This window comes from Crocodylus siamensis, chromosome 2, assembly GCF_052110815.1.
Source record: "Crocodylus siamensis isolate JL-2025a chromosome 2, ASM5211081v1, whole genome shotgun sequence".
Lineage (NCBI taxonomy): Eukaryota > Metazoa > Chordata > Crocodylia > Crocodylidae > Crocodylus > Crocodylus siamensis.
In genome coordinates this window covers 144,856,125-145,078,030 of record NC_143396.1, presented here as the reverse complement: position 1 = coordinate 145,078,030, position 221,906 = coordinate 144,856,125, and the positions used below count along the sequence as shown (strand labels likewise).

Here is a 221,906-nt window from a genome sequence, read left to right as displayed (position 1 = left end):
GGTACAGACAAATCTACAGCTTCAATACAGGTACTGAAAATAAGAGTGGATGGAACAAGTCTCAGAATGAGAAAAGCAAGCATTTACTGGGACCATGAAAGTATCACCTCAGTGTAATGACTTACTCACATAAAGGCTATATGTTACATTTACAGCAGGACTTCACCAAGCTCATGTAAAAAGTCTGTGGAAAAACATTTCCGTCTTTGTTGGAGGTGGTGGTTTTCTTTGCAGTTTAACAGAATGATACAAAACTGACAGACATTTAAACTAAACAGGAAGACAATGCAATAATTCTGCAGATCTTAAAACAGGTTTTCTAAATGATTAGGTAGCCATCTAGTGGTCTAGAACATAATATTGTTCTACATAGTTGACTTGGGTTTCTTATTATATTAGTCCTTTGAACCTTTTAAGGGTGGATAACAATCAAACTGATTTTTAATTTTTTTTAATGTTGTAATTGAAATGATAACTTATGTTAACATCTAAACATATTCTAATTATTAATTGAAAAAACATGCAGTATATTTTGCAACTGAAATTCTAATCAAGGGCAAGTCGTTATTACACTGGAGCTTGTTAAGCAAAGAGTAACTATTTTGAACCAGTTATCTCAGACTTTTAGTTTCTTCTGCAAGAGTAGAGTCAGCATTTTTCTCTCTTCAGTTGAGTCAAATAATAGTTCATTCGAAAGTAAGAGGGACTGGGTGTCAGAAAAGCAACAAAGTTTATTTCCCCCCTCCTAATGCACAGTTAAAAATAAGAGTACGTCAGTTTTAAAATTATACAAGATGAGATGACTAGAAACAGCCAGTTTGGTTCACATGCTTCCTTTAATAAATCAGTTAAATGCCAAATATGTTTTGATACCAGCTAGCTTGTGGTTGTTTTATTTAACAGAATTTTAAAAATGCTGCTTTTATGCATCCAAATGCACTTAGACATAAATCTCAAACATCTAGGAAAGTCATGCATCAATTTTTTATTATCATAAAAATGTAAACATTAAGAATTTATGTACTGATCAAACGCATCTACCTATGTAAGAAAAAGTTCCAAATTACACTAATGCATGAGACTCAGTCTTTGTTTGGAAAAATAATGGAAGTAAAAATATAAAATAAGATTAGAACAAACTTGAGTGAGTAAACAGGAATATGCATTTTAAAGAATTTAAGACAAAAATGGCAATATAAATCAACCCACACTGGTATTTTAAAATGTAAGGTTTGAGTTGCACTACATCTTTAAAAAGTTTTCCAGAGAAAGCAAGCTCTACCGCTAGTATATCCCAAATGTTAAGGTCAGCAAGTGAAGTAACCTCTAAACCATGAAACAAGTTAGAAAAGTCCCACTCTAGTTGTGCTTAGTCGGTTGACTGGACTGGCCTCTGTGCCCCAATTGGTCATTTCAGCTAGTGTGTAAAGGTCCCCCTGTGTCTAGAAATTTGACAGCAGGAGAGCAGCAAACAGCTGCTGCTTCTCCCATAGCCAAATTTTCATGGCTTTGTGGGCTGGATCTAGCCTGTGAGTCAAGCACTTAGTGCAGCACCAAAACCAGGGTCCTTGCAAAAAACAAGCATTACAAAGGTGGTTGGGGGTAGAAGGGGGAACTGCCTAACAACAAACAAAAATTAAGCTTAAAAGGGGCTAATTTTTATCAAGTAGCACTTAAAGCAGGGACTTTAAGAATTTGGGCAGCCACATGGGTGGAAGGCAGTCAGAAGCTGGAGCCAGAGCCCTACATGCTAAGGCAGGAGCTGCCCGGCTGAAGCTTCCTCTCTATGCCTGGAGCGGTGCATGGGGGAAGAAGCAGAAGGAGCAGCCGCTGGTGGAGGTGAGAGAAGCTGAGCAGTACCCAGGTGTCTGCAGCTGTACCAGGAGCAGCCTTGCCAGTAAGCTGTGCGCACTAGCTGGGGCCAGGATGGCAGGCCTGGGCAGAAGCGCACTGCAGGCTGCCCTGAGGCTCAGCTACATGCGGAGTGCTGTGGGGGCAGCCATGGACTGCACCACCTGGATGAGCCCTGCTGCACATGACTCCTCTCCTCCCCTCACCCCCGGCCGTATCCAGGGACCTAGTGGCTGGGCAGACTCCCCTCAACCCCTGTCACAGGGCAGGGGTGTGTAGGGAGCAGATCAAAGCTTTGTCACTTCCCCATGACCCTGCCCTGTGATCCTGGGCTCAACAGCCCATCCCACTCCTGAACAACACTCCCTGCCTGCCTGCAGTCACATCCCACATAGGGATTTTTAGCTAGTTGTTACAGTGGAGGTTTGCACTGACCCTGCCCACAATAATTCATCAGAACTCTTCATGTGGCCTCCAGGCCCAAATAATTGTCCACCCCTGACTTAAAATAACCTATAGAATGTATGTATCACTCTCGTATAATATGCCATATAGAGTCCAAACTTGCCCAGTCCCACTTGACTAAACCAGTTTTAACCTCTTGGATAAAACATAAGCCAGCTTGTTGTAAGCAACACTAATATTTCCATGTGCTATGAGGAGCCAAAGCTGAACTGCTATTAATTATTTATAACCTAAGCAAATACCTTTAAAAATAGTACTGATACATTGTAATCCCAGCTGATTATTAATGTCTTTACATAATACCTAAAGATTTTAACCACTCCAGACAAGTGGGATTGCCTTGTAAAACAACAGCCTCTGTAAATAAGTAGGAAAGGGGGGTGAAAATTTTGTCTAGTATTGCACATTAAAAATATCATCTGCATAAGTTATGGAGGGATCACATGCAATCGTATATAGTTATAATAATACTATATAACTCTACAGATATATATCTATGGAGATATACATGTCACAGTGTGGGTTGGTTGATCAATTTATTTGTCTAGTATGCATGTCATTTCCAAGACAAAGTTGGGATCCTGTAGAAGTATATAGAATTTAGAACTGCAGGACATGAGTCTCAATTGAGTCACTGGAATTAGATCATCCAGATCTTATCCATGGGAATACAGGATGTAAATTCTATTTACAAAGCTAAGTCTCTTCACATGTCAGATTTTTCCTTTCCTTTGCACTGCTTCTAAGAAACTTAGTAAATCAAAGAAAAGATGAGGGTTTTTGTTCCATTCCCCCCCTCCACCAATCCTAAGGCTGTGTGTGCTCTGGGGTGGGGGGTGGGTGGGCAGGGGGATAGGTATACTGGAAAAATAGCTCATCTTCCCATCAAACTCCCATGTACACTGATTGGCAAGTTTGGGAAAAAGCCAAACCTACCACATTCTTGCATTCAGAAGCAGGGGGGAAAGCAGTGACTCTTAGCTAACTGGTCCTCAATGAATCCTAGGCATCTTCTGTCACTTCCTGTTCACAGAGGACAAGAATACATTATAAAAGTAGACCCCTGCAGCCATCTTAAACCACAGAAAGCTTAAATGAAGCCCACGGTCAAATGTTTTTGACTTAACTGTAGTATTGTGCTCAAACACTCTATTTTCACTGGAAGAGTTAGGACTTAGAACAAACTTTTGAAAATATTTTAGCATTAAGTAACTTCATTTACTATCTTCCCAAACAGAAACTGTAAAGTAGTTCCTAGCAAATGTGACTTATCTTAAAACAAATTGCTACCAAGGTTTAAGTCTCAACCTTGACAATGTCTTAGCATGATATAATTGGGTTACCTTACCTTTCTGGTTTCTGTTGGTTTGCTTCTGGTTGAAGTGGCCTGTTTTTCCTTCTAAGTGGTGGGCAACTTGGATTTCACCTTCTGGCCAAACTTTTTCCCCTTCCAGTCAGCAAAACAGAGAGTCCAGAGGAAATAGCTCTTCACCCAGTTCACGCTACAGCTTTCTACCTAGTTGGTAGAGCTATAACTCTGGAGTCTTCTCAACCCTATCACAGAATTAAGTAGCATTAAAGTGGTCCTCCTAATGTTCAAGAAATGATCCTTAGCCTTAACATTGCCTTTGACACTACAGAGCTGAAGGAAACAATGGACAGGAAGAGATCGAGGAAAAACTCCCTTCCTTGCTGGAAGCCTTTAGCTCAAAGTCCATAAAAACACTTGCTCTGGCATTGGATTTTCAGCCCACACCAGTGCTTCTTAGTTCCTTTCCTTGACTTGCATGTCCCTCTCATAGGCATTTTCCACAGCCTTCTTTTGGGGCTCTCTTTCTACAGCTCCTTGACAAGAGGGCTTCTTAGATTTTCCATGCTTGGTCTCTCAGCACCTCCCTCACTGGGAGAGTTACAGGCAGCACCTTAAACAGTCCTGGTAATCACAGAATGACCCAGTCTCCCACTCTTTCTAGAGCTACATCTTTCGGAATCCCTTAAGACCAGATTTTTCACGTCCTACTACCTGCACTCTAGGATTACCCATATTGAGAGCACCCATGCTTAAAGAACCACACAGATTTCCAGCTTTTTTCCCCTAGGTATATCCTCTTATAAACAGGCAAATATTAACTATTAGGCTATAATTAGATGCATCATTGAGGCAGATTGGATTGTCCCAGAGTTTGACCCAGGTCAAAACAGGCATGGTTGGAGCATTAGCACATTTTATCCCACTTACTTCTGAAGGACTTGAAGCATAACAATGAACTTGCGTGTATTTAATTAAGGTTTCCTTTTTTTTTTCTTTTTTTTTTGAATGGTGTAGGTTGTAGCCATGTTGGTCTAAGAACATAGGCAACCAAGGTTCTTTGGGTAAATCGGGTATCTTTTATTAGACCAACTCTAATAGGTCCTTTTTTGAGCAACTTCCCTGGGAAGTAGTCCTGCAAAACAAGTTGATTTGGAGAATGGGGCTGAGTGTATATCTAGCAAATTCACAGATGACACCAAGCTGAATGAAGCTGCATACACTCTGGAGGGTGGGGCTGGGATCCAGAATAAACAGAAGAAATGGTCCAAAAATCAACTCACATGAAATTCAGCAAGGACAAGTGTAAAGTCCTGGAATGGAATAATTGCAGACACAAATGGAGACTGAGAAATGATTGGCTAGGCTGCAGAAGGACCTGGGTTTACAGTGGACCATAAACTGAATGACCCAAGAGCATGCTTGTGTTCCACAGAAGACCAACCTCATACTGAGCTGTAGTAACAGGAGTGTCACTTGCAAACCAAAGGAAGCAATTCTTTTGCTTTATTCAGTACTGATGAAGCGTCACCCAGAATACTATGCCCAGTTGTCGGCCCCCACATGTCAAGAGATATGTGGACAGATTAGAAAGATACCAGCAGAGAGCAACAAAATGACTGAAGGGCTGTAAAACAGGACTTATTAGGACAGGCTGAAAGAACTAGGATGATTTAATCTGAAGAAGAAAAGACTGAGAAGGGATTTGATATCAGTTTTCAAATATCTGCAACTGTAAAGAGAAGAGAGATTCTCTGTGGCTACATGGGACACTACACTAGAAGCAATGGCCCCAAGGTTGCAGCAGAGGAAACTTAGGTTGGAGATTAGGAAGAACTTGCTGACTATGAGAGTGGTTAAGCTTTGAGAGAGGCCATCTAGAGAGGTAGGTTAAGTAAGCTGAGTTTCCATCTCTGGAAGTTTTTAAGAGCAAGTTAGAAGACAGACACTGGCTGGAGTAGTTTGGTTAGGGATGATTTTGCTTTGAGCAAGGGGCTGGACTAGATGAACTCATTACCCCCCTTCCAGTCCTACTTTCCTATGATCATGTGAGCAGTTGATTCAGATATCTCCCGTTTTACATCAGCCTTTTTAGGGAACCCTATAATGTTGTTAGTATTTATTGAAATGCTTAAATGTTTGTCTCCCTTTAATTACACCACTGTCTTTAAAGAGGGGACCAAGACAGCTGTGGAACCCTGTTTCTATTTTACCCATTTGATTGGATTCCAAGGAATTAGCTTTGGTTCAGGATTTAACTAGCTCTTAATACTACTTTTCCTCCAAAAAAGCTCACGTCTCATGCTTAGAATTGTTCTCTGCTTACAGAGAAGATGTAAAAAGAACCCCACAAAAGCAACCCAACAGCTCCTAATAGGGTTCAGTGATCTGAGCTATATAGTGATGTGGCTTTCCATGATGACTTACCTCACAACTGCAATTCCCTTTAAGAACTGCCCACATGGATCCTCACATTATGGCTGACTCCTACCCCGAGAATTGGCAGCTCACCTTCCAATCAGCATGACTGTGGTGATCACCCCAAGGTGAGTGTTTCCCCTGCTTCGCCCCTTTGAGGTATGCCTCATCTACAGTTGGGAGTCTATGGGTGAGGACTCAAGAGAGGCCATATACTGGTTAAAATGCTATTATATACAAGGGAAACTGGCACCCAAAGGCATAACATAGCCAGTGCCCGTGGCAGCAGTGACCTCTGGTTGACACTGCAGTCACAATTATGTGGCTGCCTTCCCAAGTTGGTACCTGGGGTGGCTGCCCTGATCACTCCACTCTTGTTAGGTCACTGATGAAATCCTACAGATGGTCAAGAGTTTTCTAGCTGTTATTTAAAAGTCCATGCCTTCTCATTGGGCAGAAGCCACCTTCCCATGAAAATGGGAAGAGCAGCTAGAAGCCTTCTCCAGTAGTAGTAGTAATAGGCCTTAGAGACAGGAGCTCAGCCAAACTGTATGGTGGGTTTTCTGGTATTTCCAGGAAGTAGTTGGGTTTTTAAAATTTAAAGAAAATACTACACAAATGTACATGCCCTCAGACCCACAGTACAGACTAAACCCAACATCCTCCTGGTATATAGAAAGATATTTCAGGATTAATGAGTGCATTACAATATTTGGCCAGTAGAGGGCAATGAGAAGCCACGACTAAACCATTCCACTGGTGGTCAATGGTGTGTTACGTTTAAGCACCCCACTCAATGGAAACTAATGGGTCTGGTCTCTTACAAAACAGCATGATGTCAGTAGCTTATTTTTGTTCTGCCCCATGTCGCTGTCATGCAAACAGGTTACTTTGTTATGATTAGCATCTTTTTTTAATCTTATTTTGCTGTTGTGGAATTTCAATTTAGTAATTCAGCCTCTTCTTGGTTAGTGGCTATGGGAAGTGGGCACAGCACGTTTTCTGGAGCTACTAGAACTTTTTGTTAGAAACTAATTTCTTCAAGTAATTTAGGTATTTTTTCCTGTTTGTAACTCATCCGCACACAGAGCTTGTGGAGTAAAGTAACAAGGAGAGGGCATCAGAACCTGGGTCTCAGTGGTTGACCTAGGGTTTGCTCACATATTGCTCATAATTAAAATCCAGTTTTGTATGCAGTATTCATAATCTGATGGTCAAAGCTTTAAGACTACTCACCTAGGTGTTGATGTTCCCAGTCTGATTGGTTGGCCTAAACCAAAGAAGTTCATTTTGCTTTCATATTTAAAGGATCTCTTCTGAGTTTGAAATAGACTATACAAACAGGCTTGTGCACACAGGAAACAACGAAGAACAGGGGACAGGCCATACAACACTGTATCTAATTAGCTCAGAGAAACTCTTAAGCAGATTTTTTCATTACCAAACTCAGTTTTTAGAACGTTTTGGGGAACACTCAGCATTTCCATAAAATAGGGATTTCATCACTTTGGGATCTCTTTCCTCAAGCTGCTTCAGCATGTCCAACAGGGCTTAACAACACTTTTAAGCATCTTGTTTGGCAGTACTGGAAGATAAGAGTGAGAAAGACTGACACAGGCAAGTACAAATTTCCCTTGATTGACCCTGGTAACGTGTCAGACTGACATAGAAAAACTACTTGTGTAGGAAGGAGCAAGTAGTTCAGTTTCCTCACCCATTCAATCTTTGCTCCCTCTGCTAACAAGGGAAGCCATTGTGACAGAATTGTATGATGTGATCACCACTCTTCCATTAGGACCTGAAGGGAGATTCATTGCACATTGGCCCATCATTCATCTAGCAATAAAACACAATCAACCTGTTCAGGATAGATTAGAACCAACAACCTGCAGATGAACAAGTTACTCCCTGCTTAAATAGAGCTTTGTAGCATAATTTTTCAGCCTAAATTATTGTGCATAGATTTTTCCTTCTGATGCATGGTATACAGGTTTTGCAAGCATAAATTCTTTATTCCAGTTGCTTTATTTTAATCCTTTTCTGGCTGCTTTTGTCACATCTGTATTTATTTAACAAGCCTTTGCATGTTTTCTTGCCTGGAATTGGCAGAGGACATAGCACTGGTAGCCAGGAGATCAGATTTTTATTTGGAGTCCTTTCCTGGCTCCTGCCAGTGAATTCAGGGTTGCTGTCACTTCACAGCATTTTAAAGCGACTCTGTTTGGCTTCCTAGGCAATGTCACCTTAAATCTGCCAGTGACTGGAATTTCTTCCATTGTCTTCCCAAGAGGGTTTGCAGTGAATGTTGCGTTGTAACATTTTTTTATATTATAAAAAAAATTGCTTTTCCCTTTAACCTGTGCCCAGTAATTTGGTTTTTATATAAAGCAGCTTAGAACGGTTTTAACATTTTCCATTGGAACAGTAATATGATCTTTTAATTGGGCAGAGGCATTGCTGGAGCCAATGCTTATGTACTGCTGGCCTGCTAGAAGTCTCATGGAGATGATAAAGTACACATGCAGTGAACTTTGAAAGAAAGCAAGCATGCAGGCTTCTGGCTGCATGTCTCACTTGCAGAGGTGGCCCCTAACCTGGCTGTGCACAATAGAACAAGTTATCTGATGCTTACTAAATTAATGATCTTGAAAATTAGTGCAGTGAGCAGGAAACTATGTGGTTATAACTGTGCCTGGGTGGGGCAGAGAGGCTTGGTTATGATTACACAGCTAGCAAGAAAAAGCTTCCACGTCTTAATTTTCTTGATGGATGATGGTTTATGCTGGCCCAGAACCACAAGCAACTCATCTCCACCCCCACTCTGCCAACAGTTTCCAACAGTGAAAAAATAGGACAAAGCAAGTCAGCACACCTAACCCAGCACGAGCTGTTGGGATAAGCCATCTGATGTCCGGACACACCCTAAGCCAGTGTTGTGACTGAGTAACAGCCAGCAAATTACACCAAAATACATGCATTTAACCACTGCATAGATCACCACACATTACTCCAGAAAGCTGCAGTTTCTTCTAGCCCCTTCCAGTGACAAGGCTGGTAGATGGTTATTTAGCCCAGATACAGGGTATGCATTTCCGACACCATCCCAGACAGATCCCTGCCCAGCCTCTTCTCAAAAACCTCCAACAAAGGAGAATCCTTGGCAGTATGTTCCATTGTCCTCCTGTTCTTATGGTTAACAAAGATTTTACCTAGATGGAATCTAAATCTCCTTCACTGCATTTTAAACCAGTGGTGCTCCACCTTCTGGCCCTGCAGACTGGATGGGTGGTATGGGGCCAGTCCATGGGCTGGACTTGGTGCAAGACCCATGGAGCTGGATGACCCTAGTTTTAAACTCATTGCCTCATCTTGATTTCTGTAGGAGGGGAGAACAGTTTTTTACTTTATGGTAGCCTTTCAAATATGTGAAAAATGCTACCCTGCCCCCTTGATCTTTTCTTCATAATGACTATATCTAGTTCCCTCTCTGTTGCCTCATAGGGCTTGCATTCCAACCGCTATCACATTGCTTCTGGATCTACTACATTTGCTCTACATTTTCCTTAAGATGCAGTGCCCAAAACGAGGCACAGAATTCCATCTGGGGCTTAACAAGTGTTGAGGAGTGGTAGTCTCACCTCCAAAGTCTTACAATACAATGGTCTGATGCTGGATTGGCCAATTCTAAGTCCCTGTGTGCCCCCTTGACCTTCACTGTATGTGTGGGCACCCCTGAAGGCCACAGGCTCCCCCAGCACTGCGGGCTGTACTGTGCCAGCCCCTGGGATTGGAACAGGAAGCTGGAGGGGGAGCTGGGAGACCTGACTGCTGCTGTAGCTGGAGTGATGGGGCAAGTAGCAACTGGGTGGGAGCCCAGGGGCTGTAAATTAATTCCTGCCAGGTCACATTCAACCTATGTGCTGCCACTTGGACAGCCTAAGTCTAACAGCCCAAAACCGCAGTTGCTTCTTTTGCAAAAGTAGTGCACGGCTAACTCATGTTGAGTTTGTGATTCAGCCCCCACCCCAAGGTCCTGCAACTGCCAACCACATTCTCCTCTTGTTTTTTCTTCCTCATTTGTAGGACCTAATGTTTTTTAGTTGAATTTCATTTTTTGTTATTAGCCCTATTCTCTAATTTCTCCATTCTGCAAATGACTGCAACTCCCCAACCAAAGTTTAAACTAAGTTCAATGGGGATGCACAAGATAGAGAGAGTCTAGAACCTACTGCTGCATGTCTCTCAGTTTGTATACCCCAGGTAAGTACCAAGAGGCCCTTTGGGCATCAGAATGGGGGAGGCACTAAAGGCACCATTGGAGGGCAAATACTAATGCTAGGAGCATGGGGAACAAGCAGGAAGAACTTGCACTTCTGCTTGCAGATAATAACTTCAATTTAGTGGGGCTAATGGAAACCTGGTGGGACCCTACCCATGACTGGGCACTACACATTGAGGGCTACAGGTTGTACAGAAGGGACAGAGTGGGGAGGAAATGGGGCGGGGTGGCTCTCTATGTAAAGGAGCATTATACCCTAGTCAAAATGGGATCAGAGGAGGAGAAAGTTGAGGCATTGTGGGTTAGGATACATGGAGGTTGTGGGGAAAGGGACTTGGTGGTGGGGGTCTGCTACAGACCACCACACTAAGAGGAAAAGCAAGACTTGGAATTCTTGAGGCAGCTCTCAGAGGCCATATAGTCTAGGGACATGGTTGTCATGGGGGTCCTAAACTACCCTGGCATCTGCTGGGAGGAGCAGTCAGCCAAATCCAGTTGTTTATGTAGGTTCTTAACCTGCATGCAGGACCTTCACCTAACACAGGACATACGGTCCCACTAGGGGGACTGCCCAGGACACTTGTAAGTAGAAATATAATGTAGAAATTTAAGCTCTACTTACTTTCACTTAAGAAAATATTTTCAAATTTGCCAATGATAACCTGAAAAAGAAATTCACTGACTGCAATTAATCCTGTTTTGATGAGGGAAAATTTACATATTCAGGACATCTATTCCAAGGGATGCTGATGGGAAACTGTTATCAAGCTAACCTCAGACTGAGGAAGTGAGAGGCACCTGCATTCTTTCTGATGACCCAGCTCTGCAAAACACTTAAGCATATATCTGATTTTCACTGAAGTCAATGGGATTGAAACAAGTGCTGTGCTGAAGCAGGCTAATAAAGCCATAGGGGGAAGAGTTTTGTTTCAACTTTTAAAGTTCCAGCAGTTTTGGTGTCTGGCCTTCACATCTGGGTGAGATCACTCCATTAACACTTCTTTATGATGATTTCAGTGAGTGCTGCACAAGTAGCCAAGATGGGATTCGCAACACAGTCCCAGCGACAGGAAGTAATAGAATACTCTGTACTTACTGCACAAGCTATGCAGATAATGTTCCTGCAAGCCAGGGAAGTTATGATGGGAGAACTGGAGTACAAAGGGGGTGAAGAGGACTTCCTCAGTCCAGACAACCAATGGTATTTTCCTGCTTTTTTTTTAAATCTTTACAGCTGACCCCCAGGCATTTCTCTCATCAGAAAAATGGAAAGACAAGTCAAAATTGCATGGTTTAATATAGATATAGATATGTATGTACACACACATAGCAATTCATCGATGATGGGGAGAATAAACAGAAGATCCGTGCACAACTTTGGAGAGATTGTTCACATACTTTCCCCCCACCCCCTTAGGCTTGATCACAGTTCTGATTTTTAAGTTTCTTCAAAAGGACCATACAAGGCAGCTAAGTCTTATTCACAGAAGCCCCAGAATGCAGATTCGGTGCTGTCATAGTTAAAAATACATCAGTTCTCTATTAGTTTCCTTTGCACATTTTCCCATTAGTACCTGACAAGATGAAGCCTCTGAAGAGCTTCAACTTTCAAGGAAGCCTATAGGAGTCAAAGGCACTCACCACCTCTCAGAGTGAATGGTTAAGGCTGTGTTAAGAATGGTTGATGATGGAGAACTGGTACATTATTCCACAAAAGTTAAAGACAATTTAACATCACTATAACCAATGTTCCCCATTCAGACTAGACAATTTACTTTAAAAAGAACAGTTTTGAATAATAAAACCAATATTTGATTCAACCTAAAATAAAGTGATATAAACAGACCAAAAAATGCAAGCGACCCTGTATGATAACATTCTTCCCCACCCCCCCCACCCCACACACACTGAAATGAAATTAGGAAAAAGATAACTGAGCAGACATGCAGTACATTGATCAATGTACATCCATAGCCTGGATAGTTGGCAACATTAATACTGCCTGTGCTAAGAGGCCTGTTACAAACATCCACTTCACGAAAGAAAGCATTCGTAAGACCTTCACTTTTTGCCCTCATTCTGAGATTAGATCAGACTGATGCAACTTGACTGACTAAAGGAATATCAGAACTCCTATGACCCTGACTCCCATAGATTTCTAGAAAAAAACTAGATAGCTCTCCATGCCATTGAAAGTGGCTAAAAAAGCTAATTAAAATAGCTCAGCATTTGGAGTCTATTCTGTTTCCTATGGCAAGCAAAAAGTCTGACCAGCTTTAAGAAATAGCTTCCATTTGTGACATATCATGAATGGAATCCGAACCAAGACAAATGCCAAAAACATTCCTCATTTAGACAGAGACATATATTCAATTTGCAAAATATGAATTTAAAAAACAGGCATCAGTTGCATTTAATTTCTTGGTGGCTCAATAGAAACAACCAATTTTGCCTTGTTATGAGATGAAACACTAGACCCAAAGAGTGGGCAGGAGGGGAAATCAACCTTAAATTTTACTAAGTTGGAGGATGGGAAAATCAGTACCTTAACAACACAGATCTCCATAGAATGCATAACAAGGTGGTGCAATAATATACATATAATTCTGAGTTTCAGGAACAGAATTTAAAGGAACAAACTCAGAAACGCTGCTGCTGGCCTAGAAATACTGTTGCTTTGTAGTGGTCATGGGGGTTACCAAATGTGCAACAGACACAAAGCATAGGCTGCCAGTGAGATATTTTAGTGTTTGGAGACAAGCACAAGAAATCCAACTATATTGCAGTTGTTTGGGTCTAGAACTAAAAGTATTATTGGTCTCCAAAAAGAAGTGGGAGAAGTCAAGTCCAAGAAGATGAAGATAGAAAAAAAATCCAACTATAAGATGAAACAAACTAAAAAAATAAATTATATACAATTTCAAAATTAGATTTGGTCAATAAATACATCAAGGAACAGACACGTCTTTAAAATAATCTTTAAATTATATTACCAGGGATATTCTCCCTCATGAAAAGTCAGGTGCATTTGACTGGACCCACATTCTCTCCAGCAACAGACTTCTCTGCATCATGCATGTTTTGTTCAATCTACAAATTTCATCTGTTGCTTTTAGCTAAACATATATGATATTAAACTGCAGAGGAATTTTGGCATAAACATTTTATACTAAGCAGGGCAGAGGATACAACTTCAAGCTGGGGAGAGAAAGAGGACATATTACCTAGGAAATAATAAAGTTTATCCCCAAGTTAATGAAGTAAATTCAGGCCAGATCTTGATTGAATACTTTTGGCAGGTATTCTTCCTATGCCACCACAGGGGAAGTACCAGCTGCAGGCACTTCCCTATGCTGCTGGGGAAACAAGTAACAGCAACAGCCAAAACCAAACCCCTCCCCCACCCCCCTCCAACTGGCAACTGGGTCATTCCAGCCTGTAGCCGGAAAAGGTGGCCTACTCCTGTCATTGAATATAAATAGAAGTTGTTCCACTGACTTTAACAAGAGCTGTTTCCAGGTACTCCTGTGGAAGATCTGGTCTTGCTGAGATTGTTTGCCTCCCACTGACTGATACCCATTGGTGGCTTTGGTGCTGCCCTGTATGGAGTCCAAAGGACTGCAAAGAATTATAACAATTAGCAAAAATTATGACTGTTTATTCAAGAAAAGAAAAAAAAAGAAATCAAGTCTTCAATTTCATGTCCAACAGATTTTGAATGCTGTATTTAATGCTTCAGAGGGAAGATTAAAAAAAAAAACAATGTTTTTACTTCAAAAGGGTGGAAGATACCCTGTTTTCCTACTTCATTTGCCATTACATGATTTCTCAGCTGCTCTATACTTTAGGTTTTCCTCACATGACTACTTCTCCCCCACCATACATACTGGCTTTTTCCAGTGTTTGATATATACTTTGGAAAACAATATATAGGTTAAAGTGGGACATTCATTTTCTGGGGTTTTTTGGAGGAGGGGAAAGAGACATTGTTAGGTCAACCAGGTTCATAGAACAGCAATTTCACATGTCGAGCGTCTCCAGAAAGGACCAATAAGACAGAAAAGAAGTTAGCTTAAGGTAGAAACCAACTCATCGTACCAAGCAAAAGGGGGAAAAAAGGGTATACACACAAAAAGTAGCAACATAAAGCAGACTCTGTAGGAGTGCCAAAACCAAAAGCAGTTTTCCATGGGGTCTTTACTGAAGTCATGTGAAACTGAAGTCAATCTCTGGGCCCAGTTTTGACTGCTGGAAACAGCAATGACTTCATTGATACCCTCCAGGTTCACACTAGCCTAAGCAAATGCTAAAAAGGGTTCATTGTGTCTGCTGTATGGTTGGTTATAGCAGCATGACCTGTTAGCTGGGAGCATGCACTTCAAATGTTAGAACTGTTCTTTTGCATTTCCTACTTCGATACAAGTTTTGCCTTTGGGATTTAAAGTGTGCAGTGAAAAAGTGCATTTGCTTACAAAAAACCCCTTTTAACTATACATTTTCTGTAACAGTAACAAATCTCATGACTATCTAAACAGGGTTCAGCAGCTACTACTTTTGATATACTACATAAAAAAAGGTTCACCATTAGGAAATGCTCTCTTTTAGGTGCAATGACAGTTGCACACAGGGCCTGAATTATACACGAGTTCTCACAATAGTGCATACAGATAGGTGAAATCTTTCTTCCAAGGAAGGATTCGTTTTTAATGCTAAATGGAAGGGGAGAAAAATCCAATATGAACAAAACTGGTGTAAGGCCATGGAAAGTAACTGTCACCCAGAATCAGTGAGGAGATACATCATTAACAGACAGTAACATCTGAGTGAGCTCTCTGGGCATGGAATGAAAAGCTGGGGATCATAAAATGGCATCATAAAACCTGATTGGAGAAGGGCAGATTTCTCCTCCCCAAAAACAGTGTTTTAAAGATATGATGCAATGATACAGTACAGCTAACCAGTGCTTCCTCCCACATCATGCCTTGTAACATAGTATATTTTCTCACAGACAACATGCAGCATTTCCCCCAAAACTCAGCTGCTGGAAATTGGGGTGCACACCATAAGCGAGGAAATATGACAATAGCAGTTTCTGCCCCTGCAGGGGGGAAAGGAAAGCTTTTTCTTTCTGCCTTTCAGAAACAAGGTGTGCATCTTACTCGGGGCATTCTGAGAGAGAGACAATTCAGTGTTCATGACCTGTGTGTTCCTGACTTGGTATTATTGCTGTCTCAATTCATTTGTTACAAGGAAAATGACTGTTGGCTTTGCTTTGAAACAGCTATTATTGCATGTTAAATGCTGGTTTGCTCCAACTTGTCACAAAGTCCCCAGCATTCATGTCTTTAGGAAGTAAGGTCGATGTCTACATGTTGCAACTCTCTAGCCACACAGAACCTTTGAACTTCAAGTCATAGGTTCTTTACCAAAGCAAAATGGCAATAAGTTTCAAATATGGAAGAAACTCAAAAAAGCATTTTCACATACAGCAAGCTACATTTAAATAAATTAGAAACAAAAATCACCACCACTATGCAGAGAGACAGAGAGAGACAGATTGCAAAAAAACTATTTTCTCTACAAAAGGTCATAATGACTTTTCTAGCAACTCAATGAACAGGCTAGGTCATTTCATGTTTATTTTATTACCCCACATGAATGAAATCAATCAGTCTGAAAATTCATCTCACACAGGGCAGGAAAATAAATGTTATTTACAAGATGAAGAGATGCCCCAGAATAAATTTAAAATGTACAGATTTATAATGGGAACCAAGGGGGAAAGGAGAAGACAAAAACAAGAACAAGGACTTTGCCTTTAAAAACAACATTCCCAACAAACTTTGACTTTCAACTACAGAAGAGATGCATGGCTCCAGCATGAATGGGGCTTTCACACTATTAAATAATGGCATCTTTGAAATAGAACATTTCACGATTTAAATACATTAATTAATTCTAAATAAATATTGCCTGCAAAGGAAGCTGCTTGGCTACCACAGCCCCCTTCTCTCCTTTCCTTGCAGGGTTCAGCCACCACCTTTCTGTTTTCTAAAATGGCAAATAATATTTAATTTTTTCCCCTCCCTTTTTAAGCGCTTGATCCAGAGTCAACAGGAATCTTCCCCTTGAATTCAGCGGGCCTCAGATTGGATGTAGTTTGGAGCATGGGGATATTTCTTCTTTAGTATTTATACAGTCCCTTCAAAGGGCAAAAATAGAATGCAGCTTTCTGGTTTGTAGCTTTCAGATGATCCCTATACACCACTCTCCATTTATAAAATGAAAGACTGAAAATGAACCACAGTGTATGTGATGAATTGACTATGAGCCCAATATTGTTCCCATCAAGGTAATTGTGAATTTTGCAGCTCACTTCACTAGGGACAATTCAAATTCTATTACAGGACTTAGATGCCACATTATTTTACCCCACTGTTCATGAATAACCCTGTAAGGCAGCAAAAATCAACAGTGCATCTGCATTACTGGGATCTTTTTGACAAGGACTTTGCTTGCCCATTCCCTCTAGCTGGCTTTCCTGAGGGGAAGAGTAATAAAGTGCTCAAATAAGTGGGTCAGGGAAGGGAAGGCTGCTTGATCCAGAAGAAGCCCAGAGGGCAGTCAGAACCAGAGTGGCACATCAAAGCGTAACATATGACTGAAAACTGCTTCCCAATGAGCTGGATTATTTCATGTGCAATCTGACATGTATAGGCATAATGCGATGCAAGTGGCAGAATTGGAAGGAAGAACCTAAACTGAACCTGATTTTAAGAAAAGGGGAGGGGGCGGGGCCTTGTGGGGCCATCTAGAAACCCCATAATAATCCAAATCCACCTCTGTCCTTAAATCTACCCCCATACGTCTGGATTTCTTGCAAAATCCCAAATGGAATCTTAACTTGGATGGAAGTGGAAAGCCTTTGCTAAGCAATAGGTCTTTCTTCATCCCTCCTCAACTGTGAGACTGAGACCAGCTTTGTTCCAAGACAAACAGGAAGAGCATTTCATGTCAGTATGTAGGCTCTAAAAAAGTAGATCTACAAGGACTTCAGTTCTGTTTTCCTCCCCACACAGTCTGAGGATAAAATTTAACTTAATCTCCGAGTGTGGTATTCCTTCCACAAGGATTATTTAGGTACATATAATTCCATGTATTAAACTGGTGGAAGAGATGCAGAGCTAGCTTCTGCTGGGTAGGTGGATTTATGCCTGAAATGAACTAAGGCTTTAAAAATCAAGGGGGCAAAAGGACAGATGCAGAAAGGTTACAGGTGGTCTTGTGCAGGCAGAGAATGTAAAGTCTTTTCTTGCTCCTGTAAAAGTAGAGCATCTCATTTACTCATGAGACTCTCAGAGAAAGTGCATTGTTTCTCATGTACAAATGGAGTTTTCCTGGTTCACACTGAAAAAGATTGTCCCCTGTCATAAACAGGTCAGAGGCAGGTCCTTAGAAATTTCAGACTTCTTGGCAGTATTTACTTTTAGTCAAACTCCAAACCCTAATGGGCACCTCGGAGAGGGAATACCACATTGCTGCAGCACATGCACAGGACCATCTCAATGTTACATGTGAATACTTCCATCCACGAGGTGGAAAAAGCAACTAATTTACTGAAAAAGAATTTTTCTTCCTACAAGGAAAGACAATCAAAAAGCACAACTCCTTTGGGATACGGTCTTATTCATCACAATTCACACCAGTAGGGTGCTCCTAGAGAGAACTTGAGGGCTAAGGCACACTATTTGACAGGGGTGGCAGAATGCTTTCATACACAAAAGGTACTCTTTGGGCAATGGGGGTATCTACCTGGATATAAAAATATTGTGGTTGTGTTCATCAGGTTACTGCCACTATAACTTCAGAATGCAACTTATAGCAAAGATGCTTACAAATCTCACAGAATCACTATTCCCTTTCATGTTCCCCTGAAAGCAGATTTTGAGGTGCTGGACTATAGCTTTGTAATGAAGTAGGGGGCATCTGCCTAAAGTGGGAGACAATATTTCAGTGGCAAATTCTGTCCTCAGGTATTTCCTGAGTTGTGTGGGAAGATCCAAGGGCAAAATTTAACCCTTCGTTTCCTGGTAGAACAACTGAGCAGTAGCAATTCCTCCCAATTTTGAGGTCTGCAACTTAGAATAATGGTTTTTTGTGACTGCACAAATATTCTGGCTGCCCATGACATCCACACTGAACCCCACAAACAAGTGATAATCCTCAGTGAGAATTGTCTTCCTTCCTTGCAGAGAAAAGCAGCACTATCAATCCCTGATCTTTATCTTTCCCACCTCAACTGTTTGCCTTCCAAGGCCTCACCTGAGCAATACCATAGTTGAGATAGTTTCAAAGTGAAAAGTGTATGTGTGTGCATGCACAACCATGATTTAACAGGTGAAATTGCAGTATTGAAGGCAATGGTGGCAATTATTCCTGGAGTTATTAGTACAACATTGGTTTACAAACACAAAAAATATGGTTGGAAAATGGGCAAGGCAGATTGCTTTGCTGTCAACCATTTTAACATAATGCTGTTTGGTGTTGTTCAGGGTTTCTCTCTCTCCTGTCTGCCCCTCGACATGGGGAACAAAAACAAATATTGCAGACTGCATCTGTTTGCAAAAGCATTTCTCTAAACTTTATGCTGGGCATGTGACCGTGGCAGATTTTGAGATGCTGCATAATTATGTCTGGAGGCAGATTTCCTTCTTGTCGGCACTTCTTCATGTGTGATTTTTGTCCTGCTGGTTATTCATCACAGAAATGTTGTTTGCAGACCACCAATACATTGAACAATTCAGACAATACATTGCACTTTGTCCTTGTAAAGGAAGGCGTCATCATCTCTTGAGGCCTCCCTTCATCTCTTTTCTTCAGGGTGGCCAAGTGCCACCCTAAAAAACACAGTTCAATAGTTTTCCAGTGTAACCAGATCCCTTCCATCTTGTATTATTTCCCTTCCTGGTGCTTTGAATCCAATGATTTGGCCAACCAGATTGCTTCTGAGGCTTCCAAAGTGCAAAAGAGTTCAAGGCATTAACCACCTTAAGCACCAGTTAAGGCGTATTTGTTTCCAGTCTCAGCCACTGTAAACCCTGTCTAGTGTAGTGTACCAGTTCAGTCATACTACCATTCAGTGCCAGACTGCACACAGCTGTGCTGAGTTCAGCAAAAAATTCTGGAAAGAGGGGAAGGAGAAAGAAAATGTTTGGTTGGTTTTACACAGTGAATACAACCGAAGGGAAAAGAGGTGCAGTAAGTGAAATGAGAGCATAGACTTTGTTGTCAGAAATGCTTTTATCACAGACGTTTCATGAAAACACAATACTGTAGTATGGAGAAATGTAATAAGTATACAGCCTACTTAATACCTTATAGGCTTTTTCACTCTCATACTCTCACTCATATGCTCAAAATATAATTACATCCAAAACACTGAGGTTGCAAAATCAAGCATCCCAAAGATTAGGAAATGCCTGATTTGAGGTTGCCTGCACAGCCTTTTATCAGACCTCTTATACATGCCTTTTGAGAACAGTGCCAAACTGACCAATCTTCACTAGGCATCTGCAAACTGGAAATTTCCTCAGGGACTTGTAAATCAGTCAATTTGGGTGAATTTTCATGACAACAAAAGGTAATGAGTCCTGTTAATTTGAAACCGAGCCAAATTTCAGCCCTTCATCCAAAGCATGGAGACATCAGAACTTCTCAAAAAAACAGCTCTGGGATTTTTTTTTTAAACAAAGGGAAGGAAAAAAACAAAGCATATTTTCCCCAATCTTGTTATTAGAAGACTCAAGGACTGTATCTGAAATTCTGGGAAAAAATAGCCTGAGGTCCAATGTGGACATTTTCAGCCTGCACAGCCTGAAAAGTTGTAAGTAACCAAAGCCAAGGTCTTATGATGGAAAATACTGGGCAACCTTAAATACAAACAGCCTATAGTCAACTTTTAACCCTTTTAAATAGTGTTGGTTGGCCAGGGACTATTATGGGACCATTCTCTTGCTGGACACCTTCAGAACACTGTAAACGCAACAGAGAAATCATTGGGTAAAATAATACCAATTCTAAACACTTTGTGGACCTTCTTATGCTGTGAAACTTGACTAGTGAAGGAGATGCTTTATTTTCTGTTCTCTCTAGGTCCTTTAACTGGAATAAAGGACTGGAGATGGGGGCAGTGGTGGGTAGGGGGCATAATGTGCCCTGCTTATTTTATCTTCATTCCCATTCCCCACTCAAATTTAATATTTGAGTAGAGATCACAGACCGCTGAGATCATTTGACACCCATTTAGTTGATCGGTAATCTTAATTATTTAGGTCTGACAGGCTCCTAAAACATTATTATATCCTGAACAGTCTACATAATGGGTGCTTAATCTGTAGTTGGTGGGCCAGATCTGGCCACCTGGTGCCACATAATCTGGCCTGCAGAGAGCCTCACTGGCTGTGGTCCTGCACACTGCACTGGATGCACAAGGCAGTGTGGGGCCTAAGCCTGGTGTGCAGGGGCTGAATGGGGACCATGGAGCCTGTTCCTAGCTGGACAGAGGAGGCATCCGGCCCTGTGCTTCCCCCACTGGCTAAGATTGGGCCCCGGGACCCTGTGCCACCCCTACTCAGCTGGGATTGAGCTGTGGCCAGGTAGAGGCAATCCAGGAACTGATCCTCACAGGCTGGACCTTATCTGACCTGCAGACCAGCCCTGCATCATTCATTTGGTCTACAGGGTCTAAACATTGGTCTATATGAATATTACTATCATTCTGTCAAGTGACTGACAGACAATTTAAATATGTGATGGAATCTTAAAAAATTCTATCCCTGTTCCCCAAAATTGTGTATCCTATCATGCCAGATCTTGAACATCTGTTGCTGGGCTGCATGACATGACTATACCTTTGCCCATGTGCAGGAACAATTAAAGCTGCCATGCCACCTGATGCCAATACAAAAAGTGAGATACAAACCAGGCACAAAGATATGTTGAATGTGGAACATCTCTGTGGGTGTGTTGCCATTTTTATGGTTTATGTGATAAATTGGATGATGAACATGTGGCATGTTACAGTTTGTTGCACGATTAACACATTAATCACACAATAAATGTAATGTCTGCCTGGGTCCCAAGGATAACTTGTCTGGGAAGTATTTACAGCTTAGCATACTTGTGGCTTATTTCCCTCACGTTAAGAAACCAGCATTAAGTGAATTTTTAGTTTGGCCTTACTCTGTCCAAGACTTCTCTTGCACTTCTTTTCAGGTTTTACTGCATTCCTACTTCACTTTCTGGTTTATCACTGTAAATATAAACTGTACCAAAGACTTCTACACAGCTTTGTACAGAAACGTCATAGAAACTGCTGCCATAGATGCAAATGATCTAAGATGACAGCCAACAGCAGATTTAATTAGTATTATTATATCCTGAACAGTACAGTACAGATCAGGGGTGCTCAACCTGCAGCCCATGGGCCAGATCTGGCTCCCTGGTTCTGTGTAATCTGGCCTGCAGGAAGCCCTGCAAGCCATGGTCCTGCAAGCCATGGTCCTGCACACTACATGGGATGTACAGGGTGATATAGGGCCGGATTCTGGGGTGCAGGCACTGAGTGACCTATTAGGTCACCTATTTTATTTAAAGGTGACCTAAATCTAAAAATCTTTCTTTAAATGGTTCTAATGGCCTATGGCCTACACTACTCAATATGTTTTTACATCTTAAAAATTTAATAAACTACCTAACTCTGTTCTTTTATTCCTTCCTCAAGTCTGAACATACATCTTTGCCCTCTGTAGCTCAAAGAGTCATTTTCTAAAACCTATGTGAATTACTATCACCTGAGCTGCTCTAGGTCCAAGAGCTTTTCCCCCTTCTGCAGCAATGTACTAACTTTAAATAAAAATGCAGCAATATAGAAGTAAAGAGCATGTCAGACAGCAGAGAACACAGTTTACAAGAGCTTGGCTTACAAACAGTGATCGTCTGCAGGACTTGGGTAGTCAGGGATTTTGGGATGTCAATGCCACTATTCTTAATACTAAAAAAAGTGAAAAAAGTGACTCTTCATGGATCACAAATCCATGGGCTGAAAGAGTAAACTGCAAAATGCTTTGCAGGTCAACTTAGTTTTTGGCCCTTTGAAGTTCTTTCTCCCTTTCTTTCAAAATGGTGATGTCTCTAAAGTGACCTTCTAACTGAGACAAATGTCATACAGTGGCAACAAAAGTGTTCAGCCAGCACATTGAAGTAACTTTAATCTTGTTTCCATTAGAGAAAAAAAAACAAAACAGAACAAAAAAACCCCTTTAAGACAGTTTGCTGCCTCTGGTATTAGAAGTTAAAAAAAAAAAAAAAAGCTTCTCCAAACAGTCTGAGAAGCTCAAGGGGAAATCTTACCTTTATTCTTCCTGGCTAGTGCATCAGCCTGTTCCCAAATATCATATGCATAGAGGATGTAGGAAGTGATGTTAACATAAGAGGAAGTTATGCTTGGGATATTATGCGGAACGCTGATTGAAGACACAATGCCACTGCTGCCACCGTTGCTTGCATTTGACCCTGGCTGGGAACCCACAGAGCTGGCAGGTGAGGGCATTGGAGAGAGAGGAGAAGGTGTGCCTGTGCTTCTGAGGAAGAGAAAAGAAAACAAAGAGAGACAAAAATGAAAGACTGAGGTAACACTGAAATGTCTTGCCACAAGAAGCTCATATTGCCTGATTCTGGGTGGCTTGTGAGAGCATAAGTCAGAACTGTACACGTATCATATGCACCTGGCTCATGAGGGCTGAAGCATGTTCCATTATGTAAAAGCATAATTGTATTTATGATTCAAGTTGGGGGTTTTTTGGTATTTGGGTTTTTTTGTTTGCTTGTTTTTACTAAGTGACTTGGGATTCTGGGTGCTTACCTGAGATGCCACTGAAAGGCATCAGATGGTGTTGAGCTACCATTTAAGTCCCATGGTGAACATCCAAAAGTTTCTGAAAAAGTCTCAACTTGGTTATTCAAAGGTTTTGGCTAACAAATTCCACTTCATGCAGGCATGGTCCACCCATTTTGGATTTTGGACTATTTTTATAGCTTGTTGGTATTAGGATATATCTGGCCACTACTTGGTAAATCCACTTTTAGCACAGAAGCTAGTGATGGAACAAAACTATGTCACCACCTAGCTCATCCTCCAGAGAAGGTACCAGGTTATTTTTATGGTGTACTTTACGCTGCTCTATCCAGCCTAATTTTACATTACTCAAGTAATGGGGGTTTCTATTACTTACCTTGGGAGTATTCAGTCTAATAAACATTATTGTGATAGATAGCAGTTGGAGCAATTAATTTTTTGAAGCTTCTCTCAACATGTATGGTACCAGTTTTTCTGAAAGGGGAATGTAGCTGGACATCCAGCTCATGCATGCAGTTGCCAAAATCGTGTGTGCATAAAATACCATATTTACTAGGGTTGTGCAAAGCTTGGTTGCTGATTTGATTTGGAGGAGATTCATCTTGATTCGGAGGTTCAGGTTCCCCCCGTCCCCTAGATCAGCGACTGGTGCCTCCTGGGTCTGGGGGGGGCACTCAGGTCCCCCTGTGGCAGATCACCAAGCTGGGGGAGAAGAGGTTCCACACGCACTTGACAGCAGACCCAGAAGTGGACCAGAAGTGGACCCCCACTCCCCCCACACTCCTGTGGGATTCGCCATCTGCTCCACCATCTCAGCATTCACAAGCCACGCTTGGTACCTCAAGGCATGTAGGAAAACCATCTAAAGCTGTGTCTATGGCTGAATTGCTGATTATCTGAATCAGAATCAAATCTTCAGATTCAGATTTGCCCAAATTGAATCGCTTTTACATAATGGAACATGCTTCAGCCCTCATGAGCCAGGTGCATATGATACGTATACAGTTCTGACTTATGCTCTCACAAGCCACCCAGAATCAGGCAATATGAGCTTCTTGTGGCAAGACATTTCAGTCTAATAAACTGAATCAGCAAATCGAATCACTGTCCCCTGAATCAGGCTGAATCTGAATCGAATACTGCCCACTTCGCACACGCCTAATATTTACTTATGATCTGTCACTTAGATGCATATTGAGCTCTTTGGGCCATATCTGATTTGCATGTGTACTTGCATTAGCTCAACAGCTAGCTGGTTGAAAAATTGTTCTGTGTTAATTTTTGCAGTAGCTTTTATGTTGCTACATTTACAGTAACTCTCAGAGCCACAGAAAAATGACCAAAAAGCATGAATAATCAGCCACACATTAATTCCTATTAAAATAAGTTCTAACAGGTGGACAAATGAGGAAAAAAGAATAAAAACAACAGCTGAAACCCAGAGCTCAACACATTAACACAAGTGATATAGCATGGTTTACAGAGAGGGTAACAGGACAATGGGAAAGGAAGATGCGTCCAAAAGGAGAAAAATCCAACAGGTTTCATCTGTCCTCTGTATCCAGTCACCCAGGACAAGGATCAAAATAAGAGGGGCTCTAAAAGCTACATACTGTACATTCTTTATTTCCCTGATCCTTTGATAAGGTAATGTTCTGTATAATTTACAGCAGATATATGTTATTGCTAAGAAAAATAAATCTCTCCATGTAAGCTGAGAGGAAGGAAAGAAATAAGCAGCAGATAAATACTCCTACTTTTAAGAACACTGGTTTAGCTCATTAGCCAGGAAGATATGCAGTGCACTCAGCTGCCTTGGAATAAAGTCTCAGACTCAAACATACAGGCTACTACAACTGATTTGCGTAAGCAAGAGGGCACTTTGATAAAAAAAATTAAATCATACCTTGCAACACATGGAGAAGGCGCTTGTGTGATTCTGGAAGAGCTCTGTAGCAAAGAAAGAAGCCAGTTACATTTGGGTGCGACACTGATTTACACCAGACACTCTGAGTTCTTTTCCACTGCCTATTTGGAAACTGATTAAACAATGCATTCTACCTTGAAATGGTCATTGAGGATACGGGAATACTTTATTGCAGTGTCCTTTTTGTAACGAAACATTGCCATATGCAGAATGGACTGGCAGCGCATGCTGTGAACAAAAACAAGGAGTCAGTGACGGTACATATATGCTCCTCCAGCAGTAATTAAATCTTGCAGAGCAGGAACACGCACGTGCGCACACATGTGCACTTTACTGTAAACTGGAGAACACTTGTACTTTCTCCCCCAGGGGTTTCACAAATAGCCTCTGAGAAGATCACCTCAGAAGAAAAAAAAAGTATAGTATAGGACTATAGGTCATGCCTGCAGTATCATGGGAAATAATGGACAACTTCCAACAGGTGCTACCGGCCTATATCTAGAGCTGTTTTGAGCAAGTTCAATTATGGTTTTGATTATGCAGCTCAAAAATCTGCACCAGCCACATGACATTCTACCTTCTATTTAAATAATTATGCTTTCTTGACTCCTGCTATTTCCAGTTAGCTTAAAAAATTGTAAGAGCTGACTTGACCATTTTTTTCCACAGAAGCACAATTTCAGTTGAGCTTAACCCTTCATCCCACTAAACAAAAAGTCTTTGAATTAATCTGTTTTAGCTACAAACACAAGCAGTAGAGAAAAAAGCCACTTACCATAAAACAGCAAAGATTTTTTCATGTGCAGATGCTGAGGAGTCCGTAAAGGATTTTAACGTCATTATAAATCTATAAGGAACCAAAATGAAAGCTATGCTCAGCAACTAAGGAAGTGCAGTTCCTAAATCCATAGATACAGCACATTTGTGACAAGCTGGTAGAGCCCATTGGATCAGACACAAAATCAGGGGTATTCCTAGCCCTCCACCTGACTCATTGTCTGACCTTTAGCTGGTAACATCACCCCTCTGTGATTACTTCTTCATCTGTAAAATTAAGAGATACCTATCATACTTTTCTTACTTCACTAAGGCCCTTAATTCAGTGGGACATGATAAGTTATGGTGATCAATATTCAAGATGGGATATCTACCACACTTAGTTGAACTACTGTGTGAGCTCTATCATAATCAAGTCAGCTACAGAAGCTGCAAAAGTAATGTAAGAGTGTTTTGCAGTCATGCAAAGTGTAAGACAAGAATGCATACTATCACCATCATCTATTTAGCACTCTAGCAAAGGTAGCAATGAGAAAGTACTACTGGAAGGCTTTATAGGAGGGCCTCCATTATTAGCAGACAATATATTTAATTGCCTCAGTTAACTGCCTGAGGTACTACAGGATTTGGTCAATAGATTACATACAGCAAGAGATGACTGGACTCTCAATATCTCAAAAACAAAACAGTGACCATAGCAAAAAACAAAAAACAAGCCTGGGAGAAGGAAAAGAGCCCGAGTGAGTTAAAGAATCAAAAGTTCAGTCATTCATTGATATAACTTATGTAAATCAGATACTCAAAGGATATTAGTCATGATAAACTTATACAGGATCGGGAAGAAGAGAGAGGGGAAAACTTTGAGGGGAAAAAACAGACTTTATATGACATATTTATGACTTCAAAAGCTGGACCTTGGAGAGACTAGAAACATTTCAAATGCAGTAGCATCAAAAGATATTGAGAATTCCATAAAAAGAAATCTAACAACTGGGGTTGGAGAAGACTGGAGGGATACGAGGCCTTAACACCATTAGGAGAAAAACGTTATTTTTTTGGACAAATGATTAAAGTAGAAGGGGACCACTGAGAGAACACCAAGCATTCAAGGAGGTATAGAAGGAAGAATGAGTGAAAGACCAAGAAGAGCAGGGAAAAAGGGCATAAAGAACCAGATGAAACTGGAGAAATCAGCCTGCTGATCTTGTGGCATATGAAAAGACAACTGTTTACTGTCCCACCAACCTTCAAATCTAGGATAGCTTAAGTTATAACAATAAATTAAAGGGACCAGCCCTGTAACTGCGCCACAGAGAGGAATTCCATTATCTTTAACAGGTGTTTCATACATGGGGTTGCTTCAGAAGGGTGTATGAAAACTGTTCCTGGCCTTACTTGTGGTCTATTGAAACTAGATATCATATAAATGAGATATGGGAAGAGAAGGCCAAAGTGAAGAACAGAAGGAAATTTGGAAATCAGGAAGAAAGGAATACGGCAGATGAAATTTTTATTCAGTAGCCAAAATAAAGATGGCTGTGAAAAAAATTGGGTTTTTTTTACCTGAATTCCTAGTTTTCAAGGGAAACCAGGAAAACTCAAAGCTTTTTTGACATATTTTTCCATTTTTCATAAAAACCAAGAAACTACTTTAACAAAAATGTTATAACAAAGAAAAAAATGGCCTCTTCAACCAGTTTCAAGGAAAGAAGCTGAATTAAGTCTGGGAAATATTCACCTAACACTGACATTCTATATCTGGATAAACTTTTTTCCAATTCAACTGCAAAGATTTTGCACTGAGCTACACAACTTTCCTTGGATTACTCCTTTACAAATTAACCAAACTGTTATCTAAGAAAGATGAAGGAGTATCTTCCTTGCTCCTGTTCTCATCTACATTTTAAAGGTATCAAGACTGAAATGCAAGCCAAATTCCAAGGTGCATTGAGATTGTGAGCTCTTTGGACAGTCTTCTTTGGACAACACACAATGACATGGGGTTCTGGTCCCATGATGGGGAGGCTTGTAGGTGCTACCACAATCCAATAATACAAATAAATAATAGCAAAACAAAAACATGCATTACTGCTGTGGTGTTACACTTACTTGATGAGATCTATGGTCTCTGTGAAGATGGTATAAGCTGATTTTGGAGTTAATGCATCGGATTCCATGGCAATTCCATACTCAATGAAGGAAAGGGCAGCATCCAAGTACTGAAATGCCTTTCCAACTTTGTCTGTCTGTTCGGAAGAAGGTGTGCATTGTTAGGCTACAAATGGAGCTCTTTTTTCTCAACTCACCTGTTGCCATATCCATTCCTTCTTTTTCCTTAATTATGCATGGCTTGAGAGAGAGGAGTAAGTCGGGGGGGATTTTTCAGAATATGAAGCAGAGGCTTCCAACTTTGGCCCCAGTGACAGTCTCTGACAGGTCTGGGGCAAATGGTTTACCCATCCTCTCTCCCATGGGAACATCTTCCAAACAAGGCCTCAACTTGTAGTCTTTCCAGTGGGGAACCTTGCATATCACCGCCATTAGACCAGAGCACATGGCTATAAACCTCTCTATTCCCATCGTCTTGCCATACTTACAGGACAGAGTCCTCTAGGTCCCTCATGAAAGCATATGTTGCATGACACATACCACTACCGTCATCTCTCTTCGGCTTTACAATTCTCAGGCTGCATCCCAGGAGAGGGGAGAATATGCCCACTTTCTATCAAATTACACTTGGTACTGGTACCAACAAGCTACTACTCTGTATTTCTGTGGTTACTGACAGATTAGGAGGAGCTGTTTTAAGTCACTTTAAACAGGCATGGTGTCCATCTGCCCACAGGGACATAAGGTAGGGAGAATAGGTGTAGCCCAGTTACCTCTCACACTGTTTGGTGAACTTATCTGTCACAGGCACAGAGGGTACAGGATAGGGGATAGATCACTCTAGAATAGATTAGGGGTGCTCAAGCTCCAGCCCAAGGGCCAAACGTGGCCCATGGCACCATTGCATCTGGCCTGCAGGGATCCCCATGGGTCGAGAAATTTTGCAGCAGGGAAGTGGTGGCTATTAATATGGCCACCCTCCCCCCTGCCAAATCTTGAAACCCCATTCCCTGCATGGCGAGTGAGAACCAAGCTATGATCCCCGCCTTCCCTTGTGGGGCTGGGCCAAACCAAATTCCCCCTGTGAAGCTGGATCGGGGCCTGGCCATGCCCCCTTCCCTCTCCATGGGGCCAGGTCAAGCTCCTTTCCCTGCAGGGCTGTGTTTAGGCCAGCCTGCACCCAACTCCCTCCATGCGGCCAGGCAATGTCCACCTGGATGACAGACTGCGAGCACCAGCTGTATCCAGCCCAGGGACAGACCAGGCACTGCCAATCTGGGCCACCAAGCAAAAAGGTTGGGCACCACTGTTCTAGATCTATTCAGTTCAATGCTCCCCCTACAGCATCCACTTCTGCCACTGTTGGAGACAGCATACTAGTTTAGATGGACCACTGGTCCGACCCAGGATGGGACTTCTTATGTCCTTAGGTAGTTGCACATTTGTCATTGTTTTCCCAAAGCCTAACCATTCTCTGAGCTTGAGAAAGTCCATCTCCTTCAGATGCCCTTTGCAGAATCTCTCCCAAAGTCATCCCACCTCCCATATCACTTTCTGACAACTGACTCTGCCTTTCCCTAGAAGGGTTTTCTAACTCTTGAGTACTTTTCTAATCTCAAGGTTCTCTGTTTTGGCAAAGTAAGGCTTGGAACTTGCATGAGACAGAATGCAAGGTCCTCAAAGCTAACAGCTTGCCCCATCATCTTTCCAAGGTATGCCAGAATCTTCTTGTCCAGAAGCCACTGGGCTGATTTTCTACACTCTTCCCCGAAAATAAAAATGCCATCTGTCAATTTTAGGTTACAAATCAATCTAGGTTCACAACTGAAAAGAATGCTGAAGCTTGTAAAGTGAGAACAAATTACTTGGATCTAATGCTTTAAAAAAAAAGCAACTCCAGAGATGGAAAAAACTTAAGCTCTTGAATTCTGCAAACATTACTCTTAATGTGATTGTATTCATAGCAAAAAAGAAAAACCCGGGGGGGGGGGGTGGAAATCGAGAAAAATCATGTTATTAAACATATTATTAAACAAAACACCTCTTTGAGAAAGTGTGGTGGGCACTGTTTCTGGAGTTCAAATCCTGCAAAGCTCTGCTTGACCTGGTACTGGCAACCAGGGATGATCTAATCAGTGACCGAACAATCGAAAGGAAGCTGGGTGATAGCAACCATGAGCTGATCCTTCATCATCTGCCGAAAAGCTGTCAAGTAGGTCAGCAGTACAGACGTCCTCAACTTCAGGAGGGCTGACTTTGACAAGCTCAGGAGACTTGTCAGTGAGGCCCTAAGGGACCATGACCCCAAAGGGAGGGGAGTCCAGGAAGAGTGGTTGCTCCTCAAGGAAGCGATCCTAGGTGCACAAGCTAAGGCTATTCCATCTCGGAGGAAAGGTAGGAGGGCACAGCAGCCCCCCTTGGCTTTCCAGAGAACTGGCAGTCCTGCATCTAAAAAGACAGACCTACAAAGGATGGAGGATGGGACCCACCTCCAAGGAGGTATATTCTGCACTTATCCGCACCTGAAGGGAGCAAATCAGGAAAGCCAAGGCTGCGATGGAACTCCAACTGGCCACAAGTAGCAAGGACAATAAAAAGTCCTTTTTTTTTTTTTTAGATATGTGGGGAGCTGAAGGAAAAGCAAGGGCAACATTGGACCCTTGCCAACAATACTTACAGGAACATGAAAAAGATCTGTTTGTAAGTTTCTGACCTGAATGTAACAACTGAATTTCATGCAGGATTAGTCTATTTTGAAACACTTTGATCCTGGGAAATTGGATTTCCTCAGACAATCTAGCACCAGTAGCTACACATAGGAAGAACACTGAGATTATGACCCTCTTTTTTGTGAATTAGGACACTATGAAGCCAAAGGTTCATTTAGAATATTCTTTAATATTTCCAGAATATGGGCAGGACTTACCATTGCATCAGCTTTGTGCTTCAACCTTTTGGCCTCCTCTATGTGATATTCCATTGGATGTGGTCTGAATTGGGGATGGAGGAGAGGAGAAAGAAGGACAAAATTAAAGGAAGGGGCAATTAGTAATGTTACTCTCCTTCAAAAAGCATGCTGTTATTGGTATGTGGGCTTCTGCTACGATTCTATATGTATTAAAATGATGATAATCTTTACACAAATGGTAATTTCCCAATACACAGAAGTAGTTAAACCTCTGCTCTAAGGGCCCTACAATCGAAATCTAATACAAATAAAATAGCAGGAAGCGAGAGCCAAGATGCATGTGGGGGGCAACACCATGGAGAATCTAGAAAGGGGAAACTGGAAACCATGCGTCTCACATAAAAGTCAAGCACCTCAGAGGATAGAAAGGTGACAAGACCTGGCTGGAGCAAGGAAGACATTAAAAAAAATTCCCTTACTTTTCAATCTTTACTTGAGGTCTCCTTGGCTTGGAGGTACCATTTGGCAAAGAAGGCACTGAGAAAGGATTTGTGGTGTCCCTTGCATATCCCTGGAAAATCACCACCATGAAAAAGAGGAAACTGGTCAGGTAGCTGTGATCAGACACTTCAAAAGCTTTGACTTCCCAAATTAAACAATGTTTAATTAATCCCAGAACATATTCTCTTCACTCTCCCTATTTTTTTTAACCAGTGATGAGGAAACTTGGTTTAACACAGGATTGCTGAACACCATTTGGTATTTTCTTGCAGGGTGGAAAAACAAAGTAGCAGGTTTTCCTCAATACTGAAACTAGGATTGCGTTTAGCAAGACAATGACCTAGTAAGCTAAGGCAGCACGAAGGCTACTAACAATACTTTTCCTGGCCTCTAGCAAAGCCAGGTACTAATAAGACCAATTCAAGTGATTTAATCACACCTTCTCACTGGGGGAACATGGGGGGTGGGGGAGGGGGAAGAAGGGGGCAGCAGCTGAAATAGCAGAAGGTAAGTTACCAATGGGAATTCCAGAAAAAAAAACACAGAGCTAAAATGCAAATGTAAAACTGGCTATGGAAATTCCCCAAACTTTCTGAAAATAAAATGAACCAGGACCACACACAAACAAACTGCAAGGTAATTGGACTTTATAACCCAAGACTCATGAACTCTCCTGTGAAACATTAATTTTAAAAGTAATGACGATTACTACAAGTCCAGAGCCTAAATGACAGCAAGACTTGCTTTTAAAAGTGACCAAAAGTCTTTTTTTTCCAGTGTACTGATTCTGGATACATAAACTGCACCCACATTACCAAAAATGAAATTGGGGAGCCTTAAAAACAGGGCCATGACTTAAAATGTGATCCTCTTACCTATCTTTTAAATCTATTCATTCTCCTTTGTATTTGATCCCTGGCTGGGTAAAAGTAGGCAGGAAAATTCATGGGTGGCATCAGGTTAAAAAACCTTAAACATTACACAATGTCCTGGGCCTGATCCAATGCCTCCCAAAAGCAATGAAATGACTCCCCAACTTTGCATCAGGCCAGGTGAACATCTGAGGCTGTTAAAGAGTGGAGTCTCAATCAGCATATATCCCTCCTAAAAAGGCATTTTTGTGAATTTTTCATAGTAAAAATTCACATAGTAATTAAAGACCCGTGGCAAATTAATGCTTTTTGTGAACTAGCAAGTGAAAAACATAAAAGCAAAGATGTTGCAGCATAAAGCAATCAAGTAGTATACTTCCTGAAATAATGAAGTTTCAATAAACAGAACTCACTCCAGGCTCTGCTTTTATACCTTTCTGGAAAGGACTAAGATTTGAGTTAGCAAGATTCTGCTACATAAGGTCATAGAAACCAGGTAATAAAAAAATGTGTTTCTAAAAGCCCATTCAGAGGGCTTCAGAATCACTGCAGTCCTTTAACATTCGAAAAGCCGAAGAGACCTGCAATGCCCCCACTGTTAGCAGGAAATCTTCTCCCATTAACAGATTTCACCTACTTTGTTGCTCTTGGAGTATTCATAATGCTTCTCCTCCACTTTCTTGTGTTTAAAGGAAGAAGGATCCTTGTGGTTGCTCTTGCTCTTGGCAGTGCTGTTGATTGTGGCAGGCAGTTGGCAACAGGCATTACACTCATTGTTGTGCCTCTTCTGTGCCATCTTGGCCGGCTTCTGTGCAGGAGACACTGGTGGTAGTGGCGGCAGCAACAGGAGATCTTTCTTCTGAACTTCATAGGAACATTTCGATACTCTGGAGATGGGAAATGAACTTATCACTTGGGATATACTTGGTGTGTATTATAGGGTTTTTGAGAAAATTAAATTATATGGTGCAATGATTATGTTTATTCAGCTGGAGATGCAGGGCATGTGAGATGACTAACAGAATGGATCCACAAAAAGCAAGAGGAAACTTTAGGGACTTTCTGGTGATACAAAGAACACACCTTCCACTGTCAACAAGATGCAGAAGATGACTTTTGAAACAAGGACAGAGAAAATCTCAGATTGGTAATTAAACGAAAAATTTTACAAGTGAACAATTTGGAATTTAAAAGTAACACACTCCTCAAAACACAGCCATCTTCCTCCCCTTCCTTCACTCTCCAGGGATATCTACAATTAAGAGACTTGTATCTTTATGAAAGGATGCCCTGACCAGTGCACACTACTATTGCATGTTGCTTATTTGAAGTGATTTACTTCTCTAATTTAGCAGTATGCATATTTATCACTTGAAATCATCTCCTATTACATGAGTTGAGAGAATTAAACTGAATGCTCTAAAGACTAGCCAATTAAGTTACCTCACACAAAACTGCTGAGATGGAGATTTTCATCTGAGTTTTGTTTCTCAGTCAAGTTGCCTTTTAAGTAGTTTACAAAATGCTGTGATCATCATGGCCCAGATAATCAGAAAACTCAGGCAGTTGCACGCTACTCCTACAATGCAAAGCAGTTACACATCTCACTTGTGTAAATGCTTAAGTTGGATTTGCAGCTTCTTTAAGTTGCCAAAATGGCACAAAGTGTCTAAACCAGAGATTTTCAAACAGGGTGCCAAGGCACCCTGGGGGGTACCTTTAGAGCTTTTCAGAGGTGTCACTCAATGTTAGCACAAGCCAACAATTTCAAATAAGAATCCATAGTGTTAAAAAAATTATAAACTAATGATCTTTGAGTTCTTTGCCATAGAGAAGTTGCTGTATTCTTTTTCCATAGTCAGAAAATGAATGAAAACCAACTAAGAGCTGGCATTTTTCTGGGGTGGCCTAAGCCCAACTAGAGGTGCCTTAAGCTGCTAGAGATTTGGTGCAACAGGCTCCCTGCCAATTAACCCTGCCAAGTAAGTGGGTAGTTGCATGAAGCATTAGCAATAGAATAAAAGAACCCTACCACCATGCCATAATCTGAGTTGCTAAAGGCAGATCCAACAGGCACTTCAGTTATCATGCTGGGCGCTAGGGGAAAAATAAATTTTTGGTCATCAGTGCCACCAGGATTCCAGTAGTCACAGAACATTGGATAAAAGATGCACATCTTGCCCTCTTAATGAAAAGAAGGACAAACTACTCCTATACTAAAAAGCACATCTATTCAGTGGATTAAGCACTGGCTAGAACATGCTCCTTTAAGTACCACTAGTGACCAGGCACAGGCAGGGCCGTCCCCGGGGGAGGGGTGAATCAGGGCAACTGCCCCAGACCCCACAGAGCTGGACAGAGCAGCCGCAGCAACTCTGTGCTGCTGTTGGCTTCACATCTGGCCACTTGGCGCACCCCCCGCCCCAGCTTCATAGTTTCATAGTAGCTAGAGTTGGAAGGGACCTAGGTAGATCATCTAGTCCGACCCCCTGCCTTGGCAGGAAAGAGCACCGGGGTCAGATGACCCCGGCAAGGTGCTCATCTAACTTCCTTTTAAAAATCCCCAGGCTAGGAGCCTGCACCACTTCCCCTGGAAGCCGGTTCCAGGCCCTAGCCGCCCTGACTGTGAAGTAGCGCCTCCTAATATCTAATCTAAACCTACCCTCCGCCAGCTTGTGACCGTTATTCCTGGTCACTCCTGGCAGCACACGGGGGAACAGGGACTCCCCCAGTACCTGCTGATCCCCCCTGACCAGTTTGTAGCAGGCCACAAGGTCCCCCCTTAACCTTCTCTTGTGGAGACTAAACAGGTTCAGGTCCCGTAGCCTCTCCTCATAAGGCCTGCCCTGCTGACCCCTGATCATACGAGTGGCCCTCCTCTGTACTCTTTCCATATCGTCCACGTCCCTCTTGAAGTGTGGCGCCCAGAACTGGACGCAGTACTCCAGCTGCGGCCTGACCAGTGCCGCATAGAGGGGGAGGATCACCTCCCTGGACCTGCTCGAGATGCATCTGTGGATGCATGACAGAGTACGGTTGGCCTTCTTGACTGCCTCCCCACACTGCTGGCCCATGTTCATCGTGGAGTCAATGACGACTCCAAGATCCTTTTCCGTCTCCGTGCTGGCAAGAGGGGAGTTCCCCAACCTGTAAGTGTGGTGCCGGTTCTTCCTCCCCATGTGCAACACCTTGCACTTATCAGTGTTAAACCCCATCCTATTCTCATCCGCCCACCGTTGCAACCTGTCAAGGTCAGCTTGTAGCCTATTGCACCCTTCTAGTGCACCCACATCCCCCCACATCTTAGTGTCATCAGCAAACTTGAACAGGGTGCTTTCTACCCCCTCATCCAAGTCACTGATGAAGATGTTGAACAGTGCGGGCCCGAGGACCGAGCCCTGCGGAACCCCGCTGCCCACGTCCTTCCAGGTCGAGAAGAACCCATCCACTACCACCCTCTGGGTGCGGCCCTCCAACCAGTTAGCTTCCTCGCATCTGGGGGCAGGGCCCTGCACAGGCTGATTTGCCCTGGTCCCTACACCCTGCTCCAGTCATCTCTGGGCACAGGCAAGAAAAAAAAGACACTGCACCATCTGGGTCTCATTATAGCAAGAGAGTTGCTGCTCGGTCTCTCCGCTGATGACCTCATGGCTCATGTCTCCTTACTGGCTCACACGTGCCAAGTGGGACACGTAGCTGCTTAAAATAGATGATCAGTCACCACCACTAGCTGTGACCTAAGACAGGAAGGAGTCAGACCACGCTAAGCAGACACTGCCTTCCCACCCAAGCTCTGAAGGCAAGTTGCCAAAATCTCACAGTTGATGACATCAAAGGTAGCAGCTGAATCAGATCTATCAGCATGCACACCTGATTCTTGTCCATCACTAACAGATCATCAACTAACAAGACAAGCACAGTTGGCACTAATCAGAAGCTGCTAAAAAAATAGAAACATCAAGGAAATCAGGAGACTTGATGAGTGAGGCTTCTTCACTACACTAAACCTTCTCAAGCAGAAGGCTATGAAATCAGCTCAGCACAGCTTCCAAAGAATGAAAACAAATGCCGAGTCTGAGAGGTAGGGGACAGCAAGAAAAGAGACCCAAAAAAAAAAAAAAAAAAAATCGGATAAAAGTTGGGAAAAAAAAGATATTTTTATATTTCACCCTGAAAGATCCCAAAGTGCTTGAATTATTACACAAAATAAACATATAGTTCATGTACCAAGACATTCAGCCACCTTGGGTGATAGACAGCAGCAGTTTCTTAGCAGAAACTACAGTACACCACAGTTTAGAAAAGACTAAATGCCACCCTTTTCTGGAGGGAATAAGGTAAGCTTCCCACACAACAGCTGCAACTGGGAAACCAGATTTGCAAAGATTCCTCAGGAATGTTAATAACTTTGTGTTGTTCAGGATCATAATATTATTATTTGTACCCCATCAGAAAGATGGCAATTCCACTGAAATTACACAGGGACATTGGTTATGCACAGCTTGAGAGGGAAGAGCATCATGCCCTGAAAGGCCAGAAGAATTTCCTGCAGTAGTTCTGGGTCCCTTGAGCCATGCACTATTTAGACTTAGAATGGCGGCTCTGGCTGCTGGGTGAGGGAGGGAAGTTATCCATTTCAACATGTAAACATGAAAGACTTGGTTCTGATCTCAGGCTGATGTAAATCAGTAATAATTATGCTGTCAAGGACACACTGAAGTCAGCAGTGTGTCATCAGTGAGAGAGGAAAAGTCAACCCTAGAACTTCTCTTCATGAAGGATTAGTACCATAAGGAGAGGAAAACAGGTATGCTGTCAATAGTAACTGGATCGTCAATAAAAAATGTAAATAAATGAAAGTTTCTTTAGCTGCCTTGTGGATTCCAGGCCAAAAAACATAAATTTACACCAAACTAAGTTTCACATAACACACTGTATTACATAAACCCACAGTTGAAGGGAGGAGAGAGGAAAGAATTCCTCATCCAAACCTTTTTAAAGAAAGAACTCAGTTTCACATATTGTGTTGGCATCTTCCTTCTCTATACTCACTTCATTTTACTGGAGTCTTTGTCACCTGAAGCTTGCAATGATTTGGTTTCTTTCTCCGACTTGATTTTTTTCCTATCAGTTTCTTTCTCTACGTTTCCCTGTTAACAGAAAATTCATCACTTAGGCTCTAAAAACATGTGTAAAAAGCAAGCTTGTGTAGCTAAATATGATTCATTAGTCTTTAAAAAAAAGAAGAAACTGGGAATAAAAACACACAGCCCTAGAGCACATTATTAATCTAAATTTCTGCTTTGCTGAAAAGGATCCCAAATGGGATTGTCTCATTTTGCAAGATAGATTTATTTTGGTAGATGAAATAGCAATACTGAACATCTCTCATCAATCCCACTCCAGAAGCAAGCAAGTATTTTTTAACGTACCCCACTGAACACTAGTATTTCAGATCTACTGGTGGTGTCTTACTTCTAATTAATATGAATCGGACAAAAGCACAGAAAGGCTGAAGCACATTAAAATTCCTTCTGGCAAAGTCATCAATGGTAAGTGATTGTGTTTTGCGATATGCTTTGTTTGCCAAAAGGAAAAAAAAATAGCATACCTGAGAATTAAACAACACGTGGATTACCCAAGGTCATTTTAACATGAATCAGGTACAGGGGGAATTTTTTTTTTAAATAGTTGGAATAATTGTTCATATGCTTCCCCCAGGAAACTACCAGCATCTCAGACAGATACACAAATATGACCAGGTAAATAAAGCTTTAAAATGCATATTCAACTCCTATGGAACAAAGTATTTGTATATATTTATCAAAATCTCAGCCTAACAGGGTGAAACATTAATATTTTTTAAAAAGAAATATTGTAACATTTAAATGTATTCAAGCAACCTGACCCATAGAGATATCAGTGCCAGCAATGTGCATCCAAGAAGGCCCCTCTAAATGTTTGCCTACAGTGCAGTCTCCACAGCTCATGTTGACATGACTAAAAAAGTTCTAAACTAGTTCATCCAGGTGCTGGTATCTACGGTAGCCCAAAGCAACAGAGAACTCAGTGTGAGTTGCAAAACTTGCCTGAGACTTGGGGTAAATTCCCAGAAAGACAGAGGCCACACTGAGATCTCTCTGCTATGGCTACCCTGTTCACAGGGTGTGTCTGACTGCAATGCAGATATAGCCTGAGAAGGTGAGATGTCACCCTGCAAAGGGCCTGATCCTGTGAGCTGCCAAGTGCACTTAAATTTATATTGTCCACAAAAGATGTCAATTTGAGACGTGTAGCATCTCAACGCCATGGAGACAAAGCAATATGTGCATCTCCACATAATTTTAAAATCAAACGTAATATGAAACCTTCAACCTCCTGTGCCATAGGCACAGATGTCATTCCCCAACATGCTTGAGAATTTTTCAGCCTGTCCCAGTAAAATTGAGCAAACATCTGAAAAAAGCCAGTCTTCCCCTCTTCTACAGATTACTAGTCCTCCTCACCCTGAGGGCCTTTCTCCATTGGATAGTGCCTGTGCTGAAATCCAAATGTGGGTGTACAACTATGACTAGCTTTCAACTAGCTGGTTGGGTACTGGTAGAATCATAGAAAGTTTGGGTTGGAAGGGACCTCAGGAGGTCATCTAGTCCAACCCCCTGGTCAAAGTAGGCCCAGCCCCAGCTAGATCATCCCAACCAAAGCTTTGTCCAGCCAGGTTTTGAAAACCCTCAAGGATGAAGCATCCACCACCTCTCTGGGTAACCTGTCCAGTGTTTTACTGCCCTCTTAGTGAGAAAATTCTTCCTAATACTTAACCTAAACTTCCCTTGCTGAAGCTTGAAACCATTGCTCCTTGTTCTGTCATCTGCCACTCAGAATAGCCTAGCTCCATCCTCTTTTGAACCACCCTTCAGGTAGCTGAAGGCTGCTATTATGTCTCTAGACTAAATAAGTCCAGTTTCCTCAGCCTTTCCTCATAAGTCATGTCCCCCAGCCCCCTCACCATTTTTGTCACCCTTCACCGGACTCTCTCCAATTTCTCCACATCCTTTCTGTAGCGGGGAGCTCAAAACTGAACACAGTACTCCAAATGTAGCCTCGCCACTGCTGAATAGAGGGGAATAATCACTTCCCTTGACCTGCTAGCAACACGCCTACCAGTGCAGCCCAGGATGCTGTTAGCCTTCTTGGTAACTACAGCAGTGTGGCACACAGAGCATGGAGCTCAGGATGGGTGAGCTGCCTGGGCACTTAGCCCGAGTCCTGGGAAGGTTTCACAGTCACACAGGACACCTTGCTTCCGTAGTCAGGTACTGCTGTTTGAGCTAGTTTAGCGCTACACAGGGCACATCTCCACAAGCTATGTTTGCCCCTTTGGACTGCAGTACATAGCATCTAGTAATGCATCTCTTTGGTGGGGGGCAAGAGATGAAGGAACACATTTAACACCCTATCCCTCCCTCCTCTCTCTACAAGACAATGCCTGCTAAACTCTCTCCAGGTTTTCTGCCATTTCTCATAGCCTTCCCTATTGCTGTGGGCCCTCCCTCTCAAAAGAGAGTAGTCAATCCTCCCCCATAGAAGGAATGTGTTAACTGGCTCAGAAACAGTAGAGTTTAAAAAAAACCTGCAACCTCATAATTCACCCTTAACTGGTGGAACAATAACAAATCCAGAGTTGTCTGAAGAGTGAGAAGCAACCCTGGACCAAAAATAGGGACAGGGCCTGAAATAGCTACAACAAATATACTCCGCACATGTACTCCTTGTGGATACTACAGTCAATTAACTGCACGTACCTTGCAGTCATCTGGCACTCACACATGATCCAGTGTGCCTTTCAAGAACTGGCACTCAGAGAAAGTAAGGGAACTACTGCTACCACTACTCCTACTTCAGCTGAAGGGTCTGTCCATTAGCTCATTAACTGTTCAATACTCAGGCTTCTTTAGCATAAGAGCCAGTGTTAAGCTCTATCTATTTGTACATTTCTAAGGTTAGATGTAGTATTAGAAGTTAACTTTCTGTTTTTAAGTCCAAACAACAGCTAGACAAGTTCCATGATTGTATTCAGGAACCCTTCCATCTATTACCAAAACACTCACAAGCGCTTCTTAATGGAACACAAGTCGGGCCTATGGCCAGTCTATGCACTACTTTTTTTATAATCTTTTAAATTACAGGTGTGATTTTTTTTTAACTCAGTTACTGGTACAGCCCTGAAAGTAGATGACAATACAATACAGCGTCTTCCAGTTTGTGCAGTGTAAACACCTTCACGCTGGTACAACGGAATCTGCTCTGATGGGGCTGGATGACCTAAACTAGGGGTAGGCAACGTTTTTTGGCTGAAGTGCCAAAAAACCCCACAATGTCTACCTTGGAAAGTGCCAGAGTGCCGACATGCCGGAGCCCAGAACAGCTGTTTGCAGCTGGTCCACAGAGTCCGGTCTACTTGCAGCTGGGCTTGCAGCCTCCCAGCTGCCTACTGGGAACAGCCTGGGCTCTGTGATTGGCAGCAGCTGATTAAGCTGGTGGTGGTGTGCCGAGCAAAATTGCCTTGCATGCCATGCTTGGCATGTGTGCCGGGGGTTGCTGACCCCTGACCTAAACTGTACTGGTATCAATTAAAGAGGTACAACTTGTGTAAGGCACCCCTCTCTGCTGAACTACTGAAGATTTCACTTTAAGCATCCACACAAATAGGAAAGAGGGGTGTTCTGAAGTAAATACGAACAGCCTTACAAGGATGAACAACACAACACAAGGAAGCATTTCAAACACTATGCTACTTGCAGCAAAAGAGCACTTCAGCCTTCTCTACTTCCAGTACTGCTTTGTGGCTAAGTTCACTGAAAGTGGAAGCAATTTAAAAGAGGGATCAGCAAACTTGCCTGCAGGGGACATTCATAGACCTGGTTTAATGCTCTTCCAGTTTCTTTCAACATGTACTGAAAAACACCCTTTTTCAAGAGCAAAATTTGCACACCTTTCAACTTTTGCATGCCTTTTCTAAAAAAAAAAAGCAAAATATTAACATTTTATTAGAAAAATCATCAAATTCCTATTTGCTGAATAACTATCTGGATCCTTCTCAATTTTTACCAGGTCCGGAGGAAAACGTGAAAAAATCTCAATTCAAACTTTGTGAAACTGAAATCAATTCCAACTGTTAGTAAGTTTCTCAGGCAGTTCCACATTCTTAGTCCACTCAATAACCTTTCCAATGTAATGAGAAATCCCCCTATCCCAACTGTCCCCCACCTCTCACCTTCCTCTTAAGAGGCTTGTTAGGAGTTTCTGTGCTTTTCTTTTCCAAATCCCGCTTCCTTGCACTTGAGAGTGCTTTTCCCTCAAGCTTTTTCGGGTGGTTCCCCTTCCCAGGTGGTTGAGGGACCCTTGTAAGGAGAGCAAGCTCAATTTTGACAACAAGAGCATGAGGGGTTATGAAGTCTCTCAGAGGTGATAACTTCTTATCCCTGATAGGCAAAAGAAATTTGTTTCTATGAAAGTCCTCTCTGACCACAATGGTAGACTTATTGCCACTAGTCCTGGTGTGAGTTGTGCTCTGGGTTTGAGCTAAGGGGCTGAGAGGGAAATGCTCTGGGACATTGCCAGTCAAAGCATCTTTCACAGGCTTTGGGTCCAAAAATGGTTTAGAGGCTGCTTGATGTTGCTTGTGCTTTTTCTTTTCAGAGGACTCTTTGACCGTAGTCTTGGAGTCCTTTTTATCACTGGATTTTGGCCTCCCTTTCGTTTTTACTTTTGGCTTGTCCCTGGAAGACTGGTCTTTAACCTCGTATGGACCAGGCTCACTTTCCACTTTCAGGCCTCCCTTCGGTTCCTCCTGCAGTGGTATCTTGCTGGGCTTCTTGGTACCAACTGTCTGCCTCTGAGAAGGCCCCTCAGCATGTGTGGGAGACTTCTGGCAATTCCGTTTGGTAGGAAGGTGGCCCTCCAGTGGAGCCCTGGCTGCTTTGCTGGAGTTTTTGGGATGAAGCTCCTTTGATCCAGAACACTCATGAGTGGAGCTGTTGCTGCTGCTGCGGCTGCTCCCCTTCCCCTGACCTTTGCTCTCAAGGTGACTGTGTGAATGGACCACCTCGCTGAGGTTCTCAGTTGCTGCTGTCGGTGGGTTCACCTTGGTTAGCCAGTTGTCCAGCTGCCATTTATTTGATGTTGGTGGCTCAGGCTGTGGGGGAAAGGGGTGGGGAGGAAAGAAAGAAAGGCTTCAGGGATTTTATTCATATTTGCAGGCCAGATCTCCCAGATACACTCAAAACCTATGAAGTGTTTGCCCTTTCTATGAAAGGCACTGATCATGAAAGAGATTATATTCATAGGTTCATACGAAACATGCAATGGAGAAAAAAATCCTCTCTTTTGCACAGGGCCAATCTGACAATTCACAAAGAAATTCTGGTCCTCAATTATCTTAATTTTTCACGTGAAAGTTTGGCCCAGTCTTACTCTGTAACAGAAGTACCTTTATCACCTGATGGCAGGGTGCTACTAACACAACAGAATCAAAGACAGAAATTTTAAAGTTCTCTTGAACCTACACAAAAAGATACTTCTATCACTATCCCTCTTTTGGATGTCTAAGTCTGTATTTTGTATTTATATGTTGGAATGGTGAAACAAGTGAAACACGTGGGCCCCAAAAGTTATAAAAAACACAAACTTTGGCCAAGAAATTTATACATCAGAAAATATAAAATAAAAATATTTTTGCCTCTCGCCCACTAAAGTTTTCCAGTTGCCAGTGGCCTGCAGATGCATTCTAGCAGCTGGACACTAGAACATAAATAGGCTTTCAAACTCTTTTTTTTAAGCCATACACCTTGTGCCAGGGAAGAGCACCCTACAACACTTTAGGTATCTCCTAGATTAGGTAAATCCTCACGAGCCAGATCTACTAGGCTAAAGTCTGCTTTGTTCTAAAAAACCTCTGTAAAGCAGGATATTTTCCACACAGAGAGACATGTTCTTAACTCAAGTTAAAAGTATAGTGAAGACAAAGCAGTCTGTCATCTGAACACAGGTCTTGTAGGCAGAATTAAGTGTCAGGTTCTGCTATAGCCTATCTGCAGTCTAAATACAAGCCAGCAAAGTGCCTTTGTCTTCACCAAGATTTTAAGTCAAGTTTGCTAATTTGAGGTAAATTCTCCCTGCCCTCCCCATACTGATGACATGTCCACAGACTAACAGTCTTACAGCTGGGTTCAAAATATTTGTATGCCCTAGACTGGCATCCTACCCATTGTCAGCTCTCTCACATGCATGCAATTCACCTCTTTAATATAGATTCTCATTCATTTTTCCAACCATTTTAGAAAAGCTAATAAGAGGTCTTCAAGCACTCACTTTTGCCTGTGCTGGAATTTTTTATATTTCTTCACCAAGTAAAATGTTCTAACCTATTCTCTGTTTATCCTGAAAGATGCTGGCAGTAAGAAGCCAGTTAGGAACCAAAGGAGTTATTCCCATTGGCTGGTTAAAGCTATTTTTTTTCTCTTTCCCATCAACTTTTAAATGTGAAAACAAGCTAGGTATGTTTGCATAAAGGAATAAAAGTATAACATTTTACCTCCTTCAAAAGGCATCCAAAACTTTACTCAAATGAAACCTGCAACTGATCAATAAATTTGAGAAGTAGGGGTTATGTCTCATAGGGGTGGTGTCAAAAGACCTATTGCTTTTGTGCTTCCCATGCTTTCTGGCACTAGCAAGCCTCAGTAAACCTTATGATCAAATAACCTACCTCTGCATGTGCTTCTAACAGTTATAATACAAGACAGAAAATTGAAGGATGGGGCAAGGAGAGAAAAACTGAAAAACAATTAAGTATATACACTGCTACTGAATCCCTCTGAATCAAATAGAGAAAATGTAAAATTGTATCTTTCCAGCTATTAATGTAGGAGCACTTTGCAGTTGTTTCTTTCTCTGTTTTCCCTCCACACCAGAGCAGGAGAGAGACAGCAAGACACCTTGCTCCTATGACATGTTGCCCACAGCATAGCATCATGTCCAGTGCTTAACTAGGATGCAGAAAACACATTTTCATTTCTGAAGTGATTTTTTTTAATGCATCTGGTCTCAGTTATGAAACTATAAAGCATTATCTGGAGTTTTGTTAGTTTGGTTTCCCAACTAAGTCAATAAGGCCTCCAAAGCACTAGCATGGCAGTAACTGAGCCCAACTCAACGAGCAGCAAGTCCAGTCACATTCCAGTGGAACCTTCCTACAGGTCTGGTCACTTCAGATGCAGTCGAAAGAGAATTTTCTCTCATCATTTGCATGCTATCCCGCATTTTCTTTAAAAAGGAATTGAGCTACTCTAAAAGGGACTGACCGACCGCATTTTAAATGGCAGAAACTGTCAGGGCTGCTCACAATTTAAGTTTCCACAGTAATTACATACTCAGAGACGGGCCTGAGCCCCCACAGAAAGTACTGATCCACCCCTGCCCAAAGTTCAAGTGCAAGCTCTGCCCTCTCTTTGTTTCTATCCATTACTTTCAAGTAGGGAGGGAGGGGGGAAAGAAATATTGCATGAAATTCCTTATGGGAAAGAAAGAGAGAGGCAAAGACTTTAAAACACACTTTCTAAATCCCAATTAGACAGTTACTAAGTCCTATTTCATTAATGAGCTTTGAAAGTTGAACAGAAAAAAAGTGTTTATGGAAGTAGTGTGGAAAGTAATGGATGCCTGCACTATAAGGTGATGACAGTCTGTCCCAGGCCCTGGAAGCATGTTGGTATCCAGTCAGCAAGAAGCCTGAAGCAAAAAGCTTTGTTAAGCTCCCCATATGTCATGTGCAATCACTTCACAGGCACTCACAACAGACACAGTACCTCAGGCACTAAAGTTCTTGGTGGCTCATTTGCTTCACTGTCACTCGAACTGCTCTCACTGTCTGAGTCTGAAGAGCTGTCTGAGTCACTGGTGCTCCCTGATTCTGCACTGCTGGAATGTGCTGATGCCACGCTCTCAGGCTGTGATTGTGGGGCACTGAAAAGCAATTGGGAGATAAAATTAGAAAGCAACCATGGGTGAGGGTGTTATTTTTTTTGCAGTGACATGATAGCATTCAGAATTAAAACAACTAAGTTATGTTTTGGCATTGGTGGGGAAGGGTAGAAAGCAGAAGGAATTCATTACCATACTTAAAAGAAAAGCAGAGGATCCAAAGCCTCTTGAGATACACTCATCCCCAGCCAGATTTTGACCTGCTCCATTAACAGGTTGTAAAGATGTATTTATTTATGGGGCTGTCTACCAAAAGCAAAAAGCTGTCAGAGGCTTTTAAAGTCTATTTCTCTGAAAAACCAATCCTCATTGGGATAGATGCCAATTACACAGCAAAAAGCAAGCAGCAGAAAATCAGTTTTTTTGAAAGGGCCCTCTCACTGCCATAGCTCCCTCCAGTTTCCTTTACTTCAGCAGCATAACTAAACTGAACTGCCAGTCAAAATAATAGCTGTGCTATGCTGGTGCATCATCCAGAACACGCATGCTGCAGTGCTCTTTCCTGAAATGTGCTTGATACAGAACTGTAGAAAGCTGAGTAGAAACTGGGACTTAAAAGCACAAACACATTTTGGAAAGGGGCTAAAAGATTATGGTTCTGACAAAATTATGGTTCTGATTTAAGAAAGCCCTTTCCCATGTCAACATCAATTTGCCTGCAACTTAGGCAAACACTTTTCTTGTTGATCTAGACTCATACTGTGAGAAAACTACATTTTAAGGGAACTCCCAGAGCAAAACTTATCATCAGTGCCAAAAACTAGCAAGGCCCCTGTGCAAGTCTTACTTTGTAGACTATTACCCTTTTCTTGGAGGATAAAATTATGAGCCAAAAATGTGGTCTATATTTATGCACTTTCCACTTCGGAAAGTTCTGGGCTTGGATTTGTTTTTTTCTGGGTGGGGGGAGCACATGCCCATTTATTTCTCCTTGAATAATGCTGCTGATAAGCAATACCCTGATGAGTGAAAATCAGATATGTGCATTACGCATCAAGTCAGCTCAAGGAAGAAACCATATGGATACAGGACTGGGAAAAAGGCAAGATTTGGCACATCATCTATTTATCCAACTTCAAGTCATGCTCATATTTTAGTATTTTAGCTTACAAACAACCCACATTGCCTAAGCCATATTTCATGCCTAGCTTTAGACAGCCAGATATAGAAGTTTGTATTTATGATAGAAATAAGCAGACTGGTGCTTAAAAGGTGCACTGCAAGCTCTCTTTGAAACATAATAGCTTTTACTTTTTCCCCATTCGCTTCTGTGTACAAACATCAGTCACATTTTTCTTTCTGTTACTCTAGTTACTTTTGGAACAGAGTACCTTGGAGGAGCAGATGAGGGAGGTGGCTTTTCAGTGACCTAAGTATTTACAAAAACAAAGAAGGAAAGGGGAAGAGGTTAAATTAAGGAGCTTAAAATAGCAGATTGCATGATTTAAAGAGACTTCAGCATGCATAGAACATAAAATGCCTAGAACTGACATGATCATCATCACTGTCTTCAGTATCGCTGAGCTGAAGGTCATTTTGTAGCATTCTGCAAGATAAAAAAACAAAAGGATCAGTGTAGGGAGCTGCACTTTAAAAGAGGACAGACCACAAGAACTGACTCTGCCCTCTGAAAGTGTGCTGCTCAGTTCTGACACCAGTCTTAGAAAAAAGCAGCAGCTTTTCAAGACTTAGCATATTCTACCACTCAGTTTCCTTATTACTTGAATAAACCACAAATATAAATGACATGGCTGAGTTTTCTCACTGTTTTTCCTCAGATGTCAAAGCGCTTTATCAAGCAGGACAGTATCAGCTGCTTCATTTTACAGATGGGAAAAAAAATGAGGCATAGAAAGGGCAAGTGACTTGCATGGGGTCACCAACCAAGACACCAGCAGATATTTGGGACATACACATTTCATCCCGAAGTGCCAACCCAGTGCTCTAAATCAGGTAGTCCACATTGCTTTCCATTACAATACAGAAGCAGTCTACTTGCACCAGAAGCAATGCAAACGAACATATGTATTCACTTAATTTTTTCTTGGACAGTAATTACTCCCATCACTGGACAGGATCTCTTTCTGCTGCTGTAGTCTCCAAATCAAAAACACACAGGTAAATGCAAAGGTCAAGCTGAACTTCTACTCCTCTCTCTCACCTACACAATAATTTTGTGCTCTTGCAAACTGCACCGCAAAACGTAACAGTTGATACAATAGAGAGATACGAGATAAAATATCAGTGGACAAATTCCACACTAACACTGCCAGGACAGGAGAATGGTTGCTTGCATGTGTCCAATAGCAGAACTTGGTCATAGATTTGTTCATAAATATGTAAATGTATACTCATAAATACATAGATGGCTACTATCACAAAGTATAATGCTCTTTGTTGTCTCACAGCTGCAAGAAGATGCTTAAAAAACGTAATTTTAAAAGAGGGAAAAAAGTGTCTTGAGGGCCCCAAAATTTTGTTTTATTCTTGATGATGTACAAGGGCAGCTGAAAGTGCTGTAAAATATTCACACACAAAACCCTTGCTAATTCAAAAGACAAGAGATGAGACAAAGCCAAGGAAATAAAGATTTTTAGTTGATTTAAAACTGTGTTTGTTTACAGCCTTTATTCAAACCAACTGCTAATGAATATTTGGGGGAAAAAGGTCTCCTTGTTAAAGGATCCATGTGACCAACACTGGCTGATGAGAAAACTCATAGTACATTTATTGAGAGACTCCCCACAAAGTTCTCTAGCAAAGCCAAGGAAACATGGATTTGAAATTCTGGCAACTGCTTAGCATATTTTTGAAAATCCTTAAGACACGACTGTCAAACTCATCCAGCCTCTGCTTCAGTCAGGGTTGGACTGTGAGGTTCCTTGTAAGTAGGATCTGGACCTACTTGCAACAGTGGGATTAGTGGCATGAGGGATCCAGACAGCTACTGTCTGCTCTGCTGCCAACATGCAGCCCCCAACAGGGCTCTGCACCCTGAACTCAGTGGTGGGCTCTACCCTTGCTTAACCCACAAATCCTGGATTTTCCCCCTGCAGCCTCTGCCCTGTGCTTCCCTCCCCTTCTTCCCCCCCTGCCACTTACCCTGAGTTGTAGCTTCAGCTCCTGCCCCACCCCAGATCACAGCACACGTTGGCTCCAGCCCCTGCCTGCCCACCCAGCCAGGAAGCAGCAGGAAGCATCTCCAGCTCCAACCCTGAGGTCAGGTAGCAAGGGGGAAGTGTTGGGGGTTAGGCTGCTCAACTCCTCGTCCACAATGGGGGCATGAATTTAAGATGACCCTCCAAATCTATACGTGGAAAATTATAGCAAAATTATCAAGTCTGCACATGTAGAATCTAATTATTGGAAGGTCAACTTAAATACAAAGTCACCTTAGATTTGGACAAATTTAGTATTTGACATTTATACTCAAAAGCACTCAGGAAACACAGATTGATGCACATTTTCCCCAGAATTACTCAACCGCTGAAATTACAGCCATCCTTGGGGGAAACTTGGCAGATGCTTAACAAACAGCAGCTCTACACAACAGGAAATGGACAGGAAATGACGAATCCCAAATCTAAATGAAACTGAAGGGACAAATAGCTTGTCAGTTGGATAAGATCTATTTTAACAGTCAGACATTAACTGGCATTTATGACTGAATAGTAACCCTGGATTTCTCTTAGCGTACGTTCGGTTTGTCAAGAAACAGATTAAAGTACCACAATTCAAAATTTAATGAGGAAAAGCTACTCCTTCCCCTTTGGTGTGTAAGCATGTTATTCCCATTAATACTACTGAGAATTGCACAAACATGATAAATGAAGAGACACTCAAGCAATTGTTTAGAGTAGAGGTCAGCAACTTTTCAGAGTCTTGGGTCAGAGCAACCTGGTTTGGGTCCAAGGTGGACCAGTGCTCTGACCTAGCTGCTGTTCCTGTGGCTCCCCCCTACCACTTCTCCCCACCCCCCAGCTGCAACGTGAGCACAGCTCTGAGCTGCCCAGTGCCAGATTGCGGGCAAATTCTCCCACCACCAACATATTGCTGGCTCTACAGGCTGTATACAGTTGCTCTCCACAGGCTACATCTGGCCCATAAGTCATATGCTGATGAGTCCTCATTTAGAGAGTTTTTATTTTTGTTGCATGCTTCAAATTTTACAGTTTCCTCTAATGACTCTTAACAAAAATGAAACAAAAATAAATAACTCCTCTCTACTCTTTCAGCATATAACACAGCTTCCTTGTATTGTATCATGAAAAAGCACAGCTTTCAAGCTTCAGGAAACACTGTAAATGAAATACCTTACAAAATCATTTGTGTTCTTACAGAAGCCAAGTCACCCACCCCCCATGACATCCCAGGCCTGAGTAAAGCAAGGAAGAGAGCATTAAATCTAACTGAAGTCCCCATGCTACACTACATGCCCATATCACAAATAAAACACACAAGTTCCACAGGACTTGTTAGGTACCTGAGCATAGCGGCTGCCAGTGAATCAACTTCTCTCTAAGGCTCTGCTAATGAAAACAAATCCAGCTGAAATTTGGCTTCAGCTTTGATGACACTAATGCTATCCTCTGAAGGAGATCTGTCAATGGACTATATCAGTAAAGCTACAAACACAGGAGGGTGTCATTCCAATATATCCAGAGAATTAATAATAGTGATCTCTGTGTTAATTTTCCCCTCTATTGCTGAACTCGATAAAAATATTTTAATGTGAAATAAAAGAGAAAGAAAAAAGCATAGAAAAATTCAAATAATGAAATCCTACAGAAGGACTTCAGATGTCTATAATTATCCAGAAAGATTTATAAAAAGTGAATAAAGAATCTACACTATGGTAAAACATGCCAGTGCTACTTTGGGTCAGATTTCAGAAAGTGTTTTAAACAAAAACACACACAAAATTATCGTCTTTTGGACATGTGAAGTGGGACACTTTTTAAATAAACAATTGTTGTAGCTTCCTTAGGGGTGTTATGGGATGGTCAAAGAGAGCTACAGATATTCCCAAGATCCCTTTTTAAGATGTGGTTTGCAATTGAAAGAGTACAAGTATTTTAATATATTGAGAGCAATATCTAAACAGTAATGTTTATTTGCAAATTGCATATAGCCATAAAACAAAAGGGAGCTTTCTGTGCCCCTTGGGTATTGGTTTCTTTGGGGAAAAAACCTGACTGGGTATTGCTAATCTGACATAGCCTTAAAGTTTCAACATGGCAGATGAAGATTGGGAATTAAAAGAACACCACTGCTTTCCATCACAGCATGAAAGCAGGAGCAGCAGGCATTAGGAAGAGGTTCAATTACAGAAAACACCATACAAGTTAGTTTTCTGTGGTGATGGTTTCCTGACATTTAATATGTGATGTTCCAGCTATATATTTGGCACCTCACCAAGTGACAGAAGAAAAATAAAATGGGTCAGTATATGAACCTGAACTAAAGCTTTCGGAAAGGTAAATCACATTTCTGTCAAAAGTACCAGTCAAAGCTTTAGAAAAAGAAAGTTCAACTGAACCAGGAACATAAATCCCACAGATCATAAATCTCTTCATCCTGACCACCAGATTTTACTACTCCATTGTACTGCTTTTACATTGGCATGATTCCCTCAACTTTGTTCTGGAATTTATGGCTACAAATAGACACCACTTATCCCAGACCAAAGTGCGATTGTTTAGACATCTATATTCCTTGTCCCAGAATAACTCCTAAAGAGTCAGTACTTTTATCTAGTGGGAAAGGTACTAACAGTTTATCTGGGGATACTGAAAAGTGTGTAAACAGTTACTACCTCTCAGAGAAGATGCAATTATGCACCTGTATAATTTTGCACACAAAACACATGCCCGCACATAACTGCAAAATATTGCATACTTTAACATAGGTGGGCTCTATGCCTCCACCTCTATGGGGCTCCCAGCACTCCAGCTCGGAGCCCCACGTAGAGGCACTGAGCACAGTGGCACTTAACTGGACAGCTGGTGAGTGGGGAGGGGAGCTCCTGCCCGCTGGAGAGGCAGTGGATGTGGGGTTTGTGGGTTGGGGTTCCCCCTCCCCCCACGGTGCACAGCTCCTGCTGCCAGCAGAAGCAGCAGCAGGCCCTCAGGGGACTCATGACTGCAGCAGGCAGTGGCGTGCACCTCAAGCTGAGTCCCAGGGGCTGCACGTGCTGGCAGAGCCATCTGGGCCCGACCCACTAGTATGTGCCTTCAAACCAGACCAGACTGGCTCCATGCCAGCGTGCGGGGCTTGCAACATAGCAGGCAGGAGCCACATGATTCGGCCTGGCCAGGCCGACTCCAGTGGGAAGCCGCATGTGGAGGCACAGAGCCCACCCAGTCTCTTGGCATGCGATTCTCTGAGGCTCCCAGTCTGCGTGCCATCAGGCTGGGTTGGCTCTGTGCCTCCTGTGTGGCTTCCTACTAGAGTGCTAGAAGCCCCACATGAAGGTACAGATCTGGCCTGGCTCAATGGTGCGCTTATTTATAGTGCTGCAAGCCCCACATGCTGGCATGGAGCCAGCATGGTCTGGTTCAAAGGCATGTGGTAGCAGGCCAGGCAGGGCTGGTTTTATGCCACCATGTGCAGGCCCCAGGTCTCAGTGCATAAATTTTGAATTTTTGTGCACATAATTCCCCGGGGTGTAAGTTATCCTGGGACTGTGTTAGTGAATCAATAGCAGAAAAATGACAATGCATTCAGACACTCACCAATCCCCGATTAGAAAGGCAGTGTGTGTACACATGAATTTTGGGATATTTTTGTTTCAGAACCAAACACTGACACAACTTGTTCAGGGACAAATGCAACATCTGTTCCTAGCCAGAGTGTCATGATTCTCTCCTCCAGAACACCAGTTACATTTGCATGATGTACTGCCAAGTGGAACATATATTGACATAATCCAAGAAAAAGTTGCATCTGGCCTGAAAATCAGGAGACGGAATCTAGAGATTAATATTAGTAATTTTATTTAATTTTTTTATAGTTGTAAGCACCTGAAAGCAAGAGGATAGAACAGAATGGCCTGTCAGCCTTAGCTATATTATTATTGCTGCAATGCCGGAATAAGATCAGGATTCCCACAGAGGACTTCCTGTAAATCTGGACAAGTTAACTACTTTTTACACTGCTGGTGTTACAGTTACATTTTTCCTAAGATTATTTTGTAACGACTAAGTCTTTTGTTCAAACATGTCTTTGCAGCTGTTAAAGCAAGAGTTCACAGAAAAAATCTGGTTAAAGTTGTATATGTTCCTCTCCTTGCAGGATTCTCATGCAAGTCAAAGCTCATTGAAAATTACACCATTCTAGTTCATTACTTTTGCACACACATTGAAACAGTACAAAATTTTTCCTCCTCTGCCCACAAGATGCAACTATTCTCCCTGCGTAACCTGTGTTCTAAAATCAAGTCAGGTCCTATGAACTTTATTCCTAGAGTCATCCTTATTCAGGCAAGTGGTCACACTGAAGCCAACAGTATTTGGATGAGCAAGCCCTCCATCTCATCTGTGTTAAGCATCTAACCCCACTGCTCCTCTGAACATTTTCTTTCCATTAATTTTCAGAGCATCATCACCTTATTGCACATACCCAACTTCATGGCACTACTTTTCCCCACTTTTTTGAAACAATAGAAAAAGGGGATAAAATGAGAAATCTAATATTGCCACTGTCCTTTAGGACTCGGGAGAGTCTCATCTTTCTGCAGTCTCTAGGGAATCAATGAGACTCTAGGGCTAGGGACAGAAATTACACATAAACCTGTATAAGTGATTGGAAATGGGTTCAAATTTGTAACACAACAGAAGTTCAGTGCACATAAACTGCTTTCAAAATGGCTGAAACCAATTTAAAATAAACCTGGATGGATGTAGCATCAGACAACTGATTTAGCATTAAGGTTTAGGTTAAATAGTTTTATTAAACTTCTGTCCCAGATCCCCTCCAAATTCAAGTTAACTCACAGTCCTCCAGCATCCCAGGATGCTTTGCATCTCCCCTGCAAATGCCCCTTTGCAGGGTGGATGGGCTAGCCTTGGCCCCAACTGCTTGCTCCAGCTCAGCAGGGAGGCATGCTCCAGCTCCTGGCCTGGGCCACTGCAGGCATATGGCTGCATTTCTGAAATTAAAAGTGAATGTCTGTTCACTTGCTTACTGGCTCAATTTATATAGCTTAGACTAACCTGTGAAGATTGAATCGATTCAGCCTCGGTCTTTTTGACTTTCTGTACTTAGCCTAGATGGTGGTGATGATTGTTAACTACTCTGGGGTCATCTTTGAGCCAATCACCTGCAGTGGATATTTCATATCTCAATACTAGTTCCAAGCCACAAGCCTCAGCCTGCCAAACAGTTTAAAGAAATTCCTAGTTAGGTTAAAAAAAGTCTGTATTTCAGATACAACACTGTAAAAAGCACCAGGACAACATGAGGATGAACACTAAAACTACAACTATTTCACTGGGAAATGTTCTTTAATTTTGCATGATCCTAAGAAGTACCTCATTACCAGGGACCCTGGTTTTCTCCAATTAAAAACTGCAAATTCTCTGATACAGCTCTGAGCACGGCTCTGCGGCATCAGCAGGAGGTTTTGTAGGCAGCAACTATCACCACTGGCATGGCCCTGCAGGTAAGTGGCAGCGGCTGCCGTGTGTGAGCCCCCACACCCCCATCCCTTGCCACCGCTACAGAGCTGGCCACAGAGCTGTGCAGCTGGCTGCATGTGAGCCTCCTCCTCCCCCTCCCCTGGGCAAGCGGCTGGGCAGCATGTGTGCGAGCACCACCACACTGCACCCCACACAGCTTGCCCACAAAGCCCCCCCGCAGACGGACAACCCTGCCCTCACCCCCTGGCCCTGCTCCCAGCTGTGGTGTGCCACCTGGGGCCTGCAGCATCCCCTGCTCCCTCAGTCCCCAACCACCTTCTCCAGCCCTGTCCCACAGCCCCCAAGCTCCCCTTATTTCTAGGATCCAGGGGCAAAGGACATGGTTCTGCAGTGGCAGCACTTGCCCGCAAAGCCCCCTCAGCCTGCATGCAGCCGCCATCACCCTGCATTGCCATGGAGCCATGCAGCTGCATGCAAGCCCTCCATTCCACCCCCTGGCCAGGTGGCATATGTGGCTCACACACGGTGGTTGCCACCGCACTGCCGCTGCCATGCCCTGTGCCACTTGCCCACAAAGCCATGCAGGTGGCCGTGGGATGGTAGTGCAGGGTGCAGTGGGAGAGTTGCAATGGCAGCCTCTATATGCGAACCCCGTCAGGCCGGCCAGCACGTGTGAGGCCCACAGTGGCACCTCTGCCCTCACCCCCCAGCCCTGCTCCTGGGAGTGGGCACAGGGGCACGCTCTTAATCTACCCCCCAAGCACCTTCCCTTTCCCCTGCTCTGCCCCACCCCTACCCTCCCACACTCTTACCTACTGGGGTGGGTGTCAGTGTTTGTGTCTGCATGTCTGTGGGTCTGGGAGGCTGTTGCAAGGGGCATCAGGAGGGCTGCTGAGACTGTGGGGGTGGAGTGTGGGGCACCAGCACTGGGGAGAGGGCTGTGGGGGGCCTTTAATTTTTATCATGGATTTTGGGTTTTTAATCAGAGAATTGGCAATTTTTAAATTGGAGAATTTGCAATTTTTAAATCAGAGAAAACCAGGATCCCTGCTCATTACACATGTTACCCATGAGTAAAATGCATCAATGACATTTGGTTGTTCAACCCAAGATCAAGAAAGAACAATCAGGTGTCAAATGAGTCATAGATTCACATAGATAAACAGAAAGCCAGTTCTCAAATAACATTTCAACAAGTTAGCCCAGTCAAAGAAAAGAAACTCAGGCTAATAATTTTTAACACTTTAATTAGCTCAAGGAGTTGCCAAATTTTACACAGTCTGTAGAAACTACCATTTTTATACACATAGTCACCCTCTGTGCAAATCTATTAAAAAGGGAGCTTTCTTAGGGAAGCAGTTCTAAAACTAATGTAGTATGTCAGACAGGAACTCAACAATGCACAAGCTGATCTCTCTCCACCAGGCTAGTCAGAGACACAGTAGTAAAAAAGAGCTTGGCATCTTGTCTTTAAAAAAGAAAGGCTACTTCCATTCCAGTGAAGCCAGGTGCTAACTTGAGGCCTGTATTCAAGAATGAAAGCCATCTGGGAAATCCTTGCATATTTTGTAGAGCTGAATGCTTAATTTGGGCGCACAGATGCACAGGGATTTCAACCTCTAATTAACCAACACAAACATTGTTTGTTTTCAGTCAACTATACTTTGCAATGTGAACTACTGGAGGCAGCTGAATTTTCAGACAGTCACGTACATTTTGAAGAGCAAAGAAAGAAAAGCCTGTTGCACAAATGAAAAATCAGAGATGCACCAGTTCAAGAAGAGGGTGATGAAGTCGCTGGGCAAATCATGGCTTAGTTTATTTTATATGCAAATCTTAGTCACTTCTTTTCCACTCTGTTGCTAAACTCACTATGTTATTTTGGTTGACTGCACATGCAGATGTCTCCAATCAGTTTTCTGGAAGGATTTAGCTTTGATGTTCTGATAAAGCAGTCATCAGCAAGATAGGCTTCTACCAACATTATCAAAGGGTGAGATTTAAGATATCTCTTTTCCCTGGCAACCATAATAGAGTCACTCTGGCTGTAACAATTTGCAAGTGACTTTACTGCCTTGAGCTTCATTCAGCCATTCGCTCCTCAGTAAAGTGTATGAGGGCCCCTAGAAAGACAGACTATCATTTTCTCATACGGCATGGGGATGCATTCTGTACTCTCTCTATATAAAATAAACATGTCTGCATCTTAGCAAGGTAGCAGAAAATTAGGTCCAACAAGTTCAAAGGCTTCTACTGTATATCACTCTTGTGGTAAAGCTTCCCTGGGGTAAGGAGTTTTATCAAGAGTCTCTAGTGGGAACATTGCCTTAGCTTAGCAAGCCTGAGAGCTTAAATTACGTCATGTCTCTAATTTATTCAGCACCAGTGGGATTTTTTTAAATGAAATTCCCTATTAAAAGACATAATCAGTATGATGATCTAAAGAACTAACAATAGGCAGAACCTCACAAGCTCTGTTCAGTTTAGAAAACTGATGCTTGTTGGGCTAGGAATGCTGGGACTGGAAGCCCTTGCACTTACATTGAACATAATCTGTCTATACTTTCCATTGCACAAAAACATACACTTCTTCTAGGTGGCGACAGTGCTCGGAGTTTGGGTGTAGAAGGGATACTCGCTGCTGCTAATATGCAGAGAAAGAAAGGCTCTCAACAGGCCTAGAAAACCATTAAAAACATCAGCACTCCATCAAGGCAGGTGTGTTCTGAAGATGAAGCAAGTTATGATTCTTTACTCCTAGGTTTTTCAAAGTCTTTTTGTGGGGTGGGGGAGAAGGCAGGGCACGGTGCAAGGAGGAGCCCTGTGGGCTGGATCCAGTGCTTGGGGCTAGTTTGTAGGCCTGATCTGGCCTGCAAACTGGTCCAGCGTTCCTCATTCAGTCCATGGGCAGGATGAGTTTGACACCCTTGCTCTAGAGCAGGAGTCGCCAACCTGTGGCTCTGGAGCTACACACGGCTCTTCAGAAGTTAATATGCATCTCCTTGAATCTTTGCACAAGCACACAGTAATCAGCTTCCATAGCTGTTATGTCATGTCACATGATGTTACTGGTTGCAGCGAGCACTCAGGTTGGACTCGGAAGTTTGGACTCCGGAGCAGCAGGTTGGCCACCCCAGCTCTAGAGCATGAACCAAGACCTAGTATCAGTCCCTGAATGGTCTCCATCTCCCTGAACCCACTTGAACTCAAAAGACATAGCTTACACTGCACCCTGAAACAGGGATCTATGCTAGACTGTATTCCCTGTAGTCAGGAGTGGTACCTTAATGGCTAGTCTATCCAAAGGAGACACAGCTGAAACAAAGGTCATTCCTGCAGGGCATCCTCCAAGCTGGCAAAGGAAAAAAGCTCTGGAGCTACTGACACTGGACAACTTCTAAGCAAGAAGCATCTTTCTTAGGAACAAGCCATTGAAGAGGCCATCTTTGGCATGAACAGAGTAAAACTGAGGAAGCTGTAGTCCTGTGGACTAAGCCACCATTACAGAACCCCTAATATAGGATGGAAGGTTAGCATTAGATCAAAATATCACTTTAAGTATGTTTGATAGGCATTGCAGCACTTAAATACATTTTCCCTTCAGGTTCAGTTTAAATCAGCAGGAAAAAGAAAGCATAAACTAGGTCTGAACCCTGTCCCTACCCCAAACTTGTTCTGAACCATGTTGAGATGCCTAATTAGACCCTTTTGGTAGTGTTGAAGTGATGTAGCTGTGATGATCCAGGAAATATGTAAGAGGCAAGGATTTTTTATTGGACCAGCTGTACCAATAAAGGACATCTCCAACAAAAATCCTTGCCTCTTACATAATTTGATTGTTAATGGTTAAATAAAGTATATGGGGAAGCGCCCCTCTTGGGTTTCTAATTCTCACAAAATCACATTCCTATTTCTATAGCACTGAGAGAATTTTAAATGCTGCAGCAGTTGCTAAACGTCCAGTGATTCAGCAATTACCCTCCTATTTGAATTGCACATGGGTCACTTAGTACTCTTTGCTTAGAAACATGTGAATTACTGTTTTTCAAGGTTCAGAATCCATCAATACTGCCATCTGGTCAGAGTAACCTTGCAGGACTAAGAACTTCACCACACACAACACTACTTTTAAACAATTACCATAATTAACTGACTTCATTGGTTACAGCTTTCACCTGCTACTAATGTTACAAAGTCAGTGTTGCAATTATTAACCTTCTTCATGAGCACACACTTTTCTATTACAGCTGGCATTTCTTCCCCCCTCTGTTGCCAGTCCCTTACAAATTATAAGCATTAAATTCAGAATTTTCAAAATGCTATACTGTGGCCTAATGCTGGAATTCACATCAATGGAAGCAGAGCTGAATTTTCCTAAGAATCTTAACTTGAAGACATTTTCCCTCCAGTATTTCTTTGCTGAAGTGAGCTGGGAAGGAATATCATTACAGATTTCATAGAAATTAGGGCTGGAAGGGACCTCAGAAGATCATCGAGTCCTGCCCCCCGCCTGAAAGGGCAGGAAGTCAGCTGGAGTCATAGGATCCCAGCAAGACAAGCATCCAATTTGCTCCTGAAGGTGTACTATGTAGGTGCTAGAACCACCTCCAATGGCAGGCTGTTCCAGACTTTGGGGGCTCAGACAGTAAAGAAATTCTTCCTCATGTCCAGCCTGAAATGGTCTTGCAAGAGTTTATAACCATTAGACCTCATCATCCCTTGGGGCGTTCTGGTGAACAAATGTTCCCCCAGATACTGGTGGTCACCCTCGATAAACTTATAGGTGGCTATCACATCACCCCTTAGCCTGCACTTTTCCAGGTTAAAGAGCCCCACAGCTCTCAGCCTGTTGTCATAAGGTCTGTTTTCCTGACCTCTGATCATGCGCGTGGCTCTTCTCTGGACTCTCTCAAGCTTCTCCACATCCTTTCTGAATTGTGGGGCCCAAAACTGGATGCAGTATTCCAGCTGTGGCCTCACCAAGGCCGAGTACAAGGGGAGAATGATGTCCCGGGATTTGCTTGAGAAGAATCTATGGATGCAAGCCAGCGTTTTGCTCGCTTTACTAGCCACAGCATCACATTGAAGGCTCATGTTCATCTTGTGGTCAGACATGACCCCCAAGTCTCTTTCTGACGTAGTGCTAGCCAGCATAGCACTGCCGAGCCTATAAGCATGCTGCACGTTTTTCCTCCCAAGGTGGAGATTCTTGCATTTTTCGGTGTTAAACACCATCAGGTTCTCGTCCACCCATCTGCTGGGCCTGTCCAGGTCAGCCTGCATCGCCCTTGTGTCTTCAGGTGTGGATGCTTTGCCCCAAAGTTTGGTGTCATAGGTGAACTTGGCTTCTGACTCCAACGTCCGCATCGTTAATGAAGATGTTGAACAATGTGTCCAAGGACAGAGCTTGGAGGACCGCACTGGTCACAGGGCACCATGATGAGTGACTTCCATCAATTACCACCCTCTGGGTCCGACCATGGAGCCAATTCTCCAGCCAGCGGATCGTGGTGGACCCAAGGCCACAATTGGCCAGTTTTGCCAAGAGGTGATCATGGGTTACCAGATCGAAGGCTTTTTTGAATTCAAGATATATGATATCAATCTCTTCTCCCTTGTCCAGGTGATAGGTCACCTGGTTGTAAAAGGAAATGAGATTGGTCAAGCAAGACCTACCCGTAAAAACCGGTGCTGGCTATCCCTCAGGATGTTGGCATCAGCCAGTCCATTAAGGATGGCCTCTTTAATAAACTTTTCTAAGACCTTCCCCGGGATAGAAGTCAGGCTGATGGGCCTATAGTTAGCCAGATCCACTTTCCTCCCTTTCTGGAAGATAGGCACCACATTGACCTTCTTTCAGTCTTTGTGCGCTTCACCAGAGCACCAGGAGTTTTCAGAGATCTGTGCCAGGGGCTGGGCTATGATGCTCGTCTGCTCCTTGACTACCCTGGGGTGTGGATTGTCAGGTCCAGCTGACCTGAAGGTATCCAGCTTCTCAAGGTGTTCCTTCACGAGGTCAGCATTGATGAGAGGCCAGGGATCTCCCTCACCTGGACCTCCCTGTCCCATAGTGGGCATGGGTGTCCCATGAGATCGATGAAAGACTGATGCGAAGTACCCATTTAATAGGTTAGCTTTTCCCTGGGTGTCAGTTGTCCCATCTGGTTCAGCAGGGGTCCAACGTTGCCCTTGCTTTTCCTCCAGCTCCCCACATATCTGAAAAAGGACTTTATTGTCCTTGATACTTGAAGCTAGCTGGAGTTCAGTTGCAGCTTTGGCTTTCCTGGTTTGCTCCCTGCAGGACTGGACCAGTGCAGAATATTCCTCATTGGAGGTGAATCCCATCCTCCATCCTTTGTAGGCCTTTCTTTTTAGCCTCAGGTCTGCTAGATCCATGGAGAGCCGGGGGGGCTGCTGTGCCCTCTTGCTGCCTTTCCTCCAAGATGGAACAGACTTAGCTTGTGCACTGAGGATCGCTCCCTTGAGGAGCAGCCACTCTTCATGGACTCCCCTCCCCCTGGGGCTGTGGTCCCTTAGGACCTCACTGACAAGCCTCCAGAGCTTGTCAAAGTGAGCTTTCCTGAAGTCCAGGATTTCCATGTTGCTGACTGTCTTGCCAGCTTTACGGTGGATGGCGACAGTGATCAGCTCATGGGCGCTGTCACCCAGCTTCCCATCACTCACTAGGTCGCCGATTAGGTTATCCCCAGTAGCCAGTACCAGGTCAAGCAGCACTTTACTTCTTGTTGGCCCGTAGACTTCTTGAGTCAAGTAGAGGTCATCCACACACGATAGGAAGCTTTGCGACCGCTCAGATTTTGCTGAGTGATCCTCCCATGAGATGTCTGGGTAGCTGAAGTCACCCATGACAACCATGGTCCTGGAGCATGCAGCCTCAGCCAGTTTCTGGGCAAACTCCTGGTCAAGCTCTTGACTTTGGGTGGGAGGTCTGTAGTAGACTCCCACTGTTGTGTCCTCTGTGCTGCGTTCCCCGCAGATTTTAACCCAGAGGGTCTCCAGTCATCCACCCTGGTTGCCAACATCAGCTTGCAGGGACATGTTGCTTTCCTTAACATAGAGAGATACACCCCTTTTATCTATTTGATCTCTCCTGTACAAGGTATAGCCGTTTATACCCATGATCCATTCGTGGGTGGAATCCCACCAGGTCTCCATTATCCCTATGACATCGTAATCATCTGTGTTAAGCAGGAGGACAAGTTCCTCCCGCTTATTCCCCAAGCTCCTGGCATTTGTGTACAGGCAGGCAAGTGTCCCCTTGGGGGCTCTTGCCTTGCGCACGGATTGTACCAGGGCTGGGACGGGGTGGGCTCCCTTAAATGCTTTGGCCTGCTGGCTTTGCAAGGGTTGCTCAGCAGGCCAGCAGTGGTGGTAGTCCCCCTGATCACAGCTAATTGTAATACACTTCCACAGACTTTGATTTTATAAACAAAGACCTGACACTACAATCTCACAATCTGATTCACATGGGTAGAATTCTCTACCCCTGAGAAACTCCACTGGCGTCACTGGGTCTCGCTACACATCTGATTGTATGGCTGAGGCCATAGGAAGTATTACTTAAGGAGCAGTAATAACTTAAAAAGCTTTTTTAGTTTAGTCTGTAAATCTGCTTTTACCATAAGGACAATGTACAATTTCTGAAATCTTAAAGAACTGGTTCTATAAACAAAGCTATTACATATGTAAATTACCAATTTTTAATGCAATAAAGAATATGCCAGTAAGGATTCTTATTAGAGAGTACAGGATGTAGTAAGAAAAGGTCACAGCACATTCCATTCCATTTTCGTTTTAACTTATCTCATATTATTCCAATTATAAATTGACCCTGCATATAAGGCCAACCCCGCATTTTCAAGTTCAGTTTTTAGAGGGGGGAATAAAAAGCAAAATAAATAAATAAATAAATAAATAAAAGCTTTTCCCCTGAAAAGGAAGTCAAGGAAGCCCTTGAACTGCTTTTGCCCTTACAAAATCCAACATCAAATAATTAAGGACAATATTCAATGGGGTTAAATGCACTAAAAATATTAAGATAAAGATTACACTAAAAAAAAAATCTGCCTTTGTGTTTTTATCGTCTGAACCAAAATAGTGCAAGTACTAAACTCAAGACTGTATGGGATCTAATAAATAACTTCTTTGTGGGGATTAGCTTAAGTGTGATTTTTATAATTTTTTTTGGAGGGAATAAGGATCAACTTGAAATTAGAATATTACACTTAGAACCATTAATTGACAGTTTGTGTATATCCAGTATAGTTTTCAATTGCAATAAAACTACAGAGATTAAATCAAAAGATACCTGGTTAAACATTTTTGCTAACTGTACTGAAAACCCCTCAGTTGTAGACGCACACAAAAATTTGCTGACCGTAAAAAGCCTGTAGTTAAAAAGGCAGAGCACAGAGGCAGAAAAGTAAATAGCCAGGTGTAGCCAGAAAAACTTCTTCACATATGCTATAGATGGCTATCAGATGGTTAGAATTGAAGAATTTTAAGTATTTAGCTCAACCACAATCTTGATCAAGCAGCAGAAAAAAACCTTCAGCAATCTGAAAGATTACAACAATTGCTCACATTTAACAAATGCAAAACCAGCAACCAAATCACTCAGGAAACTGTTTCTTGGACAACCAAAAACAACACAAAAGACCAACATTATAGGGCCCCGTCATATTTGTATCTATCCTTTCCAAAAAGCTACCATTAATCCAAGTGCTAAAAAAGAGACAATTCTGGGGCCAAAACTTGACACTTGGAGGGGCAAATGTTTATCCAAGAACTGGAAACCAACAAATCAAACTGGCAAGTACTTCTATCTATAAGAAATATTGGTACTGGGAGCTTTCCTAAACTTCACAGACATTAATACTGGGTCATAAAAAGAAACAAAAAGTGAATGTGCACCGAAGATTCAATTTCATGTATAAATCAGTATAAGTTCAGATAGTGTGGCAGGACATTAAGCAGTGAAAGAATTAAAGAAGGGAAAGCCTTAGCACTAATATTTAAAATAATTTATTAATGACATGGTATAGTATTCACTTAAATTACAAGAAAGCCTTTCTGTCAACACTAATTGCCACTGGATCTAGCCCTACTAATTATAGAAATTAAAAGCTCAATCCGTGCAAAAAACAAAGTGGAAAACCACGGCCAGAATTCATAACTGAATGTGTTATTGAAAAATGATGTTACTTACGATGTTCCTTGCTGAGAACTAGGCAATGTTTTTGAAGATGCATCATACTGTTCTGTAAAACCAAAGAAACAGTTGGTTTTCTGCATCCCACTGCACAATATTTTATTGAATAATTTTTTATTTGTGTATAATGAGGCTTTCAACTACAAAATTTTATCAGATTTACAGTGCTTATGTAGATTATCGTTATGGCTGCTTGCCAATCAAGATAGGTTTTCCTAATATTTTATAGTTTGACCATTATTACTTATTTGTTACATAGAAATAAAATACCCTAATCAGGCAAAGTTCGGAATTGCTTAAATTAACCAAAGTTCAAGAAAGAGCTGGCATTTGTGCTCCTAATTAGATACTTCTGATCACACACACTGTATAGTTTCCCTTCTACAACAGGAAGTCTACTTTGGATTTTTACTTACTCTGGCTTTGTATTACTGATCCAGCATGCTGGGATTCCTAGAAAGACAGAGCACAATAAAAAGCAAAACATGAAAGTACTGGATTAACACACACATACCCTCCCCAATCAAATCTTATTTACTATTAATTACAATATTGTCTGCTTGCAATTTGCACTTTGGTCTCTCACTTTTGCAGGTTAAGGGGCTGACTTTGCAAAGGTATAGAAAATTTCTACCTTTCAAGCATTGCAAATAAAATTGCAGACACTTACAAAAAAATCATAGGGAACAGTCTAGCTTGAGCTACCTATGCTTTCCTGAACTTTAACTGTTTGATGTTACGAAGCATAAGATGTACTCGGGTCAGAACAGACCAAAAAAAAAAGAAAAAAAAAGAGAGATACATGCACTAAGAGTACATACCAGTACATTAATTTTAAGTGAAAAGAACTAAACATTTTAACTAGGAAATAAAAAAAAAAATTAATTGTGCTGTAAGAAATACAGATGACATACTGAAAACCTTTATGGTACTCTTCCCCTGCCTGCAAGTTAGATGTTTTTGCCCTTGGTTATTCACCCAAGTTTTTTCTGTTGCTAAAACCATGTCTTAACTCTGAAAAAAAAACAGACTTCACTTTAAAAAAATTCTAGAAGATGATTACAGAAAGACGCATGTAACAAGTCTAACCCGTTCAAGCCCAATTACTCAGAAGTGGAAGCTGACCTAATTTCTAAGCAAATGAGATGAGTTTATAACATGTGAAATCAACCAGGTTTTCATTTCTTTTATATAATTTCTTCTAAAGACAAACAAAAATCTAACAGCCTCAGGCTGTACCAACAACAATGAGATGGTCTGAAAATACACCCAAGGGTATGAAAGCTGTATTTTACACATTAAAAGGAGATATATGACCTTTGTTGGAAAAGGAAATTTTGAAGGCTCAGCTGTGCTTGGAGTATGGATAGCTGTCAAGGGAGGTGGCCATGAGTGGGTCATTTCCTAGAAAGGATTTAAAAGAAAAAAAATGTGGCTAGTAAACATTTTTATATAGGAGACGTTCAGCGCTTAAAACATTCATATTAATATATTGAAAATCTCCTCATGGATCTGCCCATATAGAAAAAAACATGGCAAAACTTATATTCTGGTCATTCTGAATAGACAACTATGTAACTGAATTTGCCAACCTTTATGCATGTTTGTAGACCCACTGAAATCTGCCTAAAGTTAAGTATTAAGTGGAAGTGTTTGCATGACTGAGTCCTAACTATATTGTCACCTTCATATTTAATGATTGAAGAAGCAAATAAAGACTTATAGACGTAGATCTTTGGTTTTCAAAGTATGTCTTCCTTGTTTTGAAAGTTGCTGTACCCATCAGTGGTAACACAATGAATAAATTAACGGTGCCCTTTTAGAAGACCTTCATAGCAGAAAGGGGTCAAACTAAATTACACCTTCATTCAGTGTTCCTATTTATTCTTCAAAAACTCATTCAGATTTGGGGCAGAAGCTGTCTACGTAGGCACTATATTAAACAAACCGTCTACTGCTCCATTAATCTATTGTATAGAAATGTACTAACATGACTTAAATGCCTGGATAGATTATCATGATCACCCAGATCAGATCTCCTGCATAACCCCACAGAATTTCAACCAGGGATTACTGTAACAAGCCTACAAAACTTGTGGCTGAACTACCTCATCCCTTTTAGGAATACAGGTAGTTTTGATATAAAGACTTTGCACACTGGAGATGCTCGCAAAACCTCAACATATTGGCTAGTTTGAAAAATGTTCCTCTGTCTGCTGGGGTCTACCCTATAATTTGAGGAGGAAGACAGAACGAGGCAATTCTAGCTCTTTAGAAACTCCTGTCTTTATCCCCTGGCCGGCATAGATGTAGGCCAGCTACAGCCACAGTTAGAAGTCGCTTCCTCAAATGAAGCAAGCCATGTATCAGCAGCTGAAGTGTCCATTCTAATAGTCAAGTCTTGCCTAAACTAGGGATTCTAAAATGTTACCTAACTGGAATACTGTGTTTGAACTGTTTAGGATACACAAGGCTCCCAGCTTTAAACACGTGCTTTGCTGTTTGAATAAAGATTAATCTAGGCAAGGCCCCAGGGACTTAAAAGGGCCTTGGAAAGATCAGAAGACAGAACTGATTTGGTTCCTGCCAATGTTCTTAGCAGCTGACAAAGAACAGACCTATCCCAAGGATTAAACACCTGTCTAGGATCTGCCATTTTTCTTCCTTTCCTGAGAATACTCCTTCTCAACACTTCCAAATGTTCATTAACAGCCCAAATTCTCTTCCAAATTTAACCTTGCATCATTCTGAATGAGCATCATTGCAGTCACCCTTCAAGTATGTCAAAAAACTTGAGACCGACTTCCCGGAAGTCACTCATGTAGGAACGAAATCAAATGCGAGACTGATTATAAACATATCACATGGATTACAGAAACTGACAGGTGAATTGTGAGTGAAAAAGGTTCTGCACTGTGTCAAATGCACAGTGGTGTTAAAGTCTTTATTACGTCATAGTCTTCAATCCTTTTTTTTCTAATTAGAGCAACATTGGGGAAAAGGTGAAATGTCGCCATTTTTCCAACCAAATAGCATTTCAAGAAGAACATTAGGAAGTTAAATATGTAAATCAAAAGATTTACCATGAAATATATCTACATTGCTATATTTGGCTCTACAAACATCCATTAAAACAATCTAGAGAGATTTCTATGCAAGAACCGTGAGCAGAGGATTTTACAGATCTAGTTATCATCTTTATGTAACTCTTATCACAGTTAACAATGTTAATGATGATAATGTGATCAAACATTTCCCTTGTATTCTCTCTTTCCTCCCATCATTTCTCTCATTCACTAATTGTGACTTGTTGCAAAAACAAATTACAAGCTCCCTGAAGCACTGTACTGTTATCATGGCTTTTTACCTATTTCTGCACTGCCTAGCATACTAGGATCCTGAGCAAGCAAAAGATTTCTTTCTTTCTGGGAGTACAATATTAATACTGATCCTATTTTAAAAGCTAGACTGTTAATTTTATCAGTGAAGTACTCCCAGGTGTACCATTCCTGCCATGGTACTATATTGCGTAGACAAAGTATTTAGAGGACATGAGTTCCTTGTAAGATTACTTTCTGAGAGCAATCAAAGCATCAGCAGCATTTTGAATCTTGCTTCAGGCAACACTGAGGGAAGCAGATTGTGGAAACATAGACCTATACTATACATAAACCTATACTAATCACACACACATTTTTGCTCCCCAGGCTGGTAAGGATAGGGGTAGTGAAGATGGCATAGTGAGTTCAGTGTCTTTGGAGGAAAAAAGGGTTCACATTCAAAAACAACAATCCCAGAACTAAGGGACAGAATTGTTTGGTTCTGTAGTATTTAGTGTATAATCAGAGCTATTGCATTTAGAGTCTGACTCGAATATTTACTCAAGAAAAGATGGCTATTTTTTTAGTTTTATTCGTGTACTCTGATGGATGCCCAAAGTTGACATTTCTGACACGCAATATGTACTGATCTAACAGAAGCACACTATAATTTCTCCCCATATTAATTTAATCAAATCTGGGGGATGGAGGAAATGGGGCATGCAAGCGAACATTACAAGGGTTTCACTATATGACTTTAAACAACTGAACTGTGACAGCTATACCCTTACCTTCAAGATTTCCTCAACACAATGGACATCATTGGGGAAGGTTTGCTAAAATGTAAAAAAAAGAAAGATAGTGTGAATTTTCAATCAGTTTTTGTGAACTCTTGGCCTGAAATCCAAGTAGATGAGCAAAGGCTGATCTGATATTTCTAGAAAACATACTGAGTAAATAAAATAACACAAGTTAAACTACGGAAGTTCCCCAAAATCACAAGAAAAAGAGGTTGTAAAAATCACTCTCACCATTAACAAAGTTTGTGCTTTCAGCTCTTGACTGGAGAAAACAGGAAGGAAGGAAAGGGGGAGGAAAAACAGATGAAGTTTATATCCCTCAACAGCAACCACTGTTGAATGGTTGGAGAGCTCTATCACAGGAAAAAGGGAACTCAGCTTAGCTTGGAGCACAGAATTGCCATGACACTGGTACAAACAGGGAAAGGGAAGGACACACCCCGATGCAGTTACAGCTATTCATTTAGCTCCCTCTCATGTCTTGACTTCTGTCTGTTAACCTCACCTTTTTCCAAGAGTGCGAGAGCGAGCATGTTGAACAAACCCACTTCTTTGACCAGAGTGACCCTCTTCCACCAATTTCAGAACTTGCTTTACCACTTCTGTTGACCTAAAAGTATCCCCCCAACATGCAGTATCAGAAAAGCCCCAAACCCACACAACATTCAGAAAGAGAGGCAAGACTGAGTAAATGCAGAGACAAACTACATTACCAGTGCCTAGAGTCACAGCTTGAGAACTGAAGCTTTCATCACAAAGTTTCTAATCCCCATAGTTGTGAAGAAAGGCTTGAAAAAATTATTTAATTATAACTAGTACCATAACAACTCCCTAAATTTGTAGGCAGCCTGAAACAACAGCAGTTCTAGATGGCCAGGGTGAGGGAGAATTGTTACCCTACATCACTGCAGACCATGTAAAGGAATGCCTTGAGAGGCTGGATACCTTCAGGTCAGCTGGCCCAGACAGTTTACACCCCAGGGTACTTAAAGGGCTGGCAGGCATCATAGCTCAGCCCTGGCCTGGATCTTAAAGAACTTGTGGTGCTCACGTGAAGTTCCTGAAGACTGAAAGAAGGCTAATGTAGTGCCTATCTTCAAGAAAATGAGTAAAGTAGATCTAGAGAACTACAGGCCTATCCGCCTGATCTCTATCCTGGGGAAAATCTAGGAAAAAGTTATCAAAGAGACCATGCTTGACAAACTGGTTGATAAAAACATCTTGAGGGACAGCCAGCATGGGTTTGTTGTGGGTAGGTCTTACCTGACCAATTTCATTTCCTTCTATGACCAGGTGACATATCACCTGGACAAGGGAGAAGAGATAGATATCATATATCTTGACTTCAAAAAAAGCTTTTGTTCTGGTGTCCCATGATCTCTTAATGGAAAAATTAGCTAACTATGGCTTCGGCTACATCAGAGTTTGATGGCTGGACCAGAGAGTAGTAATAGACGGAAGTAAATCATTGTGTTGTGGCATGACCAGCAGGGTCCCCCAAGGCTACATCCTTGAGTCTATACTCTTTAACATCTTTATTAACAATGTAGACATTGGTATCAGAAGTGGACTGGCCAAGTTTGCCAATGACACCAAACTTTGGGGTAAAGTGTCCATACCTGAGGATAGACTGGTGATCCAGGCCAACCTCAGGCTCAGTAAATGGGCAGATGAAAACCTGATGGTGTTCAACACCAAAAAATGCAAGGTACTCCACCTTGGGGAAAAAAACCCCGCAGCACACTTACAGGGTTGGCAGTGCTACGCTTGCTAGCACCATGGCTGAAAGGGACTTAGAGATCATGACTGACTGCAAGCTGAATATGAGCCACCAATGCAATGTTGCAGCTGGTAAAGCGAGCATCCATAGATGCCTCTCAAGCAAATCCCAGGATGTCATCCTCCCACTGTACTCGGCCTTGGTGAGGCTGCAGCCGGAGTACTGCATCCAATTCTGGGCTCCACAATTTAAAAAAGATGTGGAAAAATTTGAGAGTCCAGAGGAGAGCCACACATGATCAGAGGGTAGGAGAACAGGTCCTATGATAAGATACTGAGAGACATGGAACTCTTCAGCCTGGAAAAGCCCAGGCTCAGGGGGGGATCTGGTGGCTGGCTATACATATATAAGGGGTGTACATCAGGATCTCAGGGAACACCAGTTCACCAGAGTGCCCCAAGGAATGACCAGGTCAAACAGTCACAAACTCCTCCAAGACAGCTTTAGGCAGGACATAAGGAAAAACATCTTTGCTGTCCAAGCCCCCAAGGCCTGGAAGAGACTGCTTCCAGAGGTGGTGCAAGCACCTACTCTCGAGTCTTTTAAGAAACATTTGGACATCTATCTTGCTGGGATATCTATTAATGAGCAACTGCTCCACGAACCTCAGCAGGCTGTTCCCTCCAAGATCTCTTCCCCCATCAACATCACTCCAGCAGAGGAGCCTGTCTGAACCAGGAAACAAGTAGTCCTGAGCACTCCCAATTAGATTTACTCCAGGTTCTGAAGCAGCAAGGGGTGGTAAGGGACTTGTTTAGAAGTGCGGCAGAATCCTACTGCTTTTGGAGGCAGAGGGATCCTTTGTTTTTTCACATACATCCCTGGAAAAAGGTAGACACTTCTTCCACTATTACTTTAAGGTTGGAATGGAGCAACAGCAGAAGGATAGGGCCAGTGAGGAACCATCTAGGAACTCTGTCTAGGCACACAGATTGCCCCAAGCCAGCCATAAGTGTATAAATTAAGCTCTGAGGAAGAGTCAAAAGTAGAAGTAACACCAATGTTTCCCAACCACATCTAACAAAACAGCAAATATAATGGCTGGTGTCACACACATTTTAAACATCCTACTGGGATATACAGAGAGCAGAAAACCACCTAGCAGTTTCCAGTAGGATACATCTATCCACAATACTCAATGTTACAAAGCAGCAAATAGCATAAATACAGCCATACAAATAAAAGAAAGCAAATGCCTCCTGCCTGTAGAGCCCATGTTTGTAGAAGGTATAGAACAAACTCAACCAGTTGCCGCATAATGGCATGGTCATGGGTGACAGCAAACAGAGATGCTCAGTGGGAAAGAATTAATAAGAAGCACTCTAATTCTTGCACCAAGAATAGGAAAAGCTGTCTGAGAAATGTTAAGTGACAGGACACAACACTGTTTCCACCTTAAAGCTGGCCAAGGAGGACAAGTCTATGTAATTTATATGCATTTGGGTTTTATTTGCTATTCAAGCTAACTGCTACCCTGAGAGTAACATATCCATTATGCACGGGGACTTTCACCTGATCAATGATATCCTTAAAGTTAGAATTAGAAAATAATTTATTAAGTTCAATTTGTTGACCAGTTACTCTTACCAACACGTAGCAAATTCCATTTTTTCATCCTACACTAGAAAAGCACCAATTAAACAAAAACACCTGGTTGCAAGTGTGCTTATGGAAACAAGATGATATTGGGGGAAGGGGGGAGTTTGTTAAATTAACTCCAACACTGGCTAAGAGAGATCAGATCTGAGCTCTGCTCTCAACTAGAAAGTGCCTTGCTCCGTCCCTTCCATTTTACTAACAAAGAAACCAATTAAGTCCACTCATGGCATCTGACAAAGTAGATTGTTGTCTATAAAAGTCCATGCCTCTCTCAACAAATTAGTCTATAAGTGCCATCCTACCCTGCCTTCTAATAAACAAAGTTGGCAAACAGAGTGTTAACATAGTAAGGTGACAACCCAAGGATTATTTCACCTGTAAGAGAGGTGTGGGTTTTTTGTTGGTTTTTTGGGTTGTTTTTATTTATTTATTTATTTTTACACACGCACACCTACCTACCCACCCACTTACCCACCCTTTACACATGGAAGTGAAAGGGCAAACAAAACCTTCCCCCACCCATTCCTTTTCAAGATCTCTAAAGAGCTGAACTCATTTATTCCTAATCTATACTGAGCTGTCAGTATGGCTGCTGTCACATGATGAAGATTTCACTTTTGTCTAATTCTGATCTTACCTGCTTCAACATAAATCAGAAGCAACTCCCCTGGGTGAAAAACCAAACAAATCAGGCAGCAATTGTAAGCGAGTGTGTGTTCATTCAAGAGAAAGAAAATGCAAAATTCTCGTCCTGTAGTAGAGCTAGTGCACAGAAGGGCTCTTCTCTCTCTCTTTAATTACAGCAAACATTATCTTGTATTCCACCAATCAAACTCACCTCTGGGATTCATGACTAGCAAACTCCCCAGTGAACCTAGAAAGCTGCATCTCACTGCACTGAAATGGAAGCAGATTAACTGGGCAAAGAACTCTTCTGAAATAGTCCTGAATGGCATGCAGTCCTTGAAAGGATTGATTATACATGGGGAAGAAAAAGGTTCCCACACAATGGGTATTAAAGTTCCCTCTACACTAGAGTACTAGAAAATCAAGTCAGTTTTTACTGTCCCAGAACTTAGTGTTTTAAGAGTTTTATTGATGGCAAGAGTGAAGCACAGTTAATATGAGGATGATGCCTGTTTTGGGTATCTTCTACCTCACTGCGAGGGAGGCTTTCTAAGCAATTCTTGATTCAGGTACTGTAGATCCCATAAGGCTTTGAAACTGGTTTAGCTTTGTAAAGAGAACTTCTTTGTAGTTAAATCTTCAGGAAGATTCATTTGATTCCTAAAAGACTTGGTTCAACAACTGCCTGCTGCTGTACTTCTTCATACATTGAAGACATTAGTACAGCAGGACCCATTTTGTCCCATGCAGCCTGATCAGATGAGCAGCAGCCTGCCACCAAAACACATACTCACACCGTTTCTTAAAAGAAACATAACTACTATATTCTATAGCCACAGCACAGTCATTGTAGGGGGATTTTTCTCTGTGTATTTAAGTCTATGTCAGATTTAACTAATAACTACCATACAAGTACAAGCAGTTCCAGAGAAACAGTTAAAAAGAACTAGGTATATGCATCTTCAAACCTGGTTTTACTCTTATACTAGGGAAAAAACAGAATGTGAAATGGCTACAACTGCCTAGAAAATCTATGCCACTACCAAATTCTCTCTTCTCAAGACCACAGGTTTATCTGCTGTCTTAAAGAGTTTTAGGAGAATATTTGTACTCCAATATGCTGCTGTGCTTTGTGATAAGGAAATAAAAATCCTGAAGGCCACGTCACCAACTACAAAAATGTCAAATAGTAAACAAAACTGCCGCCAATGAAGGGCCTAACATCAGGCTCGCAGCAAAATGTTTATTCTACAGGCATCAGTGACTGTCACTGGCAAAAATGGACTTTTACTTCTAAGGGCAAAAAAAAAAAAGGAAAAAAAAGCATTTTTCCCCGAAGACAGAAAACAAGCAAACAGCATAAGCCACAATTCGTACCTTGTATTTAGGAGCCAAGTTCTCCCTTGGTGGGGCAGGTTAGCACAGGGATCTCTGCACCATTTGCATTCCAGAGGATTCCCACCATGGGAGGCCAAACTAGCTGAACATTCAAGCAGAAATGTCTTTATGCCTACTGTGACATACGTCCCAGTCTGGCTGGGACAGTCCCAGACTTCATAGATTCTCCTAGCATCCTGGCTGGTTGGTGAAAATGGAAACAAAAGTCCCTGATTGGTGCCACCCTGCCCAGCCAGGCTCCTCCTGGGACAGGGATCAGCCAGGGCTGAGGTGAATGGAGCGGGGGGGGGGGGGGGGGGGGGGGGCCTCAGGGGCACGGAGGAGGGGGGAAGGCAGCACCCAGGATTTCCTTAAAACTAATACAGTCACCCTATTCATGCCTCTTATTAGCTGATGTAGGGCCTGAAGAGAGGATTAATTTGTTATCCCAAAAAGGGACAGTGGATCTGTTTTGCTAAGTATTTGCTAGTTCTCATGCTCTGTTCAACCAGCAGAGAGAAATTACAACTGCTATTTCAACCCAGAAATTAGAACAGTGCTGTCATGAGTCGGTCCATCTGCCTTAATCCTAGAGATGGCACATGTGCTTGCCTTTTATTTAAGCTCTTACCTTTGCCCATCACTTGTAATATCTGAGTAGCTTTGAATTCACCTCTCCAACTTTCCCACACCCACCCATATAGAACTTGAAAAGCTGGGCTTTGTGCACATGGACTGAATTTTACCTGCAAGGAAGAATGTAAATCTGTGCTTTGTGTCAGCATGCTACCCAATATTAAACCACCACTGCTGCCCAGCAGCAAATCACTTCCTTTGCCAATTCTCTAAAGAACAGTCCTTTCTTCCTTCAGGTCTTTGTGTGACAAGGTATTTAGCAAAATACACAGATTCACTGGAATTTGACAGGCCGCACTGTGAGTGCTTGTGTTATGGCCGCGAACTCCCAACTCTGGGCTTTCAACTGATTGCCTTAGTGCCTGTGCCATCCCAATCCCTCTAAAGAACAGTTGCCCCATGAAGAGTTAACCTCCCTCCCATAACCTTGAAATATAATAAATCATGAAACAAAAAGAAACTCTGCTAAACAATTATGGGTTTAGAGTATTAAATATTATCTGCTGCTTTGTATCCCTGTTAGCAGTTTTACAGCCTTTAGAGAGAGAACATTGTAAGGCACTCTCAAAGGACAACTAGACAACTGCTGCATATATTTTCTGTCTTGTATTGCAATTTGTGCAAGCCCCAGGTGGAATTTCTTCATAAGATGCTGATGTTGAATTTCAGCTAGGAAATGATGCGTACTTCTCTAGATGCCACGTTATCCCACACAAATCTTGTTAATGTTTGATGTCAAAACTGTTTCACGATGGTGGCCCACTGTAGATTAAAAAAACCACAAACACAAATTTCTCCAGACAGACAGACAGACAGACAGACACTGTAGTATATCAGTATTTTTTTTTTAAATTATCAAATGCAAATGTATTTTGCAAAAACAGCCCTTTACATTTCTGCTCAAATAAAGCCCAACTCCCATGAACTTATTTCAAGCTGGCCCATAAATGAAGACAAAAATCCATCCTCCTATCCTCATCACAAAAGCATGACAAGGCCCACATTTATACATGTAAGTGTTTGGTACTTGGGTCCTGTGAAAGATTCAGATTGTTCCTGTTACTGAAAACCCAACTCTGTAGAGATTCAGATACACACAGAGCCTTGAAAGAAACCCAGTCATTATAAAAAAAAAAAAATCAAATTCACAGGTACTTAAAGCCAACAGTAACCTAGTATTACTGATGAATAAACACATATCCACCAAACCTACTGCACACATTCTGCAAGAGTCTCTCTGTCCAAGAGCCTAAGGAAAAAAACATTAAATTTGAGGGACAAGTAAAAAATTTATGTTTGTTTAGTATGCAAAGAGTGGGTAAGAAGATTATATACCAGAGCACGAGTTATGCAAAACTAATTGCAGATTTTCAGGTTACAAATACCCGGTTAAATAAACAAGTAAGTAATTATCATGAGAAACACATGCAGCACTTGAGATTATACAGAATAAATTAAATTGCCAACTATTTGGAGGGAAACAGGATAGTACAGATAAAGAAAAGACAGTGAAACATGTTTACTTAAAGAAGTTTTGAAGACTGCCATCATTGATTTATGAGCCCATCTGAATTACCAAATAAAACTCAGGCAAGCTATTAAAATAGCAAGATTCCAACACATTCTCCAGCTTTTATAGTTTTGTGTTTATAAATCTCCCATTTCACTAACCTGCATGATCAGCTGATACAGGAAGAGTAATACTCTGTTGGGGCATATAATCTCATTTCTAACGACAGACAATACTTATACACCAGAGATGTGCTACGTAAAGTCCAAACAGATGTTAAATACAGTTTACTGAAACTTTATACTTCAATATATCTTAGAGGTTCAATCCATTGAGACCTATGATTCTAAAAGGCCAGAAAACAAGTCCACTCCCACTATTTAGTGGCTCTCTGAACCCACCAGGTTTCTCCTGGTTACCTCAATCCAAAAAAAAATGTCTATACTTGCACTAATGCAAGAATGAATACAGCAATACATTGTATTAATTTTTTTCTGCATAAAATCATGTATGTTAAATCACATGCAAGTTAGGTAAACCCAAAGCTTATGTAATTCTAGGTACTGCAATTTTGAGACGCTTCAGACACTGGCTGGTGTCAGAAGTCAAATCCCAGACTACATAAGAAAGTTCCTGTAGAGCAGTTCTTTTTTTATATATATATATATATATATATATATATAAAAAAATAAAAATAAAATACAACTCACCTAACAATGAAAGAGAACAAAAAGACAGACTGAACAGTTAAGTCCTCTGTTGCAATGTTTCTCGAACTGTGGGTCACAACCCAAAAATGGGTCGTAAGAATATATGAAAGGGTTGAAAACTAACTTTAAAAAGTGGATCAACAAACTTTAAAAACAGATTCTCCTTTAAAGGAGATAAACGTAGGAAACGGTGGGTTTCCTGTTGCAGGCTGGCAGAATTCCAGGCTGCAAGGGGCTGCTCATGGCTGGCGGGGAGTGGGAGAAGCGTGATCAGGCAAGAAGTGCAATGTGCATGTGTGCACACACACATGCACGTGGGAGCCAGGCAGCACGGGCTGGTAAGCAGCTCCAGCAGGTAAGTCTATGGGTCAGGGGAGAGAAGAAGGGGGCACAGGCAATGTGTTGCGGAGTGCCCACAGGTGATGCTGCCCACCACCCCAAATCCACGATGGGGTAGAGCCATGGTCTGAGGGGAGCTGTGGTGGCAAAGCCATGATGCTAGGGCAAAGTCGTGGCCAGTCACACAAGCGGCTGTCAGAGAGAGATGGTAAAAACAGCACAGCCCTCACACCGTCCAGTATTTCTCACGCTGCTGGTGCTGTGACTGGCATAGGGGTTCCAGGGGCAGTAGCACCAACGAGTCTTGCCACCCCACTTTGCACTCCACTAACAGTTCCTACTCATGCTGGTTCAGCCAAGCTGCAGCCCCATGCCCACTGTGTGAGAACAAATCTGAGGGAGCATGTGCCCCACATTCTAAGGGTCTGGGGCCTAGGAGTAGCAGGTTAGGAGTGAGGGGCACCAGCAGGTTGGGTGTGGGTGGGGGAGGGGGAGGGGGAGGTGAGGGGCTGTGGGTTGGAAATGAGGCAACAGCAGGGCCAGGGAGCTGTTTTCTACTTGAAGTACTTACTGGGTCAGGACTGGCCTGGCCATCAATGCTTACAAATGGGTCCTGCTACAAAAAAGCTTAAGAACCACTCTTCTATTTGTAATAATCAGGTGGTGGCCGAGCGCTCCGATATGTTTATTTCTTTACCAAAATTTGAATAGCAAGTTATTACTTCATAGGATCTGGTTTCCCCTGATTAAAGTAAAACAAAATTGCTGCTGATGTGAAGTACTAAGCAATACAGCCCTCATCCTGCAAAGTATTAAAGATCATGAATGGTTAGTCTCACTGAACAGAGAGAAATATAAAAGTCACTCTTAACATTAAGGAAATACTTAAGTGTCCAGTGGCACAGGCAGATCTAGGATTTTGAAAAGGAGAGTGCAGATGGTGTGACACATCACTGTATATAACACAGTGCATTTTTTTCACGTAAAGAAAAATTAGAATCTTTGCTAATGTGGGGCTAACACTATATTAGGGGTTAGCACTATATTATTCAGTTTAAGATAAATGCAAAACCAAATATAACTACTGGAATGTATACTAATTGGCTAGATTATATATAAAGTTTAAGAACTATAACAAACAAGGCAAAAAATAGCCAAAATACTGGTAGTCAAAAGACAATTCTTATTAGCCTTGTAGTTATTATAATTAAATGCACATCTCTTACTCATTCATAAAACAAAGCCTAGCATTCCTGAGCATCCTGACAGTTTCTCCACTACTTCATTGTCAGTCATTTTTACACCTGAGTTAATACTTTCCACACCCAAGTTTAAGGTTTTCAGCTAGGCCTAAAAACAGTCTGCAGAGCTGTGAAATAGAAGACAGAGGTTACCAGGATTGGCTAACAGATGGAAAAATTACAGAAGAAAGGATATTCTACTATTCAAATGATCAAGACCACTAAAAAAGGATAGAGGGTCATTAACACACGTGCAATACTTTTTTATGCAATGGGTAGTTAACTTGTGTAATAAATTGCCACAGGAGGTGGTAGAGGCAGATAACATAACCAGGTTCAAAAGGTGACTAGATAAATTCCTGTATGATAGATTGATTAATGGCTATTGAACAGAATGGCTGGAGATGTTTCCTCTGGCACCTCCAAACCAATAATGATGGATGCCAGGGTGGATATTGAATAGGGAATAGAACATTGGAAAGATATCCAGGTCAGTGCTCTCCCTCTATAGCATCCAACTCTGCCACCGTCAGAGACAGAACACTTAACTGGATGGACCACTGGTCTGGCCCAGTATGGCACTTTTTATGTTCTTATGAGATTAGCAGGAATCAATGGGGTAACAGGCCATGAAGTCAATTAACACTCCACACTGCCTGAATAAAAATGCTTCCGTCTCCCAGGCAGTTAGTTTGAGTGGAGCAAAAATCAAAGGAAGGTGCAACAACACCACTGCTACCCTCCCTCTTCCCTGGATCTGCCTCTATTCAGTAATGTGCAGGATCGGATCCAATATGATTCCAAACATTTCCCACCACATATTTAAAAAAACCCAAACATATATGTGTCAAAGTCAAAATAGGAAGAAAGACCTTTAATGGTGGTATGTTTATTAACCTTTTTCTGACAACAGACTTGAGCAAAGTCAAGTGCCTATGTCTGGCTGAAAGGGGGAGCTCTTCATTTAAAGAAGTGTTATAAAACAAATTCTGCAGACTTACTTCACAGTGGATAATAACTGTGGTAAAGCACACAGAACTGAGTTTCAGTGAAACTGCCTTGTGACTGGATGAACAATATCAAGCACAGCCAGCTAACTAGTGCACACAATGCTATCGGGGCCATAAATAGTATCCTGCAGATGAGAGACTAGCCAGGTTAGTCAGAAGTCAAGTAGAAGGTAGTATAGATTTACACCTTATAAACTAACCAATTAGATATATAATATATTATAAACAATATAGTATATATCTATTTTGTTTAGTTTATTAAAGTGCAAATTTACTTTGCCTTTATATACAGAGATATATAGAGAGATATCTAGCACAAGCTTTCATGAGTAGAAGCTCACTTCACCAGATGCAGATCAGAAGTTCAACTGGCAATCAATAATGCTTCACTAACTCATGCAGGGAGCAACGAACAGGAAAACACAGGTCACCTGGCAGGCAGAGACTTTTCTCTCTTGATGTAACTTATCAGAGCTAATCTGTCCTGGAAGCAGGGACACTGCTCGGCTCTGAGAGCTTGGGATGGGAGGAAGCACTGTTAACATAACAGACGGATCTGTCACGTTATCCAGCAGAGGAAAACGCCAGAGGGCCTGCTTTCTCACATGCACACCCCTCAGCTAAAGCACAGTAACTAGTTGTTAAACTATAACTCCGTGCATCCCAGACCTTGTGACTTTAGGGACCTAATGCTGCTCACTTGAATAAAACAGGCCTGATTTCCAAGAAGTTGTAAAAAATCTTAAACATTACCATCATGCTAACCAAATGTTAAGTTTCTTGCTTAAAACAAAGCATTACAATATTTCACAATAATGGTCTAAAACACTTGTTTAAACCATTAGCTAGAATAGACCGCTGCTGGTCAACATTGCTTTAATTTCTTAATTCTTTTCCTAAAGCAGATGCAGGTAGAAAGCAGAGTAGTGAAGATGGGGGAAGAAGGGCAGGAAGGGAAATGCACAGGTTATCAGGAGACCTAAAATGTAATTTAGAGAGAAAGCTGCAACACTTCATGTGGAAGACATTAAACACTTTTAAAAGTGTAATGGTTGATGTTTGGTAGAAGGCAGGGTAGGGGATGCACCTTGTAGACTGACTAAAGTGTGCGCACCCCTGATCCCTCTTGTCCTCCTCTTCTCAACATGGAATCTAAAAAGACATTTGCTATATATTATAGTAAAAATTGTGCATCTGTACACTGAATTGAAAAATCTCTCCCCTTCACCCAAATCATTAAGTAGCTTCCTTGTGAGGCATTCCATGAACTATACGGTAGTTTTCAGCAGCTGCTGCCAACAAAATTATCCTCCAGACAAAGCCAGTCGTACCTTACTGAATCAGTCAGTCATAGGCTGCCACTGTTGAAGTGAGCGAGCACCAATAGTCAGCAGCTGTAACAGTACACAGATTGTGCAAAGATCACAAAAGGAAGTCTGGAAGCAGATATTAACTGGATAGGATGTCGACTGCCTAAGGTGTTATAGACTTCCCTGTTTATTTCTGTATCAGTAGTTTCCACACCACTGCTTATTTGCATGAGTACTACTGTCACATCCTATCTCCAATTTCCTCTTTGACATTTTCTATGCAACAGACTACTGATTTCTCAGTACTTATCAGAGGCAGAGCTGCATAGTGACTTGAGGAGCTGTAAATTTTTAGGAGAAGAATTTGAAATTTAGTGGAACCACACACACAGAAAACAGTTCAATGGTTTAATAAAATCAAGAACAGCTAGAGACTGATGCAGCAGCCAATGAGTTCCATATCACTGGCCGCACAGCTAATTTGGCTTGATGATTTCTTACATCTGTTGCCACTAAAGAGCTATTAACACAACAGGTCACCTATAAATACTAAAAAGTGTTATAAAAATATCGGACTAATCTACAGATGTTTTCTATTTAATATATAGATTTTAAAATAAATACGGCTTTTTTAAATTAGTTGCCAGGCTCTTACCACTTGAATGTGACAAAGTCCAATTATAAACACAACAGAAATATATTTACATGCAGGCACCATTTAAAAGGCAGAACAAAGGAAAATTAGGTTCCAAACCACCTTTCTGTCCTCAGTTTACCCTTATGTACAGAGCTACTGTAAAAGAGGCCTCAGAACTAAGGGATCTTGTATATCAGAATAACGATTCTGCCCATTTCAAGTCAAACTAAGGACACCAGGCCCATCCTACCTCCTACTGCCCCCTTTATATAATTTTTTTTCTTTTGCACTTTTTTAAAATAAACTAGTCCACTGCTGAATCTGGACATATTTTGGTAAACAATATACACACTAGAACAGGTATTGAAATATTACTTAAATGTGTATCAGATGTTTGAGACTGCTCAAAATTTGAAATTTGAGTTATCCTTGTTAGGTCCAAGAAATATCCATCATTAGTACTAGGCCCCAGTTTAAGAACTTAAACAGATTAGTTGTGAAGTAAAGATGATTAAGTTGTTTGTTTTATTTTATTAACAAAAACAAAGGCAAGTAACATCAAAACGTGAAACACAGGGCACTAAAAGTGGCTTATGCCATCCTGCTTCAGTTGGCTGAAGTTTTTATTTATTTATTAGATTTATATGCTGCCTCTTCCCAAAAAAGGCTAAGGGCAGTCTACAGTTAAAAACAAAATTACTGATGAAAACCGTGATATTAGTTTTTATGATTACATTACGGAGGATGCATGTGAAGGTGAGTATAAAAGGTGTGTGAATTTATTTACAACAACATTATTTATGTAAATGAATACCACTGTTCCGGCAGCTTGTCAAGGTGCACAGCCTTTGAAAGAGGCTTAAATTTTGCTGTAGGAACATGTGTCCTTTGGAAAGATCCATTTTATTTAATTCAATCAATCTCTCTCAGTGCAGCTTTCATTGTACTGGAAATTATTATTATTATTATTTTTTAAATCACAAGTTCAGGAAAAGGGTCTTCCAACTCTACTATCCAAGGATTTATTTTGTGTCTGGAACAGTTTTCTTTAACAATTCTTGAAACAGCATCAAATATATTTCCATGTTATTTTCATACTATGCAAAATTCTATTAGTCAACTACAATCTGCTGAACAGTAAATACATGAAGCACAACTAATAATTAATAAAACTGGCAGACAAACTTATGGGTGTCAGATACCCTTAGATTCATAGTTTGTCTGCTTTTTTCTTTCCCAGTAATCACATTATCTTTTTGGGGTCTTACTATTTGTTTATAATAAGCACTGCCAGCCTTGTGCTGTAGATAAAAAGAAAGCCATGTAAAATGGAATATCAACAGCACTAAAAACTGCCTTCCAAAGTCTTCTGATTAGACAGCCTATTAGCAGTCAGCAAAAGAACTTGAAGCTCTGGAAGTTGACAAGTCTTGAATAAACCAAAAGTTAGGGACTTTCCTTAGTAAGGGAAGGAAGTAAGAATGAGGAATGAAATTTGCCCTAACACTCAAAATTTGCTCTAGAGTTCTAAAGAGAATAGATGTCTAAGCCAGTGCCCTCAGCTTCTCTTCTGCAAGCGTCAGTCCATGGTGCTGCCCAGAACTTGTATCCTATTTCCAAAGACCCTGGGGGAAATAAGTGAGCTTCAAGAAAACAAGAGTGGAGACTTGAGAAACAATTTTCACTGTAGGGTTAATTTAGCTATTTCTTGTGCTAGTGTTCCTCCAAATCCAGGTACCTGCTCACCAGAAAGCTCTGAGCTAGGTTTTTATAAATCTAGGCTAGATAGCCTGGCCAGAGGCGAAGAAATGACCCAGACTCCGCACTTTAACCTGGCCTGGTAACCCACTCTTTGTAATGCAAACACCAAGTTAAACTGACAAGAGGCACTGGTCATCCTACACTGCCCCTGAAATCGGCAACGCCAGTGGCATGTCAGCAGTAGAAGTGCTGGCAGTGGAAGTCCCAGCACTTCTGCCGCTGTCGTGCCACATGCAGAAGTGCTGGTACTTCTGCTGCTGCCGTGCCACTGGCATGCTTGGTGACCAGCTGCTGGGGGACCCTCCCAGCCCAGTCACCAGCTGGCCACTGGGAGACCACCCCCCTGGTCATGCCCTGCTGGTGCCACACCCCAGACTCAGGAGACACCAGGCACTCATTCCTGTGGTAATATTGGAAATATTTTTTTTCCCTCTCCCTACTCCCCTCTGTGTTGGACCTTTGGTATGGGGTCAGTAAAATGCAAAACAAGCAGAGGTTTTAAGATGACATCTCCAAAAGGCTGGCAAAAAAGGGGGGGAGGAGGTGCTAGATATACTATACACAAGGGGGAAGGTCCTGCCTACCTCAAAAAAGTCCAGAAACTATGCGGCTCCCACAGGGTTGGAGGTAAATTCCACTATGCCATCCTTCCTCAGGCCTGCTCTGCACTACTAAGCTTGGTTGACAGAAATTGCTTTCTGGTTGCCATTGGTTTGCATTCATCCACACAGGAAACCTAGCTTAAATAAAGTCACTGCCCCAAACAATACAAATTCTTAGCTAATTTACGACCACTAATTGAACATTGGTATGGATGCAATTCCAATGGTATAGGGGTGTCAGTGTCAGAGCTACACAGGGAGCACCATCTTTTCTGTCAACAGATCTCCCTCAAAAAACATCCAGCACCAGCATTATCAGCCAAGTTTTCCAGAGTCATCAGGAACTTAAGTGATCTCCACCCTATCATACCTTTGACCTCCTTTCTACATAACCATCAAAAATGGTCTGCTGACATTTGGGCACAGAGGACATAAGCCACATTTATGTGAAGCATATTTTTCCAGTATAATTATACGAATATGCTGTACTCAAAGTTTAGCTGGCCACAGCTTATATCAGTAAGAATGCAATTCTCTTAGTGTAACAGTAGGTCTACACTGGGGCCTTTTGCTGGCACTGCTAAGTTGGTCAAGATCACACCTCCTTCACACCCCAAACATGCATCAGACTTTTGTAGTATAGACGTGGCACTGGTTTATTTGTAACAGGGTACTCTTGTATCAGTACTCTTGGCTAACACATACAGTTTGGAGCTAGTCATCATCATGTAGTAGGATTCACTCATCTCAGATGTTTTGGATAGAGAAGGTTGTACTATGGGGGGGGTCTTATTTGTGGTGGGGTTCTTTATCAGACTTTTTTCAGAAGCCCTTGCCTATTTTCAGTTTTTTATACTGTGCTAATTTAAATAAAACCATCAGCATGGAATGGCCCCCTGCTGTTTTTATTATGTTTTAATGGAGCTCATCAGTATGAGCAAGTTTCCTTGTAAACTCCAACACTGTCTTCAGTAGAATTTTTTCATCTCAAGCTAATTGTTTGCCATTTAAAACTTGGGTACTTTAGATTAGCCTTTACAAACATGTGAATTACCAATTAACTTGAAGTATGCAAATAAATGAAAGTAAAAACTCTAGAGAAGCCCACAAAGTTCTTTGGTAAATGCTATATTGTTTATTAGATTAACTCAAACATTTGGAAAAAATCTTCTTTGTAAGCTTTCGAGTACAATTACACTTTCTCAGGCAGAGGCAGTGCCTGCAGATAGAGAAGCCCAAACCCTTAGCCAGCGGACAACTACCAGAAAACTGTTCTTGTAGATGCACTTCAGCTACATAGAATATTTGCAGCTAGAAACAAAGGGTGACTGTATATGTGCTGAGAAGCTCCTTCAACACTGTAATTACAGCGCTCCAGCAGCCTCTCATGTATCAACATCCCCACATTTCAAAATGGCAGCAGGGGTGCTTTAACTAAAGCTTGTTCAACAAGCTTGAATTCAAGCACGCCCCCCACCATTTTGAAGCATGGGGACACTGATACACAAGATGCTGCAATGCTTTAATTAGAGTGGCTCTCAGAACTGTTTTAATTAAAGCACCTCCCCACCCCCAGAGCATGTGTAAAAGTGCCCAAACTCTTTTCCTTGGCTGGAGGTATGGGTCAATGTGGTAAACCCTAGAGACTTCCAATAAACACATGGCTGGAGCTTACAACTTGTGAAGACCTAGGAAAAAGATGACCACTTTGCCCAGGGAAAAGAAAGGTAATAATCAAAAGAGGCCTTGCATATTGAATTTACTGTGCACTGCTCTAAAATAACTATGCTCAGGGCTCTCCAACTTTAGCACAGCCAGGGGCTATATGTGGTACCTGCACGCAGCCCCTGGGCTGCTCACTGTGTTGGTACTCTCCTGGGATCCCTCCCACTTCACAAGACCCCTCCCCCCCCACATAATTCAGGCAACAGCACCAGCACTGTGTCCCTCCCGCCCCATGGCCTGGGCCAACTGCATATGGCCCCTCCCTGCATGAGCTCTTCTCCTCTGCAGGAGTGGCACACGGCTCTTCTTCCCTGCCCACACTGTGCAAGTTTCACAGATGGCACATGGACCCCTATGGACTTGTCCACTGCACAGCAGTGGGAGAGGCAAGCACCAGGGACCATGTGCCAGCAGCTGGACAACCCTGCATAGGACTCTCCCATATTAATACCAATCACATTCTAAAAAAAAAAAAAAAAAAAAAAAAAAAAAAAAAAAAAAGGAAGAAAGAAAAGAATCAAAATGAGAGAAAAAAGAAAAAAAATGTGCCTATGAAGTAAGCACTCCCACGGTGCAAAAACATTCTGGACCAAACACACATAAATGTCACTGCATATGTTGTCAAAACTGGGGGAAAAAGTTTTAATCATCACAAAATGCCAAGAAACACATACAAGATCTCTGCAATATTGCCAGTAATGTTTGAGATGCCTCCAACAAAATGGCAGCAGACTATCCACAGTATTCAGTCTTAAAGAACCAATCCTTGGAACTACAATGAGGAAGACACAAGATCAGATATTACATGCATATCCACCAGGAGTCAGCATACATTCCCCAAAAGCACAGTTGCTCCTTAACTCTTGTGCTTCTGCTGAGATCAGTGGTAAAACCCCCATCAGCTTCAACAGGAACCTATTTAGAGCGCTTCACATTTAAAATCTCACTCTTCAATGTTTTACCGTGTCTGAGTTTATGTAACAGCCTGTATAAAAGTGTATGCAGAAGTTTATAAATGTGTAAAGGATACTTTAACTTAAAAATATGTAAGATTAAATTTACTAATAACTTATCTTTTTGCCTTTGTTTCCAGCTAAAAAGGGAAACATTCTTTGCTTTCCTCCCTCCATTCTCTACCCCAAAGCCACCAGTGCTTTCTAGTCCCGTCAGCTGAATAGTGGGTTTATTTCATGGTTTTAATAAAAACAGATAAAACAGAAGAGAATGATGAATCAACTTACTGCCTGCAACAGCTCTCCTGAGTATAAAACCACATTTTTGTTTCAAGCCACAGGTTTCATGAGCACCCACATACCTTCCTGTATGGCACAACTAGCTAGTTTATTTGACAATGCTGTATAAGCCACAGAACTATTACCCCTTTTGAAAAAATATAGTTGTAGTTCACAGGGGGAAGCCAGGCAGTCTACACCTCAGGTTTCCTCAATGAAGGAGTGCAACGAAGTGAAAGCAAGATAGTTTTAGTATGTGATCTGACTTCTGCTGAAGTCAACAGCAGAACTTTAAAAGTGTCAGTCGCTTAGGATCAGACTCTTAAAGGGACCACACATGAAGAGCACTGACTTTGAAGCCAGCTGGAACCTCTTCCTTGGTGCTCCAGGGTTGCAGAGCCCACAGCACAGTGAACCATACAGTACAACCCTGGGGCACTTCATACAGTTTGATTAACCAAAGTTCAACTTGTGCAGCTTCAGTTCTCAGAATGCATCCAAGCTGTGCATCAGCCAGCACTCCTGAGCCGTCCAAGGCTTTCTGCAGAATTTTAAAATGATCGCTTGGAGGCAGGGGAGGAGAGAAGAACAAAAAAGACATTTTCTAATGCTTACAGAGAGCGTAAGAACATTTAAGACATCTAAAGCACAGTTCCTTGGGGTTTTTTGAGTGAATTAGAACTTAATCTAGAAAGACGTACTATTAACTTGAAATTTAGTCATTTTTTTGTAAAAATGAGCAAAGACAGTTTCAAATGCGATATCTAATCCTCTGCACCCTTGTCAATTACTGTGGTTTTTTCATGATTTCCTTGGAAAACATTTCTCTTACCTGCTGCTGTATAAGACACCCCTATGAGTTGCAAGATCATTGATCATACATGGGGAACAAATGCCAGTGAGACAAAGCTGTGCTAAAGGCACAAGATAAGAAAATGGGGGGGGGAAGGGGAAATAGACTTCCATTTAATTTCTTTAAGTTACATGAATCCTAGTTGTTTCTTGTAACAATAGTAGCTAAAATAAATAATAAGTATGTGGGGGGGGGGGTGTTAAGCCTGAAGGAGGACTTTTTTACTCAAAGTCCACTGAAGTCAATGAGAGCATCTCCGCTGACGATGTATCAGGTCTGTATCTTGCAAAGACCTGCAAATGCACTTTACTTAAAGGATATGAATATTCCCAGTGACTTCACAGGGAACTGACTTCAGTGGAGCTGCTCATGCTGAAAGTTAATTCTTCTTCGGTGTTATTTTTGTGATAACCCTGAATACTTCCTTAATTGAATAGTTTTAAGGTAAGATATGACTGTTGTCATAATCCAGTCAGACCTCCTGAAGAAGTCCTTTACCTTACGTTCCAAACTCTGTGGTAATTAAATGGAGACAACATAGCTGGCCCAGCAAATCGTAACTAGGGATTTTTGAAAGTCATGTTATTATCTTACTCAGCTGAACTCCTAATAAAGCCATGAGCACTCGCACCTGTATTTGACAATAACACATCTATGTCAACAAATTTGATGAAATTCAGGAATCTATCTATCTGTCATTGGGAAAGGTAAACCTGAAAGAGGGAACTGAATTTTCACAGCAGATGGCCCAAGACAATGAAATTAGTTTGATGAAGGGCTAAAATTCCCCCAAGATGCATCATTTTCAGAACAAAGTACAACACTCGCTTCATTTCAACACTACCACACGACAGAAGAAAAGAGGCAGAGAAACAGGCAATGACAGAAAAATAAAACCACAGCAGAGAAAAAAAAATAAAGTCACTATGTGAAAAGGAAGGAAACTAGACTATATGTGGAACTTTACTATAGTACCAATAGAAATTTTATGGAGTGCAAGATGCCACAACAGTTATGGGATATACACTTTGTCTGATGAGACAAATGCTTTCTGCAGCCGACAGGGATGGTGGTAAGGATGGAATTTCTTCTTGGCATCCCATTGACTGACCTGATTCTAGTGGGGGAAAGATTTAAAGTGTTTTTAAAAAATCTTTGTCAGTCCCTGTTTATAGTGGTAGTTTAATTTATGTATTTTTACATGCTTTGAAGACTAAAACAGTTCTACTTTCCTATTTACACTTGCTAACACAAAGCTGAGGCCCACAGCACAGTATGAAATGTTTAATTTTTCACTTCCACTGAAACAGACTCAAACCCCAAGAAAAGGTCAAAAAATGCACTTGCATTTACATTTGATTTTACAGTGTAATTTTTTTTTTTTTTTAAATACACACAAATCCATAATGTTTGGCTTTTAGCTATGGGCTACTCCACGGCGGGCAAACTCCCTGGGAGTTTTCCTATCGATGCCTTCAGGTGCTGAATCCAGAGCTCAGTCAGAAGCATTCTTTACACCAGGGGTGTCTAACCTTTCTGAATGTGGGGCCGGATCACGAACTTTTCACTTATCGCCCAGTGGGCCAGTGAGTCATATTCAAACACCCTTTGTCCTGGGCCAGAGAGAGCCTGCCTGTGTTGCCCTACTGTACCTGCCTGTTACTGCAAGGTTCATGGTAGCTGCTGTTGGGCAGGGGCAGGAGGGACCCATTCTGCATCCAGCCAGCTACTGCCCCAGAGACTGAAGGGGAGAAATAAATAGCTCCACATCCCCATCCCCTGAGCTGCACAGCCCCACGAGCTGGCGCTGCCTGAGGCGGGCTGGAGTGAGGCGGCCGCTGCACCGCAGCCCCTCAGCCACCCGCCCGCATGACCCCATTCACCGTGGTGCCCGGCTGCCCGCATATGCTGCTCTGGCCAGGCTCGTCCCGCCCCAAGCAGAACACGGCTCCGCCACCACTTCTGGTGGCCGGTGCAGACCCAGCCCACCTCCTCCCATCCCCAGCAGCATGTGGGAAGCCGACTTCAGCCACATGCTGTTCTGGATGGGACGGACCCAGCCGGATGAGCGCCAGCCAGGAAAAGCAGCATGCAGCTGAAGTCAGCTCCTCACCTGCTGCTGGGGACAGGTAGAGTCCGCCCAGGTCTGCACCAGCCATCAGAAGCGGTGGCAGAGCCATGTGCCGCTTGGGATGGGACAAGGCCAGCCAGAGCAGCAGGGGCTAGGCTGCATTTTCCCCCTGCCTGCACCGGTCAGTCCCGAGTGGCACATGGCTCCACTGCCACTTCTGCTGGCTGGTGCCAACCTGGCCAGCCTCCTCCTGGCCCCAGCATCACGTGGGAAGCCGGCTTCAGCTGCAAACTGCTCCAGATGGGACAGACCTGCCCAGGTTGGCACCAGCCAGCAGAGGCAGTGGCAGAGCCGTGTGCTGCTCAGGACTGACTGGTGCAGGTAGGGGGAAAGTGCAGCTGAACCCCTGCTGTTCCGGCTGGGCTCATCCTGTCCCAAGAGGCACATGGCTGCTTCTCTTCCCACACACACCATGTCGGCAACGTCAAGCTGACGCCGTGCGTGTGGGAACCTTGTCCCTTCCCCACCCCTTTAGCAGCCATTAGGATGCTGCTGAGGGGCTGGGGGAGGGACAAGGGGTGGGAACAAAAGTAAACAGCGTTGCAGCACCACGGGCCACAGAAAATGCTTCGGTGGGCCACATGGCGGTCCGCGGGCCATATGTTGGACAAGGCTGCTTTACGCAAATTAAAATAAGATATGGTACCAGTTCTCTGTAAGGTTTAATAAGCAAGTCTGTCTTTAAATACTATACTGCAGTGTTCAACATGACATTGTACTGACTAGCAAGTGTACAATACTAGAAATACTCTCTAGGCTGCTCAGTCTTAGTCTGACCTAATGTAAACACAGCAGTCCATCCTACAACAGAAGACAGAGCAATTCCCTTCTGTCACTGAAGGTTTGAAAATAAATCAAACTATTTCCATGAACTTCTACTCATGCTTTCTTCAGCTGACACTTGATGACCCCAACAATTGAGGCATTTTACATAAAAATGCTAAGTAAACAATGGATGTACTGTAATGTTCATGCGTGGGTGCCTGGAGGAAATCAAACATTCTTCAAAGATTTTACATGCTTTTCTAACCCTGAGATGGATTATTTTGTTCAATCTGAAAACAAATACATGGGCCTTGTTCTTATGTTCAAACAGCACAAGAAAAAAAATCCCCAGTATTATATTTCTTTGTGTAAAAGCATAAACGAGTTTGCATTCTGGGGGAATGAGGTCCTTATACCTTTTAATAAAGGGTTGTTTTTTTTCTTTAAAAAAAAGCTGATTTAAATGATTCCTGCATCTCTAAGTAGATGTTACCTAATTATAATTGAAATCCTGATAAAACAGATTTAAATGAAAATTAAGTGCATGGCAAACTACATGAAATACCAGTCAAGATATCTTTATTTCATAAACAAGTTATATATTTTTAAATAAGGAATTGATACAGGTCCACACCTCCAACTTGTCAAGGAAGTAGTTTCCTTTTTCTTATAAACAAGAAAAAATAGTAATAACCCCCCAAATTATAACCACCATTTATGTATCACTTTACATGTTCTAAGCATTGCGCAATCATTAACTCCTTAATCCTGATAACACTTCCCACTCCTATAAAAATGCCGGTGCTGCTACAGACTACATATTCCAAGCCATGCTTTCAAAAAAACAAAACAAAACAAAACCAAAAAACCCAACACAGCTTCACTGTGCAATGTGTTACTTCATTCCTCCTCTATTATGGACATTTCTCTTCAGTGTCTCAATTTCCCTTTTCCCTTATACCCTCCTTTTCCCTTCCCCCAAAGAAACATTTTTCCACACTATTTCTGTTGCAGCACAATCCACAAGGCTTTAGGGAAATAGGAAAGAACTGGGGCAAAATAAAGACTAGCAAAGAAAAAATGAGAGTGGGAAATGAATTCCTCCCCAATTTTTCAGGACAGATGAATTTCATGTAGGTGTAGGATACCAATACCAATACAAATACCGAGACTAAAGCAAACAGTCTTTTCAGAGATGAAACTTCTGCTTTGCTTCTATGCCATCTCATTCCAGTTTGTGTTTTTATATACACTATATTTTATAATGTTTTAAACATATTCAAGGTTCCAGCTACTCTAGAAAATGCTTGTCAGGTATGCTGTCTCAGGAAGCTCTTCTAATATAGGCAGAGTATATATTGGTAGACACGCTTTTGCTAGTGTAACTTATATCAACTTTATGAACAAAATTAGACAAATTGACAAAAGGACTTTGCTTTGGTAACACCACAACTTTATTAGTACTTTGCCACTGTAAAAAAAATGGTGGTTAAAAATGTATTTAAATAGATTTTGAGAGAGCTTTCTCTCTCACACAAACCCTAAAAAAGTATTATGCCAGTGCTGGCATCGCTTCAGCGTTACTGCATTCTGATGCATCTGTAAAGAAACTTTCTGTAAGAGTGGTTTTCAACCTGTGGTCTGTGGACCCCTGGGGGTTTGCAGATTATGACTCAGGGGGCCATGAAAGATTACTATGATCAATCAAAAGTATGTGAATACCCACACTTACAATTCAAAGGGGTCTGCACTTTCATTTGTATTTTCCAAAGGGTTCCACACTTTCTTTTGCAATTTTTTAGGGGTCCGCAAATGAAAATAGGTTGAAAACCACTGGTCTATAATGATGAATTCCATAGTGCTAACTGGTTCCAGGCATATGATCTTTAATGTGAATGGCTCCTTCCAAATTAACTTACATATATTACTTTAATTGAAAATTATAGCAAAACCTTATATTAACATATAATATACTCTTTGAGAATATAAATCCAGAAGCCAGGAAACTCAGATTAGGAGGTAAAAATTTTCGAGATGCCTTAAGCATCTTAGAAGCTTGAATCCTATTTTCAGAAGTGATTTAAGTATTTAAGAGCCTAATTCCCATTGACTCTCAGCAAGATTTAGGCTCTTAGGGCACCTATGCACATGCTCTGAGACATTCTTGATTAATTGAGTCTTCTGGGGCATTCTAATCAGAATGCTCCACAGTACTGCAGCATCTCATGTGTTAAGTGCATTCAACGAGCTTTAAAGTACCCCCGCCACCATTTTGAAACATGGGACACTGAATACATGAGATGCTGCAGGCGTTTTAAGTAGAGCAGCTCCCGGGAGCCACTGTAATTAAAAAGCACCGCCCCTCCCCCACCAGCACCTCCCTGGAGCATGTGTAAAAACACCTCAAGTGCTAAAGACATTTTGAAAACGGAATTTAGACCTTGCAAAGCTGAAAGAAGCAACATCTTAATACATTCACCCCTATAAGCACATGGCTATCCCCACTTCTATTTGGAAACACGGTTTTAAAACATTTCTTCGTTCTCATTAAAGTTTGATAAATAAGACCTGAATGTATTTTAAACAAGCAAACAAGCAAACAAACAACAAAACTCCACTCAGTTACTAAGAGAATTGGCAAAAAACTGCTCTGTACTCTCTGTCACATACATTCTTTTTATCTGGAAGAGACTTCTTAGTCCTCCACACCAAACAGCTTCTCATTCAGATCTTTCAAAACCTATTTGGCCTTCTTTTGCTGAGAAACCACAAGTCCATAGGATCAAACCTTTTCACTTTGTCTTTGAACTGTTTCTCTCTGCCCCATTTAGGACCATTAAAAAGTCCACCCACTGACTTCAGTAGACTTCAGCTTGGCCTGTTAGCCTACGAGAAACAAAATGCCATGGTTTCTAAAGTGCAATGTACAACTGAGATTAAAAATATGTGATTTTAATCTCATTATTAATCTAATAAAGGAGAAGAAGGCCCCAATCCAGGAAAGCACTCTCATTTAGGAGTGGCTATGTTTTACAAGATTCAGGTACTAAATCTTGAAGAAACGGTGGATAAGCCAAAGAAAAAACAAGATGTCACCCCACCATCATATCTGTAGCATGTGATATGTTACAAGAGAAATGTGACATCTAAAAAGGAAAATTCAGAGAAACAGAAGTAGCCAAAGTTAATTATATGAGGTTTTTGAATACCGCATGAGACCTCTGGTTGCCAAAAACACAGATTTCCTCTCACAGCTTAATATATACATTAGGAAGGCCATTGTGGTCATTGTCTAATCACATTAAGTCCTATTCCCCGCCCCGCTTTCCTTTTTTTTGATGCACACATGTGAGCATGTGTCTTTAACCCAGAAGGTACAATTTACAAGCACTTAGAATTGTTTTTTAAATTAGTTTCCTAGTATCTAGGAACTGATGGATTTCAGCTGTATTCCAAAGTCAAGTTCTGGAGAAATATTTTCTCCCAATGTAATGGAAGAAAAAGACAACTGCACCACTAGCTAAAGTAGTTATGGTGTGCGCATTGAGCTATTTTTGCTACCCTCAGAGACAGGGAGAGAGATTTGTTAAAAAAATTTAAAAATAGTGAATTCCCATTCTCAGTTTCATTTTAAAGTATTTTTGAAGTTGTGTACTTACATCAATATGTTTAAATATCATTCAGTCTTTGTTGGTAGATTCCTCACTGCTTTTATATGTAGACTATTAAATGAATAAAATGCCATGCAAGAAAATGACTATAAAAATGGTTGATCTTAAAAATCATGAAGCTGAGAGGTACCTACAGAACCTGGAATGCATCTTATACTCTGTTTTGTGCTAGGGGTCACTTGTTTCTATGCAAGAGAAGGGAAGGGTGGTATGGGAACCATGATTTGGCAAGAACTGTAGGTATATAGAAAGCCACATCCAAGTGATACTCAGTGGAATTCTGCTCCTGGTACTTAAAACCTAGATTTTCAAGGCTGAGTTAAATTTAACTTCCAGTCACCAGACCTTACAAGGCTCACCCCATCAGATTGTTTTCCCCTTTTCAGCAAGAACTTACATCACACTCCAGCCCTCTTGTACAATATGAATTTCCATTTCTACCTGGGAGAAACTTTATAATATTTGCATTCTATGCCTAAGGAAAGGTGCATGTGGCCAAAATGAAGCTTTTTTTTTTTTTTGCAAATAAACAAACTTTAATTGCAACTGTCTAGTTGGTCTAATGAATGATATCTCCTCTACCATACTGATTGCTTGTACTTTTAAACCAACACGGCTATAACCTGTATCCCTGATACAGGGATTGGGTCACTTTTCAACCTTCAATAAGGAGCCCAGAATAATCAGCTTAAAAGTGATAGAATAGGCCTAGCTCCTGGATCATTCTGGGGGCCATTCTTTGAACTTGCTCCAGTATATCTACATCATGTGTTCTCAATCTTTTCGTATCTAAGGCACCTCTCATTAGACTCAAAGCACCCCTTGGAAAAAGCAAACTCAGTTTCCACTTAGTTTTTGACTATGGAAAAAAGATAATTGAGCAGTTTTTCTGTTGCAAAGAGTGGAAGGAGACCACAATAGGTCAGAATGTTTTTAACAATATGGAGTCCTATTTGAAATATCTGACTTTTTCCTTGTGAATGATCTTTGCATACCTAACAGTGCTAACATTGCATGGCACTCCTTAAAGGCACCTTGGTTGAGAATCACTGCTCTCCATCTCTAAGTGTGAACCCTGGAACCAGATACAGTATTCCGAAAAAGCCTTACAAAAAAACAAGATGATTTCCTTACTTCTGCTTCACATCCATACACCCCAGCTTACAGTAGCATCTGACTCTGCCTGGTGATTTTCTCCAAGTAAAAACCTGGAAACTCACCAGAAATTAGGAATTATGTCTAGCCCAATCACTTCTTAAAAAGGTCACATACCCAGATGTAGAAAGATTCAAGTTGCTTATGTTTGCTCAAAGTGTATTCTGACTTTCTCATTCTACCCCCCCCCACACCCCAATCAATAAAGGTACTGGGTTACAGCTTGCCTTGCTGTGTTACTGAAGAGGGAGGAGAGAGGCCTTCAGCCCCAGCTCAGCCAGCTAAGTTTGTCTTCTTATTTTCCCTCAGTTTTACCTGATGCTAACTTTGGATGCTTTGGGCTGAAAGAAGCACCCAGAAATTTTACTATGGGCAAAGCACTCCTAAGGTTCACAGGGTCTGTGTGCCCCTGCACAAAAACCTACCAGAGACCAGTGCCCAGGTGGTGGCAGCATTATCTCAGGCTTGCAGGTGTTCTCCAGGAAGCAGGACAGCTGTCTGTAGGTTCCCCAAGGGAGACTTCTGAAGCAAGGTTTTAGGCCTGGCACAATGAGGTGAGTGGCTCTGAGTAGTAGCGCACCCTACTGTGCATGCCACACCCCAAACCAGTAATCTGTCTGTTTTAAATAAACTCTCTCTTCCCCAGTTAATGAGTAGGGACCTACTTAAATTGTAGTGAAAAACCCTTTGTCTCACTCATGGTGTGCAGAGCTCATTTTGCAGGAATTTTGTGGTGTCCCCACCCCTCAGTGCTGATTGGCAGAGAGTCCTGCCCCTCAGCATCAATTGGTGGAGCTGTCCCAGTGCATAGGTACCCAAGGAATTACTGCTAGTCCACCGAACTCGAACAGTGAAAATAAATACATGATATCTTCATGTTTTTGGTTAATATTTAGTTTCCATAAACACAAAACCAGTTGGCTAATATTGAAATGCCATCCTGCCAGAGAAAGAAAGGAGAAGGTAATATTCTGCCACGTGGGTAAGGAAACAAGGAGGACTCACAACATTCGTGCTGCAGAAACTTTATTTTTCCAGAACATCCAGGCAAAAGATGGCAACCAAAAAAACTTGGCTCTGGGGAAGCAGACCAGGGACCTCACAGCAAGTTCCAACACTGCATCCTGCTAAATTACTCTTTTGCAAAATGTTCATTTTTATCCAAGTCAAAAAGAGTTGCATCCTTGCTTTCATCCAAATAAAAGTCAGCATAGCAAGTCAGAATTCACAGTTAGAAGATCCAAAATGCGTCTCAACGTTGAGCATTTTTATCCTCAAAACAAATATACTGAGCTGACTGGGTGCATACATAAAGTGTATCCTTGATATTTTAAAAAGGAAACCAGGCTGATTCCAAAACTGACTTAACTAGATTTCAACCTGTCACCTCACTCTCCATCTTTACTTCTATTTATAAAATTCATGTAGTTCTTCATAAATCACTGCCAGTCAGAACATGACCCAGAAGGAACATTACAACAAAACACTGTTTTTGTGCGATGGAGGAAAACAAATCGCTATACAGCAACTGATTTTGACTACAAGTTTCCAAGTAATTGATTAGAGAGACAAAAGTAGCACTAATGTAGCATTAAGGTTGAAAAGCCAAAGACTCAAAAGCAAGAAATCCTATAGGTGGCTGTTTCTGCCATAGTACAAATGAAAAGCTATTGTATGCACTATTTATTTTATGATAGAGATTTTAAAAGCAAGCAGTTAACATGTCAGGGTTTGCGCTTACCTCAGAATAGAAAGTATAACATTTGTATAAAACTGCAGAAAACATAAAATTGTAAAGACAGAACTAACTCTGAATTTTCTGAATGCTTCTTTTCCAAACGTCAATGCTGTCTTAAGACAAGTGTTTGCATTTAGCTCCTGATTCAGCAAGGTTCCTCAAGCACACGCATAAATGCTTTTGTTGAAATGGAAGTTTAACTTTCCCTAAGGTTTTAAAAGTCTTTTTTTTTGTTGCTGTTTTGGAGAAATGGAAAAAGTGCAAGTATTGCTAAATCATCCCACTACCACCCAAATAGAAGCAACTGAGGGTCAGGGAGAAAAAAATACTGTAATGTGTGTCTTTTGCCAATATTGAATTATCGTAACTTTAGAAATTATGACTTAATTTTCCTCAAACTTTTCTCCCTCTTGCTCAATGAGGGATTCTAAGCTACATTTGAAAGTTTCCAGTTCTGGCCAGATCCAGGGGATATAGCAAAAGTTGTCAACAAACATGAAAACTTGATTCCCAGATGTGCATACAGCAAGAACAGCTGAGCCAATTTTGCACATGCAGTTACAAAACATTAGGCTGGGAAGAGTCAAGGAAAAGGTCAAGTCAAGCAGAATGTGTTTGAAAAGGCTAAGCTTGGCCTCACAGTCTGTGCATGAAACATCTGTCCAAAAGGGTGAAACAAAAGCCTCTAAATTACAGAGCAATACCCTCTAAAAGCTTCTTACCCTACTCTAGAACTGCAAAGAACTTCTTGTTATGTAATTTGATATTAAATTCAATTTATTTACTGAACATCCCTACATCCCTAATTGGGCAGCACTGTCCCGAAATGAAAACATCAAGTCCCTGGGCTGCATGACGCTGGGACAGCATTTGTCCCATATTCCCAGTATCATACAGGGATCTGGGTTTTCCATTCACCATGGAAAAATGCAAGAAAGGTGGGCTTCCACTTGCAGGCTGGCAGAGTTCCAGGGAGGACAGCTCCCCACTGCTGCACACACTCCCAGGGAGGGAAGAATGAGGGGGGATGGGACACTTGCCCCTCAGATTTGTGCATAGGGTGGGGGTACTTGCAGGCTCAGGGCTCCCCACCCTGCTGTCCTGCCCCTGGGAGTCTTGCGCTGGCTACATCTCCATGGCAAGGTGCCCCCTGCCCACCTGGCAGCAATAGCACAGAGTTGTAGCCCTTGCTGCTGCTGGGAGGACGGGGGTGCCTTGCCATGGCAGCGCAGCTAGCGCATGGCTCCTGGGGGCAGGACAGCAGGGCAGGAAGCCCCAAGCCCACAGCAGGTAGCCCGAACCCACCCATCCCCCACCAGCTCTGCACTGGCCGTGCCATTGGGGGAAAGGAGGTCGGCATGTGTTCTACCTTCCAGTTTGTAAAAGATGGTTACCCTAAGGTTTGCTACTAGCAAGTTAACTGCAAAATTGGAAAAACCTGAACAGGCAGGCATGAGCTGGGGTATTTGGAACAGAGAAAAGGAAGTATGCATTATTTACTGGCAAGGGGGGAGACACCTAATATATTTAGGGCATGAAAAGCTTACAAATCCTTTCTGCCTTCCCTTTGAACAAGAGCAAAAGTGAACTGAAATCCAGAACTAAGCAGTTTGGATTCATTTCCAAGTTTTACATCTACTACTTTCTCCATGCCACCCCACCCCACCCCAGTGACTGCCCCATTCCACCCTATGAGAATGGAGAAGCACATTATTTTAAACTTCCTGCTAAGCAATCAAAAGCAAAGTGGTTAACAATTTAATAACTAACAAACCTAGGGTTTTTTTTAAACAAGTGTGCCCCTTCAGTCTCAAAGTTTCAGCTCATGTACCTCTTTATATTTTTTTCTTGTTCTTAAGGCTGGGGGGTGCAGATCGAGGCCCCTGTGGTGAAGGAGGGAGTGAGGTGAGGGCAGGCAGTACAGAAGCAGAGGGAGAAAAAATTATTTGGGGGGGTTGAATTCACGCATGCATGTGCACCCCCCTCAGCAGGTAAGTCTGTGGGGGAAGAGGCAAAGGGAGAGGAAAGGGCTATGGGAGGGCAGATCGAGGCCCCTGCAGTGAGGGAGGGTGCAGGGTGATTATGTCACTGATTAAATGTTGCATGCATGTACACAGCCACTACATGCACACAGCCAGGAATGCAGCCCAGCAGCTTGGAGAGCAGCATCCACTGGTAAGTCTGTGGAGGGAAGGAGAAGGGCATGGGGGAGGGAAGGTGTGGGGGGGCAGATTAAGGCCCCCACAGTGAGGGACGGAGTGGGGCTGGGGCAGAGGCAGGGGCAGGCACAGAATCAAGTGTGGCTTGTCCAGGGGGAGCAGCTCCTTGCCACTGCTCACACCCCTGAAGAGACATGGGGGGCACGTGCACCCTGGATTTGTGCACAGGGAGAGGGTGGGCTGCCCACTGTGGGCTCAGGGCCAGGGGCTACGCCAGCCTCTTCCCAGTGTGGGGGCTGGGGTGGGGGAGGGAGGAAGCAGGTGGCAGCAGTGCTGGGAGGGTGGCTAAAGCCACCCCAAAATTTGCCATAGTCTACCTGTTTTCTCCCCTCTCAGCACCACCACCACCTGCCCCAAGCACAGCCTTGGCCTAGCACCCCTGCCAGGAACATGCTGGGACAGCCCCTGGCCCCAAACCCAGAACAGGCAGCCCACCCTCGCCCCATGCACAAATCTGGGGAGGGGGGGAAGCACATGCCCCCTATGTCTTCCCTGGGGGTGTGTACAGTGGAGGGAGCTTCCCCCCCATGCCCTCTGGATGAGCTGCCTGTGGCTCCATCCTGGACCCCACCCTGGCTCGGCAGTGCCTGCCCCTGCCCAAGGCCCACCCCCTCCCCCACCGTGGGGACCCTGATCTGTGCCCCACATGCCCCTTCCCCCATACAGACTTACCAGCTGGATGCTGCTGTCCAAGCTGCTGGGCTGCATATTGACTATTGGCCAATATGGCTAGTTAATAATTGGCCATCGGTATCAGCCAAAAAAATCTTTATTGGTGCACCCCTAATTTAAATCAACAAGTGCTACAGACTTACTTTAAAATAAAAATAAGAGTAGAATGAAACTTAAATCCTGGAACACAAGTGAATGGTAAAGTCAAACAGAAACAGCATCCTCCTCAGACTGCAACAACACCTCTATGTTTATGACACCGGACTAAGGCCCAGGAATCCTGGAAACAATTCCTGGTTCTGCTCAAATTCCCAAATGAGCCTGGGAAGTCTTGCAGTCCTTCAGCTTCACGTGTATAACAGAAGGCATACACCCTCTCTCTCATTTGGCCTTGTTTATATGGACTTCATGGTGAAAATGGTCTCCAACGTGTCTACAGAAAATGAAGTCCTGATCTTAGTCAAGCTCACAGTCATAGATTCATAGATGTTAGGGTTGGAAGGGACCTCAATAGATCATCGAGTCCAACCCCCTGCATAGACAGGAAAGAGTACTGGGTTCAAAAGACCCCTGCCAGATGCCTATTTAACTTCCTCTTGAAGACCCCCAGGGTAGGGGAAAGCACCACCTCCCTTGGGAGCCCATTCCAGACCTTGGCCACTCCAAATGTGACAAAGGTCCTCCTAATGTCCAGTCTAAACCTGCTCTCTGCTAGTTTATGGTCATTATTTCTTGTGGCTCCCAGGGGCGCCTTGGTGAGTAAAGCCTCACCAATTCCCTTCTGCACCCCCACGATGAATTTATAGGCAGCCACAAGGTCACCTCTCAACCTTCTCTTGTGGAGGCTGAAGAGGTCCAGATGCCCTAGTCTCTCCTCATAGGGCTTGCCCTGCAAGCCCTTAACCATACGAGCGGCCCTTCTCTAGACCCTCTCCAGGTTATCACATCCTCTTGAAGTGCGGTGCCCAAAACTGCATGCAGTATTCCAACTGCGGTCTAACCAGCGCCCGACAGAGGGGAAGTACCACCTCCTTGGTTCTGTTTGTCATGCATCTGCTGATGCACGATAAAGTGCAGTTAGCTTTTCTGATGACTTTGTCACACTGATGACTCATGTTCATCTTGGAGTCCACTAAAACTCCAAGATCCCTTTCCACTTCCGTGCTACGGAGCAGGTCATTTTCAAGAAAATGAGTACTATATTCAAGTACCATATATACCTCCCCACCCCCACCCCTAAAAATCAGCCCTCCAAAATTGGGGTGGGTGTCTTAGGGAAGCTGAATAGAAGGATGTAGGACAGGGGTGTCCAACCTTTTTGAATGTGGGGCCAGATCACAAACTTTTGATTACCCAGTGGGCTGGCAAGCCATATTCAAAGACCTCACAGGAAGTGGTATCGCAGCAGGAAGTGATGTCACGTGACCTTTCACACCAATGAAGTTGCAGGAAGTGACAAGGAAATGGGTCTGGAAATGTGGTTTAAAATCCATAATAAAAACGATATAAAAGCAAGAATGAAATAATACCAAACACTTGACTAAAATAAACACTTTCGTTTCTACTCTCTTCTCAATGAATAAAAGAAGCATAATGCAAGTCGACAGATCAAATGTGGAAGAGATATCACCCAGAGTGGAAACTAATCAAAGCAACAAAATATGGGCATTTTTGAGAATAATCTTCAAGAAGATTTACTTTTATTGAATTAATAACTTGTTAGTAATACATCTTTAACAAGTAATAACAAGTTGAATCCCCAATCCAACACAAAGAGAAACAGAAGCAAACACAATCCAAACACTGGACAGTATTTTTACCTGCTCCAAATTTACGTTGGAACCCAGATCTTTCATGCTCTATTCTTGAGCATATTGTTCAGTCTTAAAGGAGCATACAGCACAGCTGCAGGGGGATCAGCCATAGCTTTCCCTCCCTGGTGCAGCCTGGCCAGCCCGCCCCATCCCCTATCAAGCGGTGGCTTCCCCACATGCTGCTGCACTTTACCCCTACCTGCACCAGGTGGCCCCAAAAGGCAGGAGGCTCCACTGCTGCTTCTGCTGGCCAGTGCCAACCCAGCCGGGTGTCCCCGGGAGCACGTGGGAAGCCAGCTTCAGCCACATGCTGTCCTGGATGGAATGGGCCCAGCTGGGTCAGCACCAGCCAGGAAAAGCAGCATGGAGCTGAAGCTGGCTTCCCACATGCTGCTGGGGATGGGAGAAGGCTGGTCAGGTCAGCTCTAGCCAGCAGAAGCGGCAGTGGAGATGTGTGTCACTCAGGACTAACCAGTACAGGCAGGGGGAAAATGCAGCTGAGCCCCTGCCCGCCAGGCTCATCCCATTCCTTCCCAAGTGGTGCACGGCTCCTCCGCTGCTTCTGCTGGCCAGTGCAGACCCAGCTGGGCTCCTCCCATCCCCAAACAGCTTGTGAGAAGCCGACTTCAGCTGCATGCTGCTCTGGTTGGGATGGACCCAGCCGGGTCAGCAACGGCCAGGAAAAGTGGCATGCAGCTGCAGCCAGCTTCCCACAAGCTGCTGGGGACAGGAGGAGCCCAGCCAGGTCTGCACCAGTTAGCAGAAACGGCAGCAGAGCCGCGCGCCGCTCGGGACGGGATGAGCCTGGCCGAAGCAACAAGGGCTTAGCTGCATTTTCCCTCTGACTGCACTGGTGAGTCCTGAGCGGCACACGACTTCACCTCTGCTGGCCAGTGCCGACCTGGCTGGGCTCCTCCCGTCCCAAGCAGCATGTAGGAATCCAGCTTCAGCGGCACGCGGGTCCCAGGAGGCGAGCTGGACACCGGAGGCAAGAGGCGGAACCAGAGAAGTAGTAGGCACTGTCCCCAGCTCATCCCGTCAGGTGCAGCTGAGGCAGCCCTGCGCCACACAGTCCTCAGGGTAGCGGCGGCGGGACTCTGCTCACGTGATGAGCCCGGCCCCACAGGGGTAAGCAGCTCCCCTCCCCTCGCTGCCAGCTGGGGTCTATGGGCCAGCCCTGCCCACCTCGCCGCTGCTTCGCTGCCACCATAGAGCGCAGAACAGGTGCCAGGACTCCTCGTCTGTCCAGAGCAAGGGACCCTGGGCCCAAGAAAATGGCTTGGCAGGCCGCATGGTAGCCTGCAGGCTGTATGTTGAACAAGACTGATGTAGGAAGAGAAGAAGCAGGGAAACATTGTGCTGTATTGACTGCCAAAATGACTGCTGTTTCTCTCTGTGGCAGCAAGCAGTAGAGGCAGTGGCTTCTGCCTGAAGAGCCATTGAGCTAGCTGGGGAATAAGTGAGCTGCTGCATGCAAGCAATTTTCTCCATCATGACCATGGAAATATCTTTTTGCTACACTCTGCCTTCCAAAAATAAAAACATGCATCTTATTTGGGGGCTCATGAGTATGTGACAAAATTACCGTGTGGCAAATGACACAGCAACTCAACAACATCCTACACTGTGCCATGGTTATAAATAAAGGGAAATGGGAGGTGATAGCAGAAAAACAGTCTGCTATGATAGTTTAAAATCAAGTAGAAGGCAGGGTAGATTTGCACCTTAGATGGCTGGTGGTCAACCTTTTTTGCCTGGCAGGCTGGATGTATGGTGCCCGATCTGCTCAAGGGCTGCATACAGCCCATGGCTCTGATCCAATGTCGGGAGCAGGCATGGCAAAGCCCTGCCCAGCCAGGCAGAGCAAGGTGGCGGGCAGCCTGGCTCTGATCCAGCTGCGTAGGAGAAGGGGGTTTGGCTTGGTCCCAATCTGGCCCACAGGGGAGAGGGAGTATGGCCCAGCCCCAATCTGGCCAATGCAGGAGGAAGGGGGCATGGCCTGGTCCCAACCCAGCAGCATGGAGCAGGGGAAAGAGGGCATAACCCAGGTCCAATCTGGCTGTGGGGGAAGGGGTGGGGGCATGGTCTGGCCCTGACCCACCACAGAGCTTGGCAGTTTGGTGGTATTAATTGCCACTGCTCCCCTGCTCTCTGGGGAGCCCCACTGGCTGGATGCCATGGCTCTGCAGACTGGATTTGGCTTCCTGGCCTGAGGTTAAGCACCCCTGTTATAGACTAACTTAAAGTGATAAAAGAAACAATATTTAAAACTTTAAAAACAGGTTCTTCAACGCTGAGTCGATAGTAATGAGAGTTATGCTTATCTGCTTATTAAGCAAAATGCACATTTGGATAATTTTATTTTAAACCTCTCAAACTACAATTTATATTGGTAATGCAGAAAGACCATCCATGCCTGGGAGAAGCCTCATTATTTATTATTGTTACAGCTGAAAAATCAGTTAAAAATCATCTTGTAAGCTGCAAGTATTGATCTACTTGCTCTTACCAGCCTAGAAAAACACTGAGAGGTTTGTTTATTTTTCCTTTGAAAGATTTAGGAAAGGTCTTGTAAGAGTAAAAAATAAAGGGAAAAATGTATGATTAAGGGTAACACCCAACCACTGTTGTATTTAGTTTGTTTTGTGTGCTTCAGTAAATGTAGAACAGCTAAGGCCAACTGCAAAGTCTCCTTTCACAGCCTCTTGGAACAGCACAAATCACTAGAAAATTCACTGGTGCATTTTGCACAGGGTGCAGTATGTTCCAAGAAACCAGTCTCATGTCATGATGTGCTGCCAAGACCACATCCAGCAGCATTTGTTACACCTGAGTGCAGGTAAAAGAGCACCTGAGTCCCTAGTGAAGGTTAATGGGGAATCTTACAAGTTTCACAATAATATGAAGCATTTTTATAATGCAGCTAATGGAAGAAAATCAGTGCGCTAGAAGTCAAGGGCAAAAGTTCCAAGAGGCAAGAAAAGCCTCTTTGGCTTTCAACTCCAGAATCAGAATCCCTAGTTACTAAAAAGATCAAACACCAGCAGTCTGGCTCTTGCTCATAAACGTTAATTAGTATTATTATAAAATGGATAAGCCAAGCCCCTTTTCTTGAGAAGAAAAGCTTAGGGTGGAAGGGCTTCAGAAGGGAATTTACACAGCATTATAATTAATCATCAGTGAAAATCAAGTACTAAGGTTGTGCAACCTAAAGGTAGGGAATGATTACATAATAAAACAGGCCATTTAGTTTGTCTAGCAAAAATGAGAGGCATAACTAAGGGAAAAACAAACAAGCCATACAAAGTGAGGTGACTCCAGGGCAAAGAGCTCTCCTAATATGAATGCCGTTAGGAATACCCATCTGGGTATTATTTCAGAAAGGAATATATCTGCATATTTAAATTTCAGGACTATAGGGCAGCCTCAGTCAGCACAGTGGGAAACACAGGAGTGGCTGTAAGATTATCTAACCTGGATCATCAACCCTGGAAGCAGACAACCTCTGACACTGCAGAAGGTGACAAGTCTCCATGGTGCAGCTGGCCAACTTTATAATGCTACCCATGGAAGGAATAATTCCTCCCCAACCCTTAGCAGTGGTAAAGTTCCATCTTGAAATAAAAGAAATGAAATGGTACATTTTAGCACATATAAACTACAAATATTATTGTCTTAAATACACAGTGTTTATTTCGCTGCAACTATGGTGACCTTCAGCAGTCTTCAACTTATAGGCAAACTACCCAGATCAGCTCAGTGGCATTGGACTAGTTTGCTCTCAGAAGGTCCCCAAATTCAAAACAAAAGTATACATCCTGTCTTCCCCTCTTCACCACCTTAACATCCAGATCCCTTTCACCAGGGTAACAGGGGGTCATTGTAGTGATGTACTATTGTAGCAGATGGCATAGGGCAGGGAAACAGTGTTAGAAGTAGCATAACAGCAAACATTAAAAAAAGGCACACAACAGTTATCACCTGCAGCACTGTCTTGACAGTGCATATATTTATAGAGCATCTTTAATCTGTAACATTTCACTTAAGATGTGGCTAAGTGACAACCACTAAGCATCCTATTAAGCAGGAAAACAAAATATAAATCCTCCTACCCACGTTCTTTAATGCATCAAATTACAAGAATGAAGACCAAGAGGAAAAAACAAGCTCCAGAAGCTGAGATCAGATTTAATAAAACACTACCATAGAAAGATACCATTTTGATGTGCATGAGAAAAGAGTGTTCTCATATTTTGCAGAAGTACTTTCTCACCAAAAAAAGTGTGTGTGTGTGTGAGGGGAGGACCTTCAAAAAACTCAGCTTCAATCTTTTCAGAAGCATCTCCACTGGCATCCAAGACAAGTACAGAAATAGGACACAACCCTGTTAATTATCCAAGAAGTGTCCTAGGGTGGGAAGGGGGAAGGGGACAAAGCTATATCTGACATTAAGGCTTGTCTTGTTTACAAGTTCTTTTGTTCTTTGGCAGCTCCAAGAGCTGACTTGATTTCTTTTTTTTTCTTCTTTTTTGCAGTGAGGGAGCCTTTAAATGAAAGCCTTCTGTTAAAAATAAAACCACAAGTCCTTCTCTTATCTATTTACCTAAAGCAAATGAGACAACCAATTCCAGTTAAGGCCTCCCACACTGTATTGCTTGCAGCAATCTGCCCTGCTTCCCTCCTCCCTCCAAGTAAACACCTTAAATTACCCAAGAAGCAGGTTAATACCGAATCATGTACGTGTGGTACACTTACCTCTGTGAACATGTCTTATTGTCTTCCTACATGGCAAGAGAGATTTCCTGTTTTCATACATTCCCTTGTCAACCCTAATCAGTGTCAATGGGTTAGTGTCTTTTGTGCTGGCGGCTGAAGTAGTAGCCCTGACAGGAAAGAACTTTTAATCTCTTCCCTTGCACTGAGCCATGAGAAGCCGTGAGTGCTCCCAGGCATAACTCCCTTGGCTCCTCTCCTAAAAACGCTCTCTCAAGTACATGGTTGCTTAGCAATATCTGCCTTCCCCCTGTACATTTGAAATCGGCAACATCTGTCCCTTTGGCAGTTTTGACTTGTGCAAAGGACTGTGTGGAGAGTTTTAAATCCTACAAAAACAAGCTGGTAGAAGATGTTTCCTACAAGCTTGTGTGTTTGCTTCAGTGTTTCATTACTAATTTACTTCCAATCTGTACAAAAGCTCTGGCTCTTCCCAAAGGGAAGGTACGAGGGCAGAAGTGTGTGGAAAAGAAACCTTCGTGCCCAGTGGGAAATGCCTATTAAACCACGTATAATAAGTAGCTTTTTCTATTTACATATTTACACCTGTATGCTTTGGCTTCATTTTTTTTCTCCAAAAGGCCCTTTAATTCACCACTTCCACTGGGACTGGCATCTATTTCTCACAAGATATTGTGTACATGTGTATGAAACAGGAGGAAAACAAGGTAGTAAAAATATGGGTTGATGAGTTTATAAGCAGCAGCTGCTATGATTTTTTTTCTATTCCTGACCCTCCAAAATCCACAGAAAATAAGCTCTGACATCAAATACATTGGTAAAGTATATAGTGCAATTGACCACTAACCTTATTGCAGCCTCAAGCACAACTGCACAATCAATAGTGAATCCTGACCAAAGCAAAAGGAGACTGAAATTCTTTCTCAGAGTGGAAATAGCATCATGGCCCTTCATTTCCTAGAATCAACATGTCTGGAAAGACGCACATTAAAAATGATATTTTTTGTGCCTTTGTGTCACCATCAAAACCTGCACTCTTAATTAAATCCAATTTAAATTCACCCTTCTCCTACCCTAGTCATAGATTTATTGCATTGCAATAAAGGTTTTGGGTTGCATTTGTGTAATTGCATTGGGAAATTTAGTAGGTTGGGGGTGGGAGTAGGGGGATGAGAGAATTTTGGGTTCCCAGATTGAGATGTAGCATTGTTACAAGCTGGAACCAGATTATTAAAATGTAATTAGCAAAATGCTAGCAGGAGGAATGTATGTTAAACACCAGCAGCATATGCAGTTTCTAAGAAGCTATTAAAAATGCATGTTTTCCTTTTTCTTTGGTTTTGATGGATTTCTTTTTTCTTTTCTTTTTTTCCTGCAAAGTGGTTAACAAACAGATTAAAAAAGAAAGAAAGAAAAAACAAGCTATCACAAAGGCTTTGGTGAATAAGTCCCTATGATGGTAGAAGAATTATTAATGGTAGTAAAGCATTGTTAAAAAGAAAGGCTGAATTCTGCCAAAATTAGACAAACAGTCTATATTAAAAATATGGGCCAAAATTTTGCATTAAAAATGAGTTCTTTATTTATATGACTTTAAACTCAAAACTTAATACCTACAAAAAATAAACAACTGTTCCAGCTTTAGACATTTTATGCCACATTATAAAACCCTGTGATAAAAATGCCATCTTGGTTGTTAATGGATGTTTACAGAGGAAGTGCTGATGCATGCTTAGCGAATATTATGTTGCAAGAAGCTGACATCTATAGGGAAAAATTACTTTGGGAAGGAATAGTATTTCCTGTTAGTTAGGAATTAACAACTTTCTTCTCAACTGACTAATACTCAAAATTTTGAGCTTGCCTTTTCACTGCCAGATGGCTGGCACCAAGTGACACAGTCCACCTTGCAAAGCAGATATGTTCAACTGTCCCTTTTAGGCTTGTTTAACAACCAACATCAGTTATATATTTAAACAAAAACCAAAACCCCGCCCCCGATTTGTAATTTCCACTGAGCATGTTTAGGCTTTCTTCCTCTGTCAGATACCACAGGTGTCAAGAGGTAAGAGAGGCAGGAATCCTGCAAGATCTTTTGAAACCCTGCTCTAACCAAGGGTGTTGATACCCAAAAACTTGCAAAGAAGAATTTTTCTGACTACAGCAAGCTGTGTTATCTGGCATCCATGGGGAATGTGGAGCACCAGTTAATCAAAATTGCTGGTTATCCGAGAGGTGCCCATTTGGGCTGCCACCCCTCCCACCATGTCCGGTGCGTCAGTGTGCTAGGGGACAGGGAGGGGGGCCTGAACAGAAATGATGAGTAGCAAGGAGGGAATTTTAATTAAAAGTTTACTATTCCCGTATCAATGTGTGCCAGGGGACAGAGAGGGGGGCCCTGTGCAGGGTGCTTTACCCAGGCAGTGGGATTCGGTGAAACTGGAAGTGCCACAGTGGGACTTCCAGTTTCACTTTTTCTGCATCGATCAACATGCCAGTTAATAGAGCATGCCTGTTAGTAAAGTGCCAGATAGCACAGCTTTTAAGGTATTTGAGTTGGTATAATAAAAAAATATCAGATTTCCCCAAAGAACCTTGTGTGCTCTAACCACAGCAGTTTTGATTTGGAGAAAAGAAAATGTTAAGTTATGTCAGTGACACAAAGGCAGCAGGTTTTCTTCTTACCTTCCAACCTTGAAGGACTAAAACACTCAATGTAAATTATACATAATATAATAAAGGGCTTAGTCTGTCTGTCTGTCCATAATGCTCTTGAAGCACTCTGATTATCTGATTGGTTGTCCAGCAGCACGGGGCGGTGGGTGGCAGTGCTGTGTCCCTGTCCAACCCCCATCATTCCTGATGGGCAAATTTGGTAGTACTTAGTAAGACCCACGCTATTTTTTTAAACTATTTATTTAGTGAGAAAGCAGCCACATTTTGTAATACTAACTTTACATAAAAAACCTATAGCTTCTCTGTCTAAAAAGTCTGACAGTGGCCTGTCCATTACTCATTGCATTACAGACCTCCTGGGTCTGGTAAATTTTGGTCCAAGAACTCTGCTTTCAGTTTTTTTAAGAGGGCCTTTATCCTTTTTGCTATTAAAAAGCTTTAAAACTCCAGAAAGACAAAGCCTGGCAGTGAACAAAACATGGACATTTGGGGCCACTGCCACCTCCTCCTCCAAGAGAGATGTCTGCTTTAACTTCTGAATCAGGCAGCCAGTGGCAATGTGTAGGGGGTGCACATGCACCCCGAGCATGCCGGTACACTCCCTGACCAGCTGTGCTTGGGCAGGGGGGACAGGTGGGAGTGCAGATGTCCCTACTGCTAGCACCGCCCAAGGAGTGGAGCACTGTGGTGCTCCCAGAAGTGGCCACAACCACTTCCAGGAGCAGCCGCAGCAATCACCCTTCTCACAATCAGCTGCAGGGGGACCCCCACCCTGGTTGGTGGGCTCAGCTCTGGGGAGGCACCCTCCCCCCCGGTCACTGACTGGTCACTAGGGGGGCACGTGGCCCCCCAACTAAGGCAGCAGTCACCCATGCAGGCAGCAAGAGGCTGTCCCATTGCTGGGTTTTGTTTTGAGCTCATTAACATGCATATTGTCTGCCACATCTTGCTGCCTTCAGTGTTTGTTTTGAAGTTGCCTCGTTGGAATATTTGACTGTCATCTGCGCCTGGCCTTTTTCAGGCTTTCATGCTGATTTTCAGTTTACATATTTTTTCATATTAGTCACGGTGTGCATTAATAGTAATGAAATCAGTATGAAATGTGTCTCATTAGAAATTGTAATGATTTTGGGGGCAAACTCTGAAATGCCAAACAATTTATTAAGGGGATTTTTAGGCAATTATTACAGGCTCTAAGTAACAGCACTTAATTTTGTGCAGTTTATGAAAAATGAAAATAAGCAGTTTATAAGCCACTGCAGTTTATGAAAAATGAAAATAAAATTAAGTTAACCCATTCCTGATATTTACTACACTATGTCCATTTGTTTTCAAAACAATATTTAAACTGCAGTACTGAATCAACATTTAAGGGTAAAACTATTTAAGCTAGTTCCATTCTATTATGATTTGCAACACTATATGTATACAATTTTGGAGACTCCTAGGCTATCTTTTGTCTTTTTTCAAGTGTGAAAAACAAAGTAGTTTGCCGTATAGGCTGCTCTTAGGGAAGAAAATCTGTCGGGATAAACTTCAAAATTAGCTGACAAAACAGTTTTTGAGTTATTGCACTTAAATACTGTGTGTGGGTTCTTCCAGTTCTGAGAAAAAGCATTAACATTTTTCATTCAATTAAAAATACATGGATTTTTCTAAAAGATAAAAAGAGGACTGAACCTGGTCTCACAGCTGTGATAGAATCAGTTTGACAAAAGTTTAGTTTTCAATTAAAAGATTATGCAAGGTGACACTATTCATAGCGGAACCTGCTCCATCAGGTCCCCCTACTGAGATTATAACCTTCTCTAAAACAGTGGGCAAAAACTCCAAAGTTTACACTTCTAATGTCATGCCAATGGAGGTTAACTACTGTAAACCTTTGCCTGCCATCACTGCAGGGAAATCTGTTGGAATAGCCAAAAAATTGAAAGCATCCAACACAAAGTCCTTCCCAAGGACTTTGAGAAACATCAGTCAGTTGGAGTCACCCTTACATAAAAGGTTTGTAAGGTAGTGCAGAATTAGGCCCACAGAAAGTGGGCTTTTCAGCAGACCTCATCAAAGGTTACAAGTTTCAGCAAAAAAGCTTGTCAGCTCTGTTAGGTTACTGCAAAAACAACTGTAGACAAAATCTTCACCAAATATTTTAATATTATAAGAGCCTAAGTCTGTCCATAACGCTTTATTCTGATTGGAAACAGCCAATCAGAGTGCTCCATGCGTGGGGGAGCACTGCCATGATCCCAAAGCTGCACCAAGGAGTGGACAGAGGATGGGGGAGCCAAGGCCAGCACCACTGGCCTCAGCTCCCCCACCCCACTCCCTGCAAGAGACAGAGCAGTGGCAGCGTGGGACGTTAGGTGGCGGCACTCCATTCCAGCCCCCCCCATCATTCTCAACAGGTAATTGGATAGTTCTTAATAAAATCCACTCTTGCGACCCCCTAACCCTCATACACAGTGTTAAACAGCATTGCTAAAAATCCCTAAACACACTGAACTCAGGACATTAGCAGCGAGGATTCAAACAAACCTATTTTCAGCAAAATGCTACAGGCTACTGATCTGCAGACTACTGAACATGATATGATATTTTTACATCAAACACACAACCCACACATCTTGCACACATGCATGCATATCCCTTCCTGCATCATATGCTCAAAAGTCAGAAAATATCAAAACTGAGGTTGCCCATATGGCATTATTTTAGCCTTCTTGGGTGTAAGTATTATAATGCATCTTTAATTTCAGGCCTTCAAATTGTTGGTCCCCTCACTTCCCCCACACAAGAGGATCCCTGCCTCATTCAGTGCACAGAAGGGACGGAACTGTCAGCAACTATTCAGTCATCTGTTGTCTCCTCATTGTTCAGTGTGTGGCCTCTTGCCTTATTTACTGCACATTATTCAAACCACGCTCTGAAAACAGAACAATCAGCTTCCTCATGGGACTTGTCTGTGATCCTCATAATTATAGCATCCCAGTGCTTCACACACATTAATCTTCAAAACACCCATGTGAGACCAAGGGTGGTACTTACCCCCATTGCACAGATGAAGTACTGAGGCTAGGATGTCATAACACAATTCTAGCAAAAAAATTCTTACTATTTAACGTAAAGCTGTTAAAGCTAAATGCATACCATCTGTTTCATAAAAAAAAAATATTTACATGCTTTTCATTCAACAATACTATCGTTTTAATGATATACCGTTATTTTAAAACTGTTCTTTTAGAATTGGTTTTTTGGCTCTCAACTCTGCAAATTTAAAAACTCCGTTAGGGCTGTCAGATTACCCAAGACAGAGAAAATGGCCAACATATATTAAAAAGATAGTGCCTTAAGTTAGGCTTATATGTTACAGCTGATCCCAGTGTGAGGGTTTGTTTTTTTTTAAGTCAGGCAGTTTATTTCAGACACTTAATTAAGATTCAGAAGCCCAAATTTATGCATCCATTTTTGGGCCAGTATATCCACTATTTTTTATTTTGAGGAGTCTCCTACTTAGATTTAACACAATGTAAGGGAACTTCCAAAATTATCTTTCAGGCCATGTTGTTGCCTTTTGCAACTTCATAGCTCCTCCTCTGACTGCCCTTCCCTACCTCTTCCCATTCTTTCAAGTTAGGAGTTTGACATAAAAGTTATAAGGGTTTCCTGTTCCAGAGCTCAAAAAAAATCAAACAAACCCAAAACAACAACAAAAAAACCAAACCAACAAAGTCTAAAGAAAACCATTTATTTGGTAAAACCAGCTAAATATTAAATTTAGCTTAATTGAGGACCATGATTGGATTCTGCCACTAACACATACAGATACCATTTACCTGTGCTGCATCATGCTGAATGCCTTATTGGCCAGAAAAATACTGCCCCCAAAATACTCTGGAAAGAGCCAGAAATTTACATGGAGTATTCAAATGAGCCAGACTCAACTGCTATTCTAGTTAACCTCCCAAAACAGCAAGAACATAAAATACTGATGGAGCAGACAGATAAATACAATATTGCAACATGATCAAGAGTCTTACCATACTTTGTATTTTGCTTAGCTATGAAACCAAGCTCTTGCAGCTACATTATTACATAAGAATCTCTGATTTCATTAAATAAATATATTTCTAGTCCTTATGGTTGAGAATAAAAAGCCTGAAAGCATGAGTTTATCTCCTCAGTGTCAGAAAACAGTAGGGGGATAACAGGTACAAGCAGTCCACAGACTTACGACACAACTGGTTCCTGAAAACCATATCGTAAGTCAAAACGTCATAACTCAGAACCAATTTTCCCATAAGAACGTTATAAATGGGGGATTGGTTCCTTTACCATGCCTAACAGTTGCGCCTAGCTGGTAAGTCTGTTGGGGAGGGAAGGGGCATTGGGATAGCAAGGGAGGGATTGAGGCTGGGGCTGGGACAGGGGATACCCCGCTAGGGTGGAAGGGGGTGGGACTTGGGGAGGGGATGGGGCAGCTCCCACCACTATGTGCTGCCAGTCCTGGAGGGCGGGGGGCATGTGTTCCCAGATCTGCGGGGGGGCAGGCAGGGTCAGGGCTGCATTGTACTGTGCCTCAGGCGGGTTCAGCAGTGCTGGGAGCAGGGGCTGTGCCCTGCCACTGCTTGCCCAGCCAGGGTGGGGGTGTGCGGGGCAGAGATGTTGAGCTGCCTCAGACAAGCAGTGAACAGCGGTGGGAGCTGCCCCAGCCTTCCAGACAAGCCACAGCTTTGCTCAACCCTGCCCTGGTGGGCAAGTGGCAGCAGGGCATAGCCCCTGCTCCCAGTGCTGCTGCACCCACCTGGGGCACAGTGCAATGCAGCCCCACCCCTCGCAGATCCAGGGACACATCCTCCCCCTTCCCCCGGGAGCAGTAATGCATAGTGGCGGGAGCCACCACACCTCCTCCCTGCACACCTCACTCCAGCTGGGCAGCTTCCCCCCAGCCGCGCTCCCAGCCCTGGCTGCAATTCTTCCCTTGCTGTGGGGGCACTGATCTTCCCCCCCATGCCCCTTCCCTCTCCCCCACTGCAACAGACTTACCAGCTGGACGTAGCTGTGTCGAGTGTCATAAAGGCGAAACCCACATCAGAACATTGAAACAGGGTGTCAATTTACATATGTTGTAAATGCTGTTTGTCATAACTCAAAGAGTCCTAGGGTCAAGGGCTGCCTGTATGCACACATAGGATGTTCAAGCCAATTTCATGTTTTTGGGGGAACCTGATGCATGTGCTTCAAACACTGAGGGTTAGTGATATTATAAATATAGGAAAGACAACCCTTCAACACCTCTTAAAATAGATCCCCATCTATCCCACAATTCTCCTTGGAACCAAAACCTACAATGTTGTTCCTGAGGCTTTAAACAAACGGTCAATAGCAGCGGCCATAATGAAGGCTGGAGCAGCCTGTTTTGAAATAATCCACCAATATCAAAAACAATTTATATATACCTTGTGGTAAAAATTGTCAAACAAGCTCTCAAACCACGTACAGCAGGGGTCTCAAACATACAACTGGATCTGGCCCGTAGGTTTCTGGACTGACCCCACATACCACATGGAGCATGCACTAGCCCCAGAACTCTGTACACTGCACATAACATGGTCTGGGGCACATATGACTGGCTCTGGGGCCTCATCCAGACCTGCCTAGGGTCAGCATGCAGGACCAGCCTGGTCTGGGGTGCTTCATGCAGCCTGCGCCCTGTGCTACATGCAGCACCAGGAGCCCACACATGTGCAGTGCAAGCCCTGGAGCAGGGCTAGCACATGCTGTTTGAGGCATATGTGCAAGACCTGGGGCAACTGATGAAGGAGGTATCACCATACGCATGGTCCCCCTCCTTATTTTAATGTATGTTGTTGCATTTGTAACAATTTCCTAATAAATACAACAGAATACAGCAAAGCTAGAAAAAGGTGGTTGGGCTTATTTTACCATGACAAGCTGATACTAATGGGCATGCATACACCATGTATGTGTTATAGATACAGCTAGCACCAAAGCAAAAACACATCTGGTCAAAACTAGACTTATGCTTAGCCTCAAAATAGGCTTAAACATAAGTGGCAAAAACAAGTCTCACTTCTAATAGTCAATGGATGCTCATTCCCTGTATTGCTCTTTTAGTCTACTTAGACCTAGGCCACAACGAGACCTATAAAACTGCAGTATTACCAATTCTGACATTACTTGGTGTTTTTCTTAAAGCTTCAGCTTCCAGAGATATATCATTACCCCCAAACCGCAGTGTTCATTTTAAAATAAAAAGTTTTCAGCTCTCATAGATATAGAGAACAATTTAAAGTCATGATACCCTGAAGGCTCAGAAAACCAGAAGACAGACAGAATCCCAAATCTATTATAGTTACAAGTCTCATAAATTAAGGCATCTATAAATTCTGTAGATATTCTATGTAGCTATATGTTTTTAAATATTAAAATGTATATAGCTGCACTTTACTGTTTGGGAAGGCAAGGTAAAACAATATTAAACCAAATAAAAATAGTGTTTATCTATTTTTAGCTTAAATTACCTTCCAAGTATTTTTTTCTGTGTACACCTTGTTATATCCCTTTAATCATACTAAATATTCAGTCACCTCCCTTTCTCAGTATTTATATCCTTCAAGTATTTCCTGACTTATGTCCTAATCCCAATCCTTAGACAAGCTACCTCTATTTACTTCTTTTAATCTTTAAACTATTAATCAGCTCTGTAAGCATTTGTCAGCAGCTTTCTGGTTGAGAAGGCCCATAAATAAGAAGTAGGATTCAAGCTGGAATTTCAAGAGTGTATCCAAGTAGCTCCTTTTCTTTCCCTAGAGGTATGGAAATCATGCCACCAGCAAGGGTACAGTTAGAGGACTTCAATTGTTTTAATAAATCACAATTGACCCAGCACCAGCAAAAGAATCAGCACTACTGGAAAGAAGCTCCCACCCCTCTCCAAGACCCTATGTTAAACACAGCTGAAATCCTTGCACAGACACAGTGCCTTAGTAGAGGAATACAAAGTCCACATCACAAAGTCTCTCTCCATACATTTCTGCAACAGCAGTTTTATTAATACCTCATTATAGTATTGGGTCTCATTAATGTTTCTGCCTCAGTTAAGGCTGCACTCAGGTGGAAGGAATTCAAACTTGTCTTTTATATTAAAGGTCATTTAAAAAAAAGCTTTACCTGCATTTGACTTGTGCATAAGTATTTCCACCTCCTCCTAGCTCAAAAATTCCTGCAAACTTTCCATATAGCTGAATTCAGTTTGGCAGGGAAGAGGGAGGTATATTGGCTATAAGTAAAAAGAGTTGGTAAGGATTTTTACTGTGTGCAGTTTTTAGGCCGCTAACATGGATATGAGTGGGCCCTTCTCCAGTGACATCAGTGGAAACAGTGATGAGTGCAAGCAGCCAAATCTTATTCCACTTATTAGGCATTACATGGACCTAGTACTTCACCCTGTTTGGATCCATTAATGCATCCACTGCTGTAACATGTTATTATCTTAGCGTTAAGTCATAAAAAAGCAGCAAAGAGGAGGAGGACCCACCCACCTTTTTTATCAACAGTTTTTCAGGGACTTGAGCAGGGTGGAACAGGATTGTACTTACGTGCCTCAAGTAGAATAGGAACTGGTTTTATCTGTCTAGTGAGCGTCTTGCATCTAATGCTTGACTGATTCTAAGAATAAACAGAAGGACTCTCCGTGTTTCTGGCACTGGATCAGAAGGGTTCCAATTTTGCCTGTGCACATTAAACATTAGAGGATGGTGATTGTGGTAGATTTCTACACCATCTGCAACCTTCACTGGTCTTGTCTTAAAAGATTTTTGATTTTGGAATCTCACTTTATTTACTGTTAATTTGCACAGCTGAGGTCTTGTTCTACCATTGCCTTATATGCAATCTTGTGTACCAACGCCAAACACATTTTGGTTTGCTCATATGCAATAGGGGTGTGCGAAACGGGCCATATTCAATTCAGATTTGGCTCGAATCAGGGATAGTGATTCAATTAGTTGATTCGGACCACTGCCCCAATTCGATTTGGCTGAATCCAAATCTGAAGAGTCGATGCTGATGTGGAGAATCAGCAATTTGGCCATAGACACAGCTATAAATGTTTTTTCTACATAACTTGAGGTACCAGGTGCGGGTTGTGAACACTGAGATGGTGGGGCAGATGGAGCGTCCCACAGGAGCGTGGCGGTTCCCCCCTGAATGTTTGGTGGTGGACCCACATTTGGGTCCACTGCCAAACAAGCAAGGGTCCCCCTCAGCCCCCTTCCCCCCCCCCCCCCGACTTGACAATCGGACCCTGGGTGCCCCTCCAGACCCAGGAGGCACGAGTTGCCGAGCTGAGGGGGTGGGAGTGGGGGTCCCCCCATGCTCTGCACCAGACCTGGAAGTGCTTCTGGTCCGCTTCCGGGTCCACCACTGAGCATGCTGGGGAGCCTCCCACACTCCCTTGGGACTCTCCATCTGCTCCAGCATCTCAGCATTCGTGAGCCACCTGGTATGCAGAAAAACATTTAAAGCCATGTCTATGTCCAAATCATCAAATCTGTCCAAATTGATTTGGGGAGATTAAAGGGTCTCCTGATTTGATTCAGAGATTCCGCCGCTGAACTGGGCTGAATCTCTGCCGAATCGAATCAGGGATTGAAGCTTCGCGCAGCCCTAATGTCTATACAATGTGCCAGGCAGCGAAGCTAATCACGCCACAAGCTATAAGGCAGCATTAGCATTTTTTCAGTACTTACTTTTGAGTATCTTACTTGAGGATTATTATTTGTTGTTTTTTTTTTTAAAAAAACCACAACCTTTTTCCTATGCATTTTGACTCTGCTACTAGAAGGAAACAAGTAAGTCTCAATTAAGTACCAGCTAGAAATTTGGCTGAGGTGAATGCAACTAGTGAACTGGGATATTTGTTGAATATCTGAATTAAAATTGTACAGGAAAATCAGAAGCCATTTTGTTCACTTTGTGCCTGGGGTTGGAACAGGGTTATGGGGGGTGAGTAATAAACAACAATGGGCACTGGGCACAACATCACTGGGTCAAAGAGTGGAGGCAGGGACTCAGATACTGTGGTTTCATTTGATGTCTCCCTTCCTGTGTTTCACTAAAAACAAGGAAATAGACTGGCCCTTTCCCAAAAAGGGTGAGCTTGACTGCTCTCCTTGGGTAAAATTGCATATTACCCACTGTAAAATACCTTCCAGATACTCACTACCACATTTCAGGTGAACAGCTTTGTTAAAAATAACATGCACAAGAGTTCCAACAATTTTTTGGAAGTATGGCACAATACGAGACCCCTGATAAGATCCCATTACAACACACACAGAACCCTCTGTCAAGTAGTGAAAAGAAAAAGCTATATGGCCTTGCCAGTCACTTTGGCCTTTACAGTTGTACAAGATTTATATTCTCTCTCACAACCTAGTTTCACTCCTGCTTTGGCCTGTCAGAAAGTCAATTTCATTTAAGACATCATACGGCGTGCTACTTGGGAAACTATTATGGGTCAAGCTAGGCACTGAGATTTCCCTGTGAGAAAGAGGATGGGAAGATGAGCTATGAGGAAGAACAAGCTTCTTTAAACCAAAATGCTAAACAAAAAAAAGAGGTCAATAAACTAAAAAACTTGTATGTGGTGAATGCATTTGTACATACATGGTGAATATATTTGTGGTGAATATTTGCGTGTTTGTCCTGTTTCCAAAGCTGTCCCCAAGTACAACATGGAAATATCTATTTAAAATAGATAGGAGGAATCTTGAAGTGGGAGAATTATTGGGGGAGAAAGGAGAAGAGTTGTGCAGGTTGTATATCTGAATACAAAATGAGTCCCTGAACAGTTATCCACTGTGGATTTATTCACTCTACAGTGAAGCTGCTTGTCTATTCAAACTGGAAGGCTTAACTTGTCAGTGTTGCCATCAGCAAAAGCTGTCAACAATGAATTCACAGCTACAGGTGACACACAGGCCTTGGAAATTCAATTAGACAAGAGCCATTTGGTAGAAAAAATATCCCCTAAATAATACCAAGGGAGACCCCTGGGAAAAACTGAATATGGTTTGTAACTATCAGGTGTAACTGGGGCTGAACAGTATAAAAAAAATATAAAAACATGCCACAAACAGGCAGGGAGAAGGCAGTCAAATTCCAGCAGGTCACATCAAATCACTCCTTCAGCACTGGGTCAAAGAGCAGAGGCAGGGACTCGGATACTGTGGTTTCATTTGATGTCTCCCTTCCTGTGTTTCACTAAAAACAAGGAAATAGACTGGCCCTTTCCCAAAAAGGGCGAGCTTGACTGCTCTCCTTGGGTAAAATTGCATATTACCCACTGCAAAATAGCTTCCAGCTACTCACTACCACATTTCAGATGAACAGCTTTGTTAAAAATAACATGCACAAGAGCTTCAACAATCTATCCAGAGAACTTTTAAGGTATATAATGACACTTTATCTTCCTATTGCTCAGTTTCCAGCCCTAGTGAGTGAAACGACTTTACTTCTTTTCAAAGCCAAAAACACTGTAAAATGATGTAGAAATAAGTAGGCTGAAATAATAGGGTCTTCTCAACTAAACTGAACAGTTATTTTCTCTAAAGATATGCATCCAAAACATTTCAAGTACAAGACAACTACGCTATTTGATGCACATAGGCATTCAAAAGCAAAGATCTTGCACATCAGGTTATTACATGTCCAGAAATGCAACTATAGATGAGACTTTGATTCTTATAGACTCACCTCCTGGACTCGTTCAAGTCCCTTTTCACTGCATCTCCCCAGTGCTAAATGACTCCAATGGCAGAATGGCACTAGTAAATATAATGCTGCTATACCCTGTTGGGAGTACTCTCTCATTGCACATATGGGGTAGCCTTAGGAACCTCTCCACATGCTTTCCAGGTTTCCAGCTGAAGCCCACAAGGAGGTAGATTTTCATTAAATATATAATATTAAATCCCAGCTGGCCTGCCCTCTCAGAAGTTAGAGTCCAGACAATAAAGGAAAAAAGGAGACAAAAACAGGCTACGTAAGGAAAAGTGAAGGAAGATGAGGAGAAAAGAAGAACAGAACAATAGTGAAACAGTACAGTAGAGCTGAAGGAGAACAAAGAAGCCCCAGTTTCTGAGAACCACAGGAAAAAGAAGCCCTTCCAAAAATTACAGCAATAGGGAGTGCAAACAACGGCTTCATCTCCAAAACTGGTTTGGGAAGAAGCTGGCTTGGAAATAGGGCACAGGTTCGCTAATGTAAAGCCATCTGACTAGGGGAAAAAATGATACCCAGATGACTTTGCCTATCTGCTCATGAGATGCACAACAAAGAATATTCTTCAAATCAAAGAAATCCTCATATTCAAATGAGCTCACCATTGCTCAGCACATGCCAATTTCTTACAGTTCTCCACAAGAAATGGGTTGAGACCAAAATGTCTTACAATAGGCCTTTCCATGAAAGCCTAGCCACATCTATCTTTTTTTAAAAAACAATAGAAACATGTCATTCAAAGTAAAAGCCCAGTTCTCCGGAGGTATGCAGGCATCCATAAACCTGAGGGTTCATTACAGCAAACACCCACCAAAGCACTAGATCTGACTTATCTTGTGTCATCTCATGGAATATATCTGTAGTGCTTCCCAACAGAGCACAACTGCTATGGAAAGAGAATTTTATAAAGGCATCATTTAAAATATATATGTTGTACAGGACACTAATACAACCAGATTTCTTCTTGTTTAGAGGCTTGCTTTAATTACAACTTCATCTGCAGCACACGCATGAAATTTAACACAGAGATTAAGTAGGGAAAAAAACAACTTTCTTGACAGCCAATACAAACACCCCCAGGAGTTAGACCTCTATTTCACAAGACAGCATTTTGAAAGGAAAATAAAATCAAGTTTTATTCTGCCCCTGCTTTACACCTTCTGCTGCAAAAAGAAACACTACCTTTCTTTGCAAATATCACAGAACGACAAGCTTCCTAACAGTTTAAGAGGTGTCAAACATATGGTCTGTAAAGCCATTACATCTTGTCCTTGGGGGTCCTGGTGTGACAAGGACTTTGAGGGGGAGGGCATGCAACAAATCCAGACCTGCCTTAGCCATGGGCTGTCATTAGCAATGGGACAGCAGCAATGGTTATGGGGCTAAAGTATATGATCTATGAGGAGACACTGAGGGAAATGGTCTTATTTAGTCTGGAGAAGAAAAGACTGAGGAGGGATTTAATAGCAGCTTTCAACTACCTGAAGGTGGTTCCAAAAGTGTTCTCAGGTGGTGGCAGATGACAGAAGAAGGAACAATGGTCTCAAGTCGCAGCAAGGGAAGTTTAGGTTAGATATTAGGAAAAACTCACCAGGAGGGTAGTAAAGCACTGAAACAGGTTACCTAGAAAGTCTGTGGACTCCCCATTCTTGGAGGTTTTTAAAATATGGCTAGACAAAGCATTGGCAGGAATGATCTGGTTGGAGATGTTCCTGCTTCAAGCAAGGGGCTAGACTAGATGACCTTCCTTCCAGCCCTCATTTTCTATGATTCTATGACTTCTTGCCTTACCACCATTGCAAGCGGTTGCCTGTCATACTGCCACATCGATCACTGGCCCCTTCACAGCTGGTTTTTGCCCTGCTGCCACAACTCCTGGCCTTGCAGGGTGTCTGACATCCCTGATCTAAAACATGTGCTCCAATAGCTCATATAATCCCAAAATGCAGCCCTGCTGTGACACTGGCTTTTGGAACTTTTAGAGAAACCTTTCTATTCACTCAGTTTCCAATTCTCTTTCAAAAAGAAAGGAGATAAGAGCTGGCCATTTACTTCTACTCAGCATTTCATGAACACTATTACAGACTGCCTACATAGGTTCAACATGCTTTCTTCAGTTTTCTGGTAGTCAGCTTCTGTGCATTCTTACTTTGGACATGGGAAGATGCAAAATACCTCCTCATGAGCTCTGTGGCCTGGGGCACAGAAGAACTTAGTAAAGCAGGGGACTTCACGAGCCTTAACTTCGTGGGCTTTTTACCCAACCCTAAATGCGGCTGTAGTTTATGTGGTTCAGTCGTATCCTGGAAAATAATTGCTGATTAAACAGAGTAAGAGGGCACCATGAACGACGAGAGACATTTTTAAAGGCAAGTTTATCTGGAGCCTAATAAAATCTTTTACTTAACAAAAACTGGCTAGGGGAGAAAGGGAGCATTTGCAACTGAAGCAGGAATATATTTACCTTCCCCAAAATCTGCTCCAAAGCACTGACAAACCAATGTACACCATCTTCTCTCTAGCAACCAACAGTCACCTCCCGAGACAGCAACAACCAGATTCGAGGTCTCCCACAAGATAATAAAAAGTGCACGCCAATGGGCCCTTCAACCACTTTCCCTCAACATTCTGCCCTTCAGTTTAAGTTACTCTATTGGCAGCAGGAGAAGAGTAAATTTCACTAACCTCAGTGGGTTCAGACGGGATTTTCAATTTGGATAGCTTGGCCTTGGCATTTGCTTTTAGATCTGATATTTTCTCGTAGGGCTCTCCGTGGTACTCCTCTGGAAGTGCCTTGAGCTCTGGTGACTCATATGGTGCCTGATCTTGGCCATCCATTGGTCTGACGTATGCAGTAGGTTTCTGTTGCGTTACACTAGTTTTTGATGGCAAGGAAGGGGGAAATGTCTGAGAGGATGGTTGGGTGGCACCAGCCAAGTTAATGGCTGAACCATCCCAATTTTCACTATCATGTGATCCTACCATTAGATCCTGAGTAGATTGCATTTGACTGCAGGGCTGCCCATGACTTTTTTTGCTATTCTGTGACCTGGAATTTTCATGCTGGCTGGAATGTAGAGGTGACAGGGGTGCCACCGGAGAAGACAAAGAGGACAGCAAGGGAGAAAGTTCCAAAAGGGAAGCTTGCAGTTCATTAGTGGTACCTTCATCAACACACCTTTCATTTTTCTTGTGGCGAGTGCCATTGTGACATTCCTGTCCACTGCGACTGTATTCTTGACCTTGGCTCCGACTGCTGGATAAGCTGTGGCTCTTGGTGTGCAAACTGGAGGCTGGCTCTGTTCTTAACTGTGTCTTTCGGTAGTGGATGGGATTGCTAGCTGGAGAAGGAGCCCAGACCAGGGGTCCCATAGGTTGGTGGCGGGTGCGATGCTGGAATGAAGGTGGTAATGTATTGCTGGTCTTTTCAAGAAAGGATGGGCGATCAGGCTTTCCTTGGGGGATCAAAGAAACAACACTTTCGGGTATCCCTATGAGATTCTGATGGGATCTGTTGTTAATGAGCTCCTTCACCTCTTCATAATTGCCCAGCATGCTCTGAATTCGACTGGACAATTCATCTTCCTTATTTGTCTGAAACAGAAGTGATGACAAGAGAAAATGCAAGTGCCCAAAAAAAAAAAAAAAAAAAAAAATCAAATCCAGGTTCAAGGGGAAGAGAAAAAGTCTTAATTTTCAATAAACCACCATCTTAACACCATTTTATGGTAGATTTAGGCAACCCTTACTCACTCATGTATGTATCTCACTATTGTGAAAGGGACTGCTTTCACATGAGTGCTAACCAACATGAGTAAAGGTTTCAGGTGGGCCTTAGCAGTAGCATGATTTCAAGCTGCAGGCTACTGATGGATGGGCAGGCCAAGTGGGTCATAAATGTTCACCCACTTTCTGGAAAAAAGGCAGATGTGCCCAATAAGACAGGCAGCAATCTCCAAGTTCAATACTTTAATAACCTTCAAAATGAAACCAGAGTCTTAAATGCATATTTTGGGAGCTGCAGTGCAAATGCGGTCCTGCTGTACACGTATCACATTGTACTCTACCATATTACACTGTACACAGAGGTTACAACCCCCCACCACCTCACCTCCTCTCAGCCACGTGCTACATTACTATTACCTTGTATGGTTCTGCAAAGAGGGGAATATTTTCGGGGAAGGTGTCTCTTTCCTGAAGAGCCTCCTGATTCCGTCTCTCTCTCTCCCTGATACGAAGTAAATTTCTATCCTCGTTGTACAAGCTTTGGAAAAGAGAACAACAAGATTAGTTAGCATTTTATTTTGTATGCTCAACCTAAGGATTCACATAGTACAGAAATGGTTCTCTCAAATGACATTATATATCCATCAAGTCAGTAAAGTTTAAAATCAGAAACTTCATTGGACAATCAACATGATAGATCAGCTGCATAAGGCAGCCAGCATGCCTCAGTGTGGAGATGTTGCTAATGAATTTCCTGACACCATACACAAAAGAGTAAACAATGTTTACAGGGAAATGCAAGTAAAGCAGCAGTAAATGTTTTCCCTATTGCTCTCATACCTGGCATTAAAGTTTAATGCATTTCCAGAAGAAAGGCAGAGACGTGTCTTATAATGATAGTCATAACAGTTCATTTTGTGAAGGATTCAATAATTTCCCAAGCCTGCTTTATTCCACGATACATTTTACTGGATGAACGCAAAGACACAAGAGCATTTGGCTTTTGACGTCATACCCTTTGAAACAATGGCTCCCCCAACAATCCAGCTATTGCTGTGACATTTGAAATACAGTGTTTCTGATGGCAAATTTCTATGCACATGATTGCAGCAAATACATATTTGTGTCATTAAAGAAAACTAATGTGCTGATTGTCAACCAAATGCCGATTTGAAAAAGTTTCCATCACAGTTAATACTCAACTTATTCCAAATTTAGCAAAGCACAAGTTCCCAACATATATTACATGTGCCAAATTTGAAATATATTTAAATTGGTTGAAGAGGACAACAGGTTTCTATGGAGAGAGGATAAAAGGGCTCTACTTGAATTTAAAAAAAGAGGCAACTTCCAATATAAAATGGGTGGATTTCATCTTTCAAACCTTTAACTATACCACAATGCTTTCTTTGTAAATCTGGCTGTGTGCTGGATGATGGATATAACTGATAACTCTCCTGTATGGGTGGAAACTAAACAGGCACTTATGTTTCCCCTTTCATTATCCACCATCAAGAGCTTTACTTATCACAGTTTAACTCTCAAAACCGTACACATTTTTTCTAAGGTTGTTGGCAAACTTACTGAAGTTTCATCCTTTGTTACACTGTAAGGGTTCTATTTTTGATGATGTCTTTTTGAAAGGATTATGTGAAGTTCCCACAAACTGATGTGGAGAAAGCAGACGGATAGGGGTATTTTACATGCAGTCCAGCTTCTAGTAGGAAATCATATTAAATCCTTTTCTGAATTGTGATGAATTTGATCTTTTGAAAACAGCTGAAAGGCAATCTATGCAGTTGTATCAAGTATTAGAAAATCAGGTTAGACCTGACGCTTTAGGTCAAGCGAATATTTCAGATTATTATTTTTTGGCTTGAAATCAGCTTCCATCTATGTGTGCCATCATCACTCTGAGTATATAATGTTAAATGATAGACCTGATACAGACTATTTAAGACTGAAGTGGAATGAAGACCTAGGTATTCAGATGACAGAATCTTGGGGGGGGGGGGCAGAAATCAGGAATTCACAGTATTCAAGCATTGGTCTTAGACTTCATCTTCTATGACAAAAAGTACCTTTTCTCTGTACTGGGCTCCCAGTAAACTAAAAAAAAATTAATATATTGCTGGTTGGAGATGTAACTGGCCATGTTTTAGTCGTGTCCCATTATCAGTTCTTTTTGGAAAGAAATTATGAGAATAGTTAACACAGTTTTGAACTGATAACTTTGGCAAATGTGTGTGCTCCTGGATATATTCCTAAAGAACATAAACCAAATCCTTCCCAGATTGCTGGCTTAGAATGGACCTTATAAAGTGACATGGAAAATTATATTACTACGTAAGAAAAGTGGAACATCTGGAAAGATTAAAATCAGGTACAATGAGATGCCATAGAATCACAGGAAATTAGGGCTGGAAGGGACCTCAGGAGGTCATCTAGTCCAATCCCCTGCTCAAAGCAGGACCATCCCCAACTAGATCATCCCAGCCAAAGCTTTGTCTAGCCAGGTCTTAAAAGCCTCCAAGGATGGAGGTTACACCACCTCTCTGCGTAACCTGTTCCAGTGTTTTACTAGCCTCCTAGCAAGCAAATTATTCCTAATATCTAACCTAAACTTCCCTTGCTGTAACTTGAGACTGTTACTCCTTGTTCTGTCATCAGCCATCACTGTAAACTCCACTGTAAGCTCCATCCTCTTTGGAATAGCTGGCATCTACAAAAAGAGTCATGTTTAGCAAGCTTAACTGCTTTGAAATGTTTGGTGCAATTTGGAAAGAGGTTTTAGAAATTTCAGTAACTAAATTATTACTCCTTATACACGTCTCTTTTCTTTTTCTACCCCTCCATCTTCCTTCCTCCTGTTTATTTTTTTCCTTCTTTTCCCCTTTATTACTTACTGTTTGGGACACATGTACATAGTTTAGGTCGACATGTATAGTATGTATTTTTAATTTTTGCGTTGCATTTAAAAAAAAAAAATCAATAAAAAATAAAGAGGATCATGCTTATACTTCTAAGGTAGGAAGGGGGTAGGGACACGCTCCGACAAAAATTAACTCCTCTAGTTCTTCACTGACCACTGAGATTCCGGTAACAAGCCCTATACGTGGCTATATAGAACGGGAAGCTGAAAAACTTTTCACCCAGGCACATAGGTATGAGTTCGACAATTTGAGAACCTGTCATTCCTCATTTTCTCCCCCCATGCCCCTATTTTAAGAAATGAAACAGGCATAAGTGATTTCCAGCCAGTAATTTGCTGTATTTATTCAAATATAAGGCAGGCCTGACTACAAAATGACTCACCAGTAATTAGACTCTATATGGAAAATTATAAATTTGTTATAAGTTTTCCGGGTATAGAATCTAATTACTGAACATCTACCTTGAATTTGTCCTCCTCCCACTGCTACAGCAAGGAAAATAGATGGGGATGGGGAGGGGGGGAAACAACCATCAGGTGGCTTCCCCCACTCCTTACTGTCAGACCCTTCTCTCCCTGAACACACTCACTTTGAAATTAACATTCTGGTAGTCAGTTGCATAAAGGCAAATTATTATGGGTACCCAATGACTTAGTTCAACCAAAATTGATGCTTGTTTGTTTTTTGAAACTGCTACAAGTTTTAGCAAGGGTATTCCACAAACACTTTTAAGCAACTTACTTATGTACTTACTTATATATAGTACAAAGTTTTTAAAACAAAAATTATGCATCCCAGGCCAAATTAGTCAAGACTAATTCCAAATCCAAGTGTCCAGAACCATAAGTGGCTCTACTACCAGCAAAAATCCTCCACCCCCATCCTAGACTTCAGATGTTCCCATAACCTCTGGCAGGCATCCTACTTGCAGGCCCAGGCCCAAGCCCAAGCCCAGAGGCTTGGGGTTCAGATGCCCCCAAGTTTTGCTTGCCCTTAGCCATAAGGCCCCAAGGTAAGCTAAAGAAAAGTCTTCCATTTCCATAAAGTGGGTTTAAAGCAATCCAGCAGCTAAGTGGGGGGATTTACTATAAATCACCTTGGCAGGTACTATCCCCAGGCCATGAGAGCAGTCTTCCTTGGTATGACTAAGAAAACCACCTCCATGATCACAGTGTTTCCCTTGCGAGGCAAGGAGGAACCTTCAAGAGGATGAGAAGTGATACAATTTTTTTTTTTTTCCTGCTTTTTTTGCACCGGTCCTGGAAGCACTGCAATACCAGGTCAATGCATGGAGTGGATGGAGCGCGCTCCGGTTCCACCACCCAATACCAAAAAGAATCTGCTCAATGTAGACCTCCTATGGAGGACATATCAGAGACAATTACCCTGGGGAGCTCGCCTACGTGGTCACGCTACTTCCCCTGCCAGGTAGTATCCCTTGTGATAAACAAAGCGAGAAGTGATACAAACTATGCTTGATATTAACCCAAAGCAAAAAGGCTTATGATTTGCTGTACAGTTCACTGGTCTGAGCCCCAGCAGAGTCAACAGCGTTTCAAGCCATGGTGACCCCACATCTCAGCACTAATCAGTATCTGCATGTACTCCAAATCCCCCCCTCTCACCACAAACAGATCCACACTCATGATTGGAACAGGATGTTCTTGTCATGAGTCCTGGGATCCTCCAAAAATCGATATGCAGATAAGGTGCACGGCAACCTGGTCTGGCTCCACCTCATGGAGTGTGAGGCCACACTAATCATATGCAATGGGCTAAGAGAAGGGGTCACAGAGGGATTATGGGTGAATTGGGGTCTCAACTTGGTGATGTCTGCCAAACATTTAAGGCTACTGAAGAAACAGGAATCTTTAGAAAAGAGAAAAAAGGACACAGTTCAGCTGTAGAAGTGAAGAGGAACTCAAAATTATGCAAGTGTCATGGCTCACCATGACCTAAAAAAGAGTGGGGACTGAGTGCAATTGGTATATACTTTACTCAGATGAGCTGCACTCGCCCATCTTCCCCCCCCCCCCCCCGGCTCACAAGTAAGACTAGGGGACATCCACATCCCAAAGCCTCCAGGCTTGGCACTTGAATGCAGGAAGCCTTCCATGGATTTAGAGAGCCTCTGAAGCCCAAAACTAAGACCCAAGACTGGGTCTGAGAGGGAGGATAGTTTCCTGGTGGTAAAGCTATACACACACAGGCTTGAACAACTAAGCTCTACTCTTGTCAACATTTGGAACTTAAGTATTGGGCTTTGCCCAACAGAATTCAGAACTAATTTGGCCCTTGAAATTAAATTTTAAAAACAAAACCAAAAACAACTTTAGAACACACAGATGTATAAGCTGCAGTCACATCCTGAAGTCAGGGCTGTCCAACTGGCAGTCTACAAGTTGCACACGGCCTCCAAGGGGTTGAGCTGCAGTGCCTGAACTGTTCAGTCACTTGTCCCCGCTCTGCTCTGGGTGCAACAGCAGGTAGAATTTCCAGGCTTCTTCTCCCTGCCCCAGGGTGCAGGGTGGTGCAGCCTGGTATGGTACAGGAAGCAGAGAGTAAGGCCAGAGCTACATAGTTGCCCACTACAACAGGATGGGGAAGGGAGAAGAGTACCAGGGCAGGTGCATGGTATAGTAAGGGGGCATGCACATGGCATGTGGCCTGGGCGCCCTGTGGCTCTCACCCTAGTATGGCTTGCATGGTGTGTGCTCCCTGCTGGTACTGTCTGAGGACTGGGTGCCCCCAGTTGCATAAAATTTGGATAACCCTGTCCTAAAGTGTTGTTTACCTATGTTTTATCATGAAAAGAAGAATGAGGTGAAGCTTAATAGTTACCTTAGGAGACTCTTCTCATCTCACTCCAGTACCAGATTCTCAATGTATTTTCCTCGCTATTCCCATCAGTACCATCCTTCTCTCCCACTCAGAACCTTCCCCATTGGTTCTTAGATCAGATTTTTCACCATTCATTGGGCAGGTGGGGAAATAAATATGGAGTAAAAATCAGCAGCTCTCAGGCTTAGATAAGGAAGGATGAGGCTTCAAAAAAGCCAAATTCTCTCTTTTGTTATAATCTGCATGCAAGGTTAATCCCTGGGACATTCTCCTGAACACCCAGAAAATTCTTATACCTTCATATGCATGCTAAACACCAGCACATTAATATTTTACTAAATACAACCAACTGATTTTTGTCTTCAAAATTTACAATTACGGATGCACTAGGTAGGTCACCCGCTCCCCTGAGGAAAGCAGTTAGAGGTTCCCATTAGTCAGAGCATAGCACATAGAGATGTTACACAAGCTTTCCTCATCCCCAGAAAGTTTGCTAATGCACATGAGAGATTGTGATATCTTTCCTACTCCAGACTTAAGTCTCTCCTCAGCCAAGCCACTAGACTGGCACAACTCTATGTTAAAACAGTAACTCTGTGTTTAAAAAAAAATCTGTTAGATCTTGTTTTATATTAAAGATAATAGATTTGTTTGTTTCAGAGAGGATAAAGTAGAACAAAAATACAAGGCAAATTTCAAACCACTTACAGAATGTCATCAAAATTATCAAACCCAAAAGAATACATCCTTTTCTTGCATATACCTATCCCCAACATTTATAACCTCTTCAGATAATCTCTGAGTTTTTAAAAAACATTTGATAATTAGGTGTTATGTTTGATTATTCAGGGAGAGATATAAACTCGCTCCATTTTAAATGGCGTTTAATGTGTGTGCATTTGAAAGGTTTGCTGAGCTTTATTTGATTTTTTAATAATTGGTATCAATAAATTAAAGTTTAAAACAAATAGATGTTGCCTTTCATCAACACAACAGAATAGACATGAACTGTCATGGGAGGGAAGTGCTATGTAATAATTCTAGTTAATGTTTCTGGGATCCTCAGTGTATTGACTAGACCATGTCAGCAATTATAAAGACAAATCACTTGGTAATCTATATTTTAATGGAGGAAGATGTGTCTAATAGTGCACAAGGTGCACAATGTGCACAATTTAAGTGATGTGGTTTGTATTAAATTGGCATGAAATAATCAGAGCCTTCTCTCTCACTTTCTGCAGTAATTTGTAATTTATTGAAAACCAGGGCTAACCATCTCTACATACAATTACAGAAGTCAAACATAAGCAGCGATACAAAAAAGAAACAGTTTTTCATGGTTCTTCTACCATCCCACTTGCCAAGCTTTAGAGGTTAAAAAAAGTTACTTACCAGCGAGTAGAATGAAGATGTTCATATGTGCACCCTCATTGTACAGGACAGGCAGTGCCCTTTTTCCATGTGCTCAAGCAGAGATTTTTTGCCTTAGCAGTACCCACAGGGTATGTCATGGTTCTGCCCCTCTTGTGCATCACAGAAGGGATAAAGAGGGGATTGTATTTCCACTGAAAGAGGTCTCAGAGTCATTTAGAAAAAAAGCAACTGAAGGACCTACTAATTGCAGAATTTGCCCAGGACACTTTTGAAATGGAATAGTGCTTGGTAAAGATGTACATCAAGCTCCAGGTTGCTGCTTTGAAGGTATCAGTTATGGATATACTGTAAAGAGATGCTGTGGAAATAGCCTGGGCTCTGATTAAATGGGCACTAGTCTCCATTTGAGCACCTGAGGTACAAATGCACCCATAAGGATATCCATATAGGCAAACACTGCAAGAAGGACCTTAAATTTCTCTCTTAACCAAGACAGACAGACTAGGCTATGTTATTAAGAACAGGTGATCAATGAATTTTCTTTAGCATGTCTGCAATGGTTTGGGTTTCCAGTTAACATCTTCAGAATGATTCCCATGTGACAAATGGCTTGGGTTTTCCTGCAATGGGAAACGTGGTGGGACAATATTCAATGACTGCACGGATGTCTAACGGATGTAAGTGGACTGTTCTAAGGGCAATCTTGGGCATCGTGTTAGTCTTTTATGTGGCAAGAGTCAATTAGATAGAGCACCAGTGGGTTGTTCAAATTAACATTTTGCTACAAAAGAGGACATATGTAACACACAACAGCTTCAATAATAAGATAACACTGAAAAATACGTAACCTCTAAGCATTTAAAATAATGATGGATTTTTATTAACATAAAAAGCATCATGGATCTATCTCTTCCTACTCAACTCTGCTGTGATAGAAATAATACAATATTAGAAATTGGGGATTTTAAACTGAGAAGTTGGTATGCAGAAATGGACTCCCAGAAAAACACAGGTTCTTTTCTTCTCTGAAAGATCAGCAATCATAATTCTGTTGGAGAAACTACTGCAGATTTTGAACCAAAAAAAATGAAACAAAATTATATAAAACAATGGAGCATTTAGCCTTCTGCTACATTATGTGTATTTATATCAAAACATTAATTCAGTTCTTTGTGACAGAGAGTCTGAAATGGCTGGAATGATTCTTTTCTACTTCAGTGCGCTTTGGACAAGGTCTTAACATGGGCAATACTGCATTTGGTATAAACCTTGGGTATAATCCAGGTGAACTTCCTGCAAAATGTAGGAGACTCCCAACAGAAGACACCATACAGCAGTTCAAAAAGTCAATGTGCTGATGATACCTGGACACTGAACGCACGCTCCGAAAGCATCTCAAATACAATGAAATAGTGACAAAAGTCATTTTATAAATTACATGATTTAAACTTGATTACATTCCTTTTAACAAATGTCACAAACATTTAAAAACAAATAACCTCCTCACAAACCTCACCACAGCCAAGAAAAAAAGTTACAAAGAAAGATTGCTGAAAGATCATAAGAATGTCATTTTGAAACTGGGGGGAAGGAAAGATTTTAATAGCTTATTTTCATTTACATTCCCAGAGTCCAACCCAGTCAGTATTGACTGGTCAGTGCTCTGACATTTTTATTTCGCTTTAAAATGGAAAACAATATGCCTAAAAATAAACATTTACAAATAAAGCGTAAAGAATAATAAATTAACTAAACTGGGCATGCAATGTGCTTTCTATTAAGATACAGTATCATGCTCAAGTGGGTGGCAAGAGTGTTGTTTGCGTCATTCCTGTGATGGCAGACAGAAATCCAAATTCAAAGCAGCTTTCCTCAAAAGTTCAGAATTATTTAAATGAAGAAAGTGCATCTAATTTATACCTCCCTTCACACTGCTTATTGCAAGAGTGCCTGTTGCTTCCCATCTGTATACTCATGCAGATAGATGCATGGAAAACAGCATCTTAAATTCTGCTTGTTGCAAAAACAGCAGCTGTAACATGGCTAATAACCTTTCCCCGGCCCGTTGAACCTTCCTTGACCCTCAACTCCCTCCAATCCATAAAGTAAAAAGAGTGAAAAGAAAAAAGGGGGAGGGGGGCAGGGGAAAAAAGGAATGCCAAACTTTGTTTTTGCAGTGACACCAATTCCTGCAGCTTTAAAAGAACAAAAACATGCCTGCTCTGGAATAGTCTGGCTGATGGAGTATTCTCACAGTACCAGCCTACCAGGCAGTGCTAAATGAGGTTAGTCATGCATTATTACTAAATGCCACTTAATGCTGCCATGGTAACTAGTGGCCCAGACTGTTTACTAGGCACAGCTGACTACTCATTTATCACAAGGAAGGTCATTTCACTCAGTTTTTCCTTTTAATGAGCCTGATTTATCCCTTTGCTCACTTTTTAAAATCTGTCCACTAATCCTCATTCATGGTTATCTTAGGGGTATTTTCCTCATACAGAAATGCAAAAAAAGAGATGAGTATAAGTTGTAGCCCTGTTGGTCTAAGGCAGGGGCGGGCAATTATTTTGGGTGGAGGGCTGCTTACTGAGTTTTGGGAAGCCATCGAGGGCTCCATGACAGGCAGCCAAAGGCAGATAAATATGTATTTTCTAAACTTTTTAGGGGCTCCATGGGCCGGACAGAATGGCCTGGCAGGCCGGCATCCGGCCCGTGGGCCACATTTTGCCCACCCCTGGTCTAAGGACATAGGCAGACAAAGTTCTTTGGCAAAATCTGGTATCTTTTATTAGACCAACTCAAACAGTTGTAAAATGCTTCTTTGCAAGCTTTTGGGTATAAATACCCTTCATTCGGCTGAGGAAGCATCTGCAGTTGGTCTGTGCTTTTCCTGGGTGGAATGAATAGTAAAGTAGTAAAAAAGATGTGCTTTTAACAGGGAGGGGGGGGGGGTAAAACCTAGCACTAGGACCTGTCCATACATCAACTAGACCTAAACACTGGAACTTGTATTTATTTGAACCTTTACTGATCTGGATGCAAGCCTGTGCTTAGATTCTTACTACACATTAAGAACACCGTATTGCGAAGGTGTTTCACTACAAAACACTCTCAAAATAAGAGCATCCACATAGCTTTACACCAAAGTAACTAAAAGTGTGAATTAAAACAGTCATTTTTGGTTTGAGTATGGGGGGTAGACAAGCATTTAGGCCAAACTTTTAATTTACTAGTGATTTCAGGTATCCAACTTTAAAAACACATTTTAAAAAGTGCCCAATTTTCACAGCACTTCAGACACATTTCCAGTAACCTGTCAAGGGTGGTACTGGGGAGCCAGCAGGGAAAACTTGCAGGAAGCCTGTATTAATTCAAATGGAAGCTTGTCAAAAAACCAACCAAACAAACAAAACAACAACAATAAAAATCAACAGCCCTATGTAAGTTTTAAATTTTGACAAAAATAAAAAAGTCAGCATTTTCCAATAGAGAAAGAAAAGTAGAAAAAATCTGAGAAGCTTTATGCCACCATACTGAAATAACAAGACACATGCTTCCAAATCCAAATGCTTCATATATAGCAAACTAACTTGCTGTGTTCAGGGAGCTCTGATTCCCACTTAATATTTTAAGTAAACTTATTTATTTCCAACAACACACTAAAAACATTGGGCTAACTGAGCTCCAAATCAACAAGGAAAAAAAACAAACCTACCAACCCACTAAGCCAGGGGCGGACAATTATTTTGGGTAGAAGGCTCCTTAACTAGTTGAGATGAGCTGTCAAGGGCTGCATGGGTAGCCCTGTCCCTTGACAGTAGCCCCACCCTCTCATTGTCATCTCGGGACTGGAAGTCGTCCCCCCCCCCCCCAACCCCTGACCTTTGCCACTGGAAGTCCTTCCTCTTGCCCCCCAGAAATATTCCTTCTGGGAGGGTGGTTACAATCTTAGAACCAGAAAATCCCCAAATCATATGCTAAAAAAGTCAAACACCGAAAGTCAAAAACCTCATAACTCTGGATTTCTATAATCCAGAATTCTTGAAAATCCCACACTTTTTAAAAATACACTGCATTGGGGAGTAGCGGCAAGCTGGTCCCAGAGCAGTGGGGGGGAAACTTGCATGCAGCGGCTGCCACTGCCATCCACCACCCTATGCTGCTTCTCTGCATACGGCTGCTGCTCTGGGACCAGCTGTTGCTACCCCCGCCCCTCCCCAGTTTCAAAAAACTGGAATTTGCAAATTTCCAGCAGGTGCTTGGTTCTGAGCATGCTGGATTTATAAGATTATATTATATATCATTTTCATTTTATTACAAAAAATATTTTTGCCATGATTTGTGTTTGCGCAGTGTATGTAGAGGGGATTGCAAAATAACTTAAAAATAAATTCTTAGTTTTGTATATTGGGGGGGTGTGGGGGGCATATGTAATACAAATCTCAGAAAATTCTTCACAGATTCATAAGTGACTTCTCAACCCGCAAGAGTAACAGCTGATATCATAGCAGCATCTGGGCCATTTTAATAGAAAGACAAGATGAAGAAAAATTCTGTCCCTCCCCCTTTCCCAGGTATTCTGAATACGTACAAAATACAAGAAATAAACTCTGTCCCACCTTCAGTTGTAACAAAATTGGCTGCAGTTTACCAAAAAAATTATTCCAGTAGCAGAGAAAGGGGTGAAGAAAGGTTAAAAGAAAAAATACAAACATGTAGCTAGTTTCCCTTAAGAACATATAGAACCTCTTCCTCCAAAAGATTACGAACATTTCCTTTTAGTACAACTGCAGGAAATCGCAAGCTTATTACAGCTATTTTCTCATTAAAGCAGACTTTTTTCCCCCCACAAGAGAAGCTGATGACCAACATTTCTTAAGATCAACACGTTTCCCCACCCCAGTCTCCTTTAATGTGAAGTCAAGACAGGCTTCAAAAAGAGGGACAAAACAAAGTACACAGGATGCAATGAAATAGCCTCATTAGTCTCACACAGCTCCAATTCTGCTCCTACAGAAATCCTGACACCCAAAAAAAAAGAATCTCATTGATTTCTACAGAGACAGGATGAGATCCAAAGACTAAATAGAAAGGGTTTTTTTAAATCTATTTTTTCAATCCACCAGCCTGGTTTAAAAGGAAAAAAAAAGCATGGTTACTTGCGTCAAAGGAAGCTACCACTTAACAGTGTATCATACAGGCATGGTATGACTCTCATACTGCATTAACTAAGCTGTCTGCATTATGGAGTGATTGCAAAAAAAGCAGGGTACTGAGCTGATTCCACAAAACCTTCCCTCCCCACTCACCCAGTCTTCTTGTTTTGAGTCACACAATCAAGTATGGGCCTGCCAGATGTCACTTCTGTTTCAAACCCTTGGGCACTGTAATACAGAATGTTTTATTTGGAACAGCAGCAAAATCAACACAGGCTGCAGAAATGCAACAATTTGTATCTTTTAGCAAGCCACTTTCTGCATTGTCATCAATAAGAGTTGGTAGATATTTTCCCGAATTGTACTGTTTTGATTTAAAAAGATAAACATCATGCAAAAGTTATTGCATTATTTTTTTCATTTTCAAACTATCTCTATTACTTGTATGACAGCAGTACCTAGGAAAAAGCCAATGAAGGACCAAGCCCCAAAGCCTGGCCTTATAGCAATAGTGCATGAAAAAGCCCTGACAGATATTTCTAGATTAAATCAATGTTCGCGTGACATCCAATATGGCTGCAAAATTTTTCTGACTCTCAAAGAGCAAAAACTAATGAAGGAGAAATATTTTTTTCAAATATGAAACTCCTTAGGCTAGAATGAGAAATAAAACACAGGGCACACAGGGGGTTATAGGGCTGTGCAAAACTGCTGTGTTTCAATTTGGTTTGGGACTCGGCCATTTTGGAAGACAGCGATTCATTTTAGTGTTTCAGATCACTGTCCTGTTTTGTTTCGGCCAAATCTGTTTCCCTACCCATGACTGGGCAGTACACAATTACAGCTATAGGTCGTACAGAAGGGACAAGAGTAGGGAGGAAGGGCGGGGGGGCTGCTCTCTATGTTATATATCTGCCCTAATCAAAATGGGATCAGAGGAGGAGAAAGTTGAGGTATTGTGGGTTAGGATACATGGAGGTTGGGGGGGAAAGGGACTTGGTGGTGAGGGTATGCTACAGACCCCCACTTCAGGAGGAAGAGCTAGACTTGGAATTCTTGAGGCAGCTCTCAAGGGCCATATGGTCTAGGGACGTGGTTGTCATGGGGGACCTAAACTACCCTGACATCTGCTGGGAGGAGCAGTCAGCCAAACCCAACCATTCACGTAGGTTCTTAACCTGCATGCAGGACCTTCACCTAATACAGGAAGTATACAGTCCCCCTAGGGGGAATGCCCTACTGGACTTGATGTTGGCTACAGGGGATGGCCTAGTAGGAGAGATGCAGATTCATGGTAACCTTGGGGACAGTGACCATCAATCAATCAAATTTCACCATATGATGTAGGGTGGGAAAGATAACTAGTAGGGTGGCAGTGCTTGTCTTTAGGAAGGCTAACTTCAGTGTGCTTAGGAGTCTAGTCAATGACGCACTGCAGGATAGGAGTATTGGCAAGATGGGAATCCAGGATGGGTGGTCGATTCTAAAGGAAGCGATTCTTCAGGTGCAGAGGGAGACTCTCCCATGGTAAGTGAAAGGGAGGAAAGGGGCCAAAAAACTTCCTTGGATAAACAGAGAAATCCAGGGAAGTCTAAAACACACAAAAAGAGGCATATAGGCAGTGGAAGCAGAGGGAAGCTATCAAAGAGGGGTATAGTTGCAGGGAGGCAGTTAGAAAGGTCAAAGCAACTACAGAGCTGAAGCTGGCAACACAAATTAAAGAGAACAAAAAGTCTTTTTTTAAGTATGTAGGAAGTAAAAGGAAGGTGCAGGGCAGCATAGGACCCCTACTGAACAAGCAGGAGCAATGAGTGACAAATTGGGAGGACAGGGCTGAACTCTTCCATGAGTTTCCTGCCTCAGTGTTCTTGAACAAGGGTCAAGGCAGTTCTCCTAATGAGTATCAGAGGGACACCAGCCTACCAAATGTTGATGGTGACTTGGTGTAGAGTCACTTGAATAGACCGGATGTGTTTAAGACAGCAGGCCCGGCCGGATAAGCTGCATCCAAGGGTACTGAAGGAACTGGCCAGTGTCATAGCAGAACCACTGGCACGGTTGTTTGAGTGCTTGGGTCAGGTCCCAGAGGACTGGAAAAGGACCAATGTGGTCCCTATTTTCAAGAAGGGGAGGAAGGAGGATCTGAGTGATTATAGGCCAGTTAGTCTCACCTCTACCTTTGGAAAAGTCTTTGAAAAAATTATGAAGGATCATATTTGTGCGAGTCCAGTGGGAAAAATAATGCAGTAGGGCAACCAGCATGGATTCATAGCAGGTAGATCGTGCCTGACTAATCTGGTTTCTTTTCATGACCAGGTCACAAAACTCTTACATGAAGGAGTACGGGTGAATGTCATTTACTTGGATTTCAGAAAGGCCTTCGATATGGTATCTCATCCAATTCTCATAAATAAATTAAGAGACTGTGACTTAAATGACCAGTGGGTGGCAAATTGGCTTGGGGATCACCTGGAAGGATGTGGGAAGTGGGGTCCCGCCCAGCTTGGTCCTTGGACCTGTACTCTTCAATGTCTTCATCAGTAACTTGGATGTGTGCATGAAGTGTACTCTGTCCAAGTTTGTGGATGATAGTAAATTGTGGGATGAAGTGAACACACCAGAGGGTAGGGAATGATTGCAGGCAGACCTGGACAGGTTGGAAAAGTGGGCAGAACACAATAGGATGCAGTTCAACAAGGAGAAATGCAGAGTGCTGCACCTAGGGCATAAAAATATCCAGCATGCCTACTGGCCAGGGAATGACCCTCAGCAGCACAGAAGCAGAAAGGGATCTCGGAGTCATAGTGGACTCCAAGATGAACCTAAGTCATCAACGTGACAAAATAATCAGCAAAGCTAACTGCACTTTATCATGCATTAGCAGATGCATGACAGATAGAGCCAAGGAGGTGATACTTCCCCTCTATGCAGCATTGGTCAGACTGCAGTTGGAGTACTGCATCCAGTTTTGGATGCCGTACTTCAAGAAGGATGTTGATAGACTCAAGAGGGTCCAGAGGATGGCCACTTGTATGGTTAAGGGTTTCCACGCCAAGCCCTATGAGGAGAAACTAAAGGACCTGGATCTCTTCAGTCACTGCAAGAGGAGGCTGAGAGGTGATCCTTGTGGCCACCTACAAATTCATAGACTTCATAGATTTCATAGAAGGGACCTCGGAAGATCATCGAGTCCAGCCCCCTGCCCCAGGGGCAGGAAGTCAGCTGGGGTCATAGGATCCCAGCAAGATAGACATCCAAATTTCTCTTGAAGGTGTTCAAAGTAGGTGCTTGAACCACCTCTGGCAGCAGTCTATTCCAGACCTTGAGGGCTCGGACAATAAAGAAGTTCTTCCTTATGTCCAGCCTGAAACAGTCCTGAAGGAGTTTGTTACCATTTGACCTTGTCATCCCCTGGGGTGCTCTGGTGAATAGACGTTCCCCCAGATCCTGGTGAGCACCCCTGATAAATTTGTAGGTGGCCACCAGATCACCCCTGAGCCTGCACTTTTCTATGTTGAAGAGTCCCATAGCTCTCAGCTTCTCATCATAAGATCTGTTTTCTTGATCTCTGATCATGCACTTGGATCTCCTCTGGACTCTCTCAAGCTTCTCCACATCTTTTTTGAATTGCAGAACCCAGAACTGGATGCAGTACTCCAGCTGCACCCTCACCAAGGCCGAGTACAAGGGGAGAATGACGTCCTGGGATCTGTTTGAGAAGCATCTATGGATGCAAGCCAGAGTTTTCCTCACTTTACTAGCCACAGCATCACACTGAAGGCTCATGTTCATCCTGTGGTCAATCATGACCCTCAAGTCCTTTTCGTTCATAGTGCTAGCCAGTGTAGCACTGCCAAGCCTATAAGCATGCTGTGGGTTTTTCTTCCCAAGGTGGAGAACCTTGCATTTTTTCGTATTAAATACCATCAGGTTCTCATCCACCCATTTCCTGAGCCTGTCAAGGTCAGCCTGGATTGTTCCCCTGTCATCAGGTGTGGATGCTTTACCCCTGAGTTTGATGTCTCTGACTTGATTAATCAAGTGTGCTGGAGTGTAGTAATTACCATGCTCCAACACACTCCAGTGTCATGTTCATCAGCGTTCCCATGCTGAAAAATGGCAGTGGAGGCACTTTAACTAAAGCTTGTGCATTGCCATTTTGAGCATGGAGATGCTGATAATTACAGCAGATCTCGGAGCGTCGCCCCTCCCCCCCTGAACGCATGTATAAGCACCCTCAGAGTAACTCATTCAGAGAGGCATATGTAGGCAACAGATGAATTTATCAGATTCTATGGAAAGTCTAGAAAATCTACACCCCAGGGTAGTTTTGGGCAGATGAGAACTGATGGTGTTTAACACTGAAAAATCAAGGAGCTGGCAAGCATCATAGCCCAGCCTCTGGCACGGATCTTTGAGAACTCCTGGTGCTCTGGTGAAGTGCTCAGAGACTGGAAGAAGGCCAATGTGGTGCCTATCATCAAGAAAGGGAGGAAAGTGGATCTGGCTAACTATAGGCCCATCAGCCTGACCTCTATCCCGGTGAAGGTCTTAGAAAAGTTTATTAAAGAGACCATCCTTAATGGACTGGCCGACGCCAACATCCTGAGGGATAGCCAGCACAGGTTTGTTGTGGGTAGGTCTTGCTTGACCAATCGCATTTCCTTTTACAACCAGGTGACCTATCATCTGGACAAGGGAGAGGAGATTGATGTCATATATCTTGACTTTTTTCAAAAGCCTTTGATCTGATATCCCATGATTACCTCCGGGAAAACTGGCCAACTGCGGCCTTGGCTTCGCCACGATTTGCTGGCTGGGGAATTGGCTCTGTGGTCAGACCCAGAGGGTGGTGGTTGATGGAAGTCAATCGTCATGGCGCTCTGTGACCAGTGTTGTCCCTCAAGGCTTTGTCCTTGGGCCAACATTATTCAACATCTTCATTAATGATGTGGACATTGGTGTCAGAAGCGGACTGGCCAAGTTCGCTGATGACACCAAACTTTGGGGCAAAGCATCCACACCGGAAGACAGGAGGGCGATCCAGGCTGACCTGGACAGGCTCAACAAATGGGCGGACAATGATGTTTAACACTGAAAAATGCAAAGTTCTCCACCTGGGAGGAAAAACCTGCAGCATCCTTATAGGTTCAGCAGTGCTATGCTGGCTAGCACTATGTCAGAAAGAGACTTGGGAGTCATGATTGACCACAAGATGAACATGAGCCTTCAGTGCAATGCTGCAGCTAGTAAAGCAATCAAAACGCTTGCTTGCATCCATAGATGCTTCTCAAACAAATCCCAGGATGTCATTCTCCCACTGTACTCAGCCTTAGTGAGTCCACAGCTGAAGTACCGCATCCAGTTTTGGGCCCCACTATTGAAAAAGGATGTGGAGAAGCTTGAGAGTCCAGAGAAGAGCCATGCGCATGATCAGAGGTCAGGAAAACAGACTTTACGATGACAGGCTGAGAGCCATGGGGCTCTTTAACCTGGGAAAGTGCAGGCTCAGGGGTGATCAGATGGCCACCTATAAGTTTATCGAGGGTGACCACCAGTATCTGGGGGAACATTTGTTCACTAGAGCGCCCCAAGGGATGACGAAGTCAAACAGTTATAAACTACTGCAAGTCAGTTTCAGGCTGGACATAAGGAAGAATTTCTTTATTGTCTGAGTCCCAAAGGTCTGGAATAGCCTGCCGTCAGAGGTGGTTCAATCATCTACACTGAACACCTTCAAGAGTAAGTTAGATGATTATCTTGCTGGGATCCTATGACCCCAGCTGACTTCCTGCCCTTCGGGTGAGAGACTGGACTTGATGATCTTCTGAGGTCCCTTCCAGCCCTAATGTCTATGAAATCTATGAAGAGCTCTGCTATTGTACAGACACTTACAGCATTATACTCCTTTCTTACACTTACACCAGTTAATTGAAATTTTGAGATGCCGATGCCTTCCTCAGCCTGACAAAGGGTTTTTTAAACCCAAAAGCTTACTAAAAAAATATCTGTCCAACTATTTAAGTTGGTCTAATAAAAGATATCAGATTCACCCAAAGAACCTTGTCTGACACAGCAATACACACATGCACACACACACTGCATAAAAAAATCTGGTCCGACGCTCTTGATATTTCGTGAAGCGTTAGTCAAGCTCTCTCTTCTGGTGAAGTGCAAACTTGCTCCATCTTTCAGACGTGGAAGTCCCTGTCCAGTTGACTCGACTCTAAAAGTGAAGGGCTGGTGAGTTAGCACCCATCCCCACAAGACTTGTCCACACAAAGATCTAAAAGAAACTGACCACCCAAAGGCCCTTCTAAGATACTTACCTCGCTAAAGGGAACAAAGGATATGGAAAGTAAACACAAAACCTTGGTACAACCAAAAACCACCATAGGTGTAGTCCCAACTTAAGGGAGAAGTCTAACTACAGTACTAGAAAGTGCAGAGATTTCACAGAATACAAACAGTAGACTCTCCAACTCTTCTTCCTTCACTTCACCTCTTAACACTGACAACTGACAACTCACCTGACAACTGACCTTACAGTCTTTTCCCACACAGCACGTTATGTTTCCTTTGCTGTGGTCCTTTTTCCACACGAGCACCGTCTGATCCCATTCACCAGAGCTACAAATCTCTTCTGAAAAGCTACTTCTCGCTTTTGCAGTTTTAAGTACAAAGGGCTACAAAAAGATTATTATTGGTTCCACTACAGTCTGCTCCAAGCTAAGCCCCAAAATGTTGGGTTCTTTTCTTTTTAAATAGGTATGTGAAAAAACATTCACAGCAACTAACTTCTGGAGCTCGTCTCAAAAAAGAAAAGAAAAGGAAAGAGATTCTAAAGAAAGCATATGTGCTTAATTCAGATTCCCCTGTCCTACCCAAGTGTAATTAGCTTATTTGCTTTCACAAGTTAAATGTGCATTCTGGATGCCCAATTTTTTTTTGAAAGCCTAGTTCTTGATTTTGTTCCTTGTAGAAAATAAAATCATGTCTGCTCCTTCAAAGCAAGCACCTGCACAGCACCAAAATGCTCCATAAAAAGACAACTGCCTCTTTAGAGTCCACACACGGACAAACCTCCCTCAAAAGGGTACACTGGTGAGCCATACTTTACACAGAATACATAATACAATAAGATAACAGAAGTAAATATACAAGTAGCTTTACAAGCTCCTACTTGTTTTTAAAAGGAAACAATGTTTAATTATCCATTTCAAATTACTTCACAGGGTAAATCTATTTGTCCTCCTTGCCTCCCCCCCACCCCCCACCACTTCTGCTACTGTACATAAATGCTTACCCCCAGCTTTAGGGAAGCTATTAATTTTCTACCTTAAGAACACATTAACATTATTTAAGCAGGCTTACTTTTTCTTTATTAATTTTGCAAATGCCTCCAGATATTATTAAAGCAAATATTATACTATTGTTCTCTGTTGTATCAAAGAAGAATTCTAGCAAAGGACATATAGATAATTAAATGAAAAGTGAAAACATTTCTTCAGCAGCTGTTTTGTGCATAGCCATTAAAAATATCTTCCTCCTACCTCAGTAGTATTTCTAACTGTGTAATTAGCATCCCCTTAGACCTTCTAAAGTAAATATGTCTTACAAATGTTGGGAAGCACACAGGAAACACCTTTAATCTCAGTAATAGTCTTTACTTACTCAAACAGTCCCACCGCTTTCAGTACAGGAACAATACTTCTGTTCCTAAAGGTTACAAGTTGAGCCACATCTTGTGCAGTATTATCCACTGATTATTTTGACTGTGTGTGAAGTAGTTAGCTGTGCTATTCTGCAATCAGGCAGGATATGAATCTCTGATTCAGTTAGTCTATACAATGCACCTCTATCCTTCCTTCTCCTCAATTTCTTGTGGGTGAATTTATTGTTCATGAAAAGTGACTGGGGCTAGGTACAGACATTCAAAAAGCCCAAGGCAGAATTGATCTAAATTACATGGTTTTCTGTAAGCAGCATAATTTAGTTTGGCAGTAAATGGAATACACATTTGCCCTTTGGTGGTGGGGGGAGGGGGCGCAAATTTTAGGCTGGGTTCTGCCATTTTTAAACCAGTCTGTGTGCTGAACTTACGTTCTGTTACAGGTATAAAATGGTTTCCAATCACTTTTACGGGTTCAGCATTCACAAATATTTGAAACCACAAATGCCGAACCTGCAAATAGCGAGGTTTTCCTGTACTTTAGTGCAGAGGTATCAAACTCAATTGGTGCCATGCAGCTGGATGTGGGTCATTCAACTAGTTTACAAGCCAGGTCAGGACTGATGCCCTGTGCCATGCACTGCACACAGCATGTTCCAGCCCCACTTCTAGGACTTGCACTGCATGCAGCACATTGACTGGACCTTGGGCTTCAGGACATGCTGCATGCAGTGCCCATGCTGGACTGACCTTGAGTGCTGGTTGTGGGGCCGGTCTGGATTAGGCCTAAGGCCAATCATGTGTGCCAGACAGGATTGCCAACCCTCCTGGATTGGCCAGGAGTCTACTGGAACTGGCATCAATCTCCCAGTGACTATTGAAAGAATTCTGGGAGACTGATATTGTGAATGGGTTGAACAGTATAATTAATGACATTATGTCATGTTGAGGGGAAAAAAAATCTCCCAGAATAGCTCCAGTCAGAGTTGGCAATACTAGTGCCAGCTTTGGGGGGGGGGGGGGGGGGGCAGGGGCAGGGGAGGGCTCCACATACAGCATGCACCCCATGCTGGCCCCCTTGTGCTACCTCTGCCCCAGAGACGACCCGAGCAGGGAGGGGGGCAAATCAGCTTGCACAGGGCCCTGCCCCCGGATGCAAGGAAGTCAGCAGTGGAGGGGATGCCAAGCAGCCAGATGTGAACTGGCGGTAGTGCAGAGTTGCTGTGGCCACTCTGCCTGGCTCTGCAGGGACCCCAAAGCACAGGGCCCAAGGCTGTCGCCTCAATTCACCCCCTTCCCCCCCACTAGGGACGGCCCTGGTCTGCCCTGCTTTAGTGAAAAACTATTGCTAGTCCAGCTATGATCTTTGTACTACTACATAAATTACAGGCTAGGTATTATTTTGCTTTTAGCTCCAGACATAGGGTAAATTAAAAAGGAGAGGTTACCTCATTTCTGGATTGTATAGCTCCTATTGAAATAAAAATAATGAATTTAACACCTTCATTGCTTTAAGCTGCTGTGAAGCAACACAAAAACAAGTTTTTGAAATACAAACTTTTGACACACAGAAGGATTGTCTTTGGCTATATACAAATAAGCCCAACTACATACAACAGTATTAGCACTGCAGACTTGCCCACACATAAGTAATATGATAACAGGTCTAAAGGTATGCTTTGCTTGAAGACTGTCACAAGCACATTTAATCCTTAATATTGAGTCCATAACTGTATGGCAAAGTTATACTAATGAGTCATGACTCCTAAAAGTTACAGAAATAAATAGTTTTTAAATATCAATCCAATAATTTCAGATTAAAGGAAAGTGTCATTGTAAACTAAGAGCCTAACGTATATACTTTTTGAAAAACTGGTTGGAGAAATGCCACATAATGAATGACAACTTCTTTTCCCAAATTTTCTATTTATATAACATACCATGCTGCCTCAATAGATTGGACAAAGGTTTAACTAGTTCTTTCTCTGAAGACAGAAGGAAGAAGAAAGATTAATTATGTTTGCAGAAACCTGCTTACATGCTGAAAATAAAATGTAAATATCTTTATCCAATTAATAACATGGACATAGTAAACAGATCTTTGCCAGGTTGGAATTGTCCATGAATGTTGTAAAACTGCCTATTAATTTTCTTATGGTGCATGCATACATATGTATAATAGAATAGAAGTAAGACAATTTTAGAATAGAACTACAGCCCAGAAAGACATACTCCAAAGTGGCTGTAATGTTATATCTATACTTATAGTGTTACAGCCACTTTGGAACATGCCCTTCTGGGCTATAATTCTGTTCTAAAGTTCTCACTTCTATTCTATTATACATATATATGCATGCACCATATGAAAACTAATATACACATACATATACATACATGCATGCATGCGTGTATGCATGTATGTGCAAGTCTGTGTATACATCATCAATGCAACATATCATCAATGCATCATATATAATCATCAGTGCAATACAGTAAAATCTCTGCTATCTGATACTTAACCAACTGGAATACTCCATTAACCGGAGTTTCTGGCTGGTCAGCCAGGCATGGGGAGGGGAGAACTTGCATACAGCAGGTACCACCACCACCACCCACCACTGCACCGCATGGAGATGCCACCCTCCCCACCCGCGTTCTGAAAACCCTGCTGGGTTATTTCAGATAACCAGATTTTTTACATAACTGGCAATCCCCTTTCCCCAAGGATGCTGGATAACAGATTTTACGGTGCATATATATATGTGGGTGTGTATACACACACACACACACACAAATAGTTTATATAATGTAATTATAATATATAATATATATTGTATAACAGGCACTTTGGAGCATCTCTTTCTGAGCTGTAGTTTTATTCTAAAGTTGGCTCATTTGTCTGATGTCTGTATAATGAAACCTCTCACAGCCAAGCAGTCTTCACTTGAGTGCTTTCATAGCATCCAGATTATTCTAGACCAATAATCCATGATAGGGTGCATTAGACAAGTACTGGGGCATGCTTGAGGGGCACTGTGAAGTACAAGGTGCACTTATGTAAACCATTAAGTGGTTTATTAATATTTTTATTAACACATGGTTTGTTACCTTAAAAAAAATCAAAAGAAAGCAAGAAAATAAGCAAAATAAAAATACCACCCCATAGTTTGGGGGCAGTTCATATAAATATATTATATCACATCAGGCATGCTGGAAAGCAGCTTCTTGTTGAAAACAATTATTAAAAATATATATATAAAAATAGAAAATTGAATATGTTCTCTAATAAGTGTGTCAGGTGGCTAGAAAAATTAAATCAATCATTTTTTCCAATTGCAGACCCTCAGGTTTATTTAAGCTGGAAGCCCAGCTATCAATTGTCTGTGAATCAAAAGCCAATTTCAACTGACTTCTAGAAACTAAATTAAAGGTAGCGAACAGTTTAGCTTGCTGGAGAATAAAAAATAAAGAGTGGTGTCACTCAGGAGAGTTGCTTCTTACTCTGTTTTACAGTAACAGCCAAGTTTCAGTTTCTGCAGAAACCTGAAGAGATACTTTTCTGGGACTGACAATAAACACTGAAAACCTGACTGACCTGTTTGGCATAGGCTCTTCCATGACTTTACAGGACTCTGACATGCATGTCTCAAATGTATGAAACGTTCAAAGAATAAAAAGAAGGGGTTGAGCAACACCGGGGCTTCTCCAAATTTGGAACATGCTTCTTTGCTAACAATAGCACCAGTGCGGTGTGACAGGTATTACACCATTGCAGGACACACCCCAGAAAACTATCAATTCAGATTACCTTGCCTGACTGGGAGGCATGCAGGAGGCAGAGATTTATTTATTTATTTATTTATTTTTAAATAAACCTGGGCTCAAGGGAAGAGAAAAATGGCACACTTTGCCTACCACCAATACGGTTTCTTCCAAATCTAATCCTAGACAACCCTGTATACTCCCTACTCCTCTGGATTTTGTAAATCAACAGTAAAATATTCTACAATGACGGACGTATCTTCAACAATCACATCAAGAATTAACATGCATTTGGAAGGCTTAAGGCAAGGGAGAAATCAAGACATCAATGTCAGTTATTTACAGGCTGTATTTTGTACAACCTACGTGAAAGCAAGGGTGGAGATTTCCACGGGAAGTAGAAAAGGAAAGTATTAAGGGACAGTGCATTTTCCAGCTTGATGCTAGCGAATGACACACATGTACCACTCCTGCCAATAACTTACACAAGAGCATTTTTTTTTAAATCAAATTGCCCCACGGCTGATACTGTACCAACATGGCAGAAGGGAAGCATGTGAGTGTATCAATTATTTTTCTACTAATACAGTACTTATTACTTATGTTTGTACCATGGTAGTGTTTGAGGCTCCTTATGAGACTGGAACCCCACTGTGTTGAACACTCAGAAAGGGCATCTCCTGCCTCATAAATATTAGAGACTCAACAAACTTCTAGAGCAGTGGTTCTCAACTTTGTTGGATTCAAGGCACCCCTCAGGAATGGCAGCTCTTAGGTTTCACTCATTTTTTCACTGCAAAAAAAACCAGAGCAAGCAAGTCTTTTGCTGCAAAACACACAGATCACAAATTAGAATGTTTCTGACACTATGGATTCCTCTTTGAAACATCTGGATTTATCTTGGGAATCGTGTAGGTGTTTGCATACTTAATAGTGCTAGTATTGTATGGGACTCCTGAAAGGATCTTATGACATCCTAGTTGAAAATTACTAAGTCTGTTGTGGTCCATCTACATGTTCTGGAATTCAGACCTGTAACAGTAGCTCCTAACACTGAAAAGTATCAGCATGCTCCAGTTTCAAATGTGCAACATCCAAGGGCTAGATCAAGGGTAGTCAACTCTCGGCACATGTGCCAGTGACACACGAGACATTCTGCTTGGCATGCGCACTCAGGGTGGATGGTGGTAGTCACAAGGGGCCTGGTCCTTGTGGCAGTGCGGCCCTGGCCCCTTCCAAACCATCCATCTGGAGGCATGCATGCATCTGCCACTGGAAATGAGCCTGGCCAGGGCTCTCCAGACCCTGGTGCAACTGCTTGGAGCCTCCCTGGGCCAGCTGTGGCAGGCGATCAGAGGCTGCAAGCAGCTGCGTTGGGGTCTCCAGAGCCACTCCTGGCACACCAACATCTTACAAATTGAGGCTGTGGGAGTTTTTTTGGCACTCTGCCCAGAAATGTTGCCAACCCGTGGGCTAGATATTCATTTGTAGCACTGATATTAAAGAGATTATTCAATAACATCCTGCATTTCAACTGGGTTCTACACTTCCATTAAAACAGAGTCAAATGACTAGCAGACAAAGATGTTCTGTAGCTAATCCATGAATGTACCACAACCACACCATTTTACAAGTGCAAAACTCTTTCATATTAGTAGTCAAATGAAAGCAAGCTCAGGCAGTGAAGAAGGTAGTAAAACCCCTCTGGTTTAGTTACTATGCTGGCCTCCTAGGTTTGGGCAAGTGAATAAAGGAGACTGGTAGAACAAAGTATGAACCGGGCAGATAGGAGTACATACAGAAGGTGCTTGCTGGAGTGATTAGCTACTCAAGCAAAGCTGCTATACTATGGATGCATCCTTGGTGGGAGGTTCTTAAGTCTTCAAGAACTAAATCTTCAAAAAACACACTCCAAAAATCCCTCACATTTTAAAAGAAAACTTTTGTTACACTAATGTTTTTGATCCCTCCCTCCCTCTGTTTTGCCACCATAAGAGTGGTGAGTGCAACAACACCACTTATTTGTAAGAGGTCTGAGTCATTGTTTTATCTTCTGAAATTCTCTTTTTCCTTGAAAAAAGTTCTCTTCCAATTAATTACTTCAACCTATTTAGAGCAGGAAACCTGGGCCAATTTATCTGCCTTATTTGCTTCTCAAAGCCAAACATCCCAACCGTCAGATTTCTTTTCTCCTTTTGCTTGGCTCCAGTTTCCTTTCCCAAGCAGCATTCTTCACCTTCTCTTTCTTCTCCAAAATCCACCTTCAGCATTCTCATCCATCCTCCCTCCCCACGTGACAACAATGCCACCTTTGCCTCATATTTAAGGAGGGTCACACCCCATCTATCTACATTTTAAACATGTTGAGCTGAAAACTAACTACAACTGATGTCCTAGCACAAGGGGAAAAAAGGGCACATTGAGCCAAAAAGAAGATGCTTTCTATGAACCTCGTCAGGAAACTGGGGGAGGTGAACAAAGAACTTCACTGCAACTTTGATAGTCAGAAACTGTAGAAAGACATATTTGTTTTTTAACTACATGAATAATGTAGAGATGATCATGTCACATTGACTTTAACAAAAACTGGCAGGCAATTGGTACTAGCTAAGCAGCCTGCACCTGGTTTGCTCTATTATGCTTTTTAAAGTTTTTTTTACTGCAGTACTATTAATATAATTTATTTTACCACTTTAACTTTCTAATGGTTGTTATCTTGCCAAATTGGCGGTAGCAGTCATTGACAAGCAGGGCTGTTGTCTAGGCCAACAAGTTTCAAGCAGGGTGCCAGGGAATATGCTGCCAGATACTTTGAAGGGTGCAACAATGTGTGAGGAGATGAGCAGATAGGCCAGGCTCAGACTAATCCCTGCCTGGACAACCCTTGCCACTACTGCCCAGCCCTTGTATAAGGAAGTAAGTGTATATATTTGCACTGGAGTGGTGAGAGACGCGCGCGTGAAAGCCCACTGCGCCCCCGCTCCCCCGAAGCCCCCCAGACACCCCCTCAGCAGCCGCAGAGCCCCCTGCCAACCCCCAGCACAGCCGGAGGTAAGCGGGCTCATGGTGGGAAGGGGTTAACTCCTCACTCCCTGGGAGGAGGCGGCTGCGTGGAGCTGGGCCGGGTCAAGCCCTCGCCCAGGCCCCTACTTGGCCAGCCCCCCCCCACTCTGAGTTCTTTGCAACAGAAGAATTGCTCTATTAGAGTCCCATAGTCAAAAATGTTTGAAAGCTAAGAGCTAGCATTTTTCTGAGGGATGCCTTCAATCTAAAAGGTTGACAAACACTCATCTTCCTGGAGTATTAAAGATCCAGGTAGCTTAGAAACTGACTGAGGGGGAGATAAAAAAAAAACTCAATACAAAGGGCTACCATAAGGATACCAAAGAACTGGGAATATGCAAGAATCTTTGCAGTCCTCTTCCACTTATACCTTGCACCAAAGTTCACTGTCAGATTGTACAAGCTCGAGAAGACAGCAGTTGACAAGGGAAGTTGTTAAAGGTATTAAGTGTCCTGACTTTCCAAGGGACTCTACATTGGTGAACCCTGTACATTCACTCCCATATATCCTGTTCAAAGTTAGTTGGACACTATATGATTCTGGGGCTGTTTCTAAAAATAGATCCTTACATGCCTGCATTAAACCCAGAGGAAAATCCACAAGAGTGTCAGATACATCGCAGAGACTGGGCTGCATACAAGCTAAATATTCACCAGAATTATTCAAAGAAATCCAGATCCTCATATAAAGCATTATAAACAAAGGACAGAGGATTTTTAAACATAACTTTAGTAAGGCACTTTAAATGGCTAAGCAGCCAGTATGATAAATTCTCTAGAAAGCTATTAGAAAAGGCAAATAACATAAAAGCATACCCAGAAAGACTGCCAAACCAAGCCAGAGAAAGTTCCTTCCAATTATGAGATTATATTACAATTATAAATTGCTGTCAAAGTTATTAAAAAATAGAGAAAAAAGGTTCTGAATGTGAAATACACAAGGACCACATAACACAATATACTTCGTAGGTGTCTGTCAACCAAACAACTTTAAAAGGGATCTGTAAGTGCAGAAACTTACTATCATAGGTTATTCATTCGGCTTAATTCATTTAAAAATAAATCACACTTTCTACTTCATTAAGAAGAAGTAAAATTGATTTATATACTTACGTAACAAGATGTGGCATAGAAGCCAAATTATAGTTTAATAATTTCTCCTAATTAATCTACAACCTTGTCTTTTTAAAACAACAACAATAACAACAGAGGTCCCAATCTAGCTAGTATATAGACATGTTCTGAGAGATCCATTTATAGATACAAAATTAGATGGAACAAAAAGTAATTCCCAAGTCTCTGCCACAGCAAATGAAGAACAGTCAACTGGCAGCCAGTATCCCCATATAAGGCAATGAGGGCAGAAATGTATAGTACCTCATCTAGGTGTCCAGGCAACTCTACAGAGTGTAAATGTCAAGATGGCATAGTGCACTGAACTCTCACTTTTCTCAGTCCATTACCCCAACCGGCCTTCCAGTGCAAAGTGAACAAAAAGTACTTTGCTGTACAAATCTTAGGGCACAAAGACATGTAGCGAGGTTAATATGCTAATGCCTTTGAAATAAAGACTAAATTTTGTTGAGTCTTTGTCAAAGAATTCCTTTTTATTTTTGTATTTTATTTCGTGGAAGTTATCGCAAATACATCCACAGGATACCTCCTTTCTGTAGAATGGGCTAACCTCAAATATCATTTACCCTGAGAACACTCTACCACAGGAATTCAGTAAGACAGACAAAGAGGATTTTTTACATAGAAGAAAAAGAATTATCCAAGAAAAACTCACCATATACTGTATTTACTCAACTAGAAGAAGGCCGCCTTCAATAATTAGATTCTATATATGGAAATTTAAAAAAAGGGTTATAAATTTCAGTGTATAGAATCTAATAATTCATGGTGTGGCTAGAATTTGACCCCCTCCCACTGCTACAGCACGGAAAATTAAATCTTGGGGGTCAGGTAGACCCTTTGCTCTTTGCTTCCCCCCCAACTTTTTCCCCTGGCAGCCCTTTCCCTTCTTACTATCAGACCCTGCACTCCTTGAGCATATATAGAAGGGATGAACAAATTTGAAAAAAATAGCCCTGAAATTAAACATGGCTGTGGCAATTTGCATATAGTACCTAGAGATTTCATTTATCTAGAATCGATGCATGCTACCTTCTTTTGGAAGTGCTGAAAGTTGCAGCACTGTGGCACCTACTTCTATGTAGTGCAAACTATGCATGATATTAGTCCAAAGCCAAAGGTCCATGACTTATAACTTAGTTCATTGGGCTGCGCTTCAGAGTTGGAGTTTCAAGCTACAGTGATCCCACAGCACAGCACTGGTCAGAAACCCATCACAAAAGATCCATGTGCTAATTAGCACCCACTCATGACTGGAAACAAGTCATCTTGCCCTGAATCCTGGGATGCTCCAAAAATCTATATGCAGATGAGGTGCAAAGCACCCTGGTCCACCTTCATAAAGGGTGGGACCACATGTGCCAGGCTGAGAGGGGAAACAGAGGGATTCTGGGTGAACTGTTTAGAGCCCCATTTTGTGATGTTTACCATACACTTAAGGTTGATGAAGAAACAGGAGTAACTGGACATGGGAAAGAAAGGCACAGCTCAATATGTATGCAATGTTGTGGCTCACCATGACTTGAAAAAGTGCCAGCGCTGAGGAGGACAGCACTCATATGCCTTATTCAGCTAGCCTGCACAAGGAAGATACCATAATCAAGAAAGTGGTTTTCCCAGAGTGAGACTTATCTCTTGCATTCTGGGCAGGCTGACCACTGAAATTCCCTCAAGGTGGTTCTCCTAGGGTGGGACCTCTCCATTGCACTCTGGGCAGGCTGACTTCTATGAGTTTTCCTGAATACAGGAAACTTGACTGCACAATTTTGTGGCAATGGGGGACTCCGTTCACACTTTCTCTATGGCTTGCTCCTTAGCCTTTCAGCTAGGAGCAAGTGAGACTGGGGGCCTCCAGGCTTGGTGCTTGCATGTAGGATGCCTTATCCTTGTGATAGGTTCCCATCAACGTATTTGCCCAATGCGGGCCATGCATTTTACAGTCCTGCTCAGTGCTGGCTACATTTAATCAGCTTCATAGTTGGTTTCCATTGCTGAACCCATGCAGCTTCTGGCAGCAGTTTAATGATAAACAATGTATTTATTGAGCTTTCCTTACATACAGTTAAGATTAAGGAACTGGTCTCTCCCTAAACCTGGGATAATCCAAAGACCCAGATCATCTCATGGATAGCTCCTAAACTACCACCAAGCCAGTCCCATCCTACCCCCATTCTCCCATTGCTCATGCTTCCCCAGTCCTCTAGTTAATGTCCCATTTCTGAGATGCCTTTTCTATTGAGGGGTTTATTTTCCTATTACAGGCAGACAATACCTTGGGTGCTCAATCCAACAGTAGCCCCTATTCTTGCCCTAGTACCACACACAGAGAAACAAAACACAATGGCAAGGGATACTTAATAGTTTAATCTAGTCTCTTTTCCATAAGTATGCATCCCACAGTTCCTATGACTAAACCAATTTCAAAATCATAACACAGACAGCACAACAAAATCTATACAGAGAAAAGAAGTGATAAATTAAGGTAGCAGAACACTAGCTTTTCAACAAGACCACACATGCTACATCACTAAAACAGATAAGAAAATCTTCAGGACACCTCACGAACACCCCAAAATATGGTGGGGTTTATCAAAAGTTCTCCTGCATGTCCTTTTCATAAAGAACTGTATGAAACCTCAAGAAAACTGAAATCATTCATAATTGTCAGTAGAGTAAAATGGGCATCTTTAGAAGGAATCTAGCATGTTAGAAAAAGGCTTCTCTAAACAGTTTTAAATCATTTCTGTGCCATACTTGTAATACAATGTAATACATACCATCTACCCATTCTTCATCAGTCAAGCGTATTGAGAAGACGAAGTCTTATAAGACATTTAAATTATAATTAGTAAGATAGATGGAAGTTATGTTTAAGCTCATCACCCATTTCTTCTCTATCTGAACAACTGTAGCTCACTTTTCAAAACAAGTGAAATAACAAAAAGTAATCCTGTTTCCAGAAGAGGTAAAAAGTAAAAAAAAACCCATAAAATCAGCAGTCGTGTAGATTTGTCAGCTCTTGAATTCTGGTGACAGACAACTATCAGAAAGTGTTTTCTAAACCAAAAAAAACCCTTCTTCTTTCTTGTATTATTCTTCTTGACTGCTGAATAATCATATAGCCTCTACCATTAGGCAGGCTTAGTTTTTCATGTGGAATAAAATACACACACACACAATGCATATGCAAGTCATGTACACAGTGCAAAGCTGCTGACTTTTTCCACAGGCTGATTGTATTTTGGGAAGAGAGGACAGGAATTCAAAAAACAGAAAAAGAAGGGATAAAGAAATAATGGAGAAAGATGGGTCATAACAGATCATTGAATCACAAGATGAATAGGAGAGAGAACATAAACCTCAGGAATGATAAAAGTGAGAAAAAAATTACAGAAATTAGAGATGGGAATATCCAGTAGGTATATTTATTCATCTGTTAGGGGCTGGTTTAGGAACATCCCATATTTCAATATGATCCTTGGGTTCTGTACAGTCCAGCTTAAAACAGCACAAAAATCAAGTGGGATTTCATCAATTAAAGGAGACCCCTCTTTAAGTTAAGAATATCAATTCCCCATTTTGACGTGCAAGGAAAACAACTGTGAAGAGCTATTCCTGTAATTGGCATGCTTAGCGCACACAAGTTGGATGAACTGGTGCCATTTTCATTTACAAGTAAGTAGAAAACAATAGCAATTACTAAGGGAAGCTTTTCGCATTAACCTTGTTACTCTGACCAAGATTCTTGCAGAGTGGTAAAACATGAAATTACTACGCTTTTCCTGTGTCAGTTAGTTTTAGGAAGCTTTTCATTTTATTCTTTTTAAAGCCTTATTCCATGCACTAACTGAAGTTTGAGAAGAATGTAAAATAAAAGTGTTTCTTTGACCATCATGTCTGTTACTGATTAGTAATCACTCTCTAATAAGAATTTGTCAAACAAAATGAGACTCCGCACATTCATTCCCTCTAAGCTTCCAGACACTCTATATAAAAGCTGTCTTAAAGGTTCTAGACATAACTACCTCAAAAGTTTCTTATCACCTACTTCTAAGAGTACTCTAGTGATCTGTATTTACAGAGTGACATTACAACACAGTTCAAAAATCTTTCATATTATTTTTTACCTCTTTAAATATAAAGATTTAAATAGTGAAAGAGTGACTCAAAGTAAAGGTTTCTACTGTCCGGGGGGAAAGAAACAATGGGTTTTCACAAACTCGTCCTGCACAAACTACTGAAATAAAAAAGTAACTGAAAACAAACAAAATAGATATTCTACAACAAACGGAAAAACTTAAGTGGTGGTGTTATTTGGTGGTTTCAGCAGTGTAATAGCACACTGGAGATGGTAAGGGGAACAGATACCTACTTCCTTTTTGACATTCTCAAAAGCTATTCAGTTTTAAAATCCAGATGACAAAGAGAGAGAAAGAACAGCATCAAGTATTACACCAGCCCATAAGCTTCCTGTTAGTTTTTGTGATTTTAAATTCCATTTTCTTGGGGCTGCTTGGTTTGTTTTTCTTCTTCTCTAGTGTTGTGAGAGATCTTCCAGAGTCCGGAGAGAACTCCGCAAGAAAGAGTGAAATTAACTGTACACCACCCCATCACATAACACAAAGTAAGCACATTCAGGGTGGATAAAAATCAGTGATAAAAAAAAGTTGTTTTTTTTTAAATCAGATTTTTTTTTTACTTAATCATATTTTTTGTTAAGATGCTATTAAAAAATAAAGCTATCTAGTTTTATTTTAAGACATGTTTGAGCTCAAAGATATCATCACTGAATAGGGATTATAACTTCTAATTGTATACTATTTGAGACCATATATTCATGTAACCTTTTTGGAAAAAAGTGTTATAAATACATTACAACAGGCCATGGACTATATTACAGGCCCAATCTTATGGGGTTCCCAGGGGCTCCTTCACAGATTAGTAAAGATTAAAGAAAACCACTATATGCAATGGGACTCAGTGCTCAGTCTAGATGATCCTATTAAGCATCTCTGTGGATTTGTGTCTCCAGAGATGACATCCTTGTTGACAGCAGTATATGGAAATGAGAGATGAACAAACCTGATTACCTACCCACCCACCCTATTGTCTCTCTGAAAGTTTGCGTATACAGAGTCAAGCCTTTACCTCTCTCTAAAAGTGCAAAGTTTCAAGAAATTAAATAAACAGAGGACTGTTGGGGGTGGAGTAGAACTGGGTAAGGAGGAGTCAAACCTATCATGGCAGCAGGCTTGCCAGGCTGTAAAAGAGACCCTGCTTGGGAAGATTTTAATGAAGTTTATATCAAAGAACAAGAATGTACTTTTTAGAGAAAACAATGATTACATTACATTGAGGCTTCTTGACCAGTTATTTAAATTTGTGATTTAATCAATTCAATTTAAATCAAATCCACCCTGAGCACACTGAAATATAGATAAGAAATTTTGTTTTCAATCTTAACTTTTAAGAGAGGAGGACTTCTGTGGAATCTTTTATTACGCTAGCTGTGTAACTGAGAGAACTGCGGGAGAAGCTTTTGGACATCAAGGGCCCCTCCTCAGGGGTATCTGCTGTGTTCCCTGTATCTTGGCTTTCTAACTGCTGTCCCTGCCAGCTTCCCCTGGCCTCCCTCTACCATTCAACTAGACAGTGGGCAAGCAATTTAAAAGCCCGAGGGGCCACGAATCTGCTATGGGGAAAGCCTCTGCACCCCCAGCCCCTCCGGCTTCATAGATTCACAGATGCTAGGGTCAGGAGGGACCTCAATGTATGATCGAATCTGACCCCCCTGCCAGTGGCAAGAAAAGGCACTGGGGTCATGTGACCCCAGCCAGGTGCTTGTCACGTAGGCCTGTGCGAGTAGGCCACTATTTGATCTGGCTTTGGATCCGGCCGCTTTGGGTGCCAGAGATCCAGTCCAGAGCTCCAGACCAGGTTCCCGCTTCAATCCAGCCAAAGTGGCTCCGAAGCTTTGGAGCTGAGATCCGGCCATAGAGTATAATGGGGAATCAATGAAATATCTATAACTTTGTTGTTAGCTGCTGACAGGCAAAACTCATGACATGGGTGCTTGTGCAACTGTGTCTGCCTTAGGGCACAGGGGGGAGACACTACTGCAGGCCTGGCTTCTAAGCTACTGTGTTACCAATCACTCATGATTCACTCAGGAACCAGCTCAATATACAGTAGCTGGCTACTAGTAGCTACTAGATAATTAGTTAATTAGCAACGATTAACAACTACAAAACCACAGACTAAGGAGAGGAAATAATCCATATAGACAAATCAACTGTCCCAAGACAGAGACAGTCAACTGCACAAGCACCCATGTCACGAATTTTGCCTGTCAGCAGCCAGAGGTGCAGGGCCCCTGCACCTCTCTCCTTGACAGCTGGCAGGCTTTGTGGCCACAGCAGCGGCTACCATCCCTGCAGCTTTCACCCTGCTGCGCCGTAACACACACAATGTCACCCATGTCACGAGTTCTGCTTGTCTGCAGCTTGGAGGTGCAGTTCCCCCCAAACCCCTGCACCCATCTCCTTGAAACATGGCAGGCTTTGTGGCCTCAGTGGTGGTCACCACCCCTGCAACGCACAGAGCCTGAACACATGCAGGGTCATCTGTGTCACAAGTTTTGCTTGTCAGCAGCTTGAGGTGCAGTTCCCCCCAAACTCCTGCATCTAGCTTCTTGAAACTTGGCAGGCTTCATGGCCCCAGAAGGGGCTACCATGTCTGCAGTTTTCATCCCCCTGTGGTGTAACACATACACGTGACATGAGTTTTGCTTTCAAGAATTTGGGGTGCAGTTCCCCCCAAACTTCTGCACCAATCTTCTTGAAACTTAGCAGACTTCATGCTCTCAGCAAAGGCTACCACTCCTGCAAGTTTCATCCAAATCACACAAAAAACAACAAATGTATAGATATTTGATCGATTCCCCATTATACCCCATGGCCGGATCTCCGAGGCGGCTCTGAAGCTTTTCCGAAGCAGTTCGGAAAGCCTAAAGACGACAGTGCTTCGATCCTAACATGCTGCTTCAGATGCTGAAGCACCTGAAGCTTCTCCAGATCTGAAGCATGGTCCAAAGTCTTGCACAACCCTATTGTCCAGTCTCTTCTTGAAGACCCTCGAGGTAGGGGAGAGCACCACCTCCCTGGGAAGCCCATTCCATATTTTGGCAACCCTAACTGTAAAGAAGTTCTTTCTGATGTCCAACCTAAATCTACTCTCTATCAGCTTGTGGTTGTTGTTTCTGGTTATTCCAAGGGGTGTTCTGGTAAACAGAGCAGCTCCTATTCCCTGCTGCACCCCCAGTGAATTTGTATACTGCCACAAGATCCCCCCTCAGCCTTCTCTTGTGGAGGCTGAAAAGGTTCAGGTCCCTCAGTCTTTCCTCATAGGACCTTCCCTGCAGGCCCTTAACCATACAAGTGGCCCTCCTCTGGATCCTCTCAAGGTTGTCCACATCCTTCTTGAACTGCGGCGTCCAGAATTGGACGCAATACTCTACTGTGGCCGACCGGTGCCACAGAGCAGGAGCATCACCTCCCTGGACTTGTTCGTGATGGACCTACTAATGCATGAAAAAGTACGGTTAGCTCTGCTAATTACTTTGTCACATTGATGACTCATATTCATCTTGGTGTCAACAATGACTTCAAGATCTTTCTGCCATTATGCTGCTGAGAAAGTCATCCCCCAGTCTATAGATGTGCTGGTGATTCCCTCTCCCTAGGTTGCAACACCTTGCACTTGTCCTTGTTGAACTGCATCCTGTTGTTCTCTGCCCACTTCCCTAACCTGTCCATGTGTGTCTGAATTCAGTTTCTTCCCAGAGTGTTTGCTTTGCCCCGTAGTTTGGAGTCATCTGTGAATTTGGACAGAGTGCTTTCCATGCCCTCATCCAGGTCGCTGATGAAGATATTGAACAGTACTGGCCCAAGGACCAAGCCTTGGGGGACCCCACTGCCCACATCCTTCCAGGTTGATACTGACTCTAAGCAAATTTGCTACCCACATGACTGTGTAATAGTCTATGGCACAGCCATTCAATTTGTAATAAGAATAGGATGGGACACCATACTGAAGGCCTTCTTAAAGTCCAAGTAGATTACATCTACCTCGACTCCTGCATCTAAGCATTTAGGGACCTGGTCATAGAAAGAAACAAGGTTAGTCAGGCAGAATCTACCTACTATGAACCCATGCTGGTTGCCCTTCAGTATAATATTACCTGCTGGACTCCTACACAGGTGATCCTTGATAATTTTTTCAAGGGTTTTCCCAAGGATAGAGGTGAGACTAACCGGTCTATAGTTACCTGGATCCTCCTTCCTCCCCATCTTGAAAATAGGGACCACAGTGGTCCTATTCCAGTCCACTGGAACCTCACCTAAGCACCACAAGTGCTCAAACAGTCGTGCCAGTGGCTCTGCTATGACACTGGCTAATTCTTTCAGCACCCTTGAATGGAGCTCATCTGGTCCCGCTGACTTAAACACAACCAGCCCCTCCAAGTGTCTCATTACTAGGTCAGCGCTGACAGTTGGTGGGCTGGTGTTTCTCCTGCTTCTGTCAATAATACATTTGGGAGATCTGTCTAGATCCAAGTTCAAGAATACAGAGGCAAAAAGCTCATTGAAGAGCTTTGCTCAGTCCCTCCTATCTGTCACCAACTGCCCTTGTCTATCCTGTAGGGGTCCTATGCTGCCCTGTGCCTTCTTTTTGCTCCCTATATACTTGGACTTTCTGTTGTCCTTAATATTTGGAGGTATACTCCTCCTTGGTAGTTACGCCCTGCTTCCACAGCCTGTATGCCCATTTTTTGCCCTTAAGTTTTCCTGGATTTCCCTGTTTAGCCAGGAGAGCTTTTGGCATTTTTGTTCCCTTTCTACACAGTGGTATTGCCTCCTTCTGCACCCACAGGATCGCTTCTTGAGTAAAAACCACCCTTCCTGGACCCCCCCTTTTGTCAATGCTCTTCAGCTTTAATGCCCCACTAACTAATCTCCTAAGCACACTGAAGTCAGCCTTTCTGAAGTCTAGCACTTCTGCCCTGCTGGTTACTTTTCCCTCCCTTTGCCAGATAGTGAATTTAATCAATCGATGGTAACTATCCCCTAGGTTGCCTTGTATCTGCATATTCCCCCACCAGGTCATCCCCTGTAGCCAGCACCAAGTCCAGCAAGTCATTCCCCTAGTGGGATCGTATACTTCCTGCATTAGGTGGAGGTCCTGTAGGCAGATTAAGAACTTATGTGAGCCATTAGTTCTGGCTGACTGCTCCTCCCAGCAGATGTCAAGGTAGTTTAGGTCACCCATGACAACCATATCTCTTGACTGTGCAGCCTCCAAGAGCTGTCTGGAGAATTCCAGGTCTAGCTCATCCTCCTGGTGTGGCGGTCTATAGTAGACCCCCGCTACCAAGTCCCTTTCCCCACCAACTCCCTTGTATCCTAACCCACAGTACCTCAGTTCGGCCCTCCTCTGATCCCATCTTGATTATAGAGGATGTATATTGTTCCTTAACAGAGTCAGCAACACCCAACCCCCTTTTTTCCCTACTCTATCCCATCTGTGCAACCTATAACCTTCAATGCCTACCACCCAATTGTGAGTAGGGTCCCACCAGGTTTCAGTTAGCCCAGGGTCGAAGTTGCTGCTTGCAAGCAGGAGTACAAGTTCCTCCTGTTTGTTCCTCATGCTTCTAGCATTTGTGTAGAGACATTTAAGCCCACCAATGTGTGCCCTTGGTACCCCACTGCCCTGATGTTTATTGGGCCCCTTCGTGCTTACCTGGCCTGATCCAGCTGCCTGCACTGTCTAGTTTACCTAGCACAGCAGAGAGCGCCAGACTGCCTTACCCATACTGCAAGGCTTCCTGAACCTCGCCATGGTGGCCAAGTGCTGCCCTACCTCCCTGCATGCCTCCAGTTTTCTACACCATCTGCCATCAGAAGATCACCAAAATGCTTGTCAAATGCTAATGCCTAAAGCCTCACCAAATCCCATGCAACTATTGTTATTAATTCCAGTTTTAGTGATAAAGAAAAAAGGGCACTGATGTTGCATGATTTGCACCAAGTCCTTTTATATGCTGCAAAGTCAGAAGTAGACCATATGGCCTCTATTTTACACATTAGTCATAATTCAATTTTTCCTTCCCCCACCACTTCCCCCAAAAAACAAGCACAAAAGCCACATACACTCTGAGCATACACCAGAAGGACATTTTAAAATACAGAACAATGCTATACACAGTTGTTTATACCAGAATAGACTCAGACAGTAATAGAGAGGGAACTTTTCCCATAATGTCAGTGCACCTTGGTTGCAGACTAATAGAAAAACAAGTTTCACTATAAAATTAGTATAATATCAACACAGATAAAATTATCTCCTGTTATAAACTAGAACTTCACCATGCAGCTGCATTGTTTTATCTTCACAGGATCATAAAACATTTGCAGTTTAGTTGTTTAGTTAGAATAGGCCTGTCCAATTTCTGAATGCTCATGAGCCACAGGAGGCCCCAGTCACTGATCAGAGAGGCCACACGCCTGTGTCACATAAGCCACCATCACAACATCACACCACCACCCAATGTGTCAAGTGAGCCCCCCCTGCACTGCACTGGACGAGTCCTCAACTACTACATGCCTCCCCCCACCCAATATGCAAGTCACCAACACACTATGCAAACCCCACCCCCACTGCACTGCACTGCACAGGTCCTGCAAGTCACCAACACACTATGCAAACCCCCCCCCACTGCACTGCACTGCACAGGTCCCTGCTGCACAGACTTGCCATGCCCCAGATGTGTCCTGCAAGCACAAATGTGCCACACCAGCACTGCACCAGTGCAGAAACCATGCAGGGAAAAGATCCTCAAAGTAGGTTTAAAACAGCATTAAACTGAGTGCTTTGGTCAATGACTAAGTTAAAAAAGAATGTGTAATTCCAAACAAGACCACTGGAAAACATCTGTTTGTTGTGGCTCCTATCAGGCTGGAGGAGCCCGAGCTTTGGAGGCAAGGGGAACAGATAATGAACAAGGACTTCCCTTTTAATGGGTAACCTGTTTGGGCAGGCAGAGGAGCCCAGTTTAAAAAAAGATTCCAAAGATTATGCAGAAAGAAGGACCCGTTCATCAAAAGAAATAATATACTCAGGCCACACTATAACGTCTTCCACCAAATGACAGCTTACATCAGCCAGTCATCTTTGCCCGTGATTGCTTTCACCAGTTCCTCAAGTGAGCTATAACAACAAATGGACTTTTGCCAGTATCTTTATGTCTATACTAGAGTTTTGCTGACACAGCTATGTCAGTCGGGGATGTAATATTTTCACACTTCTAAAAACAGATACCAGCAAAACTTTGAGGCCAGCGGTGGACATCACTATAAATGACCAAGACTTGCTCTATCGGGAAGAATGGGGGGGCCAGAGAGGGAGAATTGTACCCCTGCCCCCAACAGGCAAAGCCTCTGTAATAAAAGATAAAGTCCCACCCCAATCATCTTTACATCAGTGAGTGATATGACAAAGCATGATTTTAATGGGGTCGAAAGTCTTCATGTAGATGCAGTTATACAAGCAAAACCACACTTTTACTAACAGAATCTCTGATTTGCTCTGGAGGGAACGAGGGGTGTGTGGCTGCATTATGCTTCAGGCTACATTATGCTGCAACGAAGTACAAGTTGGCCAAGTATTTGTAGCAAGTAGTCACTCCTAGACTAGAGGCACCTCAGTTTGCTTACAAGAAAGCACTTGCTATTGCATCAAAAAACAAGTTGTGAAATACTTACCTTTCTCAGTCTTAAGAGTATTTTAAAAGCAGTGATACCCAAAGTGATTTCTGAACAGAAATCAAGTGCAACATCAATATCCTTATACCACTAAGTATATGGAAAATCCCCACCTTTTCAGGTTTCAAACAAATCAATATTTGTAACTGCACTGGCCTGAGCACCTTAGTTAGAGAAGGAAAGGAGTACTTCCTAATTACATATGTAACACACACACACGTGCACCCCTGCAACAAAACAGTTGCTCACACTGGGAAAATGAATACATCATCTGCTGTTTACAGCTTTAGCACGTACAATATTCTAAGCAAAAAACCTGACGTTATACACACTACCATATGGCTCTTTTTAAATGACAGCTCCTGCTTTACTACGAATTCTACCTCCCTGTCTTTTTTAAGAAAGCAAAATGCCACCAGAATGCAGAAATAGATTTTTAAAGTTCTGAGAATAGACTCTCCTGTTCTCAGTCAAGTTAAACGTTAATATTTTGGCTGGAGTATAGAAAAATTGAGAGAGACCTAATTTCTTCATAATGTGATGTGCAACACTGCAGAAACAACAAAACAACATCAATTGGTTAAGTCAGTATTTTAGCAAGTTATTTTATTTTCTTAGAACAAATAAAAAGGCCAAACTCGAGCCACTGTATTTAAGCAACACCTAAACTTAGCCTAGTCCAGAAGGCAAATATGCCTGTAAAAGCCATATGGTACCTATGATAAATGCCTGCCTATTTGAACACTGATAGTGGTATCAGTTTGAACACAAGTGGTTCAATGAAATATACTCACATGATAATGCAGAACTGAAAAAGTACTTTAGCTATCATTAAAATGCTGCCTTCCTCACCAGCAAAGTTCTTCCTCAAACTCCCAACTCTGCCCCAAAACTCTTTACTCTCTCCTTACCACAGTTAAGAAGTGCAGGTAAGATATAGCAAAGCAGGAAAACAAAACCTTTTTTAAATATTTGCATTGCCTAACAAGTACCTTGAACATTAAACACCTTCTACAGAAGGAAAACTTTGGAGAAGAAATATTAGTTATGCGCAAAAATGAGGACTGGAAGAGCAAAGAGAAATTTTAAGGCCTTGGTCCTACCAGGGTTTCCAAACATGTTTAGCTTTGTGCAGGTGAGTAGATCCACCAAGTTTCACAAGATCCATTTCTGCATTTGCAGATATCTTGTCAAGAGTTTGAACACATTGCCCTAGCAGTGAAAAGTTCACAATTTACCTCTGCCTTTCATATGCACTTTGATGCCTTACCTCAAGAAAGACATCTGCCCTCACTCAGTTAATGATTCTATCCTAAACTCCCCATGAAACTGAAACACAAACCAACTGTGTTTGTCCAAATTGCTCTATAAGAAATCAAGGGGTGGGGGGGTTATGTTCTTGCTTTGTTTGGTACTATGGATGTGACTGGAGAAAAAAAACCTGTATTTTTTTTAATGTATAAAAACTGGAACAAAATAAAGTTCCTTCTCTCTTTTACATGGGCAGAGAAGCACGATTATAACAAGTTTAAAAAGTCCCTGTTTTTTTTTTTTAAAGAAAAGTTGCATTTACACAACAGTGTAGACATATTTTGTGCATGATTTTACATGCATGTTGTTTAAACAACAACATTTAAAAAGGATATAAGATAATCCTTCAGCTCCTTACATAAGAGTTCCATTTGGCAAAACCTCATGGGGTTTTCAACTTTTTTTAATGTGTACCACCAGCGGCCAGACACAGAGCAGGTGAGGGGGGGTAATGCATAGCCGGATGCGGAGCAACGGCAACACGAGGTGGTGGGCAGAGGCTGCCATATGCGAGCTTCACCCCCTCCCTGCATCTGGCTGGTGTCTGTGCAGCCCACAGAGGGATGCCGCTGCCTTCGCACCCCGTCTCTCCCCCTCCCCCAAGCCCTGCTCCTGGGAGGAGGCGGTGTGGGGTGCTACGTGGCGGCGCTCCATCCCTGCCCACCTACATGTACCCCCTACGGCCTTCCCAAGTACCCCAGGTTGACAACCCCTGCTCTAGTGGAAAGAGGAAATCCCAGAACTCAAGTGAACACAACTGTGAAAGGTAGGACACATCATGGGGATGTAGAGAAGGGAAGGAAAACAAGCAGGCATGAAGTGTGCCCTCTTAATATTAACCCTCTTTTTCTCTGTTCTCCAGTGATGCACTGCAAGTCCAGATTCACACTTGCACATCACCTCCCTTATAGGCACCCTTATCAAAGGCAGATTGCCCCCAAAGTAAGGGAATCTCCTAGCAGACAGGAAACAAAAATGTTCTGAGGCTCTGGCATTATTACATTACAATCAGTTTTTAGACTCTACCTTAAGATGTTTAGCCAGCACAACATGGGGTGCCAAATTCAAAGTGCTCAAAAACACCACACATGCAATGGTATAGCCCCAGCAGATATCGTGTTCCTGTATGGCCCAGGAGTTCTTACGTTAAAAAACTCAACACTGTACTTAGTGCACTGAGACTCATAACAGGTTGCACAACTTAGATAGACACACGCACAAACATACTCCCTGTACTCTTGGGCATTAGACCAAGTGATACATGACAGACCCTAACTTCATTACTGGCAATAGAAGCAATGGTTGACAAAACTCACCTGGTCCATCAACTGTTAACTGAAGATCCAAACAGATGGAGGCTTAAGAGGCTTAAAAGTTATAAACCATTTGTACATGAAACCCATAAACTAGGCTTGTTTCTCAGCAGCAGCATCCCTTGGTAGAAGCACTGGGATATTAATCTCAACACTGCTCATTCCCACCTGTATGAACAGAACCAGTGCATCAAGAAAGACAGGGAAATGTTTCAGATCTTGTCTTCACGGGACTCTGAGAATGCACAGGAACAAAATCAAGCAGCACAATTCATGCTAGCAGGTTTTCCATGACAGAAGCTGGTTAAGCAACATTATCATAAACTAAGGATTTTTAAAAAGAATTAAGCCCAACAACTATCTCTTATTCATACTTCCCACCCACCAACTGAAATTATTGGAAGTAATGTTTAATCTCTCAAAGGCTGCAGTTGGCACAATTTGTCTTTCAGGGATAGAAGAGCAAAAAGGATTCCCAGACTGTTGTTGTATTTTCCCTTAACATTCCCTGCAGGGCTGACTCAGGAGAAACAACATTTGAAGATGCACAGAAGAGACAGGTGTGCAATACTTAGATTTCATATTTAGCAATTCCCCTTTCCTATGGCTGTGCCACACAGCATGGCATATTTACAAAGATTAAGAAACAGTTTTTTCCAGTTTTCAAACGTCAGCTATCAACATGCAAATAATGACCTTGCCTGCAGTTCAGCTCCACGTTACCACTTAGGAATTATGCAGTACTAATCTCCCATACCACCACAATTTTCTTTTCTCTTAAATCACATACAATTTATTTTACCCCTCCATATACATGTTTTTATATATAGATATAAAAAAAAAGGAAAGAATGAGTGGAGTTCTTCAGTTTACAGTTTCAACATCCTATACTAAACAGGGCTTGTAAATCCCTCTAGCTAAAGAAAGAGGAATTACATTTTCAAAAGCAGCTTTCCATTTCAAGGCCCTCAACTTTTGGGTCTTCAACTCAAGTGCGCCTGCGCGAACACACGCACACATGCCCTATGGGCCTCAAAACTTGGGGTGTTCTTATTTTGAGTGATCCAGGTCCATTTTGAATACCTGGACCTAAATCTACCAGCCACCAGCCACACAAAGGGTAATGGGCTCAACCATTATGTTTAAGGGGTAGGAGCCAGGTATCAAGCCCAAACCCCACTAAATTCAGCTGTAAGTGGCAGATGAAGACTTACTGTAATGTTGGTGCCAGGATACTATCCATAATGCAAGTCTTCACGTATGTCCCCCAACAGACTATAGACTGGAAGGTGCATCACAGCTAGGGTAAACAGCAGTATACCTAACGCAATTCTATCTGTTCTTCCTGTACCATACAACTGACCCATCTTGTCAGTTCAATTTTTCTGCTAATTGGGAAAAGTATGCAACAGTTATTATGGAAGCCAGAAATCCACAATGAATTGGTTTCACATTTAGGAGGTTACCTATATATGTGGCTATGCTTAGATTAGGCAGAAAGTAAAATTTAGCTCATTCCCATTCCCCAGGGAAAATGACTGGGGGGCAATTTTCCCCTTTGGTACATATATGTATTAACCAGACAGCGGTCATCATTAAAACCCCCCCAGCATTCTCCAACAGTTATAACAAGGGTGGATACCACATTTCCTTCTCAAGAACTAAAACAGGAAGCAAGTAAGCCATCTCTTGGAACAAGCTGACTTCTTAGAGATGATCACTGCTGTAATCCTCAACTCTGTTCTGAGCTACAACAGCCCTTCCCTCAAGTGAAGAAATAGCCCAATGTTAAGTCAGGTGCCTAAGGATGCATAGCAAGCTAGTGACTGTGCTAAGATGAGAATTTAAGAACTTCCAAGTACCAAGCTCATTCCAAACCCCCCCGCCCCAAACTTAAATCTTTTAATTGCTCAAAATATTGCTGTGAACGAGTCCAGTTATCCAACGGCCTGTACCCGTCCAGACAATAATTTCCGGCCGGAAGTGCACCGTCTCTGGAGCTGCGTACGTCAAAATCCGCCTGCCATGACTTTGATGGTTCCTTAGTTCAGTGTTTTCCTTCTGAAGCGCGCAGCTCCAAAAATAAGACTTCCGGTTATTCCAGGTGTGGGGTACTTGGGGGCTCCTTCCTCCCCTCCACCCTCACTCGGGCCTCCGTATCAAATCACAGTTGTCCTTCTAGTCTCCCCCTCTAGGGAGAGTGAAGGCCAACGCCTCAAATATAAGAGTCCAGAAATCAACAACTATGAGCCAAACAAACAGTTCCACTCCCGGGCGTTCGGCCCCGGGTTTCTATGTTAGTTGGCTTTAATAAAGTTCAAAAGTCCTTTATCAGAGAGCTCCTTTCTGTCCCCTTCCCGAGAATGGCTGTCTGCCCCCTCAGAGTCCTCCCCCTCCTAGGGTGATCCCGTCTCTTGCTTGGGGTGGGGTGCACTGTGGCTGGGATTAGCAGCCCTATAACCCGAGCTGCCCGCCGTGCATTCCCAGCCGGGGTTAGGCGCCTCTGGCTGCCACGACTCCCACGACCAACTTTGGAGCCTGTCGCCCCCGTTGTCTCGCCCCTCCAGGGCCTTACCCTTGTCCCAGAATGTACGTGCCGGTCGCGTGTTGGCGTGCCTCTGCTGCGCTGGGCTTCCGCCGGCGATCTGCTCCCGAACCGGCACTTCCGGTTTCCCACTCCTTCGTTCCGGCTTGGCTTTTAAGCCAGCCGGTTTCACCGCACACCTGCAACAGGTGAGTAAGTGCCCCGCCCACAGGGACCACGGGTGGGTTGTAGCTGCGGAGCCTTCCGCCCCACAGGTCTCGGGGCTTGTCTGCCCCACCCCCAGGGACCACGGGTGGGTTGTAGCTGCGGAGCTTTCCGCCCCGTGGGTCTCAGGGCTCGTCTGCCCCACTGCACTCGCACAATTGCCACGTGATGTTTTTATTGCTTTAGGTCAGAAGGGTGGGCAATAGTTCACTGAGGCCACAAAGACCAAAACACAGTCCAAGAGAAGGCCAGATGTATCAACAGTACTTGTCCACCACCTCAACTAGGCAAAGAGCCAAGAATGTTCTGAAACATCCTACCAAAATACAGTGAACTCGGATAACATAAAATGTCTCTCTTGCTTAAACACCACCTCCTGCAGCCATGATATATGGGCATAACTTTTATACCACAAATCATATTCTAACCCCTCCAACCCAAGCCAAAGTGCAGATAATCAAACACTTATTTAGGGCACGTTGTGCTTCCTTCCATCCTTATACAGTGTGTTAAAATGGTTTGGTACAGTTTTATCACCAAGAACCTCACAGCGTCTTGACATATAAAAGGTGGAAAGGAACAAATGGGATTAGGGATGGCAAGAACAGGAATAAAAGACTGATAAAATATGCATGTGTCCCAAATATGCTCCATTTCCAAGTTAGCAGACAAGGGGAAATGCCCATTTAACTTGTCCCATCAACCTAGCCCCATGGCACTGCCATGCTTCCATGGAGGTCAGTTGGACTCTGAGTATAACCCCATTCTCAGCACCCCCAACATAAGCTCCAATAATCCAGTGCCTTTCTTGGACAGTAAAAGGTGCCCGTCATTGGTCCCAACAGCAATCTTGTCCTTGTTTGGTCAGTTTGCTGACAGAGGGGGTTATGCTCAGATCTATTTCCCAGATGACCTCCTGCCACCCAAGAAAATGACAGTGTAACCTCTGGGACTTGAAGCATGTCCTTGTATTTGGGATTAAGCCAAGTGTCAAAGCCAGTCAAAGGCACTAAGATTTATGCTAGATACTCCCAGCACACTGGCATATTAAAGCAATGCACGGATAACGCAGACCTGTAAATCAAATGGATGTGAGCATACAGAGGAAAAGAGAGTAGAAAGGAAAGTCTCTATCCACTAGCAAAGCAGAAGCTTATCACTGCACAATGGAAATCATAGTTAGCTTTTTAAAAAAATTCCAGAAAACTAGTTCAGCTCTTCGTAAGTCAGTATTTGTCCATTGTCACTTCCTACAGCCAGTGTTTTACACTGCTGTGCAGCCCACAGCTTTATCCATTTCTGGCCTCAAAAAGAAGGAAGCAAGAACAACCATAAAAATATTGATAGTACCAAGCTTCAGTTTGGGAGATGCCATCATTTTTCCTTTCCCTTTGAAGGGGAGGAAGAGTTGATTGTTGTAAGACTACACTACTAGAAGTTTCTCTCTCTCTCTCTCATTTCTCAAGTACCCATAACTACAACATTAAATACCTAAAAGCAGACAAAAGTTACGTGAGCAGAGATAGTTCAGCAGGGAAGCATTTCAACCTGTTAATAAGAAACAAGCACTGTGAATTTTTTGTAAAAGGGACTCATTCTCCCCCTAACCACAACCCATAAAATGAATACTTCAGGAACTTCTGTTTGGTTTGAAATGCAAAAAGGTGATTTAAAAAAAAGTTTGGTAGAATGGCCTGTTCCTTTCACTGACAACAACTAATGTTAATCATTCTTTTCTACACTCTCCTCTTCACACCCTCAGAATACATTCCCAGCCTTTGCCTACTCAGCAGATTTACATGCAAACAAACCTGCTACCATTTTATACAGCTAATTTTCTAAAAGGTGCGAGTCTGATATATACACACATCCCTTGCCTTTTATAAGACTGACATAAACTACCATAAAAGTCTTGTTTATAGGTGCTAAAATGGAGTTCCGGAAGAAAAAAAGATAGGAATTCACGAAGGAGATGATCAGTTTTATAAGGAAGGATCTATTAAAACTTCTTGTTTTGATAAAGAGAGTGCTTACAGGGAGTTATTCATTTTTATTTCATTCCCATGTGTGTACTGTAAAAAGAGACTGCATTTTATTCAAAAAGAGAAGAAAAGTCCATGCAGGATTTTAATCCAGAGACATTTAAACAAAATTTACTCACAGAGAACAGCAAACTGTAGTAGCAGAGGAAGGAAGACACTGTAAAGTAAGGCTAGGTACCAGTTCTCAATAAAACCTACACCATAGTAAAAAGTTAAATTAATTCCTTACCTTGACTGGGCAGCCATAGTGAAGTTTATAATGGCAAATATCTTCTGTCCATGAGCCCCCTATCCCCAAACTGGCTGCCCTACCCCCAAGCCAAAATCTTTTTTTCCCATTCGCTGATGCTTTCTGGTCGCTTCCTAGTTTCTGTGTATTTGCAACCTCTAAAATGTCACAGAATTCCCTGCTCCCAAAGACAGTTCCCTGAGCTAAGTCTCTCTAGTTCAGCATTAGATTACACAAATTTGATAGACATCCGGGCACCAGGGGCCTCCTCTGGCTCGATGCATTACAAACCTGCAGGGAGGTTAGCTAGTTCCTGACTTATCAGCTCCCCAGATCAGGCACTTCCAGCTTAAAGGTCTACAAGCTGCACAAAAGGCTCCTCAGCATAGTGCAAGAAGCCAGTTATCAGGTGTTGCAATGTCTCAAAAAAACAGCTGTTTTTCCAACTCCAGTCCCAGGTGCCTGAACAATCCAGATCTACCCCTTTTTTCTGAAAAGTTTTCATGGTACAATCCACCTCCTTAAATGGACATGTTATTCTGTCAAGACAAGAAAACTGGAGGATTGGATAAGAAAAGAACAAACCCCAGCACTAGCCTATCACAGTGGAAAAACACAGTACTTCTGTGCCAGAGATCCGCCTGCATGCTTATAAATGGTCCTGTGCCAAAGCCCTGACAATGTACAAACAGGCAAGCAGCTAGAACACAGAGTTCCCTACTGCTTGGCTCTCCAGATGTAATTACGTTTCATGGGCTGAACAGGAAGGGGGGAGTGCAGAGACAAGGGGGATTTACTAAGAAACAGGAGAAGGGGGAGGTTCTGTAAAACATGGATTCACTGGGCAGAGATCTCTGCCATCAAACATTTTGTGGGAGTTTTATTGTTGTTGCTCTTCTATCCCCTCCCATCCTTGAAATCTACAGCAACCACCACAAAAACACCTTTCAGAGTATGATGCTCATCATCACATGGTTCACTTTAAAAACAAAAATCCTAACTAGTCTAGAAATAAAGATTAGTTATTACTGAAAGTCAGTTACAAAATAGATGCATCATGTAAACTGCAGATGCCCATAACCTGGAATCCCAAGTTAAAAGAATTTTTAATTTAAATGTCTAATTTCTCTTGGGCCCCAGTGCCACACAGGATTGTAACAGTGATGTGTATGCTCATTAAGCAAACAGCAGCACCTGGCTCCTGCTTTGGGTGCTCCTCAATACAATTATGAAAAACACGCTACTGCAACTCCCTTCAACCAACAGTTAACACACAAATTCAGCAGCCAAAACACACCCAAAATCCTTACAATCTTCCATAGCACAGTAGGTGTATAAGTACACAAACAAAAATATTGGCTCCAGATATATCCACAAACCAAAACCAAAACGTTTTGTAATACTGAGTTGTTACCAAGAAAGTTTTATTTATTTACATGGCATGGGGTGGAGAGCAAGTGGAAAGCAAATTCACCAATAAAAATTAAAAACTACATACAAAAAACAAATTAGACTGACACAGAAGTTGAAAAGATTGACAAGATATAATAGTAGATGACATAACTGTTTCCATCTACTCCATCCACACAGTTGCTTAAAACATTTTTGGACAAAAATAACTTTCCAATCTTGGACTCTGCTCAAAGTGAAGACATTTTGGAAAGTCTGAGCAAAAAGGAGCACAGTGCTTTTTGACAGTGTGGGTGGGTAGATTATATAATTATTTACATTATATAAATATGAATATGGGGGGGGTATTTAAAAAAAAAAGTAATTTTGGGTGTCCAAGCTGAAATATCTTAAAGTGGTGTGTTGAGTGTCTCAGAATACTGTACCCTGTTCATGGAACTTACAGTTGGGCACCCAAAGAGGAAGATAGCCAAAGTTATTTTTTTTAATGCTTTCAGAGTACTGCAACTTCTACACAAGCAAACTATAAATAAAATACCTACAGAGTAAAAGACTGAAGTTGATAAGTAGGCAGCCCTCTGCGAAGAAGAGCAAGAATTCTGTGAAAAATTTGTTTTGTTTTGACCAAGGTATGAAATTTTGGCTGTACAAGGCCAGTACAAATATTTCACATACACAAATGAGTTTTGTGCAAGCATGCCTGTTTGTAGTAGTCACAGTTAAGCTCATGTATATCCCACTTAGTCACATCCTAAAACATATGCTAAAGGTAAAAATACACATTTTCTAAGGAGTAAAGAAATTAAAGTAATACCTGGCTTGTATAGAAATTCAAAGCACTTTTGCAAGAGGTTGGTATCATTATTCCGATTTTACAGGTGGGGGAAACTGAGGCACGGAACAATTAAGTGACTTGCCTACGGTCACTAAGCTGACCCAGGAATAGAAGCCAGGTCTCCTGAGTCACAGCTTTCTGCTCTCTCCACCAGCCACATTATGCTCCACTGGGAAAGATAAAAGCACCTCATGTCATCTTCAAAGTCATTAAGGTCAGTAATGAGGGAGTTAAGTCAGATACATAATTATAGTAAGTATCTCCTCTTGTACAGTACTTTGAACATATAAATACAAACTAACAAACAAACACAAGCTCCATGAATGTTCTTTCCCTTTTTCTAAGGGCAAGTCCATTGCTTAAAACTCCTTAAAATTTGAATATTAAACCAGCATCCTATGCTATCATACATAAGAACTTGATTTACCAATTTTTAATGTGCTTTGTGGCCAGCCACGCTTGAGTCTGGACTCTGCTTTAAGGTAGGTCTCTAACTCACCTATTGTATAATGTGAACATAGTTGAAGCCAAGGTTACAGAGCCTGCTTTATAATAGTGCCCTACTGCCATATTTTCTAGTCCTTCTATCTATCATCCTTTTTGATTTGTGTGTGCTAGTAATCTATTAACTTTTATACAGCTGGTCCATATTTAAAACTCTTGTTCCAATGCATACCCAAAATCAGCATTCTGTGACAGCATCTTACGGAAACTGGCAAAGGAGAAAGACTAATCAGACAACAGGTCTGAAGAGAGTTAAAAACATACCATAAGGTGTAGCACACTAACAGCGGATTTTAAAACCATTTATCTACCTGTCCTTCTATCAGTAGTTCAGTCAAGTGTGATATAGAGCCCAGCACTACCCCAAGAACAGCATCATACTTTACAGAAAATTTGGTGGTTATGCTATTGGAAAAACTGGTGACAGTGTGCAGGAACAAGAAAACTATGTTCTCGTAAGTCACATTTTCTAGACTTCTAATCATTTTCACTGCTGTTCTCTGGACCCTTTCCAATATTTAACTTGCATAGAAAATATGCATGTTATTGCTGAACACACATTTTTCACCACAGTCACCAACTCCTCCATCAACAAACTTTTTATATCAGTGAAAAAAGGGCAGAGCGTAATAGCCTTAAAACAATGTCCCAGAAGTTTATTTAAGTCCCAGGGGCTGTATTACATCCCTTGGTACTAGTGGTGCTTGGCCTCTGGGTGCTCACTATTTAAAGCATCCTGTATGCTTGCAGTGGTGGAGAGGATGGGTTGTCTGTGCTGGCAACAATGAGAAAGCAGGCTGATCTGTTGTTAGCACTCTACTGCCTCTTCATACAGCACACTGTTCACATTCACCCCACTCCTGGTCAATGATTCTTGTGCCTCCAGGGGGTGAGAGAGATTTCCTGAGCAGAGTAAACTTCTCGTGTAGCTTACTAGCCCTCTCTGATTATTGATTTGCTTATCAAACACCAAGCAATCTTTATATTGTGGATACTTGGCATTCTTTCAAAGGCCTAAAAAAGACAGTCCTTCTTCCAAACTGGAATCTACAACAGACTAACATCTTACAACACTACTGCCACTTGAAACAGCATTAAGGTTGTACCTGGTAATAGGCCCTGCCTCTCCCCTTCCTCCCCAAACCTCTTCTCTCTCTTAAATAAACATTAAATTGACCATGGTTCGGGGTGTAGGTTGTAGCCATGTTGGTCTAAGGACATAGGCAGACAAGCTTCTCTGGGTAAATGTGATATCTTTTATTAGAATTTGCCAGCCTAACTATGTGTAGCCTCTCCCTAGCAGCCCTGGAGCATGCACTCTGAGTCTGCTGCAAGGGTGGCTCCTGTTGTCTCAATGCGGGGTCACATTCTCCACAGGGAATACCCCAGTACTCATCTGTCACATCTTGGATGTTATGTTTAGTAGGAGGGTTCCCTTCTGCCGTGGGGACACACCGGGTGTCGTTACTAGCGGGTGTTCCTGGGGCTCCGCCTCCCCTACATCCCAGCTATGCGCCAGTCTATCAGGACCACTGAATGGTGTATGATTCAGCTCCGCCTTGATACGGTGTCCCCCTCTCCCCCTGCCACTCGGGTCCCTTGTTGATGATGGTCTTCACTCCCATCACTGTGGTTTGCCTAGGAAGGGGTGATGGCCTTATGGATGGGCCTAGTTTCTCTGCGTTGGGATCCCTCTAAGCAGCCCTGGCCCGCTCAGCCCTCAACGTCTACCCAATGGCCCCTCTCGGGCCCCAGGGCTTCAAAGAAGCCAACAGAAGCCCTAAAAGGAACCAAAATTACAGTGGAGGGCCCTAGGCCCACCCCCCACCTATGTGTCCTGTGTCTGTTGAATTGCCACCTCTCGGCATCTTCCTCCTGGCCAATTCCCTCATCCCCTGGGGGAGTGACCCTTTAAATTCAGGCCTTGTTCTCTCCTGCAGAATCCCACCCGGGTCCCTCCTTGTAAGGGCCCGCCGTCTGCGCTCAGCTCAGGGGGTGATCCCACAGCTGCCTCCCTGCTACATCCCCCCTCCATGGCCTTTATTCCGGCCGGTGTCCTCGTGTGATGTCATCGGCGTACGCCAGCCCCAGCTGCAAAGAAAGGTGACTGACAAAGTGCACGGGTGCTCCGTCTCTTTGCGGCTCATCCGTCCTGGCCAAGCCTGTAGAGGATGAGTATGCCTTGTCCTCAGGGCTTTTCTTTTTGTTGCTGTGACAAGTTGTCCCCACCATGACCCATGCAGGTAAAAGGGTCTCCCACCTCTTTCCTTCCATACCCCTGGGACATAGTTCAACTAAATAGTTGGAAAAAAAAATATTCTTTGCAAGCTTTTGGCCACAAACACTCTTCTTAAGGCATAACTTGCAAAGAGCAATTTTCCCAACTATTCAGTTGGTCTAATAAAAGATGTCACATTTACCCAGAGAACCTTGTCTGCCTATGATCTTAGACCAACACAGCTATAACCAACACCCCTGAGAAATGAAACATAGGCACATCCCATAGATAAAAATAATTGAATCAGCCTTCCTATAAAGGCAGAACAACTGTTTTTCTAGACTAAAATAGAAAAGGCTCTTCCATTGCCCTGGAAGAAGCTCCCAGTTGCTGGATCAAGATAGACACTCATGCTTCTTGATGAAAAGACCCTATACCAGTAGGGGGAGAGACAAAAAGTTTCAGGGACAACCTACAACAAGAAATGCAGAGTGACTTTGGGCAGTAAAATTTGGACAGGCATTTTGAACCTTGGAAGAAGCACCAAAAGTGTGACAGGGAGATGAAAGGCAAGTAGTGGCAGGCTATCTAGAACAGGGTCAATCCCCGCCTGTGAGCCAGATTCAGTCCATGGAACTATATAACCCAGCACATGTGTCTCCCTGCAGGTCCATAAATTTAGCCACCAGCTACCAAATTTCCAAGCCTCGCATAGATTGGCCCTTGCCAGGCTGGCCCCATGCAGGAGTCAGGTACCTGGATTAAGCCAGGCCCTGACCCACACAGAAACCACCTGCCCAGGACCTGATGAAGTCCAGTAGGCCATTACTGTGTGGCTGCACCAGCCCCCAAACAAGCCAGCACTGCACACTATGCCAAGGCCATAGACCAGATCCAGCATGTAGATGGACTTAGTGCTGTTCCTCTGGCCCACGGGTTGAAAAGGTTGGGCGCCACTGACCTAAGAACATGCCTGGTTGCAGTAGAAGATGCTGTTTGTCACTGCTCTCCAAGACTGACAACAGGCTACAGGCCCCAACTCCAGCACCAGTGTGCTTTCCTTCAAGCAACCATGCCCTATGGCCACTGCAGCAACTAAACATTTCTGGGTGGAGCGGTCTAAAATTTAGTTGATATTCTTCTGGAACGGCAGTACAGTTACACTGTTTTCTTAGCCCATGTTGCAAGCCTGGGAAAGGAAATGATACTTGTTGGCCATGTGAAATTCCAAGACAATCAAGATTGTATGGCTTGGCATTGCTGGTCACTTCTACGGAGTATAGCACTTACTCATTTTATGGCACTTCACACACACTTTATTTACAGGTAGACTGACTGGTTTTTACAGGGCTCTTAGTAGAAGCAGTAGTACTGCTATTTTCTTACTTTTTTTTTTTTTTAAATAAAATTGTCAGTTTTACATTATATCAACATGTAAGTGCTTGGGAAACAACAAAGAGGCAGGGAGCCACATGAAAAACAAGAGGCTGATTTTTTTTTTTTTCCAAATATCAACATACAAAAATAGACATGGTTCTTTAGGTGAATCTGATATCTTTTATTAGAACAACTTAAATAGTTGGGGGGGGGGGGAATTTAAGCAAGCTGTCAGGTTTAAAAACCCTTAGTCAGGCTGAAGAAGTTTCTGCAGTTGGGATATGCTCTACTTTTCATTCCATCCAGGAAAAGAAGCCAGAGGCTGGGCTGGTATGCATACAAAATAGGCAGTCAGTAAAAATGTAAAATTGAGGCAACACTGGGTGAGAGACAGGTTGGGTGGTGGGGGAGAAGGGGCATGAATGTAGCAGTTAAATAGTGGAGAGGTACCTGGGAAGTCAGCTGTCGGCAGATTATAATGTCATAAATCTAATGTCTATATTTAGTCCATAATTTTTAGTATCCAGGAGCTTGATGAAGTTCATAGGCCTGTCTCTGAGAAGTGTTTTGTAAGTTTCTGAGAATCAGGACTGAGAGATTGGAGACAGAATGGTTTTCCTGTGAGAAGTGTACCCCCACAGGTAATTGGGTATTCTTGTAGTTGATAGATTTCCAGTGTGCATTTATTCTGGTGCTCAGTTGTTGTTTGGTCTCTCCTATGTATTTTCCATCAGGGCATTTGGTGAATTGAATAAGATACTGGATTACATTTCTGGAGGTGCAGCTGTAAGATCTGGGAATGCTGATGGCATTAAAAATCATGAACTAAATATAGACATTGGATTTATGACACATTATAACCTGCCTGACATCTGATTCCTCAGGTACCTCTCTATTATTTAACTGCTACATTCATCCCCCTTCTCCCAGCCACCCAGCCTGTCTCTCACGCACTAACTTCTCAGTTTACATCTTCACTGACTGCCTATCTTGTATGCATACCAGCCCAGCCTCTGGCTTCTTTACTGTTCATTCCATCCAGGAAGAGCACACACCAACTGCAGAAACTTCCTCAGCCTGACAAAGGGTTTTTAAATTCAAAAGCTTGCTTAGAAACTTTTTTTACAACCATTTAAGTTGGTCTAATAAAAGATAACAGATTCACCCAAAGAACCTTGTCTCCCTATGTCCTTAGGCCAACATGGCTACAACCTATACCCCTGTACCATACAAAAGCAACACTTACCCCCAAGCATTTCCCATCTGTTCCCTTGGAATAAGCCCAAGTAATCACAAATGCATTGTTTGGTTTCCTGTACCAAAACATTCTAAGCCCACTCAAAACTCTTCCCCTTATCCTTGCATCCCTTGCAGCATGCAGCTTGCTTCAACACAGGTGGAACTAGCATCCAAGTGGGTTTGTAGGCTTCTGTTGGCCTAACATACACCCTGCCATCCACTAACCTCTAGCTTTTACTAGTGCAATTAAACTTCCTCTAGCACAGAGGCAGGCAATTATTTAGGCCTGTGGGACACATAGGCAGTTAGCTGTGGGGAGCTGCCACAGGCTGGTCAGCATCCCCTCCTTCCCCCTGGCTGGAGTCTGCACACCCTGCAGCTCCTCTCTGCTACTGCCAACAGTACACAGCCCTTGCCCCAGCCCCAATCCAGGGGGCAGCAAGATGTGCCACAGGCTGTACTGTACCGGGACCAGACAGGACCAAGAGACCTGCCACAGGCCAAATGAAGTTCCTCCATGTTAGGTCACACTACATTTTATCAGCATCCTGGATTCCTGCTTTTGGCCACTGTATCCCACATTGATATTCATGAGATTGCCTTTATGGCTGACCAAGACTGGTACAATTATCCAAGAGCATCCTTTGCATTTGACACAATAATATGCTTCTTGTCGTAGGCCGACAATGAGCACATCTGCCACGCATGTCTCCAGCTCTGTTCAAGGATCCCAATCTCTCAAAGCCAGTTATTATTTGGAAACATTAGCCGTGTCCATTGTCTGTGGGTAAACCATAACCACCTCAAAAACTTTTACTACCACAGCAACACTTGTCTTGCCAGCTGGTCAGCCCCCAACCTGTACCAGTTTAAGACGGACAGAAAAATCAACCTACTTCTTTCAAGCCTCCCTCACTGGTGTGTCCTTATACTTAAAGAATCAGGACAAGCTTCTCACCCAGCTATACAAAGGCCTGCTACCTTACAGAGAATTTCTGGGCCACAGCTAGTCATTGAAGATGTGCAAGATGAAGCAACCCCACTTGACTCAGTTCTTCTGATCCTGCACTGCTCTGTTCACTATTTAACCTAAGGGCACCCAAAGATACTTCACTTATCTTCACTCTAGCAGCAACCTGCTGCTGAAATGCCCTACACCACACCTGGACATTTTATCTGCACCCTGTCCGTATTCATAGTACAGCCAATAGCATGAACATTTCATTGCCCTGGGCTGGACACATGTCTTGGTACTAGCTGGAATAGAAAGGCATTAAGATTGTGCCCAGCCAGAAGTATTTTGCTGTGCTGGCAGGCTAAGAATATTTCCACTCAGGGATTTGGAAAAGATGGACATATATAATGCAATGCCATAATATGATGCAAAACATTTCTTAAAGCAGCTCAACTTAGTGAGGTACCCAGAACTCTGAGATATGCCCTTAGAAATCCTAGCATCTACCCTGGTCAGTCAGAAAATGGCTACACAGATATGACAAGCATAGCTCCATAGTCCAGATGTTCAGAAACAGGCTTGCCTTCTCTCTCCAGGGAGGGCACACCCTAAAATGGAAATAGTAAAGAACACTGATTCACTGAAACCTAATTTTTAACAGCAAGTGGCAGGCCACCGGAGGTGCTCATGGCTCATGCAGGCAAGCTCCCTGGCACAGCACAGCTCCAGCCATTTCTGGGAGCTGCACATGGTGGCAAGGAGCAGGGCCAGGCTGGCCTGCCTCCATTGCACAGGGCTCCCTAGGTCTCATGTGCAGTCCCAGGACCCAGCCAGAGCCACGAGGGGGGAGCCACACACGATGGGGTCAGAGGGCTGGCCCTGCTCCCTGCCACTATGTGCAGCTCCCAGGACTCTGCCCAGACACAGGGAGTGGAGCTGACCTGGCCTACATTGTGCAAGGGCTTCCTGCCACTTCTGGTGAAGTCCCAGGAGCTGCATGAGCTAGCAGGGAGCAGCAAAGGCCATTGGCTCCATTGCATGGGGCTTCCCCCTCAGTGGCATGCAAGTCCTGGGAGCTGCACAAGCCACAGGGAACCCAGCACAACGGAACTGGGCCAACTTGGGCTCTGCACTCCTGCCACTTTGCTGGGCGTGGGCTCTGGGCTCTGCACCCCCAGCCAGCTGCAGCTTCTTTCTGCCCCACCCCCATCACTTCACTACCTGCTACCTGGAGTGCTGCAGCAGGGATACAAGGAGGAGCCGGGGGAGCCGAGCAACTCCCCTGTTAGTGGCAGCAGTGGCCCCACCCAGAAGCTGTGCACTGGCCGGGGCCTGGGCGCTCCCCCACACAAGGGTGGGAGCACAGCTTGCTACCCCAGTAGAAGTGGGTGGGACTCAGGCCACACAAAAGGGCAGCAGGGGCAGCCACAGGCCAGCCAGTATACAATTAATTGATGGGTGCCTGCCCATGGGCTGTATCTGGCTCAAGGGCAATATTTTGTCCACCCCATCCTAATGTTTACGAAATAGGACATCTGACCAAAAGGCAGAGGATTTTGCTAATACTTTTAGAATTTGATTAGTCAGCTGACAGGTTTGTGTAGAGTTTAAGACTACATTATTTTACTTGTTTATAGTACTACCCATCCAAGGATTACTCAAACCTTTATATTTCAATTCAGTCTCACTATATGCCACCAACTTGGCACAATACTACCACTCCGAACAGATGAGTAAACAGAAGAACTAAGTTGTTAGGCAGATAAATTAAAGTTGGTAGCACTCATTTGGTGACAGTTAAGAATACAAAATCTCTTTCTGCAACTTTAACCACAGTCATTTTCTCCTAAGAGAAACAAAACAGTGACTGCATACGGCTTTGGAAGCAGGCAGGCACAATCCAGCCTTTGATGAAAAGCCAGCTCTCTTATTTAAATAAAAGTTCATTAGGACTAGGATGCTTAAAATGAAGAATACTTTCCAAAGCCTGTGCCATAGATTTCATAGACATTAGGGCTGGAAGGGACCTTGGGAGATCATTGAGTCCAGCCCCCTGTCCAAAGGGCTGGAAGTCAGCAGAAATCATAGGATTCCACCAAGATAGACATCCAAATGTCTCCTGAAGGCATTCAAAGTAGGTGCTTGAACCACCCCCAGTGGCAGTCTATTCCAAACCTTGGGGGCTCGGACACTAAAGAAGTTCTTCCTTATGTCGAGCTCGAAACGGCCACAGAGCAGGTTGTGACCATTCGACCTTGTCATCCTTTGGGGTGCTCTGGTTCCCCCAGATGCTCCCCTAGATCCTGATGAGCACCCCTGATAAAAACTTACAGGTGGCCATCAGATCACCCCTGATACTGCACTTCTCCAGGCTGAATAGTCCCATTGCTCTCAGCCTTTCATCATAAGGTCTGTTTTCCTGACCTCTGACCATGCGTGTGTCTCTCCTCTAGACTCTCTCAAGCTTCTCTACATCCTTTTTGAATTGTGGAGCCCAAAACTGGACGCAGTACTCCAGCTGCAGCCTCACCAAGGCTGAGTACAACAGGAGAATGATGGCCTGGGATTTGCTTGAGAAGCACCTATGGATGCAAGCCAGCGTTTTGCTTGCTTTACTAGCTGCAGCATCACACTGACGGCTCATTGTTATCCTGTGGTCAATCGTGACCTCCAAGTCCCTGTGGTCAATTATGACTTTTGTCCAAAGTGCTAGCCAGTGCAGCATTGTCAAGCCTATAAGCATGCTGCAGGTTTTTCCTCCCAAGGTGGAGAACCTTGCATTTTTTGGTGTTAAACACCATCAGGTTCTCATCCACCCATTTCTTGAGCCTCTTGAGGTCAACCTGGATTACCCTCCTGTCCTCAGACGCAGATGTTTTACCCCAAAGTGTCATCGGCGAACTTGGCCACATCATTAATGAAGATGTTGAATAGTGTTGGGCCAAGGACAGAGCCTTGAGGGACCCCACTGGTCACAAGGCACTATGACAACCACAGCTCTCTGGGTCCGACCATGTAGCCAATTCCTCAGCCAGCAGATCGTGCTGAGGCCGAGGCTGCAGTTGGCCAGTTTTGCCAAGAGGTGATCATGGGATACCAGATTGAAGGCTTTTTTAAAGACAAGATATAAGATATCAATCTCTTCCCCCTTGTCCAGGTGATAGGTCACCTGGTCGTAAAAGGAAATAAGATTGGTCAAGCAAGACCTACCCGTGACAAACCCATGCTGGCTATCCCACAGGATGTTGCCATTAGCCAGTCTGATGAGGATGGTCTCTTTGTTATCTTTTCTAGGATCTTCCCCGGGATAGAGGTCAGGCTGATGGGCCTGTAGTTTGCTGGATCCACTTTCCTCCCCTTCTTGAAGACAGGCACCACATTGGCTTTCTTCCAATCTTTGGGCACTTCGCCAGAGCACCAGGAGTTCTCGAAGATCTGTGCCAGGGGCTGAGCTATGATGCCTGCCAGCTCCTTGAGTACCCTGGAATGTAAGCTGTCAGGGCTGGCTGACTTGAAGCTATCCAGCCTCTCAAGGTGTTCCTTCACAAGGTCAGCATTGATGGAGGGTAAGCAATCACCCTCACCCAGGCCTTCCTGTCCCATAATGGGCTGGGGAGTCCCTTGGGACTGATGAAAGACCGACGCAAAGTACCCATTTAGCAAGTTGGCTTTTTCCTGGGTGTTGGGCATCAGTTGTCCCATCTGGTTTAGCAAGGGTCCAGTGTTGCCCTTACTTTTCATCCAGCTCCCCACATATCTAAAAAAAGGACTTTTTATTGTCCTTGATACTTGTAGGCAGTTGGAGTTCAGTCACAGCCTTGGCTTTTCTGGTTTGGTCTCTGCAAGTCTGGACCAGTGCAGAATATTGGAGGTGGATCCCATGCTCCATCCTTTGTAGGCCTTTGTTTTTAGAAGCAGGAGGTGCACTAGTTCCCTGAAAAGTCATGGGGGCTGCTGTGCCCTTTTGCTGCCTTTCCTCTGAGATGGGACAGACTTTGCTTGTGCATCGAGGATCGCTCCCTTTAGGAGCAACCACTTGTCCTGAACTCCCCTCCCCTTTGGGCTGAGACCCTTTAGGGCCTCAATGACAAGCCTCCTTAGCTTGTCAAAGTCAGCTTTCCTGAAGTCGAGGACTTCTGTATTGCTGACTGACTTGCCAACTTTATGGCAGATGGTGAAGGTGATCAGCTTGTGGTCACTGTCACCCAGCTTCCCTTCCATCATTAGGTCGCTGATAAGGTCATCCCCCCATTGCCAGTACCAGGTCAAGCAGTGCTTTACCTCTTGTTGGCCCGTAGACTTCTTGCATCAGACAGAGGTCATCCATGCATGTGAGAAAACTCTGTGACCATTCGGATTTGGCTGAGTGCTCTTCCCACAAGATGTCTGGGTAGTTGAAGTCTCCCATGAGAACCATGAACTGGGAGCGTGTGACCTCGGCCAGTTCCCTGGTGGATTCCTGGTCAAGCTCTTTATCCTGGGTAGGAGATCTGTAATAGACTCCCACCGTTGTGTCCCCTGTGCCATGTTCCCCACGGATTTTCACCCAGAGGGTCTCCAGTCATCCACCCTGGGCACCAATGTTGGCTTGCAGAGTCGAGTAGCTTTCCTTGACATAGAGAGCTACACCCCCACTCCTTTTGTCCACTCGATCTCTCCTGTACAAGGTAGAGCCGTCTATACCTGTGGCCCAGTTACGGGTGGAATCCCACCAGGTCTCCGTTATCCCTATGACATTGTATTTATTTGCGTTTAGCAGGAGGACTAGTTCCTCCTGTTTATTCCCCAAGCTCCTGGCATTGGTATACAAGCAGGCAAATGTCCTGTTGGGGGCCCCTGCCTTGCCTGCAGAGCATTCCAGGGCTGGGGCAGGAGTGGGTTCCTTTAAGTGCCTTGGCCTGCTGGCTCAGGGGGCCAGCAGTGGCAGTAGTCCCCCCATCTCCCATTGTGCTTAGTTTAAAGCCCAGTGGAGCAGGTCAGCCAGTCTGGCTGAAAAGAGCCTCCTCCCCAGCAGAGAGAGGTGGAGGTCATCCCTTCCCAGCAGCTTGCTGCCTCTCTCACCAAAGAGCAGACTGTGGTCATGAAAGCTGAAGCCTTCCCAATGAGACCAGCACCGCAGTCTTTGGTTCACTACCTTGATCCTCCTCTCCCTCCATAGCACATAGCCTGAGACTGGGAGGATAGAAGAGAATACCACTTGTGCCCCCAACCTTTGAAGCCCCACTCCCAAATCCCTGTAGTGCTTCATGACCTGGCTGGGATTGCTCTGAGCCATGTCATTGGTGCCCACATGAATAAGGAGCATAGGGTACTGGTCAGTGGGCTGGAGGAGCCCAGGGATCTTCTCCGCAATGACTTGGATACAGGCTCCTGGGAAGCAGCAGACTTCCCAAGCTAAGGGGTCAGGGCGGCAGATTGTCCCCTCCATCCCCCTCAGGATGGAGTCTCCCATGACAAGGATTCTGCGTTTTGCCTTAGGGACAGCGAGGGTTGAGCCAGTGTTGCCTGCGGGAACTTGCAGCTTGGTAGGCTCTGCTAGGGCTGCAAGAGGTTGCAAAGCCACAGCGGGGTGGGGACCCTGGCACAGTGGGCTTTAGGGCCCTTGACCACCTTGGTCTACCCTCCCATGGCTGGACAGGAGGAGAGGTCCCCCGAGGCCTCCCTTGCCCTGGAAGGTGACCTTGGTCAACCCTCCACTCCCTGGGGTGAAAGGCCTGGCAGTGGGGGTTGATCGCCTGCTCACGGTCCCTGATGGCACACAGTCTCTGGAAACTAGACATACATTGTTTTAAAGATGACATTGCTTTAAAGATCTGGGTAAAAAATTATTTAGAAAAAATATTTTTGCAAAATTGCAAATGAAGCGGTCAGTGGTGAAAGCAACACATATTGCCATACATAAGTAGCTTTCAAGGTAACTAGAAATGTGATTTTCTTCCAGCCCTAAGTATATTCCTTTCTTGGCCCTGGCTTATGTACACAAACACTCTTTTATACTGTGGTATTTAAATGAAACATAGCAGGCTAAGTTTTATTTATATATATGATGTTCACAATAAAAGTGCATGCTCTAATGCTTAAAAAAAAATCTTTCAAACTATTTAAAACTGAAACTGATCAAATGGTTGTAGGACAAGTCAACATACTGCACACATATAAACACTGTTAACAGGTTTAAACAATGTTATTAGTTCTTGGTAATTAATAATTCAAGAACACTAAACAATAAGCCTGTGTCCAGGCTCGTTTCAGTTATTCCAATCCCCCAGAAGAGAAACATACAACAAAACCTTGACACCTCAGGGTAATTAACACTATAAAAGAAACTTTGCTTACATTTGTTTTGTTCTCCAGGTCAAATGAGCACTTCTCACTGTTGGAAACAATTTATGGTATGGAAGCATTGTGGGGAATAAAACTGTCAAACTCATCCACTGCCACCTCCAACCCCTCTCTTCCCTGGGAATGTAGTTTTTTGCTTTTAAAAGAGTTGATTCTGTAGCTAATGATAATTCAAACCACATTTCACCACCCAAAGACTTCACCTGAGGTTACGTGCATATTACCATATCTGGATACAGGCTTGTGATATCTTTTATTAGACCAACTGAGTAGTTGGAAAAAAGTTCTTACCAAGCTTTCAAGCACAGTCTCCCTATGCCTGACAAAGGGTGACTGCACCCAAAAGCTTACTAAGAACTTTTTCCAAAGACTCAGTTGGTCTAATAAAAGATATCACATCTACTCAAAGGAACCTTGGCTGCCTATGTCCTTAGACCAACACAGCTGCAATGAAAAACCCTGGATACAGGCCTTGCACAGAATCTGAAGAACCTTGTAGCAAACAAAAGCTCAGGGTACAGGGATTCCAGATAACGCTGGTTGCCCAACACTTCTAATTATAAAACCCTGTTTCCAACTGCTTGCAAAGCTTTCCCAAAAATCTAACAGCTCAGAACATAAGATTCAGGCAACTTTGTTTCATAGTTTCCCAGAGTGCCTCTGTGACCTGGAACAGGGATTACCAAAGTTCAGTGAGATGCTGGCCTGTCTCATTCATGACTGTTTTTTCAGACACATCTGTGAAAATGTGCACACATGCAACCAAGTTACAGCCTTTGAAAAAAAATGCAGTTTGCGCATGCTCTGCAGAGCCATGATGAATTTTAGCTGCTGAAAGTCTCAGCTGATGCTATCTGCACTGGGTACAGGACTGAGTACGTCTTTCCCTGTAGCTCTTGGCTGCTACAGAACTGAAAGCCTGGAGGCCCTCAGTGACTCCCCTTGCCTGACATGCTGGCACCCGGGTAAGCTATCTGATTTGAATACAGAGGAGACAAGACCTGGACCTTCTGGAGCATGAGGAATGAATTTGAACATGAAACTTGAGTAGGAAGATACCTAACTAGGGCTGGCAATCAGGAACAAGAGAGACAGAGGGGCTGGGTGCAGGCAAATTTGAGAACAAAAATTCAGAAGTTGGCTGGACACCACCTATACACATGCTTGGGGGTGGGGGGGGAACAGAGGACAGGATATTTCAGTTAGATCGTTTCCCAGAGAGCAGCTCTAATTAAAACACTGTAGCATCACAAGTATTAAGCCCCCACACAAGTAAAAATGGCCACAGGATACTTAAACTAAAACTGATTCAAGAAACTTTAATTAAAGCACCCCAGCAGCCATTGTTAAACCTGCAGGGATTTATACTCATTATGCTGGGGCAACGCTAGAGCGTTCTAATTAAAATGTGCTGGAACATGTGTGTAGGCACCCAAAGAACCACAGACCAAATGCTGATATCAGTTTGATGGCACATTTTCATAGATTTCATAGACATTAGGGCTGGAAGGGACCTTGGAGGATCACCGAGTCTAGCCCCCAGCCCAAAGGGCAGGAAGTCAACATCTTTAAGAAGCGGAAGAGGGAGGATCCAGGAAACTACAGGCCAGTCAGTCTGACCTTGATACCAGGTAAAATTTTGGATAAAAGTATTAAGAAGTCCATTTGTGAGATTTTATCTAACTTCTGAATTATTTCCATAGGAGGAAGGTAGAATGACCCTCCTGCCTTTTGACAGATCTTGATCTCCCAGTAACCAGCTTCTTTTCTTCTGATAAAGACCTGAGTGATACCCCTGAGAATTTCTCTCACCCTTTCCCCTCTGCTCTTTTTCCAGTGTGCTCTGCCTGGATTCTTGTGATAAGAAACCTGAGGAAGAATGTCTTGCATTCTACAGTTTATCTAACTTTATCCCAGCTACATAGTTGGTCCAATTTCATCCTAAGAAAATCTTTGCCTCTCGCATAATTATTAATGTTTTAATTGATTTTTTATGCCAAAAGTGACCATTAGGCCATCTAATCCTAGTTCTCTTTGAGATCAGACAGGGAGCTGAGGAGGGAAATATGAGGGAGGCCCTGGGACCAGGAATCAGTGGGACAGAGACATAGTGGGGTGAAGAGTTGGGCCAAGAGTGCGTCTGAATATTCTACAGACAGAGAGCAACTAGGAGCACATGGATACATGGAAAGCATTCATAGGAAGACATACTGTATAAAGAGCTGGAAGGTAGGAAGAGGGCAAAAAAAAAAATAGAGGTGGGAGCAAGGTCATAGACTAAGACAGCCTATCCCATCTGATAAAAGAGTGAACTCTGCTCAGGAGCCTGAAATGGAACCCACAATTTCCAAGCATCCCTATTCCTGCAACTTAAAATACTACTGACAAAGCAAATGTCTCATCCACTTCTACAGCTAGTCCATGTTGAAGATGGCAACCTAATACTAGTTTGTGTGTTAGATGACATAGTAGAATTTTCTGCAGTGCATTGCAACCCTGCAGATGAATCAAGCAGGTGGAGGAACAATGGGGTAGGATGGGATTTGTGAATTTGCCGTGTGCTTTTTAAAAACTTATAAAATCACACACATGCACACACTTAGATCAAGCTTTCAGATGTCAGAGTATCCTTCCTTGAGTCTCTGGTACTGCGATACCTGACAGCTTGTCTAAATCTATTCCAACCATGCAGTTGGTCCAGTAAAAGATAATCACCCACAAAACCTTGCCTCATCTATTTTCTAGAACATCATGGCAACAAGCTCACTTCAACACTACTAGAAAAATGTTAGTAATGTTATGAACTCAAGCTCTCAGAAGTTAGGAAATGAATCATTGTTACAATACAATTACAACACAGTCCGTAGGTAAATTATTTTGTCTAGATATGCACTGATACATTGGTCCGATATCGGATCAGCTCTAACAAAGAAAACTGGCTGCATTGGAAATTGGCCCAATGAAGCTGATAAATGCTCATGTGTACACACAGCTGCAGCGTAGCACATAGGCAGCAAGGAGCATGGAGAGCTGCATGCAGTTGGTAGGTCCCTGCCACTGCACGTACCCTGGGAGGGCATGGATCTGCATGGGGTGGGGCAGGGCGGGGCAGCTGCAGGCTGGAGCCAGGCTCTTCTCAGCAGGGGTTGAGCTCAGGGCAGGCAGCAGTGGTGCTGGGAGAGGGGTTACATGGGGGGCGGGGGATGGGGACAGACTATGGCCACCCCAAATTTTGCTACAGGCCCCCCTCCCAGCACCACTGCTGCCCACCCTAACCCCAGCCCCTGCAGAGAAGAGCCCGGCATAGCCCTGGCTCCAGCCCGCCTGCCCCACCCCATGCACATCTGGGGGCACCCTCGCCCCACACCATCCCAGGGTGCAAGCAGCAGTGGGAGCTGCCCCCCACCCCCCCTCCTCTGGATGAGCCGTGGCTCCATCCCATGCTCCACCCTGGCTCGGCAGTCTGCCCCTGCCCCACTCCCTCCCTCACTGAGGGGGGCGTTGATCTGCCACCCATGCCCATTCTTTCCCTCCCTTCTCCACCCTTCCACTACAGTGGATTTACCAGCTGCACACAGCTGTATCAGAAACCAGATCAGTATTAGCCAATATGCCTTCTTACAGGTATAGCTATTGGCCCCCAAAATCTCTTATCAGTGCACCACTAATTTTGTCCATGGGATTCCAGCCTCATTCACTGCAGTGGTCTGGGGGAGTATCAGAGTTGCACAATGAAAGAAAAAGAGTATTACAAATAAAACTCCTGCCTCATTTACTAAGGAACTTGGAAGGTGGGTAGCAAATAAGAGCAGGGAGATATACGAGAAGAAAATGGTACCTGCTGCCCCATGGAATTGGGTTCCACGCTTGCCTTAAAGTCCCAGCTCTCTCACTTTAGGCACCTAAAAATTGTTAGCAACTCATGACCATTTCTCTGCCTCAGTTCTTCATCTGCAAAATAGGGATAACAATAGCCTCCCTCTTCTAGGAGTGTGAAAATTAATGGTGTAAAAATTAATGCTTGTGAAATATTCAGGTCCTGTATGATGAGTATCACTGGCAAGTCCAGAATGAAAATCAGTCTTTCCGTTTTTAGAACAAGTGTTGTAACCTGGGCCGTAAACAGGGCACAGTGCCAAACACTAAATACGGAGAAGGGGAAAAAAAAAAAAAAAGTAAAAGAGCTGTGCATTAGGTGTCAGGATGCATTGATATAATAAAAATCACCAATTGTAATTGTTTTTTCAAACAAAGTATAAACCCTCAATTTACTAATCAAAGATTTAATCTCAATATGTAGTTTATAATAATTTCCTAAAGGAAAATTATCATTGTTTGATATAACTCTTAGAACAAGATGATTTGCAAGTAATTATAGCTTTTACACCAAATTAAATTGGGTTTTTTGTTTTTTGTTTTTTTTTTTTTACTAGCCAAGTGTACACCACATACATTTGTTTAAGCTATTATGCAGTTTAACATACAGCTTTATTATATGAGAAAATGCTGGACAGCATTTCATAGTAACTCAGTTGTTTTACTTGTGGTTTGTATAAAAATACACTAAGAAACTGAATTTCAAGGAGAATGTAAGGAAAAAAATTAACTAAATAAAGCTATGTTAAGATGTACTGGATACATAAGGAAAAAAGTAATGTTACCAAGAATATGTTTTCCATTTGAATGCAACCAATTTATTAAACAAAGGAAACATTAACTATAGTTAGCAAAACAATGGATTGTTACTGGTCATCTTCAGGCAGATTGTCCAAGGTACTGAAGCACACCAAGCTCCAGATTGATGCCTAGGGAATTTTCCAAACCACTTCACTTCTGGTAAAAATCAATGGCTGGTTAGACACCCAATCTCCTTTGAAATTTCGGAAGGTCACCACAACATCTATCCCTACCTTCTCTTACCAGAATACTTTTAGAAATCCATCCCTGTTAAGACTAGTCAGAAGCCAGAATTTCCCTTCCATGGGAAATTCAAATGTTCAATAACAGGATGAAACCTCAAAATTCCTATGGAATTCCAAAATTCTGAAATGTAGTTTATAAAAAAGGGAAAATGACCATTTGTTTCAACCTTTTAAAACAAAACATACATTTCTGAGGCTGCCTGAAGTTCTGGCATCCCTGTTTTCACCTTCCTGACTCTTCATCCCCCCCTGAAAAGCCTCCCCTGTTGATGAGAAAGCCTGACCAAAAAAAAAAAAAAAAGATATGGAAAATTTCCATTCAATTTAAAAAAAAAAAAAATTCAGTATCTTTCAACAGAAAATCATTCTTCCGTGAAAAGATTCCCTACCAGTTTTACAACCCCACATCCTTTTTTGAACTGGTAGATTTTTTCCCTCTGCCTGGTTCTTACTCCTTGACTGGAAAACGGAAAAGAAATTTTTATGCTTTCAATACCAGTTAGTTTTAAACATTATAATACATGAAAAAAGTCTCTGCTTGTTAGCTTTTAAAATAAAAAAAAGCAAGCAGCACACAAGCTTTTTCTATACATCTAAAAAGTAACATTTTATCTCAATATGAATCAGTGAACCATCCTCCATCTAAAAAAAGGATGGCTCACGGATGCAGCAGTTTTTATTATTTATTTAGACTGCAGTAAAGTTAGACCTTGATAGAGACTGTCATAATTTCATATTTGAAATTAAAACAGGTTTTATTTAAATTAAAGAGCAATCAAGTCCATCTATCCATGGTATTAAGTGAGCACTATTCAGTCTATGCTCCATATATGGCAAGGATCCTATGAGAATCCAAAACACAGTGTGAGATCACATAATTTAAAAATACTGTTATAATGAAAACATACAAGGGGATTAATTAAGGCTGCACAAATTACCTAGTTTTCGCATTTCCTATTTCTTGAATGCTTGACTTTACCATCTTAATTTTTTATCGTAATTTCTGTGCAATTCATAGTGAAGTGGGTCCTGTACTGCCCCTTTACCTATCCATCTTCGACTGGTTGCTATTGGATAGATAACATAGGAAAGGTAGATCTTATAAAGAATGCACCTTAATGGTTAAAATTTATAAATCAGATGTTCCAGATATAAGAGGCAGCATCAAAAAGACAGCATAGACACTTTGAGATGACCTCCAGAGGCACAGAAGCCACCAATACTATGAGGCATTAAATTAGGAGCAACTCAAGAGTGCCATCTACTGAATCCCTAACACTACTTACTGCCTGCTGGATGTGGGTGTTGAACCTCTTGCATCCAAGCAGTAAGCCAGCTGACACTACCTAGCTCATGCACTCGCAGATTTCCAAGTCCCTCAGATGCAATTTTCTTTACATTTCCACATTTTTCTTAAAACAAGCATACACAATTAAGAAAAAAAGCAGAGGAGGGAAGAGAAGAGAAGATAATCCAAACAATTCTTCCTAATTAGAAGGGTAATGTACACATTTTATTAAAAGCTCACTGGGGGTCACAGTTTCATAAAGGCACTTACAGCTACAGAATGACTATACTTGTTTATACACAAAAAGTAGGTCAAGCACTTACCAAGCTTTCAAAACATGTCATTATAAAATTAATAGTGGCACAGTGTATTAAAAAAAATAAAATAAAAAAGGAATCAAAACTCATGGAAGAGGTGATATCTTTTATTAGACCAGCTAGACATTTACAAACAAATTATTTTACAAATAAATAAAATAAAATAATTTGTATGAAAATATCTAGTTGGTCGAATAAGAGATATCACCTCTTCCATGAGTTTTGATTCCTTTTGCCTCTAGACCAATTCAGTTACAACCTGGACACCTAAAATAAAAAGGACATACTTGCTCTCATTCTTCAAGAGTGAGCATTGTAAAGGTCTTCTTACAGTTTCATTGACCAAAAAATGCATCCTTCAGCTGCTGAAGACTGCTTTACACTTGGAGATGAAAAGGCTCAGATACATATTTTCGCAAAAATCTTGTTGATCTAATAAAAGATATTGCCTCTGTCCACGAGGCCCAATTGCTTTTTCCTCTAGACTAGGGGTGTCCAACCTTTTTGAATGTGGGGCCAGATCACAAACTTTTTATCACCCAGTGGGCTGGCGAGCCATATTCAAAGACCTCACAGGACATGTTATCACAGCAGGAAGTGATGTCACATGACCTTTCACACCAATGAAGATGCACGAAGTGACAAGAAAATGGGTCTGGAAATGTGGTTTAAAATCCATAATAAAAACGATATAAAAGCAAGAATGAAATAATACCAAACACTTGACTAGAATGTCTTGACTTTTGTTTCTACTCTCTTCTCAATGAATAAAAGAAGCATAATGCAAGTTGACAGATCAAATGTGGAAAAGATATAACCCAGAGTGGAAACTAATCAAAGCAACAAAATATGGGCATTTTTGAGAATAATCTTCAAGAAGATTTACTTTTATTGAATTAATAACTTGTTAGTAACACATCTTTAACAAGTAGTAACAAGTTGAACCCCCAATCCCACACAAAGAAAAACAGAAGCAAACACAATCCAAACACTGGACAGTATTTTTTACAAAGATTTTTACCTGCTCCAAATTTACGTTGGAGCCCAGCTCTTTCATGCTCTATTCTTGGGCATATTGTTCAGTCTTAAAGGAGGATACAGCACAGCTGCAGGGAGCTCAGCCACAGCTTCCCCTCCCTGGTGCAGCCTGGCCAGCCCGTCCCATCCCCTATCAAGCAGTAGCTTCTCCACATGCTGCTGCACTTTACCCCTACCTACACCAGCTGCTCCCAAAAGGCAGGAGGCTCCACTGCCGCTTCTGCTGGCCAGTGCCAACCCAGCCAGGCATCCCCAGCAGCACATGGGAAGCCAGCTTCAGCCACTTGCTGCCCTGCCCAGCCAGGTTGGCACCAGCCAGGAAAAGCAGCATGCAGCTGAAGCTGCTTCCCACATGCTGCTGGGGATGGCAAGAGGCCAGCCAGGTCAGCACCAGCCAGCAGAAGCAGCGGCAGAGCCGTGTTCTGCTCGAGACTGACTGGTGCAGGCAGGGGAAAAATGCAGCTGAGCCCCTGCTGCTCCGGCCGGGCTTGTCCCATCCCAAGCAGAAAACAGCCCCGCCGTTGCTTCTGCTCGCTGGTGCAGACCCAGCCTTGCTCCTCCGATCCCCAGCAGCATGTGAGAAGCCAGTTTCAGCTGCATGCCACTTTTCCTGGCCGGTGCTAACCCAGCTGGGTCTGTCCCATCCAGAGCAGCATGCAGCTGAAGCTGGCTTCCTACATGCTGCTGGGGACGGGAGGAGGCAGGCCAGGTCTGCACTGGCCACCAAAAGCAGCAATGGAGCTGTGTGCCACTAGGGATGGGACGAGGCCGGCCAGAGCAGCAGGGGCTCAGCTGCATTTTCCCCCTGCCTGCACCAGTCAGTCCCGAGTGGCACACGGCTCCACCACCGCTTCTGCTGGCTGGTGCCAACCTGGCCAGCCTCCTCCCATTCCCAGCAGAACGTGGGAAGCCGGCTTCGGCTGCATGCTGCTCCAGATGGGACAGAGCTGCCCAGGTTGGCACCAGCCAGCTGACAAGCGCAGGTAGAGGGAAGCTGCAGCTGAACCCCTGCTGTTCCGGCTGGGCTTATCCTGTCCCGAGAGGCACATGGCTGCTTCTCTTCCCACACACACCATGTCGGCAACGTCAAGCTGACACGGTGCGTGTGGGAACCTTGTCCCTTCCCCAGCCCTTCAGCAGCCATTAGGAAGCTGCTGAGGGGCTGGGGGAGGGACAAGGGATGGGAACAACAGTAAATCGTGTTTACTATTGTTTCCCGTCGCAGCACTATGGGCTACAGAAAATGCCTTGGCAGCCCACAGGCTGTATGTTGGACAAGCCTGCTCTACACCAATACAGCTACAACCTGGATACATACCACACGGAAGATATTGCATTTTAGCCAATTTTAAAAAATGAAATCTTCATATTTTCCCAAGCAGGAAACAACTTTGACCACCTGAAACCTGAGATCTTGGTCCTGCCTTTGTCTAAGGTAATTTGCATCATCACAGACTCACAGGAGAGCTAAGAATCCTTACCAGCTAAGGTCTGCCCAGAGGGTTTTTCCATATATTGACCTGTCTGTGAAATCCTATGAAAAATGAACTTTCATTTCTACTCAGAAAAACTTTTACAACTTTTCCCTGATGAAGGGTGTGTGCACCTGAAAGCTTGCAATTAAAGACCTTTTTTTTTTTTTTTTTTTGCAAAAATCTTGTTGGTCTAATAAAAAAAATATCACCTCTGTCCATGAGCCCTGATTGCAGATACATAAATTACAATGCGTCTTGAATAGACACAGCGTAGCCTTTTCATTTACAAAGGCATTCTTGGACCAGGCCAATGGAATGTAGTTTTCCATGTGCCTAACACCTTATCAAACCCTCAAACCAATCAATAATCCCTCTGCAGGACAGGGTCTTCTCCCTGCCTTGTCTCCTATTGCCCTCTCCAGTTCACCCAGAGGCAGGTTTTCAAATCTGATCATTTTCTGGTGGTATTCAATTCTCTCTCTGAAGCTTGCTGTTCTCATGCTCCCAACAGTACGGGCAGAGTACAGGGATCCTTCCAGAACCCATCCTAAGGAAAGACAAGCACTGGGAGGAAGCAACTGAATTACAGGCTAAACCCGTGGGAGAAGTTGCTAATAATCTCCATGCTACAGGTTTTACAACTAATATGAGGTGAAGATGCAGAGACTCCTGCTAGAAATCAGAAGGGAGAAAAATCACAGCACATTATTTTTTTTGGTACTCTCTCAGATACAGAACACAACTCTTGTAAAATCCCCAAATCTGCCCCCTCCCAGTAGAAATGCAAAGCAAGCAATAAGTAGAAACTCAAGCAAACAAGTACACATGAAAAACCAGTATAAAAAGCATAAATAAAACTATGTAATGTGACTGATGTCAATTCGGGCCAGTTATGGGCAGGAAGCTGAGGAGGAACAAAAGCAAAGATTATTTATGGCACTGACTCAGCAAAACACTGTTTAGTGTACTTACTTTAAAGCTTAACGCAAGTCCCTGGTTCTTTGCAAATCTGGAGCCTATGAAAACCTTGTCTGCCAACAGTGCATCCTTACTGTATGCATAGCGCTGTATGTACTTTAGTCAGGTCTCCTTACCTGCCCTACACAGCTGGAGCAAGGGCTCCATACCCAACCGTGGAAAAAAGAAGGAAATTAAAGAATTCTACCAAAGAGGTAAAAAACAAACAAACAACACCCCCCCACACACACAAAACCCAAACAAATGAACAGGAGTGACACATTATTCAGTCTTTAAAAAAATGGAAGAGTTTATGCATAACTACAGCAGTTAAAAGTATTTTGCAGGTGCTACAAAGATCCTTTTGAGAAGGGGGGGGTGTATGTGTGTGTTGGGGGGGGAGTTAAAAAAAAGAAGTCACCCTCCCCTGAGAATTGGACTGTATTGCAGGCTGCACCCTGCTGGCGCTCGCCTGCCAGCATCAGGAATTTCTATCAGCTCTCTTGGCATTACTTCCCTATCACTCACAGGACCCTAATGCTTTAAAATGTTCCACAAACAGTATGAATTTTCACAAGCAGTTAGAATTAACATGGGAACGTTTCTATTTCTTGTTGGCTTTGGCACCAGAGCTGCCAGAAACTACACTGGATGTTAAATATCCTGATTTATATTCCAAATGAATCAAGATAACATCCATGTACAGAACACAATGTACCATTCAGATTCACTACAGCTGTCAGATTTATTTTGCTGTGATACCGGATCTCAGAGTGAGGCAGAAAAGTATGTAGCAGAGTGAGCAAATAAATCCATATCATTTGGGCTTGCTTTTCGCTTGCACATAAGTTTATATATGGTATTCTGACAGACAGCTCAATACAAAATTTAAAAAAATCTAAATCCTTTCCAATCTATGGCAATGTAAAAGGGAAAAAAAATAAACTAGATTAATTTTAGGATTACAGGAAACAGTAGTTAGTGGTCAAGGCACCAGGCTGGAACCAGACTTCAATTCTCAGAGCTGTGTGTCTAACTCTGAGAAAGTCACAGTCTCTGTCCTTCCTGTGCCACGTGCAACACCTTGCAGAGGTGTTTGCAGACAGACTACATTAAGACTGTGAAGTACTCAAATATCGTACTGAAGGAAATCAGACAGCACCTTAGCTAGGTAAATTATTTGAAAAACTGGTCCTACAGACAGCTTCCCTCACCTGTGTCTAATGCAGCAAGGGCACACAGTCATCTTGAGATTCTGTGCAATCTCATACACTATCCCATTTGAAGGAGCTATCCAAATACCCCCCCAGTAACCTGATAAAATACAGAAAGTAAATTCCTGCAACTGCACACCTGAGTGGTCACCTACCACTTCAAGCTAAAAGCAAACTACAGTCTAAATCAGCGGCAGGCAAAACACAGCCTGCCAGGCCATTCTATCCGGTGCATGGGGCCCCTAAAAAATTTTAAAAATTAATATTTATCTGCCCTTGGCATCCTGTCAAAGACGACAGGAGCCAGGGACAGTAGGACTCAGGTGGAGCCAGCAGCAGAAATAACAGCCTCAGCAGCAAGTCTGGCTTGGCTCCACACTGGTACTGGCCCCAGTCCACTGGCACAGGCACTGTGCTGCTGCCCATTGCTGCCCCCCCCCCAGCCTCTACCATTGCCCCGGTGCCAGGGGGGAATGGGGAAATGGCAGAGGCTGCGGGGGGAAGCCAGAATGTAGTGCTGGTGCAGTGAGGGGGGGGGGGGGGGGAAACAGAAGGATGGACAAGCAGCAGAAGGGCAGTAGTGGCAGACTTGGGGCAAGTGGTAGCAAGCAGGAATATAGGGCCAAGAGCAACAGGGGCACAGAAGCCAGGCTTGCAGAAGCACTGGCAGAGGCTCTGCCTGCTGTGGGGGGAGGCCGGGGGCAAGCTGTGGGCAAACCCTTCCCCCCATAAAACCCATACCCACCTAAGTCACAACCCTCCCAGCCACCCTCCCGCCACAAAACCCATACCCACCCACACCCCACACAAATCACACCCCCCCACTACAAACTCATACCCTCCTCCCATCCATACCTCTACTAATATACAAGAGTAGGACTTTATTTTAAGCTGTTATACCATCACCTCTATGTACACTAGACAAACACATGTACATCAGGACAAAAATATTTTTTAAATAAAAATCAATGAATGTTGTAGTATATGTTTGATTTTTAGAATATAATTTGGTATTTTTCTGGTTCAGAGATGGCAAAACCCCTTGCTGAAAGGAGTACTTCCAGGGGCAAGGGGAAGGACTTCTGGTGGCAAAAGTCAGGGGTTAGGGGGTGGGACTTCCTGTCCCAAAGATGGCAACCAGGGGCTGCGGCACCTGCCAAGAGGCGGGGCTACCCACACGTCCCTTGATAGCTTGCTGCAATTCGGTAAGCACCACCCCCCCGCCCAAAATAATTGCCTGCCCCTGGCCTATATTCAGCAAATATCAGACCTTGAGAGAAATATTCCCAGTCCCTCCACTCTAAGCTTTCAAACAACACCCTAACCTTACCCAACTCATCATCAGAAGCAAACTCTCCACTGTCCGACAGATGACATGGCCAGAGCCTTGCCTTGGCAAGAAATGTTCAACTTGTCAGCACCCCCCCATTATCATCAGCAGCCCCCACAACAAAACTACAGAATCCACGGTTCCTACACATGCCTTTGCCAAAAGGTGATATACCTAATCCAATGCACCAACTGCCCTCACTGCAGTTATACAAAACAATATAAAGGACACGCACGCGCGCGCGCGCACACCTACACCAACCCACCCATCAGGAGCACGTTTCTCATAGACAAACTACTCCCTCTCTGACCTCACTATCTTTGTGCTCAAGGGAAATTTACCCAACATCTTCAAAGGGCGAACTTGGGAACAAAAATTCATAAGCTGCCTGGCCACTAAAAACTAAGGGCTAAACACTGATATGGGCTTTATGGCGTGTTGTATTTTACCTTGAATTCTTTCCACATATGAAAGGTGAGAATGACCCTCCTACCTTTTGATAGGCCTTGATCTCCCAGGAATCAGCTGCTTTTCTTCTGCTAATTGTGTGTCTGTTAACTCTACTTCCCCTCTACTACCTAACCTAGGGACTTTTTATATGGTCCCTAAAATCCACAAACAAGGGAACCCAGGCAGATCTATCATACCCAACCATGGAACCCTAACTGAGGAAATACCAGGTTTCATCAAATCCATCCTAAAACTCTTGCCATCCAAAGCACGAGTTTTGTCCAAGACAGTATTGCCTGTAAGCTGTGTGGCGTGCGCAGTCATGCAGGCATGCTCATGTTGTGCTGCCAGGCACACCTGCATGGCCGCACACACTACGCAGCTTAGAGGAAACGCTGGTCCAAGACACAACAGACTTTCTATGAAAACACAGATCACATTCCCAGCCACACCCTCCTAGCCACCATGGATGATACCAGCATTATGTACCAACAACCCACACCAGGATGGCATCCAAACCTGCCTTAGATATCTACAAGAGCAAAATGACAACTCAGAGTACAGACCCAAAGATATTACTAAACTTATAGACTTCATCCTCACACATAACAACTTCACTTTCAATAACCAACACTTCCTCCAGAACGTGAGCACAGCTTTGGGCACCAAAATGGCCCCACAATACAAGGTGAACAAAAATCAATGATTTTTTTTTTAATATATAAATCAGATTTTTTTAAAATCATAAATAAAAAGGAAATAATGTCACACACATTGAGTTACCTACCAATCAAACATGGGCATCAATTTCAGTTTTTCATCTCATGAAAATGGCTTTAGTCTGTCTGTCTAAGTCTATCTACCAGATCTTGCTTCTTGAAAGTTCTGGACTTTCAGTTTCCATTTCTCAGCAGACTACAGTCACATGTGCAAAGAGACAGGCTAGATAGGACTGTTGTTGTTCTGTGCTTATGTGGTGGTAAAACTGAGCCAAGCAAGACAGAGGAGTTAATTAAGACACTGTCTTAAAGATAGAGACACAATATAGGAAAGGATGGAGGCAGGAATAGAAAGGAACAGTGAAGTGGACTGGAAAGAAAAAAGCAAGACATTATTCAGTAGTACACACACACACTTCCTATATTCCCCCACACTTTTGCCACAGAAAAAAACTGTCATGGCTTTTGGGTGTAAAAGAGGCCCTATTTGGGAATATTTTGAAGTAATTCCTTTCCTGGATAAAAAAGGAAAACGTGTCAAGTGTAAGCAGTGCAAGAAGGAGATGCAGGGCCTAGTTGCAAGAATGAAACATCATAATGACAACTGCTTATTGGGAGAAAATGAAGAGGATGAAGATGTGGATATGTCTGAAGAACAATGTGAATCAACTGGTTAGTAAATTAAATAATTCATTCTTCAAGACTCTTTCTATGCCTTTCAATGTTAGTGTGATTTCACAAGTAAATTCCCAAGCTGTTTGCCATGTTGGATGGTGCTAGAAAAAAAAAAAAAAAGTTTAGCTTAGCTAATCCTTATGGCTTGTTTAATTAGTTAACTAGGTTTAGAATTGATCACCCAAGTTTATGATACAGAAAGCTGCAGTAAGAGAAATCTAGAGTTGTCAGTTGCCACTGGGTGTCATTTTCTTATGACCTAGACTATAATGGTGATGCCAGAAGTCTATTCCCTATTTTACTTCAGCGTAACTCAGTTACCCCAAGGAAACCCCAACCTATACTTGCTTTCTCAAAAAACAAATGTGCCAGTGAGTTCAATGGGGCTTACTCCAAAATTAAGTGCGCTCTAAGTGCAGTTAGTCACAGCGTTTTTGGTCATTTGGAATCAGATCTGCATCCTTGCTGAAAAAAACGTAAATGATTAACTAAATAATAGAGTGAGGAGAATGACTATTCAAAAATCATTTTTATTTTAGGATCCTATTTCAGCATAAAAGACTTCGACTGTCTATCTGCAACAACTTCAGAATCACCCATTGGTACTTTTAGCAGCAATGCTGAAACTAAACATATTTCAGACAATGTATCAGTAGCAAGCAAAAGATTTCAATCATCCAGTAAAACCACCACCATGGATGGGTTTGTAGTAAGGACCAACAAATAACAACAAGACACCACATATTAAAAGACTGATGGGTTCATTTATCCCACAAATTCTCCTTTTCGCATTGTTAACAATAAACACTTCATTGACATGGTTGAGTCCTTGCGACCGAGCTACACTCCACCTGATAGAGCGGACATTGGTGGAAGGTTGGTAGATACAGTCTATGAGAAGGAACTTGAACAGTGTGCAAGAAATACTCGGGGGAAAATTTGCCAGTTTGAACCTTGATGGGTGGAGCAATGTACATAATAATCCAGTAACGTGTGCCCGTGTGATAACAGAAGATGGGGGTGTATCTCCTTCAGAAACAATAGATACATTGGGAAATGTCCACACAGGAGAATATTTAAAACACGCTGCAATGAAAGCTGTAGTAAACTGCGAACAAAAATTTAACTGTCATGTGCACAGTATTGTCACAGACAATGTTGCAAATGTGGCAAAGATGAGAAGATACCTAGAAGAAGAAAGGGAAAGACGCTTCTTAATAACATATGGCTGCAGTGCCTGTTTAACGCATCCTTTAGCCAAAGACCTAAGGACTTCTCCAGGAACAAAAGAAAATGTTGAAGTCGCAAAATATTTCAGTAACAACCATTTTGCTTCAGCTTCACTGAAGAGAGCGGGAGGATCCAAACTAATTCTCTCTCAAGATGTTTGATGGAATTCTGCGGTTAATTGTTTTGAACAATTTATTAAGAACTGGCCCATTCGCATAAAAAACTGTAAAGAAAACCATGATAAAATAGATGGAAGTATCTCATCCAAAGTATCTAACATTGGATTAAGAGGACTATAGAGGATATACTCAGTATACTGAAGCATATATCCATAGCCTTAAGCAAACTTCAGAGACATTGTTGCTGCATTGCTGATGCTGTCAAAATTTGAAAGGTGCTTCAAGAGACATTGAAGAAAGAAATACCCGACTAGCAAGTTAAACTGTAGATATTAATGAAGCGAATGGATCAGGCCACCTCATTTTCTAATGAACATTCTCAACCCCAGATATAAAAGGCAGGTGCCTAACTTCTGAAGATGTTGCTACCATGGCATGGGCATCTCAAAATCACTCTTCAGTTATGCCAGTCATAATAAATTTCAGGGCTGAAGGGGAACTATTTAACTATTATGTTTACTGATAATGTTTTGAACTAAGTCACTTCCCTGAATTGGTGGAAATCATTAGCCAGGCACCTTGAAACAAAGCAGCTTCATCTGCAGGCACACAGAAAATATTTTCATCATGTGGTATTATTCACTCAAAGCTAAGAAATCAACTGGGAGTTGAAAAAGCAGGAAAATTCATATTTCTGTTTCAGTCTATGAATAAAAATGACAGTGGGAGCGGGGAAGATGAGATCTAGTTGTAAAAGTTTTAAAGACACTGTACATTTAGCGCTGTGATGACTTGTCTGTTAGAGTTAATAACATTTGAAAATTTAAAAAAAAGTTTAAAGGACAGATGTTGTAAAATGCCATATTGAATTGTAAATTAACATGTTTTAATGATCAGATTTGCACCACTGTTTAAGAAATATGTGAAGAAGTATCAGTGGGAAGCTTGATCTAAATCAATGATTTAAATGAGGGTTTTCTCCTGGTGATTTAAATTGCCAGCAATCATCCTAAACACACCAAGAAAGTAGGGCTGTGCAGCGGCAACATACTGAAACCCCATGTGCAGATCCAGGGGCCTGCGCCCCACTGGAAGAGCTGAGGGAATCGAAGTGGGAGCTGGGGGAACATTCAGGTCCCTGAACATTCCCCCAGTTCCCTGAGCTTTCCTCCAGCGCTTTCCAGGAGGTGCGGGCCCCCAGATGATATGGGATGACAGCACACTGCCACTTCCAGCTGGCGATGGCGGCGGCTCTGGGCTATTTCCCCAGCCAGCAGCAGCAGCCTGCTGAAACTCCATGCACAGATCCTGGGGCCCGTACACCCCAGTACGGCTGCAGGGCTGTGTTAGACTCCTCTGGTGGCTGCAGGCCCCTGGATCTGCACGGGGATGACAGTATGCTGCTGCTGCTGTTTGGGGCCACTGGCAGCACCAGTCTTCCTGGTATTTGGTAGAGGCTGCAGAGAGTGCCAGTCCCAGCCAGCAGTGGCAGCGTCCTGTTATCCTGCACACAGATCCGGGGGCCTGTGCCCCCCGGGAGGAGCCTGGCATAGGTCTGCAGCCCTCCCACGGGGGTGCAGACCCTGGATCTGGGTGCGGGATGACAGCAGGCTGCCACTGCCAGCAAACGATACAGGTTTTGCTCTGAACAGTTTGAGGTGATTTCCCAGAAACCCCTGCACCTATCCCCTTAACACTTGACTAGCTTCATGCCATCAGAAGGGTCCACCACCCCTGAAAGTTTCATCCTAATCAGGCACGAAATGACAAAGTTATAGGCATTTTCATGGATTCCCCAATCCAGCCTATGGGCAAAACACTGAAACGCATCAAAACAGCGAAACAGTTTCAATGAAATGAAATGGAACAGCGCTTCGAAACAGCGAAACGAAATACCGTCCCCTTCAAAACGGCGAAATGGAAATTGAAACAAAATGGTGCTGTTCCGCACAGCCATATAAGAAAGCTGTAATATACAGCCAAGCCATCTGATACCACTGAATTTGCACTGAGAACACCCACAATCATCACCTCACAAATCTCAAAAGGTCTTTCACTCAACAAAGACACTCCTCCAGAGAGATAGATCGCACTTTTGAAAGAGCCACCTGGATACCATGTGAAGAATTGCTGCAGGACAAAAAGAAAATTCCCATGAATCACACACCATTACTCATGAGTCATGACCAGGGATCTGGATTTTCTGTTTCCAATGGAAAAACAGAGAAAAACTCAGATTCCCTGTCTTTATCGGAGAAAAATGCAGATTTCTCTTTTCAGCAGAGAAATCCGCAGATTCTCCGCTTTTGCAAAGAGCTCTTGCAGACTGGCACAGCTCTTTGCAAAATCCCCAGCCCTGGCCAGAGGCGGAGGCAGAGGGGGGAGGGCGGGGCCTAAGCCTCTGAGGCAGTCAAGGCTGGGCTCAGGCTCAGACTTGCCCTTCACCCCTGGAGCATGGAGGTCAGTGGGGCTGTGGGGCAGGGCTGGGGAAGATGGTTGGGGGCTGAGGGAGCAGGGGTGCTGCTGGCCCCATGCAGCACATCACAGCTGGGAGCAGGGCCAGGGGGTGAGGGCAGGGGTGCGCCACTGCAGGGGGCTTCACGGGCAAGTGATGCGGGGAGCAGTGCATTGGTTCCTGCCATGTGCAGGCCACACACATGCCGCCCAGCGGCCTGCCCGGGGAGGGGGAGAGGGAGAGGGAGGCTGGCATACGGCCAGAGCACAGCTGCAGCAAGGGATGGGGGCGTGGGCTTGCACATGGCGCTGCCGCTTACCTGGAGGCGTGTTATGGCAGCAACAGCTGCTGCCTTCAAAACCTCCCACTGCTGCCACGGAGCCTTGCTCGAATCTGTGCAGCCGGAGGCAGCAGCATGGCACAGGGTGGTGGTGGGGATGGCTGCATGCCACCCAGCCAGCCACCACCACACTGCCGCTGCAGCCCAGCTGAACAGCTCTGGGCAGAGCTCCAGGGCGGCAGTGGGAGGTTTTGGAGGCAGTGGCCGTCACCGCCATAACAGGCCTCCAGGTAAGCAGCAGTGCTGCATACAAGCACAAGCCCAAACCCCCCCACCCCGCAATCCCTCACTGCGGCTGCAGAGCTGGCCACGGAGCCGTGCTCCAGCCACATGCCAGCCTCCATCTCCCCCTCCCCTGGGCAACTGGCCGGGTGGCATGTGTGCAGCCTGCACATGGCGGGCACCACCACACTGTGCCCTGCAGTGCTTGCCCGCAAAGCCCCCCAGAGAGGGGCACCCCTGCCCTCACCCCTTGGCCCTGCTCCCAGCTGCCACGTGCCACCTGGGGCCAGCAGCACCCCCGCTCCCTCAGCCCCTAAACCATCTTCCCCAGCACTGCCCCACAGCCCCCACCCTGCATGCAGACACCACTGTGGAGCTGTGCAGCTGGTTGTGGGGCATGCCGCTGAATGCAAGCCCCCCCGTTTCACCCCCAGCTGGGCAGCACATGTGGCGTGCACACGATGATTGCCACCACACTGCTGCTACTGCGCCCTGCACCACTTGCCCATAAAGCCATTCAGGTGGCCGTGAGATGGTAGCTCAGAGCGCAGCGGCAGCCTCCACGTACAAACCTCCTGTCAGGCCGACTGGCCAGCATGTATGGGGCCCACAGAGTGGCACCCCTGCCCTCACCCCCTGGCTCTGCTCCTGGAAGTGGGCACAGGAGCATACTCACCCACTTCTTAAGCTACTACCCCAGCACCTTCCCTTCCCCCCGCCCTGCCCCCCACACACTTACCTGCTGGGGTGGGTGTCAGTGTCTGTGGGTCTGGGGGGCTGTTGTGAAGGGCATCAGGAGGGCTGTTGAGGCTATGGGGGGGGGAGTGTGGGGCACCAGCTGCACTGGGAAGGGTTGTGGGGGCCTTTAATTTTTATCAATACCTCCTCTGTCTCTCATCTTCTCTGACCCTCATTGCCACACATTTGCATTTTCACTGACCTGCATTCTTGCATACTGCCTCCTGGCTTCATTCCCATCCAGGAAGAGCACAAAACAACTGCAGATGCTCTCTCTGCCTGAAAAAGGGTGTTTGTACCCGAACGCTTGCAAAGAAGGTTTTTTCAACTATTTCAGTTGCTCTAATAAAATATATCACGTTTACCCAAAGAACCTTGTCTGCTACCTCTAAGAATTTCTCTCATTCCCTCCCACTGCTTTTCTTTATTATGCTGCAGCTGGTTCATTATGATCAGACCTAAGGAAGAATGTCTTGCATTCAAAAGCCTGTTTAATTGTATGCTAACTACACAGTTGGCCTGATTAAAAAAAAATATGTCAGTCTAAGAAATTTTTGCCCCTTGCATAATTTCTGGACCATCACAGCTACAACATTAACCTTCCACATGAATAGAAAGTGTGTTTTAATAGCAGGATTCATCTCCTGCAGATTGGGAGAGGGTGGGGGAAAGGACAAAACAGGCCACACCTTGCTATCAGCAGCAGAGTTTAGCTCTGGGGCAGCCTGTGCAAAGGTTCACTTTTGAGCCCCAACATTTTCCTAGACTCTCACAGTGAAGTTTAAGTGTAATGCAGGGAGGTCCCCTGACAACACTGGGATTCTGTGAAATCATGTGGTTTGCACTATCCTAATCCCTGTTTGCTATCACAAATCTGTATGTGAAATTAATGTTCCATATATTCTATCAAGCTGCCTCACCAATCTGGAGGAAGGACCAAGTATTGTACATACTTTAAGACTGCCTTATCCTATTCACCAACCCTGCAGCACTAGTGGTCATTGCTGTTCCATCAATAGCAAAGACTCCATGAAACCAGGTGGCAAATACTTTATTTTACACTGTACTTACATGGATGAAAGCTACTCATGTACTTAGATGAAAACAGATTTAGAAAAAAAGTAACTTACTTTCACCTCATCACAAAATGAGAGAAGTCAAACCTGAATTTATGGTAAAAAATAGCTTAAAACGTTTAACCCACCTCCACGCCCCAACCCCTGCTCCACCCAATGCCCCCTCCTGCAGGGGAAAAAAAAAAAAATCAACAAAGTTCCCACTGTGACACCAAATTAATTCTTACCCATTGCTGCTGCTTGCTGTGTGCTGTGTGTCTGTGGATGCCATTGTGCAGCTTCAGTCTCAATCAGCTCATCTGCAAAGAAAAGGACATTAATCCTTAAATTTAATATCCAAGTATCCAAAATATCCCTTTATAAAATGTAGGACACGAATATTCAACTTCTACAGGAACAGTCTACATTTTGCTTAAGACATATGACAAGGGAAAGAACATTTTGCTGGGAGACCCCAAGTGAGGTGGTGCTTCCCAATGAAGTGGCGCCCTCTCCTACCTTGGGAGTCTACAAGAGGAGGCTAGACAGATATTTGGCTGGGGTGATACGACTTTGGCACCCGTTCCTGCCTGGGGCAGGAGGCCCGACTTGATGATCTGTCTAGGTCCCTTCCAGCCCTAAGCACTATGAAACTATGAATTTTTTAATCATGCAAGGGCAGCAGCAAAAAGCAAATTGCAGTCTCCCTCCAATTTTCCAAGGAAGCACAATTATCCTAGTATCATGCTTCTAATGGAGTCTTGTTAACATGAAGTAGAAGCTATAAAGGGAATGAACACCTATCTTTGTGTACATATCTGTCATTAGATTTAGGTTGACAAGATCCCTTTGCACTTAGTATTCTAAAGTAGTGCTGGGCAACATTTTTGTGGCAGCAGGCTCAGGTCCAAGATAGGCCAGTACTAGGATCCAGCTGCTGCCATTGACACTTCGACTTGCAACCCAGTCATGACATTGGTAAGCCTCCTACCACCTGACACAGGTGAAGCCCCCCCACTGTCGAAGCCATCTGCTGCCCATCTGCAGTGCAGCACTATCAAAAATCTCCCAGGTCTACAGGCCAAATCCAGTGCCTCTGCAGACCCATAGGTTGCTGACCCATTGTCTAAAGGGTTCTTTTCACCCCATGGGCTCATTCTCTCTCTCTCACACACGCATCATTGTTTTCATTATATCACGTAACTCCACAAAGACAGACTTTCCATCCCCACACCAAACCTACACAGCAGTCTAAAAACCTTCCAATTAGTTTTGTGCCATCATCAGCAATAACCACGTGCCAACAATGCTAGTAGGCTCATCAACCCTACAGCCTAGATGGCTTCTCCTGGAGGAGAAGATTATCATCATTTATTATATTCTGGCAGTTTGCCCAGTGATGTCCGAGGCCTCTGCCTCAAGAAACTTAAGAAGCAGGAGCCTGGTTCTGAAATAGGCTCAAACACAGGGCTTAGTCTTGTAAGTAGTCCCACTGCATTGCTTTTTTGGTTTTAAAGGAAACTGTCGCTGCAGTAAGCAATAGACATAGGTGCCAGGAGCAATAAAACCTATCACCTGGACAAGGGAGAAGAGATTGATGTCATATATATTGACTTCAAAAAAGCTTTTGATCTGGTATCCCATGATCACCTCTTGGCCAAACTGCCCAGTTGTGGCCTTGGCTCCACCACGATCCGCTGGCTGGGAAATTGGCTTTGTGGTCGGACCCAGAGGGTTGTGATTGATGGCAGTCACTCATCATGGTGCCCTGTGACCAGTGGGGTCCCTCAAGGCTCTGTCCTGGGACCCATACTGTTCAACATCTTCATTAACAATGTGGACATTGGAGTCAGGAGTGGACCGGCCAAGTTCGCCGATGACACCAAACTTTGGGGCAAAGCATCCACGCCAGAAGATAGGCAGGTGATCCAGGCTGACCTGGACAAGCTCAGCAAATGGGCAGACGAGAACCTCATGGTGTTTAACACCGAAAAATGCAAGGTTCTCCACCTTGGGAGGAAAAACCTGCAGCATCCTTATAGGCTCGGCAGTGCTACATTGGTTAACACTACAGAAGAAAGAGACTTGGGGTCATCATTGACCACAAGATGAACATGAGCCTCCAATGCAATGCTGCGGCTAGTAAAGCGACCAAAATGCTGGCGTGCATCCATAGATGCTTCTCGAGCAAATCCTGGGACGTCATTCTCCCCTTGTACTCGGCCTTGGTGAGGCTGCAGCTGGGGTACTGCGTCCAGTTTTGGGCTCCACAATTCAAAAAGGATGTGGAGAAGCTTGAGAGAATCCAGAGGAGAGCCACGCGCATGATCAGAGGTCAGGAAAACAGATCTTACGATGATAGGCTGAGAGCCATGGGACTCTTTAGCCTGGAAAAGCGCAGGCTCAGGGGTGATCTGATGGCCACCTATAAGTTTATCAAGGGTGACCACCAGGATCTGGGGGAACATCTGTTCACCAGAGCGCCCCAAGCGATGACGAGGTCGAACGGTCACAAACTCCTGCAAGACCGTTTCAGGCTGGACATAAGGAAGAATTTCTTTACTGTCCGAGCCCCCAAGGTCTGGAACAGTCTGCCAGCGGAGGTGGTTCAAGCACCTCCACTGAACACCTTCAAGAGTAAATTGAATGCTTATCTTGCTGGGATCCTATGACCCCAGCTGACTTCCTGCCCTTTGGGCAGGGGGCTGGACTCGATGATCTCCCGAGATCCCTTCCAGCCCTAATGTCTATGAAATCTATGAAACATTGGGTAATTGACTTTAAAGGACTTTAAGCTGCAGGGGCAGACAAATCTTCCTAGAGCCAACACGTAATCAGCCAGTATCTGATGTCAATATTTATGCTAAGATCTTCTGTATTTCAAGGTCCAAAGTATTCAATGTTAGAGTTCTACACCTATGCGCCTGAACTATTCAAATCAATTATTCAACCGAAATGAAACCCAGAGGAACACCACGAGTGATTCTCAACCTTTCTAGGCTGGAGGCATCCCTCAATAATCTTGAGACACTCTGTTGAAAATGCCATCTCCCAGTTTTCACTCATTTTTTGAATGCAGAACAATGTTCTCAGTGGTGGCAAATGACAGAATAAGGAGCTATGGTCTCAAGTTGCAACAAGAGAAGTTTAGGTTAGATATTAGGAAAAGGTTTCTCACTAAGAAGGTAGTAAAACACTGCAACAGGTCACCCAGAAAGGTTGTAGGATCTCCGTTAGGGCTGTGCAAAATTACTGTTTTGATTTGGTTTCAGATTCGGCCATTTCGGAGGACAGTGATTTGTTTCAGTGTTTCAAATCACTGACCTGTTTTGTTTCAGCCAAATCTGTTTCGGAGATTCAGCTCTGCTGAATCTGTTTCGAATGGTCTGTAAGGGAAGCTTTGCACAGCCCTACCTAGCCGGGCGGGGCCTGGGGCCAAGGGCGCCAGCGGGAAGCAGGACGGGACCATGGGTGGCTCATTCAGGAGAGGGGGAGGGCCGAAGCCCTCCATGCAGGCAACGAGACCCCCATACGGATTCCTGATCCATGTCACGTCAGGTCGCAGGGCAGGGAAGCAGAGCAAAGTGGTGAGCAAGCCTGCTGGTCCCTGCCATGTGACTCAACTCCACAGAGAGGAGATCCATGCTGTGGTCTCCTCACTGTCGCTGCCCCAGCAACGTGGGGCTATGCGGGGCAGACAACAGTGGCAAGGAGACCCCAGCGTGGATCTCTGCTCCCTGCAGAGCCAGGTCACACGGCAGGACAGTGCTAGTCCCTGCTGCGCGACCTGGCTCCACAGGGAGCAGAGATCTGGGGCTGCATGGGGCAGACAGCAGTGGGGAGGAGACCACAGCAGAATTTCTGCTCCCTGTAGAGCCAGGTCACATGGCAGGGATTCCCCAGCCTCGGATTCAATTCTCCATCTCTCTGATCATTCCCCCAGCTCTTCCCAGGGGGCGCAAGCCCCCTGATGTGCATGTGGGGTTTCAGCAGGCTGCCGCTGCAGGCTGGGGCCAGCAACAGCACCACAGTCTTCCCAGTGCTCAGAACAGGCTGTACCAAGCAGCTACTACTGCCCCACGCTGCTGAAACCCTGCACACAGATCGGGGGACTTGCACCCCCCAGGAAGAGCTGGGGAAGTGATCAGGAAGCTGGGGAATCAAAACGGGAGCTAGATGTCAGTATCAGAGCAAACCTTACCTCCCTCTTCTTAGTTTTTGTTTCCCTGCAAGCCTGGTTGCAAAACTCCAAAATTCTCCAACACATTTCAGAGCCTTGTTTCAATTCAGGTTCAGTGTTTTGGACACCACAACGGCCCAGAACACCTCTGAAATAAAACAGCTGCTGAAATTTCACACAGCCTTAATCTCCATCCTTAAGACCTGGGTAGACAAAGCCTTGACTGGGATGATACAGTTGAGATGGTCCTGCTTGGAGCAAGGGGTTGGACTAGACCTCCTGAAGTCCCTTCCAACCTTAATTATCCATGATCCTATGAACAGAGTAATTCTTCCATTGCAAAGAACTCAGAAAGACCACAAGAAGTCAGAACATTTTAAACACTACAGATTCCTACTTGAAATCTTTGAGTTTATCTGATGAGTGATGTCTGCACACTTAACAGTATTAATATTTGAGTGGCACCCTGAAGCACCCTTGAAAGGATCTCAAGACACCCTGGAATAGCATATGAAAGGAAAAAGGAAGGAGAGAAGCTACATGACCTTAAATACTCCTATGCCATCGCAACTACACACAGTAAAGGAATGGACAGCTCTTTGAAAATTACCTACTTTCCCTTCTCTTGTCCAGCTGGGATGCCTAACTGGAGTGTACTTTCTCTTGTTCAGAACTATCAGCAGGAACAGTAGCCGGCCAGTCCAAGCTTCTCTTCTCTGCTCCCAGGACACTCAGCTCAACTTCATCATCATAGATAGGGAGCAGGAACAAAGTGGTAATGTGGAACATTCCCCTCAGAATATCAGATAGCCTTCTTATGAATAGAAACACCTGGGGAGAGAGAAAAAGAATAACAATAAAGAAAAGTAAAATACAGGAAATACATAAAAAGAAAAGGATACAATATCCCATCACTGTTACCATGAGATGGACACAATGAGAAAGACACAAGCATCTTCTTCCCACATGCAATTTAAATGGGTGGCTATATAAAAGAACAATGCAAAAAGGATCATGAAAAAACCTTGGATTTGGATATGCCAAAAAGCCTCCCCTTTCTCTTATGCCCAAGTCTATGCAAATGGTTTTAACCTGGAATATATTTTCTTCCAATAGTCAATACTGCATAACTACTTGCATTCTCCAAACCTACCATACTTTCCTCATTGTCTCATTTTTCAAGAGTAAACCCATGCAAAACCTTCATAATTACTAGTAATTCTGTTGGAAGATGTTTTGCAAGAGTCTTTAAACTGATTCAGTAAAAAGCTGAGATGTGCTTTCAAGAAGCTGCTTTAGAGTAAGAGCAAAACAAAAGCAAAGACACAGAATGAATTAATACAGGTACAATTCACAAAGCTGAACAGAAGTACCAGGAAGAGAAAGAGAATGATTAAGTTTTGAAAATAAGTTCCAAGAGGAAAAACAGTCCTGAATCTTTATTTTTAGTATCCTACCCTACTGAGGCATAAAACAAATTTATGGCTTGAAGACATGCTGCAGTAGCATTGGGTGAAGCAGTGGGGGCTCAGCTCACTCAGATGAAATTAAAAGAAATAGATGGTTTACTAGTTAGATAAGGGCCTGACCTCTAGGTCATCTGTTTAATTCCAGAACAGATCAATTATCATCACAGAGATGTTCAGTGAACTTAAATGAGCGTGTAGTGGATAATGTCCCCTTCAGATAACCATCACAGTTTCAACTGAAAAAAAAAACTGGACGATCAGCTGAGCTGGAGATCACAGGGTGCTGACAAAAGAACTTAGAATGAATAGGACTTATCAGTATGCACCCCAGTCAGAGTTGAGGCCTAAGATATTTACTGGTTAAATAGTTGTGCACAGAAAGAATTCATCAGTAGAAAAGACAGTCTAGTTTAACAATTTAAAGGACTGTAAATTAAATTCTAATGTAAAAACAAGTCAGGAAAAGTTCTAAGGAGATAACAGGAGAAGCTATGCAAGCTGCTACCCAATTGGTATGGCAATCTGAAAACTAGATGTACAGGCTCAAAAAAGGGTTCAGAAAAGTTTTCTCCACAAGCAGGGCATGGATCTTAAACACTATGGTACAGCAGTGTTAGAGTGATGCTGTAGCCTTGATGGTCCAGAAATTATGAGGGGTTTTGTGAATAGTAACTTCTTTTGAACCAACTACATGGTTGGGGTGAATTCAAAAAACTTTCAAATGCAAACAAAAGGCATTTTTCAACCTGCCTTCAAAAGTTTGCCTAACTTTATCTCAAGCATGCAGTTGGTCCAATAAAAGATATTGCTCAAAAATCCTTGCCAACAATATATGCCATAAGTATGGCTTGGCAGAATTTTTTTTTTTTTAAATAATTTTGACGGATAACGTCATTTTTTATTTTTAAGCATTTATTTAAATTTTTATCCATTTAAATTTTCAGGATTGTGCACAATTAGAAGTATGCGGGGTGTACAAATGCTGCCAGCTGAGTGGCAGAGCTGTTATCAGTCCCAGCTCCACTTGCCCGCAGTTCCCTCATCCGCTTTGTCACTTTCTCTTCCTTTGTTCCCAGTCCCCTGCGTTTTCTGGGAGCTGCAGTCCAAACTAGTCATCCTCCTCCTCCTCCAAGCTTGTCATCTGGCTATCCAGTAAGGAGGCTCTGGCCGGGGAGGCTCCCGGCGACCTCAGGGCATTTTTCCTTAGTGTCCTTCGCGCACGTCTCGGGCAGAGTACCACTGGGCAGTAGCTGCCGGCAAGCTCCCTCAGTTTGCGAGCCGGTGGGCACTGTCTGGGGTGCTCTGCTCCGTGTCCCCCGGGGAAGCACTAGTTTTGACCCTATGACCCGCACAAGCACACCCTGTTTTCTCTTTTGTTGTCCCCCGTAAGTTATTGGTGTTTTTAAGGCACTGGTCACCCTACCCAGTGGCGCCCCCCCCCTTGCAGTTTTAGGCTTTTAACTTTTTAAAGCTTTTAGCCTTTTATATAAACTGCATGAAGAACATCGAGCGCCAGATGCCATTTCAACGACCCATCCCTGCAATTTTAGTTGATGTCATCACGGCACTGGTCACCACCGCCAGAACAGCACCATGCAGCGGCGATGATGGCCAGGCTGGACCTGCCCCGCTAGGGGTGCAACACAGGACTGTCTCTGGGCTCCCGCGAGGGATCCAGAGGACGTAGTGAACTCGGCCGCCGACTGCCAGCAACCCCCAGATCCAGCGGCACATCCGCAACCTGAGGACATCAATAGTCCAAACTAGTCAGCACACTTCTGCTCCCCCTGTCATCACACACTCAGTCAGCTATCATTTTTCTTATGTCCTCATTCTATAAATTTCAATTATTAATGATGGAAATATTTTCTGTTGGTCTGTGAGTGTGAGGTGATATCAAAGTTTATTGATAAAAATCTAATTTTACCAAGCCCAGGTATATATTACATCATATTCATTACACTAACCAAGAAGCTTGCACAGCTACTATCTTTGCTATACATACTCTACCGATATACACGGTGTTAGTCTTCACATCATGAAACCGTGGCTGACTTCAGTAAATCCTAAATTAATCCAGCACTGCATTCATTTAAGAATGATTAACATTTTATATTTCCATAATTAACCACTACAGGCAACCCCCACTTAATGCTGTTCCGCTTAGCACTATTTTGCTATAATGCTCATTTTAAATTGATACCTGATTTCACTTAGCACTCAGCGAGTTTCGTTATAAACACTTGTGGTCACCATCTCAGGTCATTAAAACAATTGCGGTTGCCATCTTGGGTCATCAAATACTTTCAGTTTCACTTAAAGCTCATTTTTTCAGGAACCAATTAAGAGTGCTAAGCGGGGGTTGCCTGTAGTTGTAATCACATTTCTCTCTTTTTGTTTTTTATTTGGCAAGACATATTTCTAAGTAGAAACATACTATGACGCAGAGAGAAATCTGTAGGAGATTCTAGCTGAAAACCTTTATTCTTTTTTTAAAAGTGACCACAAACACTCAAAAGGACATTTTTCTTTAATAATATCTTTCTTCATTAACTTTGAATGACATAGGTTTCTTCCTCTTCCCTCTGTATTTCAGAAATTCTGAGATGTCAGGAGTTGCAGTCAGAATCAAAGTCAGGAAGTAAACTCTTATTTAAGCGGTTTACTGCAATGTTTTCTATAAACCATATTCTCTTCAATGCTTCAAGAGTTTGGTTTTTTGTTTGTTTGGTTTTTTGAAAAACACAATCAACTTTAGTTGGGAAAAATATAACCAAATACTTACAGATGTTTATATTTCTATCCCTGTGAGTAGTTAAGTTCCCACCCAATACTATTGCCAATAATTGGCATACAAAAACCAGCAGTTGCAAGAGAATGCTCTAAAAATGGGGCTTTTAAAAGTGCAAAGAGAAAAGTAAACAGCATGGGCTATAATGTTCCAATTGCTAGGGATACTTTTATGGTGTGGCAGAAGGGGAAAGATTATAAATTGCTGCCTAGAAGAGATTTAAATGTTGACTACTTGCTTTTAAATGCTAGCACACACAGGGTTTGAAAGCAATTAAAAGCCTGTGTTCTATAACCCATGTTTCTAACACAGTTAAAGAGCCATGTTCCCAAGCTTATATGGGGAAACAGAGAGCTAGCGCTGAACACAGCTGCAGTGTGGCACGCACTAAGCCACTCCGCCAAAAATTTCCCTACCAGTAGAACCCACAACAGGAGTTCAAACATTGATCATACTCCAAGCAGCTGCAGCTATTTTTTAAAGCCATCACAACATCTAACCCTGCAGAGCCAACTGGGGATTTAGTTGGGACAGAAAAATGCCCTGCAATGAAGCAGATTTGAAAACTTATTTTCCCACACACCTTTTCAGCGTACTTGGTTTTGAGTTTGCCATAGCATAAGTCACTTTTCAAGCTGTTCTACACAGCAGTGCAAACTTTTAACAGTTATAGAGAATTGTCTAACTAGTTGTATATAGACACAAGACTCTTACAAATTACCATTCTGGTGATTTCTTGAAGTGTTGTGGGGTAACTATAGCAGTGGAAGAAATAGAAGCACCTATGTAGATTCTTTGGGATATCATTAACTCACTGAATCCAGTTTTTAAGTGTTAATGAGTCATCTCAAAAGTGCCCTGCACAAAAGTATCTCAAAAAGAAACTAAAAATAAACCTCTGGTGGCAGAATTGTTGGGAAGGAAGTTTAGATCAGTACTGCTCTTGTTTGAAAGTTCTGAACACTTGTTTAAGCTGATATCATAATATGACTAAAGTAAATATTTAAGGATGCCAGGAAGTCCTAACACAATTGAAAGCTTTTTCAAAAACCACAGTTTTTGAAGAGGAGCTTGCAGTCTAAATAGACAGAATAGAGATGGAAGTCAGGGAATAGAATAGCAGGGAATAACACAGCAACAGGTCTGTAAAAGTTACTACAAACTGTTTTAGAGGGTCAGGCTTTAGGAAGTAGAGATGAAGACAAGGGAAGGGTGACAGACACAGAAGAAAGATGGGAGAAAAGGCTGATTCAGTAAGGCTTTAGAGAAGGGTTTAGGATCAGAACATACAGCCACTGAGCGCAGCCAACCTGGACTCCACTATCAATGCTGGTCCTGCCCACTGTTTCTGGTTGCAGTCAATGGATGCTACTTCCTAAATTCCTTTTGCCCCTGGGTTTAGAATTTCTCTCTCCTCCAATCCCACAAGAGGTAGCAGAGGGATGGTAACGACTGATCCCAGTGCTCCTCTCTCTGATGGTGGCTACAGAAAGTAGTATTCCCAGCTGGATCCTATCTTCCCTATCCCTCCTCAGTTTTTCAGTGACTGGTGCTCCTGGGAGCTACTGCAATCATGGTTAAAATCAGGAATTATAACAACCAAAATCCTTGCACAATGCATCTTTGGATATAAAGCACCCAACTATGCAGAGTTTACAATCTGCATACACCAGAAAGCATGAGCATCCTTCACTGTCAAATGAAAGATGTCCATCTTACAGAGAGAAGACTACATCTTAGGTGGTGGCAGCACATGGGACAGGAGCAGCACCTAGAGCAGAGGTGGGCAATTATTTTGGGAAGAGGGCTGCTTACTGAGTTTCGGCAAGCCATTGAGGGCCACATGACAAGCAGCTCAGGGCAGATAAATGTTAATTTTCTAAATTTTTTAGGGGCCCCGCAGGCTGGATAGAATGGCCTAGTGGGCCACGTTCAGCCCCCAGGCCGCATTTTTCCCACCCCTGTGCTAGTCTGAAGTCAGGTAGAAGGCAGGACAGTATCTTACAGTCTAGACTTTAAAATTGATACCCCACCCTGACTTCTGCACAATTTATTTGATGCAACTCGTTGACACCCACAGCCACTGACACCAAAACTTTAGAGTAGATTTTTATTCAGGCATAACTGGGCAGTTATGCTCCTTCACCTAAGGGCACTGTATTTAAAGAAGGTGGAGCAGATGGTGTTCTTAGAAAACATCAGGGCTTGTGACAACAATGAAACAGGCTTCAGTGTTGCAGCCAGCATCAGGATCCATAGGCCTCTCCAACACTGTCACAGTCTTATGTGAGGGACCCATCCAGGCAACCCCCACTTAATGCGGTTTCAATTAGCACTATTTTGCTATAGCGCTCATTTAAAATTGATACCTGGTTTCACTGAGCGCTCGACCATTTTCGCTGTAGTGCTCTGTGGAATCAGGGAGTTTTAGCAGGAAGGCGGGGAGAAGCAGCGGTGGCAACAACAGTAGCAGCAAGTGCGGTGAGTGGCAGCGAGTGGGGGTAGGCGTGAGCATGGTGAGGTGGGAAGAAGCCAGGCATGGCTAGTGAACACAGACTGGTGGGGCAGTGGAGTGTCCCACGGCGGGGGTGGTGGGGGTTTACAGATGGCTGGCACATAGCAGGGATGCTGCAAACCCCGCTACTCCCGGCCAGCTGCAAACATCCACCCCGTTCCTGTGGTATGCTCCACCGCCTGAGTTCACTAGTCAAAGCAGCGGAGATGGTGAGGAGTGCGGGGCCTGCGCCTGTGCCCAGGGCCAACAGGGGCCTGCACCCAGGGTAGGGCTGCAGGAATGAGGCCCGGGGCCAGGGCTGGCAGGGGCCCACGCCTAGAGCAGGACAGCAGGAGTGCCAGTTGCATAGGGCCTGCATTGGTGCCTGGGACAAGGGCCAGGAGGGGCCCAGAATGAGGCAGCAGGAATGCAGGCCTGGGCTGGCATGTGAGACTGGAGTGGCCAGCAGGCTAATGGGGAGAGATGGTGGCAGCAAGAAGCGGTGGTAACCAATTACCTATATTTACATTCATTCCTACAGGCAAATGGATTTCACTTAGCACAGTTTTGCTTAGTGCTTGGTTTTTCTGGAACCATTTAAGAGCACTAAGCGGGGGTTGCTTGTATTTATGTTGTGTGTTGTATAGCACAGAACTTGTTATGTCAATATAAATAAGAATTGGAAAAGGTAAGAATACAAGGCTCCTGGAAACCCAGCACACCATTGATACCACAACAGTAATATTAAAACAATCAGCTGAAGGGGAACTTGGTCAGCAACGTATCAAAACACTACTCTTAACCCTTACTTCATTGTACGAAGACCACCAATGTGCCTGGAAGGTTGCTAAAAATCAAGCCGTTTCAGACAAATGTGGGAAACAAATTGCCAAAGTCTAGGTGCTCTCCCAGAAAACACCAGGCCAGTAATACCCTCTCCTCCGTAACAAAAGGGATCCAATGCAAAAGAGCCTTCTGACTACAGTGTGGAACTTGGGAAGCAACACGTCTCAGCCCATGTAGGGCTTTTTAGTATACAAACAACAACTTAAATAGATCTGAAGACCACTGCAGATCCTGGAGCACAGATGTTCCCAACAAAGCACCTCAGTCAACAAGCAAGGTGCTGCACTTTGCTTCAGTCTACAAGTAGCACACTGCCAATAATTTTGCCGCTGATTTAAGTGCTTCAAGATTAGATAATAGTAATGTTCCCTCCAGAAAAGAGCCTTCTGACCAGCTGCAGTTGATAAAAATAAACTAGTTCACTACTACAGTGATTAACAAGTAGCAGCTGGGGGCCTAACTCAACTCTTCAGCAATAAAACATAGTAACTAATAGTGAATCTGCTCTCTCAAGCACTTCTATTACTTCCCTAATCTGCCAGCATTATCTCCATCTTACCTCAAGTCAAGCTTCAGCCAGTTTGCAAAAAATCTCGTCACAATCTCAGTTTGACACCAAGGTGCTGAACTGCATCACTGCAGTCAGATGAAAGCATACCAAGCGGCATTTGTATAGGCCACTCTTCAAGCCACTTTAGCAAATCTACTAATGGCCTAACACACACAGTGAACAGGAAGGGTGACAAGAACAGCGTTTGGAAGCTCCTTGGGAAGATAAACTGCCCACAGGTGAATAAGCAATACCTTATGATCAATGCTATAGAAGGCAGTTGATTAACAGTACCAGAACATGCACACTTGATCTTTACTGCTCACAGGAAGAGATTGCCAGCCAGTACAGCCCCCATGCCAAAGCCAAGTCTATAGCCAAATTAACACAGGTAAAGAAAGTCAAAGGATACTGCAGGAGCGTTCGTTGTAGCTGTGTTGGTCCAAGGACATAGGCAGACTAGATTCTTTGGATAAATCTGATAACTTTTATTAGATCAATCAAAATAGTTGGAAAAATTCTTCTTTGCAAGCTTTTGTGCACAAAACACCCTTCACCCGTCAGCACTAAGATACTGCAAGAATTCTTACCACAGTACTCTCCACCAGCAGACCCAAGAAAAGAAGACGGGACATAGATTAACATTAGCTAAATTGCCAGAATCAAGTAATGACTTTGAACAAAAGCTGCCCTAATGCCTCCTTCAAGAAGAAAGAAGGTTGTCTCTCTTTAAGAGGCACTTGGACCATCTCCACAAGCAAGTAATTTACTACTTGCCACTGGCCTTCACCTCCTACGAAAGATAAGGAACAAAGGCTTTGGAACAAAAGTTCTTTTCCTATTATGAAAGAATAAAAAATGCCAATTCTTTTAGTGAGAACTTGTACTCCAACTAAGAAAAAATATATATTTTACATACATGTACAACCTCCCCTCACAGTACCATCAAGATATGAGCACAGAAGACAGGCTTTGCAGCCAGAAAGTTGTGGATGTGTGTGACATCTAAGAACCTTAAATTGTATTACATGAAGAAAATGAGCATAGCTTCTGCTTTTCCTGCACTGAAAAATAAACATATGCTTTTCTGGAAAAAGGGGTGTCATATGGCCAACTGTCAAATTCAAATTTTATTTATGTACACTGCATATTCCCAACTGTCAAGTTTGTGTTACTGCAAGACTCCCACTTCTGACTCGTTTTTACTACAAAGTGAAGTGTAAAAGTGCTTGCTGAGACCAGAATTGGACATTTTATAAGTACAATATTTTCAGTCTGAGACTTACTTTTGGTTATTTTTAAAATAAATGTATACCTTTAAATGCAAGACAGTATTGTTAACCACTTAAACATCAACACACTCTTAACTCTACAAACCCCAATCCTGCAAAGGTTTCCCTGCATGTGAGCGGCCCCTTTAACTTATCTGACTTTACAGACCTCTAGGAAGAAAAGTAGCAGTTTAGTTTGCAGCTTGCAGGCCAGGTTATTTGGATAGATGCAATATCCTTTACTAGATCTACTAAATAAGTGGAAAAAAGTTATTTGCAAGCTTTTGGGCACAAACACCCTTTGTCAGGCATTGGGAGACTTTTGGGCTGAAACAGTGGCCTCTGGTGAAATTACTATTGATCACTTTAATCTTTAGGGTCTACTGACTGTGTCTACCTTATACACTACCATCAGCACAGCAAATGCAGCAGCAACAAGTCTATCAGTGTTCAAATAAGCAGAATGGGATACTCCAAGTGCAACACTTTCATAAACATGGGACTTGTGTGAGGGCCCTGCCATGCATCCAAATGAAAGCTGCCTAGAAACCAGCTAGGGGGTTGTTACACATTTTCAAGTATTACATTCAGAGCCGGTTGGCTGTTTTTATAGCTGGTTGGACATTTTTATGTCATGATCATGACTTGGCATACGGGGGCTGGCCTAAATTCATTGTGCTGTTCACCAGCAAATTGCATGACTGTACCTTTGCACGTGGGGCTGGTTTACATTCACTGCGTGGATGACCTGCCAGTTATACGCTCATTGCTTGGCACATGGGGCCCATCTAAATGTACTGCACAACCCCCCAGTCAGGGTGGGAATTATGGGGGAGCTAAGCCCCCGCATAAGAGACAAGAGCTCCGCTGTAAGATTTGAAAATCATAACCTGGAGGGGGTCTCCTGATTATCCCTTCCAATAAACCGCTTTAAAATTTTTTGCAGCGCCCCCCCGAGTCAACGTGTAGTTCGACCCCTGCCCCCAGGGAATCGCGCAATGTATGCAAGGTGTGGCAGGGGCCCAAGTCTCCATCGTTACGGCGAGGCGGGGGCCGCGACGTGCTGCGGCCAGAAGAGACATTACAGGAGGCGCCGGGCTCAGCTCCTAGCAGACCAGAGCCCGCGGCTGAGAGGGAAACAATAGCTGCAAAGTGAGTCAGAGCCGAGGGTCGGCAGCTGTTAACCCTGCAAAGCAGGAGCGGAACTGCGAGGCAGCCCGGGCCGGGCCCGGAGGGAAAAACCCAGGCTCCCCCGAACGCAGCCCTTACAACTACGGGGCAGGACGGGGGGATCCCTCCCACCCCCGCTGCAGCTCATGTCTCACCTCGGCCAAGTCGCTGCGAGCTGCCCCAGGAGGGAGGAGGCGGCGGCGACAGTTGCGAAGGGGCGCCGCGCGCTTGCCCCGCTTGGGAGAGGACCGGCCAGGGGCTCCCGGCGCCGGCGGCCCGGGCTGGGAGGCGGGAGTCGAACGCTGGCCCGCGACGCTCCACGCCCCGCCCCTGCACGCGGACACGCCCACTGCCGGACAGGCCCCGCCTCCAACAGAGGGATTCCGTAGAGGGGCCGAAGCTCCTCCGGAAACCTCTGAAGCCCGCCCTCCCGGTGAGCGGCGCTTAGGGGGGAGGGGCCCCCAGCGGTCGCTATGAAGGTGAGCTAGGCTGCCCTGCGTGGCAGGAGCCTCTGCCCAGGGTCTTGGCTGAGAACGGGGCCTGAACCCAGGGGCACTCGGGCTCATCACAAAGGCAGCCTCCCGGCACCTGCCCCGGGGCTGGTTGGTAGCAGAAGGGGGCTTTTTGATGCTGCCGTCCTGCCCCAATAGGCCCTGGCGCCCCAGAAGGGCATCGCAGCATACTGGGAGTCCCATCTCCCAAGTGTGCCCCTCACTGCCACAGACCCAGCTTCCTCTGAGGAGCGGGGAACTCACTCCCTCACCCCCTTCTCCTCCAAGCACTGCTGGGTTCCTTCCCTCAGCTGAGGAAAGCTTCTGATGTAACTATCTATCTAGCTATCTCTATACAGAGTAACCAAAACATATGTGTGTGTATATAATAGCTATCTGTCTAGCTAGTTATTACACACACACACACACACGCTTTGGCTACTAGATAGATAGATGCACAGGGGTGATGTGTAGGAGATGCATGCGGGTTCACATGCACCCTCTGTGTGTGGCGGTGTGCCCCCTGCCACTTACCGCCCCACTGCCAGTCCCTAACCACCCCTGGCTGCTGCTGACACTGCTGGCGGCACCTGCAGGTGGTCGCCAACCCATGGTCAGCACTCACCAGCCCCCCACCAACAGTACCGGCGGCATCTCTGGGAGCTCCCCACTCCACACCACTGTGCTCTCACTGCCACCGGCACAGCCATGCCCCTCCAGCCATGGGGGGCATGTGCCATTCATGCACAAGCACACTCGCATGCTTTGGGTACTCTATACCAGCAGTGTGTCAAAGATGCAGCCTGTGGGCCAGATTCAGCTGGCAGAGTCCCATCATCTGGAAGAGAGAAGACTCAGGGGGGACTTAATAGCAGCCTTCAATTACCTGAAGGATGGTAACAGAAGAGATGGAGTTACACGGTGGCAGATGACAGAAACAGGAGCAATGGTCTCAAGTTGCATCAAGGGAAGATTTGGTTAATATTAGGAAAACCTTTCTGACCAGGAGGGTAGTAAAATACTGGAACAGCCTACCCAAAAAAGTTGTGAAGTCTCCATCCTTGGAGGTTTTTAAGGCCTAGACAAAACCTTGGCTCGGCGATCTAGTTGGCGATGGTCCTGCAGGGCGTTGGACTAGATGACCTCCTGAGGTCCCTTCCAGCCCTCATTTTCTATGATTTCTATTTCTATGATCATCTGCCCTGCAGTGCCGCCCCTGGATCTCAGAGTTGACCCACACTTGGCACACACTGGATAGGCCCCATGCACAGAGCCCAGGGCACAGGCAGACCTAGGATTTTGACAAGTTTCACTATCTCATAAAACACACCACCTATTTTTCTCCAGGTGAACTAGAGGACTAGAAGCTTTACTCTTATGCCAGGGACCTGGGGCT

The 221,906-nt window shown here is 43.2% G+C and overlaps 1 protein-coding gene and 1 pseudogene across 3 annotated transcripts; both read right to left on the bottom strand.

Moving 5' to 3' along the window:
- Window positions 1-15,937: 15,937 nt before the first annotated feature.
- AFF1 (ALF transcription elongation factor 1) lies at window positions 15,938-220,334 on the bottom strand. Of its 3 annotated transcripts, none has more exons than XM_090037027.1 (23): window positions 220,175-220,334; window positions 210,039-210,259; window positions 205,497-205,568; window positions 122,838-122,958; window positions 121,380-122,288; window positions 67,356-67,400; window positions 64,562-64,648; window positions 63,661-63,697; window positions 63,242-63,293; window positions 46,865-46,919; window positions 46,705-46,742; window positions 45,199-45,355; window positions 41,607-42,527; window positions 37,385-37,482; window positions 32,970-33,219; window positions 31,439-31,530; window positions 30,978-31,041; window positions 28,052-28,188; window positions 25,941-26,012; window positions 25,300-25,393; window positions 25,145-25,188; window positions 22,734-22,963; window positions 15,938-19,503 (listed from the first exon to the last, which is right to left on the bottom strand). In XM_090037027.1, exons 3-23 carry the CDS (start codon window positions 205,538-205,540, stop codon window positions 19,382-19,384), a joined length of 3,669 nt encoding a protein of 1,222 aa, XP_089893153.1. In that variant the 5' UTR covers window positions 205,541-205,568; window positions 210,039-210,259; window positions 220,175-220,334; the 3' UTR covers window positions 15,938-19,381. The 3 variants fall into 3 exon arrangements, with proteins under 3 accessions (XP_089893153.1, XP_089893152.1, XP_089893154.1); XM_090037026.1 differs by having other exon boundaries at window positions 210,043-210,259; XM_090037028.1 differs by lacking the exons at window positions 205,497-205,568; window positions 210,039-210,259; window positions 220,175-220,334 and adding an exon at window positions 169,825-170,181.
- On the bottom strand, window positions 126,597-126,856 carry LOC149870872 (U2 spliceosomal RNA; annotated as a pseudogene).
- Window positions 220,335-221,906: the final 1,572 nt, after the last annotated feature.

What these genes read in the sequence shown, in the direction of transcription:
- AFF1 (XM_090037027.1), bottom strand. Translation starts at nt 205,540, where the DNA reads ATGGCATCCACAGACACACAGCACACAGCAAGCAGCAGCAATGG. An exon ending in GTGTTGAGGAAATCTTGAAG is followed by an intron (nt 64,649 to 67,355) that starts GTAAGGGTATAG and finishes AATCCTTTCTAG; the next exon opens with GAAATGACCCACTCATGGCC. An exon ending in CCTTCTCCATGTGTTGCAAG is followed by an intron (nt 22,964 to 25,144) that starts GTATGATTTAAT and finishes TCTCTTCCTCAG; the next exon opens with AAGCACAGGCACACCTTCTC.